This window comes from Lichenostomus cassidix, chromosome 1Aa (assembly GCF_008360975.1).
Source record: "Lichenostomus cassidix isolate B80296 chromosome 1Aa, HeHo_3.0, whole genome shotgun sequence".
In the NCBI taxonomy this organism is placed as follows: Eukaryota; Metazoa; Chordata; class Aves; order Passeriformes; family Meliphagidae; genus Lichenostomus; species Lichenostomus cassidix.
The window spans coordinates 57,011,495-57,255,287 of NC_139480.1; the positions used below are offsets into that span (position 1 = coordinate 57,011,495).

At 38.2% G+C, this 243,793-nt stretch overlaps 2 protein-coding genes across 20 annotated transcripts; both read right to left on the reverse strand.

Moving 5' to 3' along the window:
• Positions 1-9,842: 9,842 nt before the first annotated feature.
• AEBP2 (AE binding protein 2) lies at positions 9,843-52,980 on the reverse strand. 2 transcript variants are annotated; one of them, XM_085049210.1, is made up of 9 exons: positions 52,227-52,980; positions 34,814-35,021; positions 31,668-31,775; positions 23,688-23,874; positions 18,632-18,756; positions 15,891-15,958; positions 13,555-13,668; positions 13,237-13,303; positions 9,843-11,941 (listed from the first exon to the last, which is right to left on the reverse strand). In XM_085049210.1, exons 1-8 carry the CDS (start codon positions 52,877-52,879, stop codon positions 13,249-13,251), a joined length of 1,518 nt encoding a protein of 505 aa, XP_084905336.1. In that variant the 5' UTR covers positions 52,880-52,980; the 3' UTR covers positions 9,843-11,941; positions 13,237-13,248. The 2 variants fall into 2 exon arrangements, with proteins under 2 accessions (XP_084905336.1, XP_084905337.1); XM_085049211.1 differs by lacking the exon at positions 13,237-13,303 and having other exon boundaries at positions 52,227-52,979.
• A 17,811-nt stretch (positions 52,981-70,791) lies between these two features.
• Positions 70,792-230,907, reverse strand: PLEKHA5 (pleckstrin homology domain containing A5). Of its 18 annotated transcripts, none has more exons than XM_085049192.1 (30): positions 230,712-230,907; positions 230,425-230,501; positions 227,495-227,552; positions 137,350-137,433; positions 136,270-136,390; positions 129,987-130,091; positions 126,449-126,521; positions 122,979-123,079; positions 121,940-122,055; positions 116,320-116,787; positions 111,179-111,647; positions 105,868-105,951; positions 103,036-103,155; positions 102,314-102,367; positions 95,983-96,063; positions 90,267-90,329; positions 89,615-89,695; positions 89,331-89,480; positions 87,840-87,941; positions 86,641-86,752; positions 86,340-86,386; positions 85,368-85,556; positions 84,730-84,847; positions 82,266-82,381; positions 80,768-80,977; positions 78,057-78,215; positions 76,778-76,899; positions 75,841-75,989; positions 74,680-74,740; positions 70,792-73,359 (listed from the first exon to the last, which is right to left on the reverse strand). In XM_085049192.1, the coding sequence occupies exons 1-30, from the start codon at positions 230,798-230,800 to the stop codon at positions 73,206-73,208; spliced, it is 3,933 nt and encodes a 1,310-aa protein (XP_084905318.1). In that variant the 5' UTR covers positions 230,801-230,907; the 3' UTR covers positions 70,792-73,205. The 18 variants fall into 18 exon arrangements, with proteins under 18 accessions (XP_084905318.1, XP_084905325.1, XP_084905326.1 ...); XM_085049199.1 differs by having other exon boundaries at positions 70,792-71,679; positions 230,712-230,906; XM_085049200.1 differs by having other exon boundaries at positions 70,792-71,679; positions 74,660-74,740; positions 230,712-230,906.
• Positions 230,908-243,793: the final 12,886 nt, after the last annotated feature.

Genomic DNA, 243,793 nt, shown 5'->3' on the forward strand with positions numbered 1-243,793 from the left:
AACAGGCTTAGCACAGTGAATACTTTGTTAATTTAGAAATACTAGTACAGCTAACTCAAGCATCAGCCCTAGACATGCTGTACTCTCTGCTGCTAAAACAGGACTTTCCGATAACTTGTGTTTACTGAAGGACTTTCTTAATGCATCAGCCCCTGGATTTCTCATGGAACCTTGCTAATAATAGTGAACAGGTCCAGAAGACTGGAGTCATTTGGGGTCATTTATCTAACAGTATTAAACAGACCAGGAATGCAGCAAAACCAGCGATCATGCCAGAACCCAGAAGTTCATGCAGAGGTAACCAGGAGTCCCCTGGCTAGTAGGACAAGCAAGAGGCAGGCCGAGCCATTAACAGCAGGACAAGTTGCCTTTTTAATGTGGTTTGCCGACACATTTCCTCCTCAGTGATGGTGAGGGGGAATTTTTTCAGTGATGAAGAAACCAAATTTCTTTAGGCTCTAGCTCTTTATTGTTTCCTCATTTCACTCTAAAAGTGTCCTTTGCAAAAAAAATTATTAAAAAAAAAATTACACATCCAGACAAGACATCTAATATGCTATGGTGCAAGACATTAGAACTATAAGCTGACTTTACACTGAGAAAACCAGAGCTTGTATGCAAAACAAGCACAAAGGTATCTTTATCCCAACCACTTTCCAGTCAGGTGTCATGTCCTTTCTCAGATACACCTGACTGAAGAAAAGCCCTGGTGCCACTGCAGAAAATCAACTACACAGAATTCAGATCTTGCATCAGGTGTAAGATTTTGGGAAAATTCACTCTTTCAGACCCAGATGCACTGACAAAAGAGGTCCATCTTCAGAGACTACCTTTCCAACAAATCCAACACGGAGAACTCAGATGATTACACATTAATTCTCTCAGGTAGGATTGGGTTAACCTGAACAGTTAAGATAGTTCATCTCATGTAACACAGCAGATACACTTTATATCTCCATACTGGAAAAATACCAACGTTTTTCTAGTCAGTCCTTGATAAAACACTCATTTGAACAGTAAACAAAAAATACCCTTTCCTTTGTGGAAGACTTAAGATAGAATGGATCTTCTTTCATCAAAACATTTGAGAAAATAAAGAAGGCTGGTTTTGTTAATCAATAGAAACCAAAATTAACAGATGTAGAGCATCAGAACAATATCAAAGTCTCAATTTATTTTTGATATAGAATTCCAAAGTCAATTGTGCCTCAAGTCACACAAATCCCCACATCACACTTCTGTGGCATTTCAACACCTCTTAAGTGTGTATGGCTACTTTTTCATAACAATTTTTAAAATCAGTAGGGAGCCTTTCTGATTGTTATAGTTTAAAACTTGTGCTGGAATGGACCAGCAGCTTGAAAACTGGCCCATTTTTATAATCAGTGTTAATCAGCAGAATTGAAGTTTCAAGCAATTACGGGTATGAAGAGGGTTGTAAGAAGCATATTCTTTCGCTCCTCCCTTCTCCCCGTTCTTACTTTGTGATGTTAGCCTCAGGAGCAAATTCCATCAACTTTGGGAAACGTCATGCTCAGGTGGGGTGTCCCTGTGATTGTCAAAACCAGGAAAAGGTGAAAATCCACTGCCAGTAAGTTTATTAAACCATGCAGCAACAGAACACAGGCCTTCTGCCTCCAAACCCCTTGTGGTCACTGGTGTCTCGAGAAGTTACAGCACAGCTGGCCCTGAGAGAAAGGGAGTTTGAGGAAACATGGAAGACTGCAGTTGCAGGGCAAAAATGGAAAAATTTGGAGTAGATGTTGAATTATGACAACCCATGAAGAAGAAATTTCTGGACACCAACAGAGGGTGCATATGAAATGGTTCTTCTGCTCTACCACCAGCCCAAATTTGTCCTGAAAAGCCTCCAGATAGGGATTATGTTTAAGCACTGCAAATCTAAATAAGGTTAGAACAGAAGTAAATTGGCAACATCAAGGCACCTTTCATGCTTTTTCCCTGTGAACCATTTGTTCATTTCCTGACCCTTTTCCGTAAAAAAAACCAGAACCAACCAACCAAAAAAACCCAAAACCACCCAAAAAAAAAAAAAAAAAACCAAAAAAAACCCAAACCAACCAAAAAACCAAAAAAACAACCAAAACCAAATCAGCACAGCTTCTTTGCTTTTTTTGTGGTATGACCACAAAAAAGCCCCCAAACTGAAGCCAACTGATATTCAAAGGAGGAAAGAGGAAGAAAGTGCACACAAGAACAGAAGGATATGTTGACTTTTGGATTTATACTTTTAAAATACACAATCACTCAAAACACACATTATCTGTCCCACTGACAGCTCAAACTTTGTCCCTTGTTATAAAAGAAACTGATGAAGTGCAGATGGCCGCTTGTGTATTGAGTTGGCTGCTTCATAAACTGTAATTATGGTAGATATGAAATGCATCACCTCATCCATCTAGAATAAAAATGGGATTATCACTTGGCAATTTTTTTTCTATATAGGACTGCAAAATATCTTGCCCGTTGCTACTCTTTGGCATGGCTGGAGTTTAACAATGAAATATAAACGAACACAGAGTCCAGATTATCTTTTATTTACAGAAGTGATAAATGAACCACTGGAAAGATAAAACCTGCCCAAGAAATAATTTCTCCTCACTGACCTCATGCTTAGGCACTGCTTGGAATGACATCAGCTTTGGAAAAAGTTATCCATAATTAAAAACAAATGGTGACCATGCACAAAAAAGATACAACAATAACTGACTTGTAATTCCAAGACAGTTTCCTAAGCTCCATGAAAGCCTGAACCTTTCCTAAATATGCAGCCAGAACCTAGTGACATACTCACCACCACTTGCCAGACTGCTGTCATGTGTACAGAACACATCAACCAGTGGATTTGTTTGTTAAAAGAAATAGGAATAATGTGCTCCTTTTGGCTGTGCAAACTACAGAAAAGTAGATCTCACTATAAAGTCCACAGTACCTCCTATGAAACACACAAAGGACCATGGAATACACATTATTATGACTCAGATCACTCCTTCCATGAGCTGACCTTTGGCTTTGTGATACACAGGCAAACAGTGACTTTGTCACTCAGCATTCAGAAGGCACTTCAGGAATGAACCCAAAATTGCTACCCAAGTTATAAAACTAAAAACCTACACATTATTTGGTGATGCCACTGCTATTGGCGGCAGGGAAGAAAACCAAATGGAGAGTAAATGTACCTTCCACTTAAACAAAGATGTTGATTAGACAGTTTGTAGACAAATTAAAAATCAACTTGCAGCCTAGATTACATACAAGAGACAATCTAATTTCTTCTGCAACTTCTGATGAGCACCTTGCTAACAGGAAAACAACCCTCAAAACCACATGGATCATTAGAAAACAACTATTTTGCACAAATGTGACCAAAAAAGAAAAAAAATTAAATCACTGGAAAAAAAATCCCCCAAACCATCTCAATCCAATTTTCAACAGTGACTTGTCTCCCCTAATCCCATTATTGTCTCTAGGTTCATAATCATCCCTTGCCTTTCACGTCATGGTAGAACAAGTAAATAAATCCTATACTTCTGCTTTGGTAGTGTTTTGCACCCATTTTGGATGACTTCTGAGTTGAACAACAACACTGAATTTGGCTCAGAAAATTCTTACATAGCTGAGATGTTTGCCCAGCCCTCCCAAACACATGTTCATTCCCCATCAAATCAAGAACTGGACCTGCAAGCAGAGAAAAGAGACTGTGTAAGAAACCTCCCTCCTAACACCTTCTTGTAAGTGCTTTCCACAGCAATAGTGAGATTTAAGCTTAGATTGAGCCTGAGCCTTTGTATCAGACTTATCTGCCATTAATCTCACGTTTTTAGCCTTCGCTGTTGTCTAGAAACTGGCAAGTATGACCCAAGTGCACACAGTGTACTGATCTGTACCTGAAACTGCAAAGAGCCCAAGACTGTAACCATGAGTTCACGAGAAACTTGGCAATGACATTACTGGAATGCCTAGAAAGCCACAGAGAAGGTGGTGAGAAACTGACCAGGCAACTGCTGAATGATGGAATGAGAGCACCAACCAGAGGGTTTGGATGAGAGAAGGCTCAGGGTCTGCAGTTCCTGAGTTGGGTGTAGGGCACAGCTTGCCCACTGCTGTGTCTCTCCTCACGTAGCCACGCAAGAGTTTTTGAAGCATCAGCTTGAATTTCAGGCTTTAAGCATAAGCAAGACACTGCACATCACAGGATCATGGAATAGTTAGGGCTGGAAAAGATCTCTAAGATCCAACTGTTAACGCAGCAATGCCTTGTTCACCATGTCCCCAAGTGTCACATCCACGTTTTTTGAACAATTCCAGGGACGGCAACTCATCCACTTCCCTAGGCATGTCAACAGCTCTGTGTTCACTGCATTATTCTGCACCACTCAGGCAGTGATGCAAATCAATTCCCTTTCTTACTGGGAACAGAACCACATCCCACCACCTCCCATTTACTGAAGGATAAAGTCATTGCTACAAAACAGCAGATGCACAGAAAAGTTGGGGGCATTAAAAGCCATTAGAGACCTCACACCACTGAATACAGCAGAAAGCAAACCAACTAACACCACTTTTTGGACAAAGATATTTCTTCAGAGAAGTTCTACAAATACTACTGAACAACTCTAGGGGCAGCTGCCATGGTGAGTTTAGGGAGTTTGCTTTAATCCTCCCTTGTACATGGTTACCCATATTACAGGAAAAAAAATTCATTTTCCTGTGAAAGCACTACTCAGATACAGAAGAAACCATGGTTCTGATTCCAGCAGCATTTTTCATCTCCTGAAGTGGATAAAAATCTGAAAAGCTCTGCAACTTGCAGGAACACAGAAGTTGTTTGTTTTGGATCTGTTTTTAGTTCATACTGAAATTGCCCAATTTTTTATTTCGGGGAGGGGGAACCCAAACACCAATAACCTGATTACCTAAACAATTACATTTGATATGCAACCTACTTGGACAAAAACTACAGAATTCCATCAACATACTTTCTGTCATACCCCTTTAAGAAAGGGATCAAGGGGTCAAAAGTGCCCTCTTGGGCATCACTGGCAAAGAAAAGGTAATTAGGAAAGAAAGTGCCCAAGCACTACAATTACCCAGCCATATTTTGCAAAATGTCATACCGTTCAACCTTTTCAGTACTCGGGTAATAAAATATTTCTTTCAAGCATTTTCAGTCTTATGAGGCAGTTTTATTAAAAGGCAGTTTCTCTTCTCCTCTGCAATATCTGAGAGACACAGACCAAGCAGGAAAGCTGTAGTTAATACACAACTGCATCCTGTATCAACAAACCAAACTGCACACAAGAAGGCTGGTTTAGAAAAGCAGCCTTAACACCTTCAGCAATCTCAGTACCACATGATATATTGATTTCTGCATAGTGTAGTGCATTAGGCTGCTGCCACCTTTTGGTTACAGACTCCTGTGAAATTAAATTTGATCCTAAAACACACACAGTGAAAATGTACTGTGCCGTGTGGGATCTGAGCACCTAGGGAACAGTGGGGTGGGACAGGAACATCATTTGTACTTTCTGTAAACTGCAGTGTGTGGCTGCATGTCTTGATATTTACTTGGTATTTACTGTCTTATAGCTTAAAATAACTTCAAATCCTCTACTGCTGAAATCTGCTCCCACTGGAATGCATGTAATAGTTACTAAATGATGAAATACCTTCTAAGATTAAAATTAATAAATATTTTAGCTACTACTACAAAAGACTTACAAAAGACTTTGCACACTCTGAGCTCTGACTGTAACATAAATCTCCAGTCTCCAAAGCAATGGCAAACTCTCAACTGCAGAGGGAACAGCTACAACAAAACTAATGATGAGCAGATGAGCACAACTGAAGACAGGATTATTAGAAACTCTTCAGATTTCTGATCCTCCTTTCTTAAGGCCATAGAACCCCATCAAATGTGACTTGAATGAGGCAGCACAGGTGTCTGGGCAGTGAGGACACTCAATTAATGGATGACTGCACAGCACAGTGAAAAGGCAGCACCACCATATTTTGGCTCCAAGCAGAGAGGCAGAGGAAAATTTTGAGTAATTACACATGAATTCGCTCACTGTCAGCAAGCTGTCTCCTGACATCCTGTTCTGTTTTCCTACCTCCTCACTTGTTTGAAAAGAAAGAATCCAGCTGCAGGCAACTGCTATCTTAATACTTGGGCTTTCAGCCACAGTTGCTGTATGCACACATCTGCTCTGCAATAAACAGTTTTAAGTGAAACTGACTTATTTTCCCTGCTCTGAGAGAGAATATTTAATGATACGAAGAAAGAAAAATGCAAGCAGGACCCAAGCCCCTCCCTCATATTCATTAGAAGGTGAAAGCAGCAAAGCGTTTAAAATTAAAACTGTTTAAAATGTCTTTATTGCTTAAGGGCAGTCTTTAATCTCACATTCCAAGGCTTTGCTCCCAAAACAACACATTTACTAATTTTTTGGCCTTGGAATTTTGTAAATCCAAACATATATTTCAGTGCCTAGACACATTTAAGTGGCTCATGTTGAGCATTTGGGCTTAAATGAATCATGAGCAACATCATGTTCCATTCCCCCTGATTTCGTAACGTGGGTTTCAGACAACAGATTTGAATGGAGGTAGACAAGTCAAATATCCGTAACAATGCCCTCCTAAAGCCAATGAGGCATTGGTCAGACTCCGTATGTCTGTGCAAACGCCACTTAGCCACATGAGCTTAGACATGATGTGGATGAAACAAGCCAAAAAACATGACTGAGCAATGACATTGTGAAAAAAGAGATCTCAGTCTGGACAGGAGAATTAAATTTCTGGTCCCATGTCCTGGTTTCGGTTGGGATGGAGTTAATTTTCTTCCTTGTAGTTGGTACAGTGCTGTTTTCAATTTAGGGTGACAAATGGGCTGGTATCACACTGATCTTTTACTTTTTGCTGAGCAGAGCTTACATTATGTCAAAGACTTGCCCACGACAGAATCAGGCAGCTGACCCAGCTGACCAAAGGGGATGTGCTTCGGTAATTTCTAGGAGTCTCCAAATTTATCTTTTTCTCAAAGTCTCACCCTAGCTCCCCAGGGTTAGTAAAAAGGGCTACTGACTGTCTCAAATCAGAGGCAGTTCTTCACAGTAATTTCATGTGGGGATCTCTCATCCTCCACTGAGGCTACCAACAGGCAAAAAAACAAGTCAAAAGGATATTAAAATTTGACAATTCTTTTGAGCAGCATCCAACAGACAGTACTCAAATCTCCTGTACACAAGCCAAGCCAAGGGGATGTTATCAGCAATTATCTCTCATTTGGGATGAAATAAACAGATTTATCATATTACTTAGTATTTGCTACTTTACTACTAAGGAGGATTTACACAAGTTCAAAGGGACAGTTTTAGAATTAGGAAAAACAAATAATGTAGCATCAATCACAGCGTATTAATCTTCACAAACAACTGCAGGAGTTGAATTTATCCATAACTGGCTGACAACCAACAGCCCACTTTTTGTACATGATCAACTAGATTTTATTCTCTTTACTCTTAGAACTACATTTCCTTACTCTGCTGTAAATTACATTATGACATCACACACATCTTGATTTTAACTCTTCTCTAGATAAAGAGTTAGAGATAAGTGCATGGTATGTATGTGGGAGAGAAGAGGAAAATGAGAAACTGCATGCATAGCTGACAGCAAAACAGCACTGGACCAAAACAACAGGCTAGACCAGAACATTGCTTTCCTTTTAGCCTTAACATATGGGAAAACAGAAAATTAAAAAATGAAGGACAGAGCCTTAGAACAGATCTCTAGATCACAATTCCTTCCAGTCTGGACCTGAGCACAGTATTATTAACTCTCAACCTTTCAAAAGCCACCAAACTCACAAGAACCATCTCCTCCTTCCCTCCCATTCCAAGTCTGGATCCAAGATAACATTGACTACTGAGCTGAGCCACTCCATGAGCTCCAACAGGACAGCTCAGCACCAGAACCTTCTGAGTAACAACAGGTAACTCCCAATTATGCCATCACCCCTCAAAAGGACAGTAGGCTACTATATACCAGAATTGGTATCTATTTTTAAATAATTTCAGAAACTCCAATTTAAACTACTTTAAGGTTGTAATACAGGGATTTTGTGTTGCTCAAAACAATAGTGCAGGTGGTGCTTATCTCCCCACTCCCCCAAAACATAATACAGAATTTTTATTAACAGTTGATGCAACAGAGTTTGCCAGAGTATTCTTTGTCTGGAACAAGTCAACACCAAGAGCTGGAAAAAGCCATTGATTTAGCTGCTTTTTTAAAAGCCAACTTTCCTATTATATGATTTTCTTCTTCTGTTGTACTTGTCATACATTAATATGACAAGAGAAATACTTAGGATAGGTTCATTCACAAATTCAAAGTGTCAAGGCAAGAAAGCATTAAGTGAGAATAAATCACCCATTTCAGACTGAAGTATTAAATAAGACAAGTTTTCTGCAATATTTAATTCATAAATGGTACTAAGAAGCCAAAAGGAACAGAAATCAACAACTTGAATTTCTATTATTAAAAACAATTCATGTTTGAACACAATTCACCTGTTTGTTCCCAAATGAAACTAGTCCAGAATTAATGTGCAATTCAAATTGAAATGACTGACACAATTAGTTAATGGACTACAGAAGAAAAATATAGTGCAACCTATTGCACAATTTGGCCAAAATCTGAAAGACCCAGAGTAATTTGAGAAAATTATATGCAAAGTAAGTATTAGAAAAGTACTGATCTGTTTCTGCAGTCTTTAATAAACAGGTTATTAAGGTGCTTTAGCACATAGAGTAAGATCTAGTATCAAACAATCAGCTGTGTGCTATGCCCAAATGCCAGCACATTTTCCCAGATGACAATTTCCAGCCACTTAAGCAAAAGGCAGAGCTGGTCTTCGATCCCAAAACACCATTCCTCACTCAAAAATCTTGTTATTCCATTTTAGAGAACCATAAAATTCAAGCCAACATATTCCAAAAGAACTGGTGATCTTGAACACAGGTATTTGTGTGCACTGCAACTCCTGGAAAGTGTGACTTTCAAGGAGCTGACATTTCTCTACAAAGAAAATAAACATGCAAGCTGGGAGGGAATGCAATCCATAGATGTTTGGAAAACCTAGTATTAAAAAAAAGTTCTTGAGAAAGACAGGGAGAAACCTTTAAATGTTACATCCCAAAACAAAGCACATGGGATTACTTTAAAGGGGAGAGGCCAATTATTTCATAAATACCTTCCAAGAGTAAGAATAAGATTATTTTCAGAGCAAAGTGATAAATGCCTCCCAGCAAACTGTGCCAGTTCCATGCACCTGGTATTCCAAGAGAAGTGAAATCTGCCCAGGGACACACACAAAAACTGCAGCGGAGCTTTAGAGACACAGGACTGTCATTCAAAAGAAAACACCACTGAGTCATTCCAAAATTTGTAGAATACAAATAACTTTCAAGCATAAATAGTTTGAGCAATTCACTTTGATAACTTCAAGGTAAAAACCAGCCAGAAGTCCACTTACCTTTTGACTATTATGGAAGTTTAATTAACTCCAATGTATCCATTTCTTCACAGATGTTTGTTATTTAAACTGATTTTTCCTTCCAAAGCAGAAACTGTACCATGAGAACACCAGATAATAGTTCTCTCAAACCCAGGAAAAGTCACATTTTACATGAACACCACATGACTTGAATCCATGAATTCCCCATTCTGTAAAGGTGTGTCTTACAACTTACAGAGGAAATAGTGTCATTTTTATATTTTTCTAGAAAAACTTAATTGAAATCTTACAATTTTGAAGCTTATGAGGTTTGTTTGCTTTGTTTTATTAGAAAAAATACTCAGGCAAAGTCTACAATCATCTGTCAATTATAAATGACTTACAAGAAACTCATGAAGCAATAAAATTAAAAAAATACAAATACAAACTATATCTGAAACACTTCTATTTGGCAATTTTATAACAAATTTAAAAAAAGAAACAAAGATTATGGATTACTTTATAGGTACAGAAAAAGCAGTAAGTGAAGTGCTCAAGCAAAAAAAAATAAAAAACCAAAACACTGCATTTTTTTCCAAAAATAAAGTCACATCACTACAGATTTTATGAATAATACCCTTATTAAACAACCATTCCAGAACATCTTATATTAGTGGTGCTTTAAATCTGCACTTCATATCATTGATAAGATTATTTTTTTTTGTGTATATAAGTAACATTTTTAACCCACTGGAGCTAAGCAAGACTCGTGTCAGTACCAATGCAGAATGCATTTGTATTACATTAGGATATGCTCACTTCTGCAACCAAAGGGTTACTTTAAGTCTTAATCTATTTAATAAAAATTTAGTGTAAAAACTGCTGGTTATTAGTTTCACTGTAGTAAATTCCTCCCCAATAAGGAGGACTAACTCTGCAGTTTGACTGCTTATATCCATACAAATTTTACATTTTAGTTCCTTCCAACAGTAAGGAAAAAACTAATTCTGTGTTCACTATTAGAAAGGAGCGCCATGAATTAATTATGGGTACTATTCATCCCTCTAAGATTTCTGGGAAGGATGTTCAATGTATTTTTGTTCTTACAACAGGTACTAACAGTAGTATATAGTCCCTTAGGTATGTAAAAGAAAGATTTTTACTGTTAAGGAAGGTGCTTTTTTTTAAACAATTCTTCTGGCAGCACTAGTGAATTACAATATCCTTCAATATTATTTCTACCGTAATATATACATTTTAACTTTCATGCCTCTAGAAAAACATCTACAGTACATTTCATAATATAAAAATATATTACAAATCTGCTGAAATATTTACAAGCAATGTCCTATTATCTATATGCAACATTTTTGTCTCCATACAAAGACTAACAGGTTAGACGCATCTCTATTTGTCAGTTAAAAAAAATCCACGGCTTCTTGCTTATTAAGCAAGAAAATGATTTTACTTTCCTTTTCAAAGCCAACTTTGGTGCATAAAGGATTGATTTTCTAGATTACTTTTTTTTAAAAATACCATTTTCTTTACATCTAGAAAACATTAGGCCAAATAAAGTATACTTTACAAGTGAATGGGGATCCTAGAGGGTCAAAAAACCAAAATAAATCACTAGTAACACTGACTGCTTACGTCGAGGTTTTTCCAAACCCGCCCATTGATACGGATCACATCAAAGCAGACCTGATTAACACACTACACTAATCCTGCAAAGGGGGTCAGACAGACTGCAACACTCTTAACATCTTAAGACCGTACTATATGTATTCAGAGTTGACTGGAAAAGACAAGCATTCCATCAACATTTGTTTCAACATCATAATCCAACATAGTTTAGGGATCTGCAAAAGGACACAAGATTACAAATGACGAATGATTACTATCCACCATACTCAAAGGGCAACAGGACGATCCCTTGGTAGCCATTCTATTGTCTGGCATGTGTTATATTTAGTTAACGTTGACAGGAAGCCTAATAGCTTGTTAACAGTTCTCCTGGGAATTGTGAGTAAATGGTGATGGTTACTTTTTATTTTCATCAAATATAGACTACTGTATTCACTAAAGAAAAAAGCAGCTTAAAGAAGCAAGCATGCAAAGCCTTTTAGTTGTTCCACTAAGTTGCCAGAAGAGTGTTTGCTCAGTCTCCCACTGTACCATTCCATGAAAATGTGGATATACAGTAATATATTAATATATTCCACTGAAGCATCAACTTCATTCACAGAATGTTTACACTAAGCATAAATATTTATCTAACAAAAAAAAAAAAAAAGAAAAAAAAAAAAAGATGGGTTTTGTCTAATGTGCAACTTTATTTCTAAATCCATTGTCAGTGACTAAGACTGCAGATGTCCCCGCTTGCTTGGGTTTTACCTCTTCAACCTCTTCTGGGGCATTGTTCTGTAAAAGAAGATAGCACAGCTTTACATTAAGACCCTGTGATGTATACAGCAGTCAGCTGAATATACTATGAAATCATGACTACACAAAACCTACTTTCACTTGATTAAAACCAAGAGCCGTTTCAGATGATCCCATAAAAGTGTACATTTTAGATAATTATTTCAAAGTTTCTATTAAACCATGACATTTTAGTGTGACAGTAACATCTGTCACTGAATTTCTTTAACCACCTTTCCCTCTTGCACAGTTTTGGTCTTCAAATTTGTATCACTAAGCTCCCTCAGCTGTTCCCAAAAGCTCAGTTCAATCACAGACTGATCCATACTGCTAAAAATCAAGTACAACATTACATGTGGGTGCCTTAATTTTATTTGGGAGAGATAGAAAGGTTTGCTAATTTTTCTCCAAGGACTTAATCACAGAGATCAATAAATTTTTATTTTAAAAGGTTATTTTTCTCTTTTCAAAGCAAACTAATCTATCAAGTTTGGCAAAATAACCAATATAAAATTATTAACACCTTAATTAGATTATGAAACAGTCACTGTGTTAAGCAGTTTTAAAACACACAATCTGATTTTTTCATAACATTTTTGTGGTTTTACCATTAACATCAATGATTCCTAGACTCAGGTAAGTATTTGAAATACTTACACTTAACAAAGATAGCAAATACAGTAGGATTTGTTTTCATATTGTAAAGCAAGTTTTCATTAATTTGATTAGTTAAATACACTGAATATTAAAGGTGAACTGAAAGGCTTATTGCATTGAAAGACCTGAGATTAGTGTTTAATTTACTCCTTGAGACTCTTGGTCACTGCATGTTAAGGAAGAAACATCGGAACACTGAACTTCTGTTATGATAAACTTTCTTTCCACAACCCATTTTCATGGATTTCTAATATAATCACATGAATATGTCTCTATGGATGTTCAAATTTTAAGAATGAATTAAGCATTTCAGATTACCTTTAAAATCTGTACACACAGAACTGTGAGTACTGATAATCATGGGAGAGCAGTAATAAGGGGGGTGGGGGGAGAATCAGGAAATTATTAGAAACCAGATGGATTAGAAGCCAATCTGAGGGCCTAAAAACAGAAATGTGAAAGTATCTTAAAGACAAGTAACATGGATTGTTCCCTTTTGTCCCCCTATAAAGAATCTTGAATTAAAAAAATAACAGTACTTGAATACAAGTACAAATTTCAAGGTAATACTGCATGTATTACAGCTGAAAATAATATGGAAAGATAAATTTGGACTTTAAAAAAATTGGTATACAAACCAGTATGTGATCTTAACAGAAGTGATCTTTCAGGATTCCACTGTATGTACCTCCTTTACTAGAATTTCTGTACACCAAGCACAAAAAAGTAAAATACACTTGGTAAATACACACATTCCCCGTTTCTCAGTAACTAGAGTTTAGTTCAAGAAGTAATTCTGAAATAACTTAAGACCTCAGAACTTAACTCCTGGACGTTTACAGTACCAAGCCTCCTGGTGTATAATACATTAGCAGTCCTGATTTTCCAACGTCAAAAAGTTAAGTGAGGCTTAAGATTACATTCAAATAAAGAAAGTTTCAAAATGAAGATGTTACCTGTAAATGTTTGGGTCCAGAAGCAAGGCAGTATCTTTTGGTAGTTTTGATAAATGAACTACTTTAGTTTTTAATTGATGTCGCTCACTTTCATTTACCCACACATCAGGCAGACTATGAATAAATAAATAAAATAAAAAGATTCAAAAAATATCAACTGTTTTTCTGACCATAAAATTATGTGGTAAACTAGTATATATGAAGCAATTTTCATATTTCCCTGGTTAAAAAGTATCTTCACTGAAATGAAGAAAGGCAGCAAATCTTTACACATTATACTTCAAAGTTTTTCAAGTTCTCAGTTTGAAAAAGATCCTTAACAGAATGTAGATTATTCCAGAAGTATATTCCAAGTGTACAATGATAATGGAACTACATTCTCCCTTGTAACAATGTAATGCGAAAATGGGTAACAGAAAATACAACCAAATCTTTGAAAACACCTTCATTTAGTGGGTATAAAATTCTTTGATTCTGTTTAATTAAAAGACAGAATATATTGCAGGCACTGAGCTTTGAGTTACAGTAATCTTCTTGCTCCAAGCTCAAAGGTTTCAATGGCAAAATGCTCCAACTTTGCTGAAGTTAATTGTTTGATTATCTTCTCCTTTGGGTTTTTGGTGGGGTTTTTAAAATTTTCTACATGTTCTAGAAGCCAAAGACTAACTTCAGGCTGGGGCAAGAGTTTACATTGTAATTAAGGTATAGAACCCTTTGAAACAGATTTCAAAATCAGAAATCCAACACTTAAAATGAAATGTAAAACCGCTTTCTCTGATCAAAGCTAAATGCAATTTTACAGACCTCCGCATGTTATTTCACTGAATCGATATTTTGCAGATTTCACTCTGTATGAATGTTAGCTGCAAATCAAATTCAATTTTTTGGGTAAGCTATTAAAAAAATGAAATGAAACCAAAAACTTCTAACTAGCAGGAAAGCGCATTTTTCTAATGCAACTTTTCAGATGAAGGTGGAAGAAAAAACCGGAAAAAACAGGGGGAGGGAGAACAACCCAGGAGGCAAACCATACATCATCCACTAAAGCTTATGGATCGTGAAAGGTGGAAAAACATCACCGATTTTTTTTTAAATAGAGACAAAAATCAGTTTTTGGGCAACCAATTGGGAAGACATTTGCAGTAGAAATTATAAGCTCAAGATGCAAACAGCAAAAAAGGAAACTTTTCACTTGCCAAGACAACAACTCAGTAAGCTGATTTACTGGCACCAAAAATAAATTCCTTCTCCTAAGGAAAAAAAACAACCAAAACCAACAGAACACCCACACACATACAACCCACTAAAAGTTATTTCCCTCTTGTGTAAGAAATTAGTTTAAGACTAGTATTTACCTTTCCTGAAAAAAAGCCCTCAACACACAGGTAACCTGGAGAACTCCTAACAGTTTCTCAAGAGGACTCAGAGTAGAAGAAGTTAAATCATTACTCCCAGCTCCATCTGGAAGGCTGATGGACAGCTCAGTGGAGTGGACAGGAATCCCCATGACTACATTCCACTTTCTGAAGTGTGAGTACCCTGACAGGATAAAACAGACTGATGGTATGTGCCAGGGTACCTTGGCATTTGCTCTGCTAAAAGGAGTAATCAAGATCAAATTCAATCTTCTGAATACCCAGTAATTCAAAACTACATCATTCAGTGCATATAAAACATACTCTGTCCTACCCAACCAAGATGCAATGAACAGCCCTAGAACACACATTCCTCTGACCTGACCAAGCAAATCACCATTCCATTGGGAATGTCTTAACTTTACTGAACAACCTGTCTTCTCCCATGCAGAGATTCTAATAATGAATTCATCTTCATGAGCAACAAACTCATTCAACTCTACATTAAAAAAAAGACTACTCTTTTATTTATTTTTCATGTTCCCAGTGTTACATACTTCTTAATGCTTATCTTGAATTGCAATTAACTGTCTTTATCTCGAACATTTTAAACAGAATAATTTCAGAATGCTGTTACATACAGTACTATCATCTATCCTAAAAGGAATCCAAAAAGTGCATTATTTTATAAGAATACTTTAGCTTTTGTCTCTCAAGAGGAATTGAACCTTTTGACAAAATACATTAAAAATACAGATGCAAATTTACCTGAACTAGTATTAGAGCCCAAAGACTTGAAAGTTAAAGCAAAAATCAATAAACTCATTGGTTTTTAATTTTTAAACTTCTACATTACCTTTTGAAAAGCATTTTTAAAACATTAACTCAAATATTCAAAGGCACAAAATAATTTAGTAACAGTTCACTGAAGCCACTGTAAATCCTTCCCCATTTAAAACACATCACTAGCAATATACTCACATGTCCTCTGGTGTCCAATGAAGCAAGAGTTTTATTTTGCCAGAATCTTCTTTTCTTTTAGCTATTACCTATAATAATTACATTAATCATAATTAAAACCAAATTCCAGATTTTTTGCTCAAAAGCTGTTGTTCATGTCACACTAGACATTCATAGAAAGCAAACTGTTACACTCTTGCAAACAAGTTAAATCCACTTAGGTTTTTAAGTGAAAAATACAATTCAACCCAAATATTTATGCTCAATACAGCTCTATTTGGAAATATTCTTACTATACTCTCTACATTTCATGCACTGTCCCAGAAACAAAATGAAAATTTAAAGTGCATGAAAGTTGTCTCAAATCAGAAATGGAGTTTTGCTGACCTCTTCTGGAAAAAGAAAACAATTTCACACTGTAAACTGCTAGGCATCTCACTGTATTCTACAGTCTTACAAAGTTTCAATATATCAAAACAATGTACCTAGTTAAAATACATGTACCCACTGAACTAAAATACCAAAAAAAGCTAAAACCAGAGAACAGTTTAGTGTTCAAATATTTTAGAAAATTAATTCAAGCCATTTCAAAGGTTGGGGGTGGAATGACAGGTGACCTGTGAGTCACGTTTTTTAACAGAGTAATATCTGCTCCTTAGCTTAACTAGAAATGCTTTGCTGTTTCCATCTAACAATTCAGAGAATTAAAGTACAAAGAAATTGATTCCAACTAAAACAAGCAAGGAGGAAAAAAATCATAATCAAGTCAAAGGTGTATTCTGGATGGCAAACACTTTTCTTCCAAAGGGTTTTATTAATGACTGCATTCTAAATCTCTCCATATCTACAAAGAAAATAATGTCTTTAAAGAAAGAGTATATATAAATGAAAGGATGTGCCTTTTCAGAGGACATGAAAGGTATCTAGTGACTGCGCAGAAATTCTGTATATTAGAATATCTGTTCTGACAGATACTGCATTGTGCTGACATTATTCTACTGCTGGATAAAACAATAAAGCCAAATAATTTATGTCTGGTTTTAGACAGTAAGGCAATTTCCTCTTCCTATTATTCACCTTTCAAATTAACGCCTCTGATAATTACGTATTTTTTCTTCACCTGAAGGTGGATGTCATCAACTTATTATGCCGTTTAGCCACTCACCACTCAAATCCCACATCCTAACGCTTCTAAGTGATGCAAAATCAGAGTTTCCATCTAAGGTATCATTACCTCAGTTTAACAGTGCACGTCCACAAAACTGCTCCTAGCCTACTTTTTCTTTTTAAAGCTGATTTTAGGCTGAGTCTCATCACCAAAGCTGATGCCCAACAAACCAGCACACCAAAACACAGCAGCAAAGTGCAGCACAGGGCTGGAATCCTAGAGCAGCTCTCCGACTGGTACAACCTCTCCCACAACTGAGGTCTAAGCAACTTCAGATCCAGTCAGCCTCCTACCATCTCAAGTGATGCATGCATGGATGAGCTAAAAGGATTTTCACCACTTCCTTCAAGTTAATTTGAAGCAGTTTTAGAGCAGTTTCCTATCTCTAATTCCATCTTCTTATGAATTATTCCTATAGCTAGAGCTGTGCTTCCACAACCGAGTAGAGTGCCTGGATAACCTTTCAGATTAAAGCAAGCTGTGAATTGGAAGAGAATCTGCTTTTCTCAGAGTGCTGTAAAATCCATGCTGGCCAGGAAAACTAGAACAAGATTTAAGTACCGTAACAGCTAAACCACCTGCAAATCTGCATTTGCAGCCAGTGCTCAATGCACATAAAGTTCAGCAGAAATCACTTGGAAAACATTTCCAATACAGGCCACAGATATTTGTAACAATCATCAGTCTTGTAGAACAAGATGAAATAAGCTTCATGCTTACAAAATCATCTTTTCTTTTTGGAAAGAGACCGATAGTTCAAAAGTTTGACTCACTAAGATTAAGCTGTAGCTGTAGACATGTCAGTCAACATTACTTGTTTGGACCATACTACCAATTTAAAACCACCCCTCCTCATTTTGTCCCATCTCTTACTTCCTTTTTTCAGCCAAGTCTCCACCTTTTACATGCCCTTATCATGCATTATGTTTAAGAAAACTTGAGGTTATACAACTTTTATGACTTCTGATCCTTATATCCCAATTCAGTACTTTATCTCTGCTTTGAACTCTTCTAAATTAATACTGATGTCTTTTTTATCCAAACACAAGCTCCCCACGTGGCTCTTGCTTCATTCTAGCAATTCACTGATATTTTGCTGGGAAGTTTATTAAAAGAAAAAAATGGGGACAGGAATACATTTATTCAGATTGTATCTTTTAAACTGAAAAAAAGAAAGGGAATAAACACACATTTCAGATCAGCATCTTTAAATATTCAATTATACACCCAAAATATTTCTTGTGATAAATTAGCACTGTCACTCCTGACTATGGCAATGCCATCTGAACTGCATTCTTATTTACAAGGTAGAAACAATTTTTTCTACAACACAAAGCCGCTGTTAGATATTCCTCAAATGGATCAGACAGGAAATGTTGCAGTCCATTCAATTTGTGAGCTAGAACAACTACCACCAATACTTCTTAAAAGTTAATTTACTAAGAGCAGTGGACAACTCAACAACAGAAAATAGCCACCATTACTTATTTCTGATTAAATGCCTACAGCAGTAAGATGAAAACAGAAATCTTTCTGAAGGATGAGATTTTTCAGACACACAGGTAAGCAAACAATGCATAATATATATACTCACAGTACTATGAAATACAACACTGTGGCCTTTTCCTAAACTTTCTATATGTGCTGAGAGATTAAAGCAGATGGCCCGATGTCTTATAGCATCTAGTGTTTGTGCATCAAAGAAGTCATGAGGTCTTGCTGGAAAAAAAGGAAAAGAAATCCTTAATGTTCAACACATTCAAACACACTCAAGCATGTAAATAGGTCTGAAGTGTCATTATTAAATCATTTATCATTATATGTCAGTAGCACTACCTTGTCAGAGAGCTGCAAACATTAATTTCATTGAAAGGGAGAAATTACTCCAAGAGGAACAGAATTCAAGTTTGGTCAAAACACACTCCCTGTGGGTGAAACAACTATTTCCAAAAAATGTAACTACATTCACTCATTGAAGTTTAGATAATGCTAAATAGTCAGGTGAAAAACTCCACACTATTACACATTTCTATGTACAAGTTATCATTCCAGGTTCTTTGACTATTCACAAACATTTTCTAGCCAAGAAGCACCAACTGTATCATGTATTACACATCAATTTGTAATGAGTAAAGCACAACTAACATACATCTGAGATTTTACAACCAGTCTAAAAACAGCTGGCAATAATAAAGGCCTTTTCCTTTTAGAAAAGGACTTTTATAGTTAAGTGTTTCTTGAACAGTGAAAAGATTATTGAATTTTGATTTAGACTGTAAAAGAAGGTCCATCAATTCTACACTAAAATTACTTAAACTAAAAAAAATTGCTACTAGGAAGACATTTACATGGTATTAGAAATACTTCACACCAAAAATTTAAAATATGACATATAAAACCGTAATAATATTACACTAGCAAATAAAGTGTGAAAGAAAATACTCACATTTTCAAGACTTACTTGAGAACAGTAATTTATTAAATAACACACTGAAACTAAAACTAAGAATAGGAATTGGTGTTACATTATTAATTATGTATTACCCTGAAATCTGCACAAACAGCAATTTAAAGTCCTGCTGTCTTCCTTTAAAACAGCTTCTATATTCCTCTATCCATTATTTCAAATTGAACTACAAATTACACTTAAAGCTAGCATTTGCTGCACTCCTGGGACTGACTGTTGGTAAGCATTCATCTGTACATTCTGTTCTGTCCCTGCTCCATCTCAGTTGGATACTGCCAATTAGGCAATCATCTCACTGCAATGTTTTCTCGCTCTAAGTGGCAATGTAGGACCACAGCTCATGCTGCAGGTAATCAGTGATGCAAGCATATAAATATTTGATAAATAACTATGAGGGAAGAAAGGAGGGAGGGTGGAAAGAAGGGGGGAAAAAAAAACCAAACCCAAATTTTTGCTTTTGGTTTCAGACAGCAATTTCTCCAGGATTTACAGTGGAAAACATTCAGCAAACTCAGAAGGGCACCATTTTTCAAAAGCATATGAATAATTTTATTTACTCTTTACTAAGTGTCAGTGTTGTATTTTCTATGCACCTTTACTCTGAAAATGACGTTAAGTATCTCCCTTCCTGCTTAATAATACAACTTCCAAGTATAATCAATTACTTAAATAAACATCAACATACCAGTAACCTACCAAATGAAAATCCAAACCCTTCCTAACAGTCTTACTGTAAATTCCATGGAAGAAATTCCATGAAGAGAATGGAATTCCATTCCATTCCTTATCTCTCTTCTACTCCTCCTGTGAACTCGATTACCATGCTTGCTACTAGCTACAGTGTCATCTTTGCAATGGAAAAGCAGGTGACAATATTCTGTTCTTCAAGGTAGCTTCAGAATAGCAACACTATAACCCATTCTAGAGATACAAACTTTCAATATGCCTCATTCTAAATGCCAAGACGGGAATGAGGGAACATGTAAAAGGCTATCCAGAAGAGAAGGCAAGCCGCCGACTCATCCTGAAGTATTCTACATCAAAATTTCTAAGACAAGTAAGATATCTATAGCTCCACAAATGTCACCAGCAAAACATGCTTTTATCATAAAAGTGCTGATTTCTGGACGCACAAATACACGCACTGTTTATACACAGGACAAAAGAAACGTAAAACACTTTAAAATGGCAAGATGTTAAAAAACCAATTAAGCAACAGCAAAAATTCTCTCTATATTGAGATAGACAATTGTATTCTCATCACATATAGCCACAGTAAAGTCTCCTTTTACATTATGCATTCTCTCACAGAAGGGTGTTAACCTTCAGATATAAAACGGAGGAAGCAAATGTATAGATTTGCTGTACTTAAACTATTAAGAATTTATACATGATGATGCTTCAGTAACAGCATATACTGGCCATGGATTGTCAATAAATATTTAGTAAACAACTTACACCTTTAAAAAAAGGCCAGAGTCTAACAAAACCATGAGGTAGAAAGAACAAGCTAACAACAGTTTTGTGGTGCAAAACTGCCAGATTTTGCTAAATTATTACCAGCAAGTGATTTAAACAGATTGTCCACTATCAAATGCCATTTTATTTTATATCCATGTCATTGAGTCCTTACAACGCTACTTGCAGAGAACCTGGTACATCTGTTAAACACCTCTCCTTTTGGGCACTTAAAAATACCTAAATATACATCCAGGTTCTTATCTTTATATACTCCAGACTGAAAATACTTCATGCTGTTAATTGTAGCATTTTGCCTTTTTAGATAAGGGTCTTTGCCTTCCCGGATTCGTCCTATAAAGACAAAGCATACAAACTTGCACACTTGATTCTTTAACTAAGCTAAGAAACAGAAAGACATGCAAAATTGTATCAGCCCTTTGTCAGGTTCACTTCCTCAACAATAATCCACACCAAGTTTGAAAGGAAAGCTGCCAATAGCTAGCATTTTCAGAAAATGCCATCAACTTTGGATACATTTCTGGGTCACATACCCTCTGGAGAAATACATTACAGTAGTCAGTTCCCAACTCAGTCAGAGAAGATTTCTGCCTTAAGGCAGAAGTCTACAGCCAGCATTGCATTTGTCTCAAGAGACAAGAAGATAAGAAATTGCTCAAGCAGCTGTCATTTTTCTTCCTGTGCAACACTTGATCAAGACAGCAGACCATTCAAATACTCTAGTCTGGTCCTTAACATTTCCACAATATTTATTACTTACATTTTTTGCCATAAATTCATTCATAAATTCTGCAGCAAATTCTAACTACAACTAGAACACCTTAGCACGTGATTTGAAGTTTTAATTATGAAGCTCTGATTTGAAATTTTTAAGTTATATTATATTATACCTTATAATGTATATCATATCATATCAATTACTAATGAAAATCCAGCCTGAAAAACTCTTTCTTAATATAGTGGGGTGTGAAAATGTATTAAGATGCATTAAATCAGCCAATTAACAAAACCAATATGGAGAAGCAAGCTAAGATGCAACTAAGGAACCTCTGAAAACTTTGAGGTGACCAGTCTTGGACATCCATATTTTGAGTAACAGTCAACAAATCATGATAATCCTTTAGGAACCTGCAATAATCTCAAGGTGTCTCTCTCATTACATCTAAGATGCAAAAAGATACCACAAAGTGAGCCCATAATCCCCCACTGATCAGCCTTCCCTTCTTAAACCTTCTCATTTACAGAGATTCCTTGAGTAAAAGAGAAAGCTCTTTGAAAATCAAATTCTGAAAAGGACAGAAACAGTTTTCTAATTTCTTTAAATTTTGAACCAAAATTAGAGGAACTCTTGAAATCTCTACTTTTAAGATGTGTTTCACAATACAATTTGCTCATATATATTTTAAGAATACACAGGCAGACCCAGTGGCTCAAGAAACTTTTCAGAATGCCAGCAGATATTGTAACTTCCCAGGATACACCTGTCTGCATTCAAGGCAGAAACATGCCCACTGCTCCACAAATTTCCATAAAGTTCCATAAAACACAGGTGAGATATAAAGAATAAATCACAATCATGTGATAAAGAGTAATCATTTAAGACCACTAGTATGTGGATCCATTGCTACAGTACCATTTGAATAACTAGCAACTGTATTTCTCCACAGGAAGAGAAAGATGGACACAGTTAAGTGCTCTGCCACAGAAGAGTTCTGGAGAAATAAGACTGCGGACAGTATGAGCTTTCACTGGTCCAGTGGTTCATAAAAAAAGGTATCTTGTGCTACTCTCCAATACTGTAAGAAAGACTTTACACCACAAGTAAAAATTCATGAAGTTTTTTCTTCAGCTGTTGACATATCAGCAGAAAAATATGTAAATATATATTTACATGCCTCTAAAATGCAGGTGTTACAGTAACACTTTAAAACTAGCAAATGATCAGTTTGGTACTGGAGAGTTGCATCCAAAGCAATTATAATAAGAAAGCGAAATATTTTAACAATTGCCTAATCTTTCTTAACTACTCCTGTAGATCAGAATCTCTACAGAAATTTGACATTTTATTAGTCTAATGCTAAGACAACTCAGGAAGCGAACTGCCAGATCCAAATGGACTAGAGAGGTACTGGGTAAGTGATTATTTCTTGCTAGAGGAAACAGTTCTCACTTTAAATGACAAATGACACCTCTTGGCACATTGGTTCATAAAAACTAATGAACATTAACTATGTGGAGACAGATTAAAAGAACACAGCAAGTTAATTCTGCCCAAAATTAGATCTTGGTTATGTTCATAAAACTGTCATGAACACAATGAAATGTTGTGCTCAAAAAAGAGCTTATATAACATGCATTTATCTCTAATTTATATGCATCTGCAATCTCTGTCTCAACTTCAGATCTCATCAGCACTAAACAGAACACTTTCCACCAGTAACACAGTCAGTAAACAAAAAGCAACTCTGAAATGAAAGCTTCTTTCAACTCGCAGCTCCAATTGTTGCTCACAGGAAACTGATCTTTTCTCCTCAACACACAGAGATTTACCCTAAAAAAGAACACAATCTGGAATTGTTTTCTTCCCATCACAAGGAATGCCAACCCTAACAGATTCAAATATGCAGAGAAACCACCACAGTGAGGAGGAACTTTCGATCTAACACAAACCTTTCAAGAACTTCTACTTCTGCAAAACACTTACGTAGTGATCGTCGTCTCTTGTTCTTCAATTTTCTTCTTTTATTCATTCCAGCTTTAGATGGAGATTCCTCTTTGGCCTTTGGCTGGCTGGCAACTTTTGAAGAGTTCTGCTGGCTGAAGTGTGTGGGCACATGACGGGCAAGTCCTCCCTGAGATGCAAAGCTGGCATTGCAGCCACCAACTACACACTTGCGAGAAAAAAAACCAGAACAACTCTGTCAGTGGCTGTACGGAACAGGAGCTTCAGAGATCTTGGTTTGACTTTTCTGGCTCAACTTCCAACACACTAAAGCAAAACCAAATTCTTAATAACCATGCAATTCTTAAAAGAAAAACAGAAACATATTCTGCAATAAATTTGCCTCAAGTTTTTAACTCTTGATAATTATTTCACTATATAATATTTTCTCTATGCCATACTACATTTTACATTGTATAGCATAAAACTAATCTCAAACAATGCACTGGCAAACTTACCACAGAAAACAGAGGCTTCTGAAGAACTTTCCTCTTCATAGGCCAACGTTCCCTTGCCTTTCAAAGTACTGCACTCTTACTGTTTCTCAACAACTCTCCAATGTTCTGTATTTGGTAACAGTAACATTCTCTATCATCCTCCTTTCTTGTGAGGAGGCAAAAGTAAAATCTTTACCCCCATTAAATTTGAAACAGCTTAATTATCTTTGTAAATGCTATTAAAAAAAAAATCAATAAACAGTTCTGTCTAAACCAAATTTCAGTAATGTTGTAGTAGCAATTATTTATACATTCATTTTGGCATGCTACTATTACTTCATGAGCATTTAAGGAAGCTATCATTTAAAGGAAATGTCCTCTCTCCACAGAAAAAGAAGATCCAACAATAATCAAGCAGAAACACACAAACTGAATGGTAGCAGCAACTAAGATTGTACTGGCTACAATTACCGGTATTTTTGTAAGTATCTGGTTCATATTTACAATTATTTCATTTGCAAAATAAGTATTTAAATAATACCGTTGGAGAGGAAGGCACAAACTTTTCCTATTGTGCTCTGAGCTTACAAGGGTAATAGAAAAGTGATTTTAGGATATGCATTTCATCACCAGCTGCAATTAGTTGTGTATCCATATGATTGATTTTTCTTCTTGTCCAGATAATAGTACTACGGCAGATGAATGGATCAGCCAGTAGCAAAAAACCTATCACCATTCTAAACCACTGGAAAGTTCCCCTCTTTCCGCATCTGTTTGGCTCCTTCCTTTCCTTCCCCAGTTTTTCATCTCTTTCACCTGCATCTCTTCCTAACACTCCCCTTCTCAGCAAAATAATGAGGTAGCTCCAACAGGAGTTTGGGAATAAGGAATGCTGCAAATATGTACATGGTACCAAGTCATCTCTGAAGGCTAAGGATGAATTTCCAAGCTTATAGTAACCTGTCTCAAGCCTGCACATTTGATTAGAAGACAAGAAAATAGCTTCAGAACTCCACATCCCACTTTTTGCCCCTAAAACCCAACTGTGCTGTTTTCCAACAGTGGCTGCAGAACTGAACAGTATACTTCTGCCTCAGACTTAGCAAATGGTTTTCCATGATCAGTAGTAAAATACCATGTCCACAAAGAGAAAAAACTGTGCTGTCCTCAATAGCTATAGGACTAAAAATATGTAAGGATTTCAAGACAGTAAAAGGCAAAAAATGAAAGGATGTTTCTCACTTTTTTTTTTGTGTGTGTTTGCTGTGGTTTTTTCAAGGGAAGAATTCTTAGAGGGAGTTAGGGAAAGTTTTCTAAGTACTGAGCTAACTCAAAAGATACAATTCCTTGACAAAAAGCTTGAGGAACCTTGACATTGTATTTGCTCCTCCCTATCGCCTCCACTAATAAGCATCTTAAGAATGGTGAAGATTTCTACCCAAATCTCCTCCACACCTTTTGACCTTGCCCTATAATTTCCCATGTTCAAACAACAGCAATATTGTCTACTTATACTGTAGTGACTTACAATGGAAGAAATCCCAGCACACCTTTGAATCTCAACACATTCTGGATGCTGATCTCATTTACACTATGGTAACTCCAACAGAATTTTCATTACTTTAAATTAATACTGAACATTAAAATTTACACTTACAGAATCACAGGATGGTTGGGGTTGGAAGAGTCCTTTAAAAGTCATTCAGCTCCAAGCCCCCTACTGGGGGTAAGGCTAGCATCTATTAAATTAGATTGTTAAGCCCCATCCAACCTGACCTTGAACCCAAACCACTTATTTATATTAAAGATGATTTAACTCACAATCAACAGATACATGTATAATGCATGTGTGCATGAAACAATTTTTTGCTCTCCCTTTTTTTTGTCCTTGAATTAGCTGTCTTGCCCATAAAAGCAGCTTCATGAAACTAAGCCACAAAATCTAAATTTAGGATTAACTTTCACTGTGTGCTCCTGACTTCAGATTCTAGCACTTTCTGATCATAAAAACACTGTCAGAAAAAGAAAATTAGCTCCAAAAAAAGCCCATATCCTGAAATTCAGCCACACCGAAAAAATTTTAGTTTTACCAATGCCTGCTAGAGGTCAAAAGTAAGCAAAAGCCTTGGTACAGTGCTTGCATTACCATATTCCAGTTCAAATATGGTATCCAAAAGGCCATACCTTCTGGAAAAAACCACAAACTTTGAGTCAGGCACTTTTCTAAAACTTTTCAAAACATAACTGTATTTCTTGTCAGTTGGGAAATACTGTTTTATGACAAACTGCCGGTTGACTCACTTAACTTTTTTCTTGTCATGTACAGAGAAAACAATCACAGGTATTCTACATGGATTATCTAAAAAAAGCTGCCACTAACTTTTCTTCCTCTACTCAAGTTTTACTTTCAAAATGCCCACACCAACATCTTTAGATCCCCAATATCTGCAACTTGCAACTAGAAATTGTCTTTTTCCAGGGAGTGTATTAATAGTCTACAGCCACAGTACAAAATACGTGCAGAAATTATTCCGATTTTGTGTACTTTGAGACTACCTGATCATGTTATTCAAATAATCAACAGCTGACAGAGCAAAGATGACAAAGAATGCCTTTGTAGTAGAGAGGAAACAGTAGAAGAGGAGAATGAAAAAATCTTACCTGTTTGTTCTTTTTTTTCTCTAAAATAATATATCCAGCAATCCGTTACTAATGGGTAAAGTCTCTTCTCTCCAAAGATAGAGGAGCAGTTCAGGCTGTCACGTCAGGATCTCTGGATTGTAAGTCACACCAAATCAGCTTCCCACCAGATAATTATATAGCTCTAGAGGGCTTCTAACAAATCAAACTCAACTATTATGAACAACTTTAAACCAATCTTTTCATTTTTCCCCCAAAACCTAAATCTCAGTTTTGCATTCAATTTGAAATACAACAGATTGGGTCCGGATTGGTGGATATGTTACTTCAAGAGAAAGTAAGTAAACATGTAAGACGTTTAATTTCTCCAGTGTACCCATACCCACCATTATTAATGGGCAGTAATGACCAGTGACTTTAACAACAGGATGTAAAATATCTAGCAATACAGGTTTTTGTTCAAAATTCAAAATAACCAAATCTCCTATTTGGGTTATTCAATATGTTATTTTTTCTAGTAAATCTAACAGTAATAGTTTAGACATCTGAATAAACTTTCTTATTGTCTCAACATCTGAGTGTTCAGGCAGAGTGCTGTCACATTTTACATCTGCATTGCTTTAATGGATAGAAGATATTCTGCCAAGAGAGTAACAGACATGAATTCCCAATGAAGACTGAAGCTGCTTGCCTGTGTTTTCTACATTTCACCAAGTGTTACTCTACTGAGAGTTGTATCAAAAGCAGTCACCCCTTCACAAATTCTGGAACTTACAGGTAGCATCAAACTTCATTTTTATTACTTCCCCCACCCTTTCAAAGAAAAGCCTGCAATGAACCCGGGCGCTGCCATTCGTTGTCACTAAAAGCATTTACCCCAGAGGTGCAAATCTTGCATGACTGCTCTTAAACATGAAGAGCATATCCACTGGAATCCCTGTGTGAAAGCAGCTGCCAGCATTCCCTTATGCATCCTTACAGAATCATTTAGGTTGGAAGAGATCTTTGAGATAATCAACCCCAATCCTCATGCTATATACAATTATTTCGCATGAAATCTCCCACTATTTTGTGCTCATCTACCATTTGTCCTTTCATTGTGCTCAATATCTAAGAGTTCATTTGATGGGTCTTCAAGAAACTTTCAGTGCCAAGTAATACTTGATTCATTTATTTTTGCCACTGCATACCAGAAACCATGCTGGAAAAGGCAGGTTGTCACAACCCCTTAAACTATTCAAAAACTTATTACTTCTAAACAGCCTGTTCTATTCAAATACTTATTACTGTTCTAAACAGCCAAGTTTAGAACAAGAAAGATGGAGTATCTTCACTCACTTCTTTTCAACTTGCCAAAGACGGTTTGCTGAAACCAGAAAGTTTTCTAACTCAGCAGATTATTCCTCTAGATCACCCTGTCTATAAGGTCTGAAAACCAAGTTGGCTAAACCCTCAATAGGACCACCCCTGCATTCCACCAGTTTCTAAAAAGCTACAAAAATTACATAATACGAGATCTAAAAAGAATAATGTAGAGGGTTTTCTCTCTCAACTATGACTGTAAAATCATACACAAAGATGAACATACTAAATGTCTTTGGAAAGAATACCTATATTAAATGAATGTCTACAATGACAAAAAAATATTAAAAGGGCTGGCTAAAATCAGACTGTAAAGGAGATGACTCAGACATCAGCCGGGTGTACACTACCAAGATACTGCCCCACAGAAAAAAGGAGCTAGTATAACAAAGGTCTCAAAAATAGGTATCTTTAATGATATTTATCTTTTCTGTGACACAGGTACTGCAATGTTCATGATGAGACATACTAAGCCACAAAACTAGGAAAAAAAAGGATAAACTTATGAAAATCTGAACAATTTTGCCTTTGCAATTTAGAAGTGGGTTCATCTCTGTGACAAATAAATTGCAGTCACATGGTCAATAGAAATGAATGGAAAGGGCAGGTAAAACCCGACAAGACCTTTCAATAGGAAAGCACAACAGCTCATTTAGAGCTGAATGGAGCTATTAGCCATGTCTATCACAAAAAGCAGTAATTAAACCCAAAATGTTCAACTACATAAAATGAGTCCATTTGCAAGCAAAAGGGTGAGTGGACAAGGATATATCTCTCAATGCAAAAAAGGGTTATGTTTGAGAGAGTCCCAAACTGCTTTCTAATTTCAGAAAATAAAGTTCTCCCTTATTTTCACTAGACATATAAGAATACATCAATCTGTGATATACTTATTACTCTTTTCTGGTCACTGTATGATTACAGTGTTCTTTTATCTTTACAAAAGTAAGATTTCCATGCTTTTAGTTATTTTCCCAGCTAATATTATTTGATTTTCTTCAAAACATTCTAAATAGCAGTTCTTCAGACAACAGTATAGACCTGTACTATTTCCATTACTGCTTATTATAGCTTTCCTCAAAAATCACAACATTGTTTTTTAATTAAAATGCTGAATGACTATTTTCTCCAAGCTTTCTAAAATGAGAGATTCCTTCCTTTAATGCTAGGGCTCAATTATATTCTCATGAGGCATCTGAAGTTTCATGTGCAATTTAGGTTTTGGGAGATATTTGTCTGCAGTAATTATCAAGAACAAGAGGTCTTTAATACAACTTTGACTTCAAAAAATCTAGCTTTCCCTGAAAGGTGAGCAATTAAGATTTATGAGAGAAGCTAAACGCACCAAATGGACACATTAGGTCCATTTTTTACTGACTGCCACGAAACAATTAATAAAAGGCTCTACTTGGACTGGTCAAGACTAATATCCAACACTTCACGTGTTTTTTTGTATCAGAGAGTAGATTTCTAAAGTTAGCAAAAAAAAAAAAAAAGAAAAGAAAAAATAAAAGCAGCAGCAAGTAAAGAAAAGGGGTCAGTTAATTAATAGATTGCCATGACAGACACTCACATACTTGGCAACCTCATGCGAGCCCTGAAGCCTATTTCAGCATAAATGACAGGGGAACAAAAGATGTTACAAAATTCTACTCAGACCACAATTATCCTCCATTCAAAGCTCCTAGGAACAGATTGAAAATTACAGGGATAAAAAACAAACAGAGGGACTCAAGACAACAGTAGGAAAAAATGCTGCAGTGACACACATTGAACCATGATGATTAACTAGCGCAACCCTTGACTGTTTTGTTCTCTCCCTCAGTATGACCAGAAAGTACAGAAAATCATCTGGTGAAATAACAGGTTTTGAACACTTGATGGTTATTATCAGAAACAACTGTTGACAATTTTAGGGCTCTAGCTGTAACCAGCCTAGCCAAGAAAACTAGATACCAACTGATACTGCCCTCGCTGGACAACCCTGACAGACTCAAAAGTTCTACTGGTATTTCTGAGCTATGCCCTCTTCTTCAACACAACATCTCTAAAACTGAGTTTCCTTGATTAAGCCAAATAAGAATATAACTTAAGCTATTAAGACTTTCATCCAAGAACAAAGCTTGCCATTATACTTTGAGGTAGACAAAACATTTAATTCCAAAACAGAGAAAACCTAAGGTACAAGTTTCCTCTGGTAACTGATGGTTGCTTTCTGTACTACTACTACTACTACTATTATTAATCAGATTAGCATTTAAGATTAGTTCAGTTCCTGAAACAACCGTATCTGCAAACTTGCAGGGATCTATGATCCTTATGCTATCCTTCCAAGAGCATGGTAAACTTATTCATTTGAACACACAGTATGATAACCCCAAAACCTGTTTTCCTGTGGTTACTTACTCTCTGAGTCAGAAATTTTCAGTCTAAACTATGCAGTTCAATATGGAAAAAACATCTAATATTTATTTTTTAAAATCTTTTTCACGTGCAATGAAATGCACTATTTTTACTCTCTAAGTTTTGAGTTTAATTTAATTTTGTTTTCTCTCACAACTGTTAAAACCTATATAGAAAACATAACTACTGAAGACACCACTGTAACAGAAAAGTATTTTTAGTAATAAAGCTGCCTTAAAATAAAATTTTAAAGAAGTGGAAGATATTACCTGAGGAGAAAGAGAAGAGAGGGAAGTGGAGAAACAGTGACTAAAACTTGGTGGGGTTGCGGGGTGGGGGAGAAGGATGCATAAAATGCTACCTAAACTTAAAAAAAAAACCCCAAACCCTATTTCATTTTCATATCCTACTTGGAAGGAGAACTTCAGTCTGAAGTAGTGTGGGTGGGACTTACCATCAAGTGATCCAGGATTGACAGCTATGAACTGCCCCAACTGTATCCATAAGAGGATGAAGCAACTCATTAATAACGGATTGGTGGATATGGGAATGATAAACACTACTATACCTAGAATTACAGGTACAGATTAAGGGGAGAAAGAAAGAGAAAGTTAGAAAATACTGTGCAGGAAATACAGTCAGCTCAATGGTCCTGCATTCTCGACTTCCTTATTATTTTCAGAGAAGTGAACCATAGTCACCGGCAGTGTTTCTGCTGAATTTAACAAAAGCAGCTCTTACTCAAGCACACAATGTGCACCATCAGCCATGACCCAAAATTTGATGTAGAAATGTAAAGCATGAGAGAAAACATCTCACTGTTAAAGGTAAGCAGCTCAACTGGAAAATGCACAGACCTCCTGAACTTTAGCCCTATTTAGTTTTATACTTCCCTGCCATTTATGGATTAAAAGAAATAGGGCTAGAGAAGCAATAACAGTTTCTTCACCTACTTTTGTAAAAGAACAGGACCTTTGGGCACTATTATTGCAAAGAACAAGGCTCAGCTCACTGGATGCTTTTCAAGAAATTCTCCTGTGATGGTATTTTTCAACTGACGTATTAGGAAAAGTAAAGAGAATTTTTCAAAAAATAAGAGGTATGTTACAACCAACCTTACCTTGAAAGGTTTGTCCCCACTGTGTGTCAGCATATGCCTCTGCAACCAACTTTGACTTGTTGAAGGTGTATTATATACTTTGCAACCTTTCCACAAGCAAACAAACACCTAATAGAGTAAAATGATGGTAAGTTTACACAAGTCAAAGAAAACAGTAAATAAAAAAATCTCATTAACAAAGAAGTCTGTTTTCACAACATTTCACAACACTTTAAAGAATTCTGAACAATAAAATGTTTTGCAACATACTTCTTGTATCTCACCAAGGAAAAAATAATCACAACCCCAAGTATTCAATAAAAACAGGTCACTGGAATAAAATATCAACAGACAGATGCTCTCGCAGATAAACACAATCGAGAGCAACAGGAGCTGCTGCATTTGTGTTTGCACTCAGTATCTGTATCTACCAGATATGGAGACAGAATGTTTCTAAATGAAAAATTTGCATTTTCTGGGCAGTAGCTATAGAAATAAAATTATTTACTTCCATAAGCAATTAATTATACTCTTTGAGCATGAAAAAGTAAAAACTCTTAAGAGCAATGCAGTTGTTTATATATCACTTTTGTATTCTGGAAAACCAGATACCTCTAGTTAGGGCCTTATATTAAATTCCTGATGAAGGAAGTTAACATTTCTCATAGGATTCAAAAATCTATGGGAGTTTTGTGATTCCAGTGCACAGAACAATCACATGCACAATAGTGCATTAAAGAGAGCAGAACTTACTCATGCTGCTTTTCTCTCTCCTCTCATTGTGTTTATCTGTAACTGAGGGAATAAAAAAGCTCAATGAACTTGCCTTTCACGAGAATTTCCCCAGCAGGTCTGCATGTGAAGGGAGGTAAAGCCCTAATTTGTCACAGCAAAATAAAGTTCCCAGGAACAGCACTGTCCATAATACAGGTTTTCAGAAATGCAGGAAACTAATTGGATTTGGGTTTCTTGTTCTCCTTAGGAGGAAAAAAAACCCCTCAACCTTCAAAAGATTGTATTTTCAAAATGAAAGAGCAGCCACAGGAGTTCTACGTTCTTGCTGTATAATAGATACATAACGCAGCTTAGTCAGACAAAGCTGGAAACCCCTCGATGTCTGTGTGACTGATCCAGACCTACTGACAAAAGGCCCAGGCCCCTAAATCTTTGGGGGTTGCCACTCCTCAGTTTTGAGATCCCCTCAAAGCCACAGAATTGGAATTGCTGAGATTCCTGGCTCTGCAACAGCTCCATAAGTGTCCCAGTATTCCCATCAGCAACTGCAGGGCACTTGGCAAAGGTGTGTTAGTGTGAAGTTACAGATGGTGGAAATACATGGACTTGGCTTTACAACCACCCACCAGAAGTCCAGGCAAGGCTTCTTGGGAATCCCTGTCAAAAATCTGAACCCAAAATATTTCTGAAATAACGTCTGTCGGAAGCAAAACTGTTTTGTCAAAGTTTCCCAGGCTCTTCACGGATGTACCTGGTTTGGACTGGAGCCATGACCTCAGTAATAGCTGGAAAAAATACATTTTACCATGCAAGGATGTTTATCCTATTCCTTTCCATTTTCAGTAAGCAACTACTAACCCCCATTCTGGTGCAAATTCAGAGTCACTGCACTTAAGGAAGACCTGAAATCCCATAAACAACACAACACAATTTTGAACATACTTAAACACCTCACCGGCAGGTGGCAGACAAATCCCTGAAACAAACCCGCCAGGATCCATCCCCCTTCCAGAGCACCCCGCTGGAACTTCTCAAAAAATAAACTCCAGTAGGGGGATTCAAAAGTGTGAACTGAATGCAACAGTTATTAGACACTTCATGCTTCCAACAACTTACTCTTTCAAATATACAAATACAGTCCAACATTTTCTAAATAAAAACATCCACAAATCATGTCACATGAAGTGTGACAAGAAATAAAACACAGAAAAAAAACCCCAACCCTGAATTAAAACCTGAAAAATCTTTCAGTCCCTTTTTAAGAAATGTAAAGGAGTCATGGATGGGATAACAAAGATCCAAGCACAACTTATTAATTTCATTGTTTCATCCAGACTTCATGTAACACTTTTATACACCTGTGGACAGAACCTGTGGACAGAAATCCTCTCATGGGTGGCTAAAAAGCCACTACATTGGATGGATGATTCTGTTTAGATACTGGACTGCAAAAAAGCCATAAAATACGAAGCTGAAGAGTTCAATCATGCCAAAAAATATTAGTAAAATACAGCCAGAGTCACAGCTGTCTCAGTGACACATTTACATAATAAATTATTTAAAGTAATGCAAATGAGCATTTTATTTAAGTTTCTTACTCACTGAAGATAAAGTCTAATGGCCTAACATTTTTCTTCTGAAGAAATGACAGGACAAAAAGTCAAAAGATAACAACTATTCTACTTCAAGAACTGATATTATCTCTCCCAGAAATTGAACAGCTGCAATACACAGTGCCTAAAGCCAGCAGATTGCTTGTGTTGGATGTAAAGGTAGTTTACATGATATATTCCAGGCATCAGAGGTAATTTGGGAGCTTGAGGAGGGGCAAGTAGTTAAGTACAGAGTTGAAATTACTCTACTGGAAGATGTTTTGAAACACTGAAATTGAGACCAATTATCATTTGACCAGGGATTAGACTGGAATTTACATGCCTATATATGCAACTTAATTTAAAAAACAAACATTAGATGCAATTATACAAAAGTCAAACTTGCCATCAGTATTACACACAGAGCTGTTTTGTTAAGACTTTGTACTCTTGAGTCAGTCTTACATCTTCCGTATCATACATTCTCTATGTATTTTACCTCTAGTGAGACTCCACTGGTTACAGTAATTAAGATGTGACTTCACCTGAGTTCACAGACAGCAACACGTACATTAAGCGTTTTAAGAAAATTAACTCCAAGTCTAAGCACTTAAAGATATACCAGCAGCTTCAGGATGTTGAAAAGTTAACACACTATCAAAACCCTGGTAGTCTCAAATAATTTATTGAAAAGAACTGACTGCATTCATAAAGTCAGGCCACTAACTTTGCTACCACTAGTTAGAAAACTGGTATTTTGAAACAGACAATTTCCTACTGTCATTCAAGAGCAACATATTGGCAGATAGGAAAGAGGGAAAACGCAAAAGTAACACGAACCCCTCCTCGCTGACCATCCACGTGTATGGAGCGAATGTGATCTGCCAAATCCGGGCTGGAGCTGAAGCAGGCGTGGCAGTGATCCCAACAACAGTTATAGGCAATGCTTTTGGCAGAGGAGGCAGGAACTCCTTGGCCATTCATCATGACCGGCGTGGAACGGCCACTGGAAATTGTGCTGTCTACGTCCATGATAGTGCTGCTTATGCTGCAAGACAAAAAAGCCCCAAAACTAAATCAAAGTTTGTATTTGTTGCATATTAACAGAGCAAATAGAAACTGTAGCTCTTTTGACATTTACACAGGTTGAAAAAAAAACTTACACAAATTAATTATTTCTTGTGATTCATCCCTTTATTCATAAATGTACAGTTAGGAAACATCTACTATTACTCAACAGTATAACTTCTTCTGGACACTGGGAACAAAAGGGAGGAATGGAGAATTCTCAGTATGTCGAGCCCAGCACACCCTGCCAACACTAGAGCCTTAAAAAGAATACAGCACTTCAGTTCTACATAAGGCTTAAGGTACTCCCATGTGGCGCCAGCATAGTTTCCACCATTTGCATGGTCTAAAGTAAAGCTTTTTGTTTTGGTTTTTCAAAACGTTTCCAGAGAAGCCAGAATCAGCAGAGGAAATCTGTGGCCAGCAGGGGTCACTTTCATCAGCCCTTCTGCTCTGTACCTTGGTAGATACAGAGTCAAACATCACAGGAATGAGAAAAGTCTTGCAGAGATCATGCTTTTTCCACATACAAGCAAAAGTATGGAAACTTATGTTTTTCCACATTGAACATTAATACACCTTTTTTAATCTTGTTAACCTTCTCAGTTGCCTTGAGGGCCTTTACATTTTTGTCTTCCACAAAGCCACAGCATTACAGAACAGCTCCTCTTTGACAGAACCTCAAAAGACCAGGTGGTCAATCTGCTTAAACAGGAACAAGTGAGATCAGATTGCCTGTGGTCTTGTCCAGTGAAATTGTTAATGGGTGTGTTCAAAGGCTGGGATTTCTGCTACCTTTCTGAACAATTTTCTCAATGGCTGATTAACCTTGCTGTGGGGGAGGGGGGAAGTTTCCCAACATATCAGAATTTCCACTGTTGCAACGTGTGCCTCTTGTCTCTCATCCTTGACGGTTGCAGGGCTGAGATGACTCTGCCTCCTCCATTATAAAACCTCTCTATCAGATCACTGAACACAGCAAAAACCCTGTCCTCCTCCTCCCAAAACTGAAGGAACACACACACTCAGCCTCTCCACATATTGCGTTTGCTTCATCACCCTAATCACTTCGGAGAGCCTCCACCAGATCCTCTCCACTATGTGTGTAACCCGGATATGTTGAACCATTCTGCTTTTTAGGTGCTGTTTCTTGTTTTTATCATCACTGTTTACACACCCAGCATTGTTCAATTACACACTGAGATGAATGAAAGAAAAACAACACCGTCACTCAAATTATGAAGATACAATTAGTATGTTTGCTCTTCTGATGTAAAAGTCTCTACTAGTGATTTCTCACTAGATTATCTATATCTTTTTTAATCACTATTGTATTAGCAGGTTTTTTCTGTGATAGATTTTGAAACAATCACAGATGCTTGCTTTGTTTAGATTTCCCATTCTCACACACCATGCAGATTCCACTGCATTTATTGATAAAAAGTGTCTTGCCTTAGTCAAAACAAGACTCCCTTTAGCAATGCTCCCAGTTAAGCTTTAATTTTAACTGCCCTGAGTAACTTGGTTTTCATGAGCAAACTCTTATCTCAGTAGATATCAGCAATGTAACATATCTCATGCACAAACCCCTTAAAAATCTTCTTCCACCTCATTTTCCTGCACCTGTTATTAAAACTGAACAACTATTCTTAGGCCTTTGTTTTCCAACTTAAAAAAAAAAGTTTTAGAGACCTTTCCAACAGCTTTTTGCTTTAACGAAGGTATATCAAATACATACTTCCTAAATGCTACACAAATACCACTTGTCTTTCTTCCCCTCTCCTCCCAGTTTCAAACAAGGTCGAACAATTTAGAAGGGATAGCTCCTACCCATGGAAGCCATACAGGCAATTTGCTGCTACACAGCATATTTCCATGTGCCCATGGTTTTTATTTTCTTCCCTTTTCCATACCCTGAATGCACAGAGCTTTCCATGATGCCTCCTCATGTCTCCCTTCCCTCCCCATTAGTCCTGATTTCTTTTATGACGTAAGCTACCAGCCCCAACAGCATCAACACCCACTAACTACACCTACTGGTAACAGCATTTTAGGATCCCTGTAGGAAATTGTCAGAAGCTTTACGCACAAAACCTGTTGCGATCAATCCAAATTTTTCCACTGTGCCAGGCTCACAATAGATGCAATTACGGGACTGACATCTGCTTCCTCAACTGATGCCTAGGCCAAAAATTATTCCCAAAAATAAAGTCTGTAAAACTGCACTGTGAAAGCAAAATTTACCAACAAGATGATAGAAAAACTGAACAATTAATTACAGTTAATTGTGCCACCGCCCACCTCCCCCTCAGTTTAAGCTATCCAAATACAGTTTTCTCCAAATCCAGCTTGGAAGTAGGTTTGGACACACAGAATGGCACAAAGCCCAACCACTTCTGCCACAGACAGTGCTGTTACACGGATCAGTGGTCCTGACAGGAAGCTGCTTAGCCAAGGATGGCAAAGCACTGCACATACAGCACCCGTGCACCAGCTGCCTCACACCAGTTTAGGTCAATAAGTAACCCTGCCTTCCTCACAGCTGAAAGGTATCAAAGGAAACTACTTCCCAAGTCCTTTCAGGAAAAGTTCAAGCTTCAAAGCTATTTACAGTCAGTACAAATTTCTACATCCACAGACAGCATTAGGACCACTCTCACATACCCCACAAACAGTACAAGCAAACTTCTGACTGAGAGGACGTGATGTGTTAGGGACCGCAGGGCAGAGTAAACACAGTTCCCTGGGGTTTGCAGTCTGGTCTTAAGTGGGAAAGCAATGACAAAACATAATGCTGAACAAGTTCTGTGAAAGCATTTTGGGGCAGAGTAAAAGTACACGCTCACACAGGTGTGTGCATGTGGTTTCTCTGTCTCACAGGCATGAAATCTGCTTAATTCCTCTAAGAGACAAAAATCCCCTGAAAATTATCAACCCAAAGCATGAGAGTTTAGTTCACACTGCAAGTTCAGTGTAACATATCTTGACACAAAACGACAGGTCTCTAATTTTACAGCCTAAGGAATGCAAATGCTTAGTCTTTGGGTACTTTTATAAACTATCCCACCTTTTTTACAGAAAACTACGTAAAAGTCAACTAGGAGTACTGATCCCAGAAAAGGCTATCCTGACAAGTAGGGTTATTAATGACATAAGAAACCAGTAACACTTGGCAAGCTAATGTAGTTATTATTGTTTAAATGTTTGCTGGGTTTGGATTTAATGGCCTAAGTGCTTGTTAAGGGCTAACAGATTAACATGGTATCACAATTTTGTATCAAAAGAACTGGAATAAAAGAGGATGCCCATAGCACTTAAACCAAGTAGTGGCATATAGAATTCGGAAATTGAGAATGAAGTGCTACACTAGACCACGATTCTATAAGCTATTCAAAATACTGTCTAAAAATGGGAAAAAATATAACTCAAATTCAGTTGAGCAATAACAGCTCAGTATTTAAAATAAAATGCCCTCCTTCTAGTTTGAAGAAGTTTGAGTAGGACATTAAAGAGCACAGACAAATATTGCTGTAACAGAACCTACTAGAGAAATAGCTCAATTGTTTATACAACAAAATAACCAGCATTCACACAACAGGAGACTACTGGTTTTGGAGGTACTTACTTGATAGATTCTTGGTAGACTCTAATGCAAGAAACTCACTGCCCTGGCATACCCCTTCTCTAGTAACAATCTGTTAAATAAAAATGTAATATACAGTTTTTGTTTCCTCTTCTGTGCCTGCAGAACCAGCACATTTCAGGTGATCAGACGCCTCCCAGAACTAAGAAATCTAGAATTAGTTTCTGTCTCACTTAGAAAGTTCTGTCATTCACTAAAGAGGTAAAGGCTGCAAAGAGAATCTGTGGAAGACCAGTGCTCAGCTCAAGTGTGTGTAGTTCTCTCTCATCTTTCATACGCTGAGAAAGTATCACGCAGCTTTTCAGAGAAAAGTCTGTAGTATGTGTAACATTAAAGACACTGACTTGGGCGGTCTCTTGACCTGCCCATTTCAACATGAAGAAGAAAGATAAGTTTTACAATGTGGCTGCTGCTAAGTCTGTGAAGACTTAACTGCAACACTGTGCCTGTTAGAGCTGTCGATTCACGCACTCTCGTTTCTCAGAATTTCAGAAAGGGTGTGAGGGCAGGACACACAAGCAGATAAGATGTGTGCACAGACACTCAGCCGAAGAAGGACTGGACTACAGAAATAGTGTCTGTGTATCTTTCAGTCTATGAATGGGGCTTTTCAATCCAATATTACTTTCTGTCTGCTTGGGATGATCTGAGAGAGGAAAAAGTTCCTTAACAAAGGGAAGGTAATAATAGAGAGGAAAAAGTTCCTTAACAAAGGGAAGGTAATAATAGAAATTACATCCTTCTGCTTTCTCACCCAAAATCCACAAAGTCTACAAGTGGGAAAGTAATAGTGTGCATAAGAGGAGAAAACAAAGTAAGAAAAACACAGACATCCTGGTAGTAGAATAAAGGCATTGAAACAGATTTTTAGCTAGCCAAGTTAAAGCAAGTTTTTCTGCCTTTTGCAAAGTCCCTTTCTCACAGGGAAGAGATCTGTTTAAAGCCTGCCTTCCACTATCAAAGCAGAATGACATGAGCAGAACTGAAGCGCTTGTGGCATACCCCTCTTGCCAGTGACAGACAGGTCTGGGTTTGCTCCCAAGCTGTAGGCAGGCTCCAGCTCCATTGTAATGGATCTATAGACCATGGCCTGATGAAGAACATTAGACATTTGAGTTTCAGAGAGTTCAGCTCAGGGGTCATCCCAAACAATAGAGCATCAAAAACAGTCACTGCTGGAGAGAGCCTGAACACACAATAGCAGTTTTTAAGAAGCAAGATTCAAAAGACTGACTAATTACTAAAATTTAGAACTGTTACAGCAAGCACAACATAGTCTTCGAGCTTATGTTGTGCTCCTGTTTTCATCCTAATCTGAGCACTGGAGTTAACCTGACGTAAAAATCACAGGTCTAGAGGCAAGAACTGAACGCCTTTCTGAAATGCCTTACTAAACCCACATCTTGTTTCACCAAGTCTGCAAACACTGGCAGCGTCTGCCAAATGCAGCAAGGTAGAGCTGAAAACACAGAATCTTCTAAGAAGGGTCAGACATTTTTCTCTCCTCCTACAAATTCTGCCTATACCAAGAGATCAACAGCTTTGAAACAGTACTGACATTTAAAATGTGTTCATTAAGCAAAAACATGCAAGCTCAAATACAGGAATCATTACCACAGAGGCATTGCTTCAGGTCTTATTTTTACCTGTGGCTAGAAATAATACAATCTCCATTATCAAGAAGATTAAGATATTTTTAGCAGCACTTTCATGTTAAAAGGTTAGTACCTGCACAATCATATGTGTCCAGTGGGTTAAATTCAGTTCACACTCTGCTTAAAAACAATCCTGAAACAAAAAAAAATGCCTAAAAACTTGTAAGAAGCTGCAAGTCATTTTCAATTTATAGAAAAAATTTTTCAAGCACTTTAAATTCAGGATTATTCTTTTCCTTTAAGGATCTGAGTAAAATTAGGCCACTGGTAGAGTTGTGTAAATATGTACTATAAGGAAAAAAAGAAATCCAAATTATTCACAATTTAAAATGCACAGATTTTAAACTACATCTTTTACATCTGGGCACTAATTTTTGTGTACATTTAGACGTGAATAGAATTATAATGAAACTATGATTTAATGCATTAAATAAAATGGTATATTGCACATCACTGCTGACACACACTTGGCTCTCCAAGGAGATCGTTTTCCTCACTACTGAAAGTAATACCTTCTGTTGAATTTCATGAAAAAAATGCCCAAAATTTATTCTTTTCCTGATTTTGTTACCCTTTCAGAACAACAGAGAATAAGAGTTTAGAAGGAATATCACCAAAAAACCTGAAAGAACAGCAACATAATTTCATTTTTAGTTTCCATGAAGTCACATTAGCAACTGTCCACTTGAAGCAAGAGCAGAGCCAGGCACTGAACACATGCACAAAAGCCCAATCAATTTGCTATTACACTTTTAATGTCTGCTAAACATACTCCCTGCAGACCTCAAGTGAAGTAACCTTCCCTCAGGCAAAACTCAGCCCTAACAGATGGGCCTTATAGCATGCCCTTGAGGGTCAACAAGCAGACCTCCAGTCTGATCAACAGGAGCTCATTTCAGGGTTAGAGCACCTCCACTGAGAGCACCCAGCTCCCAGTGCCCACATGTTCCGTTCAGGAGGCAACCACAGGACCCAGCTGAATTCAGCTAACACCAAACGATCCTGACAGATCCTATAGGGAAAAACCTCATCTCAGAAAGCATCAAATTAGAAACGAACAGCAATTTCAGGCAACACACACTGCAGGGTCGCTAAAACCTACACTACTGAGCAGCCATCAAACCGCACACTACACCACTCCAAGTTTCAACAACACTTTCTTCTGACACACACAGTGATAATCCAGCCATAAAACATCAAATCAGCAGATTGCCTCCGAAACCAAATGCTACAAACCTTACTGGAAGTAAGCAAACAGCTTAAGGATTTAAAAAAACAAATAAACCAAACAAAAAATAAATACCCTGCTAGTTTCTTTACCTTTTACTAGTCAGTGAAATACTGTCATTTCCCCTTACAGCTTCAGGTACATTGGTCTAATCCATAAGGGAAGCTTAAGAAAGAAAACTGAATTGTGAGATAAAACAAGCTCAGAATAATGGGAACACTGTGAGTGACAGCTAGTTACATCTCACAGCAACTTCAAGGGTTAAAACCTTGAAATCAACAGAAAAGCTTTTACCACCTGGAAGACTAAATCACATCTAGGTACTAATCCCAAAAGAAAACAAACAGCACTAACTGCAATCATTCAATTACAAACAGCAAGTCAAAACAGAAACATTGAACGAAAATAATAATGACATGCACAGTGACATCCCCCAGCACCTCATTATTTTCATTTCACTAGGAAAACTCGGAACTGAAAACAAAAACTCCACCATTTTCCCCATTACTCCTATTGCTTTCTAAGATAAGAAGTGGAAAACTGTGGTGTGAGGCTCTGGACAATGGACAAGTTCCACAAAAACAACAGCTTTCCAACACCACAAAATTCAAAGCAATTTACACTCACTACTTCCTAATGCAATCAATGATAAAGTGAAGATAAATCCTCACAAAACATTAAAATTATCAAATTATTAATCTTGAGCTCCCATCACTGAGAGGAAGCTCTTCCACCTGTCCTATTTTATAATATTTCTGTCAATTCCAAACATGGGAGCCATGGATACAACAGATTAGTAACAGAAATTGCTCTACTGGCTCCTAAACAATAGCAGAGGAAAAGTAAATTCCAAACTTTTTGTACTAAGGTTTAATTTTTCATGACATTCAATGAACATTAAGAAAACTTTAATGCCAAACTCTTTCTGAAGTAACTATCAGAATATCTGCATGGGGCTACCAGTATATAATAAAAAGCAGGGCTCAAGACAATTATACACAGGTGGCCAAGGAAATTTAGGCTAATCTTTTTGCTTTATGCTCTCCAAATGATCATGTCAATTTAAAAATGAAATCAAAACAGATCCTAAGAAAAACAGAGTTCCCAAAACACGAGCAACCACTGTGAGCCAGCAAGAGAGCAGAAAAGTTTGATATTTGCCTGAACTTTTTTTGTCTGCCTATCTTTGGTAAATTTGGTATTTTGTGATGCATCTAGGCTGCTAACAGATAGACTCTTGGTACTAAATGTCAGTAACTTATCAATTTAAGTCCCCAAGCCAAACATTCATGTTTCACAAGCAAAACAGTTTGTCTTATTTTAATGGATGTCGTTTGACTGTGACATGGAAATAACAATGTTTTAGATCTCTTACACTTTTCATCCAACCAGCAATCAACCTGGAGGGGATCTTCAAAGGCAACAGAAAGCAACTTCAGCTACCTGCATTTCTAACTCTTTTTTTTTTCTTTTTTTGCTAATTTTGCTGAGAAAACCATTTGTCTTTACTTGAAATAGAAAGTACCCAAAATACTTTCATGACTGATAACGATGAGTTTCTGAGTTCAGGAAAACCTACCATCAGTAAGAAAAAAATAGTGTAAGTGGATAAACCACCATGAAGAAAAAAAAACAGAATAAAAAGAGAATGCAGAACACTAAATGACTGCCAAAAAGAAAGGTAACTCATGCAGCAACAAGAAATCAGAGTATCTGGATCAAAAAAATAAGTCAGGACTACATGAAGTGCAAGTCCACCACTGTGTTTTGAAGGCAGCACCTTCTGTCCACATCTGCTCTTGCGCATTACATCCACAGAGATCCTCACAGCAGACAAACAACACAACTGACTCCATGGCTCTTCAGAGGCAAGGGAGGCAAAGCAGGATAGGCAAGCAACATTAGTAAAAAGCAACATTAAGGCAACATAAAGAAAAAAAGACCACACTTGGAGCCACTTGTGCTTCTGAATCACATAAGCATATTTCTGGAAATCAAGACTATCAAATCTATGCTTTACGCTGATAAAGTTATTCTAACAAACATCTCAAAACAAACAAGACTCAAAAAGTGTTCATAAACCAATCTTAAAAACAAGACAGCAGTATTTTTTATTGAATATATGTAGTTTATATGACTACTAAGAAAGCAACACAGTGGAAAATAAAATAGTCGAGAGAGAATCTCATATGGCATGGCAAGTGGTAGCATTAAAAATTTGTTTTTAAATTCCTTTTGGAGCAGCAGCTTATTTTAGAGTAAAGCTACCACTAGATATGGTACAAATACCTAGAAAAGGGACCAACACTGCAAACACTTCAGTCTGATAATATAAAACCAGGTAAGATAGGAAAGCTCTTTGAGACAGAGAAATTGAAGGAACTTAAAATAACAAACATGCACAGGAAACAAAACAAGACTGAGAAAGTGTGTTATGATTCACCACCTCTAGAGCTGTTTCCACTCCCCTGGATCACTTACTTTGATTATTTAGATTGTTAGCCCTAGAATATTTGGGCTCATAATACTTGCATAACATAAACCCAGGTTATCACAGGATTTGTAGGATACAGAGCAACTGGGACCTCAATGAGGAAACTCGGAATACCAAAATATCCAAGGAGTGGTGCAAAAATAGAGCAGGTAAAACATATGTGCCTTGTGATACGACACTACAAAGATGACATTCTGCAAAAGGATTACACAAATCAAGAAACTGTACTCGATTTTGCCTTAAAGATACAAGTAAAACTGCCTTTCATTTCTGGGAACCACGTTATCTTCAACTTGATAATCTCCCTGAAAAGTTAGAGAACAGCAACATGTGGTTCACAATTTTCAGTCTTTACTGATAAAAGAGTGTGTTTACTAGCACAGCTTAGGAGAAGCAGAGAAGAAAAACACTCAGTCACTAAAGAACCACCAAAAATAATTAATTTTTCTAACAGTGCTTCCCATTCTGAGAACCATAATCACTATGAAGTAGTCTAATCAGCACTGGAAGATAACAGCCTTCAGGCATGGTGTCAAGGAAATTTCATCTGCTGTAGGTATTACCCTCCCATTCTCCCAACCTCAGGATACCTCCCCTCACTCCGAACACAAAACACAGAAAACAAGCAGAAGACAAAATGACAAAAGAAAGATGCAACCTTACAGAGAAAATCTAAAAAATCCTTCCAGTTTCAATCATCACGTTAGATTCAACTTAATACAGAAAAAAATACACAGGATAGCATTGTATAAAGTAGCGGCCTTGCCTATTTATATCTCTGTGAATCGTTGCTACTCCAAGTATTAACCAGGCATCAAAAGCAAAGAAACCAGCAAAGTACAACTCCACTAACTGGCTCAATTCATAACAGAAAGGTCATAAATTAAGGTTTGATTCCTATTCTGTTGGGCACTGAATTAACTTTTACTTGTACCAATTGTCTAAGCTATAACTTACTATTCAAGTCAGCCTAAGGAAATCTACATAAAGATATGCCGAAAGGAAATTATTCCAAAGGAAAAAAAATAAATCTACATTTCTCTGTTTGCATATATTGAAAATATTTTCTTTGCACTTTTAACATTTACTTTTTCATTTGGAATCTAAGTTAGTACTACAGCACAATAGACTAAAACTATCAAAATAAGGATTTGACTGCAATTTTACAGGAGAGCTAGCAATTTATACAAGATGCTACATGGAATGACATTATTACTAAGTGGAAATTCTTTATGACAGATTCTTATTTAGGCATATTTAATAAATTTTAGTATCACTGTATGTGCCAATAGTCCATTTTTTACAAGTTTCAACTCCAACAACCAAGGCGCAGTTTTCTCCCTCTGACATTATACAAGCTGTTTGAATTACAGCACTCCTCTATGGTGCATCAGGATGACAACAGGACTTTCAAGATTGTAACAAATCTTTTGCTTTTCTTTAGCAAGTATCTTGGCATATACCTTAAGTAACCTCTATCAAAGAAAGAAAATACCCATTAAACATTAGCAACAGAAGATCAGCAAAATTTAAGAATGTAAATTCTAGTATAGAGAGAAAATCAGATATGGGAAAAGAAATCCCAGGTCTTTCTTCCTTTGCATTTTACCATTGTTAAGGCGGAAAAAAAGTACTTCAGCCCCTCAAAAGGCTTCAATATTTTCCCCAATTCTTTGTTGGTTTTGAATGCTGCAAAACCACAATTTGAGAATTGCAATCACTATCTTAGCATATCACAAATCCAATGACAAATAGCAAGCATAACATGGAATATTTATATTTCCTTTTCTAAAACAAGTTTATTTGAAAATGTTCACATTTAAATTAACAATCCCAGAGAGAATGCATATAGTTATAAAAAAGAATCAGTTACATGGATAGATAACCAAAGAAACCTCAGGGAATGCTACAATATTACCATTTTGTATTTTTGCAAGTCATGCCATTGTATTTTTTTAACAGCAACTGGGAGAGTGGAAAAAACTGACTGTTCATACAAAGAAGTTCCTTACCCTCTTCTGTTCCTGTCTCCTGCACAACTTAACTGGAGTTTACATTCCCACCTGTTTCAAGGACTCCCTACAGTTACTTGGCTACTTTACAGCAGAGACCAATTTTTCACTTTCTTTGGGTTAAGTTCTCTTTTCTCCTCTCAGGCAATTAGACATATCTCATTCCCTATCATCCCAGAAGTTTTCTGTGTGTATCTCACATCATCCCCTTGCCAGAAACCTTTATTCCTGTCTCCAAAGCTCCATCTGCTTTACATCTCCCTTCTATGCCACGTACCACTTTCCCAGCCAAGAACAGACTGCTCTACAACTACCCCAAGGCAATGGGTTCTAGGTGTATTTCCATACTGCTGACTTCCATGCCAGCTCTCCATGCTGCTCACTTCCCCACCATTCTTCTCCAGCCGGGCAGGGCTTTCCAAAATATATGTAAACATATGAAAGGTACTAGAAAGCTGTGGAAAGATCTGAGCAAGAGTGGTACGGTAGAACATTTCCACTGCATCATCCAAGAGAGTTAGTTTTATCTGTGACCAGCTGCAGGAATGCATGATGTGACATCTCTGCCAAAAGGCCGTTCAAGCTGCATATAACACCCTGTTTAACTTCACTGGAAAGTGAAACACGGAAAGGGAAAAAAAAAAAAGGGGGAAAAAAGAAAAACCAAGACAGGGGTTTTTTTCCACTACTGCCTAGAAAATTCCCTGAAAAACCCCACTTATCAAACCTTGTATTTAGAAGTTACCAGACCTGATGATGTCATGAACTTACACAAAATGCACACAGACCGGTGTGGATGTACAAATCCAACATAAAAGCAGAACTATTTCTGTCTTACATTGAATAGCAAAATGTTTATTCTCAAATTCTGTGAAGTATATTTACATCTTACTACAATAACTATAACAGCTCATTATACCAAGCTCTTTCATCTAGTTCACAAAAAGACCTCATGTTAACCACTCAATTATACCAACCAACAGCTTTAGTAATAAAGATACTCCCCATACAAAATATCTGGGCTGTTTTGTCTTCCCATCAAAAGCTATTTTCTCCAGTGCCAGAATGGCATGAACATAACCATTACAGAAACAAGGGGTTTATTTTGCAATTTGAAAGCAAATAACTACAGCAACAATAAATGTAGTTAGAAATGCTGAAAATACAATTTTCAGCATAATTTCTGAAACTCGGGTAAACTTCTGTATAGCTCACTGTCACATGGCAATACACACACACACTCTAAAAAAAATTTAACGACTTAACCACCTTGTATGTGCTAATGAATGATTCTTCACTTCCTGCATAGGAACAAGTGAGACTATGCAGCAAAGAGAGGCCTGAAGCACTTTTTAATCTGGTCACATGGATCCATGAAACACACCTATTAGTACCACATGTCCTCCGGACTGTATTTCAAATTTACTGTTCTGCCTTCATAAATGTCATTCATACAGCTCATGTGCCAATGCCAAGTCAGTCTTGAAAGTTCTTCACTTTCAAGAGTTTAAAAGCTAGATAAAATAAAGACTATAATTAAAACTAATATTTTTAAATCAGTATACATCTCAAAGGTTGACAAGGTTTAAATCTCATGTAAAATCTTCATTTTACATGAGATCTAAAAATCTCAGGCTAGAGCCTGGAATTTTCACATCTAAATCTCTTAGCTTTCAACCCATTCATACCACTCTGCCTCATTTCACTCAATAAAATGAAAAAAATTTCACAATCTGAAGCACAATGAGGTTTATTACTGAAAAACTTACCTGAAATGTGTTTTCAAAACTGCTCATCTATTAAACAGAAACAGAATAAAACATTTCTAGAAGTATTTTGCAAGTCTTATGTGGTTAAGAACTGAAATGGTCACTGAATATTTTTGAGTATTCCTTGAGTCCATGCCTCCCAATAATTGATGTTGTTGGTGAATAATAAAAACCATGAAAAGGTTATACCCCGCTCCGCCCCACAAAAAAGCCAAACAAAAAGAAGAAAATAAAGCCTTACAAGTTACATGAAAATCGCCTGTCAATAAGGTGGACATTAATTAGTGCTGTGCCTAAGGGAAAGATTACTACATAGGTCCAAAGACAACCCGTTACACTTGGCCTACCAGCACATCAATCAGCACTCACAGATCACTCAGCAAAACAGCAGATCCTGCAGCTTAAATGTACCTTTTCCATGCTCCTTGCCTAGTCAGGAGGAGGAGGGAGCAAAGGATAAACTGCTAAGAAGGGCAAAGATAATATAAGAACAGTAAGCCAGGGGTAACTTCTGGGTGAGAGTACAAAGACAGAAGACAAATTCACACGGGTGAGCAAAAAAGCTCTTCATACAGCTCTACTACTCAAATATCTGCTCAGCAACTTCTTAAAATTGCAAGACCTACCTAGTAGTAAAAACTAGTAAAAACTGCTTTTTAAATCAAACAAAATCTGATGATGAAACTATTTCAGATTTAAATATACTTCCATAATAAGTGTTACAGTAAACAATATCTAAATTATTTCAGTAAACTAAGTGTTTGTAAGTAAATATCATAATTCAGCAATAACAACAACCGTGAGCTGCAGATGCATCTCCACTGCACTCGGCTCAGCTGGTTTATACCCAAATGCATGCACTTGCTTACGTCCAGCTTCAGTCTTTATAGTTAACTGAATCATTATTTTTTCTCTTCAAGTCCTGTCAAATGCTTCTCAGCATTGCAGCAAGACTAGAAGCTCCAGAGGACTCTGGAGGAGCACCACAATCCTTTCAGCACAGGTCTCAAGTTAGGGAAAGGCACAGGAAAATTAGCAGCATTCACGGGCTGATAACAGCCTAACTGTAAATCCAGAAGATAACTAGGCTTCAATGCAGACTATTATTACTCAGCCAGCTGATCTGAGCTTGCTCACCAAGTTGTGGACAAACTCCTGCATGGTAGTGGGAATTTAGCACAATTCCCAGAAAAGAATGGAACTATTATAGATCAAAAAGATATCTGCCAGTTCTAGAGTTATTGCACTGAACTCCTGCTGAGCAGAAAATGCCACCTGGTTATTTATTCCAGGTATCAGTCTGGGTTTTGCTTTTTCCTTTCTGGGCTTTTTGGGTGGGAAGACAAGCATGTTTTAACAAAGTACGAAGTCTGTGTATGGAAATGGAGGGTTAAAATCCACCCTAAATTTCAGGGCATTGACAGTCACCTCTGTATTTATTTCTCGTGTTGCTAAAAATACTTACAAATTTCCTACAAATTATTTATTCTGTAAGTGAATGCTCTCAAAATACATTAAAATGTTAAAAACAGAAGTTGCTGAACAGTGGTTCTATTTTGACCACATGCAATATTTTCTTCTTCACCTGTTTAATTTGTATTTGATATCACTAAATGAAAAATCAGACATAACACAATGTGGAAAATTACAAAGAACATACACAGGGAAATGGGAATTTGATCACTCATGGAATCTGGGCCCTCTTACCACACCCTTTTATTCATTCAAATTTTCTAAAGAGGAAGCAAGAAAAAAAAATCCCAAGCCCAGGGGCATGATCTGAATGTTACCAAACCTGCTGACAGCAGGAGAGTCTTTACCAAGTACACTCTTCTCCCAGCTTCCTCTGGCTAAACCCAAGGACTGTAAAGTCAAGCCTGTAAGTTCCATCTCTTCCTTTTTCTCTCTCTTCCCTCCCCAGGGTATCTTATTTCACAGCACACTGAGAGTCAGACACCAAGTTCCTCAGGACTTTGGAGACACAGGGTCAGCAAAGGTCATGAAGTACCATTCAATAAACTATTTCATATAAAACAACACTTAATAGACAGAATATCATAGTCTAATAGTCACAGAACTTATATTTGAATTCAGAGGTGACCAAATCAATGAATGATTAAGTCTTTCAGGATTTCAATATATTATCATATACCTGTACCTCCACCCTTAAACCTAAACTGTTTCCAGCTCTGCCCTGGTATTTCACCATCTCAACTTACGCACTCTCTTTAGCACATCTACTACCTTTTGCAACACTCTGCTAGTCCGTCTGATCATCTGAAAGGCACAGGATTATGTTGTGGCTGCCTTCCAAGCAGCAGCAATCATTTGGATCACAATGCCAAGCAAGCAACTTGCTGGACTACAAGTGACAAAAATAATAAAGCATTCTAACATGCTGCAGCAAAGAGTGCACACCGAACAAAATTTTCCATCACCAGGAATAACAAATGGCACTCTTGGTAGCATTGCTCTTCTCCTACCAACTCAACAAACAGGCGTTGGAATTAGAGCACAAAATGCTCTCTCAGCACCCCAACTTTCCAGCCTGGCAGGTCAAGATAAAACTTTGCAAAGGTTAAAAACAAGGCACAGTCCTTATTTAAACCACTAACCACAAAGAGTCCCACTCCTGCAAGTGAGCCTGTGCTGGTGGTACAGGGAAGGAGCAAGGACCCACACACATGGATTTAACAGTGTACAGCAAGAGGACCATGAGAGCAATGACAGAGAAAGAAAGCAGCAACTAGCTCTGGACTGCACAGGCAAGTCAGAATGACTCTACTTCTAGAAAACCCCTGCAAGTTATTTCTGTTATTTCCTCAACCCAGACATGCACTTGGATAAGATCAGGATTAGATTTAGACTTTCATCCTGTGAAAAACAAGAAACTGCTGTTTTAAAGCTCCTTTACATACCTGTTGTTTTTCCAGAAGTCTACTCCCATACTTAGTCAATTTCACATAAAATCTCAGCTTTAAAAAAAAAAACCCAAAAACCAACCAAAACCTACAAACAAACACCAACATCCACACCCCCATTCCACTTGCATGAGTTTATAAGAAAGAAAATGTGACTTCTATGAGTCTCAAAACTCTGATGGAAACCAAAGAACTGAATTTTTTTCTGTCTTCTTAAGGGTTTTAGGCCAATTGCATGGTTTGGGGAGCTGACTCACAAAGAGTTTGCTGGGCTGGTTTTAATCTTCGAGGTTAGATCTAGTCATGCCCCGTTTTCATTCTGAAATATGGGTATTTGTATATTTACAAAGATTTTGATCTAACATATATTCAAAGTACATTTCTGGACCAAAACATGTAATTCTCCACTTTTAACAGTGAACCTACCTTAAGAAAATACAAACAAAATTCTAATTGTTACTTAACTGTAACACTAGCAGGGAAGTCTGAGACTTTTCTTGCAAAACAAATAGAAAAACGTACAAGTTCCTTCAGCTATTTGAAAGGACTAATTAGTAACTAGGCAAACAGCACTTTCACACTGGTTTTATGTCCTTTTTCCATCCTATTTTCAGTTTTTCAAGCAAACTGTTGCATACAACATCCAAGAGAGCTACTGCATAAGCCACATTCTTTGAAATGCTTGACTTAGTAGGCTGAAACAGACCTGAAAGGCAGAATTCAACCATGTGTGAGAATTCGGTAATGCCTTTCCACCAGAATCGAGCCAGAATCTTGGTGAAACGAAATGTGTAGCTTTAACACAAAAGCTCAAGAACTCAGCTTTACATTCACTATTACAGAACTCATTCAAAGATGACGATGAGCCTGCAAATACGGAACCTCGCTTCACACTGTGCATGATTATTACTTGTGCACACGTAATGCAGGAAAGGCTAGACTCCTATTTATTTTAGTAAACTCGATTTTTCCCCCTCACGTTTTAAGAGGTTTTCATTCGGTTTTCTCTCTCTAGAGCAGAGACCCGGTTCGGGCGCAGGTAAAACCGCATCCACAGACGCATTGCCATCCCGAACCTTTAGTACACCCCACCTGCGCGTTGGCGCAAGACACAACCCTGAAGAACCCCGAAAGCACCATCTGAGAAAAATCCGCAGCTTCCGAGGAAGGAGGCCCCCGGAGGAGAAGGCAGCGCCCGGCGGGGCCGCTCGGGACTCTCACGGATCGGCGATGGCCGGGGAGCGCCCCCTCCTACCCAGCCAGGAGCCGGGCGGCCGGGGAGCCCGAGGAGCAGGGGCAGGGGCCCGGCACAAGTTGGCCGGAGAAACCTGTGGCTGCCGTGACACCCCCGCGGCCGGGAGCGGGGCGGCGCCCGGGGAGCGGGGGCTGCCGAGGCGGGGAGGCTGCCGAGCAGGGCCCCCGGGACGCGCCGCTCCGCCCGGGGAAGGGCACCGGACACTGACCTGTCCTCCGAGTCCATGCGGCTGAGGGGCTCCCCGTCCGAGGACATCTCCAGGCTGCCCCGCCGGCCCCCCGACGTGGCGCTGCCGCAGCTGCTGCCGCCGCCCGTGCCGGGGCCGGTGCCGTATCCCTCGTCGCCGCCGCTGGACACGCTGCTGGAGCTGCTGCCGCCGCCGCCGCGGCCCGGCCCGTCCTCCTGGCCGCCCCGGGGGCCCTTGGGCTCCTCCTTGGCGTCGGCCTCACTGCCGCCGCCGGGGCTCGGCGAGCGGGTCTCGTCGCTGCAGCAGCCGCTGCTCGTGCTGCTGCTGCTACTGCCCACCAGGCTGCTCTCCTCCTCCTCGCCGCCCTCCTCCTCCTCCTCCTCTTCCTCCTCCTCCTCCTCCTCGTCCTCCCCGTCCCCGGCCTGGCTGGCGCTTTCCGGGCTCGGCTCCGACATGCTCTCCGCCTCGCCGTTCAGCAGCAGCAGCGGCTCCGGCTCCGCCGCGGCCGCGGACGAAGGCGGCGGCGGCGACGAGGAGGATCCAGCCCCGCCGGCGGCCGCCACCTCCGCCGCCGCCGCCGCCACCTCCGCCTCCTCCTCCTCCTCGGCGGGCGCCGCCTGCCCGGGAAGGCGCCGCTGGGGCTCCGCCATGTCGCTGCAGCGAGCGGCCGCCATGGCGCCTGCGAGTCGCTGCCGCGCGCGCGGGGCCGGCCGCGGGCGTGCGCACGGCGGGGGCGTGCGCGCGCGGCCCGTGCGCGTTCCCGCCGCCTCCCCTCCTGCCTTCGCCCTCCTCGCGCACCCGCAGCACCGGGGAGGGGCGGGGCGGGGCCCGGCTCGTGCCGCCGCCGCCGCACGCGCTACGGAGCGCACCCGGGGACAAACAGCGCGGGGAGGGCGGAGCGGCGGCGCCAAGGGGCGGTGGCGGGTGGGCGACGCGGTCCAAGCTTGAATCCCCGGGAGGCGCTGCCGTGAATACCCCCGGGGATCCCGGCTGAAATCTCCAGTGATCCCAGCTTGAATTCTCCATGGATCTCTACTTGAATTCCCCTAGGATCCCGGCTAGAGTCTCCCTGGGATCACGTCTGGAATCCCCCGGGGATGCCGGGTTGAGTCCCCCAGGGCTGCCGGTTCGAATCCCGCGGGCGATGCCGGCGCCCCGCTGGAATCGCGTCATCCCAGGCCCCGGCTACCGAGCCAGCGGGCAGTGCCGCGGGACGCGCCGGGAGCGGGGAACGATGCGCTCCCGGTTTCCCCGCCTCGCTTCCAGGACGGATCCCGTGTCCCACAGCGGGGCACCGGCATTCCCGGCTGGCGCTGCCGGGAGCGGGTTGGCTCAGGCGGAGGGAGGGGGTCAGCGGGACCGGGAGAGCTCCAGTGGCACCGGGGACTGCGGGTCTAGGCAGCCCCGGAGCCCCCAGTTCCTCTCGCGGTCACCGGAGTGGGAAAGCGGGGCGTGGAGCGCACGGGAAAGGGAGAACCGAGGCTCCCCGGGTGCCGCTGTGAAACCACCCGGGCAGCATTGCCACAAAACGGGCTCGGCCGAGGCAGAAAAGAGGCAGCGAAAGGCTTCCAGCGCCACTGACAAAAAGGAGTGAAAAAAGCGGCCGCGCTGTGCAGTGAGGAGAGAGACTAAACCAGAACAAACTGGCCTTAAACCTCCCTTGGCAGAGAAGAGGCTTCCTGGCTTCCGGGGAAAAGCTGTGTGACCAAAGGGGAATGTGAAATATAGAATCACGGGATGATTGGAAGGAACACTTAAGATCATCTCCTTCCATCCCGCTGCCATGGGCAGGGACATCTTCCACTGGATGAGATTGCTCAGAGCCCCATCCAGCCTGGCCTGGAACACTTGGAGGGATCCAGGGGCAGCCACAGCTTCTCTGGGCACCCTGTGCCAGGGCCTCCCCACCCTCACAGGGGAGACTTTCTTCCTAATACCCAGTCTGAACTGATGGATGTGTAGAAGGGGTGAAAGCTTAACAGGATGCCTGTCAATCACATAGAAGCCTTCAGAACAGGGTTTGAAGATTAACACCATTTAATGATAATGTAAAATGGGATAAAGTTTGCTATAAAGTTTGTAGGAGGGGGATTTGCAGCAGAACAGGAAGATAGAATCTGAACGCAGAGATAAAATCAGGTAGTTTGACAAATTATTGGAGAGATGAGAAGGGTAATTGAAAGCATAAAATGCTATTCCTTGTGAATTTTAAATGTCTTATATCTGTCAGTCTTTACCCCCAACACTTACAGGGCTTTTAAAACACATTTAAAACAAAAATCATGAAGCTGTGGTAGTTTAGTTTAAAAACAAACTCCAAAACACAGAAACACAATTCAGTCCAGAAAAACATTGCCCCTTCTGCACGTGAGGAAGAATATCACCAATGCAAGTTACAGCAGGTGTATCTGGCATGTCCACAGAGATCCTGGATTCCAGGAGAAGTTGACTGTGTAGGACTAAAATCTGGAAAAAGGTGCTCCTAAGACCTGCATTTGCATCGCTGGAGATGGCTCCCAGCCCATGAACAGACATAGCTGTGAGCAGCAACAAGAACAAGCTGTGGTGGAGCAGCATCAAAACCGAGAGCCACGACACTGAAACAGCAGCACAGGGTTGGAGCAGAGGGACACGACAGTGGATTAATCTTTGAAAACAAACCATATTTAGCCTGCAGAGGAGCATAAGCAAATTTTGGAAGACAACAATGAAAAAGTGATGCTAGTTCCTCGGATTTCTAGAAGTCAACCTCAGTTAGAACATGGATATGCTAAGAATGCTTAAAAAAATCCAGAGGGAAAAAAGAACAGCTGCAATTCTGTTTCTCATCTCTGCAAAATGTGTGCTGCAGGTCTCCTATGTCCACCAAAACAGTCACCAAGCCCTGAGCTTCTGTACCCTGACCTGCCTTTCCTCTTGGTAACAGCGTGTGCTGTGCTTTGCTCTCCTCTGAGGAAGGCCTGGGGCTCCCGGGTGGGTGTTGCAGTGCTGTCTAATCAGACACAAAATGTGACATTTCGAAAACAACCCACTCTTTCATTCAGCCCAGAAACGGCAGTAGCTGAAATAATTCCTATTTGGGTCTCTCTTACCCACTGATGCCCTTCTGCAGTTCTGTGCTCTAGCAAGGGATAGAATCAGAGAGGTATCGAATCATGAGAAACCAAAAATATATGAAGGACTTAGGTAAAAAACACCTTTCCCAAACAATGAATATGAGATAAAGGGGAGAAAAGTTATCACAAAGAACTCTGTGTACTCTAGTGTGAATTGTGCTGATCTGCTGTGTGCTCAAGGCAATCAATGTCCTTTGTCCCAGCAAGTCTCTCTTGAGTTTCTTGAGATGGTGCGTGCATGCAAAGGCTCCTTGTGTTTGGCACTGCAAGCGAGCAGGGTGATTCGACCTCTCACTTTCCACTCTCCTAAGCAGAGCAGTAGAGACGCCAGCTCATTAGGTAATTTGTGTATTCAAAGAGGGTCAGGGAAGGAAACCTCAGGACGTTCCTATTGCCTAGTGGAAATCACTTGGCATTTAAGCAAGCGCTCAAGTACCAAATGGGTCACTACTGCAGCAGGCAGTTACCAAGAAAAAGCACTGTGATAATCTCTTGGTGTCCTGCTCTCAGGTTTTCCAGTCCATAAAATTCTGCATCCAGGCTTGGTCTTTGAGTGCTGTAATGAAGTCCTAACCGAGTGCAAGCAGCAATGATTATTGCTTACCGAACTTTCTCTGTACAAACCCACACAGCTTACTGAAGGTAGATTTCCTTTTGCTCCAAGGTTTTTTGACTATTCAAACCTCTTGAAAGAGGAGATCTGTCAGAGAACAGGTGATTCTGCAACTTGCAAAAGCATCTAAATTATTTACATTTGAATGTACTGATAAAAGCACAATGGAGGAGAGTCCTGTTAGGAAATCCTTTGGAGAAATCATTCATTTGGGCTTTGCTGGTGGAAGTTACTGTCGTTCACACAAAGAGTTTCTGATATGCTCAGTCTAGCTTGGTGTGATCACCTTACAATGATGCTTTAAAGCTCAGACATTCGTGTTGAGAAATCAACAAAGTACAAAAAAAAAAATAATAATAGTAGATAAACCAGGAGAAGCCTGTTCACAGGCAGGTTCCGAGCAGGACCATTAGTGCAAGAATAAGCAACTTGTAGACAGAGCAGAGCAGGCAGAAGAAATTAAGATTTTATTCTCTTACCTCAGGAACACCAGGGCATTCACACTGACAGCAGGATCAGTATCAAGCACACTCCAAAGAAGTAGTTTCTTCTTTTCTTGAGTCACAACAATTTTGCTGTTTTGTGGGGTTTTCTTGAAAGACACTTAGATGAGATCACCAGAAGATTCTATATGTGTAAGGTAGGTTTCCTGAGGTTTCTTCCTTAACTTGGGGCAATATTATGGTACTATGATGTACAGTATGCAAGCAAAACACTTCAAAACGGCAAGAAAGGCCTATTAAGACAGAAGAAAATTTAAATAGACCTGAGGTATAGGAAAGGTGACATCCAGTCTTACGCTTTCTAGGATACCAGGGGAGATTCGGTAAAGCCAAGCATTTGGTCACTGAGCTCCCTTCTGCAGCCCCTGTCTCCCCATGCATGTCTTAGGCAGTGCAGGAAATTCCAGCTGCCTCCACCTCATGACTCACCTTGCTCAGTATTCTGCCTGCTCAGCAGCCTCTGGAAACTGCACCCTTCCCTTCTTTCTGCCCCACCCTTCCCCATCCAAATTCAAGGTCTGGAGGAAGAGGCTGCGATCTCTCATTGCTTCAAGGGAGCACCCGGCGCTGGGTTTTCACCCTTGCTTTCAGACTGGGTTGAAATCACCTCATGATGCAATTCCGACCCCACCCTCTCCTGCAGCACCCAGTTAACTCTCCGTTTAAACTCAGCTTCCATGCTCATTTTTCTTTGTTTTTTTGGATTATTTTTTAAAGCTGCCTTTAATCTTTGCCCGTAGTGTCTGCTTAGAAACCATGACTGTAAGAAACTACAAGACATGCTTACGTTGGGCTAACCAGAATAAGGCTGTAGGGAATGCATGTGTAGAAGGGATCTCTCTTTTCTCCCCTGGAGTGATGAGCCTTTGCTGGGGATGTAACTGGCTTTGCAAAACCCTTTGCAAAATGAATTCTTGATACTGCTTGGGACGTTCTTTCCCCCTCTGCTCTGCCCCTGCTTTGTGTCACGCTGATCTGCTGCCTCTTCTCTGGTGCCAGCACAGCTGTCCCTGAAATTCCTGCCACGAGCTACACCAGGGAACTGCTTTTAGTGGTAACCAGAAGGAAAAAAATAAAATGGCATTCTGTTCCTGTTAGGTTATGAAACTTCAGAAAACTCCAGACAGCTTAGTCAAATATAACAGTGCCCACTCTGGGGACGGGGAAAGGAGGAACACAAAAATTTAAAAATTACCAAGGTGACACAAAGGACCAGGAGTTAGTTCAGGAATGGAAAAGAAAACCCCACTCTGTCATTCTGGAGCTCATCCAAAAGTACATCCTAACATTCATTCTGTTTGCTTTTAGGGTAACAATATGCCAGCCCAGTGGAGATGAGGGCATCTCTGCTTTAAGCCATCTATAAACACAAACAGTGAGAGGAAGCCCATGTTTCATAGATATTCTGATGTAATTCAAAGCAATCAGATATGTGACACTAAAATGCACACTAATTGATGCTCACTTTACTGTCAAATTATATTGAAGGAAAGCAGGAAAAACAAAGTAAGAAAGCATGAATATTTCTTGTAAGTGAAAGAAAGTCAAAAGCTTTGAGTTCAAGGCATTAGGAGGCCTTGTAATATGGTTCAATATGGTTCAGCTCTACAGGTTGCTGCAAAAACTGAAACATAAGCACAGAATTCAAGTAGGTACTATTTAGCTGTGATAATCTATTCATTATTATAGATACCACTGAGAATGAACTCAGCATTTGCTTCAGAAACAAAAGCTACTCACGATACTCTGCACTGGTATAGCTGAATATTAGTCCTGTCACCGCATATCTCTCAATTTTTGTGACTTCCAGGAACTTGCATAGGTATATGCTAAAAATGCATTATGCTTTTCTTTGAAACGATTGGAAAAGTTTTTCAAATGCCACATTGGAAAATTTAGGTAACTGATGCAATACATCATATGAACAGGTAAAACAGTAACATATGCAGGACTGTACAAGCAAATAGAGCATCTTTCCTCTGTCACCAGTGTGATCAATATTTTTATTTATAGCTAAAAAACCTATGTAAATTATCAGATATATTTTCTTTTCCTCCCAAAATAACCTAAATCTCCTTGTGTACATTTTCTTTTTGGCACAGTTTGCTCTTTTTCAATACAAGGAAGCCAAAATTCTTAAGTCTCAAAAGAATCAACATTCTTTAGTGGTGTAATTTAGATTCATTTTTAACCAGAGATAATTGAAATATTTGCTTCCAGATTATAGAGTCTTTACATGCTGTTAATTTGGGGAATTGGTTTTTTCAGCATTCTTATGCAAAACAGAGCTGGATTCCAGCTTTAAATGAAGGTGTGTGCCTGAGCACATGTAGAGGGCTGCCACCAGTATGTCCATTTATTTTCTTCAGGTCACTTGCTGCAGAACCTCACAGTAAAACCAGGGAGGTCATCCCAACGGAGGGGGCAGTTCTGCACAAGCATACTAAGCAGTGAATCCCTTCTTTTTCTCTAAAAATAGAGATGTGAAGCCAGGAGCAGAGGCTTTTTTGCACACATGGAAATTCTTTTCAAAAACCATAAAAGTAATCAAGATCTTGCATGTTGCAAAACTGGTGTGTAACCATTTTAACCAAACAGAAATGCATAATTAATTGAATGCTAATTAAATACAAATCACAACTTGGAAGGAGTACAAGTTTACAGCAGCTTTTCCACATTCTAGGATTTCTTTAAAACTCCCCTTCTTCAACTTGAGGTAACTCCCCTTCTTCATGGTTGTAAGCAGAATATGGGTTTTCCATAGAACAGTTTTTGATTTCTTTAAATTAATGTTTCATAAAATTTAAATGAAAATTCTCTTGCAGAAACCTAGTTATAAAGTTTGTGCACTTTTTTTTTCTTTCTATTTTCTTGAAAGAATCTCTTGTCTTTCCAAGATCAAGCTCTTGTGAACACATGTTGTTCCAACCACAGTTCTCAGCTTTCCAGAGCATGCTGTGATGTGTGGTGGGCCCAGCAAGGGGCCCTGAAGATAACCAAGGGAGTGGAGCATGTCAGATGAGGAGAGGCTGAGAGAGCTGGGACTGTTCAGCCCCGAAAAGTGAAGCCTCAGGGGGGTGTTATCAAGGTATAAATATCTGAGAGGGGAAGTAAAGGAGATGGAGCCAGACTTAGTGGTAAGGGCAAGAGTCAATGGCCACAAACTAAGATGCAGAAAATTAATCCTGTTTAAACATAAGAAGAAACTTTTTCACGTTCATGCATTGGAAAAGGTTGCCCAGAGGGAGAATCACTTTTCTGTGATCCTGTAAAATTGAGATATTATTCCCGTGTTACAGAGGCACAGGCATTGCCAAATCTGCAAAAACAGTAAGTATTTTTCTGGGTTCCCAAATATAACCATATACCCTGGTTTTGCCCCAGCCTTACGTGGGGATGAAAATCATATTCACACCACTGCTGCGTTGCACGGTCATGCTTTGTAAAGATGGGAAGGGAGTCCTGGTTGGGAGCCACAGCAGCTGAGTTGAGCTGCGTGACTGGGACCGAGCACTGAGTCCTTGCAGGCAGGTTTGGATGCAGACTGAAAGACTGGTGGCTCCATTCACAATTCCCACGGGAGCGGGGATGACAAATTTAGGGTCCTGTGACATCCCGTGAGATTAGAAATGACAAGCGAGATTATATGTTTTCCATGATTGCCAGATCTTGGCATGCCAGAGACTCAAGGGAGAGAGGTTATCCTTAAGAGAGGCATTTATCACACACTTTGGCCAGCCTTGGGCAAGATACTTTCTTGGAGAAGGTGTCAAAGTCCAGATTTCCCAAAACCTTAACAGCTGGACAATTCATCTTCTCTCCCCACCACTCTGATTATGTCACAAGACAAATTCAGGTCATGGGAAGTTTATCAAACAGCTAGAGATATACAGAATTAGTTTATTTAAATGGAATTTATTATTTGGTAGGCTTGAGCACAAGCATGTGAATTTCAGAAAAGTTCAGGTTTGCATCCAAAGACTTGGATTGCCATTATTAGGGCATTCACTGAACAGCAGAAGTCATACTCAGATTAATCAAAACTAATTTAATAATTACGAAACCAGCAGGATGACTTCATTGTCATTTGCCACTAATGACAAATGTTTATTACAGATAGTGTATTTGTCTTCTGAGCTATTAAAACACTGTTTGCTATTCATAACTCCTCAACCCTTTCCTGTAAGATGAAGGATCCATCATGTTCATGGAAAATAAGCCAAGCTTGTAGGAGTACAGCACCCCTCCCTATTCTCAATCAATCAAACCTGAGAGAGAGAGGGAGACTGATGAGAACAACCTACTTTTCTGTGCGTGGCATTCACTGAATGTGAAAAGAGGTTTCAGCAGGACTGAGAAAGTAGCTGTTGTCATGACAGCACTGGGAAGCCCAGGGACTGAAAAGATCTTCATCAGCTCACTGCAGCAATTCTGCCAAAGAAACTGTGCTGCCTGTCTGCGTGCTGACAACAGAGCCAGGGGAATGCCTGCTTGTCAAACCTCCGTGGTTTTATGCTGCAAACTTCCCCGCTCTTGGCCTCTGAAGCTGGAATATAGTTGCAATCTGGCAAAAATGGATCTCTCCAGCCGCCCTCCTCCGCCTTCAATACTCCCCACACCTTCTGTTTCTCGCGCTGGTTTAACAGGGGCAACACCCAGCCCTCTTGCACTCCCTTTTGCCACAAAAATGCCATGCTGAAGGCAGCAGAATCTGTAAAAACCTAATCAAATAGCAGCACATTCTGCAGTCTAACTGCATCAATGTAATGACTGCTACTCCTGTGTCCTCAGTGTGAGGGACAAGCGTGTCTGTATGCTCTGATGTCTGCCTAGCAGCTCTGGGGCAAGAGGCTGAGGAGTTCTGTGCCAGGATCAGCTCCTTGAGGTCATACCCTTGACAAGGGTGGAATGTTACCTGGTCAGCTCTGGCCGCTCCAACCCAAGAGAATGCATTGTCTTTCTCATTGAATTAGGCAGCCTGCTGTCTGTGCCAACTGCCCACTGTAATCACCACAAGCACCAGTTTGGGCAGAACTATGAGATTGCTCCATTCCCAGTGAAGTTTTATTTTACAGAAATGACTAAAAATGGTTGCTGCATAGGTGAGATCCTCATAATGTAGACAAGGAAAGAGAAAGTAAGGTCTTTTTCATTGTGCACATTTTGATTGAGGTCCAGTACTGGTTATTTGAAGCAGTGGGAAATAAGAACATCTGGAAACTTGCATTATGCCCCCGCTGGTTATCACTGATGGAATGAAAACTGAGATTGAGCACTTTACACCCAATCTTGCAAGAGGCACCTTTATTGCAAACTAAATGATCAGAGACGTGTGCTCTCAGACGAATTTTACAAGCTTTGTCTGGAACTTTGGCATCTCTGGTATTGACTGCAAAATTCACATTGACCTCTGTGGGGCCAGACTGTCAAACTCAGCCTGAGAGCTGGGGAACTAAGGAGTTTTGAGCAACTCCCCACAGCAAATCCTGATATCCTGACATTAAAGGCTGCTAGGAGGTGAGGACTTGGCCCTCCTCTTTTTTGCACAGGAGAGCCTCAGTTGCACTGTGATCCCTCCCTCATTCAGAATTGCAATACTTCAGAGGTCCACTCTCTCAGGAAGCCTCGAATATGTGGCAGAACTGGGAGATATAGATCCTAAATTATCTCAAGGCCCCAATGACACGCCCTACAGATGCACTGTGTGTCTTCCAACAGGCAAAGCAGCAATTCCCCTCTCCTGAATTCTATTTCCAGCTCAGTTGCTCCCAAATTCTTCAAATGACTGCATAGGGGTGGGCAGGCAAAGCATTTTAGCATGTTGTTACGCAGCAATTTATTAATGGTTAGGAGATGCATAGGAGTCCCTTTCCCAGGACTGCTCTGAGGTGTAGTTGTTTGTCTTTGAAGCCTTCCAGTGAAAGCTGCTGTTTAACACACACATGCAGTGTTCTCAACAGGGATGGGCCTAACTTTTAATGACATAATGCTTTTGAGTTGAGTCAGTCTTATAAAGGGATTTTTTTTCAGTCAAGGTGAACATTATGTCCTTAATGATTTTTGCCTAGTGACACATGCAAACTGTATTCAAGAAACAAATACTGTCCAATAGTTTTTCTAGGCCGATCAGTGCCCTAAAACAACCTATGATAATACTGAAGTTGTAGTAGGAAAAGGGGCACTGTACATTCTTAGCAAGCTGTTGCTATAGAGGCCTACTGTCAGCAGCAGTTTGGCTGAATAATTTGGATTGCATTTAACTGGATAGTTTATCCGAACCATCATCTTTGCACAGCTGAATTTCTGTCTGGGTTTGGCAATGCCAAGTGTTTGTTTCATCTCAGTGAAAAGTGGATTTGGCTATTTAAAGCCTGGAAAACATAAGAAACCTTTTATAGCAAGGTGAAGTGCTGATTTTAAATGTGGTGAATCTTACAATTCATGCCTATTTGTCTTCACATAAAACTGGGGACACTTAAATTGAGGAAACTACTTGATTTAGGTTGTGCTAGTGCAAAAGAGGTACAACAAAGAGGGATGTATTATAGAAGTGTAACTCAGGCACTGTAGAGATCATCAGCTCTGTAGAGAGCGATGACCTACTTCTGCCTTGCTTCTTCCAAGGAAAATCCTTTGGCACCACTTCAGGCCTTGGTTTCTCTTCTCCCTGCTATCTTGAGGACCTGATCTTACACAAAAGTGCCTCAGACACATTCACATCCCAGTTTCTCAAGCCCAGGTTTCATGTAGAGAAATTTAAAAAGAGAAATTTTCATGTAGACGAATTTTTATGTAGCAACCAATTTAAAATGGGACTTTACAGAAAAAACTCCAAACGCTCTCCTTACCATCCTTGATAAAATATAAATTAAGTGCTGGACCAATGTCCATGATCCATTTGTCTTTCAGATTTTTTATAATAGTTCATAATTTGGAGATCTTTTACATATTAACACAGGCAGATTTTGGGACTTTCTTATACTACAGTAAGTGATCTCAGTCCACCACCTACACTGTACTATGGTAACTTCTTTTGGAATATTGCATGCATATTCATTTCCATTACATGCAACATATTCTCACTGACTTATGTTCTATAGTAAAACCTCAACAACCAAGTTTATATCATGCTTAACAAAGTATGACAAAATAAATGCAGGTTTAAAAGCCATATAAATATTGAAACACGAAGCATTTGAAAGTTACTCCCCTCTTCCCTTATCTAATTATACTATTAATAAGCAACATGCAGAATTTCAGCTGAGATGTAGTAACCACAAGAGATTAGATTCTGGCACAAATTCTCTCATGTATCATAATGTTTGCAGTATGAGTGTGTTTAACTTTAAATCATGAAATCTGTCCACCTGAAACCAAAAGGGCTGTTCCCATCTGGGCTCAGATCTGCTGCATCAACACAAATTCTGCTGCCCTGGTTATGTGCAACTGCAGGTTAGGCCAAGGACAGATTTTCTCTCTTTTGTAGTAATTTGTCTTGTAGTTTCAGTGTAGTATGATTGTCCCCTTTAATTGTTGCTGTGCACCATTAACAGCAATACCACAACATTTAGAAGTCACTTTGTCTTTCCATTTAATGAAGCAACCCCATTTTATGGGCAAAGGAAGGCTCTGAGATGTGTCTGCAACATTGCAAAGAAACCTGTTTATGCAAACTGGTATCAAGAACTTCTTTCATTTAGGTTAAAGGATCAAGTCCTTAACATTTGAAAATGCACAATAAACACACAACACTGCATCATTGAGTAGGAAGGTTAATAAAAATACAGCCTGGCATTAACATTAGAAAGGCTCAAATTTTTTCTTCACAGGTAATTAGTTCACACAATGAAATAATCTCCTTTCTTATCCTGGAAACACATGCATAAAACAGCTCAGATAACATCATTTACATACAGGCTCCTGCATCCGCATGTTAATGTCTGGCAGTGAAAAGTTAAGACAAGTTTGTAATCCCTGATTTCCTGCGCGTGCTCAGCACCCAGATTCCCAGAAGGAAGGGAAAGGGATACTAAATATTACTGAGATGACAGGTCAGCTGCAGTCCGCCACATCTGGACAGCTTGCCGAGTTCCAGAGTTTCTCAGACCACGGGGTCTTCGACAGTTCTGGACATTTTTTGAAACTCGTCTTCGTATTTGTGTCTTTTGTCAGTCACTTCTGGCCATGGCCATCACCCTAAGCCTATTGTGCTGCCGCCACTTGCTTTGTCCGCGTTGCTCCATCGCGTGGTATTGGGAGCAATCTGCATTCCCATTTAAAGCACTATCATGTCACCCATCAGCGATCGCTCGCTTTCATCTCTTAAAACTCCCTCACAATGGCAACCACGCCGTGAGGACAAAGGCGCAGGCAGAGAGCGAAAAGGAGGGAAGCTGCAGTGGGAAAGCAGCAGCAGCAGCTGCAGCCGGGCTAACTTTGTTCTGCTGGGGTCCCTCTGGGTGAGCCCTTGAACTTGCACCGGTAACATCCGTGCCCTTCGTCTCCTGCTTCGCCTCCTCACTCCATTTATCTGCCCAGGGCAGACACTGGAAGGAAGTTTAGCTTGGCTACTTCTGCATCAAGGCCAACAGGTAATAGCAGTGTTTTTCCAGCCCAGGCCAGCGAGTCCGTGCCTACCGCCAGCTGCAGGAGGAAGGGAGGGCTGCGGGGCTGGGGGAGGGAAAGCCTCCTCTTACAGGAATACTGAGCGCCAGCAGCACTTTCCAAAACACAAATCCGGCTTGCTGGGCATCCTTAAAATCAGCGGCTCCTCAGCAGTTGTTGGAGGAGGCCCTCTATTCAACTGAACAAGAATCCAGTTTGCTGCATTCAAAGATGCAGCTAACAGCATCCAAGGGTTTGGGAATTGCCTAAAGTCTGCACTGCTAAAGCTTTAACTAGGATTCACTGCTATACTGTACACTGTCATCCTCTTAATAGTTTGGAGCCATCAGCTTTAAAAATCTTAGACTTCACAAACTGCCTATTATTAATTGCCTGAAAATGTAAAAGTTAGGGATTCTGTTTAAAGGTGAAGTAACTGCAGTTCTCCAGCCTGGGAAGGATGGATGAGAATCCGTGTGGAGCACTTCTGTGAAACAGGCATGGCTCAAGGCAAAGCTTTAGAGTCCCACCTTTTACAAACATGACCCAGCTGTGCTCCTTGGGGTCCACAAGATTTTAATGAGGCAAAAATGAATAAAACGTCATGACCTCTCTTCCTGCTTGTCCTAAATTCTGGATGATGGAAATGAAGTGGAGCTTAGCTAGGTTATATTTAGCCAATTACACAGAATGGAATAGCTTTAAGACCATGAACAAGAAGTTGTAAAATAAAAAGCTTTGAGGTCAGAATAGTTATCCCCCCAGTACTCCAAAGAATCAGTTTATTTCAGCTAGTATGGTTTTCCCAAGGTTGTAGTCCATGAATAGACCATGAATAGTCCATGTAGACCATGAATGTAGAACCAATTCCTCTTCACTAAGACAATCTCCTAAATGGCTGCGGCTGGTTCTTTAATTTGTAGCTTCTACCTTGTAAATAGTGATCAGGAGTTCACATCATCCAGGCACTTTGTCTTTATTAAAAATATTTATTATTTGTAGGCACAATGTACTAGAAACAGTAGATACAAAATATTATGGGTCTGTTGGCACAGGCTAAGAAAACAGCCAGGAGTGTTATTCAAAGGTCATTTATGTTTCCAGGCAACTTCCCTGCTCACAAAATGACACCTTCAACTAGACCTGACTCCTACACAAGCTGGAGCTACACAAGTGCAGGACCAGCCCTTGCATGTGCAAATTCTCTGAGACATTCTCCAGTTAGCCAGAAACCAAACACGAAATAGCTCAGAAAGCATCACTCACAAGCATCAGAAAATATTCATCAGAAAGTCCAGCTGTCATTTTTACCCTCTGTCTAGATATGACCATTTCAGTGTATAAAAACAGTAAACCAAACAGCCATTAACAGCTGCTTCCTGTGACTGGTGGATGAGCAAAATAAAATACAATAAAGTAGGGAAAAAAAAAAAATTCCTCTTTAAAGCTGAAACATCTGAAACAGCCTCCATGTTCTTGCTGACTAAGGCATTTACCAAGAAGAAAGTTGCACAGTATGAAGCAGTCAACTACACGTGTAATCAGTGTCAAGACTCACCAGAAATTCATATTGTGAAGAGGTGATTTACGAATTGAGTTGCTGAATTTTGCAGCGTTTTTTCCCCTCAATTGCTTTGAAATGTACTGTCAATAAATGACAATTTTTCTCAAATAAATTCTTGTGTGTTTGTTTGTACCTATTAATTATTTACTTTCTAGCAACATGACTATTACTTAGAAAAAAAATTTTTCTAAATGGAATCCATGCTGAAAATAAGGGAGATTCATATGCAAGCTACTTGGAAATGTTGGTTGTCTCTCTTGATACGCTTTCACTCAAGCTTTCAGGATGATAAGCACCTGCAGATTTTAGCCATTTCAAGCAAGAAACTGATTGTCTGGATTCAGCTGCCCATGTAGGGACAGACTGCTGGGGTATGGATAACACAGTTTTTCTCCACATAAGGAATGCAGAGTATTTTACACACAGGGCTGGAATAGGTTCAAAGATGCAGAAGAGAGTCCAGGACAGTACCAGTCACTTCACTGGACACAGGAAAATGAGCAGATGACTACAGATGAAGATGAGGTATTTACCTGAATGTTTTCATTGACCAAATCTCAAGGCCACAAGTAAATCTTGTTATACATGTAAAGACGCACAGTCTGCTTTTTTCTTTTTTTTAAACAGTACTCATTTCACCTTCAAAAGAGCAAGAGGGTGTTTCCATTTTTAGTTTGAAATTCTTTGAAGTATTCCGGTTCCATAGAACAGGGATCTGGACAGAATTTGACAAAAAGAAAAAATTAATTCCTTATTTTCATTTTGGTTTCAGTAATAAAGAAGTTAATGATCCCACATCTGGTTTTGTCCAGATATACTCTACAGCAGTCCACTGGAAACAGCACCATTTGCTTATAGCTTTACTTTCATCCCAAACAGAACCCAATCCAGCCTAAATAAGTGTTCTTAAACACATCCCTAGCCAGACTGCCACATTAAGCAATTAGCAAGCTCTGTGCTGATGTCACTTACCCAGAGCTGCAATTAAGAGTTGATTGCAGTTTCACCACAGCAGGCAGATAATATTTAGACAGACATTAAAAACATTTTCTTTGGCACACCACAGAATGAAGAAACACCACAAAAAAACCCCTAAAACCTCCATTCCACAAGTAACATTTGAATGCTGACACATCTGGAACAGCTGGGTAACAAGTTGTGTGTGTCAAGTTCAGAAAGCAGCTGTTTTTAGCCTTCATTTTGGGTCAGGCATTTGTTTGCAGCCACCAGTATATTCCATTTTATTTTGTAGCAGCTTCTTCAGTGTTCCCATATGGACAAGCCAAACAGCTCCTAGGATCTAACAGCAAGCATACAGAATGTTCTTTAGAAGAAATGAAGGCCAGATGTTGCTTTGTTTTCTCTACATGCATCCATTAAAAAGTTAGATTAAGTTGTTTCAGATATATTTTTAATACCAGGTATAGGCAATTTGTTTATCAGCCATTTATATGTCAACTTTCTAAAGGATGGAAAATAACATTTTAACTTAGGATTCAAACTGAAATAAGATTAAACTACCCTGGAATAACTTCAGAAAATAATTATAACATTATCCACGATCACAGGGACAAAATAGTATTCTGTAGAAAAGACATGATGAGCCATTTCAGGTATCTGAATGAGTCCTATTTATAGCTTATTAGAAAAACAAAAATAAAACCCCTCCACCATATCTTCAAAATATAATGGAAAGTTTGAGATAAGACTTATGCAACAGCACCACTGATTAAAGGTCTTCTGCTGCTTTATTCAAGCAGGATACAACTTAAGCCACCAGTCTAGGTTGTGGAGAATTTAATACATCTATTACTAACAGCATAATTCATTAATGTTTTTCATGTATGCATTCCTCATACATCTAGCAGATCCAATAGGGTGGATAAGAATTCTGTCACAGACTGTCCAATTAATGTGATTAGATAGATATGTTTAACTTTTTCTCATTTCCTGAAAATGGAACCTTACTGGATTCCTTTTGAGACACATATTCCTGAGGAAATGTGAACTGAAGACTACTTTTTCCACCTCAGTAAAAACATAAACAAGGTTTGGGTTTCAGCTGCCTGGTGAGGTCTCCCTTTGAGCCAGTCCACAACATACAAAAACTGCCAAGACACCAACTATAACTTTTTCAGTAATGTCACTTTATTAAGGGACTTAAAAGGATCACATTCTCTAGTAGCCTTGGAACAATGCAAATGGTGAACAAAAGACAAAAATAGATGTAATTGGTTCTGAAAAGCATGAACATCTGTAGAGAATGTGTTGCATTATTCCTAAGGACTCTTGCTTTCGACAAAAAGCACGTTCCATATATACAAGTGTCAGTGCAATAGCCAATAAAGCAATCAGTCAGAAATATAAAAATATCCTAGATATAAACTTAAAATAGATGTTTGAAGGCTGACCATATCAGTATTCTGATATTTCTGTATCTCAGGAGTATGATCACTGGGATTAGTTATTCTGATGAGGTAAGAAACAGCAGATGCTCTGTGATAACACAAAGCCATACATTTATTCCTTTTCATAAGACAGAAAAATAGAGCACCCAATGAAACTCCAAGTCTTTGCAGCAAGTGTCCACAGGAAGTGAAATTATAGTCTATGATCATTACTACATTCCTGCATCATTCAACCTTTGCTGTCCTTGCCAACAGTTCTATCAGCAAAACTTGCTCATTCTCCCCCCCACCTTGCCCAGCTCCAGAACAAACTGCACGTTCTTTGCAGATACCAAGCCAACAACTGCTTTAGACACAGACAACATCTATAAATGTCCAAAAATCACTTAGTCATTCTTTCCTTTATTGGAAATTCTTTTCTTGGCAGCAAGGGCAGAAACAGATTGCAAAATCTGACAGCTAACAGCTCTCACTAGAAGGGTTGGGGAGAGAACAGGGTGTGTCCTATTTGCTTTGCCTCAGGTGTTCCGGTGATGCCACTGAACTTAAACGTCAGCTGGTTAAGCAATAAAAATCACATCCCTCTTCTTTGCTCTGTCTTTAGAATGGAAGGATGCACTAATCTGGGGCTGCTGTTCCAAAAAAAAGAGGGCTATGTGGTAACTTTTCAGCTGGATGGTGTCTGCCTGCATCATGATTCATCTTTCCTTCAGCTACCTCTTTCACTGTGACCCTCCAAGCTCTGCTGCTGAATTCTGATCCCTATTTTTTCACTTTTCAGAGAAAACAGCAGAACAACAGGTAGCCAGACAACATACTCTGTGTCTTTGTGGCAAAAAGCACCCGGAAGAACTGGCAGCAGAGCTGGGAGTGGCAGAAGAATCCAACAAACACAAACCCCTACTTGGGAAAGGGGGCAACAGTAAAGCCATTTCAACCTGTGCAACAGCATCAGGGACTCCTCTATGGAAAAGCACAATGAATTATACAGTCTTTGAAACAGCAATATTAACTTGATCAGGATATGATTTGTATGATAAAAAAAGCTCAACAGCAGCTGGCAGCTGCCTTCCTGTGAAACTTGCATTACCACTTATGGCACACACATGCACTGAAACACACAGCAGTTGCCTGGACCTGCAAAAGATTCCTAAGATTTACATCCTAGATTCAAAGGCTTTCCCTGAAATATTTTCATTTCTCATCATTCTTTTCTAAATCTCTTTTGTCTCAGGCAAATTCAGGCAGCTGTGTGAGATGGAAAAGTGAAGCCGGTAACACCTGCAGTGTGAAAACACTTGACAAATTATTTCAGGTTTTCTTTCAGTTTCTGGAAGATGCTTTGCAGATGCCAAAGCCTCCAGGAATCATCACACTTCTCTCCTTAACCCCACTGAACTTGGCAATCAGCATTTGCAAATATTGAATTACTGCTCACCACACCCCACTAAGACAGGCTATCACCTCCCATGTAAACAGGCAGGGAATGGAGGCACAGAATGACTAAGTGATTATTCCAGTATCACAACAAAAGTCTGGGAGACCCAGGAGCTGAACCTGTATTTCTTGCATCTCAGTCTCAGGTTGTCTGTTTTGTTCTGTGTTGCAGCCGTAATTCTTTCCCAAAGAGGAAGACTGGGATCTCTTGAGTCTGTCACTGCTACTCTTGTTGACAGGTGATGTTGCCAATGGGATAGGAATTGTTGCATTCCCCACATCAAAATGTGGAACACAGTGTGACATCTATTTGCTGGAAGAAATACTAACCATACAAGTCCTTAAGAACATCAACATTTATTTAATATGATAGAAAAGAAATGGGATATGAACAGTTGCATTTGAACAATAATAAGTGGCTTCTTATACTTACATCGTATGTGCTCATTGTATAATATATACACAATGAACATAATTACATTTGTACACAAACTAAGTACTGGATTGAAAACCTGCTTATTGCTGTACACACCCTAACCCTATGAAGGAAAAGCCCAGTACCTCAAAATACCAATATTCCATTTTTGTCTAGAAAAAGTAACCACTAACATTAATGTCTATGTTGACAGAAATGTGGCAGTAACTGCTGACATTGCAACCTGACCAAGAAATAATTACAGCAGAAACAGGACATCTTTTACTAAGCAATAATAAAAATGGCACATTTTAAATATATCCATATGTATATATATATATATATAAATTTTACAAAGAAATTGTTAAAACAAGACATTGTAATGCTTAAAAAGTGTAAAACAAGGTTTAGTGGTGATATGTAAAATTAACCAAGTTACGCATCTAAAAGAAGCAAAAAAAGTAAACTTATATGATCCATAATTAAAAGAACATTAAATTCTGAAGAATAGCAAATAAAGTTCTGACTGTAGGCTGCACATGAAAAAGAGCCTTTATTTTATGTGCACAGAAATCATAGCAGCAAGCTGGTATCAGGTGAACAATCTGAAGGTTGTTGAGTGTACACATGGGCCATTTAAAGCTCTCTTGGAATAAACATTTTCCAGGAAGTGATAAAACGATGCTCTGTGGCCGAAAGCATCAGAACTATGAATTTCATAGATTTAAAATATACTGTACAATATCTTCTCATATTTTCATAGGTCAGGTCCATACATCTCAGGCATGAATTGTTTCAACAGAAGCTGTTAGTGCTGAAAGACAGACACAGATTAAATTACTCTATTTTAGCAACAGAATATTGTACAAAGATTAATCAGGGGATTAAACACAGCAAAAAATTTCTAACCTCATCCTAGTAATGTAGGTGTAGAACATAAAGTATCTTTTAGAAATCAGTTGTACTCAAAATCTGTTTTCCTGATGAAAAATACTGCTGTCAAGATATTTTGACATCAAGGAGCAAAACCAAGCTTTTTCAACCAATTTTTTTCAAATTTACACCCCTTTGAATGAAAGTTTGTTTACTCAGAGAGTTTCATCCTGTTACACATGGCCATCTCCAAATGCTCTTCATCTAAAACCAGTAACAATAGCAAAGATCCCGACTGGTCTTAGAAATTACAGGCACATTTTGAAGACAGATGCAGAATTATTGAACTGCTACAATGTACTGGCAGCATAGCTGGAAGGGGTTCTGAATTTCAAGTGCTCCACCCAGAGCTTGCTGTATTTTGATAATTGCTGCAAGGACTTCTATAAATAGCTTTTAACAGTTCATTGGTAAAAATGTGTCTGAGCTTTGAATCCAGGTGCTGTATAAAATTTCATTATCCCTCCATTACTCAGTGAAAATGCAATGCTTAAAAATCTAACAGTGTTAGTGGTAGACACACAAATTTGTCTCTGCAAAATAAGGGCTGTTACAAAAAAGTAGCCTTGTGTTAAGGGGTTTCTCCTTAGTCCTACAATATCCTGTGCCACCAATTTCCCATGACAAATTCCCCCAGCACTGTGCCATTTTTCTAATTGACTGTAAAAGCCAAATGTAGGCATTATCTCTTCATTCCCTGAAATCTACTATACATTTTCCAGATGCTGCCTGAAAAATTTGGTTACATATGAACAGGGTTGATCCCACAGCTTGGAAGTTCCCTTTGCCACATAAGACTTCTTGAAAATGAGTGATGCTGAATTCCTGTGTGTTAAAAGATGGACCAAAATCTCTCATCAAAGCACTGGAATACTGGAACTACAGCCCCAGAAAGTGAAGGGCAGCAAATACTGGAGACAAGCACTGTGCTTCATCCATGTTCTCTGTATGCTAAGCCCAGCTTCTGGCATCAATTTGTTTTGGAACTCCAAGGAAACAATCAACAGAGGATCAAATGCAGCACTGGAGAATGTATATGACCATGGTTAAGAGCTTTTCACAACTCAATCCAAATACTAAACAGCCACGGTGGATGTATTTGAAGTTCTGGAATCCCTTCTCCATCCTGGTGAAGCATGTGCAAGCAGAGCATTAGTTTGGAGAGTGCCACCCCAGACGGACCATTTTGTCATAAGCAATTAAAGCCTCTTTAGAGGTTTTAGAGGGTAGAATTGTCCTGAACACAGAAATGCTTCACCTGCAGTATTGGCTGTGGAGACACACCTCACCAAGGAGGACAAGCTTTGGGCTTTAAATGACAGGGCAGATCACTGAATGAGCACCTTCCCTTTTGCTATTTATTTCTATTTAGCATGAATCCTGAAGAAAATGAATTTGCTGATCTGATCATTTGAGCTGAAAGCAGCTTGACGCAATTGGTGATAAATTTCTGGTTGACTTCCCCTTCCTGAGAGGCACCCTGTGCCCACAGACAGAATCCAGCAGTGCAATTTCACTTTCACTGCTGACCCGAAACTCAGTTGATGAGGGAATGTTTGTCCTATTTAAAAAAGAGATGCATGATAAATGTATGTATGTTTATATAGTGAACATGAAAAGCATTAACACAAATCAGTATTTCCAGAGGAAAAGTCCCACTCATCTTTTTCAAATAGTTCTGTAATAAAAATTTTGAATAGAAGTACAAAAATTCAAGCTAAATCTAATCATGGCAGACCACATCCGTGAAGAGGCCAGCAGCAGTGTCAGGACTGATTGTGAAGATGGCATTTTCCACTTTCTCAAAAGGAAAAAATGTTAAAATAGTTTTCCTTTTTTTTTTTTTTTTTTAAGAATAGAAATTGTTTCTTGCCCTTAGTTCATAAAAGAAAGGTCTCTGTGATGACTAATAAGTCTAATTTTGCTAAGATGAAACCTTGGCAATTGAGATTGGTACAGTAAATTAAAAAAAAAATGCATTTTCATATCTCCTCATGCTAAATGACTGAAAATGTCTCAATTTTAAAAGGTTCTTGATTTTAAAGCTTTAAGTTACATTAGCTATGGCATTTAACATTGCCATTGAAACAAATCTCATTCTTTTGGCAGAAAGCTTATTTAACCAGAGACTTCCTGACAACAAAGAAATGTGGATTGATTTAAATGCTGGTAAAGTGCTAAAACATTCACACTGGTATCCTAGTAATTTTGTTAAACACTTGTCTGAACAAACACATACTTTGTACTTCCATTGCCATTCATGAAGTGGGTAACGCTACAGGTAGGAACATGCAAATCCAGCCTAACTCATGCTTTCTAACTTGATTTCTAGAAGCAATCCCTCACTACTGCAGGAAAGAGCAGCTGTGTAGGGCTTTCTCTATAGAAAGGAGAAAAAAAAGTAGTTTTGTAATTGTTGTTTCTATGTCTTAAGCCATGAATTCTTCAGGCCATTAGCCCATTCCCTCCTGTGCATCACTAAGTCTGAGCTCTTGTTGCCCATTTTGCCCATAACCATGACTGAAACATCCAGAATCATTTGCACCTGTGCAGGGATGCTCACACCTTAACTCCATGCTTTGTGACAGCTTAGACCTCTCATGTAATTCCAAGGGCTATTACCCTGTCAGTTGTGGAGAACAGGCTTGATAAACCAATTAGCCCTTTCTCTTTCTAGCTGGATAGAGAATCCACTCCTTGCAAGCAAATCAATATATTAATTTGTTTGTTTTCTGGTTAGTTTACATTCAACACTGCACATAACTCTGTCTTGCGGCAACAGATGCTTCTCACCAAAATAACAGAATACAAATACCTGGAAGAATATTAGGAACAGGAGGGGTGGGAAAAAAAGAACGTACTTCTCTGGAACTATACACACATGAAATGTGATCCTTCTGTGAGCTGTGTCTGTGTGGACGGAGCTGGTGACAAGGACGATTCTGGTGAAGAAGGCAAACTTTTCACTGCGAGTCGTACAGCAAAATAAATAAGAATACAAGTTACAGAAGCCATAATAAAGATAAGCTTGAAAGTCACCATTTCAAGCCATAGTAAACATAAGCAGAAACAACTACAGCAGCTACACAAGACTTAAAATCTGATCAGCACAAAAAGCACAGCTTCAGGGGAGAGCATAGTTGATCCTTAATCAGGCCTAGAAATAACCAGCAGAACAGCGAACACATGAATGCTGATGTTTTATGTTGCCAAGAAAGAGAAGAAAAAAAAAAGTAAAATTTAAGCAGTTGGGATAGGCCCAGACCCACCTTCATATCCCAGCTCAGATTAACTAAACATTTTCATTCTGCTGAGCAGTACAAAATGTACATACAAGTTCTGGTTTTGATTACCAACTCACAGAAAGGATTGCTGACTGCACTACAAAGGTCCAGATCACCTTTTATATCTGTAAGTTGAACCATTTGCCTTACTTAAACATTCCCATAAGCAAATATCCTAATAATGTCTTAGAATTTTATCTTCTCACTTCCTCCTCCCCTATTCACTTCCCTCTTTTTCTCCTCTTTACATACAGTTTTGTTTTGTTCCAGTCTTCTCTTCTTGCACAACCTGTTCATCTTTCTTATTCCTCAAGACATGACCCAACTGGGGTCTTTTACTTGCTAGTTTAAAATATTGGAAATTCTCAATGATTCCACAATCTTGGGCATTTCTAAGGCCACTCAGCAGCAGGGTGTAATGGTAAAAAAATCTATACATATCCAGGATTGAGATGAAAAAGGAAGGATTTGCTCCCACCAACAACTACAGTATGACTCAATTTCTGGCAATAGTTATTTAAATCCCTGAATTAGTAACTAAAAAAGCTATTTTACAACCTCAAAAATTGAATTTCTGTAGCTGTCCACTGGGAAACACCTTTTCTCTATGTTATAAAACTGTACATTTAACATGTAGACTAGCTCAGCACTTTCAATTCACAAGGGTTTCAGAGCATCAAAAGATGTAATCAAAATGAAATAAAGTTTTACATAGGTACTGTATTAAGTTGTGCTTCAGTCAAACTCTTTTTTCATACCTGCTGCTGCCTGATTTCCTTTTGAAGACTGTGCTGCTAATTCAAATGAAGACACAATTCCTTCTTGTTCTTGAACACTAAGTACTTCACTTTCTTCTGAGCTGGTTTTGGGTTTGTGGTTTGCAACTGTGGTCACACTCTGCAAACTGCTTAAAAAAAGCACAGCATTTAGAACTCAGCTCTAACTTAATTTCAGCTCTTAACCACTAAGTGTAGGAGCTCTAATTTAATTTTTTCCTGTTAATAGAAAAAACTTGCAACTTGCAAGTCTGGGTAGTATAAATTAAGCAGGCATTTTGAAACCCTTCCACTCTGTGTAGTTAGACTTTAAAAAAGGCACTTGGAATTTAATTCCTTTCCTTTATATACTTCTGCAGTTTCCTAGTGCTGAAGGGTCCTGTGACAAAGTTATGACCCAATATGAGAACTCACTTAGGACCTGCAGTGCAACTTACACTGAAGTTATGAATCTTTAGAGAGAAATAGCCGAGATGTAATATCCCTCCAATTCTTCAATGCTCCAAAACAGTGAGATAAAAGTTAAAGCAGATGTAGAATAAGCCATTTATTTGCTTCTAAATATCACCAAATAAGAGCATGCCATGGAAGCCCTGGCTGAAGCATTCGTGATAAACTGATACAAAGCTTGAACTGGCATAACTAAAGACATTCTGGAGGTCAAAACAAGGATTACGGATGCATTCTGTTTATAACTGGGACAATACTTGAAAATAAACACTACTTCACCCACCAACTCATCACCTCTTACTGAACCCCTGCAGCAGTTAAGCCTCTCACTAGATTTCCCTGTATGTAAACCATTTAAAACCATACAAATATAACTTTTCAGTATTTATGGCAGTTGCTTGGTCCATTCAACTAATAAATACAATGTGCAAGTTTAAAATAGCCTCTGAACATCTTGTTTGATTTTTACCTTATATCACCATCATGTGTTTCTTCCAATTTATTTTTCTTTTCTGCTTTCTCTTCATTACTCACTTCTTTTGAGTCAGATACAACATGTGCATCTGATAAAAGATCATCAGTTTTTGACAGCTATAAAAAAATTGAAATCATGAAACAAAAACCTGTAACACACACTAAGTGGCAGATAAGAAATACAGTACCAGGAAACAGTTTTATTAACAGACAAATTTTGCCATCATGTATACTTAGTAACTCAGAATTACATAAGAAATTTTTATCAATACCATGCAGGTTAATAGAGTTATCCTAAAACTTATACCAGAGTCCATGGGCAGGGCTTGACTTAATAACTTCCAGAACTTATTTGAACTCTTTGGATTGCAGCCTGCCTGTTTTTCATACTGTCCCTCTCTTCACAATGCCAACAGAGATTCCAGATAGTGCAATATTTTTTTTTATAAGACTGAATGCTGCTCTTAAAGGTCTGATTACATGCAAAAGATTAAAGTGCATTACAAAATTTTTCTTTTGAAATATTTGCATATTTGAAAAAACAACAGACTCAATAGGAATTACTTGATTTTATACCATTCTCTATCAGATATATGTTTAAAAAACAACATATAAAGTAGGAAAACAAAAGGAAAAATAAGCGAGGAAAAAGAAAAGCACTGAATGATTAACTGAGGAATATGCATATAGAAGAAGAAAAAAACCTTTATACAATATTTTAAAAGATATTAAACTGTACAAGGAATATGATTATGTAGAAAAAAGCTCCAGCAATCCATTCTTCACAGTCAGTCTGGTTTTACTGAGTGTTAAGGGCACTTTAGTACCAGAAACACCAAGGTAATTCCCTGCCAAGCGAGTCTGAAACTATTTCAAGGCAGAAATCAAACCAGTGACAAAAGTACAGGTACTGCTACTTCTTTGTATAATTTGTTGTGCCAGCTTTATTCTGCTCTCTAGTTGATGCACTATATCCAACCAAACAAAAATTTAGGGACATTAGATGGCTGCTCAAAAATTACACTGGAGTAGCCAAAGCAATGAATACGTCAGTGATTATTATTTAAAGACCATATACAAGAAAATTCAATGTCTCAGCTATAGACAGATCTGATAAAATTACGTGATTCTCTATGGAATATTGTATATCCAACAAGAAGTCTATCTGCCAAGCAAAAGCAACCGGCTCAGTTTCCCAGGCTCTGGTGTGTCTCAAAATACTCTTTTACTGCAAGACAAGCTGATGAACAGTTTAATAAGGAATATGACTGTACCTCTTTAGTAAAACTTGAATTATGTTTTTGTTCTCCATCATTTTTCAGTTGTGCTATTTCTTCTCCAGGACTTCCATTATTTTGTTTCAAATTATTTTCTCTACTGGTGCTCTCTAACTCCTTCATGTTACTGGATACTGTATCATCCTTTTTCCGATTCTGTGGAACAAAGTTGGTGCATGGACATATTGTTACAAAAGTTATCACAGCCTCAGTTCTGAGCCTTGCGCTGTCCTCTCACTGTGATTTTAAAAAATACTTTAAAAAAACTTAAGCATACATTGCAATAAGGAAAATGGAAATTGTTAAAGACTTAGAATTTCTCATTTTTGTACCTTTAAAAAGAGTTCAGCCTGTCTAACATTTCTTTGTCTGTAAGATTATTGCACTTTCCGCTCCCTCCTTCCTCTCCAGCATTTCAATGTCACCCTTATCTTCTGAATTTTCATTCATATTTAGCTCAGTCACACACCAGCTTAGTGCCTTTCTTACTTGTATTCATAAGCACTGCTCTTTTCATAAAATAGCTTTTTCTGGTTTAAGAAAAAATCGATAAAAATCTGCTTTCAGCACAAAATTCACAGTGCACCTGCATGCACTTCCTCCAATTATCTTGGGTATCCTCCAAGCCTATGCTGTGAACTGATTCAATAGAGGACAACATAGCATCTGATAGTGGCAGAGGATATTAATTATTTCTTAAAAAAACCAGGAAATCCATTGCACAGAGAATAAGTTGATACAAAAAGTCTGAGGCAGGATGGTAGAGGTGACTTAAGATTGTGAACTGGGAACATTACATTGGCAGAGCAGCAAACCGACCCAAAGGGAGGTTCACCTAAGAACTGGAGCTGAGAAAAATAGGAGCCATGGAAGCAGTAAATCTTGAGGCTGAATTCCTGTGATCTAACACATGCACTCTATTAGGAGGAAATTCCATGTAAGCCAGTTCATAAATCAGTGTCTTTGCTCTCCTAAATTAAAGTATGCACCCTTATCATACGCTTGTCCCAACAATTGTGAAGCAACTTCCTTTTGTATTATAGTAATCACTTCAAAATTACACAGCAGGCCGTTTATAAAATCCTTTTTCCCCAAACCACAGTCAAAAAGACTTCCAGCAGTTAATGCCATTGCACCATTTCTCTAAAAGCCAATAGACATACAAAGTATGCTTCTAGAAATAAGAGTCCCTACTCAGCATAATGCCTCATCCTGGGACTTTGAGGCAAATAGCATTCTGGAAGAATTAAAGTTGTGATAGAAAAAGTGACTTTGTAACATGGACTCTTAGATAAATACTCAATTCAGACATCTTGTCACTTACTCTATATCCACAGAGCCCTGATTTCACAGAGAAGACTGAGGAACAGGGTGAAATGAATAGAATGATTTTGAGTTCTGGCACAGATTTGGCATGTTCCCCCCCCCCTGCTCCTCTGTCTGGCTGCCCAGGTATGACACACAGGGCTGCAGCTTCCTCTCCCTGAGGTTTGCAATGATACCACTGGGAAGAGGTAAAACTTAAACACCTCTGGTAAAAACTACTGAAAGAAACATCTCCAAAGCTTTGCTTTGCATGTCTCCTTCTTGAGAAGGGCAGTGTTAATTACAGAAATATTTGTAGGAACTCTCTTCACACACAGCATTCCTAATGTCAGCCAAAATACAGATGCTCTATTGCAAAGGCAAAACTGGAATTCAATGTCTTCTGGGGATGCAAAGTTCTTGAAGAAAAAATAACTTTTGTATAGCTCTGTAGGAGCTCATCATGCTGAGAGAGGAAAAAACCAACCCAAAAAGCAACCCTAAAACATCTTTGGAAATACCTGGTTTCCTGACACCGCAATGTATTTAATCTGATTTTGAAAAATCAGATATTTCAATGCCCACAAAACAAAAAAAGAAAGCATTTCCATACCAGCGGGGAAAAAAGTTTCAATACACAGCATAGTCTAAAGAAAAAAGTATGGCAGATTAAATACCCACACAAACCAAAACTAACCAAAAAATTAATTCCATTAAGCTACTGGAAAACTAATTCTTGGTATTTAGAAAGTTTGCCTAATGCCTAGTATTTACTATTGTGAACATGGGTTAAGTTCAGCTTTTTGTGTTTTGTTTTTGTTTGGGGTTTTTCTAGATATATATTCAGAATCATATTTCCCAGTTCATGACAAGCTTATCTTCCTCTCCTCCCCCCATCCTTTACCCAACCATTTAGGCAAAGAAACAAGTTTAAGAATAAGTGAAAATAAAAGTGTGGGTCCTATTTTAATGTATTTATGGGCTCAAAATCCACAGCAGATGAGCACCAGTTAGGAACTCTGGTCATAAATATACATTCCTACCTAAAAATGTTACAGACGTTTGAATACGTTACACGGCAGAAAAATCAGCATCAACTTCATTTCAGCATCAACCAAGTCATGATTCTTCCTGATCCTGATTTTAGTCACAAACCTTGCAATTTCACGTTCTTTGCTAAATTTGATGAAAACACCCCACCCTGTTAATAAGCATCACAGTGCATCCTCAAATGGGTGTGCATTTGAACTGTTTGTTTTCCAACAAGGCAAAGAAGTGACTTCTATCATTGGGTGTAACCCCGAAGATTGTCCTTTTGTGCCTGTGACTCTACAATCACTCTCAAATAAACACCTTTGTTTTTTAACTGGACACATCAAAGCTTCTGATCACGTGGAACCCACCTGTGCCAATTTGAATGGATTATCCCTGACATAGGACAAACTCTGGGAAGGAGGCTGGTCTGAAACACCAATGATATTGAGTCCTTTCCTCTTCTCTCTCAGACAAGCTTGTTGGTGTCTCTTTATTCTTTCCATCTGTTCCTCCACAGTCATTCGAGGCCGTGAGCCTTCTGCAAGACACAGCTGCTCCACTGCACTTCTTGGTCTCTCCTTAAAAGGAAGAATATATATATATGTTTCAAAAAAATATGATTTCAAACTCTTAATTTACCACAAGAGACCACCTAATGATTTACTAAAGAGCAGAAAAATAGTGGGCAAATAAAGACCTCCTATGTATGTGGAAAAAAAAGTACAAGAACCAATTATCAATAAATGAACACCAAATTTCAAATTAAAAGGAAGGAATAATTTGCTTTCCTGAACGGTAACATTACCATCACCAATGACAAACATTAAGATAATGGGTAGATGATCTCCCAAAGCCACCCTCTCAAGCTGAAACAATTTACCAGACGTTATATACATGGCAAACATGAGATATTTGACTGAGACAGAAAAATAATTGAAATTTAATGATCCAAGACATTTATACCAGTTGATCTAATAGTAACTTCTGCCTTTTTACTTCAAGAAGAACTACAGCTGGGCATCATTTAACTGCAAATGTGGGCTGAACATGAGTTTATTACCACTTAAAAATCTGTAATTCTAAGCATTGTATTTTTCCCAAAATAACACCCATCTATCTATTCCGTTCTTGAAATCCAGTGGTTTTCAGTCTGATTTGTACTTTTCATGACAGATAAAAATCAACTTCAGGCTAATCAGTTGCATTCAGTACATTTACAATAACTGATTTCACTTATGAAAAGTGGTATTCTTTCTCCACTCAACATCCTGGGACTTTCTGTCTCCTCTTCCAGTGTTCTCACAACTTCTCTTCTATTCATGCTGTAACTACAGCAAAAGCTTTCCTCTCTTTTGCATGAACTACATGTAAACTACAGACTACATCTGTCTTTAAGCCAGAGACTACAGAACTCTCTGAAATTTTAGGCTTATTAACTGCATACTGCTTACTACATCCTTATTTTTTAGCTGCTTCAGCTATTTCCCAAATCATTTTAGCAATGACATAGATAAAAGCCTGTGTTTATTATAAAGGGGCTGTTAAATTGTCAAATACAAGTCCTTCAAAGGTGCTTCATATGCTTTCAACTCAAGCCTGAACTTCAGTCGATTAGTAGATTTATCATTTACTATTTAGGTCTTGCCCAGTTTTGAGTGTTTCCATGCAGTTTAACACATGTGCCATTTATAATTTTATCATTCTTTCTATAGCTGTCTCCATTAATCTGATGCATAATGTTTTTATAACAGTGATTTTTATTTCTTTCTTTTTTTGGTAAAAAAAATTACAATACCTTCAACTTTTAGAGTAACTACTAAACTTAAAAATGAACCTGACCAATGCTCAAAGGTTATTTTAAAGTACCGTTCTCAGATCTATCTTCTTATTCTTCCTCAAGGTGACATACGATGCTATTGTTGAAGACTCTGGCGTTGGGGATTTGGTTCTGGGTGGTACAACTCCCACAGGGAAATGTGAGCCTGCAAAACAGCAAAGCAACATACTAAGTGCTGTGCAAAACACTGCCAAAACTTGATTTGTTTTCTAGAAAATACACGTTGTCAGCCTTGGGAAGTCTTCTTCAAAAGGCAGGTTCAGAAAGTGGAGAGGCCAGAGGTACTGTGAGTTGATGGGTGAAGATCTTGCTGGTCCAGCAAACTCCTGGATGGCCTCATTTGTGTGTGCCCACCCATGCTCATGTCTGTGTGCACAGCAAATCACCCCTGAGCCTGCTCAGCTGGTGAGTGAAAGCAGGAGCTGAGGATATTCTGCTATAAAGCAACAGTTTGGGTTTCCTCTAGACATAAAAAAGATAAAATACAGCAGAATTACATTTTCTCTTTGCGTCACCTTTATGTACAACACTGGTCATGAATATTCCTTGGACAGCTCCTCAGACAGCTCTAAGGGTTACCTGATGTAGTCCCATTTCTCTTTAATTGCTGGTGTTTGAAAAGAGAGGGAAATGGCTGACATGAGACGTGTTCAGTACCGTAACGTGCACAACAACTAGTAAAACATTTTTAAATTTCCTCTGAAATTATTAATTTTTAGATCCATACTCAAACTACCATTGCTTAAGTATGACTTCTTAAAACAGCAATAAAGAAAAAACTCAGAGATGAGCTGCCTTTAAGTTTCTTTCCTTATCAGCTTAAAAGCTTAAACCAGAATGGCATAGAAATGTTTACTGTTACAGCATATAGCTGTAATGGCATATACACTACAACAGAACTTAATCAGAAATGGTTACATTTTCCTACTGCATGGGGATTATTATTGAGTGAATGCCCAGAACAGGAAGTGTTTGTTAGAAAATTCATATCCTCAAATGATAAAACAGAGCTCTGATAAACAACAGAATGAAGGGAGTTTAAGAGTTTAAGTTAAAGCCTCTAACTGCTTGCTACCACTGCAGCTATTCTGTGTCTCCCCCCCAAACATTATTTATCTTAGAAGAATTTGTACTATTGCTTTCCCTGACTGAGGACTGCTTTTCTACAAATTGACATAATAAAGTAATTTCTATCTGTAACATAGAATACAGATTTGGGTACTCAAAAAGTGTTGGATTGCTTTATATAGACAGTGTAGACTTTTATATTTTGTCTTGATCTTTACCTCTTGACATAAATTACTATGAATAAGCTGAAATATCATAGGTCAGTAAAACCTAGGCATGTTGTCAAAAAGACAAGTTTCTCAATTTTGTTCATTGATGATTAGCAAATTGCAGGCTAAACCTTCAATTTTTCACCACCAAGTTAACAGAAATTTAATATATATCTTAACATTTTATCTCAGCAAATACCCTAGAGAATCTGGATTGACTAGTTGTCTGGTAAATGCAAGCTTAATTATATCATAGGGCCACTCACATAGTTTACACCCAAGTATATGCTAACCTTAGTTTTAAAAACCTCTATTACCATTCTGATGAAAACAGTATCTTTGTATAATCATAATTCTTCGTAAAGTCCCGGTATCATTGCATCAGCCTGCTCTGTAAATGCTTAGCCAAAGTACCAAAACAGAAGACAGTGATCCTCCTGGCACTGGCAACATCAATCCTTACAGTAAAAAAATAGCTAAGTTTAGGCACTTTTTCTCAAAGCTTTTAATGTGGTTTTTGGGAGGCGTTAAAGCTGAGCATTTTCCTGAAGTCACCTTTAACAAACTATTCTGTGTGTTTTAACAAACAGAATTGAGAAGCACTTCCTGGTAAAAGACTCTACCAAGCAATTAGTAGCTTTTATGGGAGCTAGATGAAGAGAAGAATCTAAAGCATTTAGCAATTGCAAAGACCTTTATTGTCGGTACACTCCAAGGTCATGATCATTATTCCTATTATATCAGAGGACAGAAGGCAATTCAACAATTACAAGATTAAAAAAAAGAAAAAGACATTGTTTCCCTGCCTTATGAGAGCCTGAAAATTCTGTGGTGCTGCCTTTTTGGAGGTTCCAACGACATAACATCGGGAGCTTGATTCAAAAACTGAGTAATTGTTCAAGGGCAAGAACATAAAATGGGTAATTGTTCAAGGGAATGGTGTGTGGGGAATGTGAGTGATGTGATTAGACATGGTGTCAATAAGGATTTCAGGGTTGTTGGTGAGTGTAATGTTTGATTTTTCTGTGGTGTAATTGACTGAAATTTCTCTCGTCATATAATTAAATAATTATTTTATTGTGGAAGCTGTTTCATCAAACTGAGAAATGGACAGGCTACAAAGACACAAACATGAGGCAGCTTCTATGAAACAGTTAAGCTCTGCGTTCCTCGTGAGAAAGCTGAAAGGTTGTAAACACTGTGCCTGGGGACAAACCTTTAGCAGAAGATTCTGATTCTGAAATTGGTTCTGTTTTTTCTTCCCCATTAGACTCATCCACTTCTGCTACTGTAGTTAACTCCGGTTCGCTCTTATAAAGCCTATAATCAGGACCCTGAGGAACATCAAGGTATGAGGTAAATAAACAGGCAGTTTTGTACAAGTATTTATGTCTTAAGACTCAAACCAATTGTTTTGTGATGACTCTGCTCTCACTGTAAGACAGTGTTCTGTTGTTCCAGCGATACGGCAGAAGTATTTTTTGGCAGTTAATGTGAGTAACAACATTAGCAGACATACAGCAGTTACAGGAAAATGCCGTAAAAGGACAGAGTTGTGGGTTTTTTAATGATCTTCTGGAACAAATTGGTATAAGCTTGAATAACCGAGCCCGCAGTATTTTAAAGATCTAGTGAGGAGAAGAATCTAATTTTATGAAATTTAAGTCTTAAGACATTTTATATATGCACAGAACATATGACAGGAAAATGTGAAGAGCAAATGATGCAGCTATAAATAAAACTAAAGAAAAGTAAAACCATGACACAAAAGTAGCTGGATGAGTAAACAAAAGCAGTGACTGTGCAAAGGAGGGAGGATGCTTCAAGAACAACGTGGCAGTTGAAGCCACTTACACTGTAAGATCCATTTCTCTGATATCCTTGAACTTGGTACATCTTCTTTTCTTCTGTCAGATGTACTGGGCCCCTGCTATAACAGAGCAAGGAGCTGCTATCACTGGGCAGAGGGGGGATTATGGGAGGATGCTCTGTAAAGTCATAGGACCGAGGGAGTGGAGGACGAGGTGGGACTACTTCCTCTTCCTAAAGATTGTAGAATAGTCACCTTATTTAGATGTGTGCACCTGGTACAGTTATTTATAACTTAAAAAGATAAATATATTACCATGGCTACAGCAGCTATAGATTTTGCAATTAAAGGGACAATGTCACATTTAACAAAAAACAAAATAAATTCTAACACTTGCATTTTCTATTGGACATGTACAAGCTCTCTAAACCATCCTTTTAAAAATGAAATCTGTTATCTTTTTAAAGATTTTTACATGAATTAGACTTTTAGAAAGTTCTGTAAGCCAGATGTATCTTGCGTACAATTTAGATAACCATGACAATGTCCCTTTAAAATTGTAACTTCTAGCCAGATTTTCAGAGGAATTGAATGTTTGGAAGCTCCCACAGTTTCAGCTCTTCTTGTGGGTGCTCTGGCCATCTGAGAACCAGGCTCAATATCTGAATAAACATAAAAAGCAATGTATTTTTTCCAGTGAAAAATGTGGTGGGTAGAAAACATATCCATAAATCAGGATTTATATTTCTATGGTAAGAGCCTAGGGAGAGGAAAAGGTAAGAAATGGAAAAGAGAAACATACCAGTGAGAACATAACAATACAGTAAAAATGAAAGTGTTAGAATTACTAGTGGAGGTATCAGTCTTTAAAACTAGTTCATAATGCAGTGATTTTATAGAAACATACTGAATACATCCTTCAGACATCCTTAAAATATTCAAGATAATGTTTGTTTTTATCATAGCCATATTACAAGTTCTGTGATGCTAAAATAGTAAATATGCTAAAACCATACCTCATTTTTATATTTAATAGATGAAAATGTCCTTGATACCATGATGCCTGTTTGGGTGAAGGGGGAAAGGTGTAGAAAAAGAAAAAGAGAAAAATTGTTTTCAATAAACTGCTTTTAAAATATGAACTACAACCTGTTGCTATCAAACAAATACACAAAGCATGAACTTTAGGTAGATAATTGCTTTGTTCTTCCCTCATTGTGCCATTTTTTCAAACATACAAAAGCAGCAATGGAGTTTGTACTTTGAAAATTTATATGATAAAATTTCATTTCCTTTGAGACAAAACCATCAGCTTACCTGCCTCTGAAGAACTTCTCTGCTGTTTATGTTTAAGTAAACCCTCCATGACATCCTGAATTCTCCACAGTTCCTTCTGAATCTGAGCACGCTGTATCCCTGCTGACTCAGTCTGTCATATAATATAAATATATGACAATAAACAGTATACATAGGCATTACATTAGAACACATAGCAAGCAGGAAAAAAAAGAGGGAAAACCTTTTTCTCTCCTTAGACTACACTGCATATCCTTTCACAATGAAGGAAAAAAAATGCAGTAATGACAGACATTCTTCTGTCCCATAATACATTCAAATATTGTCCAGAACAAAAAGTGCAAGATTAACTAATTCCATAATGCTTCAGTCAATTTGAGAGCAATCTGCCAGTTCAGACTTCAAGAACAGAATTGCATCTCCTGTCTCCAAAGAAAATCCAAGCAGAGTTTGCAGAGGAGACCTACGTACAACCATAGAAAAGGAACCTTCACTTCCAGCCCCAAAACAGGTGGAGATGAACACAGTGCTTCAATGCTGGCATATAAACCTATTTACATTCATGGGCATGTACTCTTTGGACCAATCAACGCAAGTTTTCCAGATTCTGGGCTTCTCTGTAATCTCTTTCATAGCTGTATAAAAAATCAAACCCTGGAGTCAAGAACCTGCAATGCAGAGCCCACCCATCTGCCTGTCCCAGATAATCTGTGCACACCTCCATGTCCATGTCCATGTGGGTGTGAGTGTCACAGAGAGCTCTCCTTGGGAATTCAGAACCACACTGTCCAGCTCTGCACAAGGAGTACTAAGATATAGATCAGAACCCTTTGTTTGTAAGGCCTGAAGCAACATCTAGAACATTTTCTCTGATAGTTTCTTTTGATAAAATTATTTCATTTTAAAACATTCAGTTAAATGGAAGGATTCGTGTGAAGATTTATCATGACTGTGAGAGCAACTGAAGTCTGAGAAAGCCACCCCATTTCAAATCTGCTACTGAAAGCTTCCAGGCAAAGGAAAACCAGTGCTAGAACTTAAAAAAAAAAAAAAAAAAAAAAAAAGGAAAACTGAAGACATCTTCAGAACTTACAAGGTAGAAAAACAAATTAAAAGTTTGTAAGTTAATTCACCATTTCTCCCCCTTTTTTAATTTGTAAGGTTTTTAAACCCATAGAAAGTCAAAGTGAACTGAGTGTATTTTAAGATCTTTGCCACACCTGAATTTCTCCAAGCTGATCAAGTTGCTCCTGCATACGGTTCCTTGTTATAGTTACATCATACTCCAATTTATCATATTCTCTCCAAGCTCTTTCCAGTTCCTAAGTATACAACAAATATAAAGAATTTGTAAAGAATTACAGATGCACATTCAATTAAAAAAAAAAACCCCAAAAAAACCCCCCATTTTTTTCTTTTCCAAGTGGCATGAAACTTCAGGAATAACAAATAAATAGAGATCAGCAATAAATAAATAAATATGTAATTTAGAGAATGCAATGTTTAAACAGCTTTTTGATTTTCTAATGGTACTGAATGCAATTCAAATGAACAGCATTTTGTCTTTTCACTAACAAAATGATAGGCAAGGGCAAATTCTTAAGAATATGCCTTTATAGTCAGCAGGCATGTGGATCTGAAGCTGTCTTTCCAGCGAGGCAGAAAACCCACAAAAATGGATGCAAATTTGTCTCTTTTATCACCCAGAATACACATGTGTGAGTGCACAGCATGTGTGTGCATAGGCAATGTATTATGCAAGAGAAATGTAACTCATCCACCCCTGCCTGCAAGGCTGCCAGGGAGTGCCCCAGGGCTGCAAATTCACCCCTAGTTTACATATGTGCAACTGCAAACACCAGAAGGAAAAGGTGAAAAAAAATATTATTCTTCTTTCAGGTCAGCCCTACCATCTCACTTTTACAGCCTACATCAAGCAATTCACTCATTTGGAATAAATTAAAAAGTTAATGAAGGAAAGTGTGTCTTGAGGATTTCCTTTCCCCTGATTCCCTTTTCCTTGTCCAACCAATTCCTTCTATGAGACGGACTAACATTCAGACTACAACCAGTATTTCAGGGATGACATCGTATCAGTTTTACCACAGCTACCCATTGGAATTTGACACTGAAATAACGTCTTCAATACATCCGTAAGTAGGGAAAAATGATTGCCATTTCAGCATAGAAACCATCATAAAGTGGAAAAGGACAGTAAATAGCAATATACTGCCTGTTCCCTTTTTTTTTTTTTAAAGACTTTTGGGAATGCATAATTTGAAAGGTCTTTTAAATATGATGGCCCACTATTAAGAGAGACCATTACAGTTTTGCTGTTGCTCTTGCTTAAAAAAAGTCAAATAAAGTTTGTGCTTGACACTATTTTGCCATCACATGAAATAGCTTATTTGCATCATTTACTTCCTCTGTTATCAATTTTTTATATTATAAAGATAATAATTACCACACCAATAAAGTCAGTATGCACTCATTTCTGGTCAAAAAAAAAAAAAAATTAGAGAAAGACCACTGGATAAATATAGCGAAAAAATTGCTTTCTATCTGCCTTTGACAAAAACACAAGCAAGTAAAAGACAACTAAGTTTTTGTCGGAATGCAGTAAAAATATAAGCAAAACCAATGCAATTAAGAATATGAACATAATCATTTCACACTTCATTAAGTTTTGCTGGAAAGAACGTGGTACTTACTGCAGTGGCTCGGGATACTTCCCGACAAGTGCTGAGCAGTCCATTCTGCAAGTCATCTCTCTGTAAGACTACATTTTGTATGGCTGCTGGGTTATCTGCATTCATTTCTATCTCCTGACTTGCTGATAGCAAAGCTTGCTCAAGCGTGTACTATTGTAATAAAAAGAATTATTTTTAATGTTCTGCATCATTGGGCTGATTTTCGTTTTATTTCAGCTATCAATGTTCTGATAACAAGCATGTAAAATAACATCCAGTTTAGGTAATAAATACAATTGTCCTACTTTCTCCTTATGTAGCTGTTGAAGCTTCTCCTCCAGTGCTTGCACAACTTTATCCTGTTCACATAAATGGCTAAGCTTAGCCTAGTATAGAACAGAAAATTACCAGATTTAGCATTTTGTTATTTACATCTTCAGTAATTAACATCTAACTTGATCAAATCATAACACAAATCTATATAAAATTTATTAAAATAAGAATTCTAAAATTATAAAGGCATCAGTCTTGCATTTTCAAATTACTCAAGAAACCCTCCAAAGAAAGTATGAAGTGCTATTATAACTCAAAACAGCATGGCTCAAAACATATAAATTATGATTCTACAGTTAAATCTTTACTACTTAATAATAGGTATTAAATTCCATTTTAATCTACATATTGCTCAGTATTGTAAAGACTATTTTACACATTCAGAGTCTGTCCCATGCTTCTTCAGGTGATTGTATCAGAGAGCTACAATTTCAGCCTAAAATTCAATGTTCCCTGTAAATTAGAAGATTACAGACATATGTCCCCCAATTTTGTGGTGCAATTTCTATTGACATTCATCTATATGAAGTGGCTTTCAAACCCAAAAGCCAAGAGGAAAATCATCATCAAAATAAAGAGACAAATACCAACATTTACAAGGAAGAAGGAATACAAATGACTTACATCAATATCCAGCTCTTCAGTTCTATATTTGTATAGTGTAGCCCTACATTCTTCTTGTGTTAACTATAAGGAAGAATAATATTGCCATAAAACAACTTAGTTGGACTATGAAAATGAAAACTACTGTTCAGCTTAAGAGTTTTAACACAGAAATCAGCTTTTGCTTGAAAGGTAACCCTACCACATCAAACAATATATATTTAGCCAATATACATTAATGAAGGTAAATAAATGGAATGTGAAGCAGGCTGTCAGAAGAGTTGCATTAAATTAACAGGCTGTCTCTAATGCAAACTGGAGTTTCAAAGATGTACAACTCAATCAAACATGGACTATGTAGGAAAATGAAATTGCCAGAGTACATCTAAATAATGATGCATCATTGTGTCTAAGTTTCCTTCTATGAATTCTAAACACAGGGGCTCATTCTACTGCAAATTAATCATTCTAGGCTCCCTAAGGTGAGGTGTTTCACAAGGAGAATAATCTGATGTAAATCTGAAACCAGAGCAGAATGACCTAAATTTACAACACATACGTAAATATCTTGTTAGAGATACGTCCAATAAGCGCCACCACTTTTCATATGGATTTCTTCCTTTTCATAGGATTTGCTCCCCTCCAACAGAGCATTACTAGAAATGCCACAAATGGAAGCTCTTTTCTTTTATCTTTGCACCCAGGCAAACTTGTCTCCTCATGCCAGTTAGGATGCAAAGTACCTCAAACTGCTTTCATGCAGCTCCTCACATTAGGTTCTTAACTTTTTTCAATCTGTTACTGACCAGTAACAAGATTTTAAAATATTTTACAAGAAAAATGTAGCTCCCCGTTTTAGAGTGAACTGTCACACACAGTAACTACTTAATGTCCTTTATAGCAAATATGGACATAGCACTATCAAGCTTCATATTCTATTTAATTAAAAACATTGTGTGTACAAACTCCCAACACAGATGCTTTCCTTCCATGTGTCTGTCATAATTAGGTTATTGTAACTTAATAGTACAAGAAGGACTACTGAAACACAAGTCCATGTTAAGGGACACTTATAAATAAAAGCAGTAGTGAAGGGTTAATGAGACAAGCATTCCAAACATAAAATAAATCTTTAACACAGCAAAGTGTTTCATTTCAAGATATTATGTCCACATACCTCATGCAAATGTACCTGGTGAGAATGTAAAAGTATGTACAGTGTATTACAAACACACAGTAACTTTCTTTGAAATGGACATTTCATGAAAATGAATGCTGGAATATGAAAAGAGCCACAGCACTTTTGCACCTTATGAATGTCACACAAATTAAGATACCTCTTTAAACTCCTACTACTGTGGAGTTGTGTTGTTTTACTGTTGATTTTATCACAGTGAGAGAAAAATGAGGAATGGAAATATTTAAATACAACTCATAAACATGGCCAAATGTCTTTAACTTACAGAGGAAACCTATTTATATTTCACAACAAAGATTTTACAGAAGAAAGATTATCCCCTATTAGATAAATACAGCTTTCCAAGTCACTGCTCTGCATTTCACGTGGCTTGGAAAAATGTAATATTGCTTTTTCAAGCCAGTATATTTTATACTTTTTTAAAAAGAGAGACACTTATTTTTCTGGCATTTCAGCCTTAATTATAGCCGAGTTTAAAACAGTTTGCCAATTCAGCATCCTTACCCCTACGTACCTCCTGAAAGGAATACATCTAAAGTATTCGGAAAAGGAGAACAGATTTTCAAAGAACACTATAGATGCGCTAATTCTTCTTATTAAAATCCTATCACACTTTTAAAATTGCTGCCAACTTCTTGCTTTGGTCAGCAGTACTAGTTCCTCACAATAGGCACTGCTGGAGAGCCACTCCATTTTAACATTTCCACTGCAATATTTTACACATACTTAGCACAAAAACTCCCCAAATAATATGAATAACTTAATCCATCTCTGACAAAACAGCAGCTCCACTTCTCACAGCACATCAACAAATCCGCTCAGGGCAAGAAGTGTGGAATGCTATCGCATCCTGCTGGAATGACAAGAGGAACTGCAGCAGACAAAACACAATTACACATTTCAGGCAAGGTTAACAACCTCATAACCCTGGAAAACGCATTATAAGAGCTCCAATGACCAAGTCATCAAAATGTACTTTATGTCACGTTCCACAAACGCCTTTCTCGCCAAATCGTTCCTACAAAGCCTTTGCCAGGACAGTAATTCCAGAGCAAGAGTGCCATCTACCGAACCAGTGACAGGGCTTGCTGCTGGCTTCCCTTCCCCGTGACATTTGCCTATTTAAACACACCAAGTCCATTTCTCTTAACATGAGGAAACACACCAAAAAACCTCCCAGTCGTTAGGGAGCAGCACCCTGAGACCTACAAATAGAACTTTCCATTTCTGGAAGGCAAACTGCACATGCAGAGTTTGCCCAAACGTGTATCTTGCATGTGAAAAAGTAACATGACTTTAACTGAACCTCCCTCTCAGGTTAGAAATCATGTGTCACTCACTGCACAGTCCCCACCTCTGTCACACACCAGTACCAGATGATTCCCAGAAAAGGGGAGATCCCCCACAACGGACATCATATGTTGTTGAGACACAAGTCGTTAAAGCTATTTAAGTAGTTGATATTAAACACATTTCAGTGACTGCATTATTTCATTACTTTACAAGCTATTTTCAGATTCCACTAGCTGTTTTGATTCAATAAATATACAGGAGGACATTTCACACCCCAAAAGCATACTATGCACCTCTGCAAGACACTGCACTCAAGAAATTAAAACAGGACAACCTAGGACATTTTGTGGTCAAGTTCAAGATTAAAATCAAGACTTCCAATAGGCTCTTTTTAAATTTTTTTTTTCTTTTAAAAATACTTCTTGCTATCAGGAAGCAGGGCAAATGGTCATTTAGCCCCATTATGCAAGGTTCTCCTCTAATTTCGAATTCTGTGACATAAAACATTTCAAATACAAATTGAAATTACAAGACTTTTAGCTTGAACATAATTATCTCAAAATCTAACATGCTTAAGAGTTAAAAAGTATGCAGCTGCTATAACAATAATAATAAGCCATAAGCAAGACCTCCCAATCTTCATAGGAACAAAAAACTTAAGGGCTATTTTTCTATGTTTTTAATGTGTTAAGAACAATTATCCATGGCAAGACCTGGATGTTAGCTTGTTGCACTCTGATTTTAATTTTTCCTCAAGGGAACTCACGCATATAGGAGGAATTGAGGAAAATTTAGCTTTTTAAAGTCAGCCTGTACTGCTTTAGAGAAAAAGATTAGTTAGAGAACAACTATTAGATTAGAGATCTAATATAAGAAAGAAGCAAAAAACCCCAAACCGAGGTAGAAATGGGTCTAGTCTGTAAAAATACTTTTTTTCTTGTCTGTACATATGGAATAATTTCCCTGACTTGTACTTGGGAATTTACAGCACAGTCCATAGAGCAGACAGATGTAACTCAAAGTGATTTAAATAACTCTGAAGATGTAACAAATCATAAACAAAAGTGTTTTATAAATAACACATTTGAAATAGTAGCTATTTTTGCTATTTTACTAAAGACCATTAATCATTACAAACAGGAAGCAAGACAAATTAAACACAAGCTTTTCTTGCTTTCCTTTGCTTCACTCTAAATGGGCTCAGACATAAAACTGAACTGAATAAACTGAAGCTGAGAACCTTTTCTTTATCCACAGGAATGGTTGCAGTCATCACAAACTCTTTTTCCATCCTGACAACAAAACAAGTTTCAGTCACTTGCACAGAGGCACCTCCCAATTATTTACATCTCTTTAAAACTGCAGCAGGGAAGATGACTGTTAAACCAATGTATTTTATTTTAATAAAAAAAATATATATTGTTTAGACTTTAAACAGCTGCCAGAATTTTAAACAGGTTGGTTTTGCATTACTAAAGTTTAGAAGACTACTTAGGCAGTGAAATTTTGAGTATATTTTTAGCCTATTCTGAAAGTCAGTTAAAGCAATATCTCCAATAGGAAACTTTATCCATGAAAGCAGATCTTGTTATTTAGGCAACACATGGGTTCTTCTGCAGAAGCCTTCCAACATGTCACAAGCACTCTGACCCAAAGAGCCCACATCTCTAGTGACACCAGGTTATTCAGTCTTCATGACCTGTTAGAGTCACTGTTTCTCTGACAAGAATGTCAAAAAATGTGTTTATTCAGTGTCAGCTAGGAAGCAGCAGATGCACCTACAAGGTGAAGGCAGACACTGCAGCTGACAACAGAGCTTCATCAGGGCAGCACTTGGAAATGTATTGCTATCTCTGATTAGCCCAGGCACAGCTATACCTCAAATATGTCTGTTTAATATTAGAAGCTCGGGCTAGTTTACCCTGACACATCTAAAACACCTCTGCTCATTATACACCTGTTGATTTATTTGTCTTACATACTCTATTGCACAAAATTGACTTCCTGTAAAAAGATTCTAAAAGCCAGGCTTCTTAAAAAAATTACAACAGACCCCCAAAATTATATTTAGGGCTTGAGGGCACCTTACTTCTCTCATTCCTCTCCAAGTATTTCCTTCAGGTTTCATGTTAAAGGTTCTGTTTTACATGTAGGAGCACAAACTAGATAATCATGAAATCATTCACAACCCAACCTCCTTTGGAAAGCTGAGAATTTTTTTGGCAACATTTCTGGATCAGAAGCAATCTTACGACGTGGAGTTGACTTTGAAATAAAAAATGAAACATGCAATTTAGCTGCAGCATTTTTTAGAAACATGGCAATAATAAATGACTGTTTCACATGGCAGAACGTCTCCTTTTCTTCAAACTATGCAACTTTTATATGTAATTTTGGCTCACAAGGGCATAAATGTAAATGCAAGGGAACTGGCCAGATATTCCCTCGTGAGAACAACACCTTCATTGTAGTTGAGGCAAGAAACTTCTTAAACATCCCCTGACATGACAGGGGCTATTCAGCTCAGCCCCAGCATCCCTAAGACACAGCAGTGCCAACGGACAGGGATTGGCCATGCTCATAAGTTAATGCAGGTCTCAACTCACAGACAATATTTCCATTCACATTTCTGATTCTTCGTCCATCTTACCATTGCCAACCAGCACTAGATACTCTGTAAGTGTGCACAGTAAAGTCTGCTGTGACTTTATGAACAGACACTGCCTTTTGGATTTACAGGCCCCAGATCAAAGTAATTTTGATCCTTTCTTTCTTCAGTGGCTAAAGGCTTGGTAGGTGCAAACAAAAACTTGTAAATCCACTTCCTAAAACAAAACAAAATTGCCAGAAATGACCAGGTAAACACCACTCACATGCTTTTGTAGTGGTCAAAAGAAAGAAGCACCTTTGAACACTAATTGCAGAGAATCATGCTAAGACAAATGTTGGAAGCTTATTGGAAGTTTCACGAATTTACTGGACACCTGCATAAAGCATCAACTAATTAAATTGTCTAGACAGAAAAAGTTATTTAATCGTGTACATTTAATACTAAACAACAAAAACGCAGCAAAAGCCATGCTAACGATATTGCAGCATTTTAGAAAGCATGGATGACTTGTGGGTTTCCAAAGCAAAGAAGAGAAACACCAATGTCATGAATAAATCTGAGGAACAACCAAAACTGTCACTAAGGAAAATTTTCGCAGATGATAAAGCAATTTCATTCACTATCCAAGACCTTACTTGCTGGTACAGTTGCGGTCTTAGCGCCGAGTTCTCAATCATAGTGTGAACCATGGTGATTAAAGGTTCATTCTCTTTCATCTATTTCAAATCAGGAGGAGCATACAGCAAACATCAGTTTACAGCATGGCTAGATTTGAAAGACGACACTGTAAAATATAGCCTCTACTTTAATTCTTTCTAATAATGCAGTAGATTACATTTTAACCCATGCTTTTTATATATTCCATCATTCAGTAATAGCAACATCTGAAAAGTTTAATAATAGCAATCAAATCTATCAAAAATAATGTAAATGCTCAAAACCAATGCAATATTTATTCACCAACACTCTCCCTTTTTAAAAATAAAATCACTTAATATAAGTTTGGCTTTGCATGATATTGAAATGAAAAGGATTATTGGATTTTGCAGCAAGAACACTCAAACCTTATCAGAAAACCTTTTAAATTATAGATTTAATAACTCAGTGTACGTTAAAAAGATATAAGCATTTCCAGCCTGTGAACAGACTTATGTTCATGTATCACAAAATGCCTTTATATACTGCACTGATTTATATCCTTTGGAACTTTGAATCATTGCCTGTTGCATTTATCCCTCATACACAGGTGTGAAACTATTTTGGAACTCTGGTCAGACATTTTCTATAATTATTAGTATTTATTGTTAAGCATGCAAATGTCAAAATCAGGTATTCTATTACTCATTGCATATATTTATGATTTCAGAAAAGTGTGCCTGTGGGATTTTGGTTTTAAAAAGGAGACTTTCCGAACAATAGGGGGAAAATGATGAAAGCAGGTGGTTTTCTTCTCCAAAAGAAACTGAAAAGTCACTTAACACACAATCCTTCTCCCATTTTTGTTGGAAACTTTAGGACCTGTTGGAAACTTTAGCAATACCTGTTTCAGGTATGGTAACACAAAGTATGTGAAGGAGCATTTATGATCTTTCACTTCACATTTATGTATATACATACAGACACAGACACACACACACACATATACATATATATATACACTCTCCATGAATTTCCATAGCAAGATTTTCTTTCATAGGTGGAAATGCAATAGAATGAGTTTTTTATGCCTTCTAGTATGTCTTACCCCAAATTATTTAGGAAAAACCTAGCTTGTACATTTGCAGAAGTATTTTTTTGACTTATGGTAAACACATTTTTCTTGTTATGGATAGAGGACCTTTTTGTTGTTGTTGTTGTTTTATCCATTGCAAAGTTTGATCAGCTTGTAAGTTAATCAGCCAATAAAAAGTACCTTAAGGAGGTTATGATGCTCTGTTTGTTCGAGGCAGGGAAAAAAACCTAAACAAGCAATTCCTACCATTTACTCCATCATCTCCAGCACACATAAACAGAAAACCAGAATTGACACAAGAAGTTGTTCTCCCTCTACATTAAATTTTTTCTAGAGAAAAAACCTGGAAAAAAAAAATCTGGTGCACTCCAGAAAGTGGTGAGTGATACCAAAAGTGATCTCAGTAAGAGCAACAAAAAGGTCCAAAGCCAAGCAATCAAACTACAGTCAACTGATACATTTATAAAAGAAAAATTATTTTAAGGCTCAAATATTTTATTAGGAGCATACCAGTTTGTATGCGTTTTTATTATCACGATTTCAACAACTTCATACCCTCTAGCTAATACCTTTGTAGATTATTTCAGTCTTTTCTGACCAATAACAGGTAATGCCAGAAAATTAATTTCTGTTGAACTGTTCAAAGTTTGTTTAAATCCAGATTAGAAAACAAACAAAGTGTATTGGCTCAAAAGACATTTTGAAGTAATGTTTTGTCTTCTAGAAGCTCCAACTTTGATTTGCAGGAGTTCTTTCAATATTTTTACTACCACTGATGCTTAATCATGTTTATCTATCACCGTTTGCAAAGGCCAGTTATATCCAGAAAAGTTCCAGCTCCTTAAGCTCTTATGGAACAAAGATCAAAAACCAGGCAATTGGTAAAGCACTGCCAGCCAAAAAGCCTTTGTAGCTGTCAAATACAACAAGTGTTTTTGCCCTTTGGGAAACATTTCCAAAACTCAACTATTGAGAAGTTAGGATCTTGAGGGAGCATCTATCTGTCACAAACCTTCCAATAACTAAAAGTAGTGCACAAAAATCAAAGTTACATGGGACTTAATGGCAAGTCTAATGCTCTAAAAGGTGACAAGGATACCCATTTTGTGGTCTTTATAAGTCTATTATAAGATTATAAGTCTAATATAAGATCTATCATAAGTCTACTCCCCAAGCTGAAGTTGGACACTATTCCCATTGAATAAATAGCTCAAAAATATTTGCTTGCTCATAACAGAAGCAAGCCTTGGTTTTTCCCTCATTTTAGAAAAAAACATTATTTTTGTACAATGAAGGACACATTTTAGACCCTATATGTAACACTAAAAGTATTATACTCATAGATTCTCTCCAATTAGAGAAGTAATAAAAATTGGAATTAGTATCTTTGTAAGCAAACCGAAGTGTGAACTGTCACACAGCAAGAAACCCCAATAAAATCCAGCAGTCTTGGCTTTAGTGCTTTCTATTTAAAATAAATAACTTTCTCCCCAGAAGTGTTGTTTCATCTCTGCTTTTTTCATACTGATGTAGCATAAAAGTAGGTATTTTGTGTTTTCAACTGGAAAGCCAAGCTATTGACAATTTTTCTCCCCGTCCCTTTTCCTAAATTCTCTTCCATGTTTGATAACACCCTACACAGATGACATTCCAATCAGCTGGGACAGTGGCTGCCTACCAGGTCAGTTGACCTCCCTGCTGAGGTGAGACTATGTTTTGGATGACAAAAGACTCAGATTGGCCATTTTATCCATTTCCTCTCAAGCTTCCTGACTGTAAAATCAGTGGTAACAGGACCTGACCAAGCTTTTCTCCTACCTTCCCTCTGCTCTGTAATCCTCTGTCCAACAGTAACTCTGCCTCCAATGCAGTAGTTATTTTACCCTAAAGAGTCCTTTGAGCCTTCCTTCCTCCCTTTGAGGAGGGAAAGAAAAAAAAGTAGCAAAAGAACGGTGGTGACTGGGTCAGCCACTTTGCTCTTCTCAGATAACCTGAAAAATATGAATAAGAGCAGTATCCTATAAGCTGCTAACATAGGGTTTTTGGCTGAAACATGAGATACCAGATATAATAGAGGATCTGTCAACTCCATCCAAACCTTCTTGTACTATTTCAATTATTTTAATTTACTACTTGTTCCCAGAGCCACTTTCAGCATCTCAGAAGAAGGGAGATGATGAGGAGAAAACAGAAGCAAAATAACAAGACAGTGAGGATGGTGGCTGTGGGACCTTCACTCCTTTATTTGACAACTTCTTGTTCAAGTTTTGTTTATTTTTAGGCACAGATTGAAAACTAAAAGAAGCTAAAAATGGAAGCCCCAGCAGAATTATTTTAACTTCTAAACTCCTAAACTATTTACATAAACAGCCATTTCAAAAAACTGGAAAAAACAAAAAAAAAAAGACTAAATGAAAAAATTTAGTAAAGCATCTACTGTGACCAACCAGCCTGGCATACGCTGAGATCAATATGACAACATTCACTGTGAGTTTTACACAGATAACATGAGCTCAAAAAGTTTTACTATCAAGATAAAATTCAGCAGTGTACCAAAAGACTCATGTGCTGGACTTCTTGATAATAACAAAAAGGTTCAAGTGGGGCCTTCTTCCATGGCTTTATTTGTGAAGGAGAAAAAAGCCTGCCTAGCTTTTGCTTGGAAAACAATCTTATGTTTTGGTTACTCTTTTTGTAATTACTGGGTACAAATAAGTTAAGGGAACAGCTGGCTTGCATTTGGTAGCACACAGTAAGTGATCCTTCAAAATTTGACAAGGCAGAAGCTGAGATCCTATGTGTACTCATAACGTCCCATGCAGGCAAACAAGTCATCATTGCCTAGGCTTGCTAGCTATGCTCAGAACTACCTCCTAAATTACACCTGAATCTCTCTCCCAACTCTAGAAACCCAACAAAGTGGTTTAACAAGAAAAAGGTGCTGGACAACCATTCCTGTGGTCATAAGACATCAAAGAAATCATATGGCTGGATTATCTGTGTGCCAAGTCAACTCAGTCTCTTTCCACCCCTAACTCTGAATTCCAACAACAACAACAAAATTTCTGAAAGCATAATACAAAGGCATCAGAAAGTGTAACATGAGAATTTCTAAGCATCTCCAAAGTATAAAAATGAAGCATGATTTCGAAAAGGCAATGGGATATTCTTGATAAGAAAATCACCTAATCAGCAGACAGCTTATTGCCAAAGAATAGAAGTTACCTTCCCTACACATGAACTTCAGTCTGCCTGAAAAGTATCTGTGGAACCTCAGTACAAATTTGCTATTTATTGTTGTGTACAGTATTAAACCCTTTGTGACCAAGAAGATGAGAGCTGAAGATAAAGGGACCGGAGTTCCACCATGTGCTATAAGCAAAGCAGGTTTTGACGCTATTTTCAGAGATTAAATACAAGTGGGAGTACCTGATTTAAGCACACAAGACATTTAAAATTCAGAGGGGGTAAGTGATTATGCATGCTGGTTACAGTTGCTGGTAACAAGGAAGAAAGGTCTCAATTACACTTAAAGAAATATTGATTTTTTTTATGCTTTCCAACATAAAGGGAAACTGGTATTTGGCAAAGTAATGAAAATATATAAATGTGATACCACTCTTAGAAGCAGTGGCACTCAAAGCAAAAAGACTCTTAGGGAGATTTATTTCCAACAGGTACATGACAGAATTATAAAACAAGAGAAAAAAGAAAAACTAATCAGAAACTTGGACAAGTATTCCAACCTGCTCTTCCATGATTTTGTGATTAAGGTAATATATTTTTATACTTAATTTCTAAGTTGTACTGATTCTTTGCATCCCTGGTAGAGGTAATCACGGCACAACTGTAAGACTTACAAACTTTCCTAAATTAATCCTTACCACATCACATTTCTGAATTTTATCAAATGCAAGTAAAAGGAAAATAATTTTTACCACTCTGCATTTTTGTATGTAGACAATTCCCCCATTTAATCCTGTCCATCATACTCACAAGCTTGGCTGATCAGGCAACAGCAACACAGTTTTACACTTTGCATCAACAGTTATCCTTTCTTGACAATGAATTACATTTCTGAAGACAGAGTCAATCCCTTATTCCAAAACATTATAGACTGGAAATATTTGAGTTGGATGAACTATTTTGGTCTAATTTAGCAAGCAGTTTGTCCCTATTGTTTTGGACCTCCTGCAGCCCCCTAAGTGAGACAAGACAGGTATTTAGGGAAGTGCTGCCATCGAACTGAATTGGTCATAATTCCCACCCGGTTTCCAAGAGGTAATGGGAAAATAAAGTCACTGGGTGAACCAAGCCCATGTGAGAGTGTGTATTACATGTCTCTGCAGAGCTGGGGTGTTTAATAACTCATTGAAATCCCAGTAGAAGAACATGTAGAATATAAAAGTTCTATCAGTTTTAAGTGTAAGGATCAAAAGTTCCATTAAAAGACAGATTACTAGAAAAAGTGATTTTTATATATTTAACCATCACCAAGTTGCTTATTTTTCTTCTAAGCACTTATGATTGCCTTTTGTAACTGCTAGCAAAAAAATTCCCCTTCAAAACTTCTCAAACCCAACTTGTACAGAAATCCCATTTGGTCATGCAACAAAGCCACAGAGAGAGGTAAGTGGTATCACAGTTCTTCACTTGGCAATCAATTACGTTAGTGAAGACAGAACTGTACCCTCACTTCGTAAGGTACCACAAATTGTAAAGAATTAGAATTTTATTCTTCTATAAATCCTTCAGAATTAACTGAGAAAACTGAGAAAATGAGCCATGTTATGATTTGTTTAAAACATTTCTTCATGGTTCACCTCCTTTTCATTTAATGTCCTGTAGAAGCATCTAATAATTTGAGAAACTGAAATTACCACAACTACCCATTTTTTATAAATTGCATGTGTGTCATATGAGCTTGGAAATATATTAAGAGTGGTTAAAGAAGGTAAAATGCTACAGTTAGTGTTATTATGAAAAGGAAATTAGGAACATTTAGAACAGAAAAAAATTAAATGGCTACTCTTTTCGGACAAATTTTAAATTAAGGGATTTTATTTTCCCATAAAATCTCAAATTTGTAATCAATTAAGATATTCTTTGCTATGGGCATCATCCAACTTCATAAAAAGCACTGAAAATCCTTCTCCCCAAATATTTCCAGCTTTGATAGGAGCAGGCAAAAAGCATTAAGAAATATAAATGCACAAGTAAATTTCAAATCCCACCTGGTGATCCAAATATATTGCATTCCTTTGAAGGTGATGTGAAAGAATCTCATTCTAGCAGGCAGCAGTCAGAGGGAAAAAGGAAAGGGACAGAAAGTGCAGAATGCATGAAAAGAGCTTTAAAAGAAAACTACTGTGATCTCTCTGATTGATGGAGAAATATAATGTTGCTTTTAACTGTTTTTTTAAGAACTGTTAACAGGTTTTGAGACTGAAACAGAAGTGATGGAAGTTTGCTACAAATCAGACTATGAACTACTACAATACATTTTGGTTTACTTATAAAGTACAGTAAGCTTATGTAAATGTCCACTACACAGGCAACTATGAACCCTTTGATAAATCTGTGTTTTAAACACGTCCTGCTTTTCATAGACTAATTACAAATAAGATGGTATCTGATAGGAGCCTGTATAAACAATAAATTAATCTCATAATCTATTACAACTAATTTTGTTTGTAATACCAGCAGATTAAAACCAATTAATTTTGAATGTGAACTACAACATATTTTAAAATATTCCTAAGTAATTTTGCCTTGGCTTATTTCAAAAAGTAAAACCTCAAAGGGTTAATAGCAGAACACAACACACACACAAGGAATCAGTGTTACTCTATAGCAGTGAGAAAGTTTTGCACTAGCAGTACAAAGCAAACTTTGGTTAATGAATGACTAGGAGTTAGTGGGAATGGAAGATGACACACATTGCTTGATAGCTGACCTTTGGGCTGCTGGCCTCAAGTTTTAGCTGCATGAGCTGTGCTAGTGTGTGTTCCCGGATACTACTCAGCTCCGCCTGCTGCCGTCTCAGCTTTATGAGCAGCAGTGTCAGCTCCTCTGGCTGAAGGAGTGCAGTGTGAGAAGCCAAAGAGTAGAGAAAAGGTTAATTGGTATCCCAAACAACACTACAGTAAAATAAGGCACACCTCATAAAAAGTTTACTTCTAAAGTAAAGTAAGTACCTTCCGAGTACCTTACAAAAACTCTCACAGTGATATGACACAAGAGACACTGTTTCCCCCAAGTGAACACTTCCAAATAAAAAATGAAGGCTTAAGTTTTGACTACCCAAACCAAGAAATGCCATAGAAGTGAAACATTCTGTATTAAGGGCAAAAATAAGTGAGGATTATGCAGGATGAATTCTGTGCCATCCTCAAACTTCTGACATGCATATCAAATTGATGATATTGAGTTAAGTGAAGGCGGAGACAATTCCAGCCCTTAGGATGTCATTGCCTGTAGATGGGCAGCCATTCAAGCTTGGTGAAAGAATCAAAACATGCCCTCAAGAAAATGTAGTTTTTTAAATAATTCTTCAAATGTACATGCCAAAATTGAGAGGAAAAAACTATGAGAAACCCACATTAGCTGAACCACCTCACAAATAATCACCTCACAAATAATCACCTTTCACAGAATAAATCTGCACAAGCATGACAAAAATAATTTTCCATCCCACCTTTCACAGGCCAGAGGCTGCCAGTAACTTTATTGCTTTACTTTCATGACTAAGCTGTACAATACAGCCTTAGGAAGGGATGAAGAATAGCATTTAAAACCCAAGATTATATGTATTGATTAAATGTATTACGGAAATAAAGTCAAACTCAAATGGGTATTTGTCAGGTAATTCCACACAGATCAGCTTATGCCAGTTTGGGAAACTCTACTTGAATCATTCCTAGGAACCATTTCTATTAACAATACTTCAAAAACAAACCACTGAGCATCACAAGTATTTTTGTTATGTTCCTGTTTGCTTCTGTTTCTTACACTTCTCCAGAAGTCAGCCTTACAAGAGGTTAAATATTCATCCAGCATTTTGATTTTCTCAAAAGCCTTGTGAGTCAAATAAAGCCCAAACAAAAAAGCTTCCTAAACCCCTGCTTGCTCTCTCTCATAGCCACAGAATTTCCCCAAAGCAAAGAAGAAAAGAGAGCTAGAGAGCCACACACTAAAAATACTGAAAATGAATACCCATTTCTCAAAATAAAGAGGAAAAATCCCTGAGAAGCAGCATGGCACTGGCAGTTTTGTGAGTTCAGAACCGAGGAGCCCACAAGGGGGAGCAAGGGATTTCCACATAGCTCCTGTTGGCAAAACCATTTGCTTTTGAGGGAAAACCAACACCAAATACAAATTGTCTAATGGCAGTTTTCCTTCTTGCAGTACTCTTTCAATACCTGGATTTAAAATACTTAATTTTAGAGAGTGAACGTAGGAATCTAGACTGCTGTACAAGGCATTTTCAAGTTCTCTCCAAAAATAGGTGACAGTGCTTTCAGTCTGGAAAGGAACATCAATTCAAAACAATTCAAAAAGTCTTATTTTTAGGAATATGGGAACAAAAAGCATCTTCAAGCAAAAGGAACAGTGATCCACCTTTTCATGCTCAAAACTCCTTTTGGCACATTCTTCAAAAGCCCAATTGTAGTGCATTAGGAATAAACTATTTAATGGCACTCCAAACCAAACTTTTTTCCATAGAGGAGCCCATTGAACAGATCTCCTCTCTAGACACTCCTAATGTTGCAAACATTCTTGATGTTGCTGCAAGTGCCGTGCATTTGATGCAGGTCTTGGGACTCTTGCAACAACCACAACACAAAATTTTCTCAGAGCTGCCTACAGGTTTCCTCCTTTGGCCCCTGCAACATTGTGCTGTCAGCAGGATTTATGGTTTCTACTGGTGGAAGCCTGACCTCCTTTTCCCTTTGGAGATCAGCCCTGCTCTATGAGCAGAGACCAGGAGAGCTGAGAGGGCTGTGAGCCCCAAGAAACGTCCAGAAGGCTCCAGCTGCCAATGGCCAAGCCACAAAAGTTGCTGAAGGTGCCAGAAATCCATGCTGGAAAGTGCAAGAAACAGGGCTCAAGGCAGTGGAAGGACTGACAAGGAGCTGCTGCCCACAGTATGGTTCCAAAAGGAAAAAAACCCAAAACTTAAAACCTGTTTTCTTAATTCATCACTCTGGCAATCAGTATTTTAAGATGGACAGAGAGATGACATAAAAGGAGACAAAAACTGGTAAAGAAATGACATAAATTTAGGGCAAATTTTTGGCTGAGAGTCATGTTTCCATTAGAAAAGTGGACAGTATTCACCAGTATTACTTTGATGAAATATCTTCAATGAGAATTTCAGCTCTACCACAGTAAAATGTCAGAAAGGACATAATTTTACAAAATGCTGTTTTACTATCTCTTACATTTCCAAAAAAAGGCCAAACTTTACTTCCAGGATTTTCTAAATAATTAATGGAGAAACAAGTGTTCTGTGATGTAGTCTACCCTCTCCCAGGAATTTCAGCAATGTATCAACGATGATTAAAAAATAAAAAATCTGTATTTGCCAAAGAAAACTTTGACTCAGCAGCTACACAATATTCTGAAACTTCCATGGAACCACAAGGTACTTCTCTCCCTGATAACTTAAATAAAGGTTACATTTAAAGCAAGCTTTAAACAGAATAAAATTTCGGCATTGCCTCTTCATACTTAAAGGATTATTCTTAGAAAAAACCCCAATGTACCAAATAAAAATCCAACTCACTGTTTTGCCTTGGAGGCTCTGAGGAGTAACAGGCTGTAAACTCAGACCTGCTGGCATCGACCTTCTGTCAGGCATAAAGACATGCTGTACAAAAAAAAATAGCACAGTATGATCCACAGTTATTTCTAAAGACCCAAAAACTTTCAAATGCTAAAAAAAGGAAAAAAACAGTCAAGCCAACTTCACCCTCATGAAAATCTGCTATGATTTGTGCCAGTCATGCTCCCTGCTGATCTACTGCCTAGGTGACTCAAGTAGTCTATCTCTAAATTTTAGAAATAACCCAAATTTTGTAATTAATTTAATTAACAGTTCTCCCTCATTGTTGTTGCCCTACTGACAGACTGTGTAAACAACTATTGTAGCTTTTCATGTATGTTTCTCGTCCTTTTCCCCCTCGCATTTCCTGCCCTTTTCCACCATATTTCTCATCCTTTCTTTCCCTACCCTTTTTTCTCTCACCTTCCCCACCTTTTTCACTTCACCTTTCATGCCCTTTTTTCTTCTCCTTCTTCCTGCCCTTTTCCACCTCACATCTTGCCTTTTTCCTCTCTTTTTCTGCCCTTTCCCCCCTCTATTTAAATACTTCCAATGTTAGAGTAAGAGGGATAGTCCCTCAATTTAAACCCTTAAAACTGAGGGAAAGCTGGGATTGCCTTGCAATTTGAACCTTAAGATGATGCAAATGGGGAGTTTGGTCTTAACTCAAACCCGTAAAATGGCATCATAAAGGTTGCCCTTTAAACCAGAAAATAACGACTCCCCATCAGTTGATACCCCTAAATCAAGAAAAGGCAGGTTTTCCTTCAATTGGTACCCTTCAAATCCAAGGTGAATGGGGATCCTCTCCACTTTAAACAGACAATAATGGAAAAGGAGCTTTTCCCCTCAAACCCCTCTTTTTCCTGGGGTCACTGGAATACGCTAGGGAGGGATTGGGATGGGACTGAGGGCACTTGTGAGGGACTGAAGGCACTGGGATGGGACTGGGAAGATGAAATCAAAAAGAGAAACAAAGAAGATCTTCCCTGGATGCCCCTGCGCTGCCCCACCTGCTCAGTGCGCTGCTGCCCTCTCCTGCACTGCCCTGGGGCACCAGGCTTGTCCCTTTGCACATCCTGGAGCAAGCCATGCTCCCCCTGCTCTCGCTGCTGTCCTTTGAGAGACCTCCAGAGATCCCCTCTCCAGCAGCTCCAGAAACCTCCCTGAAAGCAGCCCTCAGCAGAGCCTGCGCCCCTCCTCACCCTCACTGGCCACCCCTGGGGCTGTGATTTCTTCCCGAAGCTTTTTAAATCTCATCCTGACCATCAACATTATGATTTGTTTTATTTGCAAGGACACTCAGTAATCAGAAGCCCTGCTCTCGAAGCAGTCAATGCACTTTTTGGAGCTATTTGGAGATTAGAAGTGCCATGACAATTATCAGGAGCTAGCAGCTTTTGTCAAAGCAACACTACACCATAACGCTCAGCAGGCAGTGTGTCTGGAGACCCAAACACTGCATCTTTCAGTTTTACCCATCCCTTCATCTAAGCCCATTTTCTGGGCTCAGACTGCTGCCTGCTACTGCTTTGGCAGTGGCGTGTTGTGACTGACTTGCACAGGTAAAGCTGAAAATATTCTTAAAACGTTGGTCTCAGAACTAACATTCTGGCCTTGCCAAGCAGTCGTATCTCACATTTTCCCATGTCTTCAATTATGGATCAAACTCAGCTTGCTGGACAGGGCTGTTCCCTGTTCTCATCATAGCAATAGTCCAGGTCTTCAGAGAAAGCATACCCTGAGTCTACTCTCCCACTGTTTTTGCAGGGATATATTTTGCCTTCACCAGTGGTTTGCCTGAACCAGGAGTATGAGCAGGCACAGTCTCGTACAAATGACCCAGAAGTGAGCAGGAATAAAAGAGAAATGACCATCCCTTCACTGCCTCCCTATACACACAAAAATATACATTTTCACACTTAAGCCAGTGCCGGGGTGTGGGAAGCAATTGTTTTCCTGCTAACACAGCTCAGAAGAAAACTACTACTTTGTGCAAGCAAGGAGGAAGCAGGGGAGGATTTGTGATTCAGCACAGGGCCTGAGTCAGATCTGTTCTGAGAATCACTCTGAAGGGCAAGAGCCGATGCACCATCACCAGCCAGAGCCAGGCCTACCCACGAATCACAATTATTTCTCACAATACACCGAGAGACTGCCACTAGAGTTCTATTTCCAAAGCACAAGCAATATAACCAAGAATATTCCCCAAAGTGAATGTTTATAATTTAATAAATGCAGACATTGGCTAAGAAGATTGAATAATATTATTCATAAATATGAAATGCTTTATAGCAATTTTAAAGGAAGCCTAGAAAATGACAGACGGTTTTAGCACAGAAAGGTCCACAGTCACGGCAAGATATCTTAGGTAAATACATCTACAGTGATCTGTGAAAACAAACACTGAGGACTTTCTTCACCAGTTTTGCAAAGGGAACTCATACGACACAGCTCATTTGAGGACAGCTGAACAATAGCAATTTGGGGATGTAGTCCTTTTTTGTCTTGCTGGAGTCTCAAAAATTAGTGGCAAATTGCTAGATTAAGTAAATTCTGTGGGCGTAGTGCAGCATTCTTGGGACTGCAGATGTCATTTCTACTTCAAGAATAATAGGGAAGGTCTTGGAATAGTTAGGAAAGACACAACACAGGACAGAAAATTAGCTGATATGAAAATAAATAAAATTTTCAAGCTAAAGGGTGACTATTTTGGAGTAGACAATGCCATTTAAACATATACAAGCGCTCAATTCAAAACCATGTGCTGTAGAAAATAGAAAGAAGAAAGTTTTGGTATCTGCTCACAATGCTCTCATTCCTGCCTTTTCAAACCATGTCTTCATTGACTTCTCAAACTGAAATACTCACATCTCTTGTACCACTCACAGAAGCATCCCTCTTTCCTCCTAGTGGACTACTAAAGTAGTCTTACACTGAGAGTGGGGACGGTGAGGTCAAGTACTCTCTGCCAGACACAGACTTCATAAGATGGATTAAAGTTAAAGCAGGTAAAGAGTATTCAGGAGCCCTGGCAGTTCCTAGGCCAGCAAGGATCAGCTGTCACCCTTCCCCAGGAAATAGCTTTGATTGTCTGCTGACAGGATGATCATGGACTGAGAAAACCATTCTTGGCAACACTGTAAAGGTTTTATCTATACTTCATCACTGTGAAGGATCACAGGCAGAAGGCTCCCCTTCCTACAGAGCTATCCAAACCCGGAGCCAGTCTGGCCCAAAGACTGCCCCAGTTCTCAGTGAAATGACCCATCACATTTGTACTTTTAAATTTTTTTTCATGCACAAGCACAGCTGTGATAGGGAACAGTCTTTACAGGAAGAAATTTTGTTCTAGTCCTGTGCCACTGGATTTAATCAGAAAACTTGTGTAGGAATATGGGTTCAAAGCACTTGACTCTCAACTGAGGGGAAAATGAGTCACTTTTGGGTTGCAAATAACTTTATAAAAGTGTCAACATTTTTTACAGTTTATTATCATAATCCCTCAGGTAAGTGGACATTAGTCTCTTTTCTGTGTTACAAATAGTAAAGAATATTTTAATTGTTCGATATCCTTCTCCAGATACTCCTTCTAACTCATCATTTTGAACAAGTTAAAAAAAGGTAAAAGCTAACAAATGTTAACAAGAATTCTGCAAATGTAAAAGCCCAGCCAGGGATGATAACATTACAGTCTTGTAGTACTTGGAGAAAAATACATTGGTGACAGAAATTTATCTTCTTGTGGGTTAAACGCTCCAGCATATAAAAACTGGCATATCATGAGCTACACCAAGTTTTAACTTCTCATGATAGAAGAATTACAAAATACTGGACAAATTCTAGAACTTTCTCTTTAGATGGCTATCTATGTGGAAGTACAGCACTGTATATGACAAACACAGGCTACATAGCCCTGTAGAAGAAAGCTCACCCCACCCCTTAACTTGGGATAGTGCTTAACAGTTAGAGATGAGACTGAGCTCTGGAGAGACAGTGTGACATTTGAAAATCACTGTGAGAGAGGGGTTTCAGGAGGATTTTGAGAACCTTAAAATAGAAAGCCTACCATTGAAAGGCCTAAGACCTTTATGTAGGTAGGGTTTACATGTTAAATTTACCCTACCGATTTGAAATAATCAGTCTTCTAATCACCCACCTCTTAAAAATAGGTGTGTTTCTAAGTTAATGGCAAAAGCTGGTTGTGTAACTAATGAAATACAAACCAAATGGCATGAAAAACCCAAGGGAAACAGCAGGCTTGTATAAAAGAAACTAAATACTAAATGGAATACTAGCATAAAGTGTTCAATGAGGAACAAAAACATCAGGAAGCAAAACACAGCTGAAAGGACAAGTAAGACATGCTCTGCAGCACTGATCCCAGTGGTATTTCTCAGATATGTGAGAAGCACTGATTACTAAATTTCCAGAGCAGTTGAGATATAAAGGATGTCAAAACATAGTTATAGATATTTCTCCCCCTGCATGAAAAAAAAACCCAAAACCCCCAAAAAACAGAAACAAACAAACAAACAAAAAAACCCACCAAAAAACCAAACACCCAAGGATAATGTTGTTGGAAAAATGCTCAGGAGCATTTTATATCCAACTGGGAGTAATTTTTATTTAATTATTTCCAATCTCCTAAAAAACCATACTAACACAAGCATGCCGCATGCAGCAGAGTGGCACATATGGCACCCAAGTTCGTAATTTTTCATGTCTCCCTCTCACTGGTGAAGATAAGAAGAGTTAACACTGGTCAAGCACTAAGTTTGTGTGCATTTAGACTGATCTTTAGTGATCTCCCTAATAACTCAAAGACATAAAAAGGAACAATACACTTGGTTTGCTGCTGGAACCCAAGGCAGCCAAACTTGTTGCCGAAGAATTGAAGGAAGCATGTGTAAAGAAACCTGGGGTTTTGAGTCCTCCTGGAGCTAGAAAGAAGAAAAATTTCTGTATATACACAAGCTATTCTGAATAATTTTTCAATTGACTAATTTTAATTTTTTTTAGAGAAACATATTATCATAGGCAGTAATATCAGGACATGTTTTCCCCTAGTGTTTTAGAAAATACATTTTTACTACCCTAAGATTTTTCAGTACTTTTCAAAATCAAACATTTTCCCATGAAAGCAGTTATATAACAATCTCCATTATAATAAAATTTTCTATAGTGCAACATGAATTTTACAGTAATCAGATACTTTCTACTGAAGAGCTCTGTAAATGAGAATTTTAATTATTAAATGAAGTACTTTTACCTTCGTATGGTGTGTCCTGTGCCTGCGATCAATGGTGACATCTCCCCTTTGCACTGGCGATGACACTTCCGATCGGTAGGTCCGCTGCGGGGAGTATCCCTGGAAACCAGCAATGGACCCGTGCGAGGGAGACGTGGGAATCGAATGCATCATCTGATCAGAGATATTCATCATGGTTTTCGGGCTACTCAGGGTGCTGTGCCTGGTGAGAGTGGTTTGCTTGTTGTAGAACTGGCGCTGCTGCCACTCATAGAGCTGCCACATCGTGTCGTCGCGCATTGAGCGCCGCTTGTCCTCAGCACTCGTGGGTGCCATGGCTCTGTCGTACGCCGAGGGTGTGACACTGCAGAGGCTTTCTGGACGTGTCTTGCTGTTCCTTGGCAGCGTCCTGTACCCTTCTGGATACCGGGGCAGCACCTGAGCTCGATGGCTTGGCATGTTCCTTGGCAGCGTCTGGTAGGAGATGATACTGGAACACAAGTTTCCTTTTATTAGCATTAATATAATGTCAATATCAAGTTGTTCACTATGAGTTGGGTTTATCCCGCTAACTCTTACCTTTTATTACACTTCAAATGCCATTTAAAAAACACACAAGAAAATCAAGACAACAGTTAAAGAATCAATGATACTGACTGAACACACTGTATCAACCAAAAGTGGATCCTTTCTCTCAGATTAGCTCTTGCTGATATAATCCATATTTCATCTTTTTAGCAGTTTACCAGTCTAGTACTGTCAAGTTTTGATCAAGTCTTGCAACTTGTCTGTATGGTGGACTGGTGAAAGTTTTTAAAGCTTTGAAGTTCTACACTGTTTCCAAATGTTTTCCATATTTTCATATGAAATGTTTGCTTTTTCAAAAGTGAAAAAATATCCTGTTGTTTCCCTAAGAAAATCTTGAGCAATTACTATGGACATTAAAAAAGAAAAATAGTCTTTTAACTGCAGTCTATGGGAAACTGCAGTAATTGTCTACAGAAATTGTATTTTGCAATTGTCAAGGATAAGCCATTATATATCAGCCATTCAAGTGAAACAAAGAGCAATGTATTTCTTTCTTTGATAATAACATTTTATTGCTTTTCAACTCAGATATGAATTCAAAGGCTTACTTCTTTAATTTGTTGCCACATTAAAATTCTGGAGTTCTACATTCATTTAGCAACCTTCAGCATTAGCTGAAATGCACAATTTTCTATACCAAGGATCAATGCATGCCTAAGTATGACAAAGCACTTCTTGTTCATTTTTTTCAGAGGACAAAATGTAGGTCATAAACATTGATTCATTCATCCCACATCTGAAAAGCAAATGAGCACATCTTAAAACCTTTTGCTACTGATCATGCATGTGATTGATGCTTGCTCAGAGACAACAAAACCAGTCTCAAATTGGACCTTGCTTCAGCCATGAGAGGGCAGCAGCTTCCAGCTACACCCCACACTAATCCAAACTAAAATCCCTGCACCACAAAGCATCAGAACCCGAAAATGGTTTTGAATTATTTCAGTGCCACAAAAAAAAAAATTAAAGAAATGATGTAGAGCAAATGGCAAGGTAAAGCAGCACTATGCATGCAAGATCCTTATGGAATAACTATCAAGGAAATTGATGATGGTAAAACCCACTTCTCACTGAAAATAGTTAAGCTGAATATTTACAACCACCTGTAATATTTTGAAGATGAAAACTGCTATAAAGAGCTTTACATACAAAATCTGGTACAGTTTCTGAAGCTTTTCAAGAATTAATGAAGAATTATCCCCATTTTGAATTTTGGACAGCTTGCCATTATTACAAAAAAATTACAAAAAGGGGAAAGCAATTCTAAGTCCCAGTCTCTTATTGCAAAATCTGCATAAATACCTCTAAATTTCTTTAGTAATATACCATTAATGATAATGCTTTTCTCCATATTTAAAAACAAATAAGATGCTTCTGAGATGCATTTCTAACTTTCAAAATAGAATAGTAGCTATACCCTGTAAGAGCTACAGTAAGACCTAATATTTTCATGGATATATTTAACAGCTAGACACACGTCACTCACTGAAACTCTTCACCCTTTTTTTTTTTTTAATTAAATGGGCGGTGTAACGGGCTGGCATCTTTAAATATCCTGAACTTGCAAAAAAGCTGCCTGAAGTTCTTATTATGTAAAGACATCAATTTAAAATCTGCATGCAATTACTTATATTTTAGAACATTTAGAAAAACACCATAATCCATCTTCAACTGGTAAAAAATTGGAAATGATTGAGCTTTTTACTGGAAAACAGTAAAAAGCTCAATCACTTCAATATTGAGCCTTGTATTGAATAATTCAATAAAATCCAAACAGATTCACCAATGTACTGTTGATTCTTGCAAAAATATCATTCCAGCCAAACCCAAAACCCAGCTACAAACAGGACTGCAGCTTCCAAATGCCCTGCACTCAATATTCTACAACTGTCATCATAAATAGCACCTTACAATTGCTCCCATATGAAAAAAAGGTTTCCACATGTGTTTACAGACTCCTTACAGACAACTTTAGAAGTAGTCTCTAGGACTGCTCGTGGGTAGCAATAGAGGTTCTGGTGTCCAAGTTGGACTATTTGGGAAAGCCAATTTGCAGCTAAACCTTTAGGGGCTCAGTTCTGCAATGTTATGAAAACCCTCAGACGGAAACCTCAGAACAGTTCTTCATCCTAATGAACACAAATACCAGCTGGCCCTGAGTACAGAACTTCCATGTAATAACCAAGAAAGAGTGGCAGAGTGAAGATGGAAACCTGGTGTTTTATAGCAGGCATTTATTATTTGGGATGAATCTTATATAGGCCATGCAGAGAGACAGGCTTGCATCCTGGGTTAGCAGCAACATCACTTAGTATCATACAACCCCTCTGTATTTTTTCACATTCGACAAAGACCACTCAAGTGAATCACTTTTGTTGAAAACATTTTTTTTCAAACTGATTTGTGCAAAATTCAATAAAATGACACTGAAGTGGAATGTCTTTATTTTTTATTTAAACCACATTTATTTTTGGTTTTAAAAAAGGCAGCAGTTAATTCACGTGGCTTTTGCCAAACGAGATGTCTAAATTCATGGAAACAACAGATAACAATTTCAAGAATTAAAAACTACATTGCTGTCATTACGTTTTTGGGCAATCAGACTACTGATGGCTCAGCCTGTTCCTCTAAAAAAGCAGTAACTGTAGAGTGAATCGTTTTCATTCTATATTTCTATATTGAGAACAGCTAAGAGCTCCTTTTTTATATACAGTTATTTAATTGAACCGTTTTGTTAACATTTTAGTATTCGTCCTAATTTTTTTTTCAGTCTGACACACCAGAGATACTCCGTTGGGTTCTCCATGACTTCTCTAATGCAGATACACTAATACAGATTCACTGCAATGCAGCTTTGTTGACAGTCAGCAACTTTTCCCCATTAAGTAAAAATTACTGTTTTCAAAAATTCAAGTAATGAGTTTTACAGGTATTACACAAGCAGCCTTAGGAGCCTCGCATTCCAACCTTAAGTTTAAGCTTCTTTCTACCCTCATTTCCCAACTTTTAATTCCACATAAATTTCTTTCTCCAGCCAGAAACTATCAACCTGAACAAAACCGAAATTTTAAATTTAAATGAAGCCACATTTAAAAGACATCACTATATACATTAGAAATTTGGATCATTATTCAAGGCCATTTCCACCATAATCAAAAAAGACAGCTCAAGGCGAATTCTCCTTCAGTTTACTACTTTTATGTAGAACTGCATTTGAAAGCATACTCTTTATGTTACCAGTGCCACCCTCATTTAGGCAAACAAGTGTTCCCTATGCTCAAAAATAAAATATTGTTAATTAGTAACATATTGTTAATAGCACTTCCCTCTAGTTGACTCCCGCAATGAAATCAGTTTTAGGGTTTTTATTCTTGTTCGCAACTGAAAAATAGCACAGCTATTCTAATTTCTTCTGTATGGTTGCAAGCTTTAAAGTCCAATTAAAAAAATTAACTGCATCAAAGAGCCTTCTCAGTTCTCATTACACAAGTTTGAATAATAAAATAAATGTCAGGGTGTGCAAGTCCCTGTCTGCACTGCAAGTTCAAACTACTTATGATGAGTTTTTCATGAAACAACATGTTAACAATTCCTGATTATGTTTAATGAAGGGCTAAAGGCAGTGAGGAAATGCTCAACCTTGGCAAGCGAAAGCCAAGCTCATGGAAATCTTTCAAGGCTGTGCAAAAACTGAGAAGCCCCCAGCCTTATATTTTGAAATTTGTGGGGGAACACATTTTCTGAACTTCATTTATCTTAAGCTCTGCTCTGCCATCCATCTATACACAAACTCCTTAATTTCCAGCTCTTCAAAATATGTCCTGTGATAGCATCTCCAGACTTCCTATCAAATATAATATTAAAAATGTTTTACATTTTCCTACTAGAGATTCTTGTCTGTAAGCCAGCCTGGAAGCAACATCCCTATGCTTCTGTCAGAGAAATTGCTATTGGCATGACATTCAATATTGCAAATCATTCACACATCATTTTAAAGCTTCATGAATACACACTAAAGCTCAATATTATACCTGGGAGATAGCTAATTGCATGAGAAGAGAAGCTTTAAGCATGAAGTTAGATTTCTGTGTCTAACTTTTAGCTAAATCTTCTCTCTCTCTCTTCATTTAAAGCTTGCTTAAAGTTTAAAAGCTTCCTGGATTTTTTTTTTTAGGTTTGAAATAAAATATTATTACAAAAATCTGTGAACAAAAAACTGCGGAAGAGAGGGCAATTTCAAGAACAGATTTTAAGACAAAAAAGAATTTTTATGATTGATGACACCTTTTTTGTGCTAGGAGAAATTCCTGACATTCCAAAAAGGGTTTCTCGCCACTTATTAATTTTGTTATTAATATAGTTTTATTTATTAATAAGCATTCAAATGCTAATAAAAGAAACTTTCATAAATCTGTTCTGAGAAGTCATCCAGGCATTTCTTACAGAGAACAATGAAGGATGTGTTCATGTCATATAGACCAAAAACTAATGAACCTAACCAGGATTCACGTATAAGTCTTATTTACTAGAAAGCCTAACACAAAAAATTAATAAAACTATCACACAGTACTTACCCTCTCGTTTCCTCTTCCTGTCCTTTCCCCCTCTGTATTTTAATCCACTGTTCCAGCTGCAGCATGGAATTTGTTCTCTGCATAACCCTCTCGGACTCCATGTGTGCCTGCAGCGCGCTGTGATGAGCCCCATCTGCCACATCTGCCAGGACAACTCCCATGGATTTATTCTCAGATCCATTCAAATGGATAGGTCTGAAGTGTCCAGCTGGAATCGTGCTTATGGGCAAAGTCCTGTACTCAGATCCCATAGGATTTAGTTTTACGCTGTTAATTTTTGTTAGTGGTTTATCTTGCCCAACTTTCTGGAATCCGTATTTTTCAGCTTCCAAAGCTTTCTTCTCCTCGTTTTTGTTCACTTCTTTGTTTTTCTGGTTATTTTGTGTCTCTGGCTTAATTAGCACTCGATGGTTTGAAATATTATTTGCCTCTCGAGGTGACGTATTTTCAACAGTATATTTCTCTATTCTGAAAGGGAAGGTATGACAAGCTATAATACCAAAAAAAAAATATTCATTACAAATAGTAATAAAAAACTGAAAATTGTCTCAGTGAACTCCTGTCCATATATTTTACAACAACATCTTGACTTTGAGAGAAAAAATCAGGACATTTTCCCAATAATCGAAGACAGGTTGGGGGTTTTTGTTACTGTTGTTTTGGTTTGGTGGGGGCTTTTTGGTTTTGTTTTGTTTTCCCTTTTGTTTTTATTTTTGTTTGGGGATTGGTGGTAGTGCTTGGTTGATCTTCAGTTGGCTGATTTGGGCTTTTTCTGGTTGGCAAGTGTGAGTATTTCTTTCTTCTATACTTCTCTCTTTCTTTGCTGTTTTACAAACAATTATAACAGGAGGTAATTTTTTTTTTAGAAGTCAACAGCCAATTAACACCCCAGAAAAAGCGTGCACAACAGGAAATAAAGCCAGAGTCTGAAAAAGTGGGTGTTCAGCTCAGGCTGAACATTCAAAGGATAAAAAAAATTCAGTGGCTCTCCAAGAGCTACAGCTTCCGAATGTCAAGAGCCTGAAATTCAGATGATTTTCAGAGTCAGCTTGTGATTCACAACACTGCTGAATTTAGCATATAATGAGCTCCTTTAAAGAAAGAAAATGACTTTTCATGGTCATTGGTATCAATTAGGTTTCTTTGGTATGTTATCACTTTGGATGGCATACATTTTGTGGAAAATGACTGTGGCTTTTCTAATTTTAAGGGAGAAAATAGCTGCTGATTTAGGGAACTGTACCACAAAAATAATGATATTTTTAGAATTGCTACTGCTTAACAGTATTTACACAAGTACTGAATGTGTGCAGCTCTATTAGTGATCTTTTTGAATTTTCAAAATGTTGGGAAGCTTAATCTTTTGCCATACGGGGAGAACCTAAACTTAAATTTCAGCTCAAATAGTGATTTTTTGCTTTAGTTCACAAGAAAAAACCCACCACCTTAAAATGTTTTGCTCAACATTTTTTGGTATGGGAGGAAAGAAGAGGAAGAGATATAATTCTTTAAGATTACATCTCTGTATAAAACCAAACTAAGAACAACACTTTATTTTAAGATGATGTAAAATTAACTTTTTGTGCTGTTTTGAATATTTTTTTTTCCAAATGCATTATTCATCTTTTTTACTGTGCCCAGTTCAAGTGTCTGTAAAAAGGCCAGAACATACACAACTGACCAGGAGCACAAGAATACTAACCTCATATACAGCTGTAAGCATTATTGCTTACTCCATCATGAACAAAAGGCATTTATTTTTCCCCACAAGACTTTAAATTTTTCCCAAGACCAGACATTTCTGCCTAGGATCCTTCACAAGGTTATGGAAAAAAAATGGATCACCTCCTCACTCCCACCTCAAAACTGTATACCTCAAAACTGTATTACCCCATTCTTCTACCAGAAACCAAAGGAATTTCCCAAACAGGAACGTGAACGAAAAACTCCATTTTCCACAATTATCAAGTCAAAAAAGGGTGTTAAGATTTCAGGTTTTAACTGGTACTCAAGAGTTTACAAGTGAATATAAGGACTACCTGCAAATAATCCTGAACTGGGCATTAATATATGCAGCATGTTTTCACAGGGCCACTCACCCTCTCATATAATATAAAACTTTTAATGAATCTTTCTTGAGGGGCTTTAGAGCAGAGAAACAGGTGGGAAATCCATGCTGGAGAGGGAGAGTGGATCTGTAGGACACCCATCATACATGCAGCAAAGTCAAGACTTGGCACTGTGTTCAATTCACACTCTCCTAGTACTTTCCACTGTGTTTTAATTAAAAACCATCAACCCCCAAAATCACAGAATTGTTTTTCCATGCCATCTCATGCTCCATCACTGGTTACTATGGTTATACACAGCAGAGCCAAACATTCATATTTGAAATTCTCTGTGATGTCGTAGAGGCTGAAGGACTGACATTCAAGCAGACTTCTGGGCTCTCTAACTTCATGGACCCAAATCAGCCAACTCTGTGAGCAAGGGATCTCTTTCCACAGTGAAGGATCCACATGGGAAAAAATTATCAGAAACTAACAGGCAAATGTAAGAAACATAAATCCATATGTACGTTTGGCTCCATATTTACAGCTGTCTAAGACATATTCAACAACGCTTGCAGGCTATTTGAGGATGGAACAGGGAGAAGAGAAAGAGAATGAGTATTGAACATGGGTCTTTCAGCATGTGCTGAATGCAATTTATGGATTTCTGCAACCAAACAGGAATCATACGTGTAATACACAATACAGGAAAAGTACTATTATATGCTGGTTTATACAAAGAAGTAATCCTGAAAGGGCTGGAGGCAGGGAGAATGTGATTAATGATCAGATGGACATGAGGACTGTGATTAAAAAAAACATTTTATTTTCATTTGAAAATATCATTTGAAAATATCATTTGAAAATATCATTTGAAAAGGAAAAGCCATCTTTTCCAAGTACAGTGACGTCAATAAGCCCCCACTGTGGATGTCTCTATGCTAACAAGTGCTTTTTTGGCAGCCTGGCTTATGCTGTTCAGGGAAAGTAACTACACCAGGAGGGAAAAAAGCAATCTTTTCTTAGTACATGCTGCATCACTGCGAAGAAACAAAGGCTGTAGCACACAAGCTGGCAGTGAAAGCATAGAAAAATGATACTCTTAAACACGGGAGAGTAGAGAATCAGCATTTAGGGTAAAAATGATAAATCAGTCCGTTGATAGACATTACAATCTACAAACACAAGCAAGCTATCAGTACTCAGAGACAACCCAACTGTGGCCTGCAGGGATACATTATGAAGTCAGAGGTTTTGCTGATCCAGAGAGGTTGTTGAGATCATATTTTGAGTCATAAGCTTCAGTAGCTCCTCACTGACTAAAGTATTTGGTTTAATTATTTTAATAGGTCTCTCAGTACATTACACTAGAATTTACAATCTAGGTAAAAGGAAAAATGTTTAGAAAGGAGAAATTACAATTAAGTCAATAGGACCAAACACTGTTTGTCCTTCCCTGCAGGTAAATATCAGGAGGGAATATTTCTTCTGTTAATAGAGACCAGTTCTAAGAGAAATGGGTACATTTTTATTTTCTCACCTCACTATCTCATTTGTGGTGTATGTGACTAACTATGTGTGGAAAATAAGAGTAGAAGAGTAGTTTATGAATAACTTGGAAATACCCGTCCCCTCCCACTAACTTAATGTTTTAAATATTCCTTTTATCTTTATCCTCTCCAAGGAACTCACATTCCCAGAAAAATAAAGATACAGACTGAAGTGCTAAAATTATTTAAAAGATTTGGTTTAACAGACTGTTGGCATTTGATTTCCAGAGTACCATTTTCAGTGAAGTCCCTTGATTTCTAGATTTAAAGAATTATGCGGTAAAAAAACTCTTGATTTATCATTGAGCATTTTATATTAACAAGCACTTAAGAGTACTTCAACATCAGTTTACATGAATATTTACAGAAGCAAGTTCTTATTACTCATTTATTGTATTGCAAGTATCTAGTCTGTTAGAAAACTGTATTCAGTGCAATGTCAGAACCTCTAGAAAAAACAGAACTGAGAAACAGAAGCACTGCTCCATTTGACTGAACCAAACCCATTTATCCTTAGAGCTCCATGCATGCCAAACTTTACGTTACTTAGAGATGAGGTAATAAAACATTTAATACTTAACAGATTTTTACAGGGAAGGAACAGTATTTCTTCTGCATAAGATCATATCCTGCTATATTTCATTTTAAGAATTGGTTTGATAGCCAAAATCTTTACAAAATTCTTTACAAAACAGATGTCTGAAGGATTTTCTTCCTCATTATAGCTAACAGATATGAACATCTTGGAGACTTGGGCTTGAAATGTATTTTCTTAGAAGTAATTATTTCAAGGCTACCAACAAAGGTCACAGCTAGTTCTGTTCTCTTCTGAGGTTTCTTGCCTGAATTAAAACAACAAGATGGTATTACATAAGTTGCTTTTCTGACAGTTGGTTGGCTGTTGGCAAGCCCGTTCTGCCTGTGGTATCCAGCCAGATATTCACAGTATGGCAAATACCAAATGAAGGTCATTTCACCAGTTCAGAAAAAGATTCGGAATGACCCTGTTCAGTTTTATTCCTCTACAAAGTGCTTATAGAGTTGATATGTGATTTTTGTTTGAATTTGGAGTGGATTTGATTTGGTTTAAAAATTTCACTATATGTAAGTTACCACTGTATCTGCAATACAAACCTGATTTCTCAGATAAAGTTTATTCTTACTAAACTTCTCTGGTACCTGTGTCTACAAGATTTTTTTACTACTATTTTAAACTTAAGAGTTTCAAAGCATTGCTGTCAGTCATTTAGCTCCAGGATAGCAGGAACTAACACAGTGGAGAATAGATCAAGTGACAGCAGCCATCAGCAATAACTTCTGTGCTGTCAATAACGAGGAGCTTTTAAACTTTCAGTTGATGAGGTTTCCATTACCGATGCCATGGAGCTGACCCATGGGACCAGATTCCAAGAGAAAATGACTTTCACTGGGGAGACAGCAGCAGTCAGTGTTCAGTTTCTGAGAACACAGAGCTTCCGGTGAAAATTTGCTTTTCATTGTCAACACAGACACAGAAAGATAAGGCTCCAGATCAGGTAAGCGTAAATTTGATGACAGCTTAATGATGAACAAGAATGGCTCCCCACAGGTTGCCCACAGGTACAACTGGTTAATTTAGCCAGAAACTCCAGCTGTGAATTTGAGAATAATGACAGGTTTAAGCCAAAGGCTATCAGCAGTTGAGCTGCGGTTGCTATTCAGTCAGGAGGGCAGGGGAAGTCAAACATGCCTGCATATAGTATTTGTCACTGCACTTCTTCTGATGCCACTGGCTAAAGGAATAATCCAGTTTTTTTCTTCTAGTTCCTTACAGTCAATATTCAGAACAGAACTTAGATTATTTTTACTACTGCAAAATTTTATCCACCATGGGTAAGTTAGCATTGGGTCTTCAATATAACGAGGAATCACTTCAGCCAACTTAAATTCTATTTTAAGAAACAGCCTTTCAGATTGAGATTGTTTTACTAAATAAGAGAAAGCAATACACTGCCCCAATGTTTTGTCAATCCACACTACCTTTTCACAGGCTCTGTTTGAACAAGTGCTGCATCTATCATGGCTTTCATCCACAACTCCATTTCCTTCCCTGTATCTGTGCAGAAATAATAGGTCCTCATGTTTGGATGAGCTGCCTGATTGGAAATGACATGGTCATTGCAATAAAATTGTAAGATTCTGTAAAAGAAAAGAGGCAAATAATGTTACTGCACACTCACTGTAATGCTTTACCTAGTAAGAGTTCTGCAAATAATATTATCAGAAAAAAAAAGGAACACTACAAAGTTTCTTGGTCACTGCACTCATATTTTCAAAGTAACTGCCTGTAATTTTCAATCATAGATGCTTCTTCATTAATACACTGAATAAAAAGCCCTTAAATTCCTTCAATCTATTAAAAACTATATTGACCATTCAATAATGTAAATTTATATAATTGTTATATAAATAAGATTTGACAAAGATTTTGGCAGTCTGAATGATACAGTAAGTTTTAACTTGTACTTACCAAAGTAAATAAATGATGTCTTGGTTAGGAGACCAAATGAAGTGCCAAAAGGAGCTCATAAAACAACAATAAAAAAAGTCAGAACAAAATATTATGTCAAGTCATTTATATCATCATTTAAAAGATTGTCATGGAACACTCCTGAGAGTGATTCACAAAATACTGTGATTTAAGTGATAACAAACTATCGGTTTTATTTATGTCTAAAGATACTTGTATCTAAATAAATAAAGAACTTGCATTAGTGGGATGAGTCCAGCTGCAGATGCTGGTTTATAATTCTAAGGCACCACACAGTATTTAAGAGCCACGAACCAGAAAGAAAAGGCTACTAATAAGTGATATCCATCCATTTTCCCATTCCAGTAATTATGTTTATATTTACACCCAGCTAAGTACTTGAAACTTCTGCTACTGTATTATGTAAAAATCAGGCTCATAAACTGTTTGTCAATCCTGTTTTATCTAATAACTCCATAAAATGAGTTCTTATGATCAGGCTCTGGTGCTTTCAGATATAAAATCAAATGGAAAAACTGATACCAGTACCTTAAAGGCATATTTGCGGTTAATATGGTCCTCAGCAGACAGCATAGATATCTGAAAGCTAGGTAGAAGGATGCTCCCCAGTATTCCTTCTTCCTTCTCATCTGGGAATGCAGACTTGGATTAGAGAAACAGCGTTTGGACACACAATACTTGGACTCAGACACTTAAGTGTAAGTCTTTTAGTCACACATGAGCAGTAACAAGAAGTTTACCTCAGAGGAAAATGCATTAAGAACCAGAAAAGCAGACTAACTTTGAAGAGCAGATGGAAGCCAAGCCTCTAATTCAGTGACAAGAACAATAATACCACCTATTTAAAAAAAACCAACCTGCAATACCTATGAAAACACGAGTAGTTTAAAACACTGCTTATGACTGTTGGCTGTTGAGAAAACTTGAAGATTCTTCTTCTGATCTCAGGCATATTATGCTGCATAAATCCCCAATATAATATTTAATTATTAATTATAATTCTCACAAAGCTTATGCTCAATTACATTCCATTTGTAAGAATGCATATATTTCAGACAATTTGTAAAAAAAAGTTTTCCCCAAAACAAACACCTTTTCCCCAGAACATTGTTTAACATGAAATTTAAAACAATAGATTATAATTAAAAAATTGGCATTTTAACTGAAAGCCACAAATTGAAAGCTTTTAAATCCAATTACTCTTTAATAAAGGAATAATTGGATGCAATTAAAGAAGTCAGTCTTAATTGTGTTTCATGTACAGAACTTCTATTCACAATCAGTCTCTTAGAGACTGTCCCCCAAAACACAGGTGAAGATAGTGCCTAAGTGACTGTATCTATGAAATTAAGATGAAAACATAGGTATTCCAAAATTTCGAGCATTATGCGTTAATGCTGTTAAAATTTAAATACATTTAAATACATTTAAAATACACTTAAACAGCACAAAAGTATCATCACTTCCATTGGGATTTAAAATATTTTCCAGGTTCTCATTTTCTCACTAAATTTTGAAAAGCTACAATCTTCATTTAAGATTTTTATGTGGGGAGAGCTGTGCCCAGCCATTTTAGCATTACATGACAGATTAGATGTAAAAATTATGCTTTCTGGGATAGTTATTTTAATTGCAGAGATGAGCTTAAAATTATTCTGATTAAAAGGCAGAAAAGAAATGGAGTAGATTTACTTTCAAGTACTCCACAGTACTCCTAAGTATGACTGAAAACATCAAATATTAACTCATTGCTAGCCACACATAAAAATGTGTCTTGTCTCCCCCCATCCCAGAATACATGGCAAATGTTGGGGTTTACTTTATTTGGACCTCTGTTTGGGGGAAAAACTCTCTTCTGCTAGATTATATTTTGACTAATTACTGAGTAAGACCCCCCACGAGTGCCTTGTCACAGCATTAAGCATTTTCGTTCCACTGAACAGCTGCATGTCTGGAGGACTTTGGTTTTTGTTAAAGACATACTGCTACATTCCAGTTCCAGATTTTAAAAATCTGTTTCCAATCACACTTGCTTTTATCTACATACTCCACTGCCCCATACCCATTTTTATTTGTGCGCTGTGTATGAACAGCACAAGAGAAAAAGTGCAGATCTTCTGTCCAGTTCTAAGAACTTCTATTTGTGGTAAGAACAACCTTCCGAAAGGAAAGTGGACAGCCTTTCATGCCTCAGGGAAACCGAAAAAGACTATTATCTAAGCTGTGAAAAAATACATTGACATGATTTTCCTTTTCATCTATAAATTATATTTCATTGTAACACAATTGTAACACAGCTGTAGAAATTTGGTAGGATTTACTAACAAAACCAAAAAAACCCCTCAACAACCACAATTGCACTGCCACAAACACAGTTTGTGATCTGGGAGCAAGTGCATGGCTCCCCCTTTTCTATTTTTTCAGTATCTAAGGTAGAATCAACAGAAACATAAAACCACAGCATTTAGAATAATTTTTTTTTATATTTTAGCAGCCATTTCTAATACCTTTTGCGTTATCACTGCACATGTTTAATTCCAGTTTAACAGCTTTAACTGCTTTCTAGTGAGTAATAGCTAAAAGCTATATTTATCATGTAAACAATTTAGATTATTCTGCTTGTATTTCATCTTATTGGGTAGATTAACATACAGAAAATAAAATGTAAGATTACAGAGCTGTTTGTTATTGGTATTGCTCATTGCTTTTGTTGTTTTATTTTGACAAACTTCCTGTGCGGTACCCAAAATCAATGTAATCTGTTCTTAAGGCAGCTATAATGTAGCAATTTCTTTACAACTTTTTGAAGAAGGAGCCAGAAGACTTGATTAAAATAAACCTGTAAAAAGCATAGAGGATATAACAACCACTGAGGTAACCACAGTGTAACTGTATCAGTCAATGCCTCCCTGACTGAAATTTTAGCCTAATTTTGAGTCAGCAGGGGTTTATCCAACTACCTGTACTACTTGGGGTAGAGAGAAACAAAACCTAATGATAATATTTAAATAATTCAAAATTTGTTAACTAAACCAGTTGCAAGCAGAACTTTTATGTTTCAGAACTGATTTGTCTTTGGATCCATGCTGCACTTTCAGAGAACACCATTTTAAATCTCTGCTTTCAGCAGCACCAGCATCAGCACCAGTTCTACCAATTCTGAAGTTTCACCCCTAACTGAAACCCTTTGTTACCCTTCACCAAAGTTAAGGCTGCAGCTAGCCCTTTTTACGTGCCTCTATTTTGCCATGCTTCACAATCTCTTCACTCTCCGCCTCCTTTAAACAAATATGGTTGTACACCTTATTTCAGGATTATCTGTGTTTTCCTACGCACAAGTGCCAATTGCTTATCTCCTCAGTTCATAATCTGCAGTGGTGAAGGGATGACTAACACATGTAACTCCGGACTGGAATGAGAAGCTACTTTTTCCATGTAAAATAAGTCTGATGTGTCTACATGAGTTTACCAACAGATTCTTCTGTTCCAAATACAGCAGAGACTTCTACTCATATGCAATTGGACAACATTTCATTTTATAAATGTTCATGAACACTGACTAGAGTTCCCAAAGGCATATATATATCCTCTTTATCATTCTAAAGGCAGAGTTTCAGCTCCCCTGCACTATATCCCTTCCCTATCCCCATTTCAGCTACTTAATTTGAATGAAAAATCAGATTTAACCTGACATACTTGGTTTCTACAACAGAAGCTGTGAGAAAACTACAATTCAGAATTTAGTAATAGAAGTGGCTGTGAATGGGTTAGCCCTTTGAGCATAGCCTGGCAAGCAGGAAGCATTTATGTGAAACCAGTAATTAAGAAAGAAAGAGAAAAAAAATAGATAAGAGTAGTAGGCCTGGCTATTGACAGCTATACAACTATTTGAATCCATTAAGTTAAGTAGCAGCTTATTTCTTACATTTGAGTGGTGTGTCAGAATTTATCTGCTCCCAGTAAAATTAGCAAACGAAGCTGTCAAGAGTGGAACTTACCTCTGTAATAGAAGAGACATAGATCTGAGAGCACAAACCACCGCTTCTTCCACAGCTTCATTCCAGTACTATCCTGCAATAATCACAGGGATCAAGTCAGAACTTTCAGACTGGTGACAGCAATGGTTCATAGAGTAAACCAGGCACTTCACAGCTGTGGTGTGTGCTAGTAGCGCATTTTCTTGGTTATTTAAAGTGTTTGACTTCTTATCGTGACTTGTCACTGCAAACAAAGATCGCAACCCAGGAAGCCTGAAGTTAACACAGAATCACAGAATTGTTTAGGTTGGAAAAGACCATTCAGATCATCAAGTCCCAGCTGTTACCCAGCACACCAAGTCCACCACTAAATCCTGTCCCCAAGTGTATCATGGACACAGCTAATTATACCTTCAGGGTTGGTGACCCAACCACTTCCCTGGGCAGTCAGTTCCAATGCTTCACAACCCTTCTGGTGAAGAATTTTTTCCTAATATGCAACATAAAACCAGCCCCCACCTCACTACAATCTCCTCTTAAGCAGCTGTAGAGAGTAGGAAGGCCCTCTCTGAGCCTCCTCCTTTTCTCCAGGTATGCTAGAGATTACAATCTACAGTTTAACTAATGAAAAAAAAAAAAAGCCTTTTCTTTCTAATTGAAGTAAAAGTGCAAGGTAATACTTCAAGTACATCCTCTTCTGTTTCCTGAAGAAACTCTCTGCTGAACTTTGCCTTCTACTACCACTCACATATCTAGAGCGAATTTCTTTCCCAAAGAAAGTTTATTCCTAAAGCAATTTAATTTTCTTTTATGTTTGTAACCAATTTACACCACACAGCTCAGAATGAAAGATTGCCACCATTGCTGCAGTGTCAATAAGCCAGAGCACTGCTGCACACACATCCTGGTAGAATCAGATTTAATAAATATGTTAATCTGTTCCAAGAAGAAAAGTATGTGTGAATTAGCAATATTCTTGCAGTACATAGGTTTTATGTCAAAGAAGAAGAGGGATTCTGTGATGAAATCTGTGGGGTGCATTTGTTTCTGGGGTAGTTCCCCCACCGAAGAAAAGTCAGGATAATTTTTAGCCTTGTATTTCAAACTCTGCTCTTTTTGGCGTGGGGGAAACGAGCTGAAAGAAGAAGAAAGGATAAACCAAGCATTAGCTAGGAAGTATTATTTGGAAAAAGTATGTTCACTGTAAGCATCTTCCAAAAGAGGACTTGGCCTTGGACTTAAATATTAGCAGAAAAATGACAGAAGAGTATCATTACATGCATTGAGTGAGCACACCCTGATTTAAACAAAAATTGCCACTCTCTGTGATTACATAAACATGTAATCTTACTATCAAAAAGAAACCTGCACAACTCACTGTAGATTTCTGAGGATCATATCTGTTGATAAAACTCTTGACTAAATTGGCTTTCAACAACCACTACAACATGAAAATACACAGCAGCTCCTTAGCTTACAAACACCAATCAAACAACACAGCATTTTAATTTTTTACCACATACACCCTCTTCAGCTCTTAGGTGAATTAAAGACTGGTTGAAGTGCCAGGCCCAGGAGGTGGGCAGCCAGTGCTTCCTGCTCTGCCCCAGGGGTCTATACTGTGGCCAAGACAATTTAACAACTTCATTAATGAGTTGCACACAGGCACAGAGCTCACCCTCAGCAAGTCTGCAGATAGTAAGAATTATGAGGAGTGGCTCAGATTCCAGATGGTTGTGCTGTGATTCAGAGAGACCTCGACAGGCTGGGAAATTAGGCAGAGATGGATCTCTTGAAGTTCAACCAAGGGAAATGCTCAGTCCTCCATCTGGAGAGGAATAACCCCAAGCACCCTCATGAGCCAGGAATGCACCCTCATGGCTTAGAAGGGCAGCAGCATCCCAGACTGCATTAGCAGTGCTGCCAGCAGCTGCAGGGAGGACATCCTTGCCCTCTGCTCAGCACTATGGAGGTCTGGCTAGAGTGCTGGTCCAGCACTGGGCTCATTGCTACAAGAGAAACGTGAACCCAGCAAAGGGCCACAGAGGTGACTGAGGGATTGGAACATCTTTCATATGCAAACAGGTTGAGAGAGCTGGGAATGTTCAGTCTGGAGACAGAGCAGCTCAGAAGGCATCCTACCAGTGTGTATAAACAGCTGATGAAAGGCTGTAAAGAACATGGAGCCAAACTCTTGCCAAGGACAAGAAAAGAAACAATGGGCACAAATGAAGAAACATGAAATTCCACCTCAGCAGAGGTAAACTTTTTTATTGTGAGAATAGTCAAATACTGTCACAAGTTGCCAAGAGGTCGTGGTGCAGTCTTCATCTGTGAGGGCATTCAAAGCCCAGCTGGACACAGTTCTGTACAAGACCCCCAAGTACATGGTGTGATTCTGGGGGTACCCTGTGCAGGGCCTGATGGGTCCTAACAGTGATCCTGATGGGTCCCTTCCAACCCAGCATATTCCATGGTTCTGTGAACCTGTTCTAGCTGAGCCTGCTTGAACAGGGAGGTTGTGCTCGATCATCATGAAGTCCCTTCCGACCAAGACAACTGTGTGATTCTGTGCCCCAAAACATGGCAACAAAACCTCTCACTTTTGTGAGAATTTTTCACTCTCAGCATCAAATAAGAGTAGAGGCCACAGGATTGTCTAAAGCTGGTAAAATCTTCCACTAAATAGACACTTCTAGATCTTATTATCTGAGAGCAGTTTTAAAAACCGACTCATAACCAGCACCCAGAAATCTATGCAGGTCATTCCAGTCTATCTGAGTCAGCACAGTAAATGACAACGTAGATCAAAATTGCATACACACATTTGTCTCAGCTGAGTTTAAATCACAAGTTCTTACAGGGTTCTTGGTGCACTTTAAAAATAGATTCTTAATATGGCCTAATCCATTTTGTTGTTAATTTTTTTTTTAAATCAAGTTACTGTGCTCTGAATTCCTGCAAAGCAATAAAGAGCAAGTGTAGTCTGGTATTGTAGAACAGCAAATCTATGGGAGGCTACGAACACTGTCACTTAATACTGAAGAGCACATACTTCATATTAGTTTGCACTCCATGGGAAAACCTAAAATTATCTCTGGCTTTAAGATTATTATCTCTGAATTAAGAAAACAGGCATACCTATGTGAAGTATGTGAAAAAATGGCTTCACTTACAATTTTTAATTGAAAATATTACTTCCTTTTAGAAAAAAAATAAGTATAGTCTAACAAAAAAAACTTTAAAAAACCCCAATACTCCAGGTCACACACCCTTGTCCCATCATCCTGACATGCCTGAAATTAAATCAGCTATTTACTAGCAACATCTGCTTAGATTTTTTAGAGAGAATCATGTATATATAATCTATCAATGTTCTTTACTTTTCTGATGTCCTTATTTGTATCAGACTGATTTCCAATAAGTAGTTAATTAATTGGAAGCCAGTTTATAGCTTCCCTCTGGTATTGCTGTCATTGTATTCTATAAAAGTGGTTGTCTTTTGCACACTACACACATTAGAGGAAAAAGAAGAAGGGGGTGAAGAGGGGCAAAGTACCTGTTTGTAGAGCCAGCCTCGTCTGACAACTGGTGCATTAGGATTTCTCTTTATGGAGTTCGATCTCTTTCCAAAATTATGAACCTTCTTTGAAGATCGCGATGTCTAAATTGAATTGAACAGGTTAAAGCAACCATGACATCAATAACGGTTGAAAATCCACAATGCTTTGCTTTTCTTTAAGATCTTTTTCTTATATGTGTTCCTCTTGGGGACTACAGAACACAAAATGTATTCTTTTTTTAGAGAAATAATTATTGTGATGATTCTGCTGGTTTCAGCATTTCTTTCTTTTCTTCTGCAGAGAATATAGAGACAAATTCCAAGACAAGTACTTAAAGATTTCTTTTAACACGTAAAAGCTCAACCAAATACATATCTGACCTTCATCTAAGGTAGGCAGAATGTAAGTGAACTCACATAACTCTTACAAATTATGAAAAATTACATCACCTAGGCAAGAAAATTCTACTCTTTCCTGCTTCCAACACTGACCTAATACACAAAAACTTGTTCAGATTTCAACAAGATATAACTCCCCCTTTCCTAAAATATACTAATTTTTTAGTATTCTTTCTTCGTTCTGTAATCTCTTGGTTGGTTTGAATATTCATTATTTTACCTGCTTGCACTAAGGTCTACTTAGAAACTTTTCCCTGAAACTCGAGTGCTTGTATCAGCTGTTGCCTATACTTTTTACAACCTTGCAATGGTCACATATGATTAAGAGACGTAGGAAAAATAAACCATTTTAGATTTCATCCTTCTACTTGAATAACCAGAAGAAATTGGAAAAGGCACACAGAAACGTGCAGTGCTTTGCCAATTCACACTTCATTCTTCTCAGCCTACATTTAGAAAGTTTGTTCTGTAACTAAACAAGCTGAACATTTACTTGTGTTTTAAATTCTGTAAGAATTGGTGCCCCAGAGACCATGAGATGTGATAGCGCAAAGTACACTCCTCTGCTGAAGAAGTAAAGTTCAAGTAAGTTTTTTAAAGCTGTATTCATGTCTCTGCTTCAAATCCACCATTTGAATTGAGACAATATAATCCCCTGTTTCAGCTTCCATATCTCTACTGCTGTGACTAATCATGAGGTTATGCAAAATTCCTAAAGGAGGAATGCTAAACAAACACTCAGGTTTTGCTGCAAATTAGGGTGTGGTGTTTCTCTATGGAAATTCTCTCAACACGCATCACAGAACTAAGCTGGGTTTTACATATGCTTCAGAGAGAATCCCACAGTAAGTTAAAAATCATAAACTGAAAACTTAATTTAAAATTATGTGCAGCTTTTGTCAACAATGCCATTAACTGAAGAATACAACATTGCTTGGCAAAAACAATCAGCAACATTACAAAAACTATGTGTGCTTGCCTAGAGTCTACAACACAATGGGACTAGGATGTTTTGTATTCCTTTCTTGCAAGAATCATGAGGGAATACAAAAACAATCAGCTTTTAATTTCCCTTGGAGATACAGAAATTTGACTCAGCTCTGAAAAGCAAGACAGAGCAAGTAATTGAAAACCTAATTAAAAGCAAAAGTAAAAAACTTCCACATTTTCATCTGAAAAATTCTACCAGTGCAAAATGGACAAAGGTTTGTAAGAAGCCAAGAGAATTATGACATCCAGCTGCAAAAAAGGAATATATAACAAAAAACAAGTAACAATCCCATAATAAAGTGAATCTCTCTCAGTTAACCAGTGTGACTGCTTGTATTGGCATATCTCACAAAAGGCTCTCAAATGTGTTCCAGAATTCCTATACTTGTAAAAAAAGCTAATGCATTAAGGATGCTTCTGAAGACAACCAACCACTTATGTCAAGTCTAACAAATTCAGATCATTTAGACAGCTCTCTCTAAGGTAGGTCTGATAGAAACCCATATTGAGTCCAATTTCACTGAGCTAACAGCAGAGTTTTAACGGGTTACATCCTGCCAAGTGTGAATACAAACTTCTTTTCATTAAATGCAGCATCACAAGTGCTTTCTAATTTTAGTTAATACAGAGAACACTTCAGATGACTTGTAATTATTTTACCACACACTACATGGAGAGAATAACTTCACAACAAATTCTGACCCTTAAGACAATGAGTATTTTGTAGGTGTAGGTGCATATGTAAACTAGTTATGAGTTCTCAGACTTTTTATATCACCTCCACCTCTTGCTATGCCTGGGATCCCTGGCCATCCTGTGTTCTCTCATACATAACTGATTATGTATTTTGTATTTAATTATGTATTCTCAAACTGTGGACAGAGGAAGACAGGGAAAAAAATAAGAACTGAAGGGTTCAAGTACTTTTTACCCCACAGTACTTTTTTTTACCCCACAAAAAAATACAAGACATATTGCTCAGCTCCAGCTTCTGGAGAAGGCAAAGAGAAAAAGAGGATAGTGAACGAATGACTCAACTACTTGCTGGAAAATGTAAAAGGTAACAGAGGAAGCAAAATTAGAGTCACACCTGGTACCATCTGATCCATTCTAAGTCCCAGCAACTGAGATGCCTCCAAACTCAGAATCTCTGGGAAGAACCCTGGAAGTACAATTCCAGTACTGAGAAAAAGCCAGGAAGTCCAGCCAGTGATATTCATGCTTTTCCAAAACTGAAAAAACACCAGCAGGGTTTTGAACTCTGGGCAACAGACCAGCCAGCATCTGGGGCTGCACATTTCATCACGCTGCAATTGGCTTTTCTCTCTGCTTAGCTGGTAGAAGACACAGGATTTACGTGAGGCTTCTTCTCCGCTTTCAGAACTAGACAAAAATACTTAATTAACATTAAACTTATTGCACGCATGTTAGAAAAACATAGGTTGAGAACCTTGCTAATAAGGAAATTTTCTGCATGTAAACTCAGAGAGTACAAATCTGTATCTTTCTCACTTTCGACTTCTGTTTAAAAAATGATGCTGCTTTCTGGATTTTGTAGGCAATTTCAGTGCCCTTTAATCCTGCAGTTTTCCACAAGCTGAGTCTGTTTCTGCCTCAGCATTTCAGCTTGGACCAGGAGGTTGCTCTTGAAGCAAATCCCCCAATCATTCACTCTTACGTGCTTTGGTTTGCACAATAGACCAAAGTGGATTTAGTTTACGTAAGACTAAAATGTAAGATGGACAAGGAGCACTACTGGACTAGGCTGAATATAAACCAAGAAAACACAGTACAGATGTTCAGCTCTGAGCACCAAAACTGCCCTTCACACTGCTTCTGTTTTCTGTACTGTTTGCTAATGAGCCTTGTGACTATTAATCCAAATTTTCCAGCTAACCTGGATCCTGAGCAGACATGTATGACTATGCCTAAACTAGCCATTCAAAGCTGGACTGGCTTGAAATACCTATAAACAAACTGATTAGTATTTATGAGCACTGGGATACAGCCCAGCTATAATGGAGTCACCAGGAGCTCTGCAGCAGCTGGCCTGGGCTAACGCTCCACACCACTTACTGGGAGAAAATTATTCACCTTTTTCTGCTGATAATCAGGACAGCAATGAAGAGCAGCAGATCTGAACCGTGGAGTAAGATGACTGACTTTATACATTAAAAAGCAATTCTGGACATGTAATCGTGTTTGTCTAGGTAGTGATTTTAACAGCAGGAAGAAAAATAAGATTAAAAGAGACAACTACAAAAAGAATTTCTTAATTCTGCAAAGAAAGGTAAAAATATGCACTTCTGTAGCAATCTCAAGCCTGTGCAGATCTTTTTCACAGCCAGAGGTCTGTGCTGGTGGTTTCATGTTTGGAAATACACTTCAAGCTAACAGGAAATAAGCAGTACTTAACAGAGCTGCAATGTGTTATTTGGCCCCCTTCATGTATACAGTGGGAACGGAAGATTAGAATTAAGACTTTTACTGGGCAGCAACTGATTTTTGCCTCAGCTCATGTTAGCCTCTAGTCAGCAACAGCATTAGACTCCAGAGAGTCTTTCTGACACAAAATAGAAAGTTCTCTAAATCCCCTATCTATTTGGGATCAATTAACATTAATAGAAAGAAGAACTTTCTCCTATACCCCACAACAGTCTGAAACTTTAGTTGCACCCCAAACTTTTTTTCCATTCCCCATTACATTCCAGTATAAGGTGTGTTCATGAGTTATCACTGAAAATAATAACCACCTAAAAACTGACTTGGCAACCACATGAAACATTCTTCTCCTCTGTAATTAATTCTCTGTAACTTCCCTCACCAACATTTTACGCTGTTTTATTATGCTACAATACACCAGTACTCTAAATATTATATTCAAAAGTTAGCAAGACAGCTAAGAATTTCAGGCTCTACTGTTTGAAGATATGAGTAAAGACACAGAAGAAAATTAGTTTTGTATCCAGATACAACCCATGGGTCATTTCTATATAGCCATCTTTAGAAATAATTCAACTCAGTAGCCTTGAATAGCTGCCAGAAAAGGCAGACTGATATTTGCTGTGGTACTACTTTGCCACAATTAATCTCCTGAAAACAACACTTTTTAAATGGTGTTGCACTAATTCAGACAAATTCACATCTCAAAACTGATGTACAGTAATTACACACATAGCCACAATATTAATATTAATATTTTAAATGCTTTTAAATAACTAGAGCAGGAGGAATGAAAAGCAGAGCACCAGTCTATTTTTTTCAAAATATTATTTTCTCGGGAAACTAAATTGTCATTAATCAATGAAAGTAAAAGAAATGCCAGTAAGTGGACCATAGAAATCTCAATTTCCCTCTAGAAGACTTTGAAACAAACACAAGGCTAAAGGGCACTTTCAGCTTCTCTTTTGAAAGAGAAGTGTGAAAAATGTTGGTAAGATGCATGCTCCTAAATTGGAATTAATTTTGCATATTTAACCTGAGATTGCTTCCTAAAAAATAATTTTTAACAGAACTAGCTATGTAATTACTGCATTCTACATGACCATTATGACTCTTGACAAGAAGATACGTTGGATTTTTTGCTTGCTTGGTTGTTCTAGGGCTTAGCTGGTTTCGAGTTTATTTTTTGCTGTTGTTGTTTAGGGGTTTTCTAGTTTGTTGTGTTTTAAACTGGTTTTCCTGCATGGACTTAAACATGATCATATGAAAGTTGAGATGGATTTTGTTACTGTTTATAATACATCTGTGACTCTCTGTTTTTCCCCCCAGCAACATTAATAGATTAAGATACTTTTCTCATTAAATAACAGTTTTCTAATGTAGGTCAAGGATTCTGCCTCTCTCATGAGATATTTAAAACAACAAAAAGTTTCCAAAATGCACTTAAAGAAACCTTGCAATGCTTCTTACTACATGGTAATTCAATTATTTAAATCCATGTTTCTGACATTAAGGAATTTGCTCAGTTAGAATATATTCCAAAGTTTATTTTTCTCTTGCAGGCTGGATCAATCTGCTGAAAAAGCACTTCTCAGGGTTAAAATTTTCAATGACTAGCTGAAGTATAGGGTTTTTCCCCCTTGTTTAACTGTTAACTACTAAGTAGAAGAGATGACAGCTCTTGTCTGTCAACACTGATCAAAGCTGTTATCTTGGTCTCCTAGAAAATTTAAGGCACTTCTTAATTTTGTAGCAAGTGCATTTGTCTCTCAGGAAAGCTAAAAATTAAGAAGAAAAAAAATTGCACACAATAGGCACACATCAGCTTTATCCAATAAACTTAAAAGTTGACAAGATCATCTGGGCATTTGCCTTAACCTTCTGAGAAACTATGTGTGAATGGAGAAGTTAAACATAAATTAAGGTGACCCTAGGATTCTTCTAAACATTTACTAGGAATTTTCCTAGGAAGTCAGGACTCCTACTTCTGGTCCGACAGCAGGAAATGTCATCTGCTGTTTAGCACAGGGTCACCTCCCACCTCTCTCACAACTACTCCTTACACACAGTTTCAACTCTCTCTGTTTTACCTGGAGACATCCAAGCAATTGTCCGTGATGGAGCAATTTTTGTAACAATGCTTGCCCAGCTGCCTAATCAGTCACTCAAGGTTTTGCTGTTCACACAGATTAGAAAAGTCAGGTTATGTAGACAATTTAGGTACGTGCAAGTCATAAGATCTGAGACACCTGATAAAGATTACAGCTACAGTGATAATTTGTTTCAGACACTTCAGTTTCCACATTAAATGTGAAAGGACATAAGTGCCCTGAAAAATATATGAACTTTGTTTCTCTTTTTCAGTGGAATACTAACACAGACACTGCCTAGTACCTTGTGGAATAACTGAATTATTTTAATTCTAATTTATTTGGACATAAAGACTTACTCTGCCCACAGGGCTCATTGGATGAGCAGCATAATCTGATGTCAGATTATAGTTAGTTGCTTCACATATCATGCTTACTGGTCGCTCCTTCTTTTCTTCAGATGACATTGCTGCAGCAGTCCTGAAAATAGAATATGTAATAGCACTACAACATGCTGTGTGTGCAGACTGTTAATAAAAAGCACCCCTAGAAGTAGCCTTGTACAGCCTGTGTCCTACTTTTCCAATTTGAAAGCAATTCACACTTCATTGCAGAGTTACCTGCACTGTGTTTTAAACTCAAATCTATAAGAGATGAATTTTAAGATGCTGTTTAAAAGCAGAATTTCTCTATTAGTGCAAGGCGTTGGTGGGAGGGAAAAAGACAAGTATGAGTGTGAGATGGAAATGGGAAGAAATGCTCTCCAAAGACCCCATCTGGCTGTGCCCCATTTGGGTGAGAACAAGCACATTTGTGAAATTTGGCTAGTTCTGATGGTTTTCCTTCGAGCCACCATGTAACAGCAGTGTTACAACAGTGGTGGTGAGCAGGTCACCATAAAATATCGAGGTCAGGTATAAGTTCCATGCAGACCTTCTTCTATTGTTGTGTATTCTACAAAACTAGTGCAAGGATAGCAAATCCAAGTTATTATCCAATTATCCAATGAAAGTGTCCCAACTGGCCAAGGAAATAACCAATTGAGGAGAACCTATCAGGCAAAACATTATAGATTGACAGCTTCTGATTGTCCCAAAGTGATTATAAAATTTCTCCCTTTTTGGAAGTTTATTTGATTGTTATATAATATCTAGGTCGTTTGCTAAAATTACAGAATAACTAAAGTGACAAGTGGAAATTCACAGCTCATAAATGTGGTGCATTTCTATCATACAACAAATTTGGGCCATGCTTTTTGTCTTAAAAAGTTTGAATCAAATATTTAATATTACTTTTGAGTAACCTAAACAAGTAAAACTATATACATGTTGATTTGACTTGAAAAAAATTAATATTGTCACTAGTGACCACTGACTCTTACTTCAATACCAATGGGCTTTAAAACCTGTGTTTTATAGAGTGAAACAGAAGTCACTTACTGCTCATTCACAACAAAAATACAGTTGTCCTGCGATGGCTGTCCTGTTACTGGATGCTTGCAGGTTACTTTTCGTTCATTATGGCTGTGAAAGAGAGATAAAGAAAAGTATTAGGCAACAATGTTTTGATTTTCCAACTGAAGTATGTAAATCCAGTACACTGAATATACCAGTACAGTGAAAATAATTATGAATATTTCATCATGGTATATAACCACGTATGTGTACACACTCACAAATGCATATATATATACACACACTCAGAAAAGGGATGAGAACTGGTATTAAAGTATCTTCATTAATACTTTGGAAAGAGATGGAAAACATTGGCACTGGGTTGGCAACAGTTTTGAGTTTTAAAACCTACAGCAGTAAAAGTGGTTTTAATTCATATATGAACACAGATAATTCACTTCAGCTATGACTTTACGTATTCAGAAACACAATTTCAGCTGGACAGGGACAAGTTAAACATGAGACATATATAACTGCTCTAGAAGGATAAAGTAATGGTACTGTAAAGGGAATTGTCTTCATCCTTAGGACATGAAGATACTGGTTTAAGGTTTCTGATATTACAGATAAATGCTCAGTGATTGGAATAAGTGTGAGGGGAGTAATCACAGTTGTACTTTTGCAAATGACTTTTTAACTCAGAACGCTGCTCAGGACTATCTTTCAGTGGCAGGGAGGCTGAGCTCCACCCTCAGCAGCACAAAAATGCTCACTTTGCAGTATCTTGCTCCCCTGAACTGAACTGCAGATGCTGATAGATCACAGTGGCTTTCACAATTTGGAAGAAATTGCCAAAATTCAACAACTACCAGCTGCTGCCGATGCTCAAGAAGGAAATGTATGGACTTGTGTCCTCCAGCCTCTGAAGGGAAGGAAGAGAAAAGGAGGTCTGATTCTGGGTTCCTTAGTCCAAGAAAGACAAGGAACTACTGGAGAAGGTTCGGTGCAGGGCTGTGGAGATGATGAGGGCACTGGGATGTCTCTTATGAGGAATGGCTGAGGAAGCTGGTTCTGTTTAGCCTGGACAAGAGATGGTTGGGAGGGGATCTTATCGATGCACCCACACATCTGCAGGGCAGCTGCCAGAGCACAGGGCCAGGCGCTCCTCGGTGGTGCCCAGTGACAGGGCAAGGGGACAAACTGAAACACGGCGAGTTCCCCCTGAAGGTGAGCAAAAGGCTCTGTGAGAGAGACTGAGCACTGAACAGGCTGCCCAGAGAAGCTGTGGCTTCTCCTCTGGAGAGATTCAAAACCTGCCTGGACACAATCCTGCGTACTTTGCTCTAGATGACCCTGCTTTAGCAGAGGCATTGGACTAGATGATCTCCAGAGGCACTAAATCCTTAATACCTACTGCTTTTACTGCCTATTCATTAAACCATCTGAACTTTCAAAACTATGAAGCACAGCTCATCTCACAAATATCACGCTTTCCACCCTTCCTGCTTTGTAAAAACAACCCCAATTTAACAAGACTATCTTAATATTCCCCACTTAAAAAAAAATTCTTTGGATAATAACATTTTGCAATTATAGAGCACTATTGATTAAAAGTTGCCTCCAAAAAAAAGCCTGATAAAAAACCCACACAACTTTAATGGTGAATGAATGGACAAGCCTACATAAACCTAGAGTGCAAGATTAGAAAGAAGCCCAATTCTTTGCACTTCCTCTACTGGGATTTTAAAAAACTACTAACACCTAAATGGAAAGACTGTGTTACAGATCTTAACTGAAGAGCTAGCAATTGCCAGTACTTTAGCTTTGTACTCAATTCAGCAGATTTCTAAGTTTAGCTCCTGAAGAAGCTGTTGTAGCAGGAATGTATCAATTACAATGAGGGGACAAGGAAAGAGACGCCTCGAGGACAGTCTGTGCCATTCCTAAGTGCCATGGTCATACAATGCCTCTCAAGGAAAGTGGCCCAGATTAAAGAGAACTCAAATTCAAAAAATTCCTGAGGAAGCAACCAGGGTTCCTTGGTTGTTGGTTTTGTTTTGTTTTGTTGTGGGTTTTTTTGTTTGGTTGGTTGGTTGTTTTTTGTAGGGTTACTTGGGTTTGAGGTTTGTTGTTGGTTTTTTGGTTTTTTTTTGGTTGTGAGTGTGTGTGTTTTTTGCTTTATTTGCAGGGTTTTTTTTTTTGTTTGGTCAGGTTTTTTGTGTGTGTGATTCCTCTTTTTCTTCCCTTCCAAAAACCTTCTCTTTGTTCCCTCTGACATTTCAGAAATTCACACACCAAGTACAAAATAAAACAACAACCTATGGAGATGAGCTGGCCAAAAAGCTTGGCCAAAATGTCACTGTCTTGCTCTCATTAAACCTCGACAGGTGCTATCAGCTGACATTCATAAATGCAGAAATAAGTGGATCAGGACTTCTGCTCAGGGACCATCAATACTCAGGTCCACCACAGAGGAGGCATATCCCATGTTTTGTGTGAGTACACCTCCCTGATGTTACAGAAAGAGGCCATGCCCAAGGACTGCAATGGGGAAGCCATACAAAACCAGAAGGGAAAGAAGGGAAAGGGCAGAAAAGGGAGAGAGGAGAGCAGAGGAAGAAATATTTAAGAATATTTTGCTTCAAGTTTGAGTCATATATCAAGTTAGCATTCCAAAAACACAAAAAAATCCTTGAACAAAACCCTGTTTTCGTCACTACTCACAGATGTTGAGATGTACAGGAGGTAGTTGAGGTTACATAAAAAAGACAGAAAACATATCACAGACATGAACCATGTTCTTGTGGATTATACAGTACTTTCCTTTTAGACCTGCACAGTCAATTCCTTCTCAAAAGGCAAGGCAAAGGAAAAACAGCCTTTTCTTTGCCTTCAGCTTAGACACAAGTGAAATCTCATGAGTGAACACTGGAAATTCAGATTGTGTAACTAAGAATGATGACTGTAAATATGTCTAACTGGATGAATAGATTTTAAATACTTCCATTTGAAAACTTTTTCATTACTCATGTAATTATTGCATTTTTGGCAGTAATTTAGCTGGTATTTTGACAAGACTCCTCAAAATACTTGCACAAGGTGTAGAGAAGCTCAGTAATTATTGTCATAACCCTCCCACATAACAGTAGGTTAAGGCATTTGTTTTAAAACTCCATCTTGCAGAGTACGGAAAGTTTTATTAAAACCAAGCTACATTTTGATATTCATGACCTTCAACATTCAGTTGTCCAGTTACCCATACATTTTTGGATACAGGCACATACTTAGAATTTCATATATTATACTACAGTAATATATACATCAATAAATCTCAGGAGAAATAAAGAAAAAAAACTGCTGGGTTTTTTTTTTTCTGAGAACTCTAATTTAAACTTTATACCAAATCCAATGTGTAAGTCAGAATTTCAACTCTGCATATTTTTATGTCTGTACTTTTATTATGTGAAAAGAGAGCGATTCACTGCGACACAGGCAGCTAGAAGCCAGTGTGTTACTTTTTACTTATGAAAACATACAGACCCTTCCTTCTCCTTCTAGTTTTTCCTATGTTTTGAGAACACAGGGTAACTACACACTAAGTCTTCTGCACTTATACTGAAGGTCATAACTGAACCTAACTATTTTAGGATCCATATTAATGACGTGCTAAACACTACAGACAAAGACAAGAAAAAATTCCCTGTGTATTTCATTACTATTCATGAGCATATTCTCCACACTTGGTATGTGGAGCAAACTATTCCTCATTAATATTTGCTACAGAGTTGTGTTGGGTTTCAGAAATGACACTAAGATGACACGAGATAAGTATTTCAAGGCAAAATAGAGCATAGTTCTTGCATGTATCAAGGTAGTATCCTGTTCTTGATTCCAGCAGTGGTTTGATACCTGCCATAAAAGAACCAAAACCAAACTAAACCAAACCAACAATAAATAAGAAAGAAAACCACACAACCCTAACCACACCAAAATAGCCTCACAAGGGTGGAAGGTCCAATTTTAGGTATCTCAGTGCAAAATAACCGATACCAGCTTAACAGCACCAACTTAACTTGGCCCCTTTTCTCCAGAATTTTCAAACTTCTCCCTTCCAAGCCTCTGAAAACCACAAGCTTTGGCATCATTTATAAGGTAGCTTAGTTCTGGCTCATGGACAAGCCCTCAGAGCAAAAGGATTTATCTTGTTCAGGTTAGAAGCTGACAGTAACCTTGAATTTGACTCATGTTATTTGCCTTATCTAATCTCTTTCTCCTTTCCATCCTTTGAGACTCTTAATCGCTTTAGAAGACAGGATTATTTTACTTATTTCCTAGACATATTCAAAAAAGCCTTGTTGTGTAGTTTTAATCTACTCATTAAATGTACAGTCAACAGCAATCATTTTGTTGGTTTAATGTGATCCAAGGAATACTGAAAAAAAACTGCCCTCAAATCATTCAGAGATATTATTCTATTTGTAAGCAGCAACTGAGCACATCATTCCAGGTACAGAGGTTGCCAACAGAAGTCCTACACAAGCAGGTTTCTTTGTTTTCATTCTATCCTGTGTTTACAGGACTGCTGACCCAAAATGCTGTGTACCAATGTTTTGTTCTAACACGCGTTACAAAAGTCAGCCAAATCAAAATTCTGATCAGTTTTGCTATTTTGAAATCACCATAATCTTTAATAGTACACTGGACAGGAAATTAACTCAGATACCTGCAGCTGGAATGGAAAATAGAGAAATAATCTAGTTGTACAGGATGATGCACACAGTCAAAATTAAGGGTTAGACCATTTCTCCTCTGGAACAGAGCAATTCACTCAAAGGTGGCAAGAAAGATCAAAGTACCAGGGTGGAAACAGTTGGTTTGGGGTCCCTCCCATGATTTGCTGAATGATTTGTTTGAGCTCCCCATCCTCTCAAAAAAAAAAAAAAAAGAAAAAAAGAAAAAAGAAAAAAGAAAATAAGAGCTGGGCCAGAACTCCCCAAGACACATCTGGTTTCCCCCCACTAGAATTAAAACTAGATGCCACTTCAAAGCTTCTCGCATGCCCTTTCTTTGTACTTTGTAGCCTTTATTTATGTGTTCTTTAATGCTAAGAACTTCTCATTTACTTACTCTCAATGTGGACATCAAAGCAAAGGCTGAATAGAAACAAAATCACAAACCAGGATACAACTTTTAAGAGACTTCCACATCTTTAATTTAGAAACACTGCTGCTCCTTTTGACAAATGAATACTGAAGAACACATTTCAGACGAATGCTACACCGAGTATCTGCTTCCTAACATTAATTCTATGTTTTAGACAAGATTTACAGACTGACAATCTAATCTCTGTTATGGACACCCACAATTTCTAGACATCACAAATATACTCAGAGATCTTTCTTATAAGAAGCCATTTTATACATTTGTCATGACAAAATACTTTAAAATATGGCAGATAAGGTAAGAAGACAAAGATTGCCAGAGCAATAAAGTCATTCTCTCGATAGTAATGCTGATTTTTTTTTCACTGATATCTAAAGGTAAGGTTCAACTGGAAACAAATGTAAGACAAGTCTAGGCCAGTTCTGTTTGGCTTCTGTGAAGCCCTTCAGTCCTCAACTGGGTAGGGGGTGGGAGGTGAATCAAATCAGCAATTTCTACCTTCTGTGCTTGCTTTCTAGCATAAGAATCTCTAACTTCTAATTGAAATAAATGCAGTAACTTACAGCTACCTTACAAAGAGCTGTCTGAACTTGGCAAAAATTTAAGTAAATGCAGTCTCTACACAACTGGTAGCAAGGATGTGGTCTGTGGCTGTACTGACTCTTGTATTTTACTAAATCTGTAATGCCACATTTTACAGTAAACAGCAAATGCAAGCACTTTTTTTGCCAGTGCTATCATACCCTAGAATTACAAGCCTTTTTTCAATTAAGCTTTTTAAACAAGTTTGGAAACAGGGCTGCATGGCTCCACAGGAAAACATCTGAGTATGGTAACTTAACATCAGGGAGTCCCAACAAAAGGGGGGTGGTAAAGAGACAGCCAGCTCCAAGTGCTGACAGACCTGTAACACATCCCATACGCTGCTAAGAACAAAGTCTAACCCTTTGTGTGTGCACACACTTGGCAACATGCAGACAAAATTCTGCTCATTTTCTTGGCAGACAGTGTAACACCTAGCCTGTAGTTACTGCTGCCACCATTTCTCTGGGCTACTCTGAGTTCATTTTTTCAGGCAACCGGTCAGATCTGTAGACTTTTCTTTTAAGCCCTCTTCAGTTACAGTAGCTTTGGTATCCTTGCTGCTGCTGTAGTGAAAAGCAGTGAAAAGCATCTGGACATTTCTATACAGCTGACTGTACTTCAGCTTTTAATTTTTTATTAATTTTTATTTTCCAAATGATTAAGCACTGCTGCCCCAAAATTATAAACCTTCCTGTCAATGGGATCATTCTAAACCCACATTCCCATTCCAGTGAAAATATTCATATAAAAACAGCCTTTTCTCACTTAAGCAGACATGATGAGCATGCTCTCATGACCTACTTCCAATGTAACACAAAGTTTATGTAAGCAAGGGCAAATATTACAAAAAAATCTTTCAAAATGCTAGGATTAAATACTGGTTAAAATAGCATGTACTGTATTACAGATTGAGAAGGTTTTAATAAAGCACTGTTCTTCCTAATTGAACACTCCATTGTGAGAAAAATTCCTATTTTCAGGGTTCCCAGAACTTTGTGGGAGGTGTTTTTCATTCTGTAGCTAACATATTTGGTAATTTGTAAAATACTGAGACCCAGTAAAGGCCACAAAGCCACATTCCTTTAACTTAGAATTGTGGTAATTTATGAGATGTACCTGCCATGTGTCATCAATTTATGTAACATCTCATTACACACATTTTAAGCCCTGGGCACAGGGTCTAATACAGTATCTTGATTATAGCACTGCAGATGAAGAAAATTTTCAATTCTGTAAGTATTACTCTGTAGTAAAAATGACTAACACATTGTTTGCTATCTGAGGTAAGTTTAAGATAATAGTGAGGTGGGTATTAGAAGGCAAACTGTCTGTAAGCCTCAAACTTGATAACTGAAATCCAAGGATCCTTCAATGGTTAATTACCTGGAAAGCTTCCAAGAACTAGAATAACATAAAAATTCTGAAGTGAAAACCCAAAATGTGTTTTCTAAAGAGAAACAGGATTTGGATCAGTGTGGCTCAGTAGGTGGTTTGTGGACTGGAAGCACCACTGGATTCTCCAATCTGGCTGCTACTGTCCCTTCCTGTTGAACACAGGCCACTAAGGATCTTCTTTGAGAGATCATGGAGGACTGGAAGGAAGGAAATGTCATCCTCCTCTACTCAGTCCTGGTGAGGCCATGCCTGGAGTACTGTGTCCGGTTCTGGGCTCCTTGGGACAAAGGAGACATGGAGCTCCTGGAGCAGGGCCAGCGAGGGCCATGGAGATGGTGAGGGGACTGCAGCATCTCTCTTAGGAGGAAAGGCTGAGGGAGGTGGGCCTCTTAAGCCTGAGAAGAGACCACTGAGAGGGGACTCATCCTTGTCTGTCAGTGTCTGCAAGAAGAGTTCAGAGGATGGACCAGGCTCTACTCCATGGGGCCCAGCAATTGGATAAGAGGCAACAGGAGGAAGTGATGCCCAGGAAGTTCCACCTGAATGTCAGGAAGAACTTTCCTGTGCAGTGTTTTGAGCACTGAACAGATTGCCCAGAGAGGCTGTGGAGTCTCCCTCACTGGGGATATTCCAGAACCATCTGGACACAATCCTGTGCCATGTGCTCTGGGATGGCCCTGCTTGAGCAGGGAGGTGGGACCAGATGACCACTGTGGTCCCTTCCAAGCTGGAGTTAGACCACTCAGATTAGCACACTAATAAATTGGGACATTTCATTAAGATGAGTTAATCAGTAACCAGTTAATAATTGGTATTTTCTTACACTTAAAATAGTAGAGGTTTTCAAAACAAGAAATAAACCTGACTTGAATTTACAAGGGACAAATAAATATTGGCTACATGAGCACAACTGTACCACACTACCAGAAGAACTTCATCATACCAAGTAAATTAGAGAGAATTCAGTTGTCTTAGTCACCCCCTCTACAACTACAAGCATCAAATTCAGTAAGAAGTTTTAGGAAATGCTCTTCTAGCTACATGCCAACTTTTAATGTTTTCAAAGCTCACTAGACAGAAAATTGTCTCCACCACATACCACTAAGCTCAGTTATGCAAGCCTTGGCCTTCCTGATTTACTTAAAGTCAAAGTGAAATGTGCTCTTGAGCAAGCATTAGAAATAGAAGTAGGAATTCAAAATGCTATTCTGACTTATGCTTCCATTTCACTGTATGAAATTTAGAGATCTTTTACAAGAGAAAGTGACTTTAATAGCAATTCCTCTTAGCAACTTTAACATGTTTTTCAATAATATTTTGAAAAAAATGCTAAAGATAGAAGAAAAATGGATACAGATAATTTAAGCAGTTTAATACCTACAGACATGTAAAAATATATAAAAATACATTAATATACGGCCTATGCAAAAAGGCCAATCTTGCTGTCGAAAGTATTCCCAGCTGAGGTCTGATTTGGGTCAGACCTCTCTGCAAGCTCACATGGTTTCAAGAACTCAAGCTGTTGGAGACATTGAACTGGAGGTTTGTGTACCCTAGAAAAGCTGCACTGCCATGTGCAGCCAGCTTCATTTCCACTGGGTGTGAGGAACCTGCACCACTGTGACTCCTCTACACCTCCCTAGCACTGACAACCCCAACTGTCCTGTCATTCAACCCAGCTCCTTCTCCACTTCAGGTTCAGGAGGGATCTCAATGGATTTGACAATCAGAGGACACAAAAAACCAAGAAGAGTTTGCCTTACATTTGGAAACAGCTGTGCATTTTTTCAATAAACTCCTCCTACAGAACCACAAAAAAGTAAATCTCCTGAATTTATTGAGTTGCATATCCAACAGATATATTAATATAGGAGAATATGTATAATTTCAGTGAATTACTACCTCAAGTTCAACAGCAGAATTTCAACAGACATTCGGTAAAACCACAGTGCTGCTTTGCAAATGTAGCTCAACACATTGGGATAAAAAAAAAACAATATTCATTAACAGAAGTAGTTAAATACCTCATTTATCTTAGAAATTTTCTAACTTTGGTGACATTTCTTTCCCATCTCCCATATTTTATCATTACTCAGATTTGTTTGCTTTTTGGAGGGGTTTTTTTGTGTGAATGGTGGATTGTTTTGGGGTTTCTGTGTGTTTGGTGTTTTCTTAAGATTGTGTAAATCACACCAAATCACACCAATATTCATCATAGCCAAGGTTATACAGAGGAGTAACAACATTACACTGTCTCCAGACAACTACAGAACTTCCTTTTCTTGATCACTTCAAATACCTGGGAATTTGCATCATCACCACACAATCACACCTCTGGTAAACAGCCATTTTTATTAAATAAAACCACATCTCTATTAGTAACTCAGTAAAAATTTTAAAAGAAAACCACGCTTATCAAGCACTTATAGCAGAATATAGTAGGTCACAACTAGATCCTCCCTAAGTCTGCTGAGAGAGAAAAACGGTCTGGCAAACTTCTGCTAAGCCACTGTCATCTGGGAAATAATTAGAATCTCTCTTTTAGCAATTTGACAGAAGAAAGCAGCTGAAATGTTGGTGCACCCACTTGTTTATCAGTTGTAATTGTGGTACCTATTCAGACACATCCTGTATTTCAAGCTGTCTCTCCCAATAGATCCTATTTTGCAAGAAATGAGTGCCGAGACTGAAATTTATAAAAATAATTATTTTATAAATGAACAGTCATCATTAAGGCTTTAATCACTGGCCTTCTTAAAGCCATTGTGAGGATTTAATTGAATAATCTTGGTGGTCCAGTGATAGAGCATATGTAAATATGCAGACCCCAGAGGATAATTAATTGAAGCTTACATCATGTGTGGGCCTGCATTCATCTCAGACAAAAGAGTACAAACTCTATTAAAAATATTCATTGCCCGTGATGTAAAGTTCAGGCACAGAGAAACACAAGGTATAAAGTGTGGCACTGAACTGGAACACTGAATGTGTCACTTGTCATCTCCAAGGTCTGAGGGCACAGCTGAGCCTCGCTCGGCTCTCTTCTTTCAGTTCATTTGGGTGCAACTTCAGGAGCTGATCATTTCAGAAAAATAATAATACTATTGCCTTAGAAGAACAGCAGCAAGTTGTTTTACAAGTCTCCAAAAGACTAAAGCATCAGTAACAAATCAAATTGGTTTGGGATTTATTTGGCGTTACAAGTAGATCAGAAATTATCTCAGGATTTTCTCTGAACTCTCACATCTTTTAGAAAAGACCCTACACTGTTTTCTTGAAACATCCACAGCTAATGTTAATTTGCTCCTATTTCAGACTAAAGATCCTGGTGCAGATATAATGTATTTTAATTTAGAGGTGTAGACACCGATCAGGCCTGTGAGGAAATCTTGAGAACTGATCTAACTGCAAAGAGGCCACACTTCCCCTCTTTTATTTCGTTTTAAATTAATCACTGCCTACTATTCATCTTGTTAACTTCAAGTATTTATAAAAAGTGGCCTCAACGCCTCAGCATATACTGCTTTTCAGACAAAGGGTCATTACACCATCCACAGAAAAATATCCAAGAGTATCATGCTTCGACATGGTGCTCTGACTTCATTTTAAACACCAACACAAACCCTTATCAGGCAGGGAATGTCAGCCCAGAAGGACCCACCTTCTGATCCACAGTGCTGGCTCATTGCTGCTGTGGGGAGTTTAACTCCAGTTGTCAGAGCTGAGTGAGTGTCTGCACTAATTATTGGTGCTAAGAATACCTGTCAGCCATTAGCAAAACCAGCCCTTTGCAGCACTGAATTCCATGCTGCTTAGAGCTACTAATCCACAGCATCAATTCCTTGCTTTGATGCATAAGATCAAAGAGCCGTGGAAACCCATGGTTACAGACAACAAGAAAAGGGCTGAGAAATATGACACAGAAACAGGCAGAGCCAAATTACACCCGAAACTGGAGGCTGGTGCCCTCCCTCTGTTATGAGGAACAAAATGGAACAGTGGGAACGTGTATCCAATAGTGCCTTGTGCTGCATCCAAAGCAGCATGGCCGGCAGGTTGAGGGAGGTGATTCTGACCCTCTGCTTGGCTCTGGCACCCAGCTGTTCATAGGGATGGAGCAGCTCTCCCATGAGGAAAGGCTGAGAGAATTGGGTTGTTCAGCCCAGAAAAGAAAAGGCAGTGAATGACCCAGTTGTGGCCTTCAGTACCTGAAGGGAACCTACAAGAGAGATAGACACAAACTCTTGACAAGGGCCTGGAGTGACAGGACAAGGCAGGATGACCTCAAACTGACAGACAGTGGATTTAGATTTGGTATCAGGAAGAAATTCTTTCCTTTGAGAGTGCTGAGGCCCTGGCACAGGTTGCCCACAGAAGCTGTGGCTGCCCCTGGATCCCTGGAAATGTCCAAGGCCAGTTTTAATGGAGCTCTGAGCAACCTGGGATAGTGGAAGGTGTCCCTGCCCCTGGCAGGGGGCTGGAATTAGATGATCTTTGAGGACCCTTCCAACCAAAACCATTCTGAGATTTTATGGTTGTACAATCTAGATGCACTGGTCTAAAAGAAAATGTCCAAGGTTAGGTAACATTCATACAGAAAAATGCAAAAAACCCCGACCCAAAAAACAAGCCCTCTTTCAAATACAGTTTTCATTTGCTTTCTCTTGATCTCTTATTATGTGCACTATTAGAACTGGCAGGATCCTGATACTGGAATATCTTTCTGTTAGTTCAAAATACAAAGAAAAAAAGTTAGTTACATTATAGTGGTGTTAATCCAATCTTGCTGTCTAATACGTAAGATTCCTAGCTGTGCAGAATTCTTTCACATCACTCAAGCATCTTCCCCACAATTATCTCAAAAATGTCAACTTAGTTAAAAAAATACTAAAGAAAAGCAGTTAAAAGGATGCTCCCATATAAAAAACATTCACAATAAAAGTTATTACGAGAAAATTCATTGATTTTTAGAACCGGTCTATCTAACAAATAGCAAAAAAAGCAAGTCAACCTGAATACCTTAAAATATTCAATACTATTTCCTTAAAAAATGTTTTATTTTTTCCCATGTCAATGCCAAGTTTCTTATAAAATAGATTAAAACCACAATTTAGACAGATGGCTGAAGAGGCAGCAGCACCAACAGTCACTCTCAGGTAAGGAAGCAGAGCAGATGAAGAGTAACACTTTCTCTGTAATTAAAGTAATTTGGCCTTTTTAAATGAAGAAAAAAATTCTGTATCATAGGTAAACACAAATGAGTTATTTACAGTGTTATCTTTTACAAAATGACAACACTACACTAAAAAAAAAAATTGCTTTTTAGAATGTGTTTTGTATATACAGAAAGGTGTTTTAAAAGGCAAATTGGCCAAAGTAAGTACCACAAGACCAACAACTTTTAGGTAATAGGATATGTCATTATTCAATTTACCAGATGAAATTTTAGTACCCCATCTGATCAAGAGTTTACGTCTGCCACCCACTGCTTATATGCAGACTGTCAATCACTTTGATGCCTGTTGGTCTCATATACTCAAACCGTTGGCTCTAGAAGTTTAGATATTTCCATTTGACAAAAGTATTTCTTGGCTGCCTCCCCTTGTATTTTCGTATCTTCGATTTCAACACCTACAGACATTGATCTGCATTGTCCTTTTACTTCATAAATGCAAAGGAACAACCACAGTTTACTTACAAAGTGAACTGTCAGCACATTTGACAGCACTGCAGGAAACACACCCAGCAAAAAACATTGTAATTCAGAAGTCCCCTAGTTTTACATCCTGACTCTCACAACTGTATCCCTATGTCACAATACAGTGGAAATAACAATTAATATTTATGAAAGATTATTGCTGACCCAGCAACACACACTGCTTCAGAAAATGGCACACGAGGTTGTTCCTTCCAAGGTTAAATTGCAGCAGTAGAGAAAACTACAGGACAACACCCCTTCTTGACACCTCCAATGACCTTGCCAGCATTTCCTCCTTAAGTTCATGGACTCAGTGAAAGTCAGAATCTGGGAGCTGTGTTTCTTTCACAAGTGCTTTTTTCAAGCTCAGGGTGCAGTGAGGGGACATGGAATTGGTTCTTCTGGCAACAATTGGCTGTTGCATTGGTGTAAGAACATCTTCAGCCTCAAAAGTGATGTTTTTAAGGTGAGAGCAGTTCATCTGTACCAGACATTTCTAAGAGTGTAAATATATGGTAATGAAAAATATCCTGGTGAAGACTCAGTTCATTGAGAAAAACACCTTATGCAGAGTGAAAATCAGCTTATTTCATTTGTGTCAGAGCAAGAGGTCAGGGACAGAAGGACACCTGGATGGCAGACATCACATTCAATGTCAGTCATTTCATGTTATTTTAAAATGGCAAAGAAAACCCCACAGGGAACCACCCTCTGTATTGGGTGGGAACATTATTTTTTATCGACTTCTTTAGGAACTTGTTTAAGTTTTTCTTATGTTGAATCTGGCTTCAGAAACACTTTTAAAGGACAAGTAAAATGGTATCCAAAGAAGTTGAATTAACTGCTGTTTACCATATGGAGTATTATTCAATTCTCCTCTTACCACAGAAAACATAAGGAAGAGATTTGCAAGGCAGGCAATATTCACATGAAACCCAGAAGTGAAAACTCCTTCCCTAAATTTTTTTCTTTCTGGATTACACATTGTATCAGGAAAGCAGATTTTAGGCCACATTTCAAGACTATATAATAGAGGATTTGTGAAGAAATATGTTTTTACAGTATCTCTCACATTTTAGACTCTCTGCAGAATCAGCAACTTTAGAGACATTCCAGATCTGTAAAGTAACTGTGCTATGCAGAATTTTTACAGGTCTCCAGTACTCAATAGAGTTCTACTTGCTATGCATCTTCTGGTATTAAATTGTTTCTGAATTATTTTCTTCTGGCATGCCAAATTTCCTTGCAGTCTTCACGGGTATCCAGCCTCTGTATGGGTATACTCCCATTCCTAGCTCCAACATGTGGCAAGTTTTGAGATGTGTTTATGGCCAGCAGGTTTAGAGTAGCACAGTACTTTAAGCATTAGCACAAAGAGGAGAAAACCCAACACTGCTGGTTGTTCCTGGCTCAAAATACCAGTATTTATTTGTTTGTTTGCTTTAAAGCCAGATTCCTGGTGCCCACTGAAGCCCCAGGCACCATGCAGCTCACGAAACAGGAATCACAGACTGTCTCTAATTCCTTATCAGCCAGTTTTTGTGCATCCTGCTCTGATGAAGTGGCAAAGAAATCTCTAAAACAGGCTACTGGCTAGAGCTGTATGGACAAAAGTGTTACTCTTTAATGGACATGAAAATAAAAAAGTCACTTGAAAACACAACCTTTGAAGCTATTTGTGAGTACTATTCTCCTCCTATGCCATTTGAATCTCATAAAACAATGAATTTTAACAGTGGAAGGCTGGGGGGGAAAAAGAAAAAATACATCAATTTGCCAGCAATTTCTCATTCCCCATGAAGAAAGACTAAAGTAAGTTTTGCATGTTGAAAACAAACTGTCACTTGAAGAACTCTTCCACGGAGTATGAATTTAGGGAGTTTGACTATACTGCTGCCTTGAGCTGGGAAGTTTCCCCATGCCTCTTGACTATATAGTGTGCTAACACTCAACACACTCCTGATCCGTGCCTGCCTCAGGCAGGGACTCTGAGGATGCTCTGCCAATGACAAGTCAGCAAAAAACACTTGCCATGGTCTCCTCCCTCCTCATGCCCTTTTCCTGCAGATAATTAAGGCAAAACCATCCAAACCAAGCAATTCAGCCTACTTTATGCATTTTAAAGGAACAGAAAATGCACGAGCCAAAATACATATTGGTAGAACAACTTCAGACACAATTTATTTTCACTTTTACTTGGTGAGTTCCAAACCTAAAATGACTGGCATTGCCCCATAACTAAGTCTTTCATGACTTAACGCTAAGCTAAAAGCTTGATTTCACAGAATATATGTTATAGAAGCAAACAGGGTCTTCACAAAATCAGCGTTTTCAGAGTTTTGCAAAAAAAAGAACATTCTAAAAAGTGAAAACAGACCAAAGGAAATACAATGTTAAGGGCAAGCAATAAATTCATCAGCTTCTCCAAATGCAAGCGTGAACAAGCAGTAATGCCTTGCTATGAATGTTGTTCATACTTTTCCTCATTAGACAGAAGGAATCTGGAGGTAAAGAATTTGTTCCGTGACCATAGCTCTAAACTATTTCACTGCTCAGGTGAAATCAGCTTGTCCCTTCCTCTTCCTACCTCCCAAAATAAACACCACACTTTGAGCTTTTGAAAATTTCTGGCTGAATGACAGCTTTCATCTGTTTACTGCAAAAAATTTGTTCCTATGGCTAGATAAGGGAAACTGCAGATCACACTGGATGTTCACAGCTGGTGTTCCCTTAGGGATCATATTATTTAGATAAGAGAGGAGTTTCAATACCAGAAGAAACATGTGTAACCCCCTTTCCCCAGTAAAACAGGTAGACTGATACACCTGGCTCAATTTAGAAGCAAAGCCAGAAGTTTCTTTCAACCATGTCACTCACTGACATATTGCTTTAAATACATCAATAATTCCTCTTTTAGCTTATATTAGGTAGCCACACTTGAAAATTAAGATATACTTTAAGGTTTAAAAAAACGTGCTCATATTTAAACTGTACCTTTTTCTCTCAAAAAAGCCCTAATCCTGCAAGAGAATGGGAAACTTAGGAACAAGACTATTGCTCCTATAGGCTGGAAAAAGTAACTGGAAAATTCCAGCCATCATCACTCTAACTATGGTTTCATTCAGTTAACCAACAAACCCAGAAAGTTCCATATTAGCAATCATGATCAAGGCTAACATATGCAGTAAGCATTTCTAAACCTATACTTAAGAAAGGCCTCTCATTCCACTTCCTTTTCTTTTCTGAAAAGGATTTAAGCACATTATCCTGATTAACTTGAAGTATGGATGCATGGGGTTTTTTGCTAAAGAAAAGCATCAAATTAGAAGTTTATGCACAATCCTAAATTCCTGTCAACAGAACAACCTGACAGCTATTTGTGCCATTCAATCTACGTGTTTCCAAACCTAAAATGCTACCAACACCTCATTTTTGTGCATAGCCTCTCTGTTCATTTCCATCTAATAGTACATTCAGCAGGGTTTACATATATCAAAAAGCACAGTGCACTTTAAACATCTTTGAAGACAGTTTGATATAACTGCCTATAAAATCCTATTTTGGGCTAAGCCAAAATGATGCTAAAAAAAACCCCAACAAAACAAACCAGTGATAAACCCTCGCAATAAAATTTAACTTAGCAAGCTTTAAGATAAAAAAAGGCACGAAGTAGGTAAGATAAACACCTCACTAAAATGAAATGTTAAAATTTATCTAAATTCAACATTAGAATTTATTTTGAAACTATAACAACACAGAAAATAGTTCTTCTATTCATGACAGTGGAATTGAAAACACATTTTCCACAACTCATTGCTTTTAGCTCTGGGTTAGGAGCCAAAACACCTACATGAAAAGTCAGAGCTACAAAGGAACTTCAATGCTGACAGTCATCTTCCACATCACGTAAATCATAAATATTACATCAATTCTGCATCTGCAATATATCATCACCACACTACTGTATGACAAAAACTGCCAGTTGATGCATTAATGAAATTACCCTAAGCACAGGTTTCTGAAAGCTGATGTATTACATCCACGTAGCTACTACCCACAGCTCTGATTCAGACCATCCAAATTCAGTCTGGGAATTATTTCCCGATGAAAATCAATACCTAACTTTTACCGAGATGAGTTGCACTATTCCCCAGAATATTCAAACAGATAAATAAGACATTTTTGCGTGTATTCATTCATCAAGACTTGTCATCCTTAAAAGAACACCAAAAGAAACCAAAACCAAAGTGACACAGCAAAACCCTGGGCTTCCCTTGCTAAATACATCTGTGTAGATAAATGTGCTATAATTTTCTAGCTATAAAAAATAAAAACCTTTTCAAAATTGGAATCTGACAAGATTTCCAAATGTCACAGGACTGCAGGACTTTTACAATTCGACTTTTAACTGCCAGGGAGGAGAACACATATATTTTATATTTGTTCTACGATGAGAAAACACTTACCGTGAAGTGGAAACTGAAGTGGTTTTCAGTTATTTAAATCCTAAGCTACAAGGAGATATAGTTTTATGGGTTGGTTGGTGTTTTTTTCCAAAATAATTTTTATGCTGACAGACTCTGCAGCTCAATATATGACATCCATACAGCAATAAACATCCAGCTTGGCAGGTGATACACATACAGATACATACACTCACTAGAAATGAACCTGGTTTGCCATTTTGTGCCCTCCACAAGCATCTACAGCCCCAAAACAGCATTTGAAACTTGGTCATCCAGTTACATTGCCATATGAGCTGTGTGTTAAAATCAGGTACAAGTGTCTGTTCAGAAAGTACTTCCCATTCAGCATGGCAAGCTAATAAAAAAAAGCTCAAATTCCTGCTACATTCAATATCTATGCATGACAGACAGGCATGTCTAAATAAAAACTGGAAGTTAGACACAGTTACAGTAAGTAATAAATCAATAAACACAACTTCTACCTACAACTGGGTTTCTACTTAAAATCGTAACTTGAATGCTATAAATATTGTGTTCTGCTTTGCATATATTGTGAGTTATTGAATGCTGGATTAAAAAAAAAATCTAAGAAAAGCGTTTTTCCAAAGAGGGAGGAAATGCTTTATGTCTAAGGAAGAACAGTTGTTAAAATGTAGTAAGAATTACTCACCAGTCTCCAGAGACATTAATTCTTTACCACCAGTTTGACACACAAACAACAAAACACACATAAGGATGTGAGGGATGACCCTTTTCTCTTGGAAACTGTTTCCCAATGAGTACTGCACAACCCTGACCCAGAGAATAAGCAACTTAGCTGTCAGGATTGCCAGACTCTGAGAAAGCTGATACCAGAGTGATGTCACTTATTCCTGAAATGTTACTGCGGCTCCAAACTATCGACTCTCTCCTACCAATAAAATCTCATCCTCCAGATGATGGAAAACGAAACATTTAAGAACAGCATTAAGTTTCAGGAGGAGCTAATAGTATAGAATTTTAACTGCATATCATGAGGTTAGACAAAATATTACAGTCAGAAAAAGGGAAAGAAAAACCCAAAGAAAAAAAGCTCCAGATGTTATCTAAATATGCTCTCCTAATCATCTCCAACCTGCAAAGTTTTTATTTCTGGCAGCAATATTCAGAAGATGAAGGGGAAGAGCAAAGACTGGCATCACAGCACTGGGCATCTGTCTACAAAGCTCTAACTAATTCAGATGAGAAGTTCTTGAGCCAGCATGGCCGCCCTCAGCCACGTTGCTTTTGTCCCTTTTTTGACTTCTTTCTGCCCCAAGATTTGCCCTACAATGGAAGTTCAATCCTCAGGGAGTACTTGCCCAATTCCAACAGGAAACTTTTCTTTTGGATAAAAACAAACAAAAAAAAAAAAAAGAGCAAAAACGTAATGCTTATGTGCTAAAATCAGGAACTTTTAATACTGAAATAAATGCATCCAAACTACTAATGCAGGATGTGAAACTATAAATGCTGTGAAGAACACCACAGAAAGGAAAGAAATTATCACAACAGGCACTGTAGGAAATTTCTATACAGGAAAGAAAAACCAGGGACTTATATTCTACTTTAAAAATACAAAGCAAAAAGGAGATTAAGAACATGAATAAATTATGTAGTACATAAAATTAACTTCTGCAAGAGTAAAAAGCATAGACGCAGTTGCAGGGATGGCTGGGGTGTTCTACAAATCCCAAATTTTAGACTAGAGCACAGAGATCTTTCGCATTAAAATCCTAAACATCAAAGATTATCTTCATGAATATTTCCAAATTAACGTCACACACATCTTTAAATACGACAGCCCACAGATTTCCAACAGTCCTGAGCCAACACCATGCTAATTTCGAGCTGGGTAATCAATGGGGGCACTGTGTGAGCAAGTACTCCCTTCAGTCAACTACACTGAGGGCAGTGCAAGCCTTTCCGCACAGAGAAGGTCTGAATTTTTGTACATTCATTAGTGAAAATATGTAAGCTAGAAAGAGACAAATCTTGCAGAAAAGGATGCAAATTCACAAGGTAAACAATTTCTTTTTATAAAATGATCCCACATGTGCAGGATGAGAAATTCTAAGGAATGCATAAAGTAACAAACTAGAGAGAACACAGAGGCCTTCAAAGTAAAGAAATGGCAACTCAAGTTAAAACAACAAAAACATTCTTCTGGTAGGAAATAATAAGCACTGGGAAAATATACTAAAAGTGGCACGCAGTGAGAAAAGGCTTAAAATGGGGCTCAAAACCTGAGTTGTTTTTCCTCAGTTTCAGTGTGAACAGCATCAAAAACAGAAGCTGGGAGGCAGAATGAACCACCAATAAATGCATGGGACAAGCTGCCATGGGGGCCAGGAAGAAACTGGTTAAGGGGAAGCAGCCAAATACAAAGCCAGGACTCAACTGGTGCACAGAACACTCCTGCCAGAACCCAAACCTCTTCAGAGGCAAGGGTGAGATCATCAAACTCTTCTGTGTCAGAAAGAGGTTGGCTTCAAAATCCACAAGTGCTAAACCCTGAAGGCAAGTGACCTGTTTTGAAACAATCTCATCTGTCACACTTAGAATAGCAAAAACCTGGAGTGCAAAACCTGTGAAATGCTGTTCCCAAAAAAGTATGGAATATGAGACTTGAGCCAAATATTAACAGTGCAGAAATGAGTAGGAAAATTGAAGAGTTTTACCATCAATCACACGTTAAGTGGTCAGTATTAGAGACTGTGCCTCTTTTTCTTGCTTGGCGAATTTAATGTACAAAACTGATCCACTGCTTGAAATGAAGTTAGCAATCTTTTCCTCTTTTTTTTTTTTTTTTTGATAGCATACAATAAGTTTTATAGAAGTAATTAATCTCCTGTTTGTGCCATGGCATTAAAGCCTCTCTTCCAGAAGAATCTATATTTCATTAATAGCCTCCAGCCCTGGGTTCAGTGTTAAGATTTGATGAAGCATTAGCATGTGGTGCTGGAAGACAAAGACCAAAGCAGTTGAAAGAGGGAAGAACTTCCAGAATTGTAGCTTACCAGAATTATAGGGCTGATTTTGAATGAGAGAAAAACTTAATATTTAATTATACCAACTTTCTGCTTTCTTTCCAGTTTTCAATTTCGTTTAAAAAACAGTTATTTTGTAGGAAAAAAAATCACCATTTCTGAAGGCCTGCTAACTGAGAATGCAGACAGTGCTGAAGCACCATCATTTTAAACAAAGAGCTTAACTTCATAAAAATATAAGACAGCTAAGACTAATTCTAACAGTGTAAATCAGAGTTAGGCCAACAGGTCACAATTTGTCACTGATCAACATGCTACCCCAGAGAGTTACGGGACTGTGCCACTTAAGGTAATTTGCTACTTTCAAGAAGAAACATTTTGGTTTTTTAGCCTAACCAATGCAAAGACAAAACAACATAACTGGGCTGAAGGAGCAGGGGAAAATAAAATTGCTCCAGGCACATACGTACAGATGACCACATGGCATGTAGCTATCTTACCCGCATTTTCCACAGAATTTAGGGGTTTATGTTCACGTTATTACCATGGTCTTTAGAAACATGGTTTAGGGCATGCTGCTTCTGGTCAACTCAAGAGGCTCCCCTATGGACAGTCAGTGTAAATGCTATAATATAAAAAATCCTTAGGTCAAAAAGATGACATGCAGGAATGAGGCTTATACAAAAATGTCAGATGAGCAAGACTCTGAATGGTCATCAAGTTCAACCACATGCCCAGAGACAAATCCAATACCAGATCAAATTGCACAGGCCCTTGTCCAATTTAGTTTCAAAAATCTTCAAGAAAGAGTATGGAATCATTTTGTGCTCAAGAGGCTTGGGGTTTTTACTACTATTATTTTAATCTGTTAGAATGTACTTTATTGCAATCTATGACTATTGCCATTTTTGCAGTTCTGAAGAGAGTCTGTCTCATTTATAAAATCCATGCAGTTAATGAAAGGCTGTAGTTAAGTCCCTGCTTCTGTCCTTCTCTTCAGGCTAAGCACATGAATCCCCTTCAGCCTCTTCTAGCACATTGAATGTCCTGGCCCAGTAGCCTGCTGGTGCTGGACTCACTCATGTTTGTCTCCCTCCCTTCTGTCATACTGATGGGACCAAAACCAGACAGATTATTCCAGAGATATTCCAAAGCGATCACCTGATGGGAAGAATCACCATTCTCACCACGGCAGCTCGACAGTTAACCTCCATCCCCATTACAGCACAACACCCTGCTTGTTTTCCACCAGGACCCTTAGGCCATTTTCCGGGATGCTGCTCCTCCACCTGCACACTTGCCTTTGCTGAACTCCAGCATGTTCTGCTCTGCTCATGCCTCCAGAGTGCTGAGGTGCCTATGGATGACCACCCTGCCCTCAGGCACTCTGATCCCTCCTCCCAAGGGTGTAGTTACCCAGGAACTTGCTGAGGGTGCATTCTGCTTCACTTGCTGATCAGGGTTAAAATAGTTTCACCCCAGCATCAGCTCCAAGAAAGACCCCTTGTAAACAGCCACTGATTTCAAATTTCAAACTGTTGATTGCTTAAGCCTTATGGCTCAATGAATTCTTCACCAGCCATCCAACCCATAGCCCACACTTAGATACAAAGGTACCACATGAAGATACACCAAAAGCCTTGCTGAGTGTGTGTGTTTCCACTGTTTTTCCCCTCAGTCGCAGAGGCAGTCATTGTAGGAGGTAGCCAGGTTGGTCAGGCAAGATTTTTCCTTGATCCACACATGCTAGCTGTTTCCAATTACCTTCCAGTCCTTCTCATGCCTAGAAACTGTTTATATGAAAATTTGACCTTTAATATTCTCAGGGAAAGAGGTGAAGCTGACCAGTGTTCAATTGCCTGAATTCTCTTTCTTGCCTTTTTTTATTTTTAACACAGTTATGTTTGTCTTTTTCCAGTCATCAGGGTTACTTACCCATGTTGATAAAAGTCACTCTCACGGTGACATCTGTCAGCTCACTCAGCACACTCAGCCGTTTATGTTCGTAAGAATAAGAATCCATGGCTGTTTCAAGCATCAGTCAGAAAATAATTTGTAAGAGAATGTCATATTTAAAAAAAAACCAAAAAGCAACCTAGGAGGGGTGAGGGCCTTAAGGCAGCTTCTATCTGTCAAAACAAAAAAAGAAGAGGCGGCACAACAAATGACCCCATAGGAAACACATCACTGGCCCAGGTTGCTGGTATGCTCCAGGATCTACTGGGAGCTGCCATCTGATACTTCTGCTGTATCCACAACCCTGCTGTAAATCTATGACTGAGAGCACTGAAGTGTTACCCAAACATTTCTTTAAGCTTGGTCTGCTTAGTTTAAGCTCTATATACCATGTGCAAAAATGTTAATGAATTTTGAAGTAGGAATTTTGACTGTTTGCTGTTGACAGTACAAACAGAACAAGTTTTCCCAAAGGGAAAGCCCAACCTTGGCTTGCATCTGGAATGTCTTGTTCTGTCCCAAACATCAAAGAAGTTAAAGACACATAACAGAAACTGCATGCAGCATGAACATTACCAATCCAGCAACATCAGCAGGAAAGGCAAGGCAAGGTCTCAACAGCCTGTGGGGCACTTCTTCCCTATCACAGTGACACACAAAGACACTGACAGAGAGCCTGAAATGAGCTTGGGAATAAACAGGCAGCATTTGGAGTTATAGTCTTTCTAAAATAACATATCTGTAGTTTATATATGGCCTTTGATTCTATGCATTTAAAATTAAAAGAAACAAAGTGAATATTTCCCCCTTCCCAATGCTTTGAGAGGAAGGAAACAGCGTTTTCAGATTTACTGCTGAAAGACCGGGCTTAAAGCAAATGTCTGGGTAAAGAATGCATTAATTAAAAAAAAATATATACGTTTCTCAACTACAGCATCTTCTGTTAAAGCAAACTGCACCCCAATGCAGTGATGTAGTGATACTGCACTCTCATGCTGCAGGAGTTGCCATTAAGCAACAGCTGAAACAAAATGTTTCAGGGAATTTTAGCACACTGCTTATGCCAACACCAGTCAGAATCTACACTTCACACTAATAACAATCATAGAATCACAGAATGGTTTGGGTTGGAAGGGACCTCAAAGATCAGTGCTTCACCACCCTCACAGTTAACAATTTCTTCCTAACATCTAATCTAAACCTGCCTCTTCCAAGTTTAAAACCACTGCCCCTTGTCCTGTCACTGTCTGTGTAAGAATCCCTCTCCCTCCTTTTTCCAAACCCCTTTAGTTTCTTCCTTCGCTTTTCTAAAACACTTCATGTTTAATCCAGAATGCAACTCTTCAGAAAAGAGCAATCACTGTAAAACAGATCTTCAAGCATGTGCCAGACACGAAGGACCCACAGTCGCCCCCAAGTCAGCACTGAGACCTGAATCTTCCGAGGTGCAAGACAGACACTTATTCCACTCCCTGAAGCCTGTGACAGTCTTCTGCTCCCCCCAGTGGCAAAACCCCAAATATAATCCACAAGGAAGCCACTGAAGCAGCATCACTTGCTCATACAGCACTGTTATTGGAGGTTCTTCAAACCCAAAATTCCCAGTATATAAAGGACTTTTGTTCTACAAAAAATAAACAAACGGTCTAAATCAACATTTATGTTGATTTGTACAAGAAAAGTTTTAAGAATTGATAAATGCAAAGTACTTGATAATGGAAGCAGTTGAACTTAATCTATACCCCTACAGTTGACAGCAATTTTTTCAGATTACAATAAAGGAAAAAACAAAACACCTTTAAAAATAAAAATATTTTTGATACAAGTATTAGTAGCAATCTTCTGTTTAAAAAAAAGAGGCACAGAAAGCTGCTGCCACGTAGACATCATTTGCCTACTCTTATCAGCCTTCTAATGGTTTCCTTCTCTTCAGCTTCAAAACGATTTTTTTTTAAAGTGAGCATAAGAACAGTACTATCTCCCGAAAGGTGAACCAAGTGGGTATTTAAATATAATTCTGAAATTTAGTGTACTTTGAGGATATTTATCTTAGATAAACACTTGGGTAAGTAGCACTCTCTGTATCCAAGCACTGTCTGCAAAATTTTGTTATTTCAACTATTATTTGTCTTACATTAGTGGCACCTGTGATTACTTACCAGCTAGCTTCAGTAAGAAATGGTAAGAAAAGAAGTCCAGGGCTTTTGTTTGTTTCATGCACTGAATGAGATGAGACACTGAACCCACATTTGAAGGTCCAAAAGATTAACATAAGACTTTAAACATCGTATTTAAAAAAATCAATTACTGAATCCCACTGGTCCAAACTGAACACATTGCACACAAGTACAGCTTAATAAAGTCACCCCAAAACTTAACTGTTAAATTTACCTGAGCTTTTATGCAACCCCAAAATTTTCCAACATGGGTATTGAAAAATACCTATTTGCTGTGCTGCTTTTAAATATACTTAAATGTGCCATGTTCACCCAAACTCAAAGCTATCAAATGGGTTAGAGAAGCCCCAAATGATATTGCAATTAATATGGTTTAACCTGCATCTAAAGAACTTCTGTGCTGGAGTTTTTCTTCTTATTTCTAAGGATTCCTTTACTTCTAAAACAGAGAAATAACAGCCTGCTTTATTTTTGCATACTTCAAGTTTCCAAAGTGCTGTTAAGTCAAAGCCCTCAGATTGTCACAAAGTGGCTCCAGCCAGATTTCACATCCCTCGTTTATTCTGAGTAATTAACAATGAACTCTCCCTATCAGTGAAGTAAGTAATTGTGGCAAAAATTGATATCAGCATTACTGCAAGCTGCACTGCAGCCAGTAAGGCAGAGTTTACAGAAGGATCTTTCATTACATCCATGGACAATGCTGGAAGCTAGTGGCAAAAGCCATTGCTCAAACTTAAAGGCAGCTCTGCTCTTTGAGTCAGGAAAGCTGAAACTCACCATACTTAGTGGAAATTAGGAGTGTTCATCACACCAATGAGAAGGAGTTTTAGAGTCCAATAGAGGGGAGCAAGACTTGTTCATTTCATTTCACATAATTCCTTTTTTTCTCCCCCTAAAATGGAAGGTGCTAAACCAGTGTGATTGGCTGAAGTGGTCAAGAGAATTATGTGGTTTAAAACCACTTAGTTCATGAGTTTTAAGGCCTAACAGATTTCTGAATTTCATTTCCATGCTTGACTTTCAAAAATATTTTGCAGAGTTTCCCAGAGGATTAAGATGACAGTGTGAGAAGTAGCTTTCTAAGGATTTTTCTCCACCGTCTTTTAATGGTTTTGCAAATGTTCATACCAGTGCATAACAGCTGTTTAGCTTCACTGGCATAGTTTCTGTAAGTACATTCTAGTCAGGTTAGCTTAGTCATTTTGGTATCTCAAAAATAATCACGGTATCAAATATTCACTACTCAAGCTTGATGTCCTGGATTAATGATAAAACTCTCTCTCTCCTCCAAGAGCGAAGGGCCCCGACACCCCCTCCTCCACCCACAACAGAACCTCTTAGATGGAAGTGAAGAAAATACTATTTATTTAACACAACCACGCAGAGTTCTCTGCAAGGCACAGGGGAAGGGGAAAACCAAGGTGAAAAGGAATTATTCAACCTGATTAAAAAGTCCTTTTCCGCAGACGCAGCCCCTCTCCTCCTCGCCCCCCCCCGGGGCCGGGTGGAGCTCCCTGAGAGCTCTGCTGTCCTCTGGCCCTCCTGGGTCTCCGAGTAGCAAAGCAGATCGAAGAGAAGGGGTCCAAACAGAGGGGGAAAAAAAAAAAGAACCGGAACAGAGCTCACTGCTCACTCCGACCACCGTCCAGCACGCAGTCTCTGCCGAGCGAAGAATCCTCCCCCGAAGCGAAGCTAGGGAAAAGTTTTCAAAACAACCCGCGTTCCCTCTGCGGCTACATGTAGTTAAAGCGACAGGATCACAATTTTTCCTTGCGCATATAAACCAACGATAGGGGATAAAGGATTATCATAACATCACTCCACGACACTTGAGAAGACACATTTCCCCCTATAATTATAACAAGATTCATAAGACTTCAGCTCTTTGCAGAATGTATTCTGATGATCCCCATCTACTGGATACTGCCTGTCAGAAAACATGAATTTAATGTTTTGACAGAAACAGAGTTACTGGTAACCATCTCCAGTGTCATAAACTACTTGATACACTCTACAAATACATCTAAATTTGAAGTCATAAGCTTCTTTATTCTACATATTCAAGTATTTGTTTCTAACATAGATGACATGCCAAAGTTATTTATCAATAACTTTAAACCTGTAAATTATAATTTCTGCCTCCAGAGCAAGGACATCGGTGATGTCAACAGAATCAGCAAAGGAAACTATTGTCTTCAACTAATTTATTTTCTAGATATAGAGCAGCAAGGTCTTACTGATTATTATTCCTTGTTACTTTAATTCTTCAATTAAGAGTTATTCTTCTATGTTCATTCAGTATGAGAAAGCTGTAGAGAAGTGGAACTATATTCACCAGTCACATTGTCTCCATTTTTATCAGTAAGAATGCTACTGGTGTGTGCAGGAGGTCGCACAAGTCAGAAGTAGAAGTGTACACTGTTTGCAGACACTGAAAAAAGCTTTTCCGTGAAAAAGGGTCCAGTGTTCTAAATTGCAAACTTTCCCTCAATGCTACAGGGATATCAGAGCTTTGCAGGGAACCAGATGGAAATATTTTAAGACTACTAAAAGTGTTTTTCTTGTAATGTCTTTCAAGGAAATGGCTCTACCACTTCCATTTAATCTTTTATATAAAACTGCGGAGCTAACAAGAGACAAAAAACAGCCTGGGAAGCTAAGGAGCTCTCTGGACAAGGAAGTCTAGAAGTGTTAGACAAACTACAACATGGTTGTGGTTAGTGTAAAGCGGTGGCTGGACTTAGACATACAAGTATGGACACACCCCATGCACTCATACTGCACTGACTGACATTTCTTAGCTTCTGTTGTCTTGACTGCTGTGTTATTACTTTTCCACACAGTTCTCTAACTTTGTTCCAGCTTTACATAGGTGCAGCAGAAGTTTTCAGGAATTTTTGCATGAAAATGGAGAAGGGGGAATGCAGTCACAATCTCTCAGTATCACTTTGACACAGTTGTCAGAAAATGACACGTTACTGCTCTAACAGACGTCACTATAACATAAAATGAAGAAATTAAATCTAAGTCTGTTGAAGTCCCATACTGATTAATATATTTAATAGTCCTGTCTCAATAAAATCTAAACTATTCTTACTTGGTTTCAACACAGACAAGGTAACGAAATAAAAAACTGCATCCAGTGGACGAAATTATCAATCTGAATCTATGCTGTGAATGAGAATCTTTACAGGACACAATGAGACAAGAACATCTTGGTGCTCAGGCCCTGAGCTGATGAATTAAGGACCTTAAACTTACTGTGTTGCAGGGCAGTGCCATGGTGAGGTACCAGAATGGACTGGACTGCAAGCCCACTGGAATTTCTAAAAGGAATAATGCAAAACTGGTGGCTAAGATACTAAAACCAATTCAACTTCATAAACAAGAAGTTTCTCTGGGGCTATTTGGATTTTCTTCCTATGGGGCCAGGTGCAGCTTTGCACTGACAAGCATTTCAGTGCCTGAGGTATTTGACTGACAGTCATTCAGGGATTGCTTCATCAAGCTAATTGCATCAGGGACGTGCCCTTTGGCTTCACTTTCTGCTTCACCAGGCTTCCTCTCTGATCTTGGTTAAGTAAACCTGTTTCCATTCCCAATTTGTACTATCATGATATAAATTATTCCTCATCCTTACAGCAACTAAACACAACTGTGAGATACCAATGCTGTAATGGAAGGTTGTGGGGAATATTCTCAACCTAATCTGATCACTTAAGCAGCTAGAAATGAAATTCAGCTGCCCCTGCAGGAAGCACATCACAGCCAGAACCACACCTTACTTGGAGACAGTTTCAGAGGCAGCACTAAAGAACTTATTTTGACAGCCTCAGTGTGAGGGCTACTAAGGATATCTGTCGTGTCTTTGCTCACAGAGAAAACAAATGCACTGGGCAGAGTGGGCTGAAACAGATGGCATTACCAAAACTGGCGTTGTTTAAGTCATGCCTTTCGTTCTCTGCTATGACAACCTTGATGGCTTGGGCTATTTTCTCCAGGAGGAAAAAAAAAATCATCCTATTTCTCAGAACAGTAAAAAAAGAAAAAATACGTCTAACTTCAATTTCCTAGGCAAGATACAATCTCATAGCAGACAAATTTCTATTGAGTAAAATTGTTAAAGCTTGTATTGATCTCCTGCATTTCAATGACAGCTCTGAAAATCTTTCTGTGTTTCTTGTTTCTAAGTGCTTTTTTTTCCTCTCAAAAACCTCCATCATACACTGAACACATCTTGTCAAAAAGAACTATCCACTTAAAACAATGCAACAAAGCCATTTTGCTGTTTTTGTTTTTAACTTAATCATGGATCACACTTAAAGGGACCTCAGTAAAAAGACTCCATAGCAAATGCCGTTCCATGAAAACTTTGAAGGTCCTCCCACTAAAGATATTACTCAGTTTTGTCACCAAACACCATGTTTTCACTGATTAAAAAGTTTTTATTCAATTGCCCATATGCTGATTTTCATATAAATGACAGATTCCCTATCACCATGGTTATGTTATGATATCTATATAATTCCATGGAAAAAACCCTGTACACCTTATTATGTATATTATGGCAAAAGAGGCAAAGGGATCATCTGAAATATAAAGACAGACAGCCAAATTTGGGAATAAACTTTAAACACTGAAAATACTGAAATGCTGATTAAGTTAATAATTTCTATATAAATGGGAAAGTATAGCACATGGAAACCTTTTGGTGTTTGAGGTTATTGGACAAGATAGGAATTGCACACAAGTCCCTTCAAATGGCCTGAAGAACACACTGAAAAAATTAAAACTTATGTACCATTTTGACAAACATTCCTGTATACAATCCCTTTATACAAAATAATTTGCTAAATTTTCACTGACAAATATTCCCAACAAATAGCTATTTATTATTGAATTGTAATGATCTAGTGTATTCATGGCAAAAATCTGCCAAAAGTCACAGGACTGTATATAATACCCATTTTAAACCTCAATGTGCTGAAAAAGTAGACAATTCTCAGCTCATTCAGCAAGGACTTAGCCAACTCCTCATTATTTCCACTCTCTTAGTACTAAAAAAGCCAAAGTTTTTTTGAAAATAAACAATTCCAAATATTTTAGTCTTTCACTTTAACAAACACATTTCTTAACTTCCATTAGGCACATAAAGAAGGAACTAATAATGCCTTCTTTGCTTTTCCATAAAATCTCAGACTCAATGATGACATCACAGCCAGTTATTTTAAATGAGTACTGGTGTACATTTTTTGTTCGTTTGGAAAAGTAAATTTAGCTCATGCTTGTGAAATATCGCTCCACTCCTTCCTGCACTCTATTAAAAAAAAAAAAACCAAAAAGGAAACTAATAAATGGCAGTATCAGATTGTAGCAAACTCTCTAAAATGGGTCAAGATCTGATGCAGAATGCTGACGAGGTTTTTAGACACAACCTTCAGCCTAAAATCGTCACAAACTCTCCATCTGGCACACCAGCTCTGAGTATGTGCAATTGTCAGCAGTAGCAATCTTTCTTTTAGAACACAATGTGAATTGAAAAAGACTGAGCCTTCACTGTCCAAAAGATTTTAATAATTCAAAACACAGTTGGCAGGCAGCTAAAGTAATACATATACAACAGGTTCCTCTTCACCCCACATCCTTAACTGATTTTTTTCCCCTGTACAAACACTTACATTTATGAAAATTCAAGCAAAACGTTTTCTTAAACATTATTTCAGCAGTGGTGCTCCCTCAAAATGACTAAAGCCACCACTACATTCTCACTGCTCTGCTGGTGAAAAAGTGCCACACAAGTCAGTAACTTTTTATTCATGTGAAAAACAAAATTTATTTTTTTCATCTTCTTCAAAAAAATAACTCAACAGGTTGAATTATATGCTTTACATTTCCAGTCACATGAGTGAGCTCCTCTAAGATCCTTCCAGAGACCTCCAGTTTCTAAAAATCAAAAAGGTGGGTCTACATAGTGGAGTCCTAAGAATTTAAACCTTTAGCTTTGGTACTTTATTGCAAGTTACAAAATATTGATCGACAACAAAATATAATAAAATCCTAATGATGGCTGAGATATCCAAAAAGACTGATCATTAATGATGTTCTTTAAAAAGGAAAAGCACGTTTTTTCTCAATTTCAGTTCTCAAGTCAGTGTAATTTAACTGCATTTTGAATGAGCATGTTCAGCCAGCAGCCCTTACACACATTCATCCTCCCTCTCTGCATGTTCTCTGTGTGTGTATAAATATATATATATATATATGCATACGTACATCTAGAAATATAAAAAAATCAACAAAACTAGCAGAGTAAAACTGCAGCAAAACAAAAGGCACTACATTCTTGTCAAGTTTTCTCAGTTCTTAAAATAACCTATCAATGCACACCCACCATTAAGATCATAAACACATGGCAGATTTTTACAACATGCTACCCATGACCCAAAATGGAATTACATGTCAAACAAAATGGGTATAGACAAGAGAAGCACTGCAGAGAAGACAGCATCATACCTACAAAATTCAGTTAACCTTTGTAACAATCATGTAAGAATTTAGCTTTTTGGAAAACTAACCTAAGTCAGCACTTACTTCAAAGGAAAGAATAAACATTATCTTGAAGAGTAAAATAGACAAGATCAAGGTTATAAAAATAGTTTGGAATGGTTAACACTTGCAGATTTCTGCTTTCCTTTAGACTAAAAACTGTTCCTTTACGAAACCTGTGAAATACAACTTCCTAAGAGGTTTTAAGTTCTCTTAGATTGCTGTTTATGTAGACATTGTCCTATGGTAAATCCTTAAAGTTTCAGAGTATTTTCCAGATCTCTGTGAGACTCAGCTCCTGGCACCTGAAGGCACCACCATGATGAAACAACATGTTCCAGTTATGAGTGAAAACTCAGTATTAGAAATAACATGCTTTGAAGGTAACAAGTCCGTACAGTGATTTATTTTGCACAACACAGGTCTGCAGTTACCCCTGGCTGCCTCTCTTTCATCATTTGTCGGACCAACAATCTAGAATCCCACTCTGGAAGCCAAAGTGCAGCTTTTCTGATGGGTTATGACAGCCCTTTTGCCACCACAAGGCCTCAATTAAATGCATTATGCTCAGGCTTTAACAAAAATTCTAACTCCTGCACCCATTTCCCTGGAAATCCTGCATTAGGGGGTCAAGAAAACTCATGTTCAAGTACTCCAAATTCACACATCTCACCCTCCACCCTGTCCCTCTTCCAACCAGGAACAGTGATGATGAAGCTTACGGGATTATTGATTCTACTCCTATAAATCAGGTCAGCTGGAATCTTAACAGTGGTTGTACTTGGCAAGAATCTCTTTTGTCAGACTCAGCAAATTCACTGACAAACAGCTTTTCCTATTGTAATTCAACTCTTTTATCTGAAAGACTAATGTATATATCCACAATCACAATAGGATAAAGTTTATCCACTTGTAAAAACAAGCTCTCCTCCCAACCCCAAAATATTTGTCAGTGCATTAGTATTAAGAGCTCCAGTCTCAATCCAGTGATGAACTGTATCACACTGAAACCTTAAAACACACATGAAGTTCAGTCATGATATTCAATCATCTTTATTCACCCACAGGTAAGTGAAATCAGGAAACAACTTTTTTTTTAGGGAGTCAAAGTGGGTGGTGTCAGTTTATCAATTCACTCCCTGGTTTTTACAAGCCCAGTTTAGAGGTTTTAAAAATACATTGTCAACTGATTTTTTGCTACAAGTTAAATGCCTTTCATTAACGAATTTAAAAGTCATATTTTGCAGATGCTCTTGGAGGAAAACAAGATTTTAAATCAAGTGCAAGAACTAAGCTTTGAATTATAAATCTTGCCTTCCCACAGTTAATTAGAAGTTAATTAAATGTTAAGGTATACCAAGCATTCATCTTAACTACTAACAAAGACTATAAATTTGTTCAGAAATGCCTACTGTATCTTACCAAGGTGCAAAATCTCAGTCACAGCAAAGAACTAGGAGACATCTATTTCTATTCCTTAATTGGTTAAAGAAGGAAATACATGCATACCAGGCAAACTGACACGACAACAGCTAACTTACCCTGTTTAGCAATTTGTCTTGAAACCAAGTAGTGTAAATATCCTTCAGTGTTGTCTTAAATAAAATTCTTTTTTGCACATCTACTCAAGCTCCCTCTGAAATATGAGATATACAAAATAATCCAGGTTCTAAACCAAAATTAGTTTAAAAGAACATAATGAAAAATGATTGAGAAGTGATGGTTGAAGAACTGTTGCTATATTTAGAAGAGTTAGCTAATTTGAAGTCAGAAGAAAAAAGATATATGCCCATTTTTCTGCCCAGCCCAGCATTCCTGCTAAAAAAGCAATTCTTCTCCAGTAAAAAAATTAATACACATGTACCAGAATTATTTTACTGAAGTGAAGGGCAGCAGAGACATTTCAAACAGATACCATTATTAGAGAAGAGAGACAAGTATGAAGCTGAGTTTTATCTGAGATATCTAAAGGCATTAGAAAGGAAAGAGATGAATATCAGCTCACCAAAAACACTGGCGATCTAACAGCAAGGCTGGTCTCACATCTCCAGTTTCCAGTTCCAAGAGGAATCATATGTGCACTGATAGAAGGATGAAAAAAATGCATGCTGTGCTCTCCTTACTCTCCTTGAGTGACAGCTCTTCTAACAGGGAACCAAGACACACACTGCAAAATCTCAAACAGTGGGGACCTGAGAGAGCATGCTCAGTGTCTAATTTAAAATGGCCTGATGCTTCATCTCAGCAGGAGATGGCCTACTTCCAAACAATTTCAGAACTTTAAGTCAAATCTAAAATCATTAATTGGAACACGCAAAACTCAGCCACCAAGCAGCATTGATTTTGTTCCCTCTTTTTTTCCCCTTTTTTTTTAAAATTTTAAATCTGAGCCAATGCACAGATAATTATTTGCACTACTTCCCTGCAGGGCATCCTAAGGCTTAAACACTATCATCATGTGCTTCACTGTAATTACATGATGCCACTGTAATAGATTGAAAAGCTTTTCAGGCTAGGATATAATTTGAACACTCAGCAGCACAATTCATAAATCAGACAAAGATAACAGATCTGCTGGATATTCTCCATATTGATTCAAGAATTATCCTACCTGGTGATTTTTGGGCAGGTTCTTTTACTCTTTATCAGGTTTGGGGTTTTTTTTGTTTGGTTTTTTTTTTTTTTTTTGGATGAGGGAGGCAAGAAGGAAGGCTTGAGAACTGCCTAGCAAGTGATGGCTTGAGGACAGTCTAGCAAGCGATTTATGTTACAGAGCCCTTTACCTCCACTTAAAGTCTCTTTATACATAAAGAAATCATTTAACTTCTTAATGAAACAGTTTATTTGGGTATCAAAACTCAGGCTATTCCCAAGCAAAAATCCTGTGAACCAGATATTCAAACCTTTTCCCCTCAGGAGATTACCATCTTTCAATACACCCACAGACAAGTGGTAGAGAAGACTTCTATGTTTTGGTTTTCTTTATCTCACAGTCCTCTTTCCATATTTATTGTATATTCATCTTTTCAAATTAATACACAAAGTCTTCCCCCCTTGTTAGAAGAAAAAAGCTGCGCCCCAGGCACTTCTGGTTTTTCAAATGCTTTCCTGCTTATCATTCAAGCTGAAAGCAGAGCCAGGCAGGCTACTTTATAAATGCTATATTTTAAAGGATGCTGTAATAAAAAAGCAGCACAGCCCACCTCCTGGTCTGTACCACACCTGAACATAAGAAAAAGATTTGGAATAAGCTCTGCTATCAAATCCTCTACTTTCAGTATGGTGGATATTGGTTAATGCAATGGTTGGTAGAGAAGCAGGACATTATTCTTAAGCTTCACTAATGTCTACAAGTAACTAAAAAATGGGATTTTCCTATCTATGCAAAAATGCTCATTTTTGAGCATTTTTGAGCATATTTACTGTGAGAATCTGCAACTTCAGACAGAGTTCTGAAGTCTAAGACCCACGCACTGCACTCCTATGCTATAAAAATGCTCTTTACTAAGGTAATTATTTTAACATCAATCCTTGCCTTTTCCTTTGAATTTGCACAAAATGAGAAGAAGTATTTTCACTTCAGCAATTCCTTCCAGGCATAAATCCAGAAGTCAAGCTGCACCACAGAGCTGAACCAGACTTCATGAAGACATCAAAACATCCCACTTCATATTCCAGAGAATCCTACATCCCCATAAAAAGGAGTTGATTTATAATCCTGTAACACTAACTGCATTCACTGGATTTTTAATCACGTAGTACCTTGGTAGCTAATTTTCTTACATCAATACATACAAAAAGAATCCTTGCTACAACATACATCCACATTGCAAAATTCAGATGAATTCTGCAGTCTACCATTAGGTGGTGAAAAGTCATCTCCCTCATAAGAATTTCACTATTTCTTTGCCAACTAGGGAGCACTTTACTAGTCAAACAAGTACTAAACCATATTTCACATTTTTATCTAACCTTTTATTCTTTCATCATCTAATTTTTCATCATTTGTTTTGTTACTGCTCTCTGAACTTCTGAGTAGAGTCAGACTGGTAAACCAATGTATTTTTAAAATGCAAGATGACATGAGCGTAAGAGTGACCTCCTGAGTAGAGAAATGTTTTCATTCAGGCAAGGTTGTTCTAGCTTCATTCTAAAAACAAAATAAATAAATAAATGCCTTTGAAGAAAGATTACTTGTACAAATCCATAGCTACTCAACCAATAGTTTGCAGTTTCCACACATAGCAAATGAAGGGGAAAAAGAAGCCGCTAGTAAAACCCATTAAAACTGAAGTAAATGTTGTTCTCTTGTTTCAAGTTCATCCCCCTTCGCTTCCCAAAATCCCATCAAGCTAAGCACAAATTATGACAATTTTCTTCGAGCTAGACAACAGTTTACAAGTTCAAAAGGTCTGAAGTTAAATTTCTGTGGCTATATTCTCCCTCGAAAGACAAATTTTCATGGAAAAAAACCCCTCCCCACTTCTTGGAACAACTGCCCAACTTTACAGAAGCGTAAGGAAATTTTAGGACAGTTTTGTTTTTTTATGGTGATGAATCTGTATTCTATTGTTTTAATGAGCTCCAAATTGTAGCCACAAAAATGAAATGCAAGGGGGTTACAAGCAGCACATAAAGCCAAAATACTTTGCTTCCACAACTAATGCAAAACACTTGCAAAGCAGTCTCTTGTTGACCTTGAAAAGGTTCCCTTACAATGACATAAATTTCAAGTTTCAAGATCTTGATAAGGAAGTTTTACAGTAAGTGAGTATAAATTTGCCAATTTGCCATCTAATAAACGTCTTGAAAGAAAAAAATAATTGAATTAATACATAAGAAGGGAAATACAGCCTGTACACAGGACTTCTAGAAAATAATTCATCTGAACATGACAAAGCTGGTATCAAAATCAAATAGCCTTGGAAGCTGAAACATTTCTCCAGAGTTTCTGCACTGATATCCAAACCAAAGACTTGTTGCCACACAAGGCACTAAAACCATGCCAGACCACTGTGTTACACAATGAGCCTCAGAGTGTTGCAGGAATACAATTTACTTCAGTAAACTCTCTACACACACTTAGAAGATAAGTTAGAAAATGTCTAATGAATGAATTGGTTGTAGCGGGTTTTTTTTTCCCTTTTAATAGATTTAACAAGAAATCAGGTGGTAAATACTTTAAACATCTTTCTTACCAACAGCTACCTCACAACAGTTCACACACAAACAGCCCTGATCACCTGCTCTGACAGCAGAGCAGCTCATTTTAATAAGATGGGTGTTCAGCAGTATATTTAATTTTCAGTCTCAATATCAAACTCACCACTCTTTCAGAATGAAATATGACGCCCCTTTAAGCTTATAGCTAGGCTTTAGATGGATTTTATTAAAAGTCTTGACTTATGTAATTGATGTTTTGAACTAAACATGATAAATTCTTCAGTAAATTATATACAACTGAGTTTCACAAGACTCTCTGGCATCCCAAAAGGAATTCCACAATGATGTCTCTCTTACACATGAGCTCCTTCAGCTCTCTTCTCAACTTTGGCATGATCACACAAGCAGCTTTCCTGGATTTCGTTACTAGAAGTAAGACCTCAAGATGTCTCTCTCAAATACTACATCACAGATATATAAGAATTCTTCAATTTTTATGTAAAGCTCCATTCTACAGAAATGTGTAGCAATGTAAAATCTGTTTGCCATTATGTTATTATATCTTATCTATCAGCTGACCTATTCAAGTGGAAAAAACATTTTTCAAACAAAATGAAGAAAAAGGATATATCTGCATCTAGACAACCACAGGGGAGAAACAACATATGCAAAGTTCAAAAGATGAGTAATTTTTCTCTTATTTCTATATTGTAATTTACATTCTTGTTTGTATTCATAGTGTGGACTGTGCTAAATTTTTTCAGTGTTTCCATTGTATAATAACATATATTTTCTGGTTTTTGTTATTTTCTAATTATTCTTGCACTTCACTTGAAAATAGTGTCCTGGTTTACAGCTATTCTTTCCATCCCATGTTGCTTTTGCCTTCTTTAACATTCTTCTCTTATATTTTCCCTGTTGACCCATGTCCCAATGTCTTCAACACCGAGAGCAAATGAAATAGATGTTGAATATTTCTCATGGGGCAAACAGAAACAAAGGACCCACCAGCTACATGTACATTTAGCACAACAGCTGATAAGTGCCCTGTACTTTACTCCTTATTAAGTTATTGCAATCTCCTGATAAGTCTGACTCTTTATAGTCTTGCACTCTTCAAATGCCCAGAATTAGATTGAATTGTCAACTGTTTAAGCATTCCCATTTCTATTGTCATTTCCTTTCTAAATGTAAGTTTGTGCTCAAGATGCAGTAGTTTGTGCAAGTGCTCTTGAATAAGTAAAATGGAAAAATAAGGTTTATATCTGCTGTTCACAGCTTATAAAAGCAGGCTGTGTGTTGGTCTTTAATATATGACCATAATGACTCATCTGGAAAATTGTATCAGACAATGTGCCAGAACATATAAAACTGCCACTGCTGCCCACATTGTTAGTGCTGTTTCCCAAGTTTAAATATATATATTTATATTATAGGCTGTCTGAGACTAAGACCAGGCCTGAACCAAGCACCTTTCAATAAATACAAGCTACAGATGTGCCTGTCCCAATGACAAGCTCTAACTACACAGCCAACCCTCTACCTATCCTCAGAGTACTCTTCACCCTTCACGAGAATTCCCCTTCACCCACTATTCTCTCAATAAATTTGTCTTTTAAAAATAGTAATTAGCTTTAGAAACACATTCATATGTGCGAGAGAACAGCCCCTGAGAAGGGAACTGTACTTGGTAAGGTAAAATTTTTACTATTTCTGAAATTCAACCTATTAGTGACATTGCTTTTTATGTTTATTCCCAGAATTACCACTAAAAGAAATCTAGTAAGTGATTCCATATATTAATATGTTTACTTCTGCTACAAGACTGACAATCTCAGGAATCCAATCTGAATACTTCTTCTTAATGTCCAAAGCAATTAATTTTTCTACAAAATGTTCATACTGCAAGAATTGTACAAGTCAAACAAAATTTTTTAGGGCAACATCACCACTGACCTGGTTAGCTGAGAACACATCCTTCAACTCTATTTGGCATCAACAAAAGCAGCATAAAAAATACTTTTCAGCTTTTGATGCAACACAGAACTGAAACAACCCACCAAACACAAGTTTCTGTGCAAGAAACATTGAAGCTCAGCAGCTCTTTTGTGCTGCAGGACCTATAGATATTTTCAAATCCTTATTCAATAACTGTCACAAAGCACAAATCCCTTTTATTAACTGATAAAGCCGGAGTTAACACTGCTGCGATCCCATCTGGAAACTCTCTCTGTTCTCTCAAAGTAACTTTCCAGTCAGCCAAAACTCTTTGCAACATTCTTAAACTCATTCTGAATTGCAGCTACATATGTGCTCATTAAGCTGCTTCTTTCTATTAATGGCAGGAATTATAGCAAAAATATCCTTTTGTAGAGTTATCAGTTTATAAAACAAATATAATGAATTTAAAATTAACTACTTAGAAGAGCATGTTATTCTGACAACTTGCTGACTGTGTACCCAGTGCAGAATTACAGCCACAAGCACTGAGTGAACCAATCTGAACAAGCACAAGATCTCTGCCTCATCTGCCAACTCTCTCAAGATGTAAAAGTTAAGTTGATGAAATAACAGCAGTGGAAGAGTGGAGGAAAAACTTCTCTGCATTACAGAAAATGTAATATATTGCAATGGAAATGTGAATAACATTCAAAATTAATTAAAGCAAAATACATATCAGCATCACTAAATAGCAAAGTAAATTAAATTTACTGAAAGAGAGAAAAATTCTCAAAATACTTAAATGGAAAAAGAAATATGAAGTTCAATGAAAATTCGCAAGTCAAAAAATAAATACACTGCAGACTCTGAGGAATCACTTGCAAATGTCTAGAGGGTAAAAAGGAAAGAGGTAGGCCAGTATCACAAACCAAATACAACTCATCTTTCAAACTTCAGAATAAGAAAGCTTTGCAACCAAAAGAAAGAAATCAAAAAATAAGGAAAAATATTTATAACAGCTTTTGAAAATGAATGCCATAGCGCAGAGAACTATCAGGTAAAACAAACTACCAACAAGAAAAACCCCATAAACTAAACAAGTGAACAAACAAGTGAAAAAAACCCATCAGGCCCTTCAGTTCACAGAAAACCTGGTTTTCCTAAAAGTATCCTATAAGGTCACTGATCAAAGCTGCGAGAAGAAATTAAGGCGCCAGAGGTAAAGAGATGGTAACGGGTTCACAAGAGTGAAAGGACACAAATTAATAAACCTGCAAGGGCTTGCCCTCACAAACTCTTCATCCTGATTTCAAAGAGGGAGTGAATACAGAAGTTAAACTTTACCAGTATTCTCAGAACCAAGGATGCTATTTAGGATGACAACAAGGGCCCACTTGGAGGATCACAGAGGATTTATACAACATTAGGAAGACAAGCAGTAAAATAGGAAATGATATTTAATAGTGGTAATGTTACACAACTCAAATGAAAACAAACCTCTGTATTCCACACGAGCACGTTGTGACAGGAAAGGGGGATGGCTTCCAACTGAAAGAGTGCAGGTTTACATTAAATGTTGGGAAAAAGACTCTTTACTATAGGGTGGTGAGACACCAGAAAAAGTTTGTCCAGAGAAGTTGGACACCCCATCCCTAGAAGTGCTCAAGGCCAGGTCGGATGGGGCTTTGAACAACCTAGTCTTGTGGAAAGTGCTGGAACAAGACGACCCTTAAAGACTCTTTCAACCCAAACCATTCCATGGTTCCGTAATATTCAACAGTGGGCTTGGAGATGACAATTTCTTCTATGGAATAAAACTTTAGGATTATAATAGATACCTTTTCATAGACTGGTCATCTCACAGAGAATTCACAGAAAGTTTTGTGTGCACATATGAAACAACAAAGAGCTTTGTTTAGCTTTCAAAACAATTCATGGAGAGCTGGTGTGGTGTCAGGATGAAAACAGAAACCCACCAGGTGCAGTTAAATACAAAGATATGATCTGTGACTCTAGAGGTCATTGAACCACACACTGCTGTTGGCCAAGAATTCTTGTGCAGGTTCTTCAAAAAATCTCCAAAACAAATCCTCACCTCTGGCAATCTCTGTTTCTCACTACTGCTGCAAAAAACAGCAAAAACACTTCAAGAAACCTTGAAGACAGCACATATCAAATTGCTGGAGATAATTTCTCCTATATTTGGCTGCTTTTCTCAGCTAAAGTGAAGCCCAGTAGTAATGATATTATAGCATCAATTTAATAGAAACTAGGGTTTTGGGGTTTTTTTTTCAAACTTAAAAGTATCTTCAAACAGTTTTTTCTATTCCCCTAGCTTCTTCACCTTTTCTACAAGGTAGAGCATGATCCACCCACTTGTGGCACACAGGTGACTTTCACTTCAAATTACACAAGCTTGCCAAACATCTCCCTCCAGCAGTCCAGAGCTTACCCACTGTTTCCTCTTTCCCTATGAAATTGATGCAGCATGGATTGTGGAAGGGAGTGTAGAGTCATTCTCAAGCCACAGATATTGGAAGATTATTAAACCAGTGAACAGGATAATTAAATTCTGAATGATCCACAGCTAATTGGCAGTTGAACTTCCCTACACAACACAGGTCTGTAATTATAAATTTCCATCAGATACTTGATATGAGTCCTTGTTAGGGGTTTTTCACAGACAGATGCCTGAAACAGGGATACTATTTATTACATCTGGACAACAAAACTCACCAGCCGGAGTGTAGCTGTTTAATTTTCTTGTCAGCTGAATCACCACATCCAGCACAGTGGAATAGCCACTAATAACACAGACTTTCCTTCTGTTCAAGCTGCCACCAGTTCAGAGCTACCCTCACCAAGAACACTACTTACTGGCAGATACTAACCACCTAAATCTGCTGAAAACAAATCTAATCACAGTGACAGTTAAAATAAAACCAGCACAGATGAAAATCAGCGTATTGTGGCTTTCCCTTCTGTTAAAGTAGATTTAACTGATCTAATGAGCTTTATATTCCGCAATATGAAAAAGCCTACATGCATCAATAAAAACTAGAGGGAGCAACACTTTAAATGCTTTTTTAATTGACTTTTGTTTTCAGGACAACAGCCCAGGGATGAAGTTTCATTATCACTCCAGTATTTCATGTCCTTCAAAAAGTACACAGTTTATTCTCAGGATACCATTCAAACATGATTCACAGGAAATAAACTAAAAACAAAACCTCAAGAAAATCAACAACTAAACAGGATTTACATGACTAATAAAGTCTCCTCAGTTTTGAAACCTCCAGTCCGAATTTTTTTTAAGATAGCATACACCAACAATATTTTGCAAGCTGATTATATTTTCTTAGAATGCCAATCTTTAAAATTAAGATGTACTGACACTGACATGCAAGTGTGTATTTACAGTATCCTTAAGAACAGAAAAGTAAACACTGGAGATTTGACTTCCTATAAGTAAAAGACTCATCATTCAAAGCACTTAATAAAAGAAAAATCCCAGGAAATTTGAGAGGCAAAGGGTATGGTATGGTGTGGTGTGGTGTGGTGTGGTGTGGTGTGGTGTGGTGTGGTGTGGTGTGGTGTGGTGTGGTGTGGTGTGGTGTGGTGTATTACATGCTGAAACCAAACAACAAAAACCCAACTAGTCTAAAAACTTAAAAAAAAAAAAAAAGAAAAAAGAGCAAGACAGCCAATATGTGTGCCTTCAATGCAAGCCAGAAGCAATTAATTCACAGCTTTACTTTTCTTTCAAGCAGCCTCTGATGGGGCTTTTTAAGGCTAAAGTATTACTTAGAAATATACAGACGCACACTAAAATACAGTCACAAAGCAGTATTGAAAGTGAAAATTAAAAAAAAATTGTTTTGACATCCTACTTGAAAACCAGAAAAATAAAAGAAAGATCAAGTGCTTTATTCTTCTCTGATTAATACATGAGTACATGATTACTTTAATCCTTTGCTGAGGAGATGAGAAGAACATGTCAAAATTTGCTTGCATTTCGAGACTGCTGCTGATTCTGCACCTTTTAAGGCATTTGTGACCCAAGACTACACAGTGAACTGCTTGAAACTCATAAAAAACCCTAAACAATTGTATAACTTCAAATAAAATAAGATGACAAACAGGTTTTGGTCTTAACTGAAAATGAAGAAAATTATCTAAAAGACTGAATTAGTTGCAGTAATACAGTGTTTGAAAAACAGAAGCTTGTACAGTGCAAGTTCAAGCATACCCTGAGAGTGCAAACAGCATAAATGGACAAAACCTGTAAATGTGTTTATTCCAAATTGTATACACATTTCTCTGCCCAACAGCAGCTCTGCCTACTGCAGTGCATTATACACGAAGAAGTTTGTAACTGCAGTGTGCAGTTTTATAGTAAATGACTTTGTAGACAAAACTCACCCTGTTTGTTTGACCTACAGAACTCAACCGTGCACAGAGCAAACAATCCTGGATATCTTTATGTCATGTGCAGCTACAAAATACTCAGGAAGCCATCTCTTAACAAACAGAAGTTTTTATCACATTAATTCCTCCATTTTAAAAAAATCTCTGTTGTCTTAAGTGCTTTTAAACTTCAATTTATACAGAGCTACAGATTCCCATGCAATATGCTGCATTTCAATCAAATTAAATTATATTTGAAAACACTTGAAACAATAATCTAATTTACACTGCATATAAACATGTAGTATTGTAGAATAATTATGAAATAGCATTAATTATGGATTAATACCCTTTCTTGGTAAATCCTTAGCTGCTAAGATTACAATGCTGAGATTACCAAGTAATTGAGTATTACCAAAATGAGTCATTGTGCTCTCAATCACAGAGTGATGCCAGCAGAGCTGAAGTAAGTTGACAACATCCTGTCACTAGACAAAAATAAGATTTTGTTGTATTTCCTTTTCAAAGGGTCTGTTACAGGTGTTGGCAAATCTTGTACTTGCAAGGGCTAATGAGACAGCAGCGTGAAATAACCCCCAAACATTAAGTGAGGATTATTAATCGAGTATTAATGGATTTTTCATTTGTCCACCTACACCAGGGCAGCTCCTAAGGCATATACTTGCAGCTTCCAGCTCCCAGGAAGTCACACCACATGCCATCAGGATGTGCTGGGACATACAGGATTGCACAGCTCTGCTTGAGGATTCATTGACATCTTTCCCCTATTTTGAATAATTCATTCACATGTGAAAAGCAAACAAGCAAAAGACAACCTGTATTCAAAACCCCAATACTCAAACACTCTCCACGCAAAAAATTCCAAGGTCCAAAATTCAGTAATTTGTTTAGAACTGGAAGTTTGATACACAAAGAAAATGTGCTTATCAAAAAGTAAGTTTCAATTAATGTGCTAATACACTAAAACCCTCATCCCTCTCTCTGATGCAAGGTGTGTTCAGACTTGTGGGGTTTTTTTAAGATTAAATTAGCCTAGATAAGGCATCTCCAGGGTTCCTATCAGACCAAAACATCAAAATATTCTATAAGCAGTATTAAAAAAGTTAATTCTGACATACGTTTTAAAACAACTGTTCTTAATAAATGTATTTAAGACAAAGTAGTATCAATTCCTCAAAGTAAGTTTTTGTCATGGTAAGTATTACTCAGTGTATTACTCAAGACTTTCTGTTAACAAAGATAGGAGTTACAGGGTTTGTTTGTGTGTTTTATTGTTTTGGTTGGGGTTTTCTTAATAGCTTGTTATAAGCTAGTATCAGAGAAATCCTTTACCTACCTGCTCCCAGATTTTAGAATTGCTATTTCCTTTAGGTTTCATAATGGCAGGTAAAAAAAAAAATCAATCTTCATAAGCAATAATCTGGCAATCCACTGCTAAACAGCGTAAATAAGAATCACCCAAAGAGTGCATACAGATAAAAAAAAAGCTATCAAGAGCTTGTTAGAAATACAAGTATCTGAATTGCACACAGACAGATATTCCAATGCCATTACTGTGATCAAAATTACACCATTATTTCACATTTCAAACATGATGTACTAAAAAATGTCAAGCTGACTTCTTTTTCTTACATACAGGGGTATTTTGATTCCTTAATGTTCCATTGTGGTGTATTACTATTTTCCTTTTTAATCTCTTTAGACAAACTCTTTCAGATTTTTGTGTGCTTGAGAAATGACTTGCGCAAGTTGACTGACAGGCATTTGAATTTCCTGTTGAGTGTGAAGACAGAAGTTTCCTTTGATGATTATCAAATTTATTCCTTTTGGATATGAATTTTAAACCCTACATTTTTATTTTAAAGACAAGATATTGCATTTCTGCTCTTTTAAGCCCTGGTAAGAGATACTCAAATATGAAGTGTCAGCATTTATGTTTGCCTGTAAAATGCATTTTCTCCAAAGCTTTCAATTTTATTAACTTTAATAAAGTTAAAAGAACTTTAAAGTTAAATAAACTTTAAAGTAGAATTAACCCTCAAATATTTCCTCCAAGTTTTAAAGTTTGGAAGCAACTTTAGAAAGATGAATTGATTACTACACTGGTATCCTCTCACAACAACTTTCTGCTTTTGAACTATGTACAGAACATTTATGACTGTTCACAGATGAACATAGATGAATGTGGCAACAGGTCCATTCTAAAAATCACCCCCCAATTCCTCTTCACCCTTGAAACCATCAAGAAATTCTACTTAGATGCCAACTTCCTTCCCCAAAATTCTTACCAGTATCCCAGAACAACCCATATTTAAATGATTCAGACACACATAACCTAAACAGTTGGAAAAACAGGTTTTATTCATACAATGTAATTATTACTTGTATGAGGTCCATCTGAGAATAATTACACATCAACTAGTCCTCTTTGGCAGTGCAGTACTTGGCATGGTTTTTGCAACCTCAAGTCACTTCACCTGGAAAATCTTATTCCTGTGCCAAGAAGTCAAATATATCCTGCATTAATATTTTAATGTGGAACATACATAACCTATTCACAGAAGTATGTGAAAGAAGTAACTTGATCTGCAGTGTAAGTTAATAGACAAATGCAACTTAAAAAAATAACAACACCCCCACCAAATAAAAACTAAATCCCGTCCAAATATTTAACTTGTCCCAAAACCATGAAGCTCATAACATAAGACAGTCTACATTTATTAAATGTTCTTCCTGGCTTGAATAGCAAGAGCAGGAAGGTTGCCACAGAAATGGCTCTTACCCTAAGCACAAATCTTTTAAGCAGTAAAAGAGACACAAGGTAAGTTTATTCAGCATAAACAAACCCAAACATTCTCACCTTTGTTAGTTTCAAATTTTAAAACTTCATCTGAAGTTTCAAAGATACTGAGAAAGGACTGCTGTGGTTTATCCCCACAAATCCTTTACATAAATTTTTATACAAAAATAGAATTTGCCTTCAGAATGTGGAAAATAAAAATAGTAAGTTTCCTGGAGAAAAATACTTCTTTTTTTCCTCTGGGCTATCTACTCAGGGCTGAGACAGAAAGGACGGAGAAGGAAAGAGAGCAAGAATAGATTAAACAGAGTCACAAATCTCTATTCCTAGCAATAACAGAATTACTCTATGTTTGAAATATTTTATCTTTACGAAAGTCACTCTTCATTCTTCTGAATCAATGATTTGATTTAGTCACACTGATATACTCTTAAACCACCAGTGACCTGTGCCTTCAAGACACATAAGAATTTGGTCAGTTCCAGCAGATTTATAGCCCAAAAATGCAGAGAGTTAGAGATGTCATTAGAAAAGTGACACATTATTTAACATTCCCAGCACAGGTATTGTAAAGTTCTTCCATAAAGGCTAATGTTTTTACTAGTCAGTGAATTACAAATTCTTTAGAAGATTTTCCATCTATACTCTGATGATTTCAAAGTGTCTGATATGATTGGCAAAAAATATCCAAATGTTTTTGTTAACAGGAATAACACAATAAACAGATTTTAACTGCATTTTCAATATGTTCCTTGAATTGGTTTGGACACAAAAGTCAACACTTCCACAATGCAATAAACTATTTCCATTCCCTCCCCTATACTCAATCATTTCAAGGACATAAAAAGCAACATTTAAAACTATTTTGACACTTCCCTCCCCTTTAGATATATATACACAAACTGGTTTAAAGCACAGCTACCCAATGAAGCCAGGCATGCTTTTTCTTTTTCCACAGGAAGGATGAAAACACCAAATATTGCAATTCTCTTCACCCTTGACATACCTACTTTTTCCATGCCATCCTCATCTGTGTCCCATTGAATTTTATTTTGCATCCTACTCCAACGTTGCTTTTTTGTCCTCTTAGTCCACTTCTAAGCTTATGCAAAATAAAATGTTAGACTGGACATTAACTGTGTTCTTGTAGCAAGTTCGCAAAGAGGAAGGAATACTGAGAGCTTGAAAGACTGAAAATACCACCTGTTTTTAACAGCCTGAATAAACTGTGCTATTAAAGCAAGGCAATATTAATGCCAGACTTCTTTCTAGAATAATCCTAGCCTTAACGTTCAAATTCAAAGCCTCGCTTCAGTTTAATTAATCTTTAACATATGCTATTTATATACACTATATTTACAGTATGTGCACACTGCATCCAGTATTTAGACTTGAGCAACAGAGAATCATCACCACTTACTCAGAGGTTGAGCTACTCAGTCTCCTCTGAGAAATTCCATACAACCAAGATCCAAAAAAGAAAAACCACTCCTGAGCCAAGGTGCTCAGCATAAGCCACGTTAATGCTTCCTAAAAGGTACCGTGCCCTTGGCAGTGCTTGCTCCATGTTGGAGAGAAAGCTGACAAAAATCTCCCTCCTTTCTCCCCCTTGGCTTTAACATGTCAGCCCACGTATTGAGTGAATCCAGCTCCTCCAGCAAGCACTGGGATAGGCAGAACAGGCAGTAAATGCTGTCATCTACCAGAAAGTCAAGAGTTTTCTATTTCAGCTGGCAGTAAGAAAGCAGGGAGCTGGGGGGAAGGCAAAGGAGCTGCTGGGTAAACACAGCAGCCAACTCTTATCCAGTTGTAATCTTTAAAACATAAAAGCCACTAAATAAAACCCACAAGAAAAAGGTCTTTTTTAGACCTTTCAAAAACTGGAACCTGGTCCAAGTATGGAAAGCAAAAATGTAAAGCCGCAATTCAGCAGGCCAAGAAAGATTGCCTCTGGCATATGGCACAAAAATCGAACAGAGGCTTGCTCCAAACAGAGAAAATGCTCTCAGAATTTTAAGAAAAGGTTTGATCTGAAGATGCAGAAAGAACACTCAAGACAGGCAACACCCCAGCAAAATAGCCAGACACATTTTTCCCATTGGAGAAACCAAGTTCCCCTTAAAGTGCCTAAGTGTTTCTTTACAGGCAAGAGAGTTATAAAGTGTCTCAAAACAATGTCACTGCAGAAGATTTTTTTAGAGAACTGGTAAGTAAACTGCAATAAAACCACCTGGTTAAATTAGTATTTATTTAATAATTCTAAGGAAATAAGGAAAAAATTAATAGTAGGACATAATGGCAGCACTTTGCATAAAAACTGACTTTTGTATCAGAAGAATGCAGATACCGGATGGTGATCCTGTCTCCTATTATGTGCTCCACTTTTTCCAAGTTCAGCTTCTGTGCTGGGTGGTTATCAGGTATTAAGAAGAACATAATTATCAGGTATTAAGAGAAGAACATAATTCAGAGACATTTTAATTTATAGAGTATACGGTGAAAAAATTAGTATCACCTTTGTAGGGGAAAGCCTCACCTTGCACACTTACTGTAATGGAATCATATTAATCAGAGCCGTATGTTTATCTCTAAAAATGTGATTTTTTTTTTTTAAAGTCCTTCATTCATATTTCTTAAAGAAGCCTCATAGTAATGAAACAAAACAACAAAACCTGAGCCCTGTGTATGTATGGGTAGGAATATGCAGAATGTGAGACCCATTATACTCAAGACACTCTCTGAAAAAAGGAAGTGATGAGCACAGGAATAACTTGCAATTGATACCAAATTATTCAGGACAGGCAAAATTAGATTGAAGAGGGCTGCTGAGAAAACCCGTAATAGCCTGTGCCAGAGATACAAGATAGCACTTAAAAGGGGTGCATTAATTGAAAAGGGATTCTTAATAGGAAAGCTGCACAAAGATCAGGCTTGGATTAGGTGCTGCCTTCTCAGAAAAGGGCAGGAGACCTACAGTGTGTTTTCAGACAGCATCAGCTCAGAGGCAGTCAAAAGGCAATCGTGTTAGAGAAGCAGAAACAGCAGCCAGCCTGCTCACCACGGAACTCCATGGGCCATGGAGATCCAGCCTTGGCCCCCAGCTCCTTCAGGGACAGTAAGGAACATGAAATAGTGCAACAGAGCCGAGGTTCAGCTGGACTCAAGCTCAGAGAACAGGGAGGAGGCACACAGGAGAAATGGTGCAGATAAAGCAGAAAGCCAAACTGCCAAACAATACTGTAAAGTGATACAGAAAATTCTTTCTGCACAGGAAGCATTCATCATTTGCCGCAATGGAAGGAGTAATGTGAATAGTAGCTTCACTGAAAAGCAAGTTTTGCCCAACAAAAGAAAGAAATTGAGAAGTTCTGTACCTCCCATTGCGAAGTATTCTGGAGAGCAAAAAAACCCACACGCATATGCAGAATAAAGTACTAGAATACCACGACATGCTTTCATTGCAGGTTTTAGCTACACCCACACACCCAGCAGATACCCTATTTTTATTATACTCTTTCCTAAAGGTCTTAACATTCATCACACACAGGTCTCTTTGGTCTGCCTAGTTTTGAGTATATATTTTGAGGTTATACTCTAGATGGCCATTGATTAAAACAAAAACCAAAAATAACCCGCCATTTACTAGACAATTAAAATTGAGCTATAAAATAACAGCACTTGGACAAAACATCCCAAAGGCAGCCTTAATGCTTTTTTTTCCATAGAAGCATGGGTATCAGTGTAATAATAAAATAGAACTCTTAAGATTACAATAAAATCCTACCCTGAATATGCACTTAGGGAATGCACTAGGATTGTTTTGAAACTAGAATATAATCCTTTATGAGAACCAACTGATGCTTGTGGGGCTCTTCTCCCCTCCACTTATTAAAAAATAATATGTTAAATCAATATTAATGTCAGAGCACAGAACTTGCACTCCCAGTTAACTAGTTTATAAAGAAATTTAAAAAAGCTATTATTCCCAGCAAGAATATTTTCACACTCCATCACAAATTTAATTACTAATGGAACTTCAGACATTAAACCAAATTTCAAAACCAACCCTTCTATCCCTACATTACATCATAGCAAGGTTAACATTATAACTCAGGTAAACTGACTATGTTTTCTATCAAGAATTTTTCCAGCAATCACAAAAAGTAACTCTTGGGTACTAAAGCACTAAATGACTCTTTATTTGTTTCCCAGAAGTCCATTCAGCCATCACCCACATGTATTTATAAGAAAAACAGCATTAACTCCCAAAAGCCAAGAATTGATTTCCCTGCAGAAGAAGCATTTATATATAAAAACTTGGTAAGCAGATGAACAAAGGAAAATAATAAATTGGTCTACCAAAAGGAAAGACTTGGTGCAGCATGCAAAGCAAAACGAAATCCTAAAGATGACAGACAATAACTTATATTATACTGGTTCCAGTCTTTATTAACCAATGAATAGATCCCACATAACACAGCTGCTCTGGTACCCTGATGTCATTATACACACATACAGACCACCAGCTCCCTTACAGTTTTTACTTAGAAAATCTCTTTCTTGGCCCAGAAACCAAGTGGTATTTTGATTTGTATGCTACACATGACATAGGGAAACTTAGTCAAGGACTAGTACCTTATAAGTACATATAAGTACATATAAGCATAGAATAAAACCTCTTACTTCAAAGAGATTTAAACTCAGAGAGAGTAAAAACAGTCCAAAAATGCAGATAATATGCAACAGAATACAACTGATGAATTACTTATGGAAAGCAAACAAATCCATCCTGAAAGTAATATACATTTGTAAAGTCTTTTAAAATGCACAGTGCAATGCCAAAAAAAACAAAAAACAAAATCCCCAAACTGACTAAACACCAGCTCAACAATCAATGTGAAATTTTACCAAAGTGACATAAAAATTTCAGAACAAAACCAAAAATGCTCATGCAGAGCACATTCTTAGCCAATAAATCTAGGCTACAGCTAGATATTTGAATGGTTCCATCACATATTTAATAAACAAAACAACCATATGAATGTGTATTAGTACCATGACTGCACACAAATACATATTGTCATTGTAATCTGTCCCACCAAAGCTTATGAAACTATCAGGGACATTCTTCCTTTTAGACTGTTGTCTCCCCAGCTCCAGCTTAAGACCATTAGTGCTTGTCCCAACTACCAGACATAGAAAACCACTCTCACTTTTCTGTAGCTGTTAGTGCAATTGTGGAGTTACATTCCCTTCCAGCTTTTGGGTTTTTTTTTTAATAATCTCTCCTTATATAATTAATCTCTCCTTACAGGTTGTGCTTCTCTGACTCTTCAATGGCCTTACACTGTTTTTGGTATCTCAAAGTCTGCACTTGCTGCATGTGCTTCCACCTGATTATTCTTGCTTAAATACAGTGCACCCATGAACTTACAACCTTTTCACTATTTTCTACAGTACATTTGATGTGACTGATGAAGAAAGGGGATATTTGCATATCCTGAAATCCACAACTGGCTTTAACAGGGTTCCAATTCAACCTAATCAGGTTTCCACTCTAATAAACAGAACTGGGGACACCTGGCTTTCACAATCCAAGGTTCCCATAATTGGATTTAATATCTAATAATATCTATTTCTTTACTCATCCTGTATATTTTCTTAATAAGAACTTATATTGATTAAATATTGTAATACCAAATAATTTCCCCCTGTTACAACTGACAATCCCAGACTAAGTAACTGTAATGAGCACTAAACTAATAAAGCTTTTTCAATATTAATTTGTTGGTATAGCATTTTTGCAAAGGAGCAACAGTGGTACTAATAAAATTTTACCAATACATAAGTATTGGAAAAAAAAATTGGAACAGTTACAAACCTGAATTATGAATTCACACTTTTCATTTCACATCTCTACAATTTCCTTAACTTCACCAAGTTAGGACATCCTTTTTTGTGTCAGATGAACTCTTGCATTAATTTGCTTCTTCTTGTTTCACTTCCTTTTAGAAAAGACTCTCTCCTCTTGATACCACCCTAATGTTAAAAATTAGGAATCCAAACAATCTCTACAGGTTTCTTGCAAAGGAAATAAAGATTAGAACTAAATACTTCATTTTAATAGAAACATCCTTCTTGGAGTACATCCAAAACTGCCTATTATTTCACACAGATTAAGACTATTACTCCTCATACACTAAAGAGATCATGACTGCTACTGACTTGAGAAATAAAACTCCTTCCATAAACACCACTCTGCACCCCTTTTCTGATATTAAGGAAGCTCTGGCATAATTTTTTTTGGTGGGACCTCAAAACCACACAAATAATAAACAAAAATCCACCTTACATGAGTTACAAGGTCTTACTTCATACAGAACGAATCCAAGGTGACAGCCTAAAGGCACTGGTAGCAGCTTCCTCAAGGCATCATTTTTATTTCAAAAGCCAGTTTGAACACACTTAGGAAATGTGGAAACAGGCTTCTTTTTATAAAAAGTTACACAAGAGGACCAAAGGGATCCAAAGAGCAGATAAAAACAGAAGCCTGAAACTGATGGTGATTCTGATGCTGATGTGAAGAGATCCCTCACCTCCTGAACTGAAAAGTGTTTTTAAAGCAGCAACGCAAGCACACACTGCACTTAACACTGCCGATCGGTTTAGTAAAGAATACCCAATCATGAGGGTATTACACACTCAGCTGTTAGGACAATGAGATCCACAGTTTCCAGACAGCAGCTACAGTGAACTCAAGGGACTTAATACCCTAGCTAATATTCTTTAAGCAAAACCTACTGCCTAAATGGTATCACTCTGGTAGCAACTCAAAGTCACACAGTTTTAGTTTGCTTCTCATCACTGATACCTGCTGGTGAGGAGGAACAAGGGAGAAACCAAAAAATTCTCTTAGTAAGAAGCTCTTTGAGTAACAGCATCTTTTGGAAGCATCTGGTATTCAACTAGAGAAGCTACATGAATGAGATGATTTAATTTACAGTTCTACTTAGCAAAACACAAAGCAATCTTGCTAAAAACTGCAGAAGCATTTAGAATTGAGCAGGATGGAATACACGATTACAGATTGGTAATGAAGGAGCTGCTGAATGTGCTTAAAACCATGGGCTTCACCAGAACAGCAGCAGCACAGAAGAGCCTTGTATTCCCTTCCTAAAATCTGGTACTATAGAGGGTGCTTGAGGTAACTTCAAACTATAAAAACATAGGAATTCCCAGTGAGGAACTGTAGAGCGAGTTTTGAGGTGAAAGCAGAACTGAGTCATAGTGAAGAAGGTTTCAAAAACATGTCAAAAGTTCTGTCTTTCACTCTGCTTTAACCACTTTTGGTGTGTACACAATGTCTTTAAAAAATGAGCCCAGGAATCGCTACACCACATGGTAAGCGTCGACACAGGCATCCCTTTTGAAATAATTTCTGAGGTGACTGAAGCTGTAAGATTAAATCCCTTTGGAATTCTAACCCAAAACACTATCCCATTTACAACAACAACTCGAGTGTTGTTGATGTGAAGGTTCCAGCAGGATTTGCTGGCAGGCAAATTACCTCAAGCTTATCACACTGCTCAGCCACGTCCACCGCACTGCTGGGTTACATCACCCTAATTGAGTAAAAACCAACCTAAGTTGTGCTGACTGCTGACAGACAGAAAGACTAATCTGAAGGCACATTTCAAAAACTGACCTGCTGTCTGAAGTGATGTGATTTATTCCTGACTCTGAAACCAAGGACAGAGATCCTGAGCTGGTAGAGCTCTGAGAGGCAGAACATAAACATTCTGGTTCTCATCACAACCCACTGCAGCGATGTGAAAAGGTCAAAAAGGCATTCTTTAGAAGGCAGTTTTCACTACTGCTTTTCTGATTGCTTCCCAAATAATTTCCCAGCTAAAGAACCCAACACGGAGATGCAAAATATGCAAACTTTTATTGCCATGATTTTGAGAGGAAATTGCACAAAATCTTGCTGGAACTCAGAGAGCTTTCTAGCAAGAGTAAATAACCACCCATAGCCTGCTGTCCTGGGAAGCAGGGATAAAGCTGCCACTGAATTCCAGCTTTGCCCATTAGGTATCTTTGAACAGTTGCAGGATTCTGCTTTGAAAAGGTCATCTTTTAGCGTAAAGAAGTTCACTGTCCTGTTATGCCTCAGCCTGAAGCCTGAAAAAATTGGCACTCAAAACATCTACATGCTATATTTATCTTGCTTTGTTTATATTTAGTTTGTTGTGTTTTCAGCGACTAATTAGAAAAGAAAGATGCTTGTTGCTTGCAACCCAAAAAAACCCCAACAAAAAAAAAATCCAAACTCAAGACAACTTTTTTTTACTCCTAGAAACACAAGTAATTTCACCTCTCCACTGACGGTTCCCTAAGAATCACAGTGAACTCTAACTAAAGACAGGGGAAAGACTTTTAACCTAGACGCTGCAGTATTTTTTTTCTGCAGATACCTTGAGTTTCAGAGCTACATAGCAGCAGTCAAAATACAGTGGTACAAATTAATTCTGATCATGGTCATTTTGAGTTAATTGACATGTTTGGTTCACACAGCATTGATCATTTGAATAAACATGATGCAAGCTCTTTAAAGAAGCCAGTGCTGCAATCTGAAGTTTATATTATGCAACTTGTATTAATTGGCCTGTTCACTGTACAGAAAGATTCCACCAGCTGCAATCTTTGTGTGACTACAGCAAAGAAGATTTTAAGTCTATTTTTTAAAAATCAGATGTTATGCCTTTAAAATAGAAAGTATTTTATGGAAAAAGGACGAAAACTAACAACTTCCTGCAGTTATTTACTGAGACACTTTTTGCAGATTTTTATATGCAACGAAGCTAAAGTGTCAGAGAGCAATGCTCAGTGTTAGAACTCTTTAAATGCAATTCAACACAAATTCATTTACAGCCAGTTTCTATACTGCCAGTCTGGGATTATTACTACTTATGTATCAAAGTCATGCACCACTCCGGAGGCTTCTGCAAGCCTTCGTTATTTCCAAGAACAACATAAAATGATTAGTAACTAAAAGAATTCTTTATTATTTTTATTCTGTTAAAAAGTCAAAGGTCTCAGGCAAGAAGAACATATGGAAGGTGCTCGTTTGAAACGAAGAGAGCCAATAAGGGCAGGAAAAAGAAAGATGAAGTAGAGCAGCTGGGCAGGGAGGGAAGGGAGCCGCAGTGCAGCTCAGCTCCACGTGGGGGACCCAAGCCTAACACTTAAACAGCTCTGACACCGAAAATAACTGAGGGCAGGTATCACAGCTCTGGGAGAAGTTTAAATAGCCTTTCCAAGGTGGCACATCCAGTCAAAGAGTCTCTTTGATTATGACAGAAGTAAGAATTACAGGTACGTGAACATCGCAGTCAAAGGGAGAAGAAGGACGAGCACACGTCAGTGGATTGACAGAGGACACACTGAGGACTGACCCCATCCCCTGACCCAGCATTTGACAAACTCAGCTTCCTATTTGTTTCTTGAAGAATAACATGATCCCCATGGCTGGGGAGCGATCTGCAGGAACCCACCAGTCTTTAGTGTTGTGAAGTTGTGTCAGAAAAGCCTCCCTTGCAAAACAACCAAGCCCCAAACAGATTTTAGAACACTGAGGATTTTTCTTGACACTTCTTCGTTGGTTGTCACATTAGATATTCTGAAATAGTTTCTCATTACTTCTCCCCAGAGCCATTTCCTTCTTAAATAGTGACTACTTAAAAGCAAAGACTATACCCCAAAAGCATTTTAATATTGAAGAAAATTCCTTCAAGTTGAAGCACCATGGCAACTACAAGTTGCTATGCATTTTAAGTTTATAACTTCTTTTGAATTTCCATTTATAACAAACCAGAGTCATTTAACACCCAAATACACTGACAGTCCAATCCGGCAAACAATGACATTTTCAAGTGTGATTCGCTATAAGTCAACAAACAAACCAAGAAAAAAGTTAACAAAAAGTTAATGAAAAGAAACATGGAAATAATGAGGGATGGGGGTGACCCTCATAAATTGCTTATTGCTGTAACAGCTGTTAACATTCTTGCCAGTCTTTTAATATGGAAATGTGGGAGGTCATAGGGAAGTGAATGTACTCACACGAGGTAAGGAAATGTGAGAAATGCTTAGAATTCGAATGGGAAACTATGTAGGATAACTGAGGATTTAAAGTAGAGGTGAACACCTGGCAGGAATATCCAAGCTTAGAAAAAAAGAAGTATTCTACATGTGTTTGCAGAATGTCTTTACATTTCCAACTATCTTCCAAGTCTAAAATGTTACAATCTGCATGTGCAGTATATCTGAAGATGAAGATCAGAAGTACAAACTAAGGTCCTTTTTTTCTTTTTACATGGAACCATTTTTCAGGAAAAGTGTAAATTTCTGAAAGTTATAGAATCCATAGTGATGAACTTTCAGCATGGTTTAGGCAAGACAAGATCTCAATGAGTTAGCACCCATCTTAACAAACTCTTCCCATTTAAGCAGTTTAAGACTTGTTTTAATTCCTGAGCAGAAAAAAGAAGACAAATACCCCCAGATAATAATGTAGCTTAGATTCAGTTCTTATGATTATGCACCTCAATGACACCTTTAGCAAAACAGACTTTTTTTTCATTTTAATAGACTTGTTTATTTTCAAGCTTTTATATGTTTTGTACTTGTGATGAGGTCAAAATACTGCTCATATCAAAAGAGTTACTGAATCCAAATGTCCACAGGGAAAACTTAAACACAGAGTAATTGCTAAGCACATAGTACAAGCAGATTTTTGGCACAAAGGCATTATTTAGGCTATAATGTAGAAGTGTCCCTTCTGGATTTATTTCAGTCCAGTTTCTGTGTTGAGAAAGTTGAAACCAGAACCATTTTCTCATTTACAAAATTGAAAAGTTCAAATAATTATTTTCTAGTGTGAAACACAGTCCATGTGCTCTTTACAAAATACAACTGTATATTCCTCTTGCTTCTAAGAGCTTCCCAGTAATGTGTAACTGGCCAGGGAGTCTGTGTCCAGGGTCCAAATCATTCCAGTTCAGCAACTCTACTTTAGCACAAAGCAGACATTGCAAATTCAACTCAACACCTGCCTGTGTGACAGCTGTAACTTATACCAGGTGCCCGTTTCAGACCTGAAGGGACCTCTTTCTCTGTATCAGTAATTCAGCTAAGCCCTTTCTGCCAGTACACAGTACTTTGGGGCTCAGATCACAATCTTTTAAGGAACTGAGCTGCCAGAGCTTGTGTTTGCATTTCTGTTTAAATGCAACTCCTTTGTTTGAAGTAAATTCTTTAAAGAAAAGTCAGTTTGCTTTGTGAAAATGGTCCTTATATAAAGCACTATATATTTCAGCAATTTGTTCCATAATGACACAAGGAAAATATGACATATTTAATATTTTTATTCTGTATTTTTACAGCTGAGTGTGCTACGACAGTCACTTTACTATAAAAATTACAGCTAAAACTAATGTTGGCAGTCTTTACGCACTTAAATAAAAGATAGATAGTGGATTACTTTTCCATTTCTACATGAAATATTCACATGAAACACAGACATCCAGCTAGAGGTTGTGTAAAATTTATAGATTATGGCTATTAAGTCTTTAATATCATAATTGTGTAACTGCAATGCATTGTATAAAAGCCACAACGATCCACTAAAATAGGAAAGAGAAAAAAAGTAGGCCTTCATGAAAATTTTTAATGGTCTTCAAGGTAAACATTAAAAAAAACTAAGAATTTTTATTTTGCTGCCTTAATTGGCATTGGAATTTCAAAACTAGGAGATTTCTGAACCAAAAGCAGCAGCAAAGGATCTCAGACTGGAAGGCACTTTTACAATGCCAAAGACTACCAGATTTTTGTAAAAGGAAAGAAATATAAATTAAAAGATTCACTAGTTGAAAAAAAGGCTCATCACAAAACGTTTAAAATCCTGAGCAGTCACAATCCATGAAAACTTTTGAACGGACAGGAAAATAAGCAGGGAAATAAATCAGAAACTGATTACATTATTTTGACTGTTGTCCATTTCCTGCTGTAAATAAGTAATGCCATGTTTTAAAACCTTGTGAGCAACTAAAAGAACATAGCATGCACACTTAACAGTAATTGTCTACAGCAGCAAGTAGAGGAAACAAAGGAGAGCAAAACTTTAAATGCAAAACCTTTGGTGCCAAGGACACTACACACTTCAGTTAGGTTTGGTTTTGTTTTCAAATACTCTTGAGGAGCTACAAATTACATTCATAGGTTATCACCTGAAACAGAGCACAGGAAAATGAAAATGCAAGCTACAATTTCTCCTTCAATGGCCTCTCAGGCTGACAGAGCAGAGCTGCAGGCCCACATTTCCTGAAGGAATGATCTGTGGAAGAGTGTTCCAGCTCACAGAGATGCTCAGCACAGCACAGAAATCTCACCAGCTTCCAACAGAGGGAGCTGGCCAAACTTGCATGGTAGCTTTGCTGGTCTCAAAATAAAACTCAGAGGTAAACCAACCACACAGAATAACTTATTCTCACTTCTGTAGGATGCAGAATTGAAACATGCCGGCAGCCAGGCTGTTTAAAAAAATGGGGAAATGTCGCATTATTTAACAAAAAAAAAAAAAACAACAAAAAACCCTCAGAAGATTTTAAGGCAAGCAAGTGGCAAGATATTTCGTTTTATTTGAGATATTTTAGTTGAATATGACAGCATAAAAAAAAAACTTAATAGGCTGTTTACAGGCCATGAATGGAGCATCAGATGGGGCACCTTTATCACCCAATGGGCAGAGAAGGAAACACTGCAAGTCATCTGAAAACCACCCCATTAATCTGAAAAGTAGTCTTTATTAAAAGGAATTCTTCAGGTATAACCATGACTGTAAGACCAAAAAAAAAAAAAATTTGAATTTTTTTTTCCTGGTTTTAAAAGCTGCTAAAAATCCACAGGGCTGCTAAATCTTATCTTCTTCTGTAATTCCATAAGAAGTCACGATAAAGTGGTAATTCATTGTCGCAAGTGTGAATGTCAAGCTGTGACCATCCTGACTCCGGACAACTTGTGAAAGAACTCTTTGATGTGGATTTAAATTAAAAGGGCTCTTCCTCTTGCCCCCAAGGTGCAGTAAAATTCAAATGCAGACTTCAGTATTCTGGCTTAATTTATAAATTACTGTTTGACTGACAGAAGACTTCCAAGAGATTTTCTTTAAAGTAGATGCAAAGATAAGAAGGTGGCTGCTAATCATATACATAACATGCATGCATATTGCAGCTAACAGTCTTAAAACTAGCAGGATTTTATATTTTTAGCACTTGGAATTTTTGCAGAAGCAAAATTATGTTCCTAACATTTCTCAGAAGAAAAAGCGAGACACTTCAGTATTTTCACATGTAAGAGCTACTCAAATTAAGAGCGGATAAGGATCTGTAGCTAATTAATTAAGATGCCAGTTGATATCTATTAAAGATAAAATACAAATGAGCAAAATCCTCTCACATATTATATACACAATTGATGCCTGTCTACTTTTGGAAAAAAAATGGAAATAGTTCTATCAGGTAACTTGAGGTTATGAGAAGACTTCCAAATACACTTCTACACATCCCCTCCCCTCAGAATACCTAGAAACTGATAAACTGAGAGCTAAGGGATGCACTCTGGCCACTCAAGATCTACTACACATTAGAATACATTGTAATCTGTAAACTGTAAGCTATAGATTTTCTTTGTGACGTGCTATTAATAACAGGCACATCTCTAGCTGTGTTGTCTTTTCTAAGATGATGACACAAAAATATCTTTGGTAAAAGCGGAGAAGTAAAATAACCTCTTAAATTTAACATCTAAGCAAGGAAATATCTTAAACCACCATAAAGTGCTGAAGTCTATCTGAAAGCAGACTCATTAAAGGATCAGCTCAGTTTCCTTTATCTTGCAAGTTTCCAGTCATTATTCCCCTACATTGGTCCTTTCCACTGATTTACGTAACATATTTAGTGTAGTCCATGTTCTGCTATACTCAGATTAGAGCCTTCCTTCAGCAAGCCACTGAGTGTTTCAGGTTGTATCTGCCACTTCAAGCACCCTCTCACCCAGAAGAATGACTTAAAATAGTTCTGAAATTCGTACCACTTTTGACAGCTACTCAACTTCATTATTTCAGAAATTCTGATGTTCATTTCACTGCTACTGGTGAATTCCAACCACTTCAGACAAAATACCTTCAGAACAATTACATGGGGACAGTAGGCTGTACACAGAGGACTGACACCAGCCCAAATACTAAAAACGCTAAAAAACTCTACTGGTTGATTTAGTATATATCATACCTTGCTGCACATATTTTTTTAATTCTTCATTCCCAAATTCTTATCTTTATCTCCCCCCACCCTCCATCCCCCAATAAATAACTTCCTAAATAAAACAAAGACTGGAATTTTAGAGGTTGGTGAGGGGGTTATTCTTGCTTTATGTTTGATATGTTTGGTTTTGGTTTGTTTGTGTTTGAAGGGGCTTGCTTTTTATTTTTTTAAGAATGGTCTAACTAATATATGTACATGTAGACATTTAGAGAGCTAAAGCAGACTGATACACGCAAACTATCCTTTTTTTGGTATGTGCTGGAAAATAAAGCATTGCATAACCAACATTGCTGCTAACAGAAGCATCCAGCTAGAAAGTGCAAGCCAGTCCAAAGTGTGCATCTTCTAAAAGTCTTGAATGATGCTTGACCCTGTCCCTTGCCCAGACAACGAATCCAAAATATCAAAATCCTTAATGCTGAACAACTTTTATTAGCACTGTATTGAGTCAAACATTGCTTCTGCTCTTCCTCTTTCCTTTTCTTAATTTTGTTGTTGCTGTTTTCATTTATTTTAATTTATGAGTTGTCATGTATAAATTCAATTTATCCTTATTTTTTGGTAAGTACCAATGTGATACACCATTTTCCATGTTAAAACCAACACACACTCACATTCATGAAATTACTTGCAGCCTTGAGGGATTTTTGTTGTATCTTAGTGTTGAATCTTCTTCCAAAAAGATTAAAGTTTAATATCCCTAACCCAAATTATTTAAATATTTTGTCTGAAAAGTTACAAATCTCAACTACACAAAGCTGCATTTATGAAGTCGTACAGTTTTCACTTGCTCCTTCTTTCACAGTGGCATAATGCACTATTTCTCAGCAAGCAAAGAAGTCAACATCAGCATTAAAGTTTGTGCAATCTCAAATGATTTCAAAAGGGAGAAAAAGAAATTAAAAAAAATAAAAAAGAAAACCATCAAGAGCTTCACAGCAGTCATCAGGTACTCACAGCCTGGGGCCTAAAACAAGTTTTTCCTGTTGACCACACCAACCATAAAGCTCACAGTTTAGCATGGAAGAACACACTCCAATTAAGCAGTGGTGTACAAAAAGGATGTTTACTTTTTCCTTCTGAGCTAGTCTTTCTTCATTTAAATTGCGGTAAGATAATTAATTGCTAAGGCTCCTCCACCCCAGCATTACTCATGTGTTTCAAGCAAGAAGTGAAACAAAACAGTGAAAAGCTTAAGAGACACTGTATTTAAATCAAAGCAACACAAACAGCTAAGGCAGCATTTTATTGCTATTACCTGCTTAACTACACTTGAAAGACAAGGTCCTAAACTGGCTGTAAATTGTTGTAAACTCCAAGTTCACCACCTGCACCACCACCCAGCAAAGCTACAATCACATGGACAGCATTGTGCAATACACTTAATAATCTTAATACAAATCTCACTAAACCCCACGTTCACCAAAGCTTCATTGGGTAATTTCTAATAGCTACAATATTGTGGGTCTTAAAGCAATAAATTAATTTTGCTGATTAATGTCCTCTATTGTTTGACATAGTTCTGGTAAAAAGACTCAAAAAAAACCAAACCTCAAAACTCCCAGGAAAGCTTTTCTTGCTCTCAAAGATGAGGTTTTTGTTTGAGCAAATACTCATCAAAAGGGATGCTAAGTACCTATGGAAAAAGTTTCACAACTACTTGCTACTTCATGACCTCAGATGAGAAAGATACTGAAATTTTGGACACAGGATTGCTCATATTTGAGAGGTGTCTAAGAAAAATATTTGGTGGGTCTTTTCTTAATTTGGAAATCTCACTAAACATCCAGATGCCAAAGGAAAAAAAAAAAAGAGAGAGGAAAATATTGCAAGATAGCTCTCTGAAGCTCAGAAAAAATAAGCATTTTCACACATTGGCACAACAGACATAATAACAGGACTCCTTCTCCCACAGATGAAAAGAAACAAGTAAGTCTTGCTTTATGCTTTGAAGCATATTATTAGTCTAGAATACAAGTGTTTATTCCACTTCATATTATTCCACTTCATTTTAACTTCTGTTGGCCTTATGCGAGAAAAGGTGAGGGCTACAGTTTAACATCTGGGTCACTTCAACAAGAAGGTTAAGTTCGGTTTCTCTCCTGCTTCCATGAGTCAAAAAACAAACCATGTCCAAAATTTTCAAATTACTCTTGCTCAGATTTCCTGGCAATTACTGCCCTCATCTTAAGCAATCAAGCTGCAAAGTTATGAGTAGCCTCTAGGAAAGCAGGCCCAAACCAGTACAGTCAGAACTGGATCACTCCTTTACTACAGGGACAGCATTCCCACCAGGAACAGGTGTGTGCAAACTCATTTTACAAATTGTGTTTCGAGAAGGAAGGTTCTGTGACCATTAAGCCTCAATAACCCTGCACCATTTACAGCCTTTAATACAGCATTTGTCTAGCACAGGTTCCTTGCCCTGTGCTAAACTCCTGCAATTTTCTTACTAAATAACAACATTTTTAATAGAAGAGCACTATTCGAAGACTCAAAAACAACCCACCACAAAAAATACCCACCCCTAAACCCCACAACAAACGTACACTGATTTTACTTCAAAAACCACTGTCAAAGAAATTAGCATGATTTAGATCAAAGATCAAAGCTTCTCATATAAGGTGACACAACTGCAGCCATGACTCACATTCATTCTGTCTCTGAAAGAAGCAGGTTTAACCAAGTGAAGAAGCTGCAGACTCAACAGGTAAACTGCTCTCAGTATCTTGCTCCATAAATGAGCCTCTTATACTATCTTTGTTACCCTTGCAAATAGTTTTTTTTGTCCAGATGAAACCACAGCATTTAAGAAGAAGCTTACCAGTGTTGATTTTAACTTACTAACTTTTTAACCTACACTATTCAGAGCAGTTATTGCCTTGACAGGGTAGGCAGCTGGGGTTGCCTGCACAAAAACGCCAAGCTTCGCTCCACGCATTTTAAAAGTTAGTTAGAATTTCCCCCTGTCTATTCCTCATTGTACCACTTCTTCATCTCTGCTTCCGAATTTTTTCCAGACATATGAACTAAAATTAACTGCAGCGATGATCTCACCAACACACATTCTCTCAAGGAGGTGCCCAAAGTTCATACTTGCTCTATTTTCTGAATGCTGGAAAACACCACACTTTGGAAGGCATCTGGTTAGTCAGCCTTCTCTCTGCTCTACCAGGGAATGTCAAGAAATTTAGGACATGTTAAAGATGTGAAAGCACAGCAGAAATCTCTAACAGCAATCAAACTGGAAATACTTGCGCACAACACAGAACTATGCAGCAATGCTGCTTTGGTCTGGAACTAGCACAGAAGTATGCCAGAGATGAAAAAACAAATAATCTGAAAATCTTTTTATGCTCCAGAAAATTCACACAGAAAAGATTTCTTGATTGAGTAGTGGATTCTCTAAGCATGCACACAGAAATTAGTTTTTTAAGCTCTTCATAATATTTTTCCTATAGAGAATAAATGCTTCTACCTGTTTATAGAGTAACCTTGTAGGGACTAAACACGTTTGAGCTCTAAACCACACCAGGCATGCTTGAAATTGCTTACAGGACTCAAATGCCATTATAAATGTGTAGCAATTCATGTCTCCACGGTCACATTTGAACCCTCATTCTCTCTTGGCTTGGCTTCCCCATAGCTGACAATCAGGACTGAGGACACCACCACCCAAGTCAACAGCCCTTCAGTAACAGGTGCTCAGTGCTCTCAGACTCTCACAGGTGACCTTGCCCAGATGACAACAGCTACAAGACAAATTAAGGTTTTATATACAGTGGCAAGAGGGAACATGCACAAGGAAGACAGAGAGCGAATGAGGCAACAAAGGTGTCAGAGGGTAGCTGTACCCGTACTTGCTGCTTTTCTCCCACATTATGAGGCAAAGCTATTTTTCTCTAAAGTGATGTGCATTTGCCACAGGAAAGTTACGCTAATTGATGCTTCCAGAGAGAGCATAAAACCCAGTCAACCTAAAAAAGTGACCTCAACTGAGCTACAAGTCTGGGTGTGCATCCATGGGTCCATAGTTACAATCCCCCCAATTTATTCTTCCCCAAGCTTCTCCCCTCAATTTATTCCTTCAAGAAACACATACCTATGAAATAGATTAGGAAATTCATCTATTGTTATGAAAAGGTAGTAGTTACAAAAGACAGTCAAAATGAAAAAAACACCTCCCCAAAATAAGTGCACATGTTATCAAACTTCTATAAGAGATGCCCTAGAACAAACAAAAAATAAATTTATTCCATCGACAAGCACAGTTTCTACAATAGTCCATGCTTTTCTCTTCCCATTTTGGAATCCCACGTAACAGAGAACTGTTAAATTTTTAAATTATATTTGAAGTATAAACGAAACTAGGTTTACTTGTAACACACACTGCAGCAGATTCAAACCACCAAAAAGACCCTCAATAGTGCAAGTAGTAACAACAGGACCCTCAAATTTAAGAAAGTTCTGAATCTTTTTACCGTATATACAGGTAACATTCACAGCCATACTATATATAAATTTAGATTTTTTAAAAATTTAGAAGAAATGGAAAAAATAAAACTCTACTGGTTTACAGCCTACATGTGTGTATATATGTATATATATTTATATATTATTATATATTTATATATTATTATATATTTATATATTCATATATATATTCCAGCCTATATATATATAGAAAATATATATCTATTTTTTTATATATATATATATATATATACACAATCATGTTATGGAAAGAGATTTTTTGTCCTTAAAACTTATATATACCTGAAACTTCATAACATACAGTCTGTTTGAATGCACTGTATCAACAGTCAACTTAAATAATAAATATATAACAGTAGTTTACATCTGCACTGTTAACATACTTGGAGCCCTACCTTATTAGCATTGTTTAATTCAACTTATTTTACACACATAGCAAGCTAGAAACATCTATGCAAGCATCCTGCTTTTAAGAATTGCAATAAATATTCAACTATCACTGAATTCAAAACAAAAAAAAGCAACCGAGCAAGAACAACAAAATCAAAAAAACATAAACAAAATAAACCTTATTTTGTGTGATAACATCCAGAAAAGCTGTCGCACTCAATTATCCTCCAATTTAATTTTAAGCGATTTAGCATCAAGCACATAGAAAAGTAAAAACCAGATTACAAGTATAAAAAAAAGATTGCTTAAAAAACCAGACTTTAACATTTGAGTTCTTTTGCTGTCTATCCACTAGGAAATAAAAAAACCAACATGAACCAAACTGAGAAACACTATATCATCATCATCCATGGTGTTGAAAGTGTTTAAAAAGCGAAAGAGATTTTCCTCTCTCCTACAAAGTAATATTTTACAGGACCAAAGCAGAAATTAGGCAACTTACAACACTGCCCTGCAGACTCACTGTATATTTCTATTTGTGCACCACAGAGCTCTCTCAAGGAGATATGCAAGTGTTGAATTGTTTTGTTTGGCTGCTGGCTTTTTTTATATGATTTAAAGTCACTAACAAGCTCCCTCTGCTGTTCTATTTACTCCTGAGATTTCAGTAAAGCACAAGACCAGGAAAAATGCCTTATCCTAAACAGGCCTGGGTCCTAAAAGAAGAGATTATTTGATTGCTAAGACTTTCTTTCAACAATTTTTTAATAAATTTAAAAGTTCTAAATTCCAAATTCAATGTAGTATAGAGATTATTTTCATTAACAGTTACTGTAGCACTTAACATCTCCAAACAAAACATACAAACTAGGAAGTAGAAATAATCCTCGCTACAAAAAAAAGCCAAACCTATAAACATCATAAAACCCACAAATAACACCAAACAAACTAAAAATACCATAAATTTCTCCTTCACAGTTCACCACGTTCAGGACAAGCTGGTGCCTTAAACCACTTCCATTAACTTTTATTCTGTATTTCAAGTATTGATCTTTCATCATATCCACTCGGATATGAGGGGGTCTTTAAGCATTCTCCTAACATCACACCAAACTCCAACACTGCAAACAAACTCAAACTATGGCTTTTGTGAGAAGCCTGGGGATGGTGTTTGCTCCCAGTATTCATCTCAATCCAGACTGCATCACATCAGTCTGCTCTGATTAAACTTTGAGTAAACAACCTCAGTTTAAGCTTCAGCTCTCCCCCAGGTACACACAGCCAAGATTTTAAAGTCTACATTCAAGGTGTGTCTTGATTTTTTAGCTCAGGAGGACTACACTGAAATCACCTCTCATTGGTGCTGGAATCCACAAAGGTTCCCAGTTTGCATCATTACTGAACAAACGGCAATTTCCGAGACATCTACAACTCTCTGTAATCTACAACTGTATTGGTAACTACAAAAGAAGCAAAAAACCTCCACTCACCCTGATATCAAGCACTTCTCAGAAGACAGATCTATGTCTGCAGTTACATTTTTTCTCAGTGTTCATCCTTCCCCATCTCAGCCACAAATTGATGTCCATGGGAAAAAAAAATTACTGTAGTATTATCATCTTATGGAAGAGCCACTGCTTCACTCACAAAACATGACCCAATGATTCAGGCTGGGAGATGCCTGTGGAGCTCATTTATTCCGAGCCTGTGCTCCAAGCAGGGCCAGCTTCAAACCCAGTTCAGGTTAATTAGAACCTTGCGCAGTGAAGTTTCAACAATCTTCAAAGACAGAGACTCCATGGCCTCTCTGGTCAAGATGAGATGAAGTAGGTCACAGATTATGCACCTCTCAACTGCATAATTACATTTCCTTATCATCAAGAGCTGGCAGAAGCCCTTGCCATTGCTGACAAAATTATATTGCTAAGTCTAATAGCACTGGAAGAGTTAGCAGCAACAGCAGCAGCAGCTGTCAATTCCCAATAACAGTTTCTACACTGAAAACTGGTTTTGACAGTATTTTTCAAACCAAACCATTTCCTGAAGTCATCTTGCCAAAACTGACAAAACTACAGATATCCAGTCAGAAATGCTTCCTCTATTTCAAGGCATACAGGTCTATATATGTACTGCTGTGTTGTGATTAACAGGTGGATCAAATACAGAATATGTTTTCTGCCTTTAAAACCAGCAGACACATCAAATAATCCACAGAGAAGAAACAGAGTTTACAAACAAGTCAGCTAAATAAACGGTCTTTTCCCTTATTTTATCAATGTGATGAATGACTTGCTGAACCACTTCTGAAGTGAACTTCTTTTGTTGTTTGGGGTTTTTGTTTTAATTAATCACAGTAATGACTCAAAGATAACCTAAAGATTCAAATTCTCCCAGGAACTTGTAGCCAAGGTAAATATTCCTTTTTGCCATTATTTTATGTTTGGTGCTTCCCTCTTTGATTGAAAAAAAGTCTTTACCTGCTCAGTCAGCTTGGCATTAATTTTCTTTTCTTAACTTCAATAGTTTCGTTTCTAGCTGAGATCTAGAAGTCCAAGAGAGGGCCTGAATTTTTGACATTGAATCTAGCAGAAACTATACTAATATCAAACTTTGCTTCATATGTATGCAAGTATGTGCTCACACAATGACAGCCAAGAGAAAATATGCAGTGGATGTAGCCTTCCCTCAGTCCCAAAGTCACTTTTAAAAGTTCATAAAGTTAAGAGTTGTACCTGCAAGTGTAATCCACAGGTTTTACAGTCATCTCAGAGAGTTCTAAAGGTCTCTTACACACTGCTAAACCAGAACAGTTAATTCTACAGTTCTGATTAATTCCTGTCAGTACAGTTACTTTTTAACTTGACTTATCTTCCATTTCAGCTATACGCAACAGCATTCTTTCTCAAACTTCTGTGAACTGACAGGCAAGTGGTTCAACTCAACAAATAGTATTAACAATTTTGCTGGATACTAAGGTTTCTGCTGATTTTGGAGGCAGCCATAGAAGCAGACTTCAAAGAATATTTTCACATCTTTATTTCAATATGCCTTCTGTGCTGGAAATATCACCTACTTACTGTTTTAGTTAATCAAAGAAAACTGTAAGTATAAATAGAAACACGAGTGAACTGCAGGGAAATACTGAGCTGGCATTACTTAAATATGCACATAGAAACAGTATATAAAAACTATAAGCAAATCTACGTCAGGTTATTTCCCCATATTGCAGTACCAGGCAGCATGATATTTAGAGAGAAACATTTCAGCATTAACAAATGGTCTTACGGCAGATGGAGCCTATGCTAACATAAAAGTCTTTTCTCTGAATAGCTGGTACTGTCTGAGGAGCTGGTATTTGCAGCAGCTCTTCTGAAAATGATACAGGTTCAAGTCAGCTCATACCTCACTGTAAACTCTTCCTACAATTGACACATTTTCAGTTTGATTAGACTTGCCCTATGACTGCAGGATTGCAAAAGTCATTGTAAGAGAGAAAGGCCTGCAGGACCATAGGGAAAGGAATCTGTGGCACTGAAAACTTTTATAGTTTCAAGCCAATCTAAGCTCCAATGATCCAATCCTGAGAAAGTGTTCCAAAGGTACAATATAAATAAATAAATAAACCTTGAACACCTTTCTCCTTGGAGTGAGCCATTAACTTTGAGCTTGGCAAACCCACATCCATTTTATGTAATTTTTTGACTGCAGTTGGGATTGTTCAGCCTGGAAAAGAGAAAGCTTACGTGACCTCATTATGTCCTTCCAGTTCATGAAGGGAGCCTACAAGAAAGATGGAGAGAGACTATTTACAAGGGACTGGAGTGACAGGACAAGAGGGAATGGCTTCACACTGAAAGAGAATGGGCCAATGGGAAGAAATTCTTTACCATAAAGGAGGTGAGGCCCTGGCACAGGCTGCCCAGAGAAACTGGCTGCTCCATTCCTGGCAGTGCTCAAGGCCAGGCTGGACAGGGCTTGCTGCAACCTGCAATAGTGGAATGTGCCCCTGTCACGGATGATCTTTAAAGTCCCTCCCAACCCAAGCCATTCCCTGATGATTCTATACATAATTGTACAGCAGTGCCTGAAGAAGATCCATTGTCATCTTTCCCTATTCTGATTACATACTTTATACTGTCAGCACTTAAATCAGCCTCAATTCACCAGTGCTTCAAGCCTGCTCAAAAATTACACATCAAACAGTGGCAGAGAGCAAATGCTACTTTTAAAAATGCAGCCTTTGACATAACTTTTAAGTTATGTCAAATTCCTCGCGTTGTTTCTTGTATTCCAATTCTTCAGCTATTACAAAGAGTTCTGCAAGAATTAGGTCCCAAGAGTTTTTTGTAGGTAATGAAAATTAGAAAGCTGCACCCCAATAACTTTTGATGTGGACATGCCACCACACTAGACTAGGTGCAAGTAAATAATTTTATGAGCTAATAAGCTTGCAAAGAACCTACTTTTAGGTAAAAAAAAAGTTTTCAAGTGCCATTAGTTTATGCAGAAGAATTTTAAAGTAATTGCATAAAAAGCTGTAGTCTCTCTAGAGTGGACTCCATTTTCCATTTCATTTTCCATTTAGACTTGCTTCTGGAAGACTGGAGTTTTTCTGGTTTTGTTTTTATTTTTTTTTCCTTTTTTTTTTTCCCTGAAAGTGCTTTTTCTGTCAGCAACCTGGCTTAAAAGGTGAAGACAGAGCCAAGATACTGGTTGCTGCCGTCTCTGCCAAACAATTCTTCTATTGTTTTTAAGGATTTAAACTGACTTCGTTTTGGAAAAAGGAGTAGTCACAAAACAGTCCAAATTAAAGAGCCTGAAAATTGGGAAAGCATGGCAAGATCTTTATCTGCATTTGGAAACTCACTCAACTATTCTTCAGTTTTGTTTTCTTATTCTATCTTCAGAAATGGATAATCCATGCAAAAAAAGTCACCAAATGCCTTTAAAAGCTTCACTGAATACCTGGTAGAATTAAATTCAGGTAGTGTTGGTAGAAGCTTCACCATTTAATTCCTGGTGATGAACAACTTAAATTAACAGATTTGATTTAAAAAGCATTAGCTCAAATATTCTTGTTACTCAGTTCTCTCCAGTTTACTAGATCACATGAGAACCCAGGTTCCCAATATTGTTATATACTTATTCCTAATCTTCCTCCTCCCAACCCAAATGAGAAATCACTACAAGCATGTAAATCCTAGAGTAGGAATCCAGCTGGTGGTACACTAAGCAGCTTTCACCAGCTAAATTCTCTCTATAGCATTTTCTTCATATTTTAAAGATATTCCAGAGTCACATCCAGCAAATTTAGGAATTGATTCCCATCCTTTGAGAGAGTTTACAAGTCTATCCCCATAAATGCAGTTGAACAATGAAAACCATCATCTGTGTCAGACCAGTAATCTGTATTTCCACTCTTCCAAGTATCTAAAAAGGAACAACAACACAGGCTTTCTGTTTTGTTTAATAATATCAGATAATACTGAGCCCAAAACACTAAACCTTTCACAGAACCTTCTAATACAGAGTTCTTGTCCTCCAAGCCCCTTCGGAGTTGTGTGTATACAATCTACAGTGATTTCATATTAGCAATAGGAAGACAAGTAGTTGTCTTTTAGATTTTATGAATATCCCTGTTACTTTGCAACTCCAAATTCTGACATCATTATTATGTAGGAAAACAGAACTTCATTTTCAGAGCTGGCCAACATTGAGATCCATATGTAAAAAAGCTTCCAGATTCATTGCTCAAAGTAAATTCATAATTTCACTAGTTAAAAAGGAAAAAAAATAAAATCCGTAACTTTAAAGAAAAATGCTGTATAAATTATTATTAAAGCTCTACTACATTTGTATCCCATGTGTCGCTGTTGAGCAGCTAGCAGAGTAATGAATGCATCGGTTCTCAGTGGCAAGAAGGAATGACCTTTATTGTTTTGATTTCATCACATTTATAGAGTTCTCAAAAGTCACCCAGATTGGTCAGTCAGAAGCCTTCCCCCAGGCCTGATTGGCCAGGCCTGCACTGCCCAAGTTCTGGGACACTGTTCCAAAAACATCCAAACTTTATCTTTATTTACAAAACACAAGAAAACTTCTCATGGGAAAAACTGTGCTAGCCACACCCATGTTTTATCATTTCCAAAGAATTTATTTCTTGAGAGAATAATGTAGAGAATGTAGTTATTTCCTAATAATCCAAGTACTGATTTAGAGTTGAAGAAAAACCATTTTCAAATGCCCATGTGCTTATATAAAACAGCTGCTTCTTTAGGGAAGAAAGGGAGAAAAAAAAGATTTTTCTTTAAAGTAAGTAAACATTTTGTCATTTGGACTGTTGTAAGCATCTCACTCTCCCCTCCCCAAGCTTGTATCATCCAAATTAATCTCCTACTATCTCTAAAATGATCTCATAGGATTTCTGAAAGCAGGTACAAGTTTAATACTTCAAATCCATTTATAATCTGGAAAACAATTCAGCTTTAAAATCTCTTTGCCAGGTACCAGCTCACTCACACAAACCTCTTCATGCAAAAAGTCAATTACACCAATCTGAATCAATACTCAGCCTGCAGACAGTATCTAATGATTTCATGACTTTTATGTTTCTCTCATTAAATCTCTGTGTGTAGTAAAGCTTCAGTAGGAAGATCAGTAACATTTTCATGTTTACATAGTTTATTTTCAAAACAGGTTAAAACCAAAACATTACTATGAGCAAACTATTAAGTCTTCCCATACAGCCATGCTTTGTGCACACACAGCATCCATCAAAGCTTTAGTGATAAGATACCGGTCAGACATACTCTGCAAGACCATTTCTAAGAACCTGCAGCACCATAATTAAAACAACATTCCTCTCATTTACTCCTCATAAATGAATATTTATAACCTGGTGATTAGTGCTGCTCCCCAAAGCTGCTGAACTAGGCTAGAGCCACACAACAGTGCCCTGTTCCCAGGTGTGATCAGCAGCAAACACCTGGGACAGCCCATCAGGACAGGAGGGGTGCAGTGATACCTTGTTCCAGCAATTACAAGATGCAGAAGTTGGATAGTGAATGAAAGGAGTGACCACAAATCCTGTGACCACAGGGTTCCATGACTGCAGACTTCCAGCCAACACCATCCCAAGCTATACTTCCCACACGTTTTCAGCCACTTCCCTGAAGGACAGGCATTTCTTTCACACCTTTTGAACATCAGCCACAACAGCCAGCTCTTCTTGATTCGTAATTCCTCACAGTAGTTCCTTTACTGGAATACACAGCAAATAAATTTTCTGCCATTTCTAACTTTGAAGACTTGCACTCTCCACGTCAGCCCTCAGTGAGTTATTCCAGGCCTTCCTCAAATGAAATTCTTCCATCGCTGATCACCCTTGTCACACTCCTCCATGTCTTTAATTCTATTATATCATTTTCGTGTTAAACCAATACTGTTTTAGCATAAAACTCTGCTCGTATTTCTAGACACACTAAACTGGAACAATATTATTTCAGATGTCAGGCCTTTACAGCCACGTGACTTTTCCAGCTGGAGGCTGATTTTAAGAAGCCTGTTTTCTCTGCACTGTGGATGAAGGCCACAGCTTCCATTTCTTCTCCTAAATGAAAGTGATAAAATATAATCCAAATATCAATGGATTACTTTTTTTTCCTATTTTGAGGGCATGCAATTCTGTCAATTCATAAGCTTAACATATAGACATCTTAACATCACGATATCAATTGAATTTGAAGTAGTGCTGCCTTTCAAATAGGAAAAGGAAATCTTGTTAAAAATCCTTGCATGAAAAGGTCAGTGAAAAGCAGTGGCATTGTAACAAAAAAGAGCATACCTAAGAATAAAAAAGAATTATTTCCTTTTTACTTTCCAAATGAAATTATTTTTAAAAATCCCACTTTCCTGAACATCTTAGGATTTTTTAAGCACTACAAATACCAATAAGGCAACAAATTTATATAATTGCATGTAAAGTTTGGGGTTTTTTTAATGCATGCAGAGTTTCCTCATTCAAACTGCAAGAATATCCATTCAAGAAGCAACATTTGCTCCAAGTTTATTTTAGCGAAGTGGAAATAAAAGATTCAATTAAGATACTGGTTCAAAAGGAGACATAAAGAGGAAAAACACAAACCCAAAATCCCCAACTTATCCAGTTTTGGAAAGTCATCACTAAAATTTAGGACCCAGTGGTTCCATAAGCTGAAGTGATAAAATAGCATCTATTATCTGCAGACTGCCTATGTAGAGGTTCAAATCACATCATGGAACAAAAAAAGCCAAAAAAACCAAACCAACAAAAAAAGGCAAGCTGTTATTTAACTCAAAGCTTAATTTTAATTTTAGTGCCCACTTCACAAAAAACTGTACTGCAATTCACAACTATTGGGATATATTTGAAAATCTTTGAAAGACAGTCTGAAAGAACATCGAGCTTGCACTCTCTTCTGTACTGGGTGTTAATGCTGAATTCAGTATTCGCCTTGACACATTTAAAGTGAGAGAGCAGATTTCTTCCTAGTTATCTTAAATAAGAAAGATTGTTTTACTCTTTTTTTTTAAAATTTTTTTAAAGAAACCAGTGATAGAATCTGCAAAGAAAGGGATTTCTATTTTCAAGTCAGCACCTAAAGAATGAACACTACATTTCAGCTAAAAAAAATAAAAACCTTGAACCAATATTAACACTACACATATGTGCTTTTTGTGGTTTTATTTTAATTTGGAAAAGTCCCTCTCCCTAGGCAAATGAAAAAGAAAAGAATATTAATTAACTTGTCATTATTAACAACTATATAAAAGAGGAAAAAACATTTACCAAAATAAATTCTTTACAGAATACCATTACAGATTTCATAATTTTTTTTTAATGCTGACTGAGAATGCTGCTGACTTGGTTACCTATACAGGTAACCAAGAAAATATTTTAATTGGCCTCTAACTTCATATTCTTCCACCTATTAATCTTGCACCACAAAGAAAACATTTAATCTATTTTTGTGGCAAAAAGGTCTCCTACAAGCAGATGGTTAAATTTGGTTAGATAAAAAAATTCTTCAAAAGGGAGAGCTGAGCCCTGTAAAATATTTAACATGAACCACTTCAGCTGCCTCAAAACAGGTTACAAAGACACATAAACTTTTGATGAATTCACTCTCACTCACACTCTTCAGTTCAGCTGCTGCCAAGACAGGTCATATCTTGAAAACACTGCTGTTCTCCTCAGCTTAAAGGAAACAGCTCCTGTACGTAAATTCCTGTCCTAACTTCATGTAGGGTATTCATCACTCTCTCCTCAGCTGCCAGGACTGTGCATCAATCCTATTCCCAAGCATTTGGAGAAACAATCTTTCTTGTAGATATTTTCTTTCCTCCATTAAAAGTTTTATTCTGAAGAAATGTGTCCATTCAGAAGAATGCTGCCTCTTCCCACACAGCTCCCTATTTACTGCAGTAATTCACAGAATATTTCCATCCCTACAGTTACTGATGCTCATCAGCTATTATTCTATACCATTATCTTTTTTCGGAACTTGTACCTCCTCAGCTTTACAGGAGTCAGTTTTCCCCAGATTATTACCCTGGCCATTTACTACATCACCAGGTGAATCATACTAGCATAAAGTAGGAGCACTGGAAGAGGGGCACAGCTAATTACCGAAAATAAAATCACAGCTTCAAAGGTCGTTCCACACACAATATTTATATACTCTTCTTTATTACGCCTCGAGCAAGTAAATATATATAAATTTATTTAATATTCAAGTATAGCTTACAAACTGGCAAAGGCCTTGTATAATTTTTGGTGGTCCAAAGAATTACCAGAACAGCAATCAGAAATAGATCAAAGCAAAGTCACCAGAGAGCTCTAGAACTAACATTTCCATGATATTTTGTGCAGTACAAAACATGGTCTAAAAAGCATGAAAAGCTGACATACTTTGAAAAATGAACAAACATGAGCAGTGGTTTTATATGCAAATTTCAAAAAAATGAAGTATTTAAACACATAGTTGAAACCGAAGTTGCTAAATTATGGAAATGTACTGTGAAATTACAGTCTTCTCCATTCCCACCTCTTTTATTTGAGTGCTGAGCATGTACCAATATGTGGAATTTAGTCACACAACTTCTTTTGTTTTACCATTTCAATACATACGTTGGAAAGCAACCAGTGAAATAGCACAGTTTATCTCTACAAACAAGAGCAGAGATTTTAGTGGCTCTTGATTATGTTTTCCTTACAAGGATCCTTTGCAGAAAAGTACAAGTTTAAGTTTAGAGCCCTGATAATTAGTGCCTCTGGGAATAAAGCAAATTATTTTTTCCACAGCAACATAATTTCCTGTAACTTTAATTTTTACATTATGATACTCCAGTAGCTGCTCAGACACAAGGTTTTACTGTCCACCGTGCAATCAGGATTTGAAACAATTATCTGTGTTGAGTTTAATCTCCCCCATTTAAAAAAAGAAAGGTTTATAGTCATTAAAAACTATACATGAAGAAAAGAGTATTTGCCAATAAACTCCACATAATTTTAGGGATGCTAATGAACTCTAATTCTGGATTCAATTATTTAAAATGACAGAAGGTAAGTGCACCTGGAATACAGGTGCTGTTGCAGCCACCTTCTTATTATTACTGGAAATTAATCTCAGAATTCCAAGAATCTATCTTCGCTGACGAGGAAAAGCTTAATCTACAGAAAAGGGGGCACAACCCAATTGCTTAAATACAGATGTCAGAGCTGCCTGTGGTTTGCAGAAAGACAACACAACAGAGGTGACACTTCAATGTCACCCCAAAGCATGCTCAAGGGACACGTGGAGAAACCTATGATCGTTCTTAGAGCCCTTCACCAATTATTTTTCATTCAGCAATGGGAAGAAACACAGTCTTGCTGGGAATGGAGCGGTATAAAAGACAGCAGAAGCAACCACCCTTTCCTACTGAAATGAAAAACAAATATCAGCACTTTTTTTTCAATTTTTAATGATGCACAGGGATGCTATGTTTAATCATCACACCTCATGAGGAGGAATCATTAAACACTTCAAAAGAAGCTTCTAAAAAAGACTAATATTCTACTTGATAAAAAAAAAAAAACCTAAACCAAAAACAAACCCTGCATTCCCTTGTAGACATCTCAGCCAACAGTATTGCATCTTTTCCACAATAAATCCTGGGGTTACAGCATTAGACCAGGAAAATCACTGATGCAATGCTGAGCTGAACGTGTCGTTCACTCAGGCAGCTCCAGCAGCCAAACCAGAGACAATCCAGATGGTGAAGTTATGCACTTAAAGGTGTTTACAACATCCTTATTCCCTGACTTTAGAAATTCAACAGCATTGCTGCAAAATGTTGTAAAAAATGAACAAACAAGCAAGCTAGTCACAAACCACAGCTAGTCACATGCCAGACTTCTTATAATCCTGCTGATGAAATTCCCATCATTTTCAAATGGACTTCGGAAGTTACTATTACATCATTTCATAAAAAAAAACCAACAAAACCAACAAACAAAAAACCCCACACATATTCTTTTATTAAGTAACAAAAATAGCTTTTCATTTTAAAAGAAAGCATAGAACTGATAGATGAGCTGTTCCTACTCCTTCACAGCCAATAGCCAATAGTTTTTACTTGAATATTTTAAGCAATGGCCTAGCAGCACACAGGTGTTTATGCTTTGCATTTATAGAGAGAAAAGGCATGAAATGCTGATCTCCAAAGTAAATAATTTCTAGTAAAAGATGCCGTCCAACAGCACAAAACTAAGTATTAATAAAACTGCTCAAAGAATGTATTTTTGTGCCATTCTTGAAAGATGGCTTTACCCTCCATAACACATTCATCTTTGCTTCAGAATGAGTATTTCATAATGTATTCATTTGAACTTAATATTGCTTACATGACAGCTTCTAATGCTTTCCATTTAAAAATGTTTTATTGTGAGCTCAGCACTGTAGTTTTTCATTAATACTTATAACAGTTATTTTCAATACCCACTTTAATCCACTGAGAAAGTCAAAGCGTACCATTCAAGAATCAAATATTCCTTCATCTGAGTATCATGAAGTCTCCCAGACAAAACCACAGATTTGTTGGTGAAACTTTACCAGGAACGTAACAAAAACACTGAGGCAGTTGGAACTTATCTAATGACCACAACACTACTTATCTCCTCACAAAAATAAAACAGCTTTGAGTAAAAAAGAAAGCGATAATTCCCCAACCGCAAGTCATATTTTTCTGTTGTCATTTCACAATGATATTACCATGACATCTTAGAGCCCTGGAGAGAAATGGAGAATGAATCAGTCTTGTCATGGTGTGGCCAACAGAAAATACTAAAGAACAACTCAAACCCTGACTTGTCTATTAACATTCAGAGGTTATTTTCTTCTAATTTCATCAATTAGATGGATTCTTCCCAAAACGAACAGCAGCCATTCTTTCACAGAAAACAGTCTGAAAGACAAATAGACCTAAAGTACGTCAATCTACTGACAGCAGCACTATAAAGCAAAAACCCCTCGAGTTCAATTGTTAATCTATACTTCCACTCCCTGTAAAACGAGCAGTACTGGTTCCTCGCAGTACCCAGATGCAAGCAATTCAAACTATCATGTCGCAAATTAAAGAACATCACTGCTGTAAAGGAATCACAGGGAGCAATTCTCTCTCAAAACAATGACCAGCAGGTTGTTTGATGTACAGGAGAAAGTCATAAAGAGCAATTTGTTTTTGCTCTGCCATGTGAGTTTACCCCTGTCCATTCTTTTTCAGGGAGAAAGGGAGGAGTGAAGGAAGTGAAGGGAAACACAGGGGAATAGATGGGCTGAAGATTTTACTTGGTATCAAAAGCACATTAGTTGAATGCTTAAGTGTCACTGTACTAAGTATGTTGCAGGTGAGCAATGCATGCACATATACACCTCTTCCTCATTTTTAGAAATAAATCAAGTTATCTAATCCATCAGTATATAAAGAGAGTTTTCTAAACATATCTGTTAATTACCACAATTATAGTGAGTTGTCCTTAATGCATACTCTTCTACTTTAGGGAAAAAAGTAAGCTTAATTAAAGTAAAAAAAAAATTATAAATGTGTAAAGCTTAATATATAAAGTCTTGACTTCTCAAAATTTAGTAGTGTATCCTCAGCAGGTCTTAATTTTGACCGAATAGCAGAAAATCCTGCCGGGTTCAATTCAGGCTGCCGGCATTTGATACTGAACTGACCTCGCAGTATTTACATTCCCCTTAGGAAAATCTGGCATGCAGACCAACTGGGGAAGATCATGTCTAACACTGCTTGAGCTACCAGTGCTGGAAGCAAGCAGAGTAACAGTGAAAATAGTGGTGTGAACAATAAGGGCATGTATACATAAATTAAATAAAAAGGAAGAGAAAGAGAAGGTCAAACAGCAGAAGAAGAGAAGAACTGAAGAGACAAAAAGTTGGAGACAGTTGTTTTTCTGATATAAATAAATCCCTATTTTTTTTCCAAACCAGCAGTGCAGAGAGGCTTTTAGACTGCTAAAAAACCAAATTACTTCAGCTAAAGAAAAATAAACTGATCAGAAGACTTCACATACTTGTCTATGATCAAAACAAATTAACAGCTGCCAACTGCAGCTTTGCCTGCATTGCACTTGATTTTTTGTTGTGGTTGACATATTTACATCAAATTTGGACAGAAAAAAACCCAAACCATAAAATCCTCCATAAGCTCTGCTTTTGACCATTCCCACTACAGTACTAATAGAGACACATGGTGAAACCAGCTGTCAAATCAAATCCAAAACCTACTCACTTCCATTCATTACAATTTAGGTCCCTACTACTGCAAAGAAATTAGACAGGAATGCAAGAGCCAGTCAGTAAATTCTACTCCAATTTTTTCCTAGAGGTGCTTAACCCATCTTTAAACAACTGAAAAACTTTGTTCTTTACAGATTCACTCTGCCAGCAACATAATCTCCCAAATACCAGGCCTGGTGAAACTGTATGAGACACACAGGTTCTGAACCAATGCCAGATTCATTTCTTCACCTCCTTTGTAGTGGTTTTGATTGGCCCAAAACATCAGTGAAGTATTTTTTGACATCTGGGAGAAATTTGGACTCCTCAGAAGCTGTTGTGGTAGGTCTGGGAGAGGTGTCTCCTGTGTGTCCTGAGCGTAAGTTCTGGAAGTTTTTACATCAAGTCCAGCAGAGCCAATCTCTGATGGCTCTGAAGGTGATAGACATGCTGCTGGCCAAGTTTGGGCCAATTGGAGGTGCTGGTTACACCTCTGTGAAAACATATTTAAGAAGAAATCAAAATAAGGCAGGCATGCGCTTCTCTGTAGTTGGAGGAGGAGGAGATGGAGGTGAAAATATGTGAGGGAGAACAGCATGGAGATGCCAAGGTCAGTGGAGAAGGTGGGGCAGGAGGTGCTCCAGGCGCCGGAGCTGAAAACTCTCTGCTAGCTGTGGTGAAGGCCATGGGGGGCAGGAGGTCCCCCTGCAGCCCATGGAGTCCACAGGGGTGCAGAAATTCACCCACAGCCCACGCCAGAAGAGCAGGTGGATGTCTGGAAAAACTGTGAACCAGTGGGAGTCTCATCTAAGAGTTAAAACTGTAAAGGCCTTGCAAAGGAGAGAAAGGCCCTGCTCCTGGCATGGAAGCAGCTTGGCCTCGGCTTGGGAGAGTCTGCACAGCACTGTATGGACAAAGAGACTCATGTTGCAGCAGAATTCGGGCGGGATGTTGCTCATGAGATCGGACCCACGCCAAAGAAGTTCCCAGAGGACTGTCTCTCGTGGGAGGGACCCCATGGCTAAATAGAGAACTCCTCTCCCTGATTGGATTGACCAGAGAACCCCTCACCCTGCCCCCTGTCTGTGTTGCTGGTTTGAAAAGAGGGAAGGGGGGTGAGCGGAGAGACTGCTTCTTAAGAGGGTGGGGGTGAGAGCAGAAAAAAACTGGAGAGAGAGAGAAATAAGCAGAGATAAAGAGTATTTGTAGTAGAAGAATTGTGGTGATGAATAGATTCATGGCTCTGTTCTGTAGACAGAGGAAATACCTCACATCCTGCCTCCCGACCCTGGCTTGTTGGTTATAAAAGAGGAAAGGGGTGAATAATATGGGTTTGTAAGAGGGAGGGGGGGAGTGAACAAAATAATGTATGAAAAGTTTATTTTTGCCTTGCATTTTATCCTCCAACTCTGTTAGGTAATTAAATCACTTTTTGCAACTTTAAGTTGGAGCCTGTTTGCCCTCTTTTTCTCTTCTGTGCGTCCTCCTAGCAGTGTCCTATCTCATTTGACTCACGAGATTGGTGTGTATTTTTACAGTTTTTTTCTGTAGCAAGAGAGAGTCGAGGTGCCTAGCGTTTAGTCAAGGTCAAACCCCGACATCCTTGAAAAAATAAATAAAAGCCTTAAGATACCAGAATGTCTTTCAAAACCCTGTTGCTAATTACACAAGGTAGTTTTTCAAGCAAAGTAATAAAAGCAAGAGCCCTTGTCCAAGTTAATGATTGCAGTACTTGTCAAAAATGATGGTACTTTCAATCCTCATTAAAAGTTTGGGAAGTCTCTGTCTGCACTAACGACATACAAACAGCATCACAAAGTCAGAAAGAAAAAACAAATCCATTACTGAGCAAAAGACTTCCTCCCCCTCTTATTTAAAAGCAGGATGCTGAGAATTCCAACTCCTCAGCCTGATGCAATCTTTTCTTAAATCATCGAGGGCTGAGAAACACAGCAAACCCCACTAAGAGCTTAATAAGACATCATTGCTTTAGTCAACAGACTGCTTTCTACTTCTGTCTCACTTCTAGTTCTTTTCCAGGAACAAAATAGCAAGATTTTCAAGTAACTTACGTATCTGAACTCAAATATGTTTTGAGGCAGCAGGCACCCAAACAAAAGATTATAATGAACAGGATAAAACACTGGCATCTGAATTGCTGAATTTGATAGCACTTTTTGTTGTTTTAAACCACGAAATGAGCAATCAGGCACCAGAAATCCTGAATTTCTTGTTAGACAGGTTTGGCACTCTCACCTGAAGTTGGACGAAAACCACAGAGTGAGCTCAATTCTGAAGCACATTGCAAAGTGTTTAGCTTAGAATGCAAGAATAAAGAGCACTTCAGGAAAAGGTTCAGATTTTTATTATATTTTGGAAGTGAAGCAGAATGCAAATATTCCCAGTTAGAAACTTGGGGTGGGAGGTCTGGGGTGGGAGGTCTGTAGAAGAGGCATAAAGAACAATGTGTTCTGTATATATATGGGTGTATACAGATATAAGATATAAACACTACTGGTGACAGGAAGACTAAAAGGATACCCTTTCACTAAATTTGCATTTAAACAGAAGTCACTTTACCATACTGCTAGACATCACTCATGTAAATAATTCTAAAATGTCACCTTTTATGCTATTTACTTTGTACTGGGCAATATATTCAGCTAGGAAAGTAGGCAAATTTAATGGTTTTGTTGTCAGTTTATCTGCTCTTAAGAACAAAAAACTTTCCTTAAACCCTCTTTGTGGCCATCACTACAGAGAAAGTTTTAACCTGGGAAATTTTTAAATTCGGTTTACAGAAAAAACTCTTTCATTTAGTAATTGAATTGTCAGACAGACAGGAGTTCCAGATAAAGACATACAAGGCTCAGTACAAACGAAATAAAACTCCTTTCACAGTAGTGTTAGCACAGTTCACACTCTGCTTCCTTCCAGCATCAACCCCACACCACTTCAAGGCAAGGTTTATTAAGATGCCTCGCTGATTGCAGGATTGTCCGTTCATCTGCATCTGAAGCTGAGCAAAAGGAGGGACACAGGCAGGAGATGAGAGTGCACAGCAGTGATCGGGACTCTGCTGCAGACTCAAGGTTCATCAGCCTGCTGCAGTCCACAGGTAGGGCTGTGTAACAAGGCAAGGAACCCCAAGTCAGTGCTTTTTACAGACCACAAACTACAAACAGATGGCCCAAGACTCCCACTGATGAATGTCAAGTATTTAGGCTCCCAAACTTTTCAAATTCATTGCAGAACAATGTTAATAACTACCTCCTGTCTCATCTAGGGTACCTTTAGTGACCTACTCCTGCAAAATTCACTGTATTAAGGAAATTTTTAGGTTTCAATTAAATAAATTAGAAATTTATTGATTCAAAAGTCAAATTCTTTTAACTCTGCTGATACAACAAATAAGATGGATCAACCAGTAAAAGCTGAAATGTTATTAATTACAAAAAAGAAGTGAGTAATATTTGTCTGCTTTAACACCTGGAAACATTTCAATGTTTCAGACCAGTAAGCTACCCACAGTAAGCTACCCACAGTAAGCTACCCACAGTAAGCTACCCACAGTAAGCTACCCACATCAAGCAGAGAAGATACAAGCTTGTCCCATAAGAGAGATTTAAGATCAGAACAGGTGATATTCATATCTAATGAGGTTTAGCTTGCATCATTCTTCTGATTAAAATTCATCATTAAAATGAACACTTGATCTTATGACATTGATTGCTCAAACATGTATTTTTGTTTGCAACTTTTTTTTCAATCTTCTGTATCAAACCTTATAAAAGATTTCAACCAAAGAGTTTTATATTCATCTAGAGGATTTTCCTTGTACGTCAAAAAATACAAAGTAACTGTACAAAATGGTGTGAACATCTAAAATCCATCACAGAAGCCTCCACCCCACAGTCTTAGCCATCAGGAAACCAAGTTACCCTTTTAAGGCATTCAAGTAAATCAGATTAAATTGTTTTCTTCTTCACTATAAACCTCTGAGAGCACCACGTGTTTATTCTTGTTGCTGCCAAAATTTTATTTCAAAGTGAGATTTCTGTGCTTTTTATAAACCAAGTTCACTGAAAAAATTCAAGGATTATACATCACAGGTTTTTACTCATTTCAAAAATAGATTCTCAAAAATGATGATTGTTACAGACATTGGTCAGCAGTTCCATAATCTGCAGGCTTTAACACAAAATTAGGGAAGAAAAAAAATCAAAAATGACAGAATTTTGCTCAGAACAAAATCCAAAGCTGTATTTTTGCAGGATTTATGCAATTACAGTAGTCCTACTTACCAGTGAGTAGTAAAGATGATAAAAGCTTCCAGGAAATATTGGAATGGAAAGATGGCAATGATGGCATTTGAAATTAAAACTTTCACCAGGTATTTTGCTTTCAAATATCTTTTCTTACTAGGACCTCTTGCCTGGTTTGACACACTGAAACATTTCCAGTTAATAAAGCACAAAGTTTGTTTTTAAAGCACTTGTTTCTATTGAACATGATTTATAACAGATTCTGGAAGAAGAAAAAGCAGGGAGCCAATTTTAAAGGTTAGGTTGCTTGGCAATATACCTTTCCTTACAAATAATTGTTCTTATTAAATCATGGTGGAGAGAGCCATGAAGAACTAAGCTTGTGAAGCCTCTTGAATATGCGAATGTCTCTTTAATCATTTATATAAAGCTGTGAGACAATCACAGGCCACACAGGCATTCAAAATACTGTCTAAAAGCCTTTTTTTTTTTTTTTCCACTCCACAGATTTCAAGCAAGTATTCAACCCAAGTTTCATAGCTCTGGAGCAGAAAGATGCAATGTCACAAGCAACCATTTAAGCAGACCTGCTTGTCCTACCCAGAACTGGGAAGTAGGAATCTTTCCTGAAGAGTTTTGCTGGTGTGCCTATGCTGTCAAGTTCCCATCCCCAAATTTCTACTTCTGATAGTGGCTACTGATGCAACTTCTTCCCCACTCAACATCTCTGTCAGAGCACACCTTCCCTTCAACCAAATGCAAGAGCAATGGAGAGAACTGAAAGACAGGATTATCTCACACATTCCAGAGAAAGAAGGCAAGGGAAGAGTGAAAAAGAGAAGGGGTAAGAGTTTAAATTTAGGTATTTACTTACTGAAATGCAGAAAAGAACATACATCCAGGCACCACGTTGGCAGAAATCCCAGCAGCCAGAGCTGTGGAGCTTTCCTTCCAGAGACAATCTGCCTAAAGCTCCACAAGAGCCTTCTCCCCCTCTCACACGCACACAGAAGCGAAGTGAAGAGTGCTCTGAACTGCCAGCCTGAGTGCATCTCAGATTTAATGAAAGTGTAATTCATTAGAATAAGAGCCAAGGTAACATAAACATGTGCAGGAAAAACAGGCTTGATGCAACACCACAACAGACACCAGGTTTGATCAGCACAACAAAACTGTCAGACCACAGGGATTAAAAAAAAAAAAGTGGGCACAACTCCTTTAAAGGAAAAGCAGAACATAAAAGGCACCAGGTATAATTTGGACCTGTACAAGTTCTACCAAACAGGAGCTACAGCAAGTAGGCTTCTCTGTTGGCAAAATTCACAAGGTACCTGCCTGCCAGGTGAGGTGTTTCTGGAAGTATCCCTGGGTTCCAGGTGCTGCAGTACCAAGACAGGGAAAAGAAAAAGAACCTGTGCAGCATCCCAGACACAACAAGAAGAGGAAATACTGGTTTATGGCCCAAAATCATTCTTAAGGAGGCACATCAGTTATCTTATTTTGAAAAGGGGCAGAAGGTTAGGGGAAATGCACCACTGTATTTATTAAACATTGCAGCAACCACCTACATAAAAGTTTTGATTGATAAGCATTTTCTTTGCTTTTTGCCATCCTTCACACATAGTGAATACCAAAAATGAAAGACCATGTAAGAACTCACTTCACTGTAGCAAATATAGAGTATATCTACTGCATCTGCTATTATTACTCAATCACTAAAAAAGACCAAAGCCTGGGAAGAAATATTTCCACTTCAAAAATAAGCATCTAAAACCACTTTACTAATTTTTTAACAAATACCAAGAAGTATCTTCAATATCTTTCTCATGGACTTCAACACTTCCTGTAACTACTTATGCATAGGTAGTTTTGTATTTTTAAGTAACTATCCATTAATTCTTACACGTGTTGAAAAACTTGGTAATGGTTTAAAAAAAAAAAAAAATCACTAAGTTCCCTCATGCTTTCAAATCTCTTAGTGAAACTGAAGCATTTAAGGTATTGCCCAATTTAGAAACACACTTCAGGAAAGAGACAGCTCAAAATATCAACCACAGACGTCACAGGCAAAAACAGTCTTTAGAATCACAGTAATTCCTAATGTTCACATTTGATATTCCACCTCCCAGACTAACTTCAAAACAGGTTCCTGAGCCAGGGATAATGGGCCCTGTCAGACCTGCACACGAGTCAGACACTTGTTTTTGCAGCGTGAACTTTTGCCACCCTTCCCTCTGGGAGAAATCCCATTAAGTTTGCCCCTAGGAAATCAGCTCCCACTCCTACTCCTTTTCCTGACTTGTCACTGCTTCTTTCTGTGCCTGTTTGTCTCTCTACTCCTTCCCCTTCTGCACTCACTCCCACCATTTTAGCCTTCTCCTTCAGTACACCCTACCTACATGCCTGTCCTTCCACATCCAACCCGTATGAAGCTGCTTTTTGGATGCACTCCCACCTCTCCTCTGACCCACACCCATTTCTTCCTGTGCCTAGAATCCTTCCACCTCCACACCCAGATTCAGCTTTGCAGTATTTTTGGTTCATGAAATATTTCAGTGAAATAAAGAAGCAAATACTAAAAACAGATAATAAATTTGCAAGCATTCCCCAAAAGTTCTCCTTATATGAACAGCTTTGCTCACTATAAAAGGCACAGGATAGCGTGTAGCTATGTCCTAGTTCACCCATCTAGCCATACACCATTATCTGACCTACAGGTCTCACCACATAAGAAAAAGAATAAAGCTTGTTCTTCATTTTAGTAAAATAAAGGTTAGAAGTAACAAAAAAATAACTAAATTTCTGAGAGAACATTGTGATTCTAAATCTTGGAGAAAACCAGCTTGATCTGTTAATGTTTTTTTCAAATTCCATCTTCTCCTTTCAAGAAAGGGCTTTTCTGTAAACATGACTGGTTGTTCTTTGATTTTTCCGGAGAAAGTCTCAGCTGAATGGGAAAGGATCTTAGAATGCACATAAAAGACAAAGGTTCAGACGAAAGCTGAATTCTCAATGAGCACAGATTTATTTTAGTAAACAATAGTAACTCAGTGCTGAATGAGCTCTTATCCCTTTTAATCACTTAATAAATTTTTCTTGCCTTCCCAATTTTCAAGCTACATATCTACAATAAACAAACCTGCATTGACAAAAAGTGCCTTTAAAGGCACACAAAACCTCTATTTGATGCAATAGTGAACTCACCTCGGTTTTGGCCAGGGTTTGCCAATGCGTTGCAACAATTGTTCTGATAAATACAGGAAAAAGTAAACTTCAGGACAAAACCCTGAAAATGAAACTGCAACATTCTTAATTCTTAAAGTTTTTAAGAACTTTTGCAGTCAGTTTTGTACTGCCCAAAAAGTGTCAGTCCGACAGCAAAATTAAGAAAAATCGAATTCTAACATCCAAATGGCTTATCTAACAGTACTTCTGTAGAGGCCAAACTAGGTAGACTGATGCAAAATTCCATAAATACAATCTCTGGACTGATTTTTAGAACAACTTTATTTGGTAAGTTAGTAATCCAAATAATACAACCCTTGTTTGAAAAGAAAAAAAAAAAATACAAAAATTCTAACATTGCAGAACTTCTGCAATGAGAACCAAAAATGCAAGAAAAGTAAGCAAATGCCTGAGTTTAGATCATTGGTTGTTTTAACCAATGCTAAGGGTTTCTTAAACACGTGCCTATGAATAAATACACACACACAGAAAGATGTATTTATGTAATTTTATGGTACTCAAAACCAGTGCTTTAGTGCCTAATTACTATGAAGTCATCACAAAGTCCTAAAAACATCAAGTTGAAAAATCTCATTGATCTTCCTAGGGGAGGAGTCTGAAGCCCATAACCAGGTATCTTCTCTACTGAGAAGTATCATAATTGGATTGTCCCATGGGGTCCTTTTCCTTTGGCACTTATAAATTACATAAGCAACTTAAGCTTTCCATACTACTATCCAGCTTAGATGTGTTTTGGGGATAAAGCCCTTAACTTTTCAGAGCACAGGAGTGCACAGTATACTCAGCATAAGTAACCCGTCCACTGAAGGATTCCAAACAGTATAAAAGAAAAATCTCGAGTTTGCTACACAATAATTTTCAAGCCTTGGGAATTTTACCATATCTTGTTTTACTTCATAATACAGAAGATTCAACATTTAATTGACGATAACTATCAAATGTTATATTTGAATGTATTAGTTCTACAATCTGGGTAAAAGTTTAGTTACTGTATAAATACCAAACCAAGCATTACTTCAGCGAAGTTCATTGCTATGGTTCTCACCAAGCACTGATGAAGGACTGTCTGTGTGCCCCTCTAATGTAAAGTAAACAAAACCAGACTTTCTCACTCGGAAAGAGACAAAATCCCTAAACAATGTAACCACATCTCCTGAGAACATAGACAAGGTTTCATGGCATTGCACATTTTTTGACTCCAAATAGCAAACAACACCTTTTGTCATTTGTGTTTTGAAGAGGTGAGGAGGATGTGGGGAAAGGATTCTGTCATTAGCAAGAATTCAACTACTAAAAAAAACACCAAAAAAAACCTGCAAAAGAGGTCAAAGTCCTAGCAAGCATCAACTTACTATGACAATCATACTCCTAAATAAAACCACAGTATGCAATGGAAACAACTTCTTATCTGTCCCTGTTTTAGTGTATCTTTCCACCTTAAAACTAGACCAAATTCAATGTCATGGGAGAGGAAAACAATTGTGTAAAATAGTCATCATTTGGTATTTACTTATTCTGAAAACGAGTGCACACATCCCAAGAAAAATACAGTGTCCTTTAAAAATAATCACATTTTAATGCAGTCTGTACATTGAGTCATTTGTTTGAAATGCCATTCCAAGGAATGTTAAGATTTAGCTGACGATTATCTCCTCAACATTATCCCAATTTGATTATAAAGTGTTTACTACATCAAAGCCAAAAAAAGCACAGTAATAGATTCAGCAACACACCCACTTGGAACACTGAAGACCTATTATTAAAGAACCAGAAGAATAATTTTCAAAAGGTTTTTATTTTCAAACACAGTCTAGCATAAGATCTTACCACAGAGCAAGGTTGTTAAACATTTCTATTCAACCCTCATATTTGAAGCTGTGTCTCAGAAGTTAGGTCAAATTATTTATGTGATCAGGAAACTTGACTATCCTTCTTGTCTGACTCTCTGACTGGACACACTGCAGGAATCCAACAGCCAGGTTTCACAAGGCTGAAGCATCAAGAGCATGACACTAACAGTCATTTCCTTGTAACTCATATGGAACATAAAACAGTATGTTTCTTTCAGACCTAACCACAAACAAGATTTCAGTATTTTTAGTTTTAACATAGATTTATTATACTGTAATCGACATAACTACCATTAATATTTAGCACATCAGTACACACAAATGAGCATGTTATGGTTAAAAATCCACATGCATAGGGTTTGTATAGCAGAAGGTCACAACAGCCCATGCTGTTTGCCCCTCAAGCAGAAGCCCCACAGCAGCTAAAATTCAGACAACCAGAATTATTATAATCAACACATCACCCAGAGTTACACTGCCTGGGATTAGAAGACAGTGATTATAATGTTGTCACTCTGTCTATGTTAGCTCTCACATCCTCTCCAGCACCAGCAGGGCTCAATGTGAGACAGCTTTAAAAGCAGAAGCTATCATTGGGCAGAAATTCAAATTCAGCCTGAGACACTACACAACAAACCAGTATTTAACTAAGGATGCCAAACTGGTCAGACCACGTGAACCTTTCAGCAGGCCTGACAGCATCATCCCTGCTATCCTCCTACATCTATCAAATCACAGAGAAGTGTTTGTGCAACATGTTTTCAAAGACAGCACAACTTTCAGACACAAAATGAGCTATTTTGTGCTGGCTATCAGCAAAACAATCAGCTCCGTGTACATCCTAACAGTTATGGTAACACCTTGAACACGAGATCTTGGAAGGACAAGAGTACACAAACAACCTACCACTCAGTAAGTCCGATCATTAATGCATCAGTCGCTCGACAATAGCTGTTCACACAATTTTTTTATTCCAGGAAAACTCTAGTCACTATTTTCCAGTTCCAATAGCTGGCCAACACACTGTTCAAAGGCTTAGTCTACAAGAAAAGGCTCCATCTCAAGATCTAAAAGAATTGTTTTTTTTATAATGCATACACACAGAAACACAGCTTTCTTCAATTCTCACTTGTCTTCATGTAATAATCTGCACAGAGCACCAGAGGTGAAATTCTCAATAGATCCCTGTCCTCAGTCTGGTGAATTTCTTGTCAACTGCTACACAACACTCATACAATGTAAATTTCAGAAAGCAGAATAGAACAGGAGAACAAACATTACCTGTTCACAGGTAGACCGCCCTCCTAGAAAGCACAGCACCTATTCTAGTCAGATTTTTGGAGCATTATGGTTCAATAGATGTTTGTAATTTTTGTTTAGGACCAAATCAAACAGACTCAGGTAAAATAAACCATGAAACACATACACAATGTCCAACTCACACTGCCTATAATGCATCTTACACTGAGCAGAGACCTTTTGCTCAACACTACAACACAGAAAAAACCACCTGCAGCCTGTAAACTCTATTTGTAACCTTCACTCATAAAAGTTATCCCACTGATGACACTATTCATTTAAAGACAGCAAATCAAATGCATTATACAGTGAGTAAAATCTCCTGGATGAACCAAGAAACCCCCGTGAATTGTTAAATAGCAGAAAAAGAAGCATATTAACCAGATATATTAACCATATATACATAGTTGCTACTTAAAAAATTTCCAGATAAGGATGGTCTAACTACCTGGAGAGAAAAAGCTTATAAGAAGTTTGCACAGATCCAACTAATAGACCCTCTGGACTTCTACACAAGAGCACTATTTCCACATCTCTTATCCAAAAAGAAAATACACACAGCAAGTCTACCACAGTGAATGTGCTCCTCAAAACATACTAAAACCTGAACAGAAAAAAAAAAAAGAAATCAATGCTAGAAGCTGAAGCAGGAGGTCTGCAAAGAAAATGGCCAAATTAAACCTTCAGTGTGGCTTTAAACAATGTAATTAGAGACCAGGGCTGAAATCAAGACTCTTCTCCCACTGAAGAAGTAAGATCTTGCCTTTGTGAAAGCATTTATGGTACAAGAGGGTACACACACAAATGTCAAACAAACAGACAAATTCAAGGTGTTCTTGGGTTGCAAGGACATTTGTTGCTAGTTGGTTACATTCACAGCAGAAATTGCATTTGAATCTGCAGCCTTAAATGGCTTTAACTGCAAGTATTAACACAAAATGTCATGAAATTGTTTTAGCTGTGCAGAATTCAGTAAACAAAACAGTATACACCTGATGACAAATTTAAATGCCCCTTTTAGATTTATAGCATAACATTTAAGTTCAATTCAAAATTACAGCAATATTTAGAAAAACTAACCAAAAATTATAATATTGTGACAAACATTCAACTTACTTTACATAATATCTTGCACCTTCAAAAGTATAGGCTTCCTCCCAACCTGTGGGTAAGTCTGGAAAACAAGCAGCAAAACATTCCAGTTACCTTTCAAAATGGTGCTAGCCATACTGGTCTACTCCCTAACACTAAGGCAGTTAAAATACTGTGTGTCTGATTCCACATGTTGAAACCTTTAGTCCCAGGAACAAGTATTTTAGAATTGATTCACAAGACCATCTTAGTATGAATTCTCTAAGCCAAGAGAAGCTACATGACTGAAAATCTGATTTGGGTTTCTCATTCTCAAATAATAACAATGAGGGTTCAAGTGTGCGCATATTTAACGTTCCTTCCTTTGACCATCAACTCAGGGTCATCATCAGATCTCCCTGCCTTGAACTTCAGCAGCATCAAATTACCTGGCAGGCAGAGATCTAGACAAAAATCCATCTAAGTTAGTAGCTTCTTAACAGGCACAATATCAATTACACCACAGACCATTAGCATTGCATTAGCATAATTCCACCACTGCTGTGACTAACAAGTGTTCCTGCAGTATTTACAACTCTATTGTATTTTACATGAAAATAATTTTCCATGTAAATCTAGTGGAGGATGTTGGTACATCTCTTCCTTTCTATTACCACTCTTAAGAGTCAGGAGTTCAGATATAAAAATGCCCATACCACTAGTGGTCAATATTTCTCAAGTAACACTTTCCTGATCCAATGGAAGCTCTGGAGATGTTGGGCACCACCATGCACCTCTAGATGCATCACTACCCTTAAAAGTTTGCCCCATTAATAAATCTAATGACTGATACATAGCACCATCTAACTGAATTATAAAAGCAAGAGTGCATTTCCTAAAGAAAAAAAAAAATAGTCTAGGTTTATGTGGTGGTTTTTATCCCCCTCACTATTTGTTTGCTCTGGTTGCTTTTTTCTTCACTCCTGTCTTCTCCAGAACTAAAATCAAGGTGTCTTTCAATAACAGCACAGGGCAAAGTACAGCAAACAGGAAGTCTCTCCAGCAGAAGTATTTATAGCTGCTATAAGAACTTTGCAAAAAAATATCCTTCCAGTGCTGAATAGCTCAAAGAATAAAAAGCACTTCAATTCATAATGGAGGACAAAGCTTTCCTCACTGTCTAGAACATGCCTCACAGAATTATTTAACAGAGAGCTTTACAGTAACATACATCTGCAAAAGAAGTGCTATTTACTCAAAAATTGTTTCTTAAGAGAGGACATATTTTGAACATATTTTGACTAGGTTCCAAAACAACAGTCAGAGCAGAAGAAGAGATAAACCCCAGAATTAATCTGTTTGATTATATCTACGCATGGAGAGATTCATTAACATACGCATGAATGAGGAAAACTACAGGAACTGACTTGGTTTTGGACACTTTGGTATCTGATTGATAAATTAGGGTCAACGTATCCAAGGTCACGGCTCAGCCTTCTGTTCAGAAACAAGTTTAATTTACCTGATGATAACTCTGCTCTGTTACACACAATACTCCAGAAACTCAAAAACAAACTGCATTTCCTTTAGAAAACACTTAACAGCAGAAACAAATGAGACACTTGGAAAATTACTGGGAAATCATCATCAGTCAACAGAGACAGAGGGAATAGTTTAAAAAAAGAATTAATACTCAGCTAATGCTGGTGTTGAACAAGCAAAGCACTCACACACATCTGCCCCCATGCATATTGCTGCAGATGAAGGCCACATTCTCAATCTGAGAAGTGAAAGCAAGAGCAAGGGGAGCCTGATAGCAATCAGTAATTCTATTTCCCAGCATTAAATGACTTCTTACAAACAACAGAACCTTCACTGCAAATCAAACTGCAGAGTTCTAATAGCCAGAAACCTGTGGTTTTTAAACTATTCCCAAGAAAAAAGAAAAAAAAGAAAAAAGAAAAAAAAAGAAAAAAAAGGAAAAAGGAAAAAGAAGAAAAAAAGAAAAAAGAGGCTGCCCACAGTTTTCTAAAAGTCTGTTTCTGATTCCTTTATGCATAAGTGTTACCAAAACATAAAAGCAAATAATCTGATACAGACCAATACACTTGCAGATTTCCCTGTGATTATCCAAGTGATTATATACATAAAACCAACTCCATATATTACTACACTCCACCACCTCCCAGTGGCATATGTAGCGTGTGTGCAATTCCAGCAGTCAAGAGTTTGGCTCTGGGTCTCCAAGTGTCTGCTGTAAATCCTCCTCCTCCAGCACCTCCTGCTGCTACTTCTCCAGAGTGGAAGAAACAGCAAAGACTGATTCCACCCTCCTCCCTCCAAGTTATTTCTAATGTTTCAAGTCCCTTTTCCTCCTACCTATTCCACCTCTCTCAGTCACTTAGAAACCACACAGACTCTCAGCCTAGATGGAAGCGCAGGGGGGAAAAGGGTTTCTAGGTGACTAGCGAAATCAGCCTCTACATTTCTAGTACACCTTTCGTGGTTAAATCTAGGTACTGCTGTAAACAGAAATACGATGAGTGGTTTCAGGCTAAACTGAGGAAGGATGCTGTCTGTGCAGGTGGATAACCGGGGCAGCCAGCAAGGAGCACGAGAGAAACGAGGCGGTCTCTAATGGTAACTATAGAGTCTCGTAGGGGTGACACAAGGCAACGGAGGCAAAGCAGAGACAGATACATTACACAGGCGCAACTGGGGGGCAGGGGAAGAAGGCGCTTTAAGAAACTGGCAAGCAGGCTGGACATGCAGGACAGCACAGCGACTGCAGCGCGGCTCACCCCGGGGGGAACAACTGCGCGAAGTGCGGGGAAAGCGGGATCAGGAGCTGTCCCGGGGGGCGGCGGCGGCTCCGCGGGGACGCCGGGCTGAGCCGCCCGGGGCAGGGGCGGGCGGGGGCGGCCGAGCCGGGGCAGGGCCGGGGGCTCCGGGCAGGGCTCCGGGCAGGGTCCTACCTGCGCTGCGGCGGTGCCCGGTGATCACGGCCTCGCCGGTGAGCGGGTGCAGCCAGGTCGTGCTCTTCGCCTCCTCGCTGCGGGGACGGACACACGGACCGAGTCAGGCAGGCGCAGCCCCGCCGCCCCCTGCTCCCCCCACCTTCCCTTCCCTTCCCTTCCCTTCCCTTCCCTTCCCTTCCCTTCCCTTCCCTTCCCTTCCCTTCCCTTCCCTTCCCTTCCCTTCCCCGCACGCCCCTCCCGGCCCTGCCCGGCCCCGCTCCCCTCCCGGCCGGCCCCGCGCTCACTTGATGAAGAAGACGCGGCCGCCCTGGCTGATCCCGTAACTCCAGCTGCCGGGCAGCGCCCGCAGCCGCTCGGCGCTCAGCTCCGCCATGGCCGAGGCGCCGCAGCCGGGGAGAGCGGAGGGGAGCGCGGGCGGGGGGGCGGCGCGGGCACGAGCAGCGAGCGCGTCCCCGCCGCCGCCGCCAACACCTTGGGGAGGGGAGGGCGCAGCGCCCGCCCCGCCCCGCCCCGCTCCTCCCCTCCCCTCCCGCCGCGGGGGCGCGCTGGCCGCGGGGGCGCGCCCGGCGGGGGCGGGGCGGGTTCCGGCGGGCGGGGAGGGAGAGGGGAGGGAGCCGCGGGGATGGAGGGAGCGCCGGGAGCCGGCCGGGCTCTCCTGCGGGGAGGGAGGGCGGGATCCGCTGTGCGGAGGCGCCGCTGGCAGCGCGAGAGGGAGCGGGAGAGGGAGGGAGCCGCGCCCGGCCGGTCGGCGGCTCCGAGCCGAGCGCACGGCGCCTCATCCCCGGCCCCAGCGCTGCGAACTCCGAAATCCTCGGCTCCGCCGCTGGCAGCCCCTCATGGGGTCCTTAAGGACAAAGGAAATCGAAAGTTTTGTCCGATTTCCTCCCCGGGTGAACGCACCCTTCTCACACCCTCCGCTTCGGGCTTTTTTGAAATTTCTTCCATAAAGGCTTAGTCCTCAAAGTATAAAGAGAGGACGTATTTTTCCTTCACGCAAACCGTGCCGTCTGTGCTTTGTGCCTGTCTTCCAAATGAGGTTTGGGCTATGGCATGGATACGTGTTTTCAGTGTTTCAGGGAGGTGGCGGTAATTCAGGTATAATACACGGCTGCAGAAGTGAATCTCCGTGCCTGTGTGTATATTTCTATTCACGTGAATAATCTGATAGCATGTGCATTTATTCATAGCCATACTCCCCTGTAAGTTACACATGACAAATGTAAATTACTAAAATTGTGCCATGGCCATGATATTTCCGAGAGAGTCTTGCCTTGGAAAACCACTTCCTGAATAAGCACTAAAGCTGGGAAGTCTCACAACATTCCTGTGCCCACAAAACATTTGTAATTCACAGCTGACAGTATTTTGCACAGGCAGCTTTGTCCTCCTGTTCTGAGCACCTTAGGAAAAATAAAATTGGACAGACAAGCTGTTGTATGGTTTGGTCCCCCATCACACCATGTGGTCAAAACATTAAATCCCTGTTGTCCCACACAAGACATTCCAGACATGAAGAACAGTGAATGTGAGAAGATCTGGAGTTATCTTTAAGTAACTGGATACAAGATCAGTATTCTTCCCTGTCCAGCAATACCCTTTATTTCCACTCAGCCCTGACAGCACCTGAGATTTATAGACTATCAGAGGAACACTCTGCTGGGGAAAACACAAGTTATTCCATAAACAGTTCCCTTCTCTCCTTAGATGATGAGTAAACTGAGGAATGACTCTTCCTGCGGAGGGCTGTGGAAAGCTGCCTGGCAACAGCAAAGGGGAAATGATGTGCATTTTGGGCTCCTTAGGTGGTAGTGGCCATGTCCTAATGTTTCCCCAAGCAGCCTAAGTAAAGCATAGAGCAAGTGCTCTTAATCCCCAGAACAAGGGATACCTTCCTCTATGCAGAATCAATTTTTTTCCCTAGCAGAGATGTGCATGCAGCACAGCTAGACTTATATTGGCCTAGATCCATAAATAAGGTATTTAGGTAGAATTTAGGTGCATGAATCCTGCCCAGTCCCAGCATGTGCTTTGCCAAATGGCTTCTTTAGGCAATTAAGTTCTGCCAGTCCTGTCCCTTGCTTTGCAGCCTTCTTTCTGCTTTGCATGTGCTTAGAATTGCTGCCATCTTGGTAAAACCAAGATCGTGGTACCTAAAATATGCCCAAACTTGGCTGAATTCTCAGGCAAGGCATTACTGCCCCAAATGCCACCAAGGCAAGATAAATCAGCTGTGTTCAGGCCACACCTAAGAAGGACTTACAAGTTCCATTTCTGAATAACTCATAGCAAGCAGGCTGGCAGCAGAGTCATCACCACAAGCACTATGGGGAACATGTTCAGCTCCAAGGATCAAGTGCATTCAAAACCATGCTGCTCTCTTCCCAGGAAGATGCTTTTGCTGCAAGCTATAAGCTGTTCTGAAGCTGAGACTACTCTATGAGGATACTGGAAGTGCTCCTCCTCCCCCTTTGAAGTCACATTACTTGGCAAATATAATTATTGGGCTGTAGGGTGGTGGCATGACTTGCTGCTCTCATGAATATGGAGCTCAGCCACAGAGTGATGGAAGATCTTGGTTCTACTTCACTCAGGGACATTTGGTTCAGGGACTCTGTATTTTATGTTAACTAGCCATCAAATAAAGTGTATTTGCAGATGCTAATCCTGCCAGGTACTATGTACCCTGAACTCCCAGTGATTTCTGGGAGCCCAAAGTTTTACCATTTTGTGGAACAAAGGGTATGAGGGAAACCACATCTACATCATTTGCGCAGGCTGGTGCTGGCAGTTTTTCTTTCTGAAGTTTACTGGTGGCTCCACAGTTAAAACTTTTGCTCCAAAGTTAGTCTAAAAGTTTGATCAAAACAAATCACACATGGAGTTTTTTGCAAAGTTCAGTAATGGTACATATTTTCTACAGTCAGGTAAGTGCTTGAATGCTCTTAAAAGAGGGACTCAAGATCAACATTAAAAAAAGATGCATCACTAAGGGGACTAAAACTCTTTTTGAAAGCAGTTTATATCACCATAAAAGCTGCATGCATAGTTCAAGACACTACATATCATACCTTTCACTTTTTTTTTCTATAAAAATGAACTAATGATTCCAAATGTGAAACTGGTCAGTGTGATTTTTAATACTCAGAGAAATCCATCAGAATGCTCCCATCTGGCCAATGACTTTTTTTTCTGCAGAAGAGTTGAAGACAGACTGTGAAATGGTGACTTCTATTGGCACAGCTGTTCTGTACTCTGCATGTATGGCCTTATTTATCTGCTGCTCTGATGGGAAGTGGATAGAGCGTGTGAAGCAAGCCGTTAATTTGTGTGTGAGACAGAGCCCTCCCATCAGTGTAATGGCTCCCCACCACTGGGAGCTTGGGATGAAGTGAAAACCCAGTGGCACTGTGATTTTTCCCTTGTTTTTCCATACAGACCCAAGGTCATTCCTTTTTCTTTCACCTCCATAGGACAGTAGCTTTCCTAGCAACTCCCTCAGGGTCAGGGAGTACTAAGAGAGCAGTAAGATGATTGAAGTTTTAAGAAAATAATTTTGGCTCAGTATAATGTATTCATAATCAAAATACTAAAAATTCCTGGGGCAAAGGAACCCTGCCCACAAAACAATGAATCCCTTTAAATGGGATTAATTAAAAACAGTGTTGGGAGAACATTCATTGAATAAGACTCAGAGAATTCCATCCACACCTCTCCCAACAGGTATGAGGTGACAGCAAACATGATGAGCCAAGTAAAAAGGGCTAGACATAAGCGTAGCATCTGACAAAGCCTCTGAAGCAGGGAGTGGACTGCAGTCATAGACTCAAAGAAGTTGGATGGGACCCACAAGGGTCATCAAAGTCCAGCTCCAGGCCTTGCACAGAGTCACACCATGTGCCTGAGAGAGTTTTCCAAACCCTTCTTGAGCTCTGTCGGGCTTGGGGCTGTGGCCACTGCCCTGGGGAGCCCGGTCCAGTGCCCAGACACCCTCTGGATGAAAAACCTTTTCCTGATATCCAACCTAAAACTCCCCTGACACAACTTCAGGCCATTTCCTCGGGTGCTGTGACTGGTCATGAGAGTGAAGAGATCAGTGTCTGCCCCTCCTCTTTCCCTCGCAAAGAAGTTGTGACTGCAATGAGGTCTCCCCTCAGTCTCTTCTTCTCCAGGCTGAACAGACCAAGTGACCTCAGCCGCTCCTCCCATGGCTTCCCCTCAAGGCCCTTCACCATCCTTGTTGCCCTCCTTTAAACACTCCCTAATTGTTTAATATCTTTCTTACATTGTAGCACCCAAAACTGCCCCCAGCACTCAAGGTGAGGCCACCCCAGTGCAAACTAGAGTGGGACAATCCCCTCCCTTGCCTGGCCAGCCATGCTGTGCCTGATGGCCCCAGGACATGGATGTCCCTCCTGGCTGCCAGGGAACTGCTGGCAACTTGCCCAGTTGCCCCTCATGTCCAACTTGCCCTCAACCAGGACCCCCTGGTCGCTTTCCCTTTCCACACACTGCTCTCCAGCGTTTCATTCCCCAGTCTGTCCATACAGCCAGGGCTGCCCCATCCCAGTGCAGCTGCTTCACCGAAAGCCTCTCCACAGAACCGTGTTCATCACGATTGATTCTGTGTGTTCTGTCGATATGAATCAAATTGAATGAGGTTATTTCATGGAGTCTGTGACTTTACATTTTTTATATTGTTTAACTAGAGGGACAATATAACCCTTTAAATGCAAGGAAAGACCATTGCAGTTTTAGTAGCTCCCACATTCTCATGAGAGAGCTACTTCTGAAGGGTGGGGTCCTTTTTGCCCCATCTGTTAACATTCGTTTTTCTTGCAGTCCATGGTGAATTACATCAGTTTGCGGATCTGATAGAAAATAAATCACAAATCCTCTCAAATAATTAGTTTCCTATCAGATCAATAAGCTGATCTAATGTGTCCTGAGGTCACTTGATAACTATATTCAACACATGGAGTGGGAAGAGAGGAACCACTCCTTTAGGCTACATTCCTCAATGACAGGGAGGGGGGAAAAATCAACAAATCCGCTAACTGACGTTCTCTGGAGTCAGGATATCTCTGTGCAGATGAACGAAGCAATTAGCCTAGGTCAGGAGAAATAAGAAAGAGGAAAAAAGCTGTTGAGCGCAGCCTCTGTCAGTAGAATGGAGCCTCTCTTTTGCTCCAAATAAAGAGCCTGGTAACAGTCCAGGGCTCCTGTCCAGCAGCTCTGGAGGCTGGAATTTTTTCTGGGGGTCATTGGTACAAGTGGCACAGGAGTCCTGCTCTGGGTTAGTGTAAAGCATCAGCGTGACTGAACAAGCATTGGGTCGTTAGCCTGCCTGCCATCAGCACCAGATACCCTCACTGGGTGCTCTCACACACTGTGAGATACACAACCACACTTGTGCACACTCAGGCAGCAGAAACAAAGCAGTATCTTTACAGCTCAATAAGTTTTGCAATCTGTGCTTGACAGGAAAAGAAGTTGTTCTCATTTCAAAACTATTTTTTTAACTCCAATGAATGATTTCCAGGTCTAGCTGTGCTGTATAGAATTTTTCTTTCCTTCAGGGCAGTGAATCCTAATACGAGGCTGATTTCTTTTAAAGGTTCAGTCAGGCTAATACAAAACAAACTCTAAAGCCAAAGTGTGAGATTTGCCTTTCCCTGGCAGGCAACACCAGAAAAGCAAAAGGCTTTATTACTCTCTGAAGCAGCATCGCCTTGCTAGAATCATCTTGACCATTCAGTAACATTTTGAGCTGCATTCAGTAACATTTTTTGTTGCAAGTCTCTTTTCAGAGGCTCATTCCTTGTATGGTCCATGCCATGTAGACCACAATGAGGAAACATGATGATTCTTCCAGCCTGAAATTATGGATGCTGTATTTGGGACCTTCAAGTTTCTTTTACTGATTGTATCATATTCAATATCTCAACAAAAATTGAAGATGCTACTTTTCAAGATAAGGAGCTACTTTTCTGGAGCCTTCTTTTCTTCCTTTTCACACCATTTCACAGCCTTCTTGTTTAGGAAGCCCTCAAGCCTACCATGAAAATGGTTGTCTCTGACTTTCACACAGAAGTAAAAATGACATTTTTAATAATCATGGGGTTTTGCCAGGATTAGTTTAAAAGGGTATTAAGAAGGAAAGAATTTGTGAGGGAAATACAGGAATCTCAATATCCCACTTTTCCTCTCAATAGCTGTTGCTAGCCACAACTGATCAAAGCCAGGGAATTTCATCTTTCAAACAAACCGCTAATTTGAATCATCCATAAGAAATTATATGCCTTACAACATAAATAAATTCTCTGTCTCTCGGCTGGCTTCTCTGTTTCACATATCTCTTCATTATCTGGTAGACTTCAGCATCTGCTTTTCTTCACACATTTATCTTCACTGCTGCTGTCCAGTTGCATAAAAACCTGCTCTGTTTTAAACTGCAGGAGATGGAGAAGATTTCTCTGCTCTGGAAGAAGCAGCAGATGACCTGACTTTCTCCTGAGAATTGCCTTTGTTTGTTCAGTAATTGCCTGAACAAATAAGAATGAGCTTCATGTGGAATATCTGGAAGAGCTTCACCTGTGGTTTGCATTATGTGAGATACACATGGCCCTGTGGCTGCAGGGGCTTTATTTATGTGGTCTTTTATGTGGTCTTTTCTCATACCTTTCCTCGTGTGCATTCTTTCCCCCTCCCTTTTTTTTTTTTTCAGTGGGGCTAGTAAGAATTTCCGGTATGTTTGCGTTTAACACCAACTATATCATGAATTTTAAGCTATTTCCATTAGAATTACAGTCTTTTTCCAGAGTAAGGTGAAATAATACTGTGTTTCACCCTTGAGATTGTTGTTCCATAAAACCACTATGTGGTGGATACCTTGGCCATGAAGTGCTTTAATTGATACTATTTTTGCAAGACATTTAACACCCTAATCAAATCATGGGCCATTTTCTATAATTACCACAGTTGGTGTAATACATGTGTCAGTCTCTATGTCTTTATGGACTAGACATAAGATTACCAGTGTTGCAGTGATATTCTTTAATAGTGTCACAGCAGAATAACAAGAAAAGTAATCTATTTTTAGGCTGTAATTTTCCCAGCATCATAAGCAAATCCATGCCATATCTTAACTTGTTGATCTAACATTTCCTTGAGTATATTTAGATATACTGGTATCTGGGCTGGTATCTGTTCCAAGGCTTGTTTTGTTGTTAACAGCACTCACCTTTTATCATCTTAGCAGGTTCTTTCTGGCCTGGCCTGTTTACTAGAAATTCTATTCTTACTCTTTTGCATTTTTGTGTACTTCAGCTTTTCTGTGCACGTCTCTTTCATTTTATCTTCGCGAACTCTTGTTCTTCCATGGTTTCAGTTCTCCCAATGGGAGGTAAGACAGAGTTTTCCTCTTTCACATTTGTTTCCTTTACATCTGATTTACATTTTACTCACAGTAAGATTATTTTGTTCACTGCATGACATGAGTTTTACCTACTCGTGCTGAATAGTTATTTAACTGAAAAAAATGTTACTGAAACTTGACTTGCAAAATTGTGTCCAGCTCAAACGCACTGTACTTCAGGTAGTGGGCTGGGATTTTCCTGATAATAGGAAGCTGTCTTCCAAGGCCTCTTTACAACAGCAATGGGCTAGTCAATATGGTTAATACAGTTAATACAGATTATGGAGCTGTTCTAATTCTGATATAGGGACCACTCAGCTGAATCACACCTTGAGCTGTTCTGGCTACACTGACTCTGTTAACAATGATTGGATTCCTTCCCAGGCCAGAAGGAGAGACCTTTATTGTAAACTGCTGTAGTCAGAGGAGACAAATCCCATCTGAAACACAGCTGCCATTTGGACAATTCTCACAAAGAACCTCCCATATAGAGCATTTCTTTTAAAGACAACTGTGGTCACTCATGGGAAGCTTTTACAAGATGTTTTTCTTCTTAGGAATTTGACTGCATTTTCTTCCCATCAGTCTCTTCCATTGCTTCATGAAACTTCACTCTATTTAATTGCATTTTTTAGACTTCACGTCCGACTATTCAGACCTTTTCTGCTTCTTCATTTTGTGATGAGGTTCTGCAGTATCAGCTGGTTTCCTTTTCAAAACTTGTAATCAGTTCTGCAGCCAAGTTAATTCTCACAGTCTTTAGTAAGCTAAAGCTGTGTATTTCTAACAGCCTTTTTCTGAAGGTCTCTTGATCCCTATAGTATTCTGATCTCGGATCTGATTTTGAAAATTACATGATCATTAGTACTTTCAAACATCATAAATATCATGAAATATTTCCTTTTGGTTTCAGTTATACAGTGGCCATATCTCAAATATTTCAATCTTTCCAAGAGCACAATATTTTCTCAAATCTGTATAGTACAGGATTTCTCATTTGCAATCTGATGATTCTGGTCCTGCAGTACTAAGAGTTACCTTAATTCATCTTCTTTTTCATCAGTCCTGTCTCCTTTCTAAAGAAAAATTGTGTTATTTGATTGAACCTATTCCAGCCCTATCCTCCATTTCAGGAGAATTTATTATGCTTTGAACTTTTTTAGTTTCTACCCCATAGTGTTCTCCCCTTACCACTCTTTCTGCTCTTTTTTTCTCCATGCCGTCTTTTGTTTTTACTCTGCTGCATATAAGGCTATTACATTGCATTAAAGAAAATGCCAGATTAGTGACTAAAAAAGGCATTTTTCATACAAAAAAGGGGCACATGCGTATAAATATATATATATATATAAGTAATAAAGATAAAAGAGAGGAAGGAGTTTGTGAAGGAGAAACTAAAAATGTTCCACTGAGCCAGTTTCTGTCACCAAGTATCACTGACAGCAGTTGCTGAACTGGGGAGTGTTCCAGCCTCTAAGGCAATGGGTCACTTTGTTATAGCCAGAAACCCACTGTCATTTGTCTTGGTATAATCTCAGCTGCTCATCTGTACATGATTTTACGCTTGTATTGTTCTGTCATATTCTATATATTCTCATATACTATTGTCATTCAAATGGTTTCCAACCTTCTTTTTTATTTTTGTGGAGCTGTCTTCTCCAGGGGAGGCAGGAGCTCTGTGTGGCAGGATTGTATTAGCTGAAAACAAGGTTATCTTTCATTAAACACTTCGTGGTTCACACATCACACACAGGCTGTAGCTCCCTGGTTAAATATTGCTGCTAATGCATCTCTCTTTTTTTTCCCAGTTATTTCCATTTGTCCCAGCTTGTAGCAAAGGTTAAGCTAGCTTGATTTGTAGTATTTTCCTTTTATCCTTATACTTTTAGTTTCCTGAAATTATGTTTTCTGTATTGAGGAATTTTCATGTCAAATTTTTATACAGATTTCTGCACATTGAAAATATATTGTCTTTTCCAATCTGAGTGATTGTATAATCATACATTCTGATTCTGTTTCCTTTCTGCCTTGTTGTTCTGCCGCTCCCATTAGCTTTGGCTTTCTCATTTTGTCTCCCTTTCAGCCTCCTTTTTTCTTCCTCTGAAATGCCTGTTCCCCATTCTGCCTTGAACCGTACTTCCTCCTCATTATCTTTGCCTTTCCCATCATTCCCCTTTAACTCAGCCACTCTCTTCCTCCATTTACCCTTCTGCTCCTTCTCCACGGGGCAGAAACAGGTGAAAGCTGTGACAGGATGACCTGTCCCCCGTGCCTGGTTTTCCCCCAAGGCTGCATCTTCTCTCCAAGGCTGGCTGTGCACCTGTCCTCTCTTGTGATAATTTCTGCAAAACTCTACTCCTCCAGCTGGTCCCCAGAGGACCCAGATTCGTGCTGAGAATAACGAGGCTTCCCTCCCTCCAGTCTGTTCTGACTATCACTTCTTTTTTTTTCTCCCTGCCCACTCCTTTTCTATGTTTAATGTCCATGTGATACCATTCTTCTCTCGCTTGTACTCAGCCTTCCATTACAACTGGCTCCTGGCTTTCCATTTTGCATTCCAGAGCTGATGATTTCATTTTCTGCACTCAAATCTGTGCTCCTCTGCAAGTCTGTATCAGCTGCTTTATTTCTCCAGATAAGCCCTGTTTGTTTTGCTTTCTTCATGACATTTGAGCATACTCATGGTAATTCCATCAATCAAGCTACTGAGAACATTTGACACCTAAATTTTTAACATTTTAGGTTTTAGAGAGAATAAGAAGGCATGTGGCAGACTTACAAGTTGAAGAGGTCAACTTCTCAAAGCTTTGCCATTATTCTTAAAACAACATGAGGAAAAAATGGATACTATCATCATACTAGGAAGAGTGTAAGAAAATCTCAGTGAGATCAGGCTGCTGGGAGAAGCTTGAAAGAAAAACAGGAGCACTGAAACAGAAAGAAATTAAGTAAACCTGAATCTTTGAAAATGGCAGTAAAAGCAAACCAGAATTCCTCAGTATGAGCAGGGAAGGGCATTTAAATAGAGCCTGTAACAAAGAGAACTGCAGAGGGGATTGCAAAAGCACTGAAAAATGAAGCAACCCTGCCCAATAGAAAACAGGAGTGAGCAGCAGCGTGCCAGAGGCCCAAAGGCTGCTGGTGTTTCAAGACAAGCTGCAGCAGAGGAGCTCCCTGCCACATGGCCACCCTGCTAGAGGAGCTGTGCAAACCCTCCTGGCTGTGTTAACCTGGCATTCAAAGGAGCCACAAGACTTGTCAGATAAATGCCCAAATGTGTGTGGCAGGAGATGGGACAATGCAATCGTTATCATCCATGTGTCCCTTTATTAATGTAAAGGAAGGGGGAAGTTTGCATAGAAAAGGATATGCTTGATTTCTGCTTGATGATAGGCAGAGTTTGTTTCTAGCACCACTTATAAATATTGCCTGTTGCAACAAAAAAAAACAAGCGGAAGAAAGGATGGTTTTTTTAACAAGAGTTGTTCAGTGCTGTTTATGTGATTGTGAAAGAAAATGTTTTACCAGTCCAGCTATCCCAGGGAACAGTTTCTCCCATGTTGTTGACCACTAGTGAAAAGATCATGTAAACCAGCAGCACTGTTTATACGACCAGCAGAAGACACATTTCCAGTAATGCTATGAGATTAAAAAAACCCACAAAAGAAATGAGAAAGTCAGATTTCCAGTGTAATCATCATAGTGCTATAGAAATGATTACAGCAGAACATCTGTGTGAAAGAGAAGGTAACAATAAACTGTAGAAGAGGCCAGGGTTATAGGCTGCATCCAGCACAAGTGACAAGAAGAAAGGAAGGCAACAGTGTGTAACCACATTGGAGAGACATGCTAAGAAATAGCTAAAAAATAGCCAAAAATGCTAGAAACCACCCAAAGGGGAATGAGATCAGGAGATGCTTCCATGTTCCCGCAGGAGACAACATAATGGGGCAGACATTACCACATTGCAAGAAAGATGAGTCTAAGTGGCTGAAAATTTAAATTGGTTCTGGAGTGGTTGTGCAAAGGACAGTTGTGCCAAAGGGGTGCAAATGAGTCAGTCATATATCTGAAAAGACTGCATTCACCCAGTCAAAATAAGACTATGTTCACTCAGTAAAAGTATGCTAGATGTTGATTGGCAGTTCCTAGGATACTGCTAAAACCACAATATTGAAGAACAAATGTAAGTAGAAAAAAAGATAAAATCGGGTTTGGAGCAGTTGTCACTGGGAAAAAACCCTGAGCTATCAAACAACCAACAGCAACAAAAGAAAAAAAAAAAGGAAAAAAAATCTCCAACCCTCAAAACAAACAAATAAAAAAAACCCCAAACCAACCTAAAAAACCCAAGCCATGCCTGTCCAGTTGAAGACCTGAAAGAGACCTAATTCAGTTTTGTACATGAGCTAAATTACTATACTGCATATATAAGTTGTTATACCCAGTTCCTAAGGAAACTAGACAAAGGAAAGAAAATGTTCCAAGAAAAATATGAGAAATTATCAGCTACTTTTACTGTGACTGCCAGAAATGAAAGAGTTAGATGTAGAAGGAGAGCTTGGTTACGCTGGTGATAGAGGGGAATCTATAAATGGATTTCACAGGTTTACCCAGGATTAGAAAAAACTGAACAAAATAAGATAGAGATAATTTTCCACTTCCTTTGGTGTCCCAGTTCTTCATTGCTTTTCACTATAAAAGCACTGTAGTTCTTTCCAAGACAGGAAATATTGGAGAAGTACTTCTTTTGTGAAAACCCAGTTACTTCCAAAGCCATCACAGAGCTTCACGGGTATGTTTTTGGAATGACACTTGCTTCATTCAGCATGTCAGATATTTGTCAGGTTTTTTTTTATCCAAAGCCAAAACCCTATCAGAAAAAAGTGACAGAAGAAACTTCTGGCAATTGCTGTCCTGTGAAAGCATCAGTGCTGACTACAGCCCTGGTGTTTACAGTTGCAGCTCTTAAACATTTCTTCAGGGCTCTGCTAGTCTTCAGAAAGAATCAGCCTTATGGGGACCAGGTTAGCAGCATGGTGTCTGACTGGTAAAGCTGACACAGAACAAAAAGCTGAACACAATGCATACCATGTCTAGGTCTAGCAAGACAGCCTCGCCATGCTTAGAAGAAAACATAAAACTAGAAAATCTGAAGTGAAAATGAGAAGTTTATCTGTCCTTAAGATGTATAACTTATAAATAGAATGACACTAATTACTTTAAAAATGTATATTTTATTTATTTGTAACAGATTCTTTATGTTCCAAAACCTGTAGGGAATCTCAAATGAAGGTAATGCATAGTTTGTTTACCAAAAGGATCTGTTCACTATGTGCTACAGCAACTGAAGAAAACAGGGCATCTTTGTAACATTTAACAACTGTGTTTAAGAAGTAACAGCAAATGAAGAGGAAAACCAGAAGCCTGTCATGTATTTCAGGCACTGCAAACACACAAACAAACCCAACCCAGCATTACGTCCCAGTGGAAATTAATTTACTAATGACGCAAACTTTTGAACAGCTTGCTGAGTATTTGGTGTGGCTTGTTTCTGTTGTAAAAAAAAGACTTTCAATGCATACAGTGGCTCGGTGGAATCCAAAATTATTAAACAAATTTTTTCCCAGAATACCAATGGTGTTTCTGCAACTTGGCAACTTTTTGAGCCGAGCACTTCCCAGGGAGCACAGACGCAGGCCCACGGGTTTTGTTGAGAGCTCCAGTTATGCAATAACACAACAGGAAAGAGCTTAAATCATGGAAAAAAACCCCAGCAAACAAAACCCGAGGCCTTTGCTGACCTTACAACAGCAGCAGTTTCAGCTTCAGCTGGCTGACTAGAACCAGTTAGGGATGCACAGCTAAAAAAGCTGGCTGGAATCTCTCACAAAGCTGGGTTGAGCTGGAGGAATGAGCCTCTGCCAGGTTGGCTCTCATCTTGTCAATGAC

Bases quoted from the DNA above. Each gene is read 5' to 3' on its own strand.
- AEBP2 (XM_085049210.1), bottom strand. From the start codon at position 52,879: ATGGCGGCCGCTCGCTGCAGCGACATGGCGGAGCCCCAGCGGCGCCTT. The intron at 35,022-52,226 runs GTCAGTGTCCGG...TTTGTCTTGCAG, and splicing joins CGCATGGACTCGGAGGACAG to CATAAGCAGCACTATCATGG. The intron at 13,669-15,890 runs GTGAGTATATTG...ATTTATTCATAG, and splicing joins CATTGGACACCAGAGGACAT to TCTGCCTGATGTGTGGGTAA.
- PLEKHA5 (XM_085049190.1), bottom strand. From the start codon at position 230,800: ATGGCGGAGCTGAGCGCCGAGCGGCTGCGGGCGCTGCCCGGCAGCTGG. The intron at 90,330-95,982 runs GTAAGGTCTTGG...TCTTCCTTATAG, and splicing joins GACCGCAACTGTACCAGCAA to TTAACACAAGAAGAATGTAG. The intron at 82,382-84,729 runs GTTTGTCCCCAG...GCTGTTTTGCAG, and splicing joins ATCAGAATCTTCTGCTAAAG to GCTCACATTTCCCTGTGGGA.